The following is a 288358-nucleotide window of genomic DNA, read 5'->3' on the forward strand; positions in this document are numbered from 1 at the left end:
GTTTTTCCCAACATGTGACTAGGTTTCATGGAACAGGCTGTTCTGTGACGATCAAATTTCTTACGAAACTACAACCAAGAATCTGCTGCTATTGCGAATGATGATCTGATAGATGTGGTCTTCTTCTTCAACTATGGGTGACAGAAACTTTACGCACAGGTCGATAGAGGAGAATTATGGATGTCAGCACACAGACGATATTTGTCTTTGGTGCATTGGTAGAATCTCGTAGGGTTCTCCACTAGGTGAAGTTAGGAGGTTCTATTACAAGGCATATTCTCACGATTTGTTTTTTACATTTTGTAAATGCCAGCAGAATACACCACTGTGCTGGTAAAGTGGGATGCCATAGTCTATAAAACAACAACGTCCTCTTGAATTACAGTCTCTTGTTGCCAAACATAAAAATTTGTGCTTTTTTCTGACATGTGAACAGATAGCACGAAAAACAGTATTCTGTAATGTTATTTCACGTGGCTGAAATGTTTGCAGTTCCCATGTGCGTGACAACTTATTTACAGACAGTAATTTGAACGCCAGGGACGCTCTCAAACCACATAATTTTGGACAGCACCTATTTTTCTGGAACCAATACATTTTTATTGCCATTGCGATTGATTTTATTCTTTTAATAGATGCTCGCTTATAAGAGGTTTGTTAACATTAAATACAATTTTTTCACTGAAATATTTCTCACAGAATGGTGGATGCCAGCTCAAGTAATCGGTCACGGCAGGAGAAGTGCAGTGCAGCTGCAATTTTAGACAGATAACATGTGGTTGGGATGGCTGTCATTTATCTCGCTTTGTTCTATGGCCCACTGACTGCGCAAACTGCCTGGTAGGTTGGAGATGCAGAGCCTCTGGCTATGGTAGGCCAAAGACACTGCATACTGTCCTCGAGTCTTTTGTCCATCTGTAAGTGGTTTACATAGACCAGAGATAGTATATCACTGGCACCAGATGGATCTCTTTGTGCACCATCAGTGACAGGATAGAAAAGCCTGTATTCCTTCCTACAGTGAGGCGTGGAAGGGAAGACAGGTGGCAGGGGGAGAGGTAATACTGGCTCTAAGCTGGTTTGTTTGTGACCGCACGAGCCGAACCCACATGCAGCTGCTGCCCCTTGCTCATGGTGCGATCTTTTGGGGTTGTTTTTAGTGTCATTTCTGTTATTACAATGATTTTTTCAGTTCTCAGTTCATGTGTTGCATCATGGCCCTTTGTCTATGAGTGATGATTCTTTTCACGACAATTTAGATGTATAAATAGAGCAGTAAAATATTTCGCAGCAGCTGTTGTGGTTTTTATTGGTCTTCCTGACACTTCAGTGATGGTTTAGTGCTCTATCCCTTTGTACTATGTACATGTTACACAGTAGGTATACTAAGGTGGCCTCTGGGGAGGGGGGGGGGGCAGTAGAAGAGGACAAAGTTGTTAAGAAATAAAGAGAGCACTCTTTGTTTGAATTTCGAGCACCATGGCTGCAGGGTGTTTGTTGAGCAATGCAGCAGGAGGAATCTGTAGCGAACTCCGACATCACTCAGCGATAGACATAGTCCTCAGCTGTATGCTTAGAGGTAATGCACTTATTAAACATCTCCCTGTCCTACACCAACAACTTGTCAGTGGAATACCTTTCCTAATAAAAACAAAGAAAGTGACTTTCAATCGAGCCTTTCTCGTGCCAGCTTGTAGGTGAAGCGATCATCCCATGTAGACTTTATTTTGAATGTGTCTGCCACTTGTTTCGAGTGATATTGTGAATCTTTTTTAGGATAACACAAGTTGGATGACATCATCAGTTTCTGAGCTGATTTGCAGTTTTAGGCGCTCCTTGTGTAGCGCTATGCATATAGATGTGTAATTTGGTGCGATCTTTATAATTAATTACAGAATTAGGACCGATCTTTACTTCAGTTTCCCATCCAAAATAAATAAAGTACACCAACCTATGTTTCCTCTCCTGTGTAGAGGGGTGAACTTGGGATTTCTGCCAAGAAGGACCCGAAAGGACACTGCCATTTTGAATATCCCGCCAATTCCCAAATGGGGCGGGGCCTCAGCAAAGACTTGGGACAAAGAAATCCCACCATTCTTGAAATTCCAACCATTTTTTCGTGCCAAAATTGAAAATTCCCGCCAAAATCTGAAATTCATGCCAATAAGGCAGGTGGGCCAGGGAGATGGGGTGTGGTGGGGAGGGGAGGGGAGGGGAGGGGAGGGGTGGGTTGGGAAAAATCCATGATATCATTTGCGGATGGCTGGCAGGGATGGGGGTAATTAATTGATCAATTTAATTAGTTTGATATTGATATCCAAGATCCACCAGTATCGCCATCATCCAACTACTCACGCTAAAAACTGAAAATCGATGACAAGCTTTAGGCTCTTGTAGTTCTCAGTGCTTCAGTTGTATCAAGGTGATAGTTTCACTTTGGAACCACAGGGATATATAGTTATGAGTCGGCTACAATTTTTGTGTGTTATGTCTGTATACAATTTCGCATTTTTCCTAGACACAAACCTATCTCCTGAAACTTCATTGAACTCATAACGCCTACAACAAATTATAGTGTTAAATAACAAGTAAAAAGCGGATCTAAATTTTGTAAATGTATACCCAATTAAAATATTTATAAAAGTACATAGCGCACCAGTGGTTTTGTGTAGAAACCACTCACAAATACAGTTCATTGTCAATGATTTCCTCAATACGATTGCTGTCACTATGTCACCCGTCTTAAGGCCGGTTCCCACTAGGGCTGCCGCGCGTCAAAACCGCGCGTCAGCGGCGTGGTTGCCATGGAAACTGCGTCAGCGGCACGGCGCGGCGGGCTCTGCGTCGCGGTTTGAACATGTCGAACCGCTTCCGCTGCCGCGTGCCGCGCTCCAGGTCCGCGCCGCCAATCACAGAACACGCTGAGCGTGACGTCAGGAACGGAACCCCTGGCCACACGAACTTTCGCCGAACCGCTGGCGCGGACGCGGCGGTAGCTATGAAATACTTATCATCCGATTCCAAGGAAACTATTCGGCAGAAAAATCTGATTCTTGGGTATGTTACAGCCTGATATCTTCTCTCGATAAAGGACCGAATTTATTTTCGTTATTCGTCGTGATTACTTGCTGTATCGCATTTACGTAAACCTTTACACGAAATTTTAATGAGTGTGCAGAGGTAAAAACGCATTGCGTGGACTTCGCGTACAGTTCATTTTAGGTAATACATTATTGCGTATGAACATTAGGCAACATATCGAAATTGTTTTGAAAGCTGAGAGCAGATCGATAGCTATCACCGTTCTCGAGATATTGTATGATATGTCGGCGGACGGGCTGTGCCGTGACCGCGCGCGGGTTGCTCGCGACGCGACCGGTACTTCGTCCTGCTCGTCGTAAACCATGTGGTTGTATCAACCGCAAATTTCGTAAACGGTTCAAGAAATCGAAACATGTTTTTTTGCAAACGATAACTTGTGAAAAGTCATGTATTTCGTCGCATGATAAATATCCTAAATCTGTTTATCTACCGAGGTATGAAAGTAACTACAGTTTTTGAGAAGGGATAGATGAATTTTTTTAAACAGCATTTAATAGCATGTGGATTGAGAAGTTAAACCGAAACTAATTTGCTGGTATGTCATAAGATGTAATTTACTAAATATCAACAGCTATTGGTTATTCCCTTTGGTAAGTAACAAACTTTTTTTTCTTTATCCAGTGTACTTCACTGATTGAAGACGCGTTTCGCCTTTTACTTTAAGGCATCTTCGGTGGAATCTAGAATGATTCAGTTTTGTTTTGATATGTGACACTTGCAGATTATAAAACAGTTCACATCTTTTTTTACGTGAATGACTTATTACTTACAGTGAATCGAGTTCTTGGCGGACATATACGTTTCCCCTCACCTGGTCACATGCTGGAGGTCGAACTAAAACTTAGATTATGGAACAGAAGCACATTTTCATGTTCGCTCTTTTTTCTTCTGTCACTAGCAGTAGACGTTTTACCGAAAACTCTGATTTGAAGTCGTAACTACAGTGTGTTCACCTCATGTCCCTTCCTGTCTGGTTTGTTTATGTACATGTTGCCAACCTGCAGAATTATATGCTGAAAACTAATGTTTGTTCGTTTTTGTTCTCCTTATATCTGTATGTGTGTGTGGCTAGCCAGTGATAGTTATAGAAAGTTGAAAGTGAATCCAGTAGTTGTCAGACAGTGGTTGAAAAATTTGGTGTTCAGCTGATTTCAGTTTTGGTTTAAATGTTTTGTAGAGGAGTGCATGGAAGAGTAAATTCACTGCTTACATTAATAGATAGTATTTCAACAGATGATTATTATCAGAATACTATCACCCAACCGCTTTGTCCTCACTCTTTGATGCCCCATAATACGTCCTGTCAACTAACCCCTATTGTTGTCAAAGTTGTACCGTAATTTCCTCTTCCTCCTCTATTTAATTCCGTAACTCTTCTTTAGTCACACGATCCTCGTATCTAATAAAACCACGTTTTGAAAGCGTCCATTGTCTTCTTGACAGAACTGTTCATCGTCCACGTTTCACTTACATACAAGGCTGCACTCCACACAAATACCTTTGTAAAATAGTATCCAACCATTAGAATTTATATTCGATGTGAACAAATTTTCTTTTCAGAACGCTTATATTGCTATTGACAGTCTTCAGTCAGGTTTGCATCTGCACCAGGAAATGCCTTACAATTTAAAATCTGGTTTCGAAACTCTGTTCCAAATATATATTCTTTCATGATTCTTAAGCAAGTCGCTGGCGATGATTACATTATGCTCTGTGGCTTCCAATTTCATCCCTTCCACCTAGCCTTTGTGTTCTTACTGTTTTTGTGTACCTGCTACCGTATCACATTTTAAATTTTTGTCTCGCTTAACTATCTGAATAATCTCTTTTATCGTTCATTGTTTCAATGTGTTAGGAGATAGTGAACAATCATGAACGGTAGTCATGAAATCTGTTTATGTTGAAATGAGAAAACATGAATAATGAAATATGTGAAAGAGTACATTGTACAGAAAATGAAAAATTGGTACGTCTTCACCCAACTTCGTCTTTCCTTCATGTAGGTGTAAGATATAGTTATTCAAACACACCGGTCGTTTCGGTGGGTCCCACCCCGTACCTCAGTGGCTCTCAGTCATTGGCTACCGCTAGCGTCTGCCGCTTCCAGATGGGAACGCCAATTCCGCGAGCCGCCGCGTCAAAGCGGAAAACGCTTGCCGCTGCCGTTGCCGCACGCCGCGCTGCCGCGCTCTAGTGGGAACCGGCCTTTAATCTTCTACAATCACGCAGCAAAAACTCTGCGTCGACTGCTGCTTTCAACGCTGTGTGACCGCTAATAAGCAATACATTCGTCGATGTACCTCGGTGTACTGATAGATCAGTCTATCATGCAATAGCATGCACGCTTTCACGCAAAAAGAGACTGGTATTTTTAAAAAATTGAAAATGGTGGTTTGATGCAGAAACAACTGGTTCTAAGATGGTTAGTGGCCTTTTCAATTTTAAAAATATGGGTATCTAAATATTTCTGTTATCGTTCTGCCACATTGACTAGCGTGTTCCACCTAACGAGCAATCAAGTGTCAATTTTAAGTGAAACAGAAAAGTCGTGTGTATTAAGCTTTCATGAGATGGACGTGACAGTTGCATATGCAACGACTAACAAACTGACATCATACACACATCAAATAGCCAGGTACAGTCGTGCTCAGAAACATCCGAACGACCTGAATTGCATTTCACCTGATTCGCATGCAACCCACATAACGCAGCTGCCTAGCGGGCCCTCTAATCACTCCTCGGTACAGTCGTTTGACTATTGAAAATGGTTCAAACAAATCACCACTAGAAAACACTGCTCTGTATCGCGATAACTCAAGATGTAAAGTAATACCACGATACTAAAAATATCAGAGAACGCCTTATCACAGATAAGACTGTCCTTAAGGCTTGTAAGCTCACATTTATTACAATAAATGACGTACCTGAAATGTTACCACTCTCATTTTTACCTACGATAGGTAATGCACGTAGTAAGTTCGTCGTACTCATGATTTCCTCTTCAAAGTAACATAACGTACTTATTATTTAACACAAAATGACATTAAAAACTTAACTATTTCACGAGCTGCTAGTTGAGAATATCTATGAACTTCAAATGCCACGACGAACCGTCTCGTTCTGCATATGGATTCAAACCCAGCTCATGCAGACTAAGCAAGGATTTCGTGACTGATGGAAACTAACAGTCATTCCTGACTAGGCATACATAGAGTGATATACCTCGATTTTAGACAGTATCAGTAAGGAAATATCAATCTTAAATTACATTACGTAAACATTTTTAACGGACGCGAATTCCTACCCAGCATCTATTGTCCCTGTTAACGAACTACGAGAGATGTTAAATATTGCTTCTTCACAAGTAACTTACTTGAAATGCCGTGAAGTAAAGCTTTGTGTTGGACAGGGATTCGAACCCAGAACCTAATCGAGATGTTATCGAAGCACAATCAACTGTGACATATCGGATTTTCTCGGCAGTAGCAGGGTGTATTAACTGAAATGACGAGACGAAACATTAATTTTTTCCTTCCCAGGACTCACACCCGGCACCTATCGCTGTTATATTCTTGAGAAAACTAACGTTAATTGTGGGTTTGTTACACCAGGAGCGACATGTGAGCATGTTTGAAATAGAAATAATGTGACGAAAAGTTCAGTGCTGACTTGTAATCGAACCCCACACATATCGTTGTTGACTACACACAAAGAGACATCACCTACCGAATTGTTCTCCACCAGCAACTCGGAATAACATCCTTGAAGTTACAGTGATCTCCCAAATAGTTCTGTGTCCCACTGGGAGTCAAAAACGTCGGATATCGTTAGTGTTGACAACAAATGAAAATACATTTAAAATCAAAATTATTATCCACCAGCAGATAGGTGTTCTCACGCTAGAGCTTGATAATACATAATGAAAACTTTAGTGCCGGGCCAGGATTCGAACCCATTCACGCGCAATATGTGGAGATGTTAGGAATCTGCAGTTTTGAAGAAGCAACAAATCGTTGTCGAGCTGTATTGTCACGAAGGGATCAAATTACGCGTTAAGGGCGGTCTGAGTTGCATTCCCAGTTCAGAACCAATTTTATCGACATACAGAAGCTCAAATAAAAGATGGAATAAGTGTCCTGTGACCCTACATAGCGTTTGATTCGTCACTAGAAATAAATAACTAGTATAAGAAAGGTTACTGGTGATAGAGTTTCTACATGTCGCCACTCCTGACTTTATTGTGGTTCAACCTAATGTCTACTTATTGGAGAAGGAATACCATGTTTAATGTGAATTTCAGACCACAATGCCATTATACCTTCTTCACTTGGCGTAGCCAGAAGAGAATAGAATCTGTCTCTCCCTATCAAAAATCATCGGCAGAAGTTGGAATCGGAACCAGACCATGAGTATATGAATCTATCAGCAATCCAACAGACTACCAAACCCTCTTCTCTTTGGCTTGTTTTTCTGTTATAACGCCGTTGCGCCACACTGGATGAGAATTCTGACACACAGGCTCCCTGTAGTGGTTTGTAGCATGTTCAGTACATTCATTTACTTAGTTGACCGAATCACCATGAACTAGCTGCCTCGGCTACCCAGTGCATACATTCGACTCTATTTTGAAATCACCGAAATAAAATCACGTAATTGCCACCTACACAGAACTACCAACAGTGTAGGATGCAGAAATTTAAATAGGAAGTGTTCCTTTCCACTTGAACTACTCTGTTGTGCTATCTGTTTGTTGAAAACGTCGTGCAGTGCAAAAGAACTGTCTATCTCTCAGAAGTCTACATCCGGCCATATGCGTTATCTCACTATACTGTGGAAATTCTGGAGGAATTGTTGTTGACTTCAGGAGGGGCTGTAGCTGTGGTTCAGTTAGTAGTGTAACGGTAAGTGCAGTGCACCGTAGACAAAATGTCGCGACTTCAAATACATCCACTGCTACATTTTTTAAAACGCAATTCTGCTGTCTGCTGAAGTTATCAATCAAATGTAACTTTGAACATAATTCCCTTCACTTCTCAACCCAAAATTGTCGCATGCGGAAAAACGGTCAACTACTGTGACATTTTGTTCTTTTCAGGTTTAACAGACGGCCAGGCACCAGATGCATCTCGAAACTTTCGTCTTATGTATGGAGAGAGCGCATCGTGCCAAAATACATCAGAAAAGTAATTTCTACATTAGCTGTCGTGTGGTAGTGGCATTTTATTCTTCTTGAAACCTTGTTTGACAGCTTTAACTCAGAACAAGTCTTCTACATGCATGTAATCAACAAACTGCATGTGCATTGTTAGACTGTTATAGATAACACCAGAGAATTCGCATATATCGTTCATGATTAATTTCTCTCTCATGTTTACTATTGTTTAAACAACACTAAAAGAAACCCTACTACTCACTTAGATTTCGATTGGGTCTGTTTGTAATTGATATGCTGTGTCATACTCAAGAGGTATGCAAATGTAGCATTTCATAAATAAAGTTATGTATTCCTAGAAACCCAAAATTTGCTTGTGAGCAACGGAAAGAGGCATTACCTGTTGTGCAGCATTGCAAGTTTTTCACCATTGCACTATGAGCCGAAAGCATTTTCTTGCGTTTTCCTTATCGATGTTTGATGTGACTATTTGTAGCTCTTTCACAGAAGGGATAAAAACGTCACAGTCAGCGAGGCTGGAACCGTAAACCAGAACAGACGCTTTTTTACAGGTCATCACGTTACCAAAGAGCTAGCAAAGAAGTATATGTTGGGGATTCCTATTACAAGGCCAATAGTGACTAGAACTCGTAAATCGCTATTTAAAGGACAAGATTAGTTGCGATTTCCACGTGCAACGACTTTCCTGGGCTGAAAACAGAAATTGAAGTGTCCCATCCTGTTTTTTTTTCCTTTCACAGGGAAATCATCAAATAATTTATTTTTGTCATGGATTCCTATGTATTAGTCAAGGCACAGAGAGTAAATGCAATGCAATGTGTTTGGTTTCTTTCTTTGATTCCTTATGGTAAATGGATGTGAAACATTGTGTCAATACCTTTCAGAACGTGCTGTATAGCTATTCAGGGAAACTGCTTGTTTTGAGGTCCATACATTAATTAATGGAGAAGTGAACGCTGTTCAAAAGTGATATTTAAAATATTCAATTGGATTTAAGGCGACAAAATTGCCCATATTTGAAGCTACCCAGGAAAAAGTAAGTTGCTGGAGCTGCTGTTACCAAATGTCTGCAGAGAGTTCCTAATTGCTACTGTGGAAATTTATTATAGAGGCCCTATAGTAATCAAGAGGTTCATATCCTTCATACTTATCACCCTGGTATGTGAGTCTTAAGTGAAGAACAATATTGAAATTCGTAGTGCTGACGGTCCATTCGAGTTTCTTCAGAGACGCTTGTTATGTGAAGCAGCTTGGCAGTCAGAAAGCCGATATCTATGACCATTAACACAACTTGCTGTGTCGAGCTACCAAGAGGACTTTATGCGTAAAGGTTTTCTTCCGATTTTGTTACAGAATTTTTTTCTGGAAATTCGTAAGTCCATAAAATAAAACAGAAAAAAAAAGCTCGCACACCCTGATCCCTGCCATGGTTAGAACTGACGACGCATTGAGCCACTGCGACATGAGATATGGGCGGGGGTACGGGGCTGTGGACACACCGCTGCCAGCACGCCACTCTCATCATGGTATTGGTCGCTCAGTCTCATAACGCATTGTGAACGACAACAGAATTTGTCACTTACGTGAAGAATAGTATTTCTTCAGCCAAAAAATTGATATTTCTGTCTCAGTGTCTAGGGCTTATATAGCACGAGTCATTCAAATGGAAAGGGACTATCAAGTGAATTTAGCGAGTCAGTTCAGTGCCATACGTGGAAGTGATTGCACTGTCACAGTGTTGCCAAATTTTTGTAACGATGTTGCCAATTCTCAGTTGTGCTAGGAACAGCTTTGTAGCGGTATGCGAGGAGAATCCCGTGCTTGTGTCATAAGAGGATACAGAGAGGAGGCGCGGGGTTTGGTAAATATGCATCATTTTCTCCTACCAGTTGTGTCAAACATTCAGGTGTATACACTTCCATCACGATTACAGTTTCCCACAAAATATACACGAATAAAACACTTACCCTGTTACTTTGTGACAAAGTCTTTGGAAATCAACTTTGCCCACCTGTCACGAAAAGTAAGATAACAAACACTTTGCACCTCGAAATCTGTTGCATCTATGTGCAATCTTGTGATCATACAAGAAGGATTTCATGAATTGCACGAGAATGTAGAAAAATGTTGGTGGGAATGGAAGCTATAAGAAACACAGTTAACTAATTATTCTGTGCCACGTAATAATCAATACATTTGAAAATTCAGAAGAGAAGAAACTAAAAATTATGCCCATTAAGGCAGAAACTAAAGTGCAGATGCGGGTACTGTGCAGATCTGCGCTTTTTCATCTTCAGATCTATACAAATAATGTATACTAAACAGCGTATTCATTGCTTTCGTAATGTTTCTCTCTTGTTTAGTCTTCCAATGATGAACTGGATCCACACCCATTAGTCTGATTGTTTCTTTGTATCCTTCCATCTATTATCTTTGTGTGTTATTGCTCGGTGTTCCAAAAGCAAAATGTTATGCTTGCTCCCACGAGGTATTAGAACGAGGTCACAAGAAGGCTAACCAAATATAATCAAAATACATTGAGACGCCAATTTGTCTGTCGTCATGGTGTTAAGTCGACAGAAATAGTTGAATATTATTGCCTGCATCATCGGCATTCCATTGTTGTCTTCTCTTACTGAGATTTTCATGTTACCCAGAACAAAAGACGCCGAGATAAATGTGTAAATTCTCCGTGAGGAAACATCCCACATTCCATTCATCCTGATCCATTCGTTACGTGCATCGGCAGCAATGAGTGATAGGAAAGTTGTTGTGAGGTGACGAATAACAATATCAAAGGCAGTAGTAACAAATCAGTAATCAAGGATGTTTACTGCATTACAGACAACTGTTAACGATTAACAAAATAACCAAGAAATGCTGAGTGTTTAATTGGCGCACTGCATGGGTGTTCTTACCGCTTTGTTACTAAATTCTGTTCTGGTTGTTTGCAGAGGGAAAAGAGAAAACCCTGCAGCCATAAATATCGCTATTACAACGAGATATTACCTATCAACTATACTTGCTTTACATCACGAGACGAACATGGCGTCACCGAACTGATATTTGAAATATCTCTCTGTCTCTCTTTTTATTTTTATTTTAATTTTTTCAGGAAAGCACCAAGAAGCGCGAGTAATGAGCAAGTAGGCATATAATCTATTTACAGTTGTTTTCATTGGGTTATATAATGCAAAAATACACCTTTTAAGTGTATTATTGCGTAATTACAATTATTGATAGTCTATTCGTGAGCTTGCGCGCATTCAGTGGGGTGAGACCTATCACAGAAGCAAGCAAAACACAAATATTTATTGCACCATGCGCAACACAAAAACGAAATCTCGCTGCACTAACGTATTGTCTGATATATTGCTCAGAAAACATATCTGATTCGTGTTGCTAAATACAGCTCCATCAGATGTCAATGTGGATGGATACCAAGTGTATAAAAGTATATCCTGAAATACACAGAAAGGCACAAAGGGGTATTCGACTGGAACATAGCCATGAACAAGATTGCAACTAGGGTCGACAGCATCGTCGTCCACCACCTTGACAACTCGGAAGGTGACAGTGCTCGGCCGGTTACTTACGTTTACTGGTATCAAAGCTACAGCATGAAAACAGAAAAATGTTAATGATCTGAAGATCATTAACTTTGGAACCCACGGTAAAGTAATGCAGTCATCAGTTAGAAGATTGATTTGAACACCACATTGCTTTAAATGGCACGCTCCTTTTGGAGGTGGTATGCCGTTGCTTTCCTCCGACTTTTGAGTTGACTTGCCTAGACAGTTAATAGGGGAACCTACAGTTTAACGTGGATTTCGGTTCACAGTGCATCTCGGCATTTTTCACATCAACAAACACTGCCCGAGGGGAAATAAGTGTAAAATGGGAGATAAAATTCGTGGGACTGACCAGGGATCGAAGCCGAGACTTTCGTACTCGTATTCTTGCTATTTATCACTTTGCCGCCATGTAGACCACTGTGGCTTGTGCTTGGCATTAAAATTAAGGATCGCTTGTTTGTGCCTGCGTTGGCACTTGCGCGTCCCTGCACTAAAGTAAAGAGAACTGAATTGAATGTAGCGCCTTCAAATTGGCATAAACAGAAAAGCAGAAAAATTAAACAACATAAATGGTCTCTCTTTGATGCCTCAATCTTTATTGCCATTATGCGTCTTATGACAAAAAACGTACACTGGATGGTCATGTTGTTTTCTTTAAATGATTACAAAATCAGGTAAAACGAACAGTGAGGTTGTCAGTAAAATCACATTACTGTTGTCAGTATGATGTGCACTGCCCAACGGCCTGTAATGATAAAGGGCCCGTTTAGATCAGGCGTATTGTATACAGAAGTGGAAGAGAGAGCACCACTAAATTCTACAATCCGTATGCATTGCATACACACAGAAATTACTGTTACAGTGTACTTATGGAGCCCAATATGTTAATTGCGTATTTTCCGGTGCGAAAGAGCACTGGCAAACAGTCTTCGCTACATTAGGGTACTTAAACTGGTGTCACTCTGAGCTAGAATTTATGGTCAGCGACTAAGTGTAAGGTCAACGGATCGGATGCGGGTTTTGCAATTGTGAAATACTTTCCCACGTTACAGAAGCGGGTATTAAATTTGAACTAATATTGCGACAAGTTTGAACTTGGATAGCTTAGAATGAAAATCTTTCTGTTTATTGCAAAGGAAAACAATTGCTTTTTTTTACATTCTCTGTCATACACAACTTGAAACAGGTCACGTCGACCAAATCATATGGAAGAACTGACAGTGACGTATATCGGAAGGCAGTAAGATCCCTTGGCTTTTGGTTTGGCAGTATTCGACAGCCATTTCTAGGCGCAAGTAAATGAAGAAAGAGAGCGCGTCTTTGTTATCAGGTGACGTCTTCATCAGTTACTTCAGTTTTAATGTAATCTACGAGTAATTGCTGATGTTTGATATTAACATGAAAATAATTCCGTAGACAGGGAAAGAACCTGTTCTTGGGCAGCTACTTCTACAATGACCAAAAGGCATTAAATGAGGTTCAGGCACATGAGTTCCAGCAGCGGTATGAAGAAAATGATATTAATAATGACGGTAATAATCGAATTATCCGGTAACTTCACACTTCATGGTGGATGTTCTCGAACTAAGAAATTTGCTAGATTAGTGAAAATTTTAAAATGGCTTCACATCGAGGCTATGATGCCTAGAAGAGTCTTTACATCCTGCTGACATGAGAATAACTTAATCTCCGCGTCAGAAGCTTGCTTCTACTTAACCATTTAACAGACTCGCATTTTTTACACCGTGACTAATTTTGTAAGCTAAACGTATGATCCGTTACAGTACACTCCTGGGGCTGGTAAATGTGGTCACAGTGGTCTGGTGGAACGAACTATCACAGGTGCAATGCGTGTGTTCAGGCATTTACTTTTAAGAGGCACAAACAGATTTACTTTACCTCTGGTAACCTCAAGAGAAAGACGCTGTAATTCAGAATCCGCATTAAAAATCACGTTCCTTCATTACCAGCTGGGCAGAGCCGGTTTACGTTGGTAAATGAGATAGGCGGAAGTCATGGTAAACAGTAATACTGTCGCCAGTAAACTTACTTACATTAGAAAATTTTATTTTATTTGATGAACCGATAGCTATTTAAAGGAACAGGGCTCTTATTTTACTTGTACTTGATTGAACTACAGACGTTGAAAAATTCGATGCTGGACTGTGAGTTGAATTCGCATCTCCTCTCTTGAGGATCTGAATCTCTCGGAACAGTATAGTTGAGTCATTTCGTTCCTTTTCCCAAGACTGCAATCTTCTTCGGTAATTCATGATTCTTCATTGCTAGTCAGCAATATGATTAGATTAGATTAGGTTAGATTTGATTTGATTAATATTTGTTCCATAGATCATGAATACGACATTTCGTAATGATGTGGAACGTGTCATGTTGTGTGGGTCCGAATACTGATCCGTACAAAAATATTCATAATTTCATTTCAAGCCCTGTCACGTGCACACCGGCCTGCTAGTGAAAATTAACATGCGTTTTTAATGTCTGTTCATGTGTTGCCAACATTGACAATAGGTATCGTTATTTCTGGCCAAAACACACACACACACCTCACTGTTGGTAAGTAACCAATTGATACTTACGCTATATTCGTGGATGATATAGGATGGTAGGAGTTCGGTTCGACTGTCTCTCAGGCACAAAAATTTTTATCCTTATTTTAGATTCAAACACCTAGCGGCTGGTAAGAAAAACCAATACATAACATTTGATTTTACTTACTTAAGAATCCGATTACGTGTTGGGTTCGTATCTCCGTCACAGGGCTTCACATCATGCACTTCATCTTTAAATGCATGCACACTTTGTTACTTCTTAATGGAGGTATATCAGACATCTTTCGTGGTTAGTTAACAGAGACGAAAGGGTCTTGATAGGAGTCCCGGTTTATTACAAAAAATGTGGTCTTTTATTTTCAAGTTTAGATTTGGTTACTGATATTGGCGAAAACTTCGGTAATTCATGATTCTTCATTGCTAGTCAGTAATATGATTAGATTAGATTAGGTTAGATTTGATTTGATTAATATTTGTTCCATAGATCATGAATACGACATTTCGTAATGATGTGGAACGTGTCATTTTCATGAAAGATTTCTTTACATACCATGATGCAATTTATTTACAACAATTATTTACTCTCTCATTCTTTTTATATTTATATATATCTCTCTCACTTCTCTCTCTCTCTCTCTCTCTCTCTCTCTCTCTCTCTCTCTCTCTCTCTCTCACACACACACACACACACACACACACACACACACACACAAACATTGAAGTTTATTTGTTTGTTGTCCTTGACTATCGGCCACGCACGAAAACGTCCATGAATGAGTTTCTTAGTTTTGAGTTCACTTACGAAAAAAATATAAAAACAACTATGAGAGTTACTGATTTATGATGCTTAGTTTACAGTCAGTTCTGAGTATTATTAGTAACTATGCTCCAGTCCCTAAACCTAGGTACAGAAATGCGAATCAGACGCATTACGTATTCCAGGTCGTGCCAACCGCGTCTTTGAGATGCCAGCTACGATCACTTCCCAGCCCTCTGTTGGAACACATCGGCTCGTCTTCTTCCTGCTGGTACTGTAACTGAGATTTGGCAACACAGCAAGGTATGTTTGGTAACTCTGTGATCGACGAGGTACTTCCTGGTGTGCACGGAATCAAGCCTCAAAGTACACTTGATTTTTCCTGTCATTTACATTGAATAATCTGTGTTATTATCGCTTGAGGTGTAACAAAAGATTGTAAATTTACGGTTTTCAGCCCAGAAAAGTCGTTGCACGTGGAAATCGCAACTAATCTTGTCGTTTAAATAGCGATTTACGAGTTCTAGTCCCTATTGACCTCGTAATAGATATCCGCAACACATACTTCATTGTTAGCTCTGTGGTAACATGCTGACCTGTAAAGAAGTGTCTGTTCTGGTTTACGGTTCCAGTCTCGCTGACTGTCACGTTTTTATCCCTTCTGTGAAAGAGCTACAAGCAGTCACATCAAACATCGATGAGGAAAACGCAAGAAAATGCTTTCGGCTCATAGTGCAATGGCGAAAAACTTACAATGCTGCACAACAGGTAATGCCTCTTACCGTTGCTGACAAGCAAATTTTGGGTTTCTAGGAATACATAACTTCATTTGTGAAATGCTACATTTGCATACCTCTTGAGTATGACACAGCATATCAATTAAACACAGACCCAATCGAAATCTAAGTGAGTAGTATTTTACTAATTCACTTCCATAGAGGCACACTTGTGTACAGATACTCAGCCTTATTAAAGCAGACTTTCGTTGTAAGGTTACCTTGGGTATTTTTATTTCATTTCTTATAATACAGTGCACAATTTTCGTAGGGTTTCTTTTAGTGTTGTTTAAACAATAGTAAACATGAGAGAGAAATTAATCATGAACGATATATGCGAATTCTCTGATGTTATTTATAACAGTCTAACAATGCACATGCAGTTTGTTGATTACATGCATGTAGAAGACTTGTTCTGAGTCAAAGCTGTCAAACAAGGTTTCAAGAAGAATAAAATGCCACTACCACACGACAGCTAATGTAGAAATTACTTTTCTGATGTATTTTGGCACGATGCGCTCTTCCCATACATAATACAAAAGTTTCGAGATGCATCTGGTGCCTGGCCGTCTGTTAAACCTGAAAAGAACAAAATGTCACAGTAGTTGACCGTTTTTCCACATGCGACCATTTTGGGTTGAGAAGGAAGGGAATTATGTTCAAAGTTACATTTGATTGATAACTTCAGCAGACAGCAGAATTGCGTTTTAAAAAATGTAGCAGTTGATGTATTTGAAGTCGCGACATGTTGTCTACGGTGCACTGCACTTAACCGTTACACTACTAACTGAACCTCAGCTACAGCTCCTCCTGAAGTCAACAACAATTCCTCCAGAACTTCCACAGTATTGTGAGATAACCCATATGGCCAGATGTAGACTTCTGAGAGATAGACAGTTCTTTTGCACTGCACGACGTTTTCAACAAACAGATAGCACAACAGAGTAGTTCAAGTGGAAAGGAACACTTCCTATTTAAATTTCTGCATCCTACACTGTTGGTAGTTCTGTGTAGGTGGCAATTACGTGATTTTATTTCGGTGATTTCAAAATAGAGTCGAATGTATGCACTGGGTAGCCGAGGCAGCTAGTTCATGGTGATTCGGTCAACTAAGTAAATGAATGTACTGAACATGCTACAAACCACTACAGGGAGCCTGTGTGTCAGAATTCTCATCCAGTGTGGCGCAACGGCGTTATAACAGAAAAACAAGCCAAAGAGAAGAGGGTTTGGTAGTCTGTTGGATTGCTGATAGATTCATATACTCATGGTCTGGTTCGATTCCAACTTCTGCCGATGATTTTTGATAGGGAGAGACAGATTCTATTCTCTTCTGGCTACGCCAAGTGAAGAAGGTATAATGGCATTGTGGTCTGAAATTCACATTAAACATGGTATTCCTTCTCCAATAAGTAGACATTAGGTTGAACCACAATAAAGTCAGGAGTGGCGACATGTAGAAACTCTTTATTTCTAGTGGCGAAACAAACGCTATGTGGGGTCACAGGACACTTATTCCATCTTTTATTTGAGCTTCTGTATGTCGATAAAATTGGTTCTGAACTGGGAATGCAACTCAGACCGCCCTTAACGCGTAATTTGATCCCTTCGTGACAATACAGCTCGACTACAATTTGTTGTTTCTTCAAAACTGTAGATTCCTAACATCTCCACATATTGCGCGTGAATGGGTTCGAATCCTGGCCCGGCACTAAAGTTTTCATTATGTATTATCAAGCTCTAGCGTGAGAACACCTATCTGCTGGTGGATAATAATTTTGATTTTAAATGTATTTTCATTTGTTGTCAACACTAACGATATCCGACGTTTTTGACTCCCAGTGGGACACAGAACTATTTGGGAGATCACTGTAACTTCAAGGATGTTATTCCGAGTTGCTGGTGGAGAACAATTCGGTAGGTGATGTCTCTTTGTGTGTAGTCAACAACGATATGTGTGGGGTTCGATTACAAGTCAGCACTGAACTCTTCGTCACATTATTTCTATTTCAAACATGCTCACATGTCGCTTCTGGTGAAACAAACCCACATTTAACGTTAGTTTTCTCTAGAATGTAACAGCGATAGGTGCCGGGTTGGAGTCCTGGGAAGGAAAAAATTAATGTTTCGTCTCGTCATTTCTGTTAATACATCCTGTTAATGCCGAGAAAATCCGATATGTCACATTTGACTGTACTTCGATAACAATCCGATTAGGTTCTGGGTTCGAATCCCTGTCCAACACAAAGCTTTACTTCACGGCATTTCAAGTAAGTTACTTGTGAAGAAGCAATATTTAACATCTCTCGTAGTTCGTTAACAGGGGCAATAGATGCTGGGTAGGAATTCGCGTCCGTTAAAAATGTTTACGTTATGTAATTTAAGGTTGATATTTCCTTACTAAAATCGAGGTATATCACTCTATGTATGCCTATTCAGGAATGGCTGTTAGTTTCCATCAGTCACGAAATCTTTGCTTAGTCTGCATGACCTGGGTTTGAATCCATATGCAAAACGAGACGGTTCGTCGCGGCATTTGAAGTTCATAGATATTCTCAACTAGCAGCTCGTGAAATAGTTAAATTTTTAATGTCACTTTGTGTTGAATAATAAGTACGTTATGTTACTTTGAAGAGGAAATCATGAATACGACGAACTTATAACTACGTGCATTACCTATCTGACGTAATAATGAGAGTGGTAACATTTCAGGTACGTCATTTATTGTAATAAATGTGAGCTTACAAGCCTTAAGGACGGTCTTATCTGTGATAAGGTGTTCCCTGATATTTTTAGTATCGTGGTATTACTTTACATCTTGAGTTATTGCGATACACAGCAGTGTTTTCTAGTGGTGATTTGCTGGAGCCATTTTCAATAGTCAAACGACTGTACCGAGGAGCGATTAGTGGACCTGCTAGACAGCTGCGTTATGAGAGTTGTATGCGAATCAGGCGAAATGCAATCAGGTCGTTCGGATACTTTTGAGCACCACTGTACATGTTCTTATGCCATGTGGTTTACGTGCAGACTGCTTGCAGCCTGTGTACTGCAACTTTAATGGTACAGTGATTCGGGATTGCTGATCGATATCATCAGGGATACATTGAAAGTAGGATTTAATGTAGTCAGCATTGTGTCTGTTTTGGGAAACTGGGAGAGGAATGTGGAACAGAATGGAAGTAATTCCACACAAGTACACAAACATGTGTTTCATTAACCCACGTGGTGATACGAAACGTCGTTTGGTATCTGCTGTTACACCCCATGTGACGAAACGTTTGAGGAACCATTTTTTGGATGACGGTTTTACATTCAGTGACGAATCAATACTAACAAAACTCGTAACCGAAGAGTTACTGATTAAACTCAGTCTGTACCGTGAACTTCTTGCATTCTCCGGAAGATTTGTAAAAATCACTTGTTAATGTGGACGGCACTCTTGGTGCTTCGACATCTTCTGCGAAGGGTAAAAAGAACGAAGTAAGAGGAGTAGGTAAAACTACTCAATTTGTTCTTATTAATGGACCTACTTTATTTTGTGGTGCGAGGTTAAATTTGTCTTTAATGAAAGTTTCTTCTTCTTCCAGTTTGGGTAACGGATGGCTAACTGTAGCTTTCGTTGCTTGTAACAATGCTGGTAGAGCCGGTTTGGAATCCTTTGAAACTCGGGAAATCTTAGCTTACCGTACTATACCTGTTTCTGAGGTTATTATTGCTAGTGAGGGTTCCTACCTTTTACCACACGGGAGTTTGTCTTTGTCTTGTCGTAGACGTTGTAAGATAAATTCTGATTCCAGCGTTCACTTATGGGTGAAGGCTAATGGTCCTTCTTCTTTGGAAGATTGTCGCATTGTCGCATCGCAAAGTATTATCAAAATATCCACGGGTGTACTGCCGGTCTACAGTGTCCAACGGGCACAATATTTCGGCGATCATACATGTCGCCATCATCAGGTGAACTGACGGACTGAGCTCCTGTGAACGTGCCGGCACGGAGATCCGTACACTATCGCTGCTCAGGGGGAACAGGGTTCGGTCGCGGCGGCGGCCGATTTAAATACCCTCCGCCCGCGGCGCGCTCACTCCGCCGTCCGCGCCCCGCGCCACGGTCGCGCGGTGGAACAGATTGCGACGGCGTCTGAGATGACGTCGGTGTGATGGCTCTGTCCGCCGTGGTCGTCACAACTATACGTTTGCTCGATTTACTCTTGATTAACCCAATCGCTGGTTCCCAAGCCTTGCTAAGATTATAGCCACAGTCACGGTTTATGAGGTCGTCATTGGTGCGAATTTCGATGGCCTCTCTAACAACGCTGTCCCAGTATCTCGACGTCTGTACCAGAATTCTCGTGCGTTCATACTCCATAGCGTGATTTTCCGACAAACAATGTTCAGCGACCGCCGACTTGCTCGGATACATCAGTCGAGTGTGCCTCTGGTGTTCACGGCATCGATCCTCGACGGTACGCATCGTCTGACCAATATACGACTTGCCACATTGACACGGAATCTGGTACACGCCGGCCTTCCTCAAACCGAGGTCATCTTTGGCGCTCCCCACCAGTGCACGAGTTTTATTCGGAGGACAAAACATAGTTCCGACCCAGTGTTTCTTCAAAATGCGGGCGATTTTCCCCGAGAGTGCGCCTGTATATGGGATAAACGCAGTGCCTACCTCCTCCCTCGTGATTTCATCCATCTCCACAGGTTGTGCTGTAGTGGGTGGGCGGAGAGCACGTTGAATCTGCCACTCTGAGTACCCATTTTTTCGAAATACAGTTCTCAGATGTTCCAATTCCTGGGGTAGACTCTCTGCGTCAGAGATAGTGCGCGCCGTATGTACTAGAGTTTTAAGCACCCCATTCCTCTGTGAAGGGTGGTGGCAGCTGTCTGCGTGTAAATACAGATCAGTGTGCGTTGTCTTCCGATACACCCCATGGCCTAGGGTGCCGTCAGGCCTTCTCTTGACCAAGACGTCAAGGAGAGGTAGTTTACCCTCCGTTTCAGTCTCCATAGTGAATTTGATGTTGGGGTGTATGGAGTTTAGATGTGTAAGGAAGTCAAGGAGTTTATCCATACCACGTGGCCAGATGACGAACGTGTCGTCCACGTAACGGAAAAAGCAAGTAGGTTTCCATTCGGATGACGACAGGGCTTCCTCCTCGAAGTTCTCCATGTATAAATTCGCTACCACCGGTGAGAGTGGGCTACCCATGGCGACTCCCTCCGTTTGTTCGTAGTATTCTCCATTAAAAAGAAAATACGTGGAAGTCAAGACATGCCTAAAACGTTCAGTGGTCTTCTCGTCAAACTTCTGACTAATCAATTCTAGTGACTCTCGCAGGGGTACCCTCGTGAACAAGGAAACGACGTCAAAACTCACCATGATATCTGACTCACCATGATATCTGACTCACCCAACGTGAAGCTATCAAGGCGTTTAACAAAATCCACGGAATTACGGATGTGATGAGGGCATTTACCCACATAAGGACTTAATATTCCCGTCAGGTTTTTGGCCAACAAATATGTAGGTGCCGTGATGTTGCTGACAATGGGGCGTAATGGTACCCCCTCTTTGTGAACCTTCGGGAGTCCATATAGTCTAGGCGGTACCGGACCTTGGGGTAACAATTTCTTAGCGTCACCCTCCGGTAAATCTGCGTCCTTGAGAAGCGACCTCGTCTTGTTGTCCACCTTCTTTGTAGGGTCAACGCTGATCTTCCGGTAGGAATCGTCATTTAGCAGGCTGTGCATCTTATCAGTGTAGTCCTTATGGGAGACAACAACTGTAGCATTGCCTTTGTCAGCCGGTAAGACAACAATTTCAGAGTGCTCCCTCAGATCACGAATGGCCGCCCTCTCATTACCAGTGATATTTGACTTCATCGGCTTGGATTTCGTCAACGCACGACAAGTTTCACGACGTATTTCCTCAGCTGATTCAGGCGGAAGTCGAGCTGCAACCTGTTCAACAGCACTAACAATTTCTGCGACCGGAGTGAACTTGGGGGTGGGAGCGAAGCTGAGACCTTTCTGCAAAACCGAGACCGCATCAGCACTTAACACCATGCCACTCAAATTGATGACAGTCTTGCCCGGAACCTGCAGAGATGGTTTGTGAAGGAGACGTTAGAACTTAGCTGTTTGTCGTCCCGTTGCCTTCTTATGGGCGGAATCAGCTGCAACCCAGGTGACACCACCAATCCAATCCCAGGAAAAAGAAGTGAAATTACTAGCCAGTTGCAAATGTAGTTTGAGTAATTCCTGTGAGATAAACTCAAGGCTCCGGCGGGTGAATTGCACTCTCTCACGTACCAATGCGAGGCTGGCTCGTTTCTTGATTCTCTTAGCTGCTGCAGAATCGATGTGATGCATAACCTTAGCAAAATTTGGAACAACATTCACGGAACGACATCTCTTTAGAAAGGCAAGAGTACTTAGCAAACGACATCTACGGTGGGGCAACTTTTCAAATTTCTTCATGCTGCGGTACATCTCCTCCCCGTAAAGGTGTATGATGTGGTTCTTGAGTTTCTCCCGGCGTATTTGATAATCAAAATATCCACGGGTGTACTGCCGGTCTACAGTATCCAACGGGCACAATATTTCGGCGATCATACATGTCGCCATCATCAGGTGAACTGACGGACTGAGCTCCTGTGAACGTGCCGGCACGGAGATCCGTACACTATCGCTGCTCAGGGGGAACAGGGTTCGGTCGCGGCGGCGGCCGATTTAAATACCCTCCGCCCGCGGCGCGCTCACTCCGCCGTCCGCGCCCCGGGCCACGGTCGCGCGGTGGAACAGATTGCGACGGCATCTCAGATGACGTCGGTGTGATGGCTCTGTCCGCCGTGGTCGTCACAACTATACATTTGCTCGATTTACTCTTGATTAACCCAATCGCTGGTTCCCAAGCCTTGCTAAGATTATAGCCACAGTCACGGTTTATGAGGTCGTCATTGGTGCGAATTTCGATGGCCTCTCTAACAAAGCTGTCCCAGTATCTCGACGTCTGTACCAGAATCCTCGTGCGTTCATACTCCATAGCGTGATTTTCCGACAAACAATGTTCAGCGTCCGCCGACTTGCTCGGATACATCAGTCGAGTGTGCCTCTGGTGTTCACGGCATCGATCCTCGAAGGTACGCATCGTCTGACCAATATACGACTTGCCACATTGACACGGAATCTGGTACACGCCGGCCTTCCCCAAACCGAGGTCATCTTTGGCGCTCCCCACCAGTGCACGAGTTTAATTCGGAGGACAAAACACAGTTCCGACCCGGTGTTTCTTCAAAATGCGGGCGATTTTCCCCGAGAGTGCGCCTGTATATGGGATAAACGCAGTGCCTACCTCCTCCCTCGTGATTTCATCCATCTCCACAGGTTGTGCTGTAGTGGGTGGGCGGAGAGCACGTTGAATCTGCCACTCTGAGTACCCATTTTTTCGAAATACAGTTCTCAGATGTTCCAATTCCTGGGGTAGACTCTCTGCGTCAGAGATAGTGCGCGCCGTATGTACTAGAGTTTTAAGCACCCCATTCCTCTGTGAAGGGTGGTGGCAGCTGTCTGCGTGTAAATACAGATCAGTGTGCGTTGTCTTCCGATACACCCCATGGCCTAGGGTGCCGTCAGGCCTTCTCTTGACCAAGACGTCAAGGAGAGGTAGTTTACCCTCCGTTTCAGTCTCCATAGTGAATTTGATGTTGGGGTGTATGGAGTTTAGATGTGTAAGGAAGTCAAGGAGTTTATCCATACCACGTGGCCAGATGACGAACGTGTCGTCCACGTAACGGAAAAAGCAAGTAGGTTTCCATTCGGATGACGACAGGGCTTCCTCCTCGAAGTTCTCCATGTACAAATTCGCTACCACCGGTGAGAGTGGGCTACCCATGGCGACTCCCTCCGTTTGTTCGTAGTATTCTCCATTAAAAAGAAAATACGTGGAAGTCAAGACATGCCTAAAACGTTCAGTGGTCTTCTCGTCAAACTTCTGACTAACCAATTCTAGTGACTCTCGCAGGGGTACCCTCGTGAACAAGGAAATGACGTCAAAACTCACCGTGATATCTGACTCACCCAACGTGAAGCTATCAAGGCGTTTAACAAAATCCACGGAATTACGGATGTGATGAGGGCGCGCACTATCTCTGACGCAGAGTCTACCCCAGGAATTGGAACATCTGAGAACTGTATTTCGAAAAAAATGGGTACTCAGAGTGGCAGATTCAACGTGCTCTCCGCCCACCCACTACAGCACAACCTGTGGAGATGGATGAAATCACGAGGGAGGAGGTAGGCACTGCGTTTATCCCATATACAGGCGCACTCTCGGGGAAAATCGCCCGCATTTTGAAGAAACACCGGGTCGGAACTGTGTTTTGTCCTCCGAATTAAACTCGTGCACTGGTGGGGAGCGCCAAAGATGACCTCGGTTTGGGGAAGGCCGGCGTGTACCAGATTCCGTGTCAATGTGGCAAGTCGTATATTGGTCAGACGATGCGTACCTTCGAGGATCGATGCCGTGAACACCAGAGGCACACTCGACTGATGTATCCGAGCAAGTCGGCGGACGCTGAACATTGTTTGTCGGAAAATCACGCTATGGAGTATGAACGCACGAGGATTCTGGTACAGACGTCGAGATACTGGGACAGCTTTGTTAGAGAGGCCATCGAAATTCGCACCAATGACGACCTCATAAACCGTGACTGTGGCTATAATCTTAGCAAGGCTTGGGAACCAGCGATTGGGTTAATCAAGAGTAAATCGAGCAAATGTATAGTTGTGACGACCACGGCGGACAGAGCCATCACACCGACGTCATCTGAGATGCCGTCGCAATCTGTTCCACCGCGCGACCGTGGCCCGGGGCGCGGACGGCGGAGTGAGCGCGCCGCGGGCGGAGGGTATTTAAATCGGCCGCCGCCGCGACCGAACCCAGTTCCCCCTGAGCAGCCATAGTGTACGGATCTCCGTGCCGGCATGTTCACAGGAGCTCAGTCCGTCAGTTCACCTGATGATGGCGACATGTATGATCGCCGAAATATTGTGCCCGTTGGACACTGTAGGCCGGCAGTACACCCGTGGATATTTTGATTATCAAATACGCCGGGAGAAACTGAAGAATCACAAACAAAGTATTACTTATTACTTTTGCTGCAGGTATACTAAGTTCTTTTCCAACAGTGTGAACTCACCCTTCTGTGTAATTAAGAAAGATTACTCATAAAAAAAAACTCTGGTACTTAGTGCTTGCACCAATGAAGACTTATTCATAGTGCATATAGTCATAGAAAAATTTCTTTTATTGTCTTGAAAGAAATCGAGAGATTTTCCTACATATTCAGGAGGAGATAGAACTGATAGATACCTTTCAGAGAGAGAGAGAGAGAGTGAGACTTACAGAATAAGATGGTGCAGTTCCTTCATCGTTTCACTGTTTCATCTTACAGCAAGACCACGTCCGAGAAAAGCATCGATACTGACGTGAAGTAGCAGTAACTAATAACGACCATACGACACACCACATAGTCGCTGCTGGAAGGTGGATTTACATATAGGCTAACTGCACTGCCGTGACTGACTCGTGAGTCCATCGACGCCGTTGAAAGTGTTATTCTATTTAAAGGTTTTCATTTAATGGTTCGCCGATTGTGGAGTGAAGATGGCACCACCAAACGTACTCTCGCCGGCGCCGCATCAACGTGTCGCTTATTCTCTTATTGTGTCTGGATAAGAAATGAGCAAATCCGAGCGAGTCGTTCTTATGAACAACTGTGCCAGAGCAACTACCAACTCAATAACGCCTTAAGGCACGAAGGCGTGCTGCGAAGTAATGTCCCGAATACTTTATTCAGCTCTCAATATCGGTCAACTTTCCCGCTTCGCTGACGCAAATTGAACCCTCTGCCGACAGAGGGCTCGGAATTATAGAATGTAACATGGTGGCGTGTAACTTTACGAAGTTGGTGTGTAAGAAACAGTGTGTGTGCTGTAATCGATTTTCTAACCGGTAAAGAGCTCGTCCACCCTCTCTTTCAGTACGACAACGCCACGCCACACACGAGCGCTGCGACATCTGCAATAATCCGACGTCTTTGGACGACAGTCATCGATCATCCTTCACACAGTCACGAATTGTCCCTATCCGGTTTTCATTTGTTTCCAAAACTTAAAGAACACTTCCGAGGACTTCACTTTGATAGTGATCAAGTAGTGGTACAAGCAGAGATGAGGTTGTGGTTCCGTCAACAAAGTCAAACATACTACAGTGACGTTGTCAACAAACGGGTCTCTCGTTGGGAGAAATGTGTTCGTCGCCAGGTTGACTACATTGCGAAATAAATATTTGGACATGAAGATTAAAGATGTGGAATATTAATAACGTTTGTTTTATTTAAAAAGCTTTAAGAGTTTTCGCGTAAAAAATTCGGAGGCATTACTTTTCAGCGTGCCCTCGCGTGTGTTTACTCCATGAGCAGCCATCCAAGGCCGCGCGTCAACACTCAAGTGCAGCCTGGAGGGCTGTACGCCTCCAGCCGCCTGGCGGCATACGTTCGTAATTTTCAGCATGCAAGAAAGTACTTCTTTTGATGCAGTCTGTAAGTGAAAAAGAAATCTGGGAAGATATCGGCATAACGGAGTGGACCATTCCCTTGGGAGTGGTACAGGACAGCGATAGGGTATTACAGCTCTTATTTCATTCTGGAATCTCTTACCTTGGGGACTGACGGATGAACCCCTGAAGCTGCCAATAATTTTTATCTCGTTTTCGACGCTCGACCAGCGTTCTCGCCCCAGCACCACACTGCCCGCATGGGACAGGAATCGCTGTCTCTTACATTGAAGAGCCAAAGAAACTGATACAGCTGCCTAATATCGTGTAGAGCCCCCACGAGCACGCAGAAGTGCCGCAACATGACGTGGCAGGGAGTCGACTAATGTCCGAAGTAGTGCTGGAGCGAACCGACACCATGAATCCTGCTGGACTATTCATAAATCCGAAGAGTACGAGGGGGTGGCGACCTCTTCTGAATAGCACGTTGCAAAACATCCCAGCTATGCTCAATAATGTTCATGTCTGGGGATTTTGGTGCCCAGCAGAAGTGTTTGAACTCAGAAAAGTATTCCTGGAGCCACTCTGTAGCAATTCTGGGCGTGTAGGGTGTCGCATTGTCCTGCTGGAATTGCCCAAGTCCGTCGGAATGCACAATGGACATGAATGGATGCAGGTGATCAGACAGGATGCTTACGTACGTGTCACCTGTTAGAGTCGTATCTAGACGTATCAGGTGTCCCATACGACTGCAACTCCACACGCCCCACACCATTACAGAGCCTCCACCAGCTTGAACAGTCCCCTGCTGACATGCAGGGTCCATGGACTCACGAGTTTGTCTCCGTACCCGTACACGTCCATCCGCTCGATACAGTTTGAAACGAGACTCATACGACCAGGCAACATGTTTCCAGTCATCAACAGTCCAATGTCGGTGTTGACAGGACTAGGCGAGGCGTAAGAGCTTTGTGTCATGCAGTTATCAAGGGTACACGAGTGGGCCTTCAGCTTCGAAAGCGCATATCGATGATGTTCCCTTGAATGGTTCGCACGCTGACACTTGTTGATCGCCCATCATTGAAATCTGCAGCAGTTTGCGGAAGGGTTGTACTTCTGAGCACGCTGAACGATTCTCTTCAGTCGTCGTTGGTCCCGTTCTTGCAGGATCTTTTTCGGGCCGCAACGATGTCGAAGATTTGATGTTTTACCGGATTCCTGATACTCACGGTACACTCGTAAAATCGTCGTACGGGAAAATCCCCACTTCATCGCTACATCGGAGATGCTGTGTTCTACCGCTCGTGTGCCGACTATAATACCACGTTCAAACTCACTTAAATCTCGATAACCTGCAATTGCAGCAGCAGTAACTGATCAAACAACTGCGACAGACTCTAGTTGGCTTATATAGGGGTTACCGACCTTAGATCCGTATTCTGCCTGTTCACATATCTGTGTATTTGAATACACATGCCTGTACCTTTTTCTTTGGCGCTTCAGTCTAGGATCGCTTTGTTGCCCGCTTGTCTATCTGTACGACTGTTAAGAACCATTTTTCTCAGGTACGGGTAGACGTATCAAATTCAAATGTATGTCACGGTGAAAAAAATTTTAAACTGCTACCTCAGTTCATTCAAAAGAGGCGGCTATGTATGTCACATATTTTGATACTCGAAAGCTTACTCACAAAAACCCATGGGGGACTTGTCGTTGATCTAGCATGATAAAATTTGGCAAGAAGCAAGGTTTCACAGTACAAGTACCGGGAAAAAAATTCGATAGGGTTACTTTCTAATTATAACACACTAAAACCAATAGCTCTTTTGTTGTTTGTTATCTGACTTCAAACTTGAAATTACTAGTAAAACATTCTCGAAAGTCTTCCCAGTATCAATGTCAATATAACAGGCAAAAATCGTCACTAGAGCCCTGGAACGAATAAACTGTCTATACACGTAATTAAGTTTGTACTGATCCCTTAGTGTGCGAGTCCTTCTCACTCCTGACCAATTAAAGAAAGAAATTGAAGAGGGAGGGGGGGGGGGGAGGGAGGGGAGGAGGGAAATCATGTGAACTGGGTCCTTTTCGGCTAGTATGTCGAGAGAAATCGTGACATGTACTTCCAATCTTCTCATTACGAGGAAGACAACATGCCAGTTTCGTGACCCTCGGAAGTGGTATAACACACAGTCCTCCTGCACTTCCGCTTCTGTCGTACCAATAATTCATTATGCTGCCACGTAGTTTTCGTAAAGGAATGCAATTTTAAACGGAATAGTAGCAAACGTGAGAATACGTTTTGCGCTGCTACCGTTTCTCGACAGTGGCGTTACTCAGAAACGTAGTTCCACTACTGGCCATTAAAATTGCTGCACCAAGAAGAAATGCACGCAGATGATAAACGGGTATTCATTGGACAAATATATTATACTAGAACTGACATGAGATTACATTTTCAAGCAATTTGGGTGCATAGATCCTGAGAAATCCGTACCCAGAACAACCACATCTGGCCGTAATAACGCCCTTGATACGCCTGGGCATTGAGTCAAACAGAGCTTGGATGGCGTGTACAGGTACAGCTGCCATCATCACGAGTAGTGATTGGCGTATTGTGACGATCCAGTTGTTCGGCCACCATTGACCAGACGTTTTCAATTGGTGAAAGATCTGGAGAATGTGCTGGCCAGGGCAGCAGTCGAACATTTTCTGTATCCAGAAAGGCCCGTACAGGACCTGCAACATGCCGTCGTGCATTATCCTGCTGAAATGTAGGGTTTTGAAGGGATCGAATGAAGGGTAGAGCCACGGGTCGTTAAACATCTGAAATGTAACGCCCACTGTTCAAAGTGCCGTCAATGGGAACAAGAGGTGACCGAGACGTGTAACCAATGGCACCCCATACCATCAAGTCGGGTGATACGCCAGTATGGCGATGACGAATACACGCTTCCAATGTGCGTTCACCGCGATGTCGCCAAACACGGATGCGATCATCATGATGCTGAAAACAGAACCTGGGTTCATCCGAAAAAATGACGTTTTGCCATTCGTGCACCCAGGTTCGTCGTTGAGTACACCATCGCAGGCGCTCCTGTCTGTGATCCAGCGTCAAGGGTAACCGCAGCCATGGTCTCCGAGCTGATAGTCCATGCCGCTGCATACGTCGTCGAACTGTTCGTGCAGATGGTTGTTGTCTTGCAAACGTCCCCATCTGTTGACTCCGGGATCGAGACGTGGCTGCACGATCCGTTACAGCGGTGCGGATAAGATGCATGTCGGTACGCATTTCTCCTCCTTACACGAGGCATCACAACAACGTTTCACCAGGCAACGCCGGTCAACTGCTGTTTGTGTATGCGAAATCGGTTGGAAACTTTCCTCATGTCAGCACGTTGTAGGTGTCGCCACCGGCGCCAACCTTCTGTGAATGCTCTGAAAAGCTAATCATTTGTACACTCCTGGAAATGGAAAAAAGAACACATTGACACCGGTGTGTCAGACCCACCATACTTGCTCCGGACACTGCGAGAGGGCTGTACAAGCAATGATCACACGCACGGCACAGCGGACACACCAGGAACCGCGGTGTTGGCCGTCGAATGGCGCTAGCTGCGCAGCATTTGTGCACCGCCGCCGTCAGTGTCAGCCAGTTTGCCGTGGCATACGGAGCTCCATCGCAGTCTTTAACACTGGTAGCATGCCGCGACAGCGTGGACGTGAACCGTATGTGCAGGTGACGGACTTTGAGCGAGGGCGTATAGTGGGCATGCGGGAGGCCGGGTGGACGTACCGCCGAATTGCTCAACACGTGGGGCGTGAGGTCTCCACAGTACATCGATGTTGTCGCCAGTGGTCGGCGGAAGGTGCACGTGCCCGTCGACCTGGGACCGGACCGCAGCGTCGCACGGATGCACGCCAAGACCGTAGGATCCTACGCAGTGCCGTAGGGGACCGCACCGCCACTTCCCAGCAAATTAGGGACACTGTTGCTCCTGGGGTATCGGCGAGGACCATTCGCAACCGTCTCCATGAAGCTGGGCTACGGTCCCGCACACCGTTAGGCCGTCTTCCGCTCACGCCCCAACATCGTGCAGCCCGCCTCCAGTGGTGTCGCGACAGGCGTGAATGGAGGGACGAATGGAGACGTGTCGTCTTCAGCGATGAGAGTCGCTTCTGCCTTGGTGCCAATGATGGTCGTATGCGTGTTTGGCGCCGTGCAGGTGAGCGCCACAATCAGGACTGCATACGACCGAGGCACACAGGGCCAACACCCGGCATCATGGTGTGGGGAGCGATCTTCTACACTGGCCATACACCATTGGTGATCGTCGAGGGGACACTGAATAGTGCACGGTACATCCAAACCGTCATCGAACCCATCGTTCTACCATTCCTAGACCGGCAAGGGAACTTGCTGTTCCAACAGGACAATGCACGTCCGCATGTATCCCGTGCCACCCAACGTGCTCTAGAAGGTGTAAGTCAACTACCCTGGCCAGCAAGATCTCCGGATCTGTCCCCCATTGAGCATGTTTGGGACTGGATGAAGCGTCGTCTCACGCGGTCTGCACGTCCAGCACGAACGCTGGTCCAACTGAGGCGCCAGGTGGAAATGGCATGGCAAGCCGTTCCACAGGACTACATCCAGCATCTCTACGATCGTCTCCATGGGAGAATAGCAGCCTGCATTGCTGCGAAAGGTGGATATACACTGTACTAGTGCCGACATTGTGCATGCTCTGTTGCCTGTGTCTATGTGCCTGTGGTTCTGTCAGTGTGATCATGTGATGTATCTGACCCCAGGAATGTGTCAATAAAGTTTCCCCTTCCTGGGACAATGAATTCACGGTGTTCTTATTTCAATTTCCAGGAGTGTATATCACAGCATCTTCTTCCTGTCGGTTAAATTTCGCGTCTACAGCACGTCATCTTAGTGGTATAGCAATTTTAATGGCCAGTAGTGTATTTTGGTAAAACACATCTAAACGCAAAATATACCATTTGTTAATCACGCTGGAAATCTTAAAAAATCGCAACTTTGTGCGATGTCTTGTCGCCAGTGTCGCGTGCGTTAGGGTTGGTAGTAGGTGGGGTTCAGGCTGCCTGCACGAGGTTTTTGATACGCTTAGGTAAGCGGCGTTACCGCACCGGAAGTGGGCCAGAGCGAGTGATTGCACTGGGGCAGGGCAGGGCGACGCCGCCGCTACGCACGTGTGGTGGTTACGGTCGGAGGCAAAAAACCCGACCTGCGCTCGCCGCAGCGCGGCGCAGCGTTGAGCGGGACGCAATCTGGGTCCGGGCTGCTGGGAAACAGGATCTGGGCCGGCCGTGATTAATGTGGCGGAGCCGCAAAGAACCCGCCGCGCCAGGAATGCCGCAGCACGCTCCCACGCCGCGCCGTGGCGTGGCCGGAGTCACGCGTGCGCTAGGCTGACAGGCGTGCCCGGCGGCGCTCACCCCGATCTCCCACTACTCCACAGTAAGCACGCTACCGACGCCATTACTAAGTTCAGTGCGACTGCACAAACGATACTTTACGGGCGAACGGACCCGAGCTTCCCTGGTACGTCACGGTGCTCTAAAGACCCTCGTATGTTTGCCAAACAGTTGACCGTGTACGGAGAAGTTTGATATGTTTGTCAAGCTTATATCGTGAATGCCGTGTTTGCGAAGAATTTTGATTGAAGGAAGTTTGACAAAATGGCGGACGTTGTATGTGTCAATGTTTCGCCGCATACATTTAGTGCAAAATAGTTTTATTACACTTTATCTCACTGTATCGTGAGTTTCCACAACTCTGGAAACTACCATTAAGGATAAAAACAAAACAGCACTGGGAATTACCGGTACTAAAATGGCTGTAACATCTTTTCTAGCCACATATTACACAGGAAGAGTTACGAACAAAATCAACATTCAACGCATAATGTCAAAGCAGATGTGCAATGAAATAAAAAAAAAAAATACGGTATGTCGCTATATGTTCGCTCGTTGTGGTATTTAATGAACTGTCATTAGAGGACCAAACAGAAGAGAATAAATTTTCGCGTACTTGCGTCTTCTTTTCAATGTGAGCGCGAATTAACTCTAAACATGTTATTAAAATTTACACTGCCCATTCGAACAAAGCTAATGTAATCATAGGGTTCTGAGAATACAATAATATTTCCTTTACCAGATTTTCATGGGTAAATATCTCTCTCATTTTAAACCACTCCCTAGAGCACCGTCTGCTTGCTTCTTCATCTTTAAATACGACACCAAAGTCAGTGACAGAAATGCAAGGTCTGCATTTGTGGCCATTCTCACTATTGTTAGAAGAACAAACAACTTATGCTTGAAAGTGAAATTAAACTGACAAACCTTTTTTGTACGTGTACGGGGACGTTTGATAAATCTGCGGCTAGAAAACAGCGAATCTGACAAACAAATTTGGTCGTTTAGGGTGCCTTTAAAACAACCGCGTGACATTCGACTTGCGCGACGCGAGTGCAGGCGATAAGCGAGAAAATTTCGAAGCACGAACTGCCCACAACAACAAACTGGCGCTATTTTAACATCACTTCGTATAACACAGGAAGAATTACTGTAATGCGGGGCTACTGTGCCCCTAAGGGGATAACGTTGTTTCTCAGAGGTTCACTCCTGCCGAGCACCACACACATCCATGCCCGAGGCAGGATTCAAACCTGAGAGCGTAGCATTCACACGGTTCCAGACTGTAGTGCCTAGAACCGCTCGGCCACCCCGACCGGCCGTCAAGGGAGAAAATATATTTATATATTCTTCATTTAATACTAATTCTTAATACATTGCAATTAAGTTTTTGAGGGACAATTTCGAGCTATCTTCAAGCATTTACCAATCCAGGTTTTCCAGCATTTTCATGACACTCTCCCTTGAGTCAAAAGTCTGTGCTACCCTTCTTCAAATGCATTCAATATCCCCTTGTAGTTCTATTTGTTATTGGTTCTACATGCTTCAGCAACATCTTAAGCTAGAACAAACATATATTTTGTACGACATCTCATTTTTAGATTGACTTTATTTTCCCAGTATGCTGAAAATGTACTGAAGTCTCCCACCACTTTACCTGTGATTGCACCTATTTGATCATTCCATTTCACACACTTCCAAATTGTTACAAAGAGTGTCTTCCGATGCCAGTTGCGATACATGGATTCTTTAATCACAGGATTACTCTTTTCCTGCATTTTGCGGAATCACAATTTTGTATCTCAGAAAATTTAAAACAAGTGCCAATTTTTGCACCACTTTGAAATCTAATCATGATCTGATTGGACATTTGTGGAAATTCTTTCAGATAGTACTTCATTATTGATAACTACATCCTCTGTACAAAGTCAGACATTTAGTATTCTTACTGTCTGTCATGTCATCAACATACAATATGAACCAGGGTCACAACACACTTCCCCGAAGCATGCCTGCAGTTACTTACATGAGGTAACATGTTGCTTTCACCCTACCAGAAAACCTTCAGTCCAGTCAAAATTTTTGTTTGTTACATAACATGATCATAATTTTTTTGATAATGATTAGTCTGGTACTGAATTAATGCGTTTCAGAACATAAAAAATATGGAATCTACCTGACTGCTTTGATCCTTGGCTTTCAGGATCTCGTGTGGTGTCACCGCCAGACACCACACTTGCTAGGTGATAGCTTAAATCGGCCGCGGTCCATTAGTACATGTCGGACCCGCGTGTCGCCACTGGGAGTGATCGCAGACCGAGCGCCACCACACGGCAGGTCTCGAGAGACGGACTAGCACTCGCCCCAGTTGTACGACGACTTTGCTAGCGACTACACTGACGAAGCCTTTCCCTCATTTGCCGAGAGACAGTTAGAATAGCCTTCAGCTAAGTTCATGTCTACGACCTAGCAAGGCGCCATTAGCCTTAGATTGCTTGTATCTAAAGAGTCTCACTTGTATCGCCACAATCTCCAGATGTCTCATCAAGAACGATGTATACAAAGGATGGAATAAAGTTAAGTATTTTAGCAGATGCGTACTTTTCTTTATAGCATTCATAACGTATCCTGTTTCAGACCTCACTCCATCCTTCGTGAGTTAGCGCGTGCATCTTGGCCGCCTCTTTCAATTAGTGTGCGTAGTGTTGGCAAGTCTGCCGACACTACAATTTTGGCGACGCGGATCAATCAGGATCTTGTTCTTTCTACTTGCTTGCATGTTCATTGATTCGGAAACCGATGACGTGGTCGAATCGTTTCCGATTGATTTTCGTCGTGTAGCTACGGCCACAGCTGCTGACCCTGTCCTTGCTACTGTTTTGCGTTTTGTTGCTACGCAATGGCCCTTGTCAAAGTCGCGGATCGAGGATCCGTTGGTACGCCGATTTTTTGCTCATAAGGAGAGACTTTTTGTACGACGTGGTGTTTTGTTGTTGCGTTCTGATAATGATCAGTCCAGAGTCGTGGTCCCACGTGCGTTATAGTCCTCTGTCTTACGGCTTCTTCACCAAGGACATTGGGGTATGGTGCGAACGAAACAACTTGCTCGTCAGCACTGTACTTGGTTCGGAATCGATGCTGCGATTACGTCTATGTGCTCTGCTTGCATGGCGTGTGCCGAACAACGATCTGCCCCACCGCGGAAATTCTTTGCATGGCCGAAAGCCACTTCCCCTTGGCAACGCTTGCAATTCGATTTTGCTGGTCCATTCTGGAATGCTCGATGGTTGGTTGTGGTCGATGCTTTCAGTAATTTTCTTTTTGTTGTCCGGATGTCTTCCACGACGTCATCTGCCACCATCCAAGCGTTATCTGCTATTTTTTGCATTGAAGGTCTTCCGCAGACTATTGTTTCCGACAATGGCCCACAATTCATGTCCGCAGAATTTCAGTCATTCTGCAAGGCCAATGGTATTCAACATCTGACTTCCGCACCGTCTTCGCCACAGTCAAACGGTGCCGCTGAACGATTGGTCCGGACTTTCAAGTCACAGATGTTGAAGTTGAAAGAGTCGCATTCTCGGGAGGACGCATTGTTGCTCTTTTTGTCCTCGTATCGCTCTCAGCCCCGCGATGGTCGCTCGCCGGCTGAGTTGCTCCACGGTCGTCCTCATCGAACCTTGATGTCTTTGCTGTATCCGCCGCATCGGGTTCCTGTGCAGCGGCAGCCTCCTGCTTTTGCTCCAGGCGACGTTGTATTCTATCGCCACTCTTGAGGTTCACGGCGTTGGCTCGCAGGGCGCATTCTTCGCTGCCTCGGCCGCGCGATGTATTTGGTTTTGGGGACCTCTGGTGAGGTGCGTCGGCATCTCAATCAGCTGCGCCTCTGTCGTCGCCTGGGTTCTGCCGCTCCCCGTCTGCTTTCAGCGACGGTGCCGTCCGGTCAGCGCCCTGGGGACCCATCTACTGGCTCGCCTCATCCCCAGGTGTTACCGACGCTGCCTTCCATTTTGCCCCATGGCGACGCGCCGCCGCCGCCGCCTGTTCTCCCGCCGGCGCCGCCCGCAGCGGACGCGTCGCTGCTGCCGCCGGGCGCCTCCCTGGGTCACGCGCCGCCGATCGCTTCCCGTGACCAGCCGTCATCCGCCATGCAACTATTGCCCGCTCCGGACCAGATGTCGTCATCGCGCGTCGGATCCCCCGACGCAATGGAGGTCGACCCTTCGGCCCCTCCTGTCTCATTACGGGCGCATACACCGCATGTTGACGTGCACCCTGGACTAGGTTTCCAGGCGTTTCCTAGCTCCCCTCGGACCGAATGGCCGGGTGCGGGTGGCACAGCCTCGCCTGTTGTTAGGCTTCCCACCTCATCGCATACGTCAACATGGGGTCCTCCCCAAGGCGGGCGGAAGCCTTATTATACGACCGTTCGCCGATTTGCGGGGGAGGAATGTGGTGTCACCGCCAGACACCACACTTGCTAGGTGGTAGCTTAAATCGGCCGCGGTCCTTTAGGACATGTCGGACCCGCGTGTCGCCACTGGGAGTGATCGCAGACCGAGCGCCACCACACGGCAGGTCTTGAGAGATGGACTAGCACTCGCCCCAGTTGTACGACGACTTTGCTAGCGACTACACTGACGAAGCCTTTCCCTCATTTGCCGAGAGACAGTTAGAATAGCCTTCAGCTAAGTTCATGTCTACGACCTAGCAAGGCGCCATTAGCCTTAGATTGCTTGTATCTAAAGAGTCTCACTTGTATCGCCACAATCTCCAGATGTCTCATCAAGAACGATGTATACAAAGGATGGAATAAAGTTAAGTATTTTAGCAGATACGTACTTTTCTTTATAGCATTCATAACGTATCCTGTTTCAGACCTCACTCCATCCTTCGTGAGTTAGCGCGTGCATCTTGGCCGCCTCTTTCAATTAGTGTGCGTAGTGTTGGCAAGTCTGCCGACACTACATCTCGTTTGAGAAAATAGTAAGTTGGGTTTCAGATGATTGAAGTTTTCAGAATCTGTGCTGCTGGTTTCCATGGAGGAGGTCATTATGTTTGAGATACCTTATTATGTCTGAGCTTAAACTATGTTCTAAGATTCTACAAAACATGAATGTCAAGGATATTGGACAGTAGTTTTGTGCATCACTTCTGCTATTGTTACAGACAGTTGTGACCTGTGCTTTCTTCCAACCACTGGACACAATTTTTCGTTCAAAGTGTCTCTGATATATTGGGTTGGTGCGTAAGTTCATAGGATATTTCCATAATTTTAATAATAAACGCAACAGCTGCAGATAACAGTCTGCCAACAGTGGGGTAACTTTTCAATTCCAAAACCATGGAAATCACGTGGTTTTGAGACGAAGAACTCTTCAAACCATATTCAGAGCAAATTTTCATCTGAAAGGAAGTTTCTTTAATGTTGTTCAACAGAGAGTGGGAAAGGTGAAAATCGAAGGGTACAAGATCAGGTGAATAAGGGGGGTGTGGAATGACTTACGAACCCAACTATCATATAGTGTTTTTTGTCATTCTAGCAGAATGCAGGTGGGTATTATTATGGAGTAGCATTACTTCAAGCAGTCTTCTTGATTGTTGTTCTTGGACTGCATCTGCAACATCATAGTTGTCGACAATACATTTCAGCAGTGATGATTACACCATTGCTGTTCCACGAGATGCATAACATTATCTTTTTTGGACATTTGCAGGTCTTTCTATGGAAAGTTGGAGCTCTGTTTGCGCTCAGCCCTTCCTTTCTTTCCCTTATGTTAACATAAAGATAACATTTCTCATCACCAGTAATAATACAGTATAGGAATGATCAGTGTTTTTCATGAAACTGTTGATGACAAGCAAGCAGAGATGAACAAATGGCCACCCGCAGATTTTTGCAATTTTGGCTTAGAGCATGTGGTACACATACATCTGATTTTTGAACCTTCCCCACTGAATGCAAATGTCATGCAATGGTGGAACTGATCACAGTTCATCATATTTGCCAGTTCTCGAGTACATTGACATGGATTATTGTGGATTAATGCATTAACTCAAATAACAACAGTGAACAACATAAAAAATGATGATTGATAAACAAACTCACAGAAACCAGAATACCAACATGTAAAACAAAAATATTGCGAACTTATGCACCAACCTAATATTATGGTTAAAATGGGAGCTATTTCAGCTGCACATTCTATACAGAATCTGGTAGGGACCCTTTTAAACCTGCAAGCCTTGTTTAATGTTAGGATTTTAGCTGTTTATCAATACCACTAATATCTCTATCAATTATCTTTTCCATGATGTAAGAACTAAATTGGGGAAAACATGTGCATCTTCCATGATAGAAAATGTTTGAAAATGGAGTTCAGCATCTCTGTTTTAGCTTTGTCACCCTCAGTTTCAGTTCCTGTCTTGTCAGAGAGAGATTCAACACTAACTTTGTTACTGCCAACAGCCTTCACATATGAGCAGAATTTCTTGAGGTTTTGTGAGAGATATCACAATTAGATTCTGCTATAGTAATCATTGAAGATTTCATTCATTGCTCTTTTGACAGGCAAATGTGTTTCATTCAGGATCTCTCTACCCATAGCCCTGTGCTTCATTTTATATATAATATCCAGTAGTCATTCTTTCTTTAGAAGTTTCTTTACAATGATTGTATGCCATCAAAGTTCCCTACCATCATGAACTGCTCTAGTAAGTACATAACTATCCATGGCTTAGCTGTACAAGCCATAAGTTTATCAGTTCTATTCACCACAACTTGCAATTATGAAAGTAGGTTTTTGAGTATAGTAGCAAATGCAAGGAAGGATATGGAGTTGGAAAATTATTTATGAAGTTACGCCAATCTGAATTAAAAAAGGTAGATAGAATAACCAGCACTAACTGTCTCACTAATTCACCATTCAATACAAAAGAAGGAAAGTTGCTACTCACCATATAGCGGAGATGCTGAGTCACGATGTGCACAATAAAAAGATTCACACAATCATAGCTTTTGGACATTAAGGCCTTTGTCAGCAGCAGACACACATACACAAATACAGTCACGCAAGCGCAACTTGCACACACATCTGCAGTCTCAGAGAGCTGAAACTACAGTTCTATGAGACTGCAGATGTGTGTGCAAGTTGCACTTGCGTGAGTGTGTGTGTGTGTGTGTGTGTGTGTGTGTGTGTGTGTGTCTGTCTGTCTGTCTGTCTGTCTACTGCTGAAAATTGAAATATGCAAGCTTTCAGAGTCAATGGCTCCTCCTCCTCCTGGCTGAAGGAGCAGGAAGAGGAGTGATGGAAAAGGACTGGTGAGGTTTAGGAAACAAGCAGAGTTGGAAAAGTTGCCCAGAGCCCCAGATCATGAGAGACTTAACAGATGGGATGTGAAGGAAAGACTCAGCAAGAGAGGAGGGTTAGGAGTATTAAGAGTTGGTGTGAAAAAAGAGTGGGTGGGAATTTCTCGGCAGGAAAGTGGACTCTATGATACAAAAAAATTATGATCGGGGAGAAAAAAATGTGATTGGGTAGGTCATGAAAACAGAAAAAAATTAAAGACAGGGCTGACAGAAAGAGGAAATCATTGGAGAAAACATAATCTAATGTGTTTGGCAATTAAGATAATGCATGAGACAGCAGTAAATATTGTTCGGAGGTGTTTGACAGGGAAAACAACACCCAAATAAAAACATGAAAGAATCATGTACAAGCATGGTAAGTGGAGGGTGGGTAAGTCTCCCCTAACCCAGAGTTCTGGTTCCCAAATCTCACCAGTCCTTGTCCTTCACCCCTCTTCTTTTCCCTTCACCCCTTCTACCAGAGGAAGGTGCCACTGGCTCAAAAAGCTTGCAGATGCCAAATGCTTTATATGCATGTTCTCCTGCCACCACTTGACAAGTAGATTTTTTTTCCATCCAATTGTATTATAGAGGAAACTGTTAGTATTTCATGATGTGATAATGGGGACTACTTTGAGTTGAAAATTTTGCTAGCACACCAAAACTTTGCTTGTTTTAAGTAATGTACAAATTGAATGTGCTAGTGCAAAGCATCAACTACAATCACAAATTGACACTGAATGTAATTTATTTATGAAATATTATAGCTTTGTCCATTTAGACTTGCATGTGTCATTATTATAAATGGAAAACTATTAATAAACAAGGGAAAAATTAATACAATTTTTTCAGACACAATGGAGGCCTGATCAGGGCCATTATTAGGATGGGGCTTAATTAAAAATAGTGTGGAGGAGGATGTTTCAATCTTTTGAAATCAACAGCTGACAGTTTTTGTCATGACGCAAGCAGTGATTCGTTACTCAGGTGCAACAGGAATGACTGCATACAAGAGAGAGATCTTGTGTAGTCCACTGCCCTCTTCTCACTGCAAGGACCCTCATTTCTCAGCTTCTGAACCACAGTCATTCGTTTCATTGCCACCAAACTTTAATCATGCACTCTACAAGAGAGTGAACCTTCTAACTATAATGTTCATTTCATTTTTTCTCCAATTCATTCAATAGGCTGTTTATCTGCAGAGCCAAATAATCAGATTCCCTCAGACATGGGCACATGATGAAAACCTAAAAATCAATTCCATTTTATGCCTTTCGAGACTTCAAGAAAGTCATACATGTACACAAAAAATTTGGTTTTGTGACCTGGGAGCTGCTCAAGTTACATTATTGTACCTAATAAAATATTTATTATGTCTATATGTGTCTCATTACACTACTTCCCAACACATCCTAGAAGGGTAGTAGCTATGCATACCAGAGTAACACGCCACAAGCACTTTTTACAGCAATTGCAGGGTTGAACCAAATGATTGAGAACTTTTAAGTTGGGACAAATCAGAGGAGGATGAGACAGTAATAGTAGTTGTGGTACAGCACAGTAAAATGTGTAACAATACTTCAGCAAAACACAGTCAATAAAAAATAAAGTACTGCAACCTGAGGTTGAATTTAAACAGCAATAGTATGAACACTTGTAAAGAGAGAAAAATTCTGCCAAGATAATGTGTTGTAAGATCTGTGGATTGTCTTTAGTTGTTTGAGACACTAAAAGGGATTTCTTTTCTAAAGAATACATAGTTACAAATAAGGAACGGCTTCACTTTTTATCCAAACAACAACCAACTTATGTTGCCACTTTATTCAAAAAGCAACAAACTGATACCAACTTTGGTCTTATATTAACAGAACATATTGGTTTTGTTTATTATCATGTTTTTAAATCTCAACACACTCACTTATTACAATGTTATCATCTCACAAAACATTTGAAAAACCATAATCTCTGAAAAATGTAACTATTATACAAACAAATGATTTTAATTTCAGTTAAACTTTAGTTTCAGCCTTCTAAAAACATTACTTTGGAAAGGTTTAGTTAGAATGTCAGTAAGTTGTGCTTGGGTTTTACAGTATTTTACGTTGAAACAGCCATGATTCACTGATAGCTTCTTCTTGACATTTGACCTAATTTCATCATTGCTATTGCACTTTGATTATCCACACAAAGTGTCATTTGATGTTTTTATTCAGCAATTCTTCTATGAAAGTCTTCACAAACTGACACCATTTAGCTGCAGATGTGTATTCTGCTTCCGTACTAGGTAGTGCAACAACATACTGTATCTTGCAACATCAAGTGACTGGAGCAATATGTGCAGAAATATATGTCCTGGAGTACTTTTTTATCTTTCCTGTCACTTTTGAAATCGGCATGACTTCTTTTTCTTTTTGATGACTAGAATCTTCCACTCTCTAGCATTGAATTCAGGTATTTTAAAGTTCTTTTCATATTTTGGGTGTGTAAGTGACACAGCAGCACAGCAATTGCAGATGACACAGTCAATGGGCTGACACACACCCCGTGCAAAAGCTGCCCAACTCCACTGCAGCGATCTAACAACCATTTTCTGGCACCTCAGTGAGGCTGGTATAGTGATCCATCCATTGAAATGTGTACTCAGGGTCAGTGAGACTGAGTTTCCAGTCACCTAATCAACCCTAGTGGATCCACACCTCTGTCAAACCTAGTGCTGGCGATCCTGAACATGCCACACCCAGAAACTCACAAACGCCTACATCATTATCACGAGACGGTCAACTTCTACCGGTGCCTTCTGCGTGATGCTGCTACAGTGCTCAAACCCCTGACTGTGGTGCAATGTGGCCGCATGGCAAAAGGAAGGGCTCTCATTACCTGGCTTCGCCAAATGGAGCAATGTTTTACTGTGTCTAAGCGGTGCCTCACCGATGCAGTGCTGCTCGCTCATCCAATACATGATGTGGAGTTAGCCATCATTGTGGATGCCAGCCAGACTGCTTTGGCACAGCACTTCAACAACATGTTGAAGGCAACCTGCAGCCATCGGCCTCTTCTCATGGAAGTTGTCGGCACCGCAGCGCACAGTAGCCTGCACACACACTACCCACTACATGATGTTAGCAGATAACCCAAGATTGTTCATGGCTCAGTGTTCTCCAAGCCAACATTTGCACACTAGATGTGCAAACACTGCCGGGCACTGCTGTTCTAGTGGGCTGCGTGGGACACAACCCCATGTGCCCCACCATCCGGTCATGACATCACAAACTACTGCCTTTGTGATGCCGTCACACGCCAGCACCACCGTGCTTGCGCTGACATCACCACAAGCTTGCAAAGCACAAACATATGCTGGCCACAGACGAAAAATTTTCACCTCTCGCACCTACCGAGCTCTGCTCCCCAAGAGGGGATCTGTGTGGCAGCCTTGAACAGCAGCACAGTAATTGCAGATGACACAGTCAACAAGACAACATTTGTCCACACACAGCCCCATGCAAAAGTACCATTAGGCCTAGGCACAGCAATGATGTGGTGCTGACGGGTGCGCAGGACACAGCGAGAGAGACCTGTGTGAGCTAGCTGGTGTTATTCAATGGACATCTGCATCATTCTGCGATCTCACCAGCCGCAGTCCATGTGGGTTGAGCACAACGCACATTCCCCACCATTGTGTATGCAAATCGGACAGCCACCACTCATTTACCATGTTTCTCATGGTCACAAATTACACGGCATCCACGAGACGAGAGGATATTTGCACACTCAGCCAGACGCAACTCCACTGTCTTTCGTGGCCATGAGCTTGTACTGCACCTTCCATCACTGAAAAGTACATACCCTCTGGGATCAGTGGTTGAGCTGTACAACACAGTCACCCAATTACCTACTCACACATTTCCAGTGTAATTATTATAACTTTTCGGTTTATTTATAATGCTGCCAATGGAACTGCAAATAAAAGTGCGTAACCATGTGTATTTAATTCCTGCCACCCATGCCTACAGCTTGGACTTAGTGCATGAGAACAGCAGTAAGCCAGCCCATTGTACGAAAGGTTTGACAGTGAGTAAAAAAAATAAAACACATGTTGATTGCTTCAATTTGGATAATTCATTTATCTGCTTTCGTAGTTCACTTTAAATGCCAAGTCCAGTCTTGTTTTACACGTTAAGTGCCATAAACTGCCTATTGCTTCATGATATGGAATATGTGACTTTGCTACACTGATTTTCACTGAAGTTGTTACGAGTTTTGGTTGTTCCATTCGGTATTTTTCACAGATTCTTCAGCATATTTCTCTTGATGAATACAGATAACTGCTTTTGATTTAAAATTCAAAGTACATTGTTGTTTCTTCAGTAATGCTAATATAAAAAATTTTTCTACAGTTTTCGCAAATTTTTTATTTGAGAGATGTCTTCTCCAAATAGAATCCCATCAACAACATATACAGCATCTTTTCAGTATCTGTTTTATAAATACATTGGTCAGATTTCAATTCAGTGAGTTTTTCATTCTTAAAAAATTCTCTCAATTTCTTATTGTTTCAATCCATGCCTTTCTGCAAAGGCAAATTATCCCAGTTGCTTTGTATTCCTCTGGAATTTCCATGAAAACTTGTTGTTTCAGAACACCTATTTCGTTATCAAATGTGTAACTATGAAATCCACATGTGCAGAAAGTGCAAATAGGAATCTCAGGGAATTAATTTGTATAGAACAACTAAAAATATCTTTAGAATCCAATTTTCCTTTATTCTGTTGCATCCTCTTGAAACTAGCCTAGCTTTGTACTTTCCATAACCCTTTATCTTTGAAATCAATTTTATTATAATTATTTCTATTTCATGAGCAGTTTCTTTAGTCATAAGTCCATATATCGTTTCTCTTCAATGATTCTTTTTCTTCGTTTATGGCCTTCCTCCTATTGTCCCTGTCTTCATCTTCAATGCATTCCTTGTACATGAGCGTGACATCATAATCATATCTCTTTGGCGAGTTTACTTGATGTCTTGGTTTCTGGTACTTTTTTTGTCTCCTTCTGGGTTTCCTCTTCTTCTGGATCTTATCTTCTTTTTTCATCTTTTTCAAAACCTTCTCTTCTCTCTTGTTCTTCAAAAATTTCATTTTCCTCAGATTTATTCCTTCTTCTTTAGTTTCCTCTTTTTCTATCTTCATTTATTTATTTATTCATTCACCCAAAAAATATCTTTCTTGATTGTGGTATACAGTACACAGTCACACGCACACTTACGTAAATAAAATAACTGTATTTTTTGCTAAGAAGTACTTACAATACTTCCAGTAGCTGCACTGCCTAGTTTCAAGTCTCTTGTATTTCAAATGTTCTAAGTATCCTGCTTCCAAATAGAAGCAGTGATCTAATAAGAATGCCGTCAGAGTTTTACAAAAGAATGATGATACAATTTTTACCTTACATGGAAGGCTATTGCACATTTGTATAATACTATTTTTAATGGATGTTTTGAAATCTGATGTCTTTATTGACTTAACATGAAGCTTTTCCTTTTACCTTGTATCATGGATAGTAAAGTTTTTATTTGTTTGTTTTAAAGTCTTTCTTTATTCATGATAGTAAGGGTTACACTCTCTGCCTTGCCATTCAGCTGAGGAGACTCATTACTTGAGCAGTCATTGACAGCATCCTTTTTACATCAGTTTGTAAAATGAGTACTTCTGTACTCTCCTCCTCCTGTCACATCTTATTTTTTATGTCTTCAGTTTGAAATGAGCTTCACTGTCACTTACAGTTTCTCTCTTTGTGTGAAAAACATACACTTTTGACAAATGTGAATAATCATAAAGACATGTTAAAATATTCTTCATTGAGGTAAGTTGGTGGGATTATCTTACCACATACATCAGTGCAAATGTGTTCAAGAGGCCTTGTTGCTCGGTGCCACACTGTGTTGAATAGTTTTCTTACTTGTTTTGTCATGATACAAGTCCTCTTCTGACACAATTTTTCCTACACCATCACATAGTTCTGGTATTTTCTTCAGATAACTGTTATTCAGAACTTTTAGTTGTTTGTGCCACTGAAAGATTTTCTTCTTTTGTGTCATTAGTGATTATTTTTGACACTCACTTTTGATATAAATGTAGAGAGTCTGCTTTACTTTCCAAAATAGCATCTCCATTTTTCACAATCTTCACCTTTTTCTTGTCAAATATTGCCACTGCCCCCTTTTGAATAATAGCATTTATTGACAGTAAATTTCTTAACAGTTCAGGATCATATGAGACACTTGTCAACAACATCTGATGTGACAAAACTTCACCAACAAAATTAGCACATATGAAATTTCCATGTAAAATCTTAATTTTTGTACCTTCAGTTGTTCACATTTGACATAATTTTCCTTTGTATGATATGTGCTCATTACTGCTTAGTATCTATTTTATTGATGCCAATGTGTACAGTCCATTTTCTGATTTCTTATTTCTCAAAATAGCATCCCTGTCTTTCACAATTTCCATCTTTTTCTTGTCAAATATTGCCACTCCCTCTTTTTGAATAATGGCATTTACTGACAATAAATTTTGACAGCTCAGGGATGTATGACACACTTGTCAACAACACCTAATGTGATGCAACTTTACCAGCAAGATTAGCACACATGGAATTTCCATTTACAATCTTAATTTTTGTATGTTCAGTTGTTCACATTTGACATAATTTTCTTTTCATATGATGTTGTTGTGGTCTTCAGTCCTGAGACTGGTTTGATGCAGCTCTCCATGCTACTCTACCCTGTGCAAGCTTCTTCATCTCCCAGTACCTACTGCAACCTACATCCTTCTGAATCTGCTTAGTGTATTCTGCTTAGTGTATTTACCCTCCACGCTGCCCTCCAATACTAAATTGGTGATCCCTTGTTGCCTCAGAACATGTCCTACCAACCGATCTCTTCTTCTGGTCAACTTGTGCCACAAACTTCTCTTCTCCCCAATCCTATTCAATACTTCCTCATTAGTTATGTGATCTACCCATCTAATCTTCAGCATTCTTCTGTAGCACCACATTTCGAAAGCTTCTATTCTCTTCTTGTCCAAACTATTTATCGTCCATGTTTCACTTCCATACATGGCTACACTCCATACAAATACTTTCATAAATGACTTCCTGACACTTAAATCTATACTCGATGTTAACAAATTTCTCTTCTTCAGAAATGCTTTCCTTGCCATTGCCAGTCTACATTTTATATCCTCTCTACTTCGACGATCATCAGTTATTTTGCTCCCCAAATAGCAAAACTCCTTTACTACTTTAAGTGTCTCATTTCCTAATCTAATTCCCTCAGCATCACCCGACTTAATTCGAATACATTCCATTATCCTCGTTTTGCTTTTGTTGATGTTCATCTTATATCCTCCTTTCAAGACACCATCCATTCCATTCAACTGCTCTTCCAAGTCCTTTGCTGTCTCTGACAGAATTACAATGTCATCGGCGTACCTCAAAGTTTTTATTTCTTCTCCATGGATTTTAATACCTACTCCGAATTTTTCTTTTGTTTCCTTTACTGCTTGCTCAATATACAGATTGAATAACATCGGGGAGAGGCTACAACCCTGTCTTACTCCCTTCCCAACAACTGCTTCCCTTTCATGTCCCTCAACTTGTATAACTGCCATCTGGTTTCTGTACAAATTGTAAATAGCCTTTCGATCCCTGTATTTTACCCCTGCCACCTTTAGAATTTGAAAGAGAGTATTCCAGTCAACATTGTCAAAAGCTTTCTCTAAGTCTACAAATGCTAGAAACGTAGGTTTGCCTTTCCTTACTCTTTCTTCTAAGATAAGTCGTAAGGTCAGTATTGCCTCACGTGTTCCAGTATTTCTACGGACTCCAAATTGATCTTCCCCGAGATCGGCTTCTACTAGTTTTTCCATTCGTCTGTAAAGAATTCGTGTTAGTATTTTGCAGCTGTGGCTTATTAAACTGATTGTTTGGTAATTTTCACATCTGTCAACACCTGCTTTCTTTGGGATTGGAATTATTATATTCTTCTTGAAGTCTGAGGGTATTTCGCCTGTTTCATACATCTTGCTCACCAGATGGTAGAGTTTTGTCAGGACTGGCTCTCCCAAGGCCGTCAGTAGTTCCAATGGAATGTTGTCTACTCCGGGGGCCTTGTTTCGACCCAAGTCTTTCAGTGCTCTGTCAAACTCTTCACGCAGTATCGTATCTCCTATTTCATCTTCATCTACATCCTCTTCCATTTCCATAATATTGTCCTCAAGTACATCGCCCTTGTATAGACCCTCTATATACTCCTTCCACCTTTCTGATTTCCCTTCTTTGCTTAGAACTGGGTTTCCATCTGAGCTCTTGATGTTCATACAAGTGGTTCTCTTCTCTCCAAAGGTCTCTTTAATTTTCCTGTAGGCAGTATCTATCTTACCCCTAGTGAGATAAGCCTCTACATCCTTACGTTTGTCCTCTAGCCATCCCTGCTTAGCCATTTTGCACTTCCTGTCGATCTCATTTTTGAGACGTTTGTATTCCTTTTTGCCTGCTTCATTTACTGCATTTTTATATTTTCTCCTTTCATCAATTAAATTCAATATTTCTTCTGTTACCCAAGGATTTCTACTAGTCCTCGTCTTTTTACCTACTTGATCCTCTGCTGCCTTCACTACTTCATCCCTCAAAGCTATCCATTCTTCTTCTACTGTATTTCTTTCCCCCATTCCTGTCAATTGTTCCCTTATGCTCTCCCTGAAACTCTGTACAACCTCTGGTTCAGTCAGTTTATCCAGGTCCCATCTCCTTAAGTTCCCACCTTTTTGCAGTTTCTTCAGTTTTAATCTACAGTTCATAACCAATAGATTGTGGTCAGAGTCCACATCTGCCCCTGGAAATGACTTACAATTTAAAACCTGGTTCCTAAATCTCTGTCTTACCATTATATAATCTATCTGATACCTTTTAGTATCTCCAGGGTTCTTCCATGTATACAACCTTCTTTCATGATTCTTAAACCAAGTGTTAGCTATGATTAAGTTGTGCTCTGTGCAAAATTCTACCAGGCAGCTTCCTCTTTCATTTCTTAGCCCCAATCTATATTCACCTACTACGTTTCCTTCTCTCCCTTTTCCTACTACCGAATTCCAGTCACCCATGACTATTAAATTTTCGTCACCCTTCACTATCTGAATAATTTCTTTTATTTCATCATACATTTCTTCAATTTCTTTGTCATCTGCAGAGCTAGTTAGCATATAAACTTGTACTACTGTAGTAGGTGTGGGCTTCGTATCCATCTTGGCAACAATAATGCGTTCACTATGCTGTTTGTAGTAGCTTACCCACATTCCTATTTTCCTATTCATTATTAAACCTACTCCTGCATTACCCCTATTTGATTTTGTGTTTATAACCGTGTAGTCACCTGACCAGAAGTCTTGTACCTCCTGCCACCGAACTTCACTAATTCCCACTATATCTAACTTTAACCTATCCATTTCCCTTTTTAAATTTTCTAACCTACCTGCCCGATTAAGTGATCTGACATTCCACGCTCCGATCCGTAGAACGCCAGTTTTCTTTTTTCTGATAATGACATCCTCTTGAGTAGTCCCCGCCCGGAGATCCGAATGGGGGACTATTTTACCTCCGGAATATTTTACCCAAGAGGACACCATCATAATTTAACCATACAGTAAAGCTGCATGCCCTCGGGAAAAAATTATGGCCGTAGTTTCCCCTTGCTTTCAGCCGTTCGCAGTACCAGAACAGCAAGGCCGTTTTGGTTATTGTTACAAGGCCAGATCAGTCAATCATCCAGACTGTTGCCCTTGCAACTACTGAAAAGGCTGCTGCCCCTCTTCAGGAACCACACGTTTGTCTGGCCTCTCAACAGATACCCCTCCGTTGTGGTTGCACCTACGGTATGGCTATCTGTATCGCTGAGGCACGCAAGCCTCCCCACCAACGGCAAGGTCCATGGTTCATGGGGGGAGGTTTCATATGATATGCACTCATTATTACCACTGTCTTCAGCAAACTTGGTATGTATTTTATCGATCTTCTTTTTGTGCTTTACTGTCACAAGCACTCCTGGAAAAAAAAGATCTATCTTTGGTGTCTCATCCTCTTGTGTTCCTCTTAATAGTAACCATTTTCAGACAAGTGATTTGTGTGTTTGCAGTACTTACAGGGAGGCAAACCATTTGTTGCCAATCAGTCTCCATATAATATTTACCATGGGTAGAACATTGTATAATTCGTATTTTAACTGCTGCTAGTCTCCGACCAATGGTAGTGTACAAAATAAAAAGTAAAAAATAGCTTAAGAATAACAAGAATTCGGGCTTGATAGAAAATGTTGGGGTTTGCAAAAATGTTTAAAAATCAGTTATTCCACAATATTTCCTTTAGATTATAATATATCTTACTGAAAAATTGTAAGCCCAGTATCAGACCTCCTTTCATCCTTCTTTATTTATCATATCATTTTGGCTACTGCCATCATCAAATCAAAACTCATAACTTGTAAAACAACATTCAATACCAGTATCTATAAAACCTAGGGTTCTTTAAATCTTCCATTCATATAGGAACACCTGCCTTCAAAAAAAAACTGTATACAAGGACGGGATTCTGTTCTTGTACCCTTTAATATAATTTTACAACAAAATCAAATGAGTGTTTCATAGAGTCTATTATCGGACTTTCACATAGCAATAGTTGGCCAGTACCCTCGCATCAGATCCATTCACACTTGTGTATTTAGTTGCCATGAACTTTACTAGCAAGTATTCAATTGTTTGTGGGCACTCTCTCTGAACAATGATTTCATTCAAAACTCTTTCATCCAATGCTAGGCTTCATTTTTCTGTATTTCTTTCTGACTACTACTCTGTAAGTCATTGAAATATGATAAAGCTTTGCAAAGAAGCAATTCATAGTCCCTGATCATTTTCTTTTTGTGTTACATTAATACGCCTTGTGCTAGTTTGTTTAATATCTCTGACCATATTTCGATTAAATTAACTTTGTGATTGACGTTTCAGTGAGTCAAAGACAGCCACCAGGCATTGTAACCACCCAATCGCAGTTCTTTCTCAAGCGTCTTGTGCCACTCTTGCTTTGACCACTTCACCAACTTATCTCTATGGATGCCTCAGGTGCAAAACATGTCATATTGCCCTCTCAGTCCACCTTATCGAGTCCTGCCTTTATATCGTTTCCTCCATCAGTGGCATGGCTACTTGCCAAAGCAACCACGTTGTGTATCAACTAGAATGAAATGGCTGCAACGCCTTTTATACTGTCATAGCCATCAACAAGCTGTTCAACATTTGCATCTCTCAGTAGTCTCCTTCATCCTATACTTTATACTGCCCTATTCACCCTCATTTCACACTATGCTCAACATGTTACTACCCCCACCTGCATGAGGATAAGCTCTCTCTGGTGTCATATTTGTTATCCCTCTCTCTCTCCAAGTCCTTGCCCCTTCCTTCCCATGCCTCTTTCTTTGGTCACCTCATCTAATCCACCTGACACAATACACTGCCCCAGTCGAGCTGCAGAATAGGACAATGTTGTTGTGTTTGTACAGGCATGTTCAGTTCACAGGATGAGCTACATGTTCCTGCCATTGCCTATCAACTGATCTTATACTGATTATATATAATCAACCTGCATTATATGCTGAGCAGTTGTCTTTACTCATTACATTATTAGACAACATCTAATTGTATTTTTTTCCTTCCATTACACAACTTACAAAACTGTAAAAAATTCTGTCAATACATAAATGACTACTACCACTACCACTGCTACTACCACAACTACCATTACTACTACTACTAGCATAGACAATGGAAAGGGAGCCATTATGTCAGCTGAGCAAGGACAGTGAAGGAAAGTGGCCACAGCCTTTTAAAAGCAACCATTCCAGAATTTGCAAGAACTAGTTTAAAGAAATCATGGAAAATCCACACAAAATATGGAACAACAGAAATTTGAGAACCGTTCCTTCCAGATAAATTATGTCAAAATTGTTGAAAATGATCTTATGTAATCTAGTATTCGTGCGCGCACGTGTGTGCGCCTCTCCCTAGTAATATGTGCCAGCCAGCAGGCCCTAGTGTGATTGTACTGTCTACTTTTCTTACACATAAAAGCTTTCCTTCATGATGAATGTTTCTTGGGTCTCTAGCCGAGTGGTAGCATTGATACCTCGTGACATTTTGTGAAGTGTCATACTAGAGTGCGCGTCATTTATGTTGGCGGCCGAGTTTAGGTGCGTTCTGCACATCTGACGTCACAAAACACAGTCAGCCAATGAACAGAGAACGACGTTGCCAGATCTCGACTGCAGTGCAGAGCACGGACGAGTGTCTTCAGTCTTAGAAACGTTCAGTCATAAATAAAGTAATAGAACAAAAGCAATGTCTTGATAGCAGACTTTCTTTTATAGAAAGTTTGGAAAAAGCATTCTTTATACCAACTGCTTCATATTCTATTAATTAATTAAACCAAACAAGCAATAAGCCTCCTAATTCAGGCGATAGCAAGGAAAGGTGTTTGTATCAATCTCACGAACCAGTTTTCGCAATAAAGAACAGTGGTAATTGTTTATTTCCTATTGTACTTCGACGAAGCACGAGTAATTCATAGTCATGCCAACAGTGTTTGTCAGTATTTTGCGTGACGTGTTAGAGTCCTCATGGAGTGAGATAGGCAAACTAGCTGCATTAGCGTAACTGTTAAGGTGTTGGGCTATTAAGTGAAAGGTTATGAGTTCAAACCTTGTACAATGCTTAATATTTTCTTTATTTAAAAATAATATCGAAGTGTCTTAATTCACGAATTTTATTCGTTTGAATGCAATTTTTTGAAATTTCTAGTGCTTTGTCTCTTCATTAACCCTTTCGCTGCTGCAGACATGTGCTCCCCGCATTCCGCGCTGTGCGCGATTTTGTCATCATCACTGCACTGCTCGCCTGTGCAGACACATGGTGTTCCCACTGCTTTGACACTCTTATCATTCGATTTCACAAAAACTATTTGGCCAGAAAATTTGATTTTTACACACCTTCTTGACTGATACCTTCCCCCCATAAATGACTTAATTTTGTTTCGATGTTCAACACAGTTATTGTGTAGCATTAAATGTAGTAAACCATTGCATGAAATTTTGAAGAGTTTGCAGAGGTAAAAGTCCATAGCGTATACTTTCCCTATGGTCGATTTTAATTGCCACAATGTTGAGAATGAAATGTGGACAAGATACCTAAATTTCATATAAAATTTACCTTATAACAATATCTCATTTAATTTAAGTACCACATAGGTGTCGTATGTAATATTGAGAAATATTCCGTCTTTCACGACTGTAATAAAAGTTTTATTTACACCGGGCGCGAATGATAAGAGTGTCAAAGCAGTTGGAACACCATGTGTCTGCACAGGCGAGCAGTGCAGTGACAAAATCGCGCACAGTGCGGAATGCAGGGAGCACGTCTTTGTAGCAGCGAAAGGGTTAATGCGGCCGTGGTGGCTTTACTTCATGAACTGTGCGCTCCCCCCTAAACGTAAGCTTGCGAACTATGCTATACTATGGCGCTGCTTCCCTTGGCATGTGCAACTGGCAACGGAGCAATCTCCCGCGTCTAACGGGCATGCGCAAGCCACCAAGATAAAAGAATTGAACTATAGCCATATCCTCTGGCAAAGTGAAGAGATTTGCAGAGATTGGGGTACTTAATGGGTGGTCTCCACCCTCCACTAGTCCTTGGGACTAGCCGGCCACCCCCGGCTCTCGGTGTGGGCATTGTCTGCGGCAGAGGATGGTGGCGGGCGTGCTCCCCACAGGTTGACGCCATCACAGGGTTCCACGCTGTGATTAGTTGATATCCTTCATCTCTCTCGACCAGGTTGTCATGAATCTTTATTTCTGGGATTCTTTGATAATACATTCCCAGAAGCCAGATGCTTGCAACAGCACGTGTTTTCAAAGTTGAAGGTGTGTTCTTCCTTTATGCTGTGTTCTGCTATGGCTGATATTTCTGTGTGTCCTAGTCACGCACATGTGATACGTTCTTCACACTGTTTAGATATACAGCACTGTGTCTGTCCAACGTACTGTTTTCTGCGTTAACATGGGATGCTGTATATTCCTGGTGTGTTAAGCTTCAGCGGGTTTTTGGCAAAACCTAAGAGTTCCCTCATCTTCAGTGGTGGGCTGAGAACCGTTTTGATATTGTTTGCCCTGAAGTCGTGCAACTTTGGCCGAGAGTGTACCCACGTACAGCAGGAACACGAGTTGTTTGTCTTCTTCTTTTTCTTCTTCTGGTATTGTCACTGCTTCTTTCTTCCTTTTTAGCACTTTGTTGATCTGCATTTCACTGCAACCATTTTGGCAGAACACTCCTCAGGTGTTGCAGGTTGGATGGTAGGCTGTCTTTGTCACAGATGGTGCGTGCCCTTTGTACCAGGGTGGTCAGCACTGTCTGTCTTTGTGCTGGATGGTGGCAGCTTGTTGCGAGAAGGTACAGGTCTGTGTGTGTCTTCTTCCTATGCACTGTATGGCCTAATGAACCATCTGCCTTCCTCTTAATTAATATGTCAAGGAAGGGGAAGCATTCATTTTCCTCCATTTCCATTGTAAGTTTGATATTCGGATGGATGTTGCTGAGGTGCTCCAGAAACTCATCTAGTGCCTGTCTGCCATGCCCCCACACAACAAAAATGTTATCGACATAGCGGAAGAAGTACTTTGGTTTCTGTCTAGCGGTTTGAAGGGCCACCTCCTTGAAATGTTGCATATAGAGGTTTGCAATCGCCAGAGCCAGTGGGGAACCCAAGGCCCCACTGTTGATCTGCTCGAAGAATTCCCCGTTGCACTGAAAATAGGCGGGTGTCAGGGCGAGGAAAATGGATGCTTCCCCTTCCTTGACATACTAATTAAGAGGAAGGCAGGTGGTTCATTAGGCCATATAGTGCATAGGAAGAAGACACACACAGACTACACCTTCTCGCAACAAGCTGCCACCATCCAGCACAAAGACAGACAGTGCTGACCACCCTGGTACATAGGACCATCCGAGCTGCAACACCTGAGGGATGTCTTCCGCCAAAATAGCAGCAAAATGCAGACCAACAGAGTGCTAAAAAGGAAGAACGAAGCAGTGACAACCCCAGAAGAAGAAGAAGAGGAAAACGGAAAAAGAACAACGCATATCCCTTCCATACGTTGGTCCACTCTCGGCAAAAATTGCATGACTTCTGGGCAAACACAATATCAAAACTGTTCTCCACCCACCACCAAAGACGAGGGAGCTCCTAGGTTCTGCCAAAGACCCGCTGGAGCTTAACACAGAAGGAATATACAGCACTCCATGTGAATGTGGAAAACAGTACATTGGACAAACACAGTGCTGTCTGTCTAAACGCTGTGAAGAACATATCAGATGTGTGTGACTAGGACACACAGAAAAATCAGCCATAGCAGAACACAGCATAAAGGAAGAACACTTTCAACTTCAAATACACAAAGGTGCTGTGCCGAGCATCTGGTTTCTGGGGAAGTATTATCAAAAAATCCCCAGAAATAAGGACTTACGACAACCTGCTCAACAGGGATGAAGGATACCAACTAAGCACAGTGTGGAACTCTGCGATAGCGGCAACCCGTCGGGAGCACGCCTGCCACCATCCTCCGCCGCAGACAGAATGCCCACACCGAGAGCTGGGGGCGGCCGCTACCCTCACCACTGCACACCCACGGCCGAACCACCACAGCCTCCTGAGGACTAGTGGACGGGGCAGACCTCACGTGCAGATACCCCGCTCTTGGCAAATCTTGACACTTTGCAAGAAGATGGGTAGTATGGCACTCCCCAAAACGTCAAGGTATTTCAATGCTACCACTTGGCTGGAGACCCGAGAAACCTTCATCATCAGTATACACTGGGAAACTTAAAATCAGCTTTCTTTCATGTTTTTATTTTTGAATTTAAATTGATACTGGATGGGAATGAAGAAAAATCTTGCAGCCGTTAAGGAATTTTTTTTTTTTTTTTCACAATATTAAAAGTTGTTTTCAGTGTGAAACATTTTGACGCAAGGTGACACACGCAAGGAAACTTCACATTCCGCACACCAGTATGAAGTTTCTTTGTGAAGATCTTTTCTCATCAAGTGAACCACACACCTCCTTTCTGGTCTTTCCTTCGTTGTGGGCAGCAGAAGGAATGGAAAATGGCTTCTAAAGGGCACGTTGCTTTCGGTGTTCAAGGTGGGTGTCCTATTGACACCCCCTGTTGTGGTGAATATATGGCCAACTGATCACCAAAATTAACAATGAAGCTCATTTAGTTTATATGCCACCGTGCTGCTTGTACAGAACATAAGCACTGAAACATGCAATGTCCAACAAGTGGCAGAAAAGCTTTTGACAATATTTTTTCAGCCTGCTCATGGCCATCTGGTAGCTTTGCAACTGAGAATGCCTCCCATAGTCTTGTTGTAATCAAAGACAATATGTGGCTGTTGATTGATTCCCTTCTTCAAGTTTACATTTAAAAATGCATTGTCAAGGAAGGTGCTCACCATAACAATGTCTCTTTTGTCTGTCTATTTCATTACAATCTGCTTGCCTCTGTACCCTGTTATGCACTCTCTTTTCCTCAGCTTTTCTTTTTTACAAAGTCATTGAACCCCTTCCATTCTTCCAGCATTGCAACAACATCAATGTTCAAATGGTTCAAATGGCTCTGAGCACTATGGGACTTAACGTCTATGGTCATCAGTCCCCTAGAACTTAGAACTACTTAAACCTAACTAACCTAAGGACACCACACAACACCCAGCCATCACGAGGCAGAGAAAATCCCTCACCCCGCCGGGAATCGAACCCGGGCGTGGGAAGCGAGAACGCTACCGCACGACCACGACATGCGGGCAACGTCAATGTTAAAGATAAATGTACACTTCTGCGGCCATTGTCACATTCAATAAAATTTTTCTGGGTTTGTGACCGCATTGTCAATATATATATAACTACCAATGTTCTCCAGGTCGCTTGCAACAGGAACCAGAATGTCGGTAGTTTTATGTATATTGACAATGGTCACAAACCCAGAAAAACTTTTATTGAATGAAACATCAATGTTATTGCTGGTTATTGTGTGCACTAAATCTGGACTGGTGTACCAGTTGTCAAGGTAAATGGAGTGGCCTTTTGCGAGTAGTTCATGTGTAAACTCCAAAACCATTCAAGAGGTGCTCGTTTCTTCTGGATAGTGGCTAGCATAATTAGTGTACTTTCCAATGTAAACAGTAAATTCCCATTCATATCTGAAGCTGCTTTCATAGAGTTCATAAAATGTGATGCCAAATCTGCAGCATTTTGATGGAGTAAATTGTCTCCATCCAAGCCATACTCTCTAGAGCAACAATGAGTCGCCAATGGTGATGTTGGTATGTATATTGATCTGAATTCATGCCATAGATGCTCCATAATTAGGTGATTTTTGAATAATTTTCTGTTGATAGTGCCTACGGGATCATACGATGTATTGTCAGCAAAGTAGAATAATTTCAATAAAAGACAAAACTGGTATCCCCTTTTCAGTTTCCTGAAGAAAGGTGTGTTAACTGATTCTCTCTTTGAAAAGTGCATCCTGTGTTTCGGTCTGTGAAGAATTCCTCGAAATATGAGTATTTCAGTAAGTGTCTTTACCTCATCACTTGTAGTATCCTGCCAACTTCGAACCCTGGAGTGTGCTGCTAAATTGGGGTGAGAAGCTATGAATTGTTGTGCATATAAGTTCATCTGTTCATACATTATTTTGCACAAAGGATCATCCATAGAACACACAAAACAACTCATCACTTCATACTGTTATAGAGACACAACTGTGCCGCTACTACTATTGGGCAAAGGCTGATCATGAACTGAACTAGCTTAACAAATGCAGTAGGTACTGTCTGCTGCAGTAGTCTCATCATCAGATGTTTCTGAATCAAAGTCACTTTCACTAGCCTCAACAGCCACAAGTGGAAAACTTTCAGACCTACCACTGACATTATCATCACTTTCTAAAAGCAGCTGATATATCTCCAAATCAGATAAATGACTTCTTTTTGCCATAGCAAAATATCACTCACTAACATAGCATTAAACGCAGATGAAAAAGGCACACTTTTGCACCTGCTTCACTCGACGTGTACTGTTGATGTGCACTCAATTGGAAAATGTTATAACTAGTCCAAAATATGCTGTGCTGCCTGAAGGGAGCTGCCATCTAGTGGACAAAGCTCAACTAACACCCGAGTTTCAACAGCATGCTGATAATTCATCATTCCCACTAACTATTAGCCACAGAATGCATAGTACGGGTATATCCACCCAACACACTGTGAATTTCTAGAGCATAGATAGATATAACTGCCATGCCTACTTAAAGGGTTAACAGTCTGAGATCACATCAATTGCCTTGAACAGTTAACAACTGCTAATTAACACTCAAATTATTCCATTACTTAGTATATTAACTATGTTTGCAGGTAACTACAAGACAGACCCAATCAATAAAATAACTCAACTACTACACCACAAGTACACAATGAATAATTATGGTGATGTAAAAGTTGAAATATCAGTTGTTCAAACAAACAAACATGTTCTTTAAAGCACAGCATTTTTAATCCTGTTAAATGGTTATCTTTTCATTAAATACAGAATACACTTCATGATATGAATTTGTTCTATTACACAACCATTAAAAATGTGAATGACCAGTAAGTATGACACAAGCCCACAAGTTGTCCTACCACAAATCATCACAAGCTTTTATTTTACTGGTGAATAATAGGAACAGTGTCTCAAACAGAAAGAAGAGACAGCTGCTAAAATGTAACATATTATGATCAGAGAGTGGCACACAGCCCTCAGGTTAATTACAGTGATACAAAATAACTGATGCTCAAAGAATTGGGTGTATAGCAAGGAAACGATGCACATACGGTATTATTTATTTCCACCATGAATCGGTCAACCCTAGTCAGAGTATTTCAACCACTCACTAGTAGAGGAAGGCTTGAGCAGCGCGCGCGCACATGCACACATGCACGCACGCACGCGCACACACACACACACACACACACACACACACACACACACACACACACACACACCAGAGAGAGAGAGAGAGTGCTTATTCGCATTCATGATGAATGTGAGTTCAATGATGAGGAACTTGAGTTCATCACCTTTCTTCAGTGATCAATCCTTCATCTACATGGTGAGTCATCATATTTTCCTGATATGACTAGTTAAAATTACATTTGTTTAAAGAGGTTACACTGGCATATATTCCCTATAACTTTACACTTCACACAGGGGGGCACTGGGAGTAAATGTAAGGGATTACGCCTGTTCCTTCACTCCCAGTATGTATCACAAGTGACAAGTTATTGTAGGCATATGGTACTCAGGCAACATGCAGCACTGTTGTTCTTATTGGATGAAGCCATGTGATCAGCTTTTGTGCTGGTTAAAATGAGATGGTCACATTTTGCCTCTACTTAGCTGGTGATTCCTGTATTACTCTTACAGTTTCTGATCAATTTCAAAATTTGGCAATATTACTGTTTTACTAGTTTTCAAAACCTGTTTTCAACACTGTGCTGCATGAAAGCAAACAGCACCAATTACCTCACATAAATGAGATTTTCACTTTATAAGTTCTCTGGGAACAGGCTTTTATCTACCATAACATGCATCTATTCTGACAAACTTCATTCTCCAAACCATCGACAATTAATTTTAGTAGTTCATGAAATAAATCCCAGTTTAAACTTAGTTACTTTCTAGCTTATGCACAGTTGTAACAGCCATTATATTGCATTAAAAGCACAAATTATGATAACTAAAACTAAAAGATATCAGTTCTGTAGACATATAACAGAAACTTGTGTACGTTCACAATTTTGAAACACAACACTCTACAGTGTTTTATGGTAAATATACTGTTAAGCTTACACACAGCAGTATGTTGACAACACAGAAATACACCAGCTAGACATTACAACATTTAGTTACATTAGAATAAACATAAATGTTGTTCTAAAATTAAATTTTGCCAATGCAGCACTGTCTACTCCAGTGGGAATTTTAACTTGGTAACATGGCAATTCATTTCACATTAAGAATATAACATAAAAACGATAAAATCAAGACATCATTTCGTGAATGTTTTACCCAGGAGCTAATTAAGAGTTGTTCCTTCCTTAGCAGAGACACAAAAGATTTTATTTCTTGTTGTGAAATGGCAAGAGACTACATATCTGCTCATCATTATCCTCTTGATCTAAGTTTGCAGCCAGTACATCATCATTACTCTTGTTTACTTTGTTTTCTCCACAGATTTTAAAAGTTCGAAATTTATCACAATTTACTTGACACATTTCTGCCAGGTCTACTCCAAATAGTCAATTTGCCACCAATGGAAAAAGTCATGCACTAATTAAAACCTGTTATTCTACAATATTTTGTTTGCATAATGTTTCTCCCTGCAGTGACATGTAATGTTCTGGATACTTGGTCTTACATAAACTGTTATATAGTTCTCAAGTTTTACTTTTTAATGACAAATTTCATTCTAGAAGTAAATTTTCTTATCAGTACTAAACTGTTTTCCTTCTTGTTGATTCACATCTGACCAACTCCAGATTGTGAAATATTCAAGACATATTCTTTCTATTGGCATTATTTTCCCTCATTTCTGATATTTCCTCCATTCATCAGCTCTGCTACTTTGAAAATGTAGCATTTGTTCTGTGTCTTTTCCCATATTGAATGTCTTCATCTGATATAACCTTCTCTTTTAGGTGTTTATGAGTGTCACTGATCCTTTGATTTTGGTTCTTTTTGTGCCTACGTACTGGCACTGAAAATTTGTTACATACCATTTTGCTGTGTGTGTGTGTGGGGGGGGGGTCAAAATATTCCTGTAAAATTCTAAGTTGTTTCTTAATTTGTAACTTCCTTTCCACCTGTTTTTTGTCCCATTATTTTTTGAAGTAATTGTCACTCTTTTTTCATTCCATTTATTCTGCTTCCTGAAACGATGCATTCAGCTACACAGGGTTCAAGTCCTGCCTTTAAATACATTGATTTTCTTTAAAAATTATGTACATCCATCCAGGGTTGGCATGCCATCTCAAGTTGCCTGGGTCTCGCATTATTTTCATTGTCAGTTAATTATTTTACTACAGTCGCATACAAGTTTTCATGCTCAGTAATCACTTCTATAATGCTACATTGCAGTGTAAGGAACAACATATTACTACCACAGCAAGTAGCTGAATGATTGTTACACTTCACTTTGCCATTTTGTCAGCAAGTGGTCTCTAAGAAAGGAGCATTCAGTTAAGAAACTCCAAGGAAATCTGATTTATTCAATAGCTCATGTGCTATTTAATAATGTTTTGTGTCACACAGCTGATATTTCTTTTTCTGGGCCGCTTTTTCATTCACAAACCTATGCATAAAATCACCAGTGCTTGCATCTCATTATTAACATTATGATTGTCATCGACCTTAATCTACATACAAAGAAAAATGAACTAACAGATCTCAAAATTCAATTGAAACAGCACATGTATGTGTCCCTTAATCTCTGCTAACTGCAAAGAGATGTTACAGACTTTAGAATAAAATATAGCTCAATAATTTTCTTGTTACTGTGTCAACTGTACACAGAGATTAAAAAATTCAAAATCAATTGGTCCACAGAGATGTTCCAGTAATATAATATTAAAAAACTGTTAAACCCATCAAAAAATAGTTTGTCACTACAAAAATGAGATCTGATAATATCTTTTCAACTAACTAGGCACATGTGTAACATTTTTAATGCATGGTACAATAACAACATCTAGAACACAGAATAAATGTGTATACTATATCAAAGTCTAGAGTTTAAATGGTGACTTTTATATGTATTCATAAACACTGTACCAGTCAAATACTGTTATACTACAACACATTTAGCTATACCACACAAAAGAAGATGGTGAGTATTAAGATTCCAGAGCTGGAAACTAGAGAGAGAAAAGAAAACGTGTAGAAATATGGTACAGCTGACAAAGGAAATAACAAGAACACACATATTACACTACAGGCATAACGTCTAAATAATGGACTGCAGTCCATCTAAATGCCATTGCAAAAGCCTCCAAGTTCAAAGCTTCAGATTAAAACAACTACATGCAGCACTGAGCATAAAAGCTGACAATGCACGTCAATTACTAATTCACACATATAAATGCAAGATGTCAAAACTGAATGTGGATATTTTATGTTATATAACTGAATGTGGTGGATATTTTAAGTGCATTCTTCTACCTACAAATATCAGTCAATATCATTTGAACATTTAATGGAAAAGGTGTAAATAAATTGTTACAGGGATTGGCAGTAGGTGACAGCAGGGCTACAATGCCATAGCGGCATGAACCTCACACAACAGCCATTTTTGACAGCTGAAACTGGAAAGTATCACAACAGCAACATGAATGGTAATCAGTCAAGTTTTCTTGCCATTAGTGTTCTACACAATCATGTATCTAGAGGGCTGCTGGAAAATGTCATGATGCAAACAGATCATGTATCATGGAGCACAATCTTTTATGCGGGATGTTTGAATTTCCAACAGTCCAGCTATCCTGAAATATGCTTATCTTTAATATTACTGTCCACTCAGTTTAAAACAGTAATGAAGCATTTCTGTAAACTGCTCCCCATAAAGGCTACGTAAATTACAAACACAGATTTTTACTTCAGTGATCTGTAAGTTGCAAATTTTTCATTATGAGATTACCCAAGAGAAGCATGAGACATCTTAGCATACCTAGTGGAAGAGGCAGCCTGGTATTGGGATTAGTACAGTAGCAACGTAGGAATAGATGCCACATCACAACTATAATGAAAATCAGCTCATCTAGAGAAGGTAAAATCACACAAACCAGTGAATGACATGAGGTTCTAGGGTTGCAGCCTCACCCAACATATACTCTGGCACAGGATACTAATAAGTGCAAGGGACTTGACCATCTCTCACAAGCTGTTCAGACAAAAAAATATTAAAAAATTCAAAATATCTGGACTTACCTCGAAGAAGACGACACGGCAATGAAAGGTTAGGAGACTGAGTGTCTCAGGTAATATATGTGGGTATATGGAATGTTTGGAAGGAAAGGATGGTTAGGCTTAATGGACTAATAGAGTCAAGGTCATCAGAGACATTGAATAATTTCGTACAGAACAATTTTGGGAAGGGATCAACCGTGGTAAGTTCAAAGAAGTTAACATAGTATTCATCTTAAACAATCCAACAAAACCATGGAAAACCTAAGTCTACATGGTAGATGGCTGGGTATTTGAAACGTATTCCTTCAAAATGCGAGACTATGTTCTAAACTACTGCATCATCTCGCTTGTTATGGAATGTTAGAAGATTGCGTGAGGAAAAGAGAGGAGTTCATAGGGGGGAATGAGAAAGATGTATTAAAAGGGATCAAAGGATTTGAAAATTTTGTAATGGTGAAAACTAGAAGAGCTGCATATAGAGTATCAAATAGATAATAAGCTGAAATTAATAATAATAATAATAATAATAATAATAATAAAAGGACAAGGGTTACTCATATAGTTATAGTTTGCTCCTGCTTCTCTCTTCCTTTACCCACCCACCTAGCACAACCCCACCTCAACCTAGTGCACCTACCAAACTACAATACTGGCATTGTGTGTCCAGTTGGCATCATGTAGGGGCATAGGTGTGTGTGTGTGTGTGTGTGTGTGTGTGTGTGTGTGTGTGTGTGTGTGTGTGTGTGTGTGTGTGTGGTCTTCTTTATGCTGAAGTATTCAAATAAGCTAGTGATGATAACAATAACAGCTAAAAATAGAGATTATACAACAGCTGATAAGTTTATGCTTCAGATCTGGGAAGAATTTGAGGACACAGAAAAATGTATAAGGCACAAAAAAAAAAAAAAAAAAACAGTGGTTTATGAATGCTTGTTAAGCTGAAGATTTAAAGGTTAATAACAAAGAGTAATGGGCATCTTTGGGGCAACAGCACTAGACGTGGCCAAGAGCATATATTTGAGCCTTTCAATCCACAAAACATTAAAGATACCTTCACAACTAAATGATATGAGACTTCTTCATTACATCATTGTGTGAAGGGCTCATTGAAAGACACCAAAATCTTTATAGGGGGCTAAAATAGCTTCCCTAATACATCGACCCATAATTTGTCAGACTGAGACCATGAAAAGAAAAGAAAAAAAACTGAAGAGCAAGGAAAGAAATTATAAAATTTATCACTTGCAAGGTGAACAAATATCACAGCTACACAAGAATAGATTAAAAATTATTTAGCTAAACAAAATCAAAGACTGACAATAATGAAGAATAGGGGCAACACAACTGTGCAGAAAAAAGCTTATAAAGTTATATGAAAACAGAAAATAAATTTTGAAGATACAGAAACAACTGCCATGAATTTCCTCCAACATACTGACCGAGTTTGTAAAAAGCATACAAGAAACTGCATATAATGTTCTTGCTACTGGAAGACTAAAAAAATTGGATTAAAAACACCCAAGCACTACATAATATTGTAAAAAAGAAAAAAAAGTGAAGAAAAGTAAATCTTACAATAGAAGTAGTAAATATCCTTTTATACACAGAGCCGGCCGCGGTGGCCGTGCGGTTCTGGCGCTGCAGTCCAGAACCGCGGGACTGCTACGGTCGCAGGTTCGAATCCTGCCTCGGGCATGGGTGTGTGTGATGTCCTTAGGTTAGTTAGGTTTAAGTAGTTCTAAGTTCTAGGGGACTTATGACCTAAGATGTTGAGTCCCATAGTGCTCAGAGCCATTTGAACCATTTATACACAGATGATGTCACTGTTATACAAAACACATAAGATGGCTTCCAATGATCAGTTAAAAATTACAACAAGTTTAAAAGAATGCAAGTTACAATAAATTCCACAATATGAAATAAAGGTTTACCTAGAAAAATATGCTCTTCGGTCCCAAACTGAAACCCCTATTCAACAGATATTTCAATGACTGTTCCGTGCATGGAGACAGATGTTAAACAATTTAGCTATTTATAGGATGTTGAATAATAAGACCAGGAAAGATAGTTGAACAATAATTTCACAAATGATGACAGCACCAATGTAAGGAACTAAGATAAAGGTTCCATCAAAGAAAGACTTAAACAAAATGACTGTAGTGGCGGGGGATGCTAATAACAGCTCAGTGTGCACTTCTCTTATATGACGAGAAAAGATCCCTGACAGCTGGCAGCACTGTAGCCAGCTTTCAAATGCAAAGTCACAACACTGACTGAAAGCCTTAGACTTATGAACATCTCATGGCACAGCTCCCCCTGTTGGAGGTTCGAGCCCTACCTCGGGCATGGGTGTGTGTGTTGTCCTTAGCATAAGTTAAGTTTAAGTTAGATTAAGTAGTGCATAAGCTTAGGGACTGATGACCTCAGTAGTTTGGTCCCATAACACCTTACCACAAATTTCCAATTTCCACATCTCATGATTTGTCAGATCAGGCACATGAAGCAGCCATGCCTAGCCCACTTTAACTGGTAGTGAGCTCTTCTTGCCATATGGACAAGTAGTATAGGGCATTCAAGGTTAAGTGACACCTTTTCCCCCTTTATTTGGCTGTAATTATGAGACACAATACTATGTCTAATGTGGCCATTTTCAATTGATAATACATAGAGATAAGTAAAAAAAAAAAAAAATCACTTGAAAATGGCCGTAGAATCTAATATCAGCTGACTGTGTTAAGTGTAAAGACTTTTGTCTGAAATTACAGTGTAATAAGGGAAAAAATGATGTAACTTAATAATTTCAAGCAGAATGTAGACATTAGTTCTAAGAAATATTACAAAGACTTTTCACAGTCCCTGTACAGGCACTCTTAAAATTACACAAACAGTATCTTCCATGTGTATGTTTAGTATTTGTAGTTTTCATTAAATGGATTTAATGGTGGTGATGATGACAATATAGCAATGAAACTAAAGCAAAAGTTATTCGCATCAGGCTAATATAATCAAACACAAATACTGGGAAAAAAACCAAAGGTATATGAAAAACTGAGTAATTTCCATTAACAAACAACTGTGGAAGCAACAGATACTCAATGATCAAGATGTTATTCTGACAACATGATATAATCATTTACTGCTCTATGGAGCATTCAAAAAGAAATGAACCGGAGGCTGTAAAACGAAAACTGCTGAAGAGATCGTACTGTCATTGCCTACGGACAAGGTTTTGTACCTATAAGAGCTCTGAGGTGCCAAACTCACTGCTAAAGGGACACAGGCACATGCTCTTGTGACGACAGGGTGGGTATGTGCACATGTCAACCACCCATTGCATTCTGTAGTGGTGTAAACAAAGAAATGGAGGTTTCAAAAGAAGAGGAAAGGGGGTAGCATATTTCCTGAGAGCGGAAGGAATGTAGGGAACAGAAATTCATCGAAGAATGGCACAAGTGTACAGAGGGCACTGCATATCTATTGCAATTCGAATGTTCAACCTGAGCTCTGGGGCAATGGCTGCCATATAACTCGCTGGTCTTCAATAACAAGGGCATCTATCTGCTGGACAATGGTACTGGTAAACTGGTGTGGCATTCCAGATGATGTGTCACCAGCCAATGATTTCTGTCTTTCCTTGAATCCCTTGACCCTTGCAATGGACATGCAGTGTTCTCTGTGTCCTTGTTCCATTTTGCAATAAATTTCCATTCTAGACACCCTTTAGACTGTAAGGAAATGCACTACACACATTTACTCTTCTTTTTCAGTCTCCATTTCTTTATTTTCACCACTATTGAGGTAGTGAACAATAAAGCATGCAAATCCTCACTCTGTCATCACTGGGTGCAAGCCCGTGTCCTTTAACAGTGAGTTTCGTGCCTCGCACTCTTATACGAAGGACAGCTTCCCCCATAAGCAATGGCATTATGATCCATTCAGAGGTTTTCACTTTACAGTATAGGGCTCATTTCTTTTTGAATGCCCCATATATACCAAGACAATCATTACTACTGTTATTAAGCTTATTGTGATACAAATTACACATGCTAATTCTGTGTCTAACATTCTGCAACAAAAACTTCTTTCATTTTCGGCCATAACAGACATATACCAAGTACGGATAATTAACATGTGAGGATGTGCTATCAAGAAGTTCAACAGTTTGGAGAAGGTGCATCGAAGCAGCAAGTATATCACATGAAACACAACAAAAATTATAAATTGATAATTAAACATAAAATGAAGCAGAAGTTAGGGATAAATACAAAAATCTAGTTACAATAATACTACAATGATGATACACTTTTTATTGTCCTACATAAAACATTAGCGACATAGAAACTTCACACTTATATAAGAAAAAGACAAAAAAAGTCAAGATAAAAACTGTTAAAACTATGGAAAGGAAAACTAGAAACAAAGTTAAAAAAGCAAGCAAGTAAAAAGTAGGTAAATAAGTGTTTAAAAGACAGCAGAGAAGAACAAGGCATAAAATAAAATAAAAGCTAGCAATGGATAAACAATAGCAGAGAACTATAGTAACATTTAGAAAAATTAGGGAGGACAAAGTGAAAGGAGTAAATGAGGTTGCTGTTTGAGGCAAAACAATGAAAACTTTGAAAAGAGATTCCCATCTTCACTGCGAGTGAACAGTACACACAGAGCAAGTGACAAGTGGAGAGCTCTCAAAACATAAACTGTTATAGATAAGTAAGAATTATCAATAAAGGTTGTTTATCTTTATCCAAAAATCTTTTAACAAGTGTGCAATTAAATGCCAATGAAACAGTAATTATTGGGGTGATGAAATCTAGAAAAAATCAGATAGAATTAACAGCTTTCCCTCTTTGGGCCTTTTTTTTGGGGGGGGGGGGGGATGTAGTTTAGGGTGGTTCAGTGAGTAGGTGTGTCTGACTATCAGTCCAAAGTTCCAAGGTTCAATCCCCAGTCAGTCCACTGAGTTTTACAACTTGTAATGTTTGTTAGCACAAAAAATTAGGAGCTGCACTATAGTTCAGAGAGCAGTTAAACTGTAGGCCGCCCTACAACTACCTGGTTAAGTCAGTTCAAAGAGTGAAGGAAGGCAAGGGCATATGCCTGACAGGGCCATGCCTAGTACAGCATCACTGAGGACAGCTTTATCATTTTTGAGGAGAGGAGAGTGGAATTTGGGAGAGAGGGAGGGGGGGGGGGGGGGGGAGCAGGAGTCAGAGTAACACAAGAAGAGTTTGTAAGGTCTTGTTGACAAATAAAATATAATAAATCTCAGAGCTGGTCCTCACAATCAATAGTAAAACTCAGATGTCTTTAGTAAATGAAATTAGTTAAAAAGAATTAAAAGCATTAGTATAGCAAAATATGTGAAGTGATATATATGTATTCATCATTTTTACTACTTAGACAAAGCCATTCTATGAAATCTTCCAAAATACATATCAGTGAAATTTTACTGTCCCATGGTCACAGAAATTACTATACTCTAACAATAAACAAGTGCATGATGCCGGTGGCATTATTCAAAGAAATCAGTGAAGAACTGCAGCCCAAATGTTTTCATTTTGGGTGTTGAAAAGAGCAGAAGAAAAAAGAAAATACATAGAAAACATTACAACACAAGATGGGTAGTTCAAAACCAAAAAGTTGAAAGAAATATGAAGTAGAGTGAATGCTGCACAAGCAATTAACAGATTTTGGTATGTCCTCCTTACAACTTTCTTTTACATCTAGCATTCTAGTCTGATCCTTTTCTGACTGGCATGTTGTTCTCGTAACAACCATTTTACTTTCCACACATTTCCTTGTTTTCTCTTTAGATTCCAAAGAGAGATAGTTCTGAAATATCACACATTTTTGCTTAGCTATCTATGACAACCCTTGTACTAATATCTTTCAAGTAAAATAAATACATATGTAATCATACTCATTCCTGAGATTTGCATTTTCCATTTTGTTTTAAGGAATGTTTGAAAGCTCATAGCTTTATAATCACAAAATATATTACAGAAAGCAGGTACTTATTGCATAAACACACACTAACTACACACCATTAAACATAACATCACACTGGCAGTACTGAGAAAGAAGAGGATACTGGAAAGTATGGAATGTTAAAATTTTGGGGAATGGCATGAATACTTTCTGTCTTCTGTGAGAACCACACACCAATGCCCTCAAGTACATATTTTTTTCTTAATATCTTGTCACCCTCAACATATGATGGCTATCAAATCCACAGTGAAATATCTGATGACATTTATTATGCAACTGAAAATGATGGTGAAACCTCAATTGAATAATTAATATTACAACATATTTGAATCAAAGATATGAAGTGTATGTGTATAGTCAAAAATAATACTTTTATACTCTACCAAAAGAACTGACATTTGTTGGCAATATTTATTCAACATATAATATAAAACAAATAAAACAGATGAGGAAATCACAGTACTGACAATGGTCATGCCATTTACCAATTTTCTTTGTTGGATACAAAAAGCATTGCTATTTAACAGAATTAGTATATACAACTGTACAAAAATAGGAAATACATATTATACACTGTTTAGAGAATCATGCTGTCAGTAGGTAATACTATTGATGTGTACTAAACTATTTACTGCCACCTTCACAATGACAGCAATAAAGACTATGTCTTCTTTGTATACAATTATAACAAATGATAAAAAATATATGGCCAAGGAATTCAATAAACTGTGATGGTTTTATGAAAGAGTACATTTTGTTTTGTGAGGAGTGCTTACATACAATAAACCAGTTTTGAGAAATATATGGCCACTAGAGGAACATGTCACAGTAGTCCAAACCATTTTTGAGTAAACATGGCAAATCCAACAAATTGATGATATGAAATAAGTATTTACCATAAAATTGATTTGTACCACAATGGGACAGGAATGTCACGATAGAGAACACAATATAATAAATAATGTAGGAACTAGACAAACAGAAGTTGGTTTTTGACTCTTTTTGTATTCTATCTTATTTCACTGTTTGCAGTCTGATTGTAATTTAGCCCGCACGCTGCATGTAAATACATGATAGTATGGCATGCTGAAATCACTCAAATTCTGCAGAAGTCAATTTCATGATATGGATCACTGTACACTGGGTTATCCAAAAATGATTATAAGTAACATTCACTTAGTTACTTTCGGCTTGTGGATCAAAAACGTTTATAGGGCAAACTCTGCACATAACTGATATTTTGTCAGCTTAAACATAGCTATCTAACATAGTTAGACCTCTCTTCTATCAACTATATTTCATAGTTTAATTTGGGATAGTTATTTTCCACTTTTTTAATTACAATCGTAGGTGCTCCCAGTGCACAAGACATATAGAAATTATTATACTCTACACAGTCAAAATGACAGATGCTATGATACACATTCAATAGGCAGAAGAGGACTGAGATGAGCAGGCTAGTATGACCAAAGTTACATACTGACATTAGGTATTCAATACCAGCGGCAATGAGAACAGTGTACAAATGTGACCTTAGCACCAAAACAGTAATGTTATCAAAAAGTCACTGTGAAATGAAAGTACATTATTTTTCAGTGAGAACAACAACCACAGTTTTATGTCACTCCTTACAATAATCTTGCTCAATAGGCAAGATGGAAAAAAACACTGAGTCTTCACAGCAGGTAAACTACAGGTGTCTGGAAAAGCTCATAAAAAATTTTGCAATGAATTCTTAATATAAACTTTCAGCCATGTGTGTATACAGATGAAAATGTAAAAGTCATTAGTTGCTTAAAAAAAAGTAACCTCACTGACTTTGGGCTTCAGACTGAATATAGGTAGCTCTCAACTTTTGATTTAGAAGGTGGCCTTGTAAATGGAGAGAACCAGGCGAGTGAAAATCGTCCAAAGACTGCCTGTATGCTCTTCCACCGGGACTTCTTCACCCATCGTGCCTCTTCCTTTTTCAGCTGCTCAATTCCCTGAAAGAACAAACATGTCTTTTCAGAATCCATTAATTTGCTCACTTTTTTCACTGCCCGATTTCATCACAATTTATGCACAAATGTTGATATATCTCAGGCTTGCTTGGAATATTATGTGACAACATAGCAGATTTCAAGAAGGAGCAGCAAAATGAATTTCTCCAGAACCTGTTCATGTCTCTGAATGTATAATGAAGAGATAGACCCAGCCCCCTCCACACATTTGCAAACACATGCGCATTGTTCTCTGAATTAAAAACATATTTTGCAATTGCACTGATTTGCACCAAAATACAGAACGATTCACACTCAGATATTTCCTGAACCTTTTGTAGTCCTGTCTTCCTCAGTTGTGTATAATATTACGGTATATTGATAATTTTTATTTATGGACCGTCTGACAGCAACTGAATAAAACATAATTTTAGTGCCATACGCGTTTTGCCTTTATTTTCTGCAAGGCATCATCAGTGGCAGGTTGCCAAAGATTGAATGTTATTGACAGTCTGCAACAGAAACTAAAACATTGAATTGAAACAAGCGTTCAGTTCTTAGTGCTGTGGAATGTGCGCGGAGGGGGGGGGGGGGGGGGGGGGGGGGGGAATGCAAACTGGCATTCATAAGAAGAAGAACAACACCAAAAATGCAACAGGAGTGTAATATGTAAGAAATTGTCCACGCAACCTGCCACTGATGATGCCTTGCAGAAAATAAAGGCAAAATGTGTATGGCACTAAAATTGTGTTTTATTCAGTGGCTGTCAGACGGTCCATAAGTAAAAATTATCAATATACCGTAATTTCCTGAACCATTTAATACACCATTTCTTCTGTTTTCACCCACATGAGCTACGAAAATGTTTTCACTAAATGAAGTACAGTCTTTGCTCATAGTTATGTTTTTACAGAAATAATGGTATAAATTTCATTTTTCAATGGCATTACATCTGCTACTAGTATCATACTTCTAAAAGATATGTATTAAGCAACATTTCAATCTTCAAAATTTGATAACTAATTTATTTGTTTTGAACACAAAATCAAATGCAGTCTTACGCGAAAATTCGTGTAGTTATACAAATTGTCGCGTTAGGCCAATGTGGAGCTGCAGCTTGATGCAGCTAATAAAGTCTACTTACAAAGCGGAATAGTGAAGAAAACTTTTAGACTAAACTGATACTAATCACAGTTGGCTGCATGTGGATGGATCAACACTCCAACTGGAAGACAAAGGATGCGACACCTAAGGATGATGTACCAGCTAACTACGGTAACAGCTTGTTTCCTTCAGAGCCTTGGAAGAAAGGTGAACATCAAAAATTGATAGAATTTGTAAAACAGGGAATTCATGTTTAAAGACTGTTAAATAATTACTTAGCATCATGAGTTTAATGTCAAGATACACACTTAGATCACAAAATTATATTAGTAACAGTAACAAAAAGGAACAACAAAACATTGTGGTCATAAACACTTGCTTACAAATCCTTTCATATCACCAAGAGTTCAAAGAACCCACCATTTATTGCTATACATGTTTGCAGTCACTGGTGCAAGGACTTCTGGACATACTGAAGCCAGATTCCTTCAATATCATTGCACATGCTGCAACAACGTGAAGTTTTAAATGCACTTGGGCTGTCGGAACTTATATACAGGCTTTATCTTTGATATTAGCCTGGGGAAAAAAGAACAGTGGCTCCAATCGTTTGGTCATACAGGCAAGACCTTTGCACCCATTGTTCTGGTACCCCATGCAACCATATATTTCAAGTGGTACTTGTTGTGGACTGACAAGAGCAGCCAGTCCACAATGAAGTAGCCGATAGGGCACGCGTCAAGTTACGCCGTCTTGCGTTAAATCTGAAACAGGATATGTGGTAAAAGTTATAAGGAAAAGAACGGAGCTTCTCATATACTTATCTTTAATTTCTTCTTGTACATCTCTATGGTGAACACAAGTGAGACTCTCTCCAGATATGGATAACTGCGCCTTGCTAGGTCGTCCGTACTACTGGGGCCGAGTTCTAGTCAGTCTCTCGAGACCTGCCATGTGGTGGCGCTCGGTCTGCGATAACACAGTGGCGACACGCGGGTCCGACATGTACTAGAGGACCGCGGCCGATTTAAGCTACCACCTAGCAAGTGTGGTGTCTGACGGTGACACCACAGTACTACCTCTGTCAGAAATTGTGTGTAATTTTTACCTGATTGGTCTTACTTTACTGAAGAAACCCAATCATATAACCTCTGATAATCCCACACCAATTGTTCACACTTCATTGCCTATGATGTTCAACCTACTTCAGCTAGTGTGGATTCTCAATGGCCTAACAATTTACATTTATTGTAGTCAGCTTTTCATGACTGGTGAAGCTAGCCTCATTTGTACGGAAAATACTTTGAAGAAAGACCCTTTTGTCCCGTTGTTGCATCAGAACAGAGCATCAGATTTCCATGTGCCTTCTGCATTCCCACTGCTTAACCATCTGGTGAAGTGACACATGATGGGGTGGAAAAAGTTTGTGAGCAAAATGTGAACAACAATGGGCTGACTTATTCCAGAGGTACTTGAAACTGGCAGAAGTAAAGCTGTGAGTAATGGGCTTGAGTCGTGCTTCGGTAGCTCAGATGGTAGAGCACTTGCCCGCGAAAGGCAAAGGTCCCGAGTTTGAGTCTCGGTCGGGCACACAGTTTTAATCTGCCAGGAAGTTTCATATCAGCGCACACTCCCCTGCAGAGTGAAAATCTCATTCTGGATACTTGAAACTTCTCTGGAACTAACATGTGGATTATGAACAACAGCTGTCCAAATGTTAGTTTCATTCACTCTGCTTGTTACAGGCTTGCTCCTTACCAATGTATAGTATTCCAGTAGCCCTCCAACAATAATTATTTGCACATTCCCTGAATTGTCGTTCTTGTTGGATGCTGTCTGTTGGGATACTTTTGTGCCTACAACTGAACTGCATTCTCAGTAAAGAATAATTATGAACCAGTTTCCCTGATTTGTGAAAGACATTTATTTTATTTTATTTTCTAATTAACCAGCACTTAATGCGTGTAAACACCAAATAATGAATGCTAGGTTTCCTTTAGGGACCATTTTATACTGTGTCATGGTGCTGCAACAGACTGTTTTGTCATTATCTGACATTACGTATTTCCTTATTTGTAAAATGTTAACTTTCACAACTGAAAATGTCACAGTCAATAAAATATTCCAGGCTATTATGCCATGATTGGATGGATTCCATGTTAAAACTCAATGTTTCATCCCCTTCTGCAGGGGACAGACATTTTCAAGGGGGTAGTAGCTACTGGGTGCCCGATTACACCCTGGCTAGCTACTGACTGCAGCAAAATTCTGTTTACTCATACTCTCGCAGTGCGGTGTGATGTCACATGCTTTGAATACCCAGTCACAGTGGACTATTGTCAGTTGCCGACATCAAGTGTTGCTAACATCCCATGGTGGAAGACTCAGAGTGACCAACTCTCTCGTATTTTCTGGGGTCTCCTCTATTATAGCAATTTTTTTTTAATCTTCCTAGTCCTCTTATTGACCACCCATTTCTCCTGTGGATTTTATTAGTGATCACTGTTATAAATCTTGTGAAGCACCACTGATAGTTCAAATTCCTTGAATGACAGATCTCACAAAGCTTTTGTATAATAATTGGTACTATTGTCGACATAGTATCAATTATGTCTGTGATACCACTAGCAGAACACTGGGTTATAAAGTACAAAAAGATACCATCATGATATACTATAGAGTAATGGCAGTTCTACTGTTATCCTATGGAAGTGGAACAAACAGCAGAGATGAAGTTCCTAAGATAGAAGAAGGGCTGCACAAAAAGAGATATGATTAGAAACAATGATATTAGAATACAAGTAAATATTTTCAGTATGAATGAAAAAATTCAAAAATATTGTGAAGATTAGAAACAACACCTCATAAGAATGCCAGGTCACAGAATTCCTCAGAAGATCTTAAACTACAAGCCAAACAGGAAAAGAGGCATCTAGAGACGTCATAATGGAGGGCAGTGTTTACTTTTCTCTCGGTCAGTATCGACAACCCATGGATCCACTAACTTCATACCTATCAGTAACTATGGTATAAATAAGACACATATCTCTCATGATCGCACTGCTGATGGGCTGTTAAACTCCAGTCTTCCTTCTTTGGACAAGACATGAATGTAATAAGGACTTGCAGAAGTAGTGAGATGTTTAAACACACTCGTTACATTTTTATTTCTCAATAACCTCACACAACACGACAACCATTCACAATACTTCAAAAGACTCTGTACTGATAAATCACTTAAGTTGGCAGCAACTGAAAACAGAGGACAATCAACACTAAATGTTCTGATTTATGCAGTCTTTCTTTTGTAATCATGTCTACTATACTATTCAGCATTTACATGTCTCTTAATTTGCTTCTAAAGTGAATCAATTTTCACCATGTGTTCTCGCAGTGAAAACAAAGATGTAAAAAGTTCACAAAGTAAGAAACCCACTGTCCTTGAATTTACACCACAAATGAGTCTTATTACATGCTTTTGCATTCCAAAAACTTTATCTTGATTTGTGGAATTAAGCAAAATATGATACTGTATAACATAATAGAATAGAAGTAAACAAAGTAAGCCAGGTTTTTTATTTTTACATTTCCACTGTCACTCATTCCCAGAAAATGCGATGTAGTTGTGCAGTTCAAATTTATTGTGACCAAATCTCATTTAAACCTCCTCTCAAATAATGGTCAGATGATCTCCTTTAAAACATTATCAAATGTTGGTCATCCTAAAGACTCATCAAATGTTCTTCAACACCAGGAACCAAATGTCATTGAATTTCACTGCCTCCTTCTCCTACTGGAATTCCTGGAGTGTTTAACAATCTTTATTGTCTCTCGATACAGTTTTTCATGTCATCTGTTGTGGCTGCCAATATCTTGGACCTTTCTAATTGGGTATTAAATCCCAAACTTCTCCATAAGACAACAATCGGTTTCAAATTCAAATCAAATAAATTCCTAAGTCATAAAAAATCTAATTATTCTGTTACTCTAAAACTAGTAATTAGGTTTTGAAAAATGAAACACTGTTGAACTTGTCTCTTTTAGAAAAATGACTCTAGCAGCAGAAATCACTGCAGTTCCATTTGAAAATGTGAAGTTGATGCCAGAACCCTGTAATTGATACAGCTATGAAAAGACAGGACTTTTTCCCAATTCATTTGGATAAAAACAGAATTATGATATCTTAAACAGTTCCAGAAATCCAAGGTGAACAAATGAATCACCATGAATAATACCAGCAGATGTGAGACAGTGAAAATGAGCAATGTAAAGAAGCTTTAATTTTAGTGAAAGTGACTGCAGAGATCATTTAGATGGCGAACGTAGTTTCACTCAGCTCTGCACAAGTTTGTGATACCTGGAAAAAAGTTTTTCATCTATCTTGGATCCAGGTGTTGAAGAACATGTGATGAGTCTTTAGGATGACCAACATTTGATAATGTTTTAAAGGAAATCATCTGACCATGATTTGAAGGGAGGTTTAAAGGAGATTTGGTCGCAATAAATTTGAACTGCACAACTACATCGCATTTTCTGGGAATGGGTGACAGTGGAAATGTAAAAATAAAAAAACCTGGCTTACTTTGCTTACATCTATTCTATTATGTTATACAGTATCATTTTTCCATTGATTATTTAATCATCTTGTGATTGTAAAATGTTCCTCTCACATAATCCCTGTTTCAATAACTCTATAGACTTTGAATAGATTCAGTTAAGAGGTAGTCACTTTTATTTAAGTTATGTCGATGTTGCCCAATATGCTATTTGCAATATCATTTACATTACACTTGTTATCTTTCAGAACAACACTATACCTAGATCAGAATAACAAAATGACTGACAGCAAGTACTTTAAGGACAGCTACCATAGCAACAACCAATCAAAGCACGAGACTGGCCACACCTTTTACCCTGTCAAACCACTCTGTTACCTCAGCTGTCAGTTACCAGTCAGCTGTAGATGACAGCTGTGGTCTGTAGCAAAGTAGTTGTAAATTGTTCTTACATATTTTGTTTCTCTGTATAGTAAGTTTCTATTATGTAATGTGTGAAGCTTCCTGTGAAACAGCTAATGAAGATGATAAGACACCTAAGGTCCTGCAAGGTGAGTTCATCACTGCGCGTTAACAGATAACGAATAAACTTACTCATTGTGGCACCTCAAAGCTGCTGTCACTGGTTTCAATCGCACTTGTGTGTAAAGGAGGATTGACAACATCCCTCACTTCTATACTGAACTAGTACCCTCCTTGTTATTCTGATTCAGGTATAGGCATCACATGACAGAGAACTCTTTTTAAAATTGTCTACCACACTTAGCGAGAAATTACTGACAATCATGAAAAAAGCAGTGGAACAAGAAGCTTGGGACACATTTTCATTTTATAGCACCCCAGTCACATTAATATCTACTCCTGTATTCTGGACTTTGCAGAGCAATCTTCTGCTTCCAGTTTTGTAAACATGGAAAGAATCATTGACAGGTTTATCCTCTATTTGAAATGTTTCATGTTATGGTTCACACAACCAAACGCTTTTGTCAAAACAAAGAATACATTCATGATCCTCAAAATGGAGAAATATTCTGCAATTCCTGTTCACTACTTTTGAGGGACAAACAGTGAATCTGATAAATTACTTCAGGCTACTAACTTCAGTAAAACATGGACGAGGCTAATCTGGAAGGTAATGTTACAAGAATTTTTTGAAGTAGAAAAAATTAATTTATTTTAATAAAATTTACAAGCACTATAGTACAAGTCTTGCATTATTTTTCCACATAATCACCATTTACCTCAAAATATTTTGTCATCTGTGGGACACGTTTCTCGATTCCCATGTCATAGCCATGTCCCGCCACCTTTTTCAGCCAATTCTTCACTTTGGTTTTCACCTCATCATCGTCATCGTTGTCAGAAAAGTGTTTTAGACAAAAGTGTTCCTCCAATTTAGTGAACAGATGATAGTCACTAGGTGTGAGATCGAGGCTGTGAGAGGAGTGGTTTAAAACTCCCAACCAACAAAGTCAACAACTCTTGTGCTGCATGAGCGGTGTGCGGATGCGCTTTGTCATGAAGGAGACAGACTCCCATTGTCGGCATCACACGACATTTGTTTTATTACGGCTCTGCGAAGTTTCCTCATGGTCTCACAATATCTTGCAGCATTTATTGTTGCACCTCTTTCCAAAAAATCAGCAAGCAGAAGCCTTTTCCTGTCGCAAAACACTGACAGCATGATTTTCCTCGTTGTTTTTTGAGTTTTGAACGTTTTGGCTGAAGGAGAATGAGTATGGCACTATTGCATTGATTGTCGTTTGCTCTCCGGAGTATGGTGATAATCCTAAGTTTCATACCCTGTCACTATAGAGCTGAGAAAAGCCTCACCTACAGTCAAGAAATTTGTGAGCGGAACTTTCGTGTGCTTTAGTAAGCATATTGGGCACCCATCTCACACACAATTTGCGATAATTTAGTTGATCAGTTACGATTTCATGAAATGTTTGGACAAAATGCATGCAGGTCAACAATTGTCGAATGGCAATCAGAGAGATGATGTTCTTTAATTTTCAGTACCACATCATCAGTGACAACAGATAGCCTTCCGCTTCTGTCTTCATTTTAAATTTCCGTCCTTCCACAATTGAAATTCTAGACCCATTTCATCACATGCTGCCTTGATATTAGGTCCTCTCCATAAAATGAAACAATTTTGTAATGAACTGCAGCAGCATTTGTGCCCTTAGCACTTAGATAGCGAATTACACTGTGCAATTTGCACTTGGCAGGAGCCGAATGAGATCACTCATTTCTAACAGTCACCACAACACTAATCAATGAGCTAATGATTTCTGGGAATACTCGTTCCTTCCGCTGGCTTCCTGCTGCATGGCAGTGGTACAAATTTGCCCCACAGACAATCCATGCTAAAGCTCATGTCTTGTAACCTTAGTTTCCAGATAACCCTCGTAAAATAAAGTACAGTAATGGTATCACCCATGACACTCCTTGCTGGTACAGCATCCCTCTCATCATCTGTGACTCAGGCCAACATGACTGACATATACAGGGTGATTATAATTATAGTTCCAGACTTTAAAACACTGCAAAGTGAACTACTGCTCAGAATGACAACAAACTTGAACAGAATTTTATCAAAGAAAGGGGAAACATTACGGAAACAAAAGCATTTAAGAAAAATTTTCCCTCTAGGTGTGTCTGTAACCAGCAGAATAGCAAAATAAAAGACACAGGGAAAACAGCTTCCCCTCAGTTCACGTCTGAGATGCTCGACATGATTCTCTCAATGGAAGATCATACACTGCTGGTAAAGCTCTTTTACAAGAATAGTGACTGAGTTGTCAATAGCTCTGCAGAAGTTCCAGACACAAGAGGTTATGAAAAAAGATATTGGTCCAATGTCCATCAAGAATCCGGAGAAAATGATTATGAAATTCAAAAAGACAGGTTCTTTTGAAGTGCACTGTGGCTGATGGATGAAAAAATTGATACAACATCAGCAGAAGATGTGGCCACAGCATTACAAGAGGGGTCAAACTGTGGTGTGCAAATGTGGAGTGCATGAGGAATTGTCCAAATTTTCGACATACCGGTAAGCATGGTGCATAAAGTTCCACGAAACAGCCTGCATTACTATCCATACACAATTACCCATGTACATGAGTTGCTTCATGCGGACCTTCCAGTAAGACAAACATTTACTCTGGAATTTCTTGTTCACATGGAAGTGGACAAAGAATGGCTGTGGAATATTCTATGGACAGACAAAACCCATTTCCATCTCCAGAGACAAGTCAATACAAAGAATATCAGAATATGGGCAACAGAAAATCCACTCACACATCAACCAGTACCACTTCATACCGCAAAGGTAACTGTTTGATGGCATCATTTATCACAGGATCATATTTTTTTGAGGAGATGGGTCCTGCGGGTCCTGTTACCTGTACTGTCACTGATAAACGCTATGAGAGCCTTTAACGCACCACGTCTTTCAACCCTTCAACAGTGTGGATTTGTGGGTAGGATTGTATTTATGCAAGATAGCACTCCTCCACATATCACACAGCCAATGAAGCAGCTGCTGCAGAGGTACTTTGGAAACCCTACAATTTACAGCCATCATTTCCCTACAGCCTGATCATCCAGATCAGCTGATTGTAATCTGTGTGACTTCTGACAGTAGGGCTGTGTGAAAGATGCTGTGCTGAATGCTCCAATTGCAAACATAGCTGCATTGAAGGCGTGAATTGCACAACGCATTCTCGAAGTGACTTCTGAGACACTCTGATCTGTTATGGAAAATGATGTTTCTCAATTTCAACTTGTGACAGAGAATGGGGACAGCATACTGAACATGTTTTGTGCCAGTCTCACAACAATTAAAAACCGATGTTTCCCATCCAATGAGGTACAACCTCGCTGTGGGGGATGGGATTACCTAACTACTAACAGTGTCATTAATGTTGAATGCCAAACCTGTTAAGTCATGTACATTGCACGTATGGTAGGTTTAATGTGCAACTCATACCACAGCTGTCGTATTGCAATTCATCTGTCATTTGTAACTGAACCCGTTTATGTTATGATGCTTATGGTGACATCTATTGGGACAATTTTTGCCACCCTGCCACACAAATGTTTCCAGCTTCTTTGATGACATTCCATTCCAATTTGACGTTATTCTGAGCAGTGATACTTTATACAGCATTTTGGAACTGGAACATTAATTATAATTACCCTGTACCTCTCAACCTCCCAGGCGCATGGCTATAGTTGGGAGTCGATATATTTTTGTTCCAATATTCTGCTGCAGAATCCTTACAACAAGGACTGATGACTGCTGCTGGACTTGAGTAAATGATCATCACTAGATATGAGAATTTCCAGAACATATTCAATCAGAATCATTTTCTGATGGTGTAGTTTGTATCCAAGATTTTCAATGTGTTGCAATCCGATGGAAAGTTTCCAAAGGTCATACAACAAGGCAGGTTCACCAGAGAGAAAATACAAATTGTGACTCTCTTTCTCCATATACACCCTTTGCACCTACCTTGCACCAAGAATTATACTGACTACTCTTAGACACTTTATATTCCCTTCTTCTCTATACCCATCACTATCACTACCACTACCACTACAACTATCGCTACTACTACCACTTTATAACTACTTCTGTCCGTCATCTATGGGAACCAAGCATCACACATTTCCTTAGTTCACTGGATGGTGGTAAAATGCGATTCCTTTTAGTTTTCTCTTGCTAAGGACCCACCCTTTTTCTTTTCTCCCTCAAGTTATTCTTGTCACTTTCTCATGTCTTGGAAAGTACTGAGTAATTGTTTTCCATGCAGGCTATAACACACACACACACACACACACACACACACACACACACACACTTTCAGAGTCCGCTTCAAACATCAAGGGTACTACCTTATCCCGGAGTTAGCAATTATTCTACTGCAGCTAGATGTCATTTCTGTTCATATATCAGAATATTAACATAATATGAATGAGAAAGTCATGCATGCCATTTGCCATGTAGATTCATTGGACACATTTTAATGGTTTGTGTGTCACGATTTGGTGTTGTAGCTGGGATGTTTGCCTGATATTTGTCCAAAAAGGTGCAGAAACTACCTGAAAGCCACATTGATGCCACTCCATATACCAGATCAATACCAGATCTGATATGAGCGTGGTTCACATAACGGCCTCTCAAACCCAAGATATGATAGCAATTTTTTAATATAGAGGCATGTAGAAACTGGTGTGGGTAATTTGTGGACAAAGTCTGGTGGTCTAGCTACTGGTTTTATCAGTTTCTTAGGATTGCAGATTGCAAAATAAAGGTTGCATATGATGGATAGGGTAGCAGCTGTCAAAATGCATGTATTAGTGCCTGCAAGAGCGTCTTCTGGTTTCGTTTCCCTTGATACATAATGACGTATAGCTTGCCAAAGAAGTCACATGCACCACATTTCAGACATATACTTCCTACTTAATATAGGTTAGCTCTTAATGGGCTACAGCAGTCGACTGCAAGAAGCAGTTCTAAGCACACCATCTGTTGGAATATCATATTTACAGCTTATCAATGCCACCGCACTACATCACCAATACCAAAAGCCCTAATGAGGCTTTTGCCTATGGTACTTGCTTTGCAGTATCAGGTAACTTACACTGAGCCAACAGTCGGTCCAATAGCAAGCAATATCACATTCTGTTATAGTACAGCTTGTCTCATTCCACATTCTCGAATATTTTCCTTCATGATGGGATCTATATGTAAAGTAAAGTTGTATGGCATGAATGGCTGGGAGACCCCAAGGGGCAGGTTCAGCCTATTAATTGCAATGGTTTCTCCCAATCATTAGCATCCACAGCTACATTTCTGTTGTGAAGTATGAGAGCTGTGTACATAAGTGTACCTGTTAAATATTGATGAATGTAATGGAGTTTGTATAGTGTAGTGTCATGTTCATGTTGGATGATGATGATGATGATGATGATGATGAAAGAAGGGCCAATAAAATAAGTCTTTGGTTTGCGCTCCCCACAAAATTTTCTGTGTTCTTTAAGTTGTTCGTAATTGTATTTAGTTGAATTGGTATTTAGTTGAATTAAAAGGTTTTAGATTTGACTGATTTATTGTGTCACCAAAGTTTAACGGATTCCTTTTAGCATTCATAAGAATCATCTCACACTTTTCGTTATTTAGGGTCAAATGCCAAATTTTGCACCATACAGATATCTTTTCTAGATTGTTTTGCAATTTGTTTTGATTTTCTGATGACTTTCCTAGTGGATAAACGACAGCATCATCTGCAAACAATCTTATATGGCTGCTCACTTCTGTTTTACTTGATGACTTTCCATCAAGTTGCTATGAACTGTGACCTCTCTGACAGGAATTCGTGAATCCACTTGCATAGTTGAGACGATATGCCAAAGCACACAATTTTACTGATGGCTGCTTGTGTGGTAGTGTCAAAAGCCTTCTGGAAATCTAGAAATACAGAATCAATTTGAAACCCCTTGTCAATAGCACTCAAAACTTCGTGTGTGTAAAGGGCAACTACTTGTGTTTCACAAGAACAATGTTTTCTAAATCCGTATTGACTGTGTATCAATATAGCATTCTCTTCAATGTAATTCATACTGTTCAAGCACTACATATGTTTCAAAATCCCGCTACATATTATTATTATTAAAGTAAGAAGTTCATCTGTGTCACTATTATTTGCTCGAAATGACAAGTGCCAAAATACTGTTGCTTGCATCAGTCATGATTTACAGATAACTAAAACAGTACCAAACAGAAAAAAATATGTTCAACAGAAGAGAGGTAGTTCTCTTCTTAAAAAACATACAGCTACTTTTGAATGAAGAACACTTTTAAAACACTTTGACTGTTCCTTTACCAAGACATAAGGAAGTGAAGTATCAAGAACACACACACACACACACACACACACACACCTCTCTGCACAATAGCAGCAAAATAATTTCAGTCTTTGAAAAAGAAAATATCCATAAAGTGAATGTACCGTTTCATCATTCCAGATGGCCTGCAACTGTGTTCCCAACATCACAGCAGTAAATATGGCAAACAGAAGAGCTTCAAAGACCAGGAAGAGCAGCAGAACTACAGTGGCAGGAGGCGAGTAAGTAGAACAGTCCTTCCACTCATGGCGAACACATATGATGAACTGGTTGATTGACAGGAACAGTGCATGCACCGATATTGCTGCAATGTAAAACTGTTCAACAAAAGAAAAATAGATGAAAAACAAATTAAAATAAAAGGCAATACAATGCAACCTTGTTGTAATGTACCCACAAAACATCAGTTATTTATCTAGTTGTGTCATTTGCTTATCCTGCTTCAATAATTTGAGCTATCGAAGGCTGAATCTTTCTCAGTAATTTTTACTTACCTTTTGCAGTGAGGATTTTGCCTATGGATTACCAGTCAATACATAAGTATTCAGATTTTGGGACTACATACTTAAGTTAAAGCCTTCTGACTCATTCATTTTCAATCAGGGTCTCTCCCTTGTGTTGCTGCCTTCTCTGTACCTACCTGAGTACAAGAGCTGGGTACCAACACAGAAAACAAAGACTAGTGCACAAAGGTATGCAGATCTGAAATGCACTTTCTGAGGAGACCTAAAGGCTGTATGAAGGAAGACAATTTTAGAAATGAAAAATAAAACAAAAATTAAATGTAAGAGCAGTAGACCCTGGATTCAGATGATTATAGCGTGTCATGAGGATAGAGATTAACAGCCTTCCAAAGAAAGCTCTGTGCTATACATCTTGAGGGGAAGAAAAGAAACAACACATATGGGTAGACCAAGGAGGAGAAGGAAAGACTAAACCTTGAAGTAAAAAGAGGAATAACAATAATTTTATCTACTTCAGTTATTTCTTTCTACATCAATATGACATTCAAATTACTCCCAGTAGAATTCAGAATAAATTATTCCCAGTAAAAAAATACTCTCATGCACCTTACTTTGAAAGTTTACAATGACTTGTCAACATTCATTCTGGATACATAAATCCATCAAGAGGCAGCCACCATTTCTGGTGTTTGTTCCAACCAGTCACACATCTACACTGCCCCATACTCCTCTCTTTTTTCTTCAGTCTTCTGTTATCATACTTTATTACTTTTACTCATTTCCCATCGGTAATACACCTTTCAACAAAGGCTGCACATGAGTAATACGGAATAGAAGGTAAGTAGAATGGCAGAAACTCAGTCATTTCAGCTTCACCAATAGCTACATGCACACACAATAATAAATTTAATTATAAACTTGTACTTGCTGGTCCCTGTGAGGACAACACACACTGTGGAAACAACACACCAAGGTTTTAATATCTTCCTATAACAATTTAACACTATTGTTGTGACTCGCCGATCATTTAAAGTGCCGCCGCGCAATTACGCACGTCCTCTACGTGCGGCGCTGTCTGCCTGCCAGCCATGCAGCAGCGGCGCCACCTAAGCGGCCAGCCGAGCAGCGGCCGCTAGACTGAGACTCAGTGCTTATCTGAACGCTAACGTGTTCACATGTCAACTTACTCTGTGACCTATATGTGTTGTTGTGTCGTTTCTAAATATACTTGTTAAACTAGAAGTTCTAACAATTGGCGACGAGGATGGGATTTTTCCTGTTCACCGTTGACTCACAGGGTTCCATGGCTACTGTCGAGCAACTCTTGCAAAATCTCCTTGAACAGCAAACGCTTCTAACGGCGGCGATTCGCGATTTCGTCGCGGCGTCAAATGCGGGCCGTTTCTCGTCGTTGGCTGTACCGCCTTTTCCTCCTTACGACGAGACGGCAGAAGACTGGTCGGATTATGAAAAACGTCTTCGACAGCACTTCTTGGCATTTTATGTCTCGGACGAACAAGCATGTAAGTCTGTGTTCCTTTCCTGGATTTCGCCTCAAATGTATCGGTTGTTGTCGCAATTGGCCTCTTTGAAGGATCCTGCGTCTTTGTCCTTTGCTGAAATGTGTTCCCTTCTGTTGGTCTATTTTCAAAAGCAAACGCATGTGGTAGCCTCTCGTGTTGCCTTTTATCGTTGTCACAAACAACCCAATCAATCCTATCGCGCTTGGGCTGCTGAACTTCACGGCCTCAGTCGAAAGTGTCACTTTGTTACTGATGTTCACAAAGAATCCTATGCCGATTCCATGGTACGGGATGCTATTATCCGGTCGGCGCCCGACAAAGAAGTTCGGTAATGTGCCCTTCAGTTGGCGAATCCGACTTTAGATGAAGTTCTCTCCATTGCGCAGTCTTTTGAAATTTCTCGCGCCGCTGGGGCACAAATAGAAGCTTGGGGTGACGTCGGGGAAATACAACCTCTGTGCGCTGTTGAAGACGCGCGCGGCGCGTCCCCGCCGGCCGACGTGGCCGCAGTGCGCTCCCACGCGCAGCCTCGGCCAAGCCGTAAACAAACCCCTAAGAAACTGCAGCAAAATCCCCGGCAACTTCCTTCATGTCCAAGGTGTTTTACGAAACATTCACGCGAGGATTGTCCACAACGTTGGGCTGTGTGTCACAACTGCAAAAAGAAAGGTCATGTGTCTTCCGTTTGCAAGTCCGACCGCATACATGATGTTCAGGAACATGACGCTGATTCTGATTCTGTGTTGTCTGTCAATTGCACTTCTTCCCTTTCAGGGAAGTTATTCCTCACTGTCCAAATCCTTGGTCGAGATGTTCGCATGCAAGTGGATACCGGTTCTGCCGCCACTATAATTAATTCTCAGACGTATCTTCAGCTGGGTTCTCCACTCCTGTCCCCTGTCACTCGGCAATTACGGACGTACAATAAACAGAAGATTTCTCTCTTGGGACAGTTTAATGCGGAGGTATCTTACAAATCCGTCGTTCGCACTGTTCCCATATTTGTGGTCGACCAGGGCAACGCAGAAAATCTTTTTGGTTTCGATGCCTTCCGCGTTTTTGGGTTCTCCATAGATGACTCTGTCAATATTGTCTCTGACGCTATTCCCTATGCTCAACTGGATTCTTTGTCGACGACCTTTTCGTCCATTTTTTCTCCTGGGTTAGGCCGTGCACACGATTTTGAAGCTCATATCACGCTCAAACCCACTGCTCGGCCTAAGTTTTTTCGGGCTCGGTCCATTCCTGTGGCCCTTCGTGATCGGGTCAAACAGGAGTTGGATCGTCTCACTACTTCCGGGGTCTTGCTTCCTGTCACTTCCAGTGAGTGGTCCTCTCCTGTCGTTGTAGTTGCCAAGCCCAATGGTTCTATTCGTCTCTGTGGCGATTTCAAAGCCACGGTAAATGCTTAATGCCTCATCGACACTTACCCTATGCCCCGTCCTGAAGAACTGTTCACTAAACTCGCTGGAGGGCAGTATTTTTCTAAAATTGACCTGTCCAAAGCTTATCATCAACTTCCCCTCGACGCTGCTTCCCGGCAGTTTCTGGTTCTTAACACGCCTTTCGGCCTCTATCAATACCAACGCTTGCCATTCGGGGTTGCTAGCGCCCCTGCTCTCTTTCAGCGATTCTTGGAACAATTATTGCTCCCTGTTCCTGGGTGTATCAATTACATGGACGACATTGTTGTCACGGGCTCCACCACTGACGAACATCTTCAAAATCTCCACACACTTTTTAATGTCTTACAGACTGCAGGTCTTAAGTGTAATCTTCAGAAATCACAATTTTTTCAGGCATCTATCACGTACTTGGGGTTTCAACTCTCTCGGGATGGTATTCGTCCGCTTCAACAAACGGTCGCTGCGATCGATGCCCTTCCTCGCCCTACGTCTGTTAAGGAACTGCAGGCCTTCTTGGGGAAAATCGCCTACTATCACAAGTTTTTACCGTCTGCAGCATCGGTGGCTCAGCCGTTGCATCGCCTGTTGCATAAAAACGTGCCTTTTCACTGGTCCGCGTCATGTGATGCAGCTTTCCAGAAATTGAAGACTATGCTGATACAGGCCCCGTGCCTAGCTACTTATCGACCTGGCCAACATCTTGTCCTTGCTACAGACGCCTCTCAATACGGGGCTGGGGCAGTCCTTGCGCACCGTTTTTCTGACGGTTCAGAACAACCCATTGCTTATGCCTCCAAAACGCTCACGGATGCCCAACAAAAGTATTCTCAGATTGAGAAAGAAGCTTTGGCCATCATTTATGCTCTTCATAAGTTTGGTGTTTTTCTCTATGGCACAAAATTTCATCTTGTTACGGATCACAAACCACTTGTTTCCTTGTTTCACCCATCAACGTCACTTCCAGACAAGGCTGCACACCGCCTCCAGCGTTGGGCTCTTTACTTGTCCCGTTTCAACTATGAGATTCATTTACGGCCAACGGCTCAACATGCGAATGCTGATGCTTTGTCTCGCCTCCCCATGGGCCCTGATCAGGCATTCGATAGGGACGCACTTTTGTGTTTCCACGTGGATGTTGCCGAGCAGCGGGTTGTGGACGGGTTCCCCATCACTGGGGACAGGCTGGCGGCTGCTACGGGTTCTGACCCTACCCTCTCCCGGGTTCTACGCTGTATTCAGACGGGTTGGCCTGATCGCCCGCCCGCTAAGACTTCTGATCCGTTGCAGAACTACTACCCTTTGCGCTACCGCCTCACGGCTAGGGATGGTGTTATCCTCCTCTCCACTGACAATGTTTCGCCGCGTGTTGTGGTCCCCGCGTCTTTGCGTGCTTCGGTCTTGCGCCTCCTTCACCAGGGGCACTGGGGTGTGTCGCGCACCAAATCTCTGGCGCGCCGTCATGTGTACTGGCCTGGCATCGACTCTGAAATCGTACACATGGTCGCTGCCTGCGGCCCTTGTGCGTCACAGGCCGCTGCCCCGAAGTCATCTTTGTCACCGTGGCCTTCGCCTGAGAAGCCCTGGGAGCGCATTCATGCTGATTTTGCGGGACCCTTTTTAGGTACTTATTGGCTCCTCGTAATTGACGCCTATTCTAACTTTCCTTTCATTGTCCGTTGCACGTCACCTACCACCGCGGCAACCACCAGTGCTCTCGCCCGCATTTTTTCTTTGGAAGGCCTCCCCTCTACTCTTGTTACTGATAATGGTCCGCAATTTGCCTCTTCTGACTTTGCGGATTTTTGTGCTCGTCATGGTGTTACGCATGTCACGGCCCCGCCGTTCCATCCACAATCCAACGGTGAGGCTGAACGACTGGTCCGCACGTTTAAGGCTCAAATGCGGAAACTTCTGACTTCTTCTGCTGCTGATGAGGCGCTTCTCCAGTTCCTGGCGTCTTACCGTTTCACCCCCATGGGCGATCACAGCCCGGCTGAGCTCTTACATGGCCGACAGCCCCGCACTCTACTTCATCTTCTGCGGCCTCCCACCTCCCGGCCGCGGGTGCCGTCCCTTGGCCGGTTCGCCGACGACGACCTCGTCTGGGTACGGGGATATGGCAGGCGGCCAAAATGGAGCCCGGGCCGCATCTTAAGACACAGTGGCAGACGCCTGTATGAAATCCAGAGGGACACAGGTGTTGCAGTGCGTCATTCGGACCAGCTTCGGCCTCGGGTGCCAGCACCACCTGTTCCGAATGCCGCCACACCACCCTTGACTCTCCCTGATGCTCGGGATCTTAGCACATCTCCATACTCACAACGCCGCCCTCTACCCGTCATCGCGATGCCAGCACCAGAACGGATGCCACCAGACGACGTGCCCATGCGGGAACCGGAGGACCAACCAGTGTCAGAGTACATCTACTCGCCTCCTCCTCCAACAGACGCTGACGCATCGCCCATGTCTCCTGTCATATCAACTGGACTTGCCGCAACGGGCAGATTGGTGCGTGGGGCCCCAGCAGATTCGACCCCTACGTCTCCTGTCATCTCGACCCGTTATCATCGGGGACACTTCCGTCCGTACGGGAAGCCTCCTCCTCGAGACTTTACGTCAAGTCACACAACGCCTATGGACGTCAGCCATCTCCAGGACACATCCATCAAGACCAGTGCAACAATTTCAAAGGGGGGAAAAGTGTTGTGACTCGCCGATCATTTAAAGTGCCGCCGCGCAATTACGCACGTCCTCTACGTGCGGCGCTGTCTGCCTGCCAGCCATGCAGCAGCGGCGCCACCTAAGCGGCCAGCCAAGCAGCGGCCGCTAGACTGAGACTCAGTGCTTATCTGAACGCTAACGTGTTCACATGTCAACTTACTCTGTGACCTATATGTGTTGTTGTGTCGTTTCTAAATATACTTGTTAAACTAGAAGTTCTAACAACTATCTTTCATCATACAGCTCATTCACTTAGAATTTATAATAAAAATAATGGTAATACATGTTAATAATAGTTTGTCCATAGCTTAACAAAACTTAAGCAGTGAAATTGATTCGCTTTAATTCAAATAAGGTGGGGAAGGACTCATCATTATTAATAAACAGAAGTTACTGAAATAGAGAGAAGAAAAAGGAAATTTCTGAGGGAAATCCAGGGCCCAAAAAAGGTAACAGTAAATGAGTTTACATTTCACATGAGAGCAAACAAGGAATTATATGGAAGACTTGAAAAAATCCCAGTCAATGGAGAAATGAAGGTTGGCTCCCTACAGCTGCATTAAAAGAATGAAATCAGAAAGGACTGTAAATAAGGTACTGACTTACCAGTAGAACAAAAAGATTCAACCCGCACAGTTGAAAGAAATAAATTAGGCTCTATGGTGGTGTGCAACCACTAAAGAAGATACAGGAAAGAGAGAGAGAGAGAGAGAGAGAGAGAGAGAGAGAGAGAGAGAGAGAGAGAGATAGATAGAGAGAGAGAGAGAGAGAGAGAGAGAGATTCAGAGCAAAACTACTAGGCATGGTGGATCAGCATAACAAGAAAGTGAGAACAAAGAATATTCCTGTGACAAGAGCAAGGAGTCAGAGGATGGAAATACTAGTGAAAAGAATTGTGTTAGTACAGTGGATAGGTAGATAAAACAATCAAATAAACCAATAAAATTAAAAACAACAATCTTCCTGTCATACAAAACTGAGATAACTGGAATGAATAGCATTGCTAACTTACCGTAAACAACACAAAATACTTTTGATTGTTTTCACCAACACAGTTATTGACCCATGGACAATGGTGATCCATCTTCCTAATACATCTGTAACAGCATGGATGATACTAAACTAGTCAAATCAATACATTTACTCCATTGCAGAAATTGAAGGTAAGTAGATAAAAGTCTAGAGAATGATATTTTTTTCATTCAGTGCTGTTACAATTCACTGATTAAAAAACTGGAAGTTCCAAATGCATTTTCAATACTGGACCAACCGATCTAATTTAACAGTGCCATGTGTCAACAAAGACACTTTCCTAATGTACTGTAGATACAATTTTTATTTTAATTAACATGACTGACTCACAAGAAAGTAATAACACAAAGAATATTCTTGGAGGAAGAGCAACGAGTCAGAGAATGAAGAAATACTAGTGAAAAGAATTGTTTAATTATAGTGGACATACAGGTGGAACAATCAAATAAATGAATAACATTAAAATCAACAGTGTTTGTGTTGAGCAAAACTATATGAGAAGCAGTCTGAGAATATTAATGTTAACTCACCTTTGGCAAACAGAGCAATGGTGTGCTCTTTCTGGTTTGATGCTACAGCACTTGGGGCACTTGAATATAACCTGACCTTCTCGAAAACCCATTTGCTGGATCATCTCTTTTGTGGCATTTCCTTTTGGAACTGCACCCTGAAGTTAGTTTCAAGTTACATTACAATAGGCATTTCTCACATTTTAATCATATTTAAAAATAAAATAATTTTTTTCTCGAGAGCATATTTTTAATGAAAGAGAAGCACCGATGAAATATTTTTACAACATTATGAATGCAGTTTTCCTTTACAGTCAACCAGAGACATTTACAGTGAACACAAGGGTGGCTAACATGTGGGATCAAATTATCTCATGCCAGGAGAGGAGCGCATTATTTAATGCAAAGAACCAGCTCTAACGAATACTTGAGAGTGCACTATGAGCAGTATTGCACAATTCTTCAGCATGTCATCAAAATCCTTGTCCTGTTTAAAAAAATAAAATAAATAAATAAATAAATAAAAATTTCAAGAACCAAGAAAGGACATTCTAGAGCATTACTAGGCAAGAAATGAATAAACTCAGCAAGGTAAATGATACTGAACTCCCAGAGGTTGTAGCAGTGAGGCAGATGACATGAAATTGAAAAAATGAAATCATCCCTCAAAATAGGAGCCAATAAACTTACTTCAATGGGTAATGCATACTCCTCTGTCAGACATCAGTTTTGCTAATTCATCTGCTTGAGAGGCCACAAAAAGCATTATGTCAATAAAAACTAGCAACTCTTCTGGTTATGATGGTATATCACCCAAAGTATTAAAACCTTTTGCTGACTTGGTTGTATCAGCCCTGAGTTAGCTTTGTAATAAGTCAATGAGTGCAGGAGCATTTCCTCAAAGAGAGAAGTGTGCACAAGTAACGCCAATATACAAGAACCAAGACAAGCAACTGACCTGTGATTATAGAGACATCTCCCTCCTTCCTTTGTTCTCAACATTTTTTGAGAAAGTCTTGCTGAGAATAATATGTCAACAACAGCTCATTTTGGCTTCTGAAAAGACTTCTCTGCTGAGAAGAAAAGATACTGTCATGACTAAGCACAATCAAGTCCAAACCCGAAGGAAGGGTTGATAGCATGTTTATTACTGACACCAGTGAACAGCCAGAGCAGAACTGAGCTGGACACGGAATGCTACTATTTATATAAACATAGACTATTCCAGAATACGCAAATACAAGGCATTTTGAGGCTCTTCCTAAAATGATAAATTATAAATAACAAATAACTGCTTGTGTCCCGCATTGACAAACCCCCGCATTCTGGTTTTGTTGTTACATCCTCTTCACTAAGATAAGCATGAGGGCAGAACCTCTTGTCAAAAATTTGTGATCATTGAGTCAGTCTTCAGTTTCCTAGAATCTCCCATTGTCAATCTGCAATTGTAGATTGTAGATTGTAGCAGGGCTACACACAGAGGCAGGGGTGCTGACTTATAAAAAATATTGGAGGGGCCCATACTGGGGGTCTTGCCCTGGGAAATTTTCTAAATTTTAGATGAAAAATAGTGAGTTTTAAAGTTTTTTAAGCATTTTAGAGTCATATGAGCAACATTAGAAACCTGAAAGCTGGACTTTCAATAACTCGACACTCCGGGAAACTCAAGAAGCCTGACACATTTTTTGGCTTTGAAAAAAGAAACAAAACATAAACGCGCACGGTATTTTCGTAAAAAGCTAATTTAATTTACAGCAATAATCATGCTTATAGACTATTACAGACCAGTGAATATATAGCTCTGAAAAGACTGAAATTACATTTAAATAAATCCTAAACTATCATTAAAAGAATAAAACATAAAATATTGCTGTTGCACAGTTATAGCACTTAGATTAATAAGTGAAATAGTTAATTTAAGCTTACTCTGAACAAGGCTCAGTGTTTATTAAATAAAACCAATATCTCAAAGTTAATGCTTTAATACAGTTAATAATGTTAATACAATATACCTAATACTTCCAGTCAAAAAGTATGTAAATAGCAGGTTTTAATTGGGTCTTACACCCTAAAAATATTTAAGTATTTGAAAATAACTAATACAGTAATATAGTAATACAGTACTAAACTAGTACTAATATTTTGAAACTGAAAATTTAACATTACTTATGTATTTAATTCTCTATTTTATAAAGATTTTTAATATTGCTCTAAATGCCACTATTAGGGCTACAGTGTCTTTTGAAAGATGCAAATGTTGACCGTCTGACTGGATTATTGAATATGAAGTCGTTGATGACTGGTCGGATATCCAACTCAGCCAAAACATCTCAGTGGGCATGAAGAACAGCCAAGTTGTTCAATCGCTTCTGTCCCACTGTTGATCGGAGATGTGACTTCAGACATCTAAGGACGCTAAATGACTGTTCTGCTGTTGCTGTCACGATTGGAACTACTCAGAGAAACTTAACACACTTCACATAACATTTCTCCAACTGCAGGCTCTTGTATGATGTACTTTCTTACATCACACATTTTTTGAGACCAGTAGTTTTTTATTAGTGATATCCGCTACCATATTCAAGTGTAAGCACAGTCTCTCAATGTCTAGGTCATTTTTGAAAAACTCAGTTGATTTTTTCCAAATTTGTTTCACCTTTGTTTAATAAAAGCAAGCACTCTTGCTCAACTGCAATGACCTGTGTGAGTCCAGTTGAAGCAAACCGCTCAGTAATGCAAGATTGCACCATTTCACAAACTTCAATGTAAATACTTTGTAGTGTTCCTTCAGGGTCTTGAAAGTGTGCGGTGACTGGTTTCACTGTTTTCATACTTCTTTGGTATACTTCAATTCCAAGGAAGCGAAGGATCATCAACTCTTGACGGTTTTTCTTTTAAACACATCCCAAAAGTGTTCAAAACTATCACGCCTTCCATTCAATATACAGATCAAGCCCTCATATATTTTTCCAGATCAGCAACACTTAGATGAGGACATTGAATTTTTTCATTGACATCCTCTACTGGGTTTACTGCATGGCAATAAAGACGTAAAAGGAAATAAGTCTTGAATTGTAACATTGACTCAAGGTAGCCTGCACATTTGTAACCTGCCTCTGTTTTGTCCTCTGCAGAAAATGTTTAAAAAAAACTCTAGAAGTTCTTCAAAGTTTTTCAATATTCTCAAGATACTAGAAGCTCGCATAGTCGATCAAGTCTGGCAAAGGGGTCGTAGAACAGCTTGGTCGTTGGCGCTCTCACAGAGTATGCTTCGGAAAGCTCCCATCCTTTTGTTGGATTCCCTTATGGTGTTTATTAAGTCCTTGGCTAAAGCCATAATATCCCTCAAAGATGTAAGATGGCAGAGACTGTCAGCAACTGCCAAGTCTGAATTGTGAGCAGTGCAGTGCACATAACGTGCTTTTGGTTGTATATCCAAAACTAACTTTTTTAGTCCTTTGAACTTACCTCTCATATTCAAGGCACCATCATAGCACTGTCCTCTTAAGTTATCCATTGACAAATCAAGATGAGCAAAAACATCTTCTAAAATACTAAACAGAGTTTGTGATTCAGTGTTGGGGGGGGGGGGGGGGGGGGGTCTTGTTTAAGCCAATAAATTCTTCGTTAATGACTAAGGAACCATTGACAATACAAATACAAAATGATACTTGTTCGTGAATCAAAGAATCACTTGTTTCATCAACCTTAATAGAAAAATATTCAGTGTTCTTGACTGAAGTCAATACCTTTCTTAACACAGACTTACTAGTAGATCAATAATCTCATTTTGAATATCGTGGGATGTGCACTTATACCCCGAACACCCTAACCAATCTTTAAATTCAGGTATGTCATTGTTTTGGAGTTCCAACAATTGAAAAAAATTTGAGTTTACATCTTCGTGCCCTCTAATTGCTAGTCCTTGCCGGCACAGAAATTGCACGATAGTAAAAATTGTTTCAAGAGCTTAGTAGCCTTTCTGCATATCACTATCTAACTGTTCATTCAAAGGAGAGGCCACACTTCGGTTAGTGATAGAATTTAGTTTCAGAACACCTTCTTTATGCGTGAACATATTTTCATGAAGATGGAATTTTTCCAAAGCCTTTTCCCAGTTAGTAAACCCTACTGAAGTAAATGCGTCTTCTTTTCTTTTTTGAAGAAAACTGTAATAGATTTTTAGCATCTGCCTCTTTGCTAGTTTTGCAAAAAAAATTTTTGGTAGGTGCTTCACATTCTAGCCATGTATATCAATCAAGACTTCTGAAATGATCTTCCCTTACCGGATTGTCCAGATTTTGGCTGTGAACGGTTCTCGCCTGAAGACGATGAAGCAATTGAAGACACAATAATTGTTGGAGGTTGACTTGCAGTATCATCAACTTCCAAGCATGTCTACACTAAGAGACTAAAGTAAATGAATCAAATATAGTCATATAAAATAGTCCACTAGACACTAAAGTCGAAACACTAAACACATCTGAAGCATGAACTGAACAAAACTATCCACACGTATGACTGCGACAGCAGGGTGTGCTTTATACAGCCATGGTGTCGTAATGTCTCGAAGCATCCAGGTGATGCAAGGCAGAAGGTTCCTGGCGCTTGTGCTCCAGTCCTTTTGATGTAGCTGTGGCCACAGTGCTGGATTCCAGCACCAGACTTTACCCAAAGGTTCACGCACCAGGACAATTCTAAGTGTGCCCGCAACACCATAACATTAACATGAGTCACATCACTTGTTTTCAGTTAACCTGCTTACTACCATAATCATTGTTTGTTTTAACTCATTACTGAATGTATTTTAAAAGGTAACTATTGTCAAACAAGGAAAATAAAAAATTCCAACATAATTTTGCGATTTTACAAAGCATAATACAACTAATAATTTTCTTAAATTATTGGAGGCACTCGGGCCCTCTCAGGCCCCATGGAGTCGGCACCTGTGTACAGAGGACATGAACAATGTCTCAGTAGTTTCATCTTCTTGATGGGTGGTTATGATACTTGAATTCCCATGTGACATCTGACAAGGGATGAAGGATTCGATACAGCCCAAACTAGTGCTTTAGTAACTATTACGATGGTCCCACATTTTGCATGGGTGTAAAATTCCATACCAAGTCTACCAGGCCATATCTAACTGACTAGTGCCTGGCATTATAGCGCTCTCGGTCTTTCTTCTGAATGTCCAGGGTCTATATGCAAGCCAGCTGCCGTGCTTCCTCAGTCCTGATGATGGGATGCTCACATAGTCATCCTGAGTATCATCTGGCTGAAATGGAAAGAGTGTATCCACTGTCATTTTGGCCTCACAACCATGTACCAGAAAGAACAGTGCAAAATCAGTAATGTCTTGCTTCGCTATGTTGTATGCCAATGTCATGACAAGAAAGTACTGCATTCCACTCCCCCTGTTTGATATCAACATGCAGTAAAGAGCATATCTGCCAACTTCTTATTAAGCTGTTCTGCAGACAAATGGTCTGTGGATTGTAGGCAACTGTCATCCCATGGGTGATGTCGTGACATGAAATTACTTCCGACACTGGTCTCATCTATGCTTAAAAATGATGTCTTCCACAAGAAGTAACTTTGCAATTGCCAGACCTTTGGCAGTTGGCACAGCTTTGGTGACACCATTGTGAGCAACATAGTCAGCGCAGGCTATTAACCATCAATTTGCATTTGTTGACTTTGGGAATCTCCTCAAGAGATCACTTTCACTTCCATAGAATGGCACTGCTGCATTGAGGATTGGTACCAAATGTCCTGCAGGTAATCCTTACAGTGGCTCACGTAATGACTAATGGATTGCCCGCGAAAGGCAAAGGTCCCGAGTTCGAGTCTCGGTCCGGCACACAGTTTTAATCTTCCAGGAAGTTTCACCTGATATCCTGTTGCAGAGTGTGCTCTACAACATGACAGTCATGACTTCAGTTCTTTCCCCAGACAGCAATTTCCCAGAAGTCCACAGGTGCAAACTAGCACTACAACATGTCTTTGGTTCTCGCCACCCACCTGGCCTTAATTTACGCTAATTCCTTTCTTCACAGTAACTACTCCTTTCTTCACCCCATTTTAGTTTTCTACATCTTTCATGTTATTCTGTCTTGCATCTTTAAGCTGTCAGGTCTTTCCTTCTCATTCTGTTTGGTAAGTCTCTCCTGACCCAGGATTCTGGGTGACTTTTCTGAACTGTACCCCTTTCCCTAAAGCTCTCCAGTCTTTTCCTTCGCCCCTCTTCCTTTGCCTTCAACTCTTCTACTGGAAGAAGAAAATTTGTAAAAGTTAAATCTTTTTGTGTGTGTATTCTCCTGCCACTGCTTGGTGAGTACATTTTTTATCTATCCATTTACATTATATTGTCACCAATTGATTATTGTGTTGTAACAATATTAAAAGCACAGACTGCTACTCACCACCCCCTCCACAGTGGTATTCCGCAGCCTTATGAACCTCGTCCATCCCCACTCCATCCCTGTTCTCAACCTCTTACCTCACAGTTCATATTCCTAGATGCCAAATCTGTCCCATAACCCCTCAACACCACCTACTACAGTCTTGTCACGTGCACTCCTATCCCATCAAAAGTAGGGCTATCTGTGAAAGCAGCTGCCTGACATACAAACTGAGCTGCAACCACTGTGCTGCTTTCTACGTGGGCCTGACAACTAACATGCTGTCTGACTGCATGAATGGCCATAGCCAAACTGTGGACAAGAGGCAGTTGGATCACAGGGTTGCTGAACATATTGCCTAACACAATGTGCTTCACTTCAACAACTGCTTCACAGCCAGTGCCGTATGAATTCTTTCTACCAACACCAGCTTTTCTGAACTGAACATGTGGGAACCGTCCCTACAAGATATCCTTTATCCTGTAACCCCTTGCCTCAACCTTCACTAGTCCCTGCCCTCCACCTACCTATCCTTATCCTCATCCCTATTCTTACTCCTATCCATCCCTATGCCTAACCCTATTCCTACCCCTAACCCTACCCCTATCCCTATCCCACTCCCACCCCAGCACTACACGTGACTTATATCACACCAATGCACCCTTCTCTATTTCTCTTCCCGTCCTTCCCCCTCTAGCACAGCCTCCTGCCTCTGCAACTAGCAGCCTATGCTGTCCCCACCATGTCCCTGCACACCCACAAAGACAGCATAGTATCTTTTCAAACCCTTACCCCATCATTCCTGCCCCTCCAAGTCCTATGTCTCCTCCTTACCTCCACCGCCCACCGCAGCAGACTGCTGTTCGCATTAGACACAGTTGCAGTCTGCACTTTGGCCTCAGCACCCAGCAACAGTGGCCACATATGTGCAAGTTATGCTCTTGTGAATGTCTGTGAGTGTTTTCCACTTCAGAAGAAGAACTTTTCTATCTGAAAAATTACATGTTTGGCAGTCTTTTTCATTGTGCTTGTGTCCAAATCATCACCTCTTCTATGTGGTGAGTAGCGATCTATTGTTTTCATATTGTTGTTATTCCAGTTGGCCATCAAGATGTGGTACCTCCCTAGTAAGATGAAATGTGCACAGACTATATGACACATGGTAGCACATCAATGTGAAGACTGTGCTTCATCTTTCTATTTGTGAAGAACAGACAATGACTGTAGAGTACACTTTAGAAAAACAAAGCCCTTTTATATGATTACAGGGTGCACCTAAACTGCCTTTACAGAAATTAAGGACCTGTAGTGGGGGCCAAGATGGTTAAGTTCAGCATAGGAGCTGATGTCCAGAACTTACAGTTTTCCCGTTACACGCAAAATACCACAACACACATTCAGATCTACTGCAATTTCGGTGCTAGTGACTAGGGTATTACACAGGTCATTACCACTCACCTGATGTCCCAAGCCAACTTCAAGTCTGTTTACATGCCATTCAGCTGAATTTGTGATCTACTCAGAGAGGTTTGTGCCTTCCGTTCTCCTTGTGGTCTTTGTTTGTACTGCACCACCGTAAAGTACTAATCATTCAGTACAGCATAGACTGCAAGCTGTATGTGTGATACTGTCACCTGTCAATACCAAAGGGTAGCACTAGAGGTTCCACTGTTGTCTGACAGTGACAGTGAGCGGTGCTACCTACCTGCTGCCCATACTAGTGCCACGCCCTCTGATCGAGGTGCCACCTGCACCAAGGGTCACAAGGACAAGAGACTGCCCAACTACAGCTCTAGTCAGTTCTTACTGAGTTGCTGACCAGATGATGAGTAGCTCCAGTTAGTAGTAGACGAGGATCAACATAGTGCAGTCACAACTTTCTCTATGATAGTAGTACATTCATTCCGTTCTCGAGACTTATGTTTATTTCTGTATTACTGGCTATGCCAAGGACTTTGCCCAGGAATCTTTTGCAAAAAAGTTGGGTATATTACACTATTTCTCTCAGTTACTGAGTTCTCTGATTATTTTGATGCTCATCAGTTGTATGTTGAGTGTTTTCCACACTGCCAGTAACCTTCCCACTTCCTCTTTGCTATGGTATGCAATTGAGGATTGAAAATGCATGCATTGTCCACTGGTAGTGTTCCCCAGAGGCACTGCACACTGGAGTTTGAAGAGACTGTGCTCTGTGCAGTGGAAGAGGACACAATGGTGAGCACCAGACATACTGAATGTGGATCACCAAGCTATCTGGCATGTTTTGCATGAGCAGCAGCTACACCTGTACCACCACCCACAGGTATAGTCAATGCAGCCACAGGATTTTGGATCATGAGCCCACTTCTGCAGATGGTTCTTGCACTGTTGTGTGAGCGAGCCCAACTTTCCACAGTGGATCCTTTTCACTAGTGAAGCCAGGTTCACCAGGGATGGTGTTCTCAATTTCGACATCAGTCGTGCGTGGGCTGATGAAAGCCTGCATGCTGCATGCCCCCGTGGGTTTTAGGAGTGATATGTTCTGGCATTTGGGCAGGGTTTCTAATTAACATGTGATACGGCCATCCCTTCTTCCAACACATCTCACGGGTGGTGCAGTTCCTCGATGGCATTCGGTGTGGTTCTGGCACAGTGATGTAGCACTTCATTTTTTACATGCAGCCTGAGATCATGTGGACTGACCATTTGGGCAACAGTGGATAAGTCACAGTCTCCTAAGTTGAACCTGCTAGACCAGTGGGGTCACATGAAATCCTTGATTTAAAAAATCCCTGTGACATTACTGATGCAGGTTATGGCTGCTGCAAATGTTGCAGGACCAGGGATTGATGATCCTGTGTACCAGAACAAGGGACTGAGGCACCGTATCTGTATCGATATCTGTGGTCGTCACATTGTGCCCTAGTTATAAGTGGTCCCAAACAACATGCATCAGGAGTCAGAGAGCAACATGTGTTGTAACTCTCATAAACATCACAGTGGCTCCATCGAGAGTGAGAAAGTGACAGCTCTACTGACCTGTTGCAGGAAGGGATGGACGGCGTACGGCACACTGAGGCCCTGAAGGGCACTGAGAAAGTCAGAGCAGATGACATAACTGAAAAGCCTGTGTCGCCGGAAGTGCTGCATGGCCTGATACACGTCGAAGAGCTCTGCTGTTGACACCGATCAGTGATCCGAAAGCCAATACCGAAAACCGTCAGTGCCGATGACAGAGGCACACCCAACACCACGATCAGTCTGGGAGCCATCAGTGTACACAAAATTACTATCACGAAGTTCCGGGCGAAAGTCGTGAAACTTACAGTGATAAAGTGAGGCTGGAGTAGTGTCTTTAGGAAGTGAATGAAGGCCAAGATGAATGCTGGCCGCCACACAAAGCCAAGGTGGTGAAGATTTCACACCCATTCAGAAAATGGCAGGCAGCACGAAGTTAAGCTGCCGGAGCAAAAGCCGAAAGCGAGCTCCAGGAGGTAACAGCGAAGAGGGACGCGCCCCATACTGGCAGTCAAAGGAGTCATCGAAGAAGGAGGTGTAGTATGGGTGGTCAGGCAAGGCAGACAAATGGCATGCGTATCTAACAAGCAGAAAGTCATGCCGGTATGACAGTGGTCGTTCAGCAGCTTCGGTATACAGACTCTCAATTGGGCTAGCGTAAAAGTTGCCAAATGGATGCACGAATGAATCAGCCATAATCTAGTTTCAAACATACAAGGGACTGACAAAATCGAAGGAGGGTAGTCTGATCCACTCCCCAGGAAGTACTGCTGATTGTTTGTTTTGTTTTGTTTTAGGGGGCAAAAACAACTAGGGTCATACATGCCCACGTCAGAACTGTAGAACACGGAGACAAAGAGAGGAGTTAAAACTACATGTTTATCCCAATTGATGGAAGTTAAGATAGCTACAAACAGGGATATGGGAAAAGGTTTATAAAAGAAGCCATAGAGAAATGGATGTCCTGAACTAAAGATTAAGTGTTCTTCACCATATTGCAACGATGGAAAAATGGAAAATGTGATTGACAGTCCAAGCACCGTTCACTAACACGGCCGATAACTCAGATGCCAACGAATGGTGATGACTAAATAGGCAGTGCCTGAAAGGAAACCTAGCTAAAATGATCTCCTCACAGTGAGAGGGCTGAGAGGAGGTCGTCCAAGCCGCTGGGAGAGGCTTAATAACCCAGAGCTTGATCCCATGAAGGGAGGACCAGTGGTGATCCCAAAGTGACACCATCTGCTGACAGGCAGCAACACAAAGATCATTGGAGGGAATGGAAGAACTAGCAGGCTGAGGTACAAGAACTGCAGCCTTGGCAGGCAGCAACACAGAGATCATTGGAGAGAATGGAAGAACTAGCAGGCTGAGGGATAAGGACTGCAGCCTTGGCAACAGCGTCAGCGGCCTCATTTCCTATCAAACCGATGTGACCAAAAACCCACATAAACATCACAGATGCTCCATCGAGAGTGAGCAAGCTCTCCTGGACCACTGCACTGAGGGGTGGAAGGTGTACAGCACACAGAGGCTTTGCAGGACACAGAGAGTCTGAGCAAATGACACAATTGAGAAGCCTGTGTCATCGTATGTATACTGCATTGCCTGATACGGGGCAAACAGCCCTGCTGTAACTACTGAGCAGTTTTCCGGAAGCTGATACTGAAAAACGCCAATGCCAATGACAAAGGCATATCCGACACTGTGGTCAGTCCGAGAGCCATCAGTGTACACAAAGGTACTGTCATGAAGTTCCATGCGAACGTCGTGAAACTGAAGGCAATAGAGGAAGGATGGAATAGTGTCCTTAGGAAGTGAATGAAGGCCCAGGTGAACATGGGCTGCCACATGAAGCCAAGGTGGTGAAGGGTCCACATCCATCGGGAAAGTTGGCAGGTAGCACAAAGATAAGCTTTCACAGCAAGAGCTGAAAGCGAAATCCAAGAGGTAACACAGAAGATGGATGCGCCTCATACTGACGATCAAAGGAGTCACCAAAGGAGGAGGCATAGGAGGGGTGGCCATGCATGGCAGACAAACGGCATACATATCTGCTGAGGAGAAAGTCACGGCAGTAAGATAGGGGTAGTTTGCCAGCTTCTGCATACGGACTCTCAACCAGCAGGCTAGTGTAAAAGGTGCCAGTGGCCAAATGGGTGTCATGATGGTGGATAGTATTGAGAAGGCGTAAGAGCGATGGACGTGCAGATGCATAAACAAAACACCCATAGTCTAGTGGGGTGGTTCAATCTGCTCTCCAGGAAGTACCACTGAGGATGCTTAGGACATTGAGGGGCTGCATACAGAGTTTCCTATTGAGCATGAGCCGCAGGAATTTCATAGTTTCAACGAACAAAACAGCGACTGGCCCAAAATGTAAAGATGGTGGAAGAAACCAATTTCACAGCCGGAAATTCATACAAATGGTTTTTCAGTGGAAAAACAAAAGCCACTGTCAATGCTCCATGAGTAAAGATGATCGAGACATCGCTGAAGATGTCGCTCAATGAGACAAGTCTGTGAAGCACTGCAGTACATGGCAAAACCGTCAATGAAATCGGAGACAGACAGGCCATTATATTGTTCATGATGATAGCAAGGACGATGATGCTCAGGACGGAACCCTGAGGCTTACCATATCCCTGGATAAAGGTGTCTGACACGGCAGAACGCACACATACCTTGAAAAGTTGGTCTTAAAAATTCCTGAAGGAAACGGGCAGGTGGCCATGGAAGCCCCATGTGTGGAGAGTACTGAGGATACCTGTCCTCCAGCAGGTGTCGTAGACTTTCACCAAATTCTAAAACACGGCCACAGCCTGGGATTTCCACAGAAAACCATTCATGACATGGGTGGACAAAGTGACGAGATGGTCAACTGCAGAACAGCCCTCTCGAAATTAACGCAGTGCACTGGTTAGTAAATTGTGAGACTCGAGCCACAATACCAGCCGGGCATGACTCATACGTTCCATCACCATGCAAATATAGCTGGTGAGTGAAATAGGGCGGTAGCTAGAAGGAAGGTGTTTGTCCTTACCAGGCTTAAGTATGGGTATGACAGTGGTTTCACACCACCACCTGTGAAACATGCCCTCTGCCCAGATATGGTTGTACGTATAAAGGAGAAAATGCTTGCCTGCAAGAGAAAGGTGCTGCAACATCTGAAAGTGAACATTGTCTGGCCCCGGGGCGCAGGATCACAATGAAGTGAGATCATGATCTAGCTCCCTCATACTAAAGGCGTCATTGTAGACTCTTCCACTCATTTCCGATGGAGGAAGAAAAGATGATAGTGGGAGGAGCTTCAAATCTCTGCAAAATTGCAGCTCAAGGTGTTGGAGATAGCAAAGGGTTCACTGTGACATTATCTGTCACTGTCAGGACAGAAATTGGGGAATTGACCTTGGTCCCAGAGAGTTGTCGGAGGTTGGCCCACATGATGGAAAAGGGAGGCGAACTGTTAAAAGAACTAGTAAATGAAATCCAGCTACCTTTTTTGCTATCCTGAAGAATGCAACAACACTGTGCATGCAGCTGTTTATAATGAATGTAGTTTGCCATTGTAGGATGACAGATCAAAATGCGGAGAGAATGTCACTGCATGTGAATTGCATTGCAGCACGCCTCAGTCCACCAAAGGACTGGGACACGGCGTGATAAAGAGGAAGTGCAAGGAATGGAACATTCAGCAGTGGTAAGGGTAACATTTGTAAGATATTCTACCTGCAGAAATGTTGTTCATCAAAGGTTGACAGGGAGAAGTAAAGCCTCCAATCGGCCTTAGAAAGCTGCCATTTGGGTGTGGACATAGGTGGAGTAGAAATCAGCAAATGGATAGCACATGGGAAATGGTCACTTGAGTATGTGTCAGAGAGAATGGACCACTCAAGATGATGGACAAGCTGGGCATTGCAGGTCCAAATGCGAATAGATGTGCGTAGAGTCTGAACGGAATGTGGGTGGCTCTTGTTTAAGGCAGAGGATGTTAAGTTGATTGAGCAGGTCAGCCAAGAGGGCAGGTTCTGGGAGAACCACAAGGGGATGGTGCGCATTAAAGAAACCGAGCAGCAGAAAGGGGTGAGGTTGCTGCCCAGTAAGCTTGACAAAGTCTGCCCTGGTGACACTGAATGACGGGGGGATGTAACTGGTACAAAGGGAAAAGGTCAGGTGAGGAAGGAAAAGGCAGACTGCAACACAAGCCAGATAGTCAGGGAGATGGGTTGAGTATGAACATCCTGGATGAACAGCATGACTCCCCTATGAAATGGAATGCCCTCCTTGGCGGGGAAGGTCAAAGCAGACCAGCAAGAAATGCGAGAGCTCAATGTGTTCATGAGGACAGAATTTTGTTTCCTGGAGTCAGAGAACAGTGGACACTGCAGTTCTAAGAGAACCATAAGTCCTCTTTGTTGGATCTAAGGCTGTGAACATTCCATTGGAGGAGACCCATGACGGGGAAAGGGGAGCAAGGAAAAAATGAAGGGGTGTCATCTCGGTGGCTGCCAAGTGCCAGCCTTAGAAAATTCACTGCTATAGGATGCAGAAGCTGGAGGATCCTGCTCCATGAGATCTACAGATGCATCAGCATTCTTCTTCTGCTGGTCTATGGAGGCCATGGTAGAAAAATTGTTGGTGGTGCACATCGGTGACATGGAGGTCAGCCAGATGAGTGTATCATGTGGCGACACCATTGAAGAGGATCTCCGAGTTGATGAAAGAGAACACCATTTGCCTTTGTTTGACTTCTTGAAACCTCTGCGGTTGGCAGCAGAAGACTCAGATGTGTGTGGGCTGGAGGGACATAGGAAGTCTTCATGGGAGTATTCCATCTGTCCTTTCCACTCTGCCGGTTGTGTACCAGGTAACTTTGCCTCCTGAGGTGAAAGTTTGGTGGCTTGTTGCATGACTGGAGGAGGAAACAGGGATGCTACCATAACACTGGGTGATTTAACAACTGCAGAGCTGAATTTGAGGTCATATGTCTGTGTGGGCCATGTCTTTCATGGAGCAAGATGTAGCAAGAATAGTACTGTACATGCTAGTTGGTAGAACACAGGGTTTGCAACTAGCCAATAATTTGCAAGCAACCAGGTGAAGCACTTTTTCCTTAACCAGACAGCCCGCTCATTGAGACACACATGACAATCTCTAAAGGAGGCATTGCAATTGATATAGCAGGGAAAGGAGGTGGGCAATTGCCCTTGTGAGCATCCCTACACATTTGACTGGGTGTCGACGGGACATTCAAGTGTGTTTGAAATGGTGACACTGGTGACAGTGCATCAGGTTCAGAATGTACGGTTGGACTGTGATAACTTCATAACCTGCTTTGATCTTGGACAGAAGCACCACTCTATCAAAAGTGAGAAAAAGAGTGCATGTGGGCACTAAGGATGCATCTACCAGTCACTTGATGGATTACAATGACACACTGATCAGAGAGGTACATTTGGATTTCTGCCTCAGTCAGACCATCGAGCAGCCTAGTGTAAATAACACCACAGGAAGAATTCAGCGTTCAATGGACCCCGACACGAACAGGATAGCCACGAAGGAGCGAAGCAGCAAGCAGCTGTTGTGCTTGAGAATCCGAAGTAGTCTCCAGAAGCAAAGTGCCATTTCATAAATGAGAGCAGGATTTCACAGGGCTAGCAATTACATCAAAACCATTCTGAATAATAAACAGATTTACTGTAGCAAAGGACTGGCCATCTTCAGTACTTGAAATCACAAGGAACCATGGTGCAGCTGGGAGGGTCTTTGAATCATTAGCCGCATTCTGTTTATGTTTGGTAGACAATGACTGTGAAAAAGAGATTGGCTCATTGCAAAAAACCCCCCATGATTTTCAGTGTCTCTGATGGCACACTCCTTCCAACTGTGACCTCCCACTCCCCCCCTCAGAAGGGGTTCACCCACCTTAGTTGATTGTTCACACCTCAGGTCACACCTCCTGAACAGCCCAGAGGGCTCAATCAACAGTTCTGGAAGATAGCAGCTCAGGTAGTCACCGCTCCCTGGGCCTGGCCCTTACCAGGGCGTACATGCAAACCTTACCTGTTAACCTGGGGTAGGGAATTATGTGTTACCTAGTTACGCATCAGACATGTGGCTGGCCTTCAGGAATGCACAGGAAGGAAGAAGAAAAAGAGGAACCTCAAACGCTGAAGCGGAAGAAGGGTAGGAGAAAGGGAACAAAAAAAAGAAACAAAAACACGAAAAACAGTGGAGAGACTGTTCTGATATCGGCGACTGAATATGCAGAACACTTTTGCAATGATGTGCCAGACATGCTCACCAACAGAGGGAAACACCAATAGCAAGAGGATAGACATGCAGCACAGAAGGGAAAGACGCTGCAGAGGCTGCAGCCTCCTGGTAGCCAAGCACAAACTCGCCAAAGAGCGGTGAGTCCCCTACAGGCTCGGACATGGATGCATTCACGTGTCTCTGAGTGGAGAGCAAAAGTGGGAACTGGCCACCAGCTGTCTCCTTATTCCTTAGTGACGGGTATGAGTTGCTGGCCAATGTTCATAAAATATATGAATGAGCAAAGGGAGCTTCATCTGTTGCGCCAAGTCTGGACAAGTGCAGAAGGTGGGCAAGTTGTTCACTGGCAGCTCCAAAACTGGAAAGGTAATGGAGCCTCTCAGTAGATAGGAGGCAGGTCAGAAAAGAAGACCAGTACACATTCAGTACATCTGCCAGAAGGTCTCGTCCAAATTGTGGAGGAGGTTCTGTGCACTAAACACAGGAAGTAGTTACTCAGGTAACAGAGTACATGTGGCACAAACATCGGGGTCTTTTACGATTTGAGGAACCCATCCCTGAGGTCACTGCCTGCGGAAACTGTACATCAGCCACATTTCTCTCACAGAAATTTTATCCTTGCAGATTTGAAAGAGAAAATGTCAACATGATACTAGTAAACTGCAGGAGTTGTAAGATACAGAGTTACTAGTATTAGGAAAAGAAAGTTGGCTGAAACTGAAAGTGAATAGCAGTGGAATCAAAAATTCAAACTGGAATGTATATCACAAGGGTAGGTTACACAACAATGGTGACGTGTATGTATTGCTGAAAAGAATGTAATATCTTGCGAGGTTACTATGGATTCCAAATGTGGGTGAAATTAATTAGGACCTACCGAAAGTAAGGGTCTGTGTCAGATTCCACAAGAGACTATGATAGACAATAATGACTAACTTTCAAGAGAATGAATGAAATCCGGAAAACATGATGCTATTAAATGCAATGAAATTATATAAAACTGCAGAAACATTAATTGAAAGACAGACCCATATCTGCACTAGACTTTGCATGTCTTACATATGACAACATGTTGAGGGTTATAAATCATATTTAATAACAGTTAACACAGTACAGTGTTCAATATTTCTAAACAACAACAACAACAGATTGGGTCACAATGAATATAATAAATATTATTTTATTATTATTATTTATTATTATTATTATCATCACATTACTTTAAAGATACATTGCAATATAAACCGGAAAAATACATCAGAATTATTGTACTTACTGGGTCTGTAAACATTGCTCTCAGATGAGAAGCAAAGGCCAAGAATGCAAAAGTCTGAAATATAATCATATTGACTGTGCTGTACAGAGGGTATGGACTTGGAACCATAATGACCATCACAACAACAAACTCGGCATAAAGTATCAGTAGCCATGTCAGAATTGCACAAATGATACCACAAATATCCTGAAAAACAAGTAAGAAAAATGGTCATGTATTACACAGTAATCATCACTTAGCACAAGTGGGTCAAACATATGAGATAATGCTCTTTAGCAGGGCAAAAACCATGCAGAAGAAAAATTTATTCTATGCCAGAATGTTACAAGTGTTCATAACAAAATTTTTGGACACATAAGTGCAGCCTAGAGAGATGAGGAAGAGGTCACATTCTCTTGAAAATGAAACAACTGATGAGAGATTCTACATGTGCGTATCAGAACTGATACATTCACAGTTTTTTTATGAACACAGAGGTTATTACAGCATTTTTGCCTACATAAAATTATATATCACACACACACACAGTTGGGGGTTGCATTCTTTAGAAATCACGGCACTACCATTACGTTGGTTTTACTTCAGTTTCCTTTCTTTCAGGTGCAGTTCCATGAGTATGACTCCGATAATTGTGGCACAATGGTTGCTTCCTACTTCTCGACTCAACTTCTCTTACTGAAGTATGCAGGAGTGTAAGGTTAGTTGTGATTTAATAAAGTTGATTGTACAACCTTGTGTTGTAAAGTAGCACTGACAAAATCACCTACTCTTGGGATCAGATGGCCTCAAATAAAGCTGTGTTTTGTGAGACTGCAGAGGGTGTAAGAAAAAAAAGTTAGGTGTTGGTGTATACCCTGCAACTGTGCTCAATTAGAAGAAGAGTGATGTCTGGAATAAGTTCAATGCAATAGTCCATGCGTTGGACAAAAAGACTTACAAATTTCGAGCAACACAAACAAAAGGGTTGTATTCTTATTTATTTCACCTTTGCTATGAGAAAAGATATGTGCTCCATCAAAAGAAAACTAGGCACAGAGGGATGTCACTGTTGTGTCCCTGTGACTAAAAAGTATGCTATACTGTATTCTTTCAGTCATGGCTACTTGCGCTTATGGGCTAATAGCGAGCTGTGTAGCTTATCATTCATTTCTGGAACCTTTTTGATGACAGCTGTAAATTTATTTTAATAATTAATCAAAATTTAGAAAATACACTTCACCCTCCTATCCTGTTTTCTATTACTGTCATCGCAGACTCTGTAACATGTTGGACCTGTGTGTATGTCTACATAATTGTTAGATATTCTCTGACAAATACACACACACACACACACACACACACACACACACACACACCACACACAAAGTTGGGGGTGAGATTGTTTCAGGTGAGGTGGGTAGAAGGAGAGAGAAGCGGGACTCAAGATGAGGAGTTGGGAGTTAATTTGGTGTTGGAATGGCTGCTTATATCGGGTACAGGGTCATGCATTGGTGAGGTTCCTGTTGATTCTCTCAATAGGTGTGACTATACTAGGCATGGCCTTCACCTCAACAGGAAAGGGAAGGGTAAACTGGCTGGGAAAATAGCAGGGAAGTTAAGGGGGGGGGGGGGGGGGGGAGGCGGCACTGTCATGACAGAAAGAAATCAAGTTTTAAGAGAGGTTAGGATTGAGACAAACCTTCAGTTTGAGAAAGAAACCAAAAAACATAATTCTAGCTTGTTACATCAGCATAAACAACTGTTGGCTAAGAATGTTCAACAATCAAGAGAAATTTCAACTCTACCCAGTTTTAACTCAGTCATTGTGAAATGTCAGCTATCTCTATTGCATCAAAGTATTTGAGGACAGAAATAAAATTAATGAATTAATTATCTGCATAGATAAATTAGAGTCCTCAAACCCAGCTGACATAATCTGCCTCTTTGAACATCATATGACCACTGGTATAGAACTTTTTAAGTGTAACAGGATTTAGGTTAGCATATCACTTTTGAAGAGCAGAAATGGAGAAAGGAGGAGTTGCCACATTCATCAGGAACTGTCATAAATTTAAGAACAAAGACATTCATAAATGTTGCCTAGAACAGCATGTGGAAGCGTGTGCAAAAGAAGTAGAATTTCATAAAAAAATCCTTCATAACATTAACTGTATATTGGGCACCTGCAGGTAACTTTAATCTGTTCATAAACCACCTTGAAGCTGTACTGGCCCATTTAACAACCAAAAACAAAGAAATAGTGGTTGCTGGTGACTTCAATGTAGATTTCCTTAAAGACTCTCCCAATAAGAATCGATTTGAGTTAGAAACACTATCATTCAACTTAATTCCCACTGTAAAGTTCCCAACTAAGGTAGCCAATTGTTCACTGATAATATCTTTATAGAAAAGTCCAATGAACAAAATTATATTACAAAACCAATAGTCAATGGCCTCTCAGACCATGACATGCAGTTCCTTCTGTTAAATGTTAATACTGAACAGGATATAAAATCTGTTAAATATGAACTCAAGAGGGTAATCAATAAGTCAAAAATTGATTATTTTAGGACACTCCTCACAGACATTCATTCACTGGAGTGATGTTTACTGTGCTCATGGCATGAATAAAAAATATAACACTTTTGCTAATAAAGTGCTTACCTTATTTGAACAGTTTTCTTCCAAAACTAACCAAGGTTAGAGCAAAGTCTACAAAGAAGCCATTGATTGCTCAAGGAAGAGAGGTATCTTGTAAAACAAAGAGAAAACTGTATCTGTCAATCCGAAACAGTTCTGCTGTTGATGCTATAGCACATTACAAGAAATACTGCAAAATATTAGACTGTAATACGGACATCAAAGTAAATATATTATAAGGCAAATATAGTCACATCAGATAACAAAATAAAGACAATATGAAATATAGTGAAGGAGGATATTGGTAGAACCAGACATGAAGGGAGGCAAATAGCATTACGAGTAATGATACATTGGTGACAGATGTGTACAGTGTTGCAAAACTTTTTAACAAACATTTTATAACTGTCACTGAAAAGATGAAGTTGTCAGGTTCTGTAGATGCTGCCATGGAATACCTCAGACCAGACATTTCAAGTAACTTCCATAACATGAATTTGATCCTCACTACCCTAACAAAAGTAATGTCCATCATAAAATCTTTAAAATCAAAAACATCTGGTGGGTATGTTGAAATATCAACAAAATTAATTAAAGAATGTGCTTCTGAATTAAATAACACATTAAACTAGTTGTGTTCATCAGTGGAGTATTTCCTGTATGGTTGAAATATGCTGAAGTTAAGCAACTGCTTAAGAAGAGAGATAAAGAAATAGTGTCAAATTTCCATCCAATTTCTCTTTTGCCAGCATTCTCAAAAATTTTAGAAAAGGTAATGTACAACTGGCATTATAACCATCTTATCACAAATAACATAATGTCAAAGTTACAGTTCAGATTTCTACAGTGTTCTGATACCGAGAAGACTATCTACACTTCAGTGAAAATGTACTTAATTCATCAGACAAAAAATTGCAGGCAACTGGTATATTTTGTGATCTGTTAAAGGCATTTGACTGTGTAAATCACAATATCCTTTTAAGTAAATTAGAACATTATGGTGTAACAGAAAATGCTGCAAATGGTTCAAATCTTATATCTTTGGCAGGAAACAAAGGGTGTTATTAGGAAAGAGACATGTATTAAGCTATCAGGCATCATCCAACTGGGAACTAATTACATGTGGGGTCCCACAAGGTTACATCGTAGGGCCCTTGCTTTTTCTTGTGTATATCAATGACCTTTATCAGTAACATTACCAGACGCCAAGTTTGTTTTGTTTGCCGATGATACAAACATTGCAATAAATAGCAAATCAAGAGTAGTCTTAGAAAGATCGGCCAGTAAAATATTGTAGACATTAATCACTGGTTTCTAGCCAATTCTTTGTCGCTAAACTTCTAAGAAACACACTACATGCAATTCAGGACTTGTAAGGGGTGTCCCACGAGTATATGCCTAACATATGATGACAAGCAGATAGAAGAAGTGGACAGTGTTAAATTCTTGGGATTACAGCTTGATAATAAATTCAACTGGGAGGAGCACACCACAGAACTGATGAGGCATCTAAACAAACCTCTATTTGCAATGCGAATTCTGTCACACATAGGGGATATAAAAATGAAATACTATTCTTACTTTCACTCCATAATGTCATATGGGATTATTTTTTGGGGTAATTCTTCAAGCCAAGCTAAAGTTTTCCGGGCACAGAAATGTGCAATAAGAGTTATACATGGTGTGAACTCAAGAACATCCTGCAGAGGCCTGTTAGGGAACTAGGGTTACTAACCACTGCTTCCCATTATATGTATTCCTTTATGAAATTTGTCATTACACTTTTTCAAACCAACAGCTCAGTTCATAGAATCAATACTAGAAATAAGAATAATCTTCACAAGGATTTAAACTCACTTACTCTTGTAAAAGAAGATATGCATTACTCAGGAATACACATTTTCAATAACTTGCCAGTGGCCACGAAAATCTTACCAACCAATGACATTCAGTTTAAGAGAAGCCTAGAGGATTTATTGTTGGCCAACTCCTACTCCATTGATGAATTTCTCATTAGAACCAACTGATTTCTGTGTGTGTGTGTGTGTGTGTGTAGCTTCTGCACCATTTCAGTGCACTAATGTGTTCTTTGTAATTAAGTATTGTAGTAATTCTATTATATGTTTATTAGCTTATAAATAAAAAAACTTTTTTTTTAATTTTAAATTCAGTGCATTAATGTGATCTTAGTAAATGAGTGTTGTAAAATGATCCTTTCATACAGTGTTAAAAAAAAAAAAAAAAAAAAAAAAAAAAAATTACGATCATTCCACTTGGGACCTGTGGAAGGTACATTAGCTTATTTGTTTTAGTTGTAAATATTTGTCATGTATTATTGTTTTTCTGACATATTCTACATCCTGGAGGACCTCCTCACTACCCATCAATTGGAATGAAAGTAAATCTAATCTAAACTAGCTAGTGGCTCAGAAGGAGGTAGCAGACTTGCTGGCTAGAAATGCGGGAAGAGGGGTGGCAGGTACACATGCTAGGCACATGGTACAAGGGTATCAGAACCCGAAAGGTGCAGCACATGATGATGATGAAGACACATTGATTAGGAGGAGCTGTCAGGATAGAGGAAGGAGAAACTGTTGGGTAGAGGGTGTGGGGAAAATGAGTTAACAGAGATTAAGGTCCAGAAGGGAATGGGAGCAAGGGATGTGATGCAAGGATAACTTCCTTCTACATAGTTCAGAAAAGCTGATGCTGAAGGGAAGGATCCAGATGGCACAAACTATGAAGCAGCCATTGAACTTGAACATGCTGCACCACTGGGTTTAATTTAGGAGTAAAGGATACCACTCACTAAACAGCAGAAGTGTTGACTTATCATCAGGCCTATACAAATGAGAATGAAAACTTGCTAGCTTTGGCATGAATCCTTTGTCATGCTAAACATCACCCTTCAGCCGGATGCACAGCCTCACTTTTTCTGGGCCCTGCCCCTTCCGGTGGCCTTACGGCCAGCGGTCAAGCAAGAACTTGATCGGCTCTACACCGCTGGCGTGCTGGAACCTGTCACCTATACTGCATGGGCGACACCACTGGTAGTCATACGGAAACCCAATGGGTCCCTTCGGCTGTGTGGGGACTTTGGCGCTACAGTCAACGCTCAGTCCCTTGTTGACACTTACCCCATTCCCCGGCATGAAGACCTTCTTGCTAAGCTTGCCGGGGGAGAGTATTTTTACAAGATCGACCTGGCTGAGGCATACCACCAGTTGCCCTTGGATGCCGAATCTCAGAACATCATGGTTATCAACACGCCTTTCGGATTGTATAAGTACAAGCGCCTTCCCTTTGGAGTCTCTTCGGCGCCAGCCATTTTCCAGCGATTCCTGGAGCAGCTTACCCAGCCTATCCCTGCATGTGTGAATTATCTGGATGACATGTTGGTCACCGGGCATTCCCGCCAGGAACATTTGCAAAACCTCAGCACCTTATTTCACGCTCTGCAGTCTGCTGGTCTACCCTGTCGGCTGGACAAGTGTTGTTTTTTTTTAAACTGGAAGTGGAATACTTGGGCCACTGGCTTAGCAAAGATGGCATTCGCCCTTCGGGTCGTAATGTCACGGACATTGTGGCCCTTCCTCGTCCCAAGGACTTATCAGAACTGCAGGTGTTTCTGGGCAAGGTTACTTATTACTTAAAGTTCTTGCCCCAGGCTGCCTCCGTTGCTCAACCCCTCAATTACTTACATCGCAAAGGGGTACCTTTTATTTGGACTCCTGCCTGTAACCAGGCTTTTCTCCATTTAAAGGCAATGCCGAAGTCCACCCCTTACCTTACTCCCTTCTCTCCGGACCGCCCCTTGGTTGTGGCAGCTGATGCGTCGGCATGCAGCATTGGGGCCGTCCTCGTGCACTGGGATGCCGATGGCTCTGAACAGCCCATCGCTTATGCCTCTAAGACGTTGACCCCAGCACAACGGAACTACTCCCAGATTGAGAAGGAGGCCCTGGCGATCGTGTTCCCCATCCAAAACTTTCAATCCTATCTCTTTGGGGCAAAGTTCACCCTCCTGACGGACCATAAACCCTTGGTTACACTTTTTAGACCTCACTCTCACCTTCCCGAGCGGACGGCTCAACGTCTCCAGTGCTGGGCATTGTTTTTACGTAATTACGCTTACACCATCCGGTATAAGCCCACCACCCACCACGCTAATGCGGACGCTTTGTCACGTCTCCCAGCAGGCCCCGATCCTGCCTTTGAGCAACAGGAGGTCGTTTGCTTTCATATTGATTCCGCCCGCCGAGATGCGCTGGACGGTCTTCCTCTTATGACTGCTGACGTTGCTGCGGCTACCCGCCGCGACCCTGTCTTGCGGCAAGTTCTCAACTATGTGGTACACGGGTGGCCGTCCTATGTTACTCGTCAGACGCAGTCCGATTTCAGCCCCTGGCGTCACCTGTCCCACAGGCTCTCTGTGGTCGATGATGTCCTTCTGTTGGCCATGGAGTCAGATGCCCACTGGGTGGTCATCCCTCCGCAATTGCGGCTTTGGATGCTCAGTTTGTTACACCGCGGGCAGTGGGGTATGTCCCATATTAAAGTTTTGGCTCGCCAGCATGTTTATTGGCCTGGCATCGATGACGATACTGAGCACCTGGTCCTTGGCTGTACTGTCTGTGTGCGTCACCAGGCAAGCCCCTCTCAGTCGTTTGCACCCTGGCCTGTGCCTCGCCGGCCCAGGGATCGCATCCATGTCGATTTTGCGGGCCCATTTTTGGGGTCCATGTGGTTACTCATCGTTGATGCCTCCAACACGGAGGCTACCCTCACGGCCCTGGCCCAGGTTCTCGCCATTGAGGGCCTGCCCCACACATTGGTTTCCGATAATGGTCCCCAATTCACATCACCCTCTTTCCACGACTTCTGTCAGGCCAACAGTATCAAGCATATCCGTAGCCCCCCTTTCCACCCTTCGTCCAATGGCGCGGCGGACAGGCTTGTCCGCACTTTTAAACACCAGTTCACTACGGCGGTCAACACATCTCCAATTACGTCCGCCCTCACCCTGTTTTTGAACACCTATCGCACTACGCCAATTGACGGTCGCAGTCCAGCAGAGCTCCTTCATGGGCGACAGCCGCAGCCCCTGCTCCATTTGCTGCTGCCGTCCTCCTCCCAAGCCCGTTCCCGGCACTCGCAGCGGTATGCCCCTGGCACGGCCATGTGGGCCTGCGAGGTCGGGTGCAAGGTGGGTTGGACACCCGCCACGGTCGTCGCGGCCCATAGACGGCGTGTTACGTCGGTGCAGACGTCGAAAGGGTTGGAGCGCCACCATCATAATCAGCTCCGCCCTCGTGCTGCCACAGGACTTGCGCCACCGTCTCTTTCTCTACCTCCTTCGGGTACGGAAGTGGTCCTCGAGTCACCGTCCCAGCCCCAGTTGCCATCTCCCCACGGGCCTACCGCCAACTCTCTCAACCTCCGGGTGGATTGGCGGCTCCCTCCCCCGCCCTGGACTCTGGATCGGCTGTCATGGATACCTCGGGCGTCCCTTCCTCCCCGCCGCTAGCGGTTGATACGCCCAGTTCCTCTTCCCACTGCCACCCACCTCGCCACCATCCGGGGCGTTTCTGCCCCTACGCGTAAGTTTCAGGGGGGAGGGATCTGGTACCGTGCGCCGTGAAATTTGAATTCGCGCCAGACATCATGGACGTCGAAGACCCATAGAGGTCTCTGCACCATCGCGCCTTAAGCTGTGGCACCGCGCGCCTCCTGGCCCGCTTTTAGTGTGGGGGCGCCACAGTGGAACACGAGGTCCCAGCGGCCAATAGCGGCGCCCCCGATAGCGTACTTAAATGCCGGCCACTCGCTCAGCCAGTCAGTCTAATCTCGCTTATGTTGGGTTACACCTAGCTTTTGCTAGACTGCTTACTTCCTGGTTCGTGTACGAGTTTGTTTTCTTGTGACTCTGTTGTCCAGTCTTGTTGTATTCATTCCATCATACACTGGTCGTGTCTGTCCTCTTCCGTTATGTTGTTGTTCGTGGGCCTCTCCGCGGGTCCCGCCGCACCTTCCGTCTTTGCTACCCCACGACCGTCCTGGTCGCAGTTACAACAGTCTCACCATGCCAGCTACGCCACTTAGATTTCATTGGACAATTCACAACCAAGATTGAACACATCAACGGTGAGAAGAATGTGCCAGCTGCTGCTCTACCATGCATTCAAGAGATCACACAGGCTGTGGACTATGAAGCCCTCACAGCAGCACAACAGCTTGATACAGAGCTTGGCAGAACCAGCTGGTCTACAGCTCCGGCACCATCTGCTGCCAGCATCAAATGTCTGTATATACTGTGATGTATCAATGTCAAGAGCGTGTCCTTTTGTGAAAAAGGGTTTCCACCAGCAAGCCATTGCTTCACTGCATCGGTTGTCACACCCAGGAGTCCTCGGAACCACCAAGCTGGTGAAACAATGAAACAAACTTTTGGGTGGCAAAGTTTGAATGCAGGCTGCAAGGCTTATGCATATCAGTGCACCGCATGCCAGCACAATAAAATTATATGACATGCTCACGCATCGCTTGGCACATTTTTGCCACCCAATCAACATTTTGAGCATATACATTTGGATGTCGTAGGACTTCTCCCACCATCTGAAGGGCTTACCTACTGTCTGACCGCAATCGATCAGTTCACACATTGGCCAGAGGTTTTTCCCATGGCAGACATCACAGCAGAGACTTTAGCTACCACCTTTTTCTGTGGGTGGGTTGCCCATATCGGTGTTCCCCTATACATCAGGACAGATCACAGTAGATTATTCGACTCACATCTGTTCAAGGCTCTCGCTTCGCTGCTCGGAGTAAAGATGATTAGAACCACAGTGTACCACCCAGTGGCAAATGGACTTGTGAAACAACTGCATCAAGAGTTAAAGGTGTCCTCATGGTGTCACAACTCACAACGTTACTGCGCATCTGTGCAGCTGTAAAGGAGGATGTGGGAGCCAAGGTAGCTGAAATGGTGTATGGACAAACAATTTGTCTGCCAGGTGAATTTTTCAGCAGTACTCAAAGTGATGTGATCACGGCCTCAGACTTTGTTATGAAATTGTGGTCGCACATATGGCAACTGTGCCTCATGGCATCGAGAGCTCATCCATTTCTATTCCGTGACTTGTCGAGATGCAAACAAGTTTTCATTCAGCACGACGCCATGCGCAAACCATTACAGCTACCTTATGGAGGACCCTACAACGTGCTCAGTGAGGGCAAGAAACAATTTGAAGTGAATGTTGGCAGTAACCTCATGACAATTTCAGTTGACAGACTAAAGCCCATTTATGACACCACTTCCACCAGCTGGGACAAGGCAACTGGACAAGCCAATACAGACACGTCAGCACAGGTTCCCATCCCACTCCCGAGTGCAGGCGCCATGCAGCCAAGGTTAACCAATGGCAATGGTGACACTGCAAGAAGCGGCACAACTGCAATGCTACTCAAGTGGTTACGCAGTCAGGATGTCGTGTGTAATTCAGCCAACAATATTGTTGACACTGGGGGAGGGGGTGTGGGATCCTGTAGAGATAGTGGAAAATTATCTTGCTGCAGAGTGCCACTTGTCAAAGAAGTTTATGAGACATTATGTAGTCATAATATTGTTTATTCTTTGTTTTTAGGCACAAAGGTTCACAGACATGTATGGACAGATCAGTAACTTATGGGATGTGTAACAAAAGTGGTGATTTTATTGGCATTTTTAATTTTTGAAAGTCAAAGTTTGTCATTTAGCCTAGGTGTGTATCATTTTTTGGTGAGAACCCTGTGTTAGAATACATGACTAAAGGCAAGCTCAAGAAGACTTTGGCCATGGGAACAGACTTATTTATGATAATAGTGGATATAAACTGTAATGTTCCTGTGAAAACTTAAGTGTGCCGCTTTGACTCTTCAACTATACCATCGTATGCAGCCATTTCTGAGGATGTTGCAAGGAACCAGTATGGAAATTAAGTGGGGAGTGTTAGTGGTGTACAATTTACAGTTGGATTAGTAGTTTACCTGCGAGCAATCACATAATTATAATGGCATGGCAGGTGTCATACACATTACCTTTTAATATGTGCGCTAAGCGCTCTAATACAAGATTTACATCAATTTGATGTAGTGGTACTTTTAACCACCATCTCTACCTTATGCATAAACCAACAATATGATGTGATAGCTATCCAACACATAGAAAAGGTGTTGAGTAATAGACAGGCACTCATACACACATAGCCAGTGTCGTCTCCAGACACAAAGGCCCGACTGTGGTGAGCAGCAAACTCAGCTGGGGTGGGCAGTAGATGTACGGAAGAGGTGTAGGATGGGGAAGAGGAGGGATGGAAGGGTAGGGGTGATGGAAGACAGTGCAGTACTGCCTGTGGGGAGCGAGCATAGGTGTAGTGGGGTCATGATGGTGGGCTGCTAGGTGCAGCATCAGACAGCTGTGCTGGGGGCAAAAGTGAAGAAGAGAGAAGCAGAGAAGTGGAAATGATTACGTAGGTGAGCCAGAGGGACTTAAAACGTGTGACACAGAACTGGGGGCAGGGAAGGGAATGGAGGCAGGTGAGGGAAAGGACTAGTGAAGTTTGAGGCCAAGGGGAGAGGTGGGGACAGTGGGGGGGGGGGAGGGGGGGGTACGGGAACAAAGGGTATATTGCAGCGAGTGTTAACACTAGTGCAATTCAGAAAACCTGCTGGTGGTGGGAAGAATCTGGATAGCGTGGATTGTGCGTCAAGTCAGGCACACCATTTCACAAAGCTTGCTTGGAAACTGGGTAGTCTAACTGTCACAGTTTGGCATTGCCCTTCATAAGGACAGACAGTCTGTTAGCGGACATGTCCATACATGATGGCGCACAGTGGTCACAATTAAGTTACTAGACTACCTGGCTGGTTTCATAGATAGCCCTATCTTTGATGGGGGTAGCAAATGCCTGCCATTGGACGAGAAGGTGGTTGTGGAAGAAAAGATATAGGGTAATTCTCCCATCCCTAGCCAGAATGCAATCCCAATTCTGCATTGTTGCTTGACCATCAAATTGCCAATCTCTGGTTCCAACCCATCCTTCCCCAATGACCTCTATCTGTTCAAGTTCCATCAGAATCATGTAAATCAGACCCAAGCCTCCTTGCACTACCTCTGCTCCATCCACAAAATCATCCTACACTGCAATCCCAAATTCCTACATCCCAACTCCCCTATTCGTATTTAACAAATAAGCTGCTGAAATTCCATTCCATCAGACAGCGAGCCACGAGCATGCAACTATAACACTTATATTTAATAATATTCATTACTTATACACAGTTTAAGAAAATGTAAACAACAGTAACTAAATAATAGGCAGCTGAAATGGAAGAACAGCAGTCTACTAACCTTAATACACCACACTAATCCACCACAACAAGTATTGTGTGTATCAGCTTCCCTCCTGAAAGCAGAATACTCATATTCCATCCTTCATCTGTGTTGTTCTTCTAGATCACCACTTTCTCATCTGTAAGAAATAATTATTATAATAAGAAAAGTTTTTGAAGAGTATGTCAGAAAATTTAGTGTGTTTTAATTGCAATAAAGCAATACAGCTTTACACAAAATACCAGTTTCCCAAAATCTTGCATATCGCTTAAAAGTTGAAGCTTGTATGCATGAGTCAGGTCTTAGTCCCACACTCATCACATCGTGATTGGGAGGCAGATGTGGGAATCCCACACTGCAGTCATAGGGAAAGTCCTAGAGGGGGTGGTTTGCCATTGCCTTCCTGCAACCTGTTATGAAATGTCAAGTGTATACCCTCGTCATGTGGATGACAGTAATAAGTGTTTGAACAAGTGATGTTTTTGTCATGTTACGGATGAAGGGGAGAAGAGTGAGACACAGAGAGAGAGGAACTCAGTGGTGGCACACAGACTATTACTCTTGAATAACACCAAGAGCACCACCAAGCTTAATGTCCTCATCTGATGGATGGATCACCTACAACAATGTCACATGCCCTCTCTCAATGAGACATCACGGAGGGGAATGGAATATTACTCAGGACATCAGTACAGAGACTGGTAATCATGAACTGCATTCCATCACTTCTCATACACTTAAAGGCCAAACACAGGTGATGAAAATTTCTTCCATCAGCAGGATTCAACCAGTTTCCTCCAAGTCAACCAGCACTGCACAGGCATGTCTCAGTGATCTCAACAATAGAGGCAGGTTCCAAAGTCACAATATTTTTTGCCAGTGTAGCTCCATCTTGCTAGGTTAAATCTTGATCTGCCCCTTTAAACTCAGCCTATTCAGGGTTTTCAAGTCAGACAGTCCTCATCATGGGCAGGAGATAACACATTGCTGACCATTAAAACTGCAATAACATGAAGGTGGCATGCAACAAATGCCGAATCTGCTGCTGAGAGCATTACAATGCAGCCAAATGGAAGACCTACAAGGTGCAGAAAGCCCATAATGCACAAGCATTTTTGGTATCTTGCCTCAAAACAGCATCAGCTATCACACGGCAACAAAGTGAGAGTGTAAATTTGTCTCTATTCTAGAGGTTTTCATATTTCAAACTAAGATATCGAAAGTATGAGAAAAAAATCTTTTTAACCTGAAGTTGCAGTGGCAGTTGATGATGCCAATATTGACTGTATGTGTATCATGGGGCTCTCATGAAGTGATTTCAAATTAGGAATTGTTAACATCAATTATTATAATCTGGGTATTCAGTTTTGTAGGGAGGCTGTCACAGCTGCTGGCGTTTGTATTTTTCTTAAATCTAATGTGGAATATAAAAGGATGGGTGAGGCAGAAGCATTGACTACTGAAAAGCACTTTGAAGCTGCTGCTGTTCAGTTGCATGGGGAGCTGGGTAGCATAATAATTATAGCAGTATATAGAGCGCCAAGTGGGAACATAGACATCTTCATTAAGAAATTGGAGTCTCCACTGGACATCACATTTACTAAAAATCCGTTACAACTGTCAGTGGGACCTTTTAATATAAACTTTGTGAATGAATCTGCAGCAAGGAAACTCTTTATTAATGTATTCCACAGGTTCCTCTTATAAACGGCCTCACAGGAATAACAAATAAAACAAAGTCTTATAGACAACATATTTTCAAATGTAGACGCCACAAAGATAGAAATCATAATGCCCTCATCCTAGACAAAAGAAACTTTTCTGCGGAAAACTGTACTAGTTTTGTTGGAAATCAAAGTAATCAATCTTGGTGAGAAGGGTTTTCGCAGTCAGGTAGTAACAATGCATCTGATGTTTTCTCTCCAATATTCATGTCCAATTTTGAAATGAGTTTTCCAAAGAAATTGACCAGAGTCCATTCATGTCAGATCACTAAATCTAATTCCTGGATTACATCAGGCATTAAGCTTTCCTGTAGGACTTTGAAAAGCCCAGTTCTCAAATAAAAAGATCAACAGATCTGCAGTTTATAAGATATGCAAAGACTTAAAAGAAAGTTTATCGGCAGGTAATTGCAAAGGCAAAACTATTAGAAATGACAACATAATAAGAATGTCAGGCAATAAATCAAAATCTCTATGGGACACTAAAAAAAGGGAAAGAGGAAAGATCAGAAAACAACACTTACAAATTCAAATCAATATTGGCAAAAAAGACCTGCAAAATTACATAACTGATTACTTTACAAAGGCTTCCCAAACATTTAATTTAAATTTTGCATATCAGGCTGAACTTTGGTATCATATATCTGCATATGACATAAGGTTAGTTCCAATTAGTGAATATGAAATAGCAAAAGTGATTAAAAGCCTCAAATGCAAAATGTCACCAGGTGTAGATGATGCACTGCATCACTTATAATCCGTACTGCTTCACAAACTACACGGCACGTGGCTCACAGTGTTAATTTGTTATTCACTGAGGAAGCGCTCCCCCACAGATCAAAAATGTGGAAACTAATACCTTTATTCAAGAGTGGTAATACACATAAAGTTGAAAATTATCAACTCACTTCACTCCCCTCAGCATTCTCTAAAATAATTGAAAGATTTATGAAACAACAAATCACCCAGTACTTAAATGACCACAGTCTACTAAATAATAATCATCTTGACTTTTGAACAGGCCAAAGAAAAGAAACAGCGATAATGGATTAGACACATGAAATAGTTATAAACTTAGATAATAGCAGCAGCTCTGTAGCAGTTAATTTAGATCTTTCTAAAGCTGTTGATACCGTTAATCATTAAGTTATTTTAGATAAGCTGAAAGCAATGGCGATGACAGGGATAGAAAACTGATGGTTTCAATGGCATTTGCAAAATAGGTTACAGGTTGTGGAACTCACATCAGCACATTCTAATCATAAAATCAGATGAGTATCTGCTGCAAAGAAAGTAAAAAACAATGTACAGAAGAGCAGTGTGTTTGGCCCCTTCTCTTCCTTATTGACATCAATGACATACACACCTCAGAAATGGCAGCCAAGATCACATTGTTTGCAGATGACACTAGCACACTAGTGAGTGATGTTAAGGAATCTCTGTCTACGAATGATCAAGTCCTCATGTCCTTAATTCATGGTTCAATGCCAACAGATTAACCCTTAATATGAAGAAACAAATGGTATACAATTTGAAATATGAATCAAAACCAAGATCTCCAACTGTTACTGGACGGAAATAAGATAGAAAGCGTACAATGCATAATACTTTCAGGAGTGTATGTTGATCAAGACAAGCTGGAAAGACCATGTAATTGAACTCTCCAAGAGATTCAGTTCTGCATGTTTTGCTTGGAGTATTACAATGAAGTGTCAAAGAAACTGGTATAGGCACATGTATTCAAATAAAGATATATGTAAACAGGCAGAATATGCCACTGCAGTTGGCAACACCAACACAAGACAACAAGTGTCTGTCTCAGTTGTTAGATTGGTTACTGCTGCTACAATGGCAGGTTATCAAGATTTAAGTGAGTTTGAATGTGCTGCTACAGTTGGTGCATGAGCGATAGACACAGCAATGAAGTCAGGATTTTCCTATACGTGTGTACTGTGAATGTCAGGAATTCAGTAAAACATCAAATCTCCAACATTCCTGTGAACGGAAAAAGATCCTGCAAGAACGGGACCAACGATGACTGAAGACATTGTTCAACTAACACAAGTGTGACTCTTCCGCAAATTGCTATAGATTTCAATTCTGGACCATCAACAAGTTTCAGCGTGGAAACCATTCAACAAAACATCATTGATATGGGCTTTCGGAGCTGAAGGCCCACTTGTGTACCCTTGATGAACAAAGCTTTATGCCTCACCTGGGCCATCAACACCGACACTGGACTGTTGATGACTGGAAACATGTTGCCTAGTCGGATGAGTTTCACTTCAAATTGTATCAAACGGATGGATGTGTGTGGGTATGGAGACAACCTCATGAATCTATGGACCTGCATGTCAGCAAGGGACTGTTCAAGCTGGAGGATGCTTTGCAATGGTGTGGGGCGTGTGCAGGTGGAGTGATAGAGCCCCTGATACATTCAGATATGACTGACAGGTGACATGTACGTAAGCATCCTGTCTAATCACCTGTATCCATTCATGTCCACTGTGCATACCGACGGACTTGGGCAATTCCAGCAGGACAATGCAACACTTCACATGTTCAAAATTACTACAGAGTACTCCAGGAACACTCTTCTGAGTTTAATCGCTTCCGCTGGCCACCAAACTCCCCAGACATGAACATTATTGAGCATGTCTGGGATGCCTTTCAACGTGCTGTTCAGAAGAGATCTCCACCCCATCGTACTCTTACAGGTTTATGGACAGCCCTGCAGGATTCATAGTGTCAATTTCCTCCAGCACTACTTCAGACATTAGTCAAGTCCATGCCATGTTGTGTTGTGGCACCTCTGAGGGCTCGCCGGGGCCCTACATGATATTAGGCAGGTGTACTAGTTTCTTTGGCTCTTCAGTGTATTTCTAAAATTTGGTCCTCAGATGGTGACAGAATGGCTTATTTTGATTACTTCCAGTCCCTTGTGGCTCATGACATAGATTTTTGGCGTAAAATGAATAGTCAACTAATTGAAATTTTTGCGTTACAGAAAAGGACTACTTGAGTCTTGTCACACAGCTCTACTAGGGCTCACTGGAAAACCCGATTTAAAAAGTTCTATTTGCTTATTATACCCTCCATGTACACATATAAAAGTGTGTCGATAACTAGAGCCAGAATTGATGTCCTGCAAATCAACTGCAATTACCACCACAGTTATAATAAGCACAACTGTGAGTCTCGCCATACAGAACACATAAAACAACTCATACTCTTAAGACATGTGAGCCACTTTGGTGTCACTCTCTATAATGCACTGCCAACTTACATAAAGACGTCAGAGAATGAAATGTCAAGAAGTGTTTCTACAAAATAAGTGAATGTGTTAGCTTACACAATTGCTAGACCCTCATTTACTGTTCAGTTTTTTTGATTCTGTTAACTGAAGTACCATCTGTGCTATGATTGTCTTTGCAAAAGAATGTTTCTGCTATCAGTTACTGTTTCCTCTGTTTCAGATGTAGTGCAATATACCTCTTCAGGGAAGGGATCTGATGCTGGATTAGTTGTCATAGATATGGTGTCAGCATGTGTGTGTGTGTGTGTGTGTGTGTGTGTGTGTGTGTGTGTGTGTGTTATACCTTTCAGCACTGTTATATAATGTTTTCATGTGTTTCTGTTTTTTTCGGAAGTGTTTTACATGAAAGTTTCAATGACCTTGTCATATCATTGATTTTCTTCTTGTGCATGCTGTACTTTTCAGCAGTATTCTGTAATGTGTTTTATTTCTTTCACCAGTGTTTAATATCAAAATATATTTTCTAGTTATATCACTGATTTACTTCTTGTGCACATTTCAGTCTCAATGTAGACTATGTATTTACAATTCCTCTTCCAATCGTATGCCGGGCAACGTGGCTATGCCAGTCTTTAGGCAATGGACTGGCATTCTGGAGGAGTGGGGTTTATTATCCATCTGGCCATCCTGACTTAGGATTTCAATGGTTTTCTCAAGTTGCTAAGGTGAATGCTGGGATGGGTCCTTTAATTAGGCCACCTTCTTGCGCTATCCTTGCCTAATCCTATCCTACTTTGTTTATGCTTTATTTATGTACATATTATTTCTGTAATGTACATGACACATCTGATACTGTTGTACTGAATGGTCTAAGAACGAATAAATAAATAAATAAAATACTGGTTGCTTGTGAGATGATCACGGTAGCTTCAAGTGAGGAAGAGAAATGTCTGTCAACACGTCTCAGAATCCAACAGCAGCATGATCGCAGTTCTACGAAACTGTGGTTCATCACTCCCCAATATCACTACTTGCACTGGTCAGCATACCGTGACTGTCATGAAATTGGTGGTTTCAGGAGGGCTATACTCGATGGCATGCACAATCTCAATGACCCCCCAAGCAACTAGTGCCCAAGAGGACAGAAATATGGCCTGCTTGCCTGTGTAGGATGGTACAGTCACCTAACAAACATTGACTCAAACAATGGGCTTGTTTGCAGAAAGACGTGTACCACACAGATGGTGCTAAAACTATCTGGAACATCACAAGACTGTCAACAAGGCAACCATTGCTTCAGCTTCCCTTTACGCAGCAGCAGAGAGGAAAGGTGCACCCACAGTGGTGCAATCAAAGATAACACTGAACACAAGAGAGGCACTATATCATCTTTTCACACTAGCAACAGTTCTGCGTACATCATCGCAATGGCCATATCTATGCATGGAGGGTTCGAGGAGAACAACTCTTGCCAGCTTGCATTGCCGTCATCATCATGCGGGACTAGCACTTGGTGGATAGTACGAGGTGCCACTGAGCACACAACACAATCTCCTGTGGTTCACTAAGTCGGTAATTTCAATAGCAGTCATTACATTTCAGACATATTAAGGATGGTAGTTGTGCCCTGCCTTCGAGGTCTGGGTGATGTTATCTTTCAGCAAGATAACACAAGACTACATTTGCACATATTGTCCTGACCTACCTCAATACAGAGGTGTTCGACTGTTATCCTGGCCAGCACATTCTTCAGATGTCTCACACACCGAAAATGTATGGTTAGCCCCCGAGACTGGGACTCTACTCCTCGCCAGCCACTACAACCGATGAACTCTGACACAGAGTTAAAGTTCCTTGGGTTTCCCTGCTGGCTGGGAGGACATCACTGAATCAGTCTCTGGGACTGAGGATGAGCGTGAAGCCCTATGACCAGCTGCTTTTGGGCTCTTCAGTCACTAGCAGGTGTCAAAGATGTCATCTTTCCCACTAGCAGAATCCTGAATTCCCGATGGTTGGGGGGGAGAGGGTGGGGGGTGGGGGGTGGGGGGGAAGGTATTGCTCGCGAAGTAGGTGGTGGGGGAGCAACAGGGAGGGAAGTGCCTCCCACCATCAAGGGGGCAGGTGTAGTCTTCCAGTTCTGAGAGGCGGCAGGAATTCGAGGAACTGATGGGTCGACAACTGTTCTCGTAGCGGCGGCATATGAGGTGGTCACAGCCACAGGATGTAGGCTCTCAAATTTCCTCTTAGTCTCAGTGTAGGTCAGTCGGTCCAGGGTCTTATATTCCATGATTTTCCTCTCTTTCTGTAAAATCCTGCAGTCTGGCGAGCAAGATGAATGGTGTTCTCCGCAGTTGACACAGATGGAAAGCAGGGCACATTGAATATTGGGATGTGATGGACATCCACAATCTCGACAGGTGGGGCTGGAAGTACAGCGGGAAGACATATGGCCAAACTTCCAGCACTTAAAGCACAGCAACAGGGGAGGGACATATGGCTTGACATCACAGTGGTAGACCATCATCTTGGCCTTCTCGGGCAATGTGTCACCCTCGAAGGCCAAGATGAAGGCACCGGTGGCAACCTGGTTATCCCTCGGACCTGGTGGACGCGCCGGACGAAATGAACATCTCGCTGCTCTAAATTGATACACAGCTCGTCGTCAGACCGCAAAAGAAGGTCCCTGTGGAATATAATACCCTGGACCATATTTAAGCTCTTACGGAGTGTGATGGTAATATCCCTCAATCTGCCACAAGCGAGTAATGCCAATGACTGGGCAGAGGATGTTGTTTTTATCAAAACTGGCCCAGAGCGCATTTTGGACAAGCCCTCCACTTCCCCATACTTGTCCTCCAAACACTCCACAAAAAACTGAGGCTTCATGGACATGAAAGGTTCCCTATCAACTCTCGTACATACCAGGTACCAGGGCAAATAAGCTTCACTGCCATCCTTAGCCAGGCATTCCTCCCATGGTGTGGCCAGCGAGGGGAACGACTTGGGGTCATATTTCTTAGCACTGAAGTTAGACTTTGCTTGCTTAGAGCCTGCTGATGGTGGATCACCAGCAGGAGATGACATTCTACGGTTCATGGCGTGTCATTCGCCCTGATGCCACCCACTCCGACTAGGGGCCCTCCCCACGGGCGCCACCTTACCGCAGCAAAGGCCACCTGGCAGGATGGCCATTGCCGGGAGTCCCGATGCCCCAATGAACGGGACTGCAATGCGACGACGAGAAAGTGGGCTAAAGATCTCAATGCATGATGGACACGATGCACCATGTAAGGCGCCCTTCCCCAATTGGCTCACTCTTCAGAAAAATTTGGAAGAATGGAGGTCAGACCCTACAGGGGACCATCACATAAAGACCGAAACATATGACACTCCTTTTAGTCACCTCTTACGACAGACAGGAATACCTCGGGCCTATTCTAACCCCCGGACCACAGGGTTCGTTAACAGAGGAGCTGGAAGGGAAGATCTGTGTCCTTCAGGCACAGTTATACATCTACATCTATACTCTGCAAACCACCATGAGGTACATGGCAGAGGGTACATCCCACTGTCCAGTTATTACAGTTTCTTCCTGCTCCATTCATGTACGGAACACGGGAAGAATGACTGTTTGAATGTCTCTGTGCACGCACCATTCTAATCTTATCCTCATGATCCCTATGTGAGTGATATGTAGGGGATTGTAGAATATTCCTAGAGTAATTATTTAAAGCCAGTTCTTGAAACTTGGTTAATAGATTTTCTCAGGATAGTTTACATCTATCTTCAAGAGTGTTCCAGTTCAGTTCCCCCAGTATTTCTGTGACACTCTCCCATGAATTAAACAAACCTGTGACCATTCATGCTGCCCTTCTCTGTGTAAGTTCAGTATCCCCTGTTAGTCCTGTCTCGTAAGGGTCCCACAGGCTTGAGCAATATTCTAGAATCAATCACACAAGTGACTTGTAAGTAATCTCCTTTGTAGACTCATTGCACTTCCCCAGTATTCTAGCTATAAACCGAAGTCTACCACCTGTATTACCCAAGACTGAACCGTGTGATTATTCCATTTCATATCCCTACAAAATGTTACACCAAGGTATTTGTATGAGTTGGCTGATTCCAATAGTGCCTCACTTATATTGTAGTCATAGGATACTACTTTTTTTTTTTTTTTTTTTTTCATTTTGTGATATGCCCAATTTTATATTTCTGATCATTTAGTGCAAGTTGGCAATCTCTTCACCATGTTGAACGCTTATCCAATTCTGACTGAAAATTTATGCAGCTTCTTTCAGATAGTACTTCATCACATATAACAGCATCATCTGCAAAAAGTCTGAGGTTGCTATTAATATTGTATACAAGGTCAAAGGTCATTAATATACAACATGAACAGGAAGTGTCCCAACACTCTTTCCTGTAGTACACCCGAAGTTACTTCTACATCTTGTGATGACTCTCCATCCAAGATAACATGCTACATCCTCCCTACCAAGAAGTCCTCAACTTGGTCACACATTTCACTTGCTACCCTATATGCTTGTACTTTTGACAGTAAGCATATGATTGGCACTGAGTCAAACGCTTTTCGGAAATCGAGAAACACTGCATCTACCTGGTTGCCTACATCCAAAGCTTTTAGTATGTTAAGTGAGGAAAACGCAAGTTGAGTTTCACATCATCAACGTTTTTGGAACCCATGCTGGTAGGTATTGAGGATACCTCAATATGTTTGAGTTCAGAATATGTTCTAAGATCCTACAAAAAATCGATGTCAAGACTAGTGGACGGTACTTTTGTGGATCACTTCTACTGCCCTTCTTGTAGATGGATGTGACTTGTACTTTTTACCAACAACTGGGGACGGTTTTTTGTTCAAGGGATCTATGTTAGATTATACTTAGAAGAGGGGCTAACTCAGCTACAAATTCAGTTGGATCAAGTTAGGATAGAGCTGATGAGAACGAGGGAAGTTATTAGTGAGGGGTCTGGTGGGGAGATAGCAGTTGGGAGGAGAGCTAGCTCGAGGAGGATGTCGTCTGACAGTTTTGTTGTGGCTACCAGCAATAGGTTTCAGTTGCCAGAGTTGAGGGGAGAGGAGCCTCAAAATGGCGTAGAAGTAGGATATGTGCAGCAGACTATGCCCATGATTAGAAAGATTAAGAGTAACACTAATGTTAGGGAGATGATAGTACTGCCACCTAGATAGCTGTCTTAGCAGAGGTGTAGTCTCTCTATTACAGGAGACGTTAGGGGAGGAGTATCAGGTGTTGTGTCGATTCCCTAAGGTCTCGACACAATGAGTGGCTAGGTGCACGCGAAACTAACGCAGACGGGCGTAAATTCTGAAACAGGAGACTGGATGAAAAACTATAAAGAAAAGAAGAGAGATTTTAATATACTTAACTTTAATGTAGTCTTGTTCTTGTTGAAATACATCTCTTGCATAGTAGTAAGCAATTAGCAATGATACACATGGCGCCTTGCTAGGTAGTAGCGATGGACTAGCTGAAGGCTATTTAATCTGTCTCTCGGCAAATGAGAGGAAGACGTGATACGTCTTGTCGCAAGCTATGTCGTCCGTACAACTGGGCGAGGTCAAGTCCGTGTCTTGTGACCTGCCCTGTGGTGGCGCTACGTTTGCGAATACACAGTGGCGACACGCGGGTCCGACATGTACTACAGGACCGCGGCCGATTTAAGTTACCACCTAGCAAGTGTGGTGTCTAGCGGTGACACCACATCAGGTCACCAGCATTTTCGAGCAGAGAGCTGGGCTGGATCAGGTGATTGACATTTTAGGGCCTTTTTATAAAGACTTCATGAAAGATAGTGTGTGCGGCAGGAAACAGCATGGGCAGAAACAGGGCATACAATATAGGTGACGACCTGAATAAGGCTAACTGGTTGCACCAATCTGAGCACAGTGGCACTGTTCCAGCGGCATGACCAGTCTCATCTTAGCAGTGTTGTAAGGCATGTAGATATGGAGCTGGAGATAGTGCTGGTGACTGCTGGCCGCGAGCATATCACACTAGTGCCGGTGGGGATTATTGGTAGATGGTGCTATACTATGCATGGTCTACACCTCAACAGGTCTGGGAAAGAGAGGTTGGTGGAGTTGATGAGTGAGAGTGTGCTGGACGGGTGTAAGGGCCACACATGGTCAAACACCTGTTGTGATGGATAGAAGACGTAGGCCTTTTTTAGGATAAACCAAGACAACAGGCTCCCCTCTGTTAAAAGTTTCTCAACCAGTTAAAGAGATTTCTACACTGTGTATGTGGGAAATAGAAAGTACCACACTGGAGTGTGGAAGCTCCATGGACATTCATTCAGAATTATCTATCATTCATCAAAATGTGCAGTCCGGTTAAGAATAAAGTATATCAGCACAAATTTGAATTACAGCCTTCGAGCTTGGCAGTGTGCATTACAGTGCACTGGTGCAGAGATGATGAATTGCAGCAGATAGTGTTATCATGATATGAATGTGCAAGTTCCTACGGTAGATCTACCTTAAAAGGTGGGGGATCATGTATCTATATCAGCGGTGGCATACACTTTAAGTTAGTGTAGATAAACACTTTGAATTGTCGGCCATCAAAGTAACAAAGCTAGTCTTATAAGAAGGTAATTGTTCTGTGTGTTTACTGCTCACCTAGTAGTAATGTGAGCAATTTCTTCAACAAATTACGTGCAGTCCTGGAAAGGGTTCCTACCCCCAAAACTAGCTTAACAATACTTGGAGGCATGAACAGTTACTCTCAATGCAGGATTGCACTCTGCTTGTAAAGCTGTATTACAAGAATGATGACTGTGTACACATCACTCTGCAGAAGTTCCGGACACTGAAGGGTTTGAAAAAAGGCGTTGGTCCAATGACTGCAGTGAGTCTGGAGAAAACGATTTAGAAAAATCGAAAAGAAGGGTTCTTTTGGTGTGCAACCTAGTAGAGGGAGGATAAGAATTGATTCAAAGTGAGTGGAAGCAGTGGCCACAGCAATGCAGGAGGAGACGAGTGGTGGTGTGCAAACGTGTAGTGCATGGAGAATTGCACGAACACTGAACATACCCATGAGCATGGCAGGTAAAATCTTACGAAACATCCTTCTTTGCTATCCATTCAAAATTAACCATGTGCACGGGTTGCTTCCTGTTGACCTGCCAACAAGAGAGACCTTTTCTTTAGAATTTCTTGCTTGCATGAAGTGGACAATGATCGGCAGTGGAAGATTTTATGGACAGACGAAGCCCACTTCCATCTGACCGGATACATCAATACACCGAACTGTCGAATATGGACAACAGAAAATCCATGCTCAAATCAGACAGTGCCACTTCATCCTGAAAAGGTCATTGTGTGGTGTGGGTTTATGACATCATTTATCATAGGGCCATATTTTTTCAAAGAGACATATGCTTGTGGTCCTGTTCCCAGTACTGTCACTGGTAAGTGCTATGAGTGTCTTTTGTGCAACCTCATCATTCCACCTCCGCACATTGCAAATCCAGTTAAGAAGCTGCTGTGCCATTTCGGACATGCTAGAGTTATCAGCCCCCATTTCCCAATCACCTGATATTAATCTGTGTGACTTATGGCTGTGGGGCTATTTGAAAGATATTGTGTCCAGTGTTAGCTGCATTGAAGGCAAGCATTGCACAACACATTCTGAACGTGAACCTGGAAAAACTTCCATCAGTGTGGAACATGCTGTTTCTTGATTTCAACTTGTTGCAGAAAACAGTGGACAGCATATTGAACATGTTTTGCGCCAGTCACACGCAAATTAATAATCCGATCTGATTTTGATTGATGCTTTTTATGCGGATTTTGGCCTGAGAACAATTATAAACCGATTCTTCCCATCCGATGTGATATAACCTTGCCGTGGTAGATGGGCTTACATAACTAATAGTATCACACCTGTACACCCATGCACACTGAGTAGTACAGTTTGTTTAATGTCAAACGTACACCTTAGGCATTGTTGTATGAGTCATTTGTCATTTGTAGTCGACCATTATTAAATTATGATGCTTACAGTGCCATCTATTGTTACATTTTGTAGCCACTTATTTTTCTTCTTCCATAAATTTTCCCCCTTTTGATGTCATCCTGACCAGTGGTGTTATTTCTACAGCAGTATGAAAGTTTAACTTTAATTATAATCACCGTGTATAATGCAAAAAATAAAAGCAAAATGGTGTGGGACAGTGTAAAACAAGAAACTGGAAAAGGCAGACACAAGTATAATACCATACAAATCAAAGATGGGGATGCGATAATAGAAAATCCTCAGGAATCAGCAAAACTTGTAAATGATTATTTCTCTGGTACTACAGAGAAGGTACATCAAAATCTTCCTAAAACACATGTAGCAATTAATAAATGCTGCACTAGTAATTCTACACATAATTACTGAAGAACAGCCAGTTTGGAGTTACATTTATCCAAGGAAAAAAAAGAGCAAAAACTCAAAACAACATTTTATATCAGGGGACAAAATTGTATAATAAACTGCCAAAGGAAGTCAGAAAGATTACTAAAACAACTGTTTGAAAATGCAGCTAAAACATTCTTCACGACTAATGCATATTACACAATTAATTATTACTTAGAGGACCTAGGATAGAGAAAAATAATGGAGGGGGATAACTAAAGGACCTTGTCACATTTTAGTACCCAATTTACTGCTTTCACAAGGACCAGGTGGCACAATTTATAATGCATGATAGTAGTGTCTGTTGGTTTCGTTTTTCAGATACGCAGTAGCACACGGTTGAATATAGAGCCTGGAATTGAGTAAAGGGGCACAGAGCATCTTTTCAACTAAGGAGTCATCAGTGGGTGTCATCAGTGTGTGGACAGTGAAGAAGAAAACTGTGTTTTATATTGCAAGCCACATGAAAGGCCTTTGCCTTTGAATATGTCTGCTTGTGTCTGTATATGTGTGGATGGATATGTGTGTGTGTGTGCGAGTGTATACCCGTCCTTTTTTCCCCCTAAGGTAAGTCTTTCCACTCCCAGGATTGGAATGACTCCTTACCCTCTCCCTTAAAACCCACATCCTTTCGTCTTTCCCTCTCCTTCCCTCTTTCCTGACGAAGCAAACGTTGGTTGCGAAAGCTTGAATTTTGTGTGTATGTTTGTGTGTCTATCGACCTGCCAGTGCTTTCGTTTGGAAGTCACATCATCTTTGTTTTTAGATATAAGAAACATTATTCGTTAGAGAAATATCAAATAAGGCAGTGCAGCTCTTAGGACACTGACCTCATAATTGGGAGGATGGAGCTGCTCTGTCCTTCCATTCTGATTTGGGTTTTCTTGGATCATGAAGGCAAAGATCACAAAGGCCCTTTTCCACAGGTACCTTTCCAAATCTTCTAAAGATTGCAAAAGTAACCCCCTTGCACAAAAAGGGAGCCACAGACAATGTTAACAATTACAGACTTGTAGGACAGCCTAGTGGCTTCTCAAAGATCTTTGAGAAGCTCTTTTATAATAGGTTGCTATAGTTTGTTAACAAAAACTCATTGCTGTCAAATCATCAGCATGGCTTCAGGCAATCTAGATCCACAACTACAGCAGTCTATGAATATTTGCACTCCATTCTAAAAGCTGTAGATGAAAAGGAAATAGCTACTCGAATATTCTTGGACCTATCCAAAGCATTTGACATTTTAGATCATGGTATCCTACTAAGTAAGTTGGAAAGAAAGGGAATTAGAGGTATTTCAAATGAATGGATTAGATCATATCTTACTTGCCGGCAACAAAAAGTTGTCCACAAACAAGACACAATAACTGAAAACATTTCAAGAACAACAACATACACATCAGAAAAAACTACCAGCAAATATGGTGTGCCACAAGGATCAACATTAGGTCCTATCCTCTTTCTTTTGTATATTGATGACCTGAATGACAGTGTCCATGCCAAACAGAAAACTTTATTTGCAGATGATATCAGTATTTTGATCACAGGGACAGACCAAAAAGAGCTTCAGTTAACTACAGATGCATCATTGGTGGACCTAACACACTGGTTTGAAAAAAATAAACTTATAATTAACACTGGGAAAACAGTGGACATGAACTTTCATACATCCCACTATAAACAACAAAATGAACACACATTGAAAATAAACAACAAAATTGTAAAATTAGTTGATGATAATAAGTTCCTAGGAATATATCTGCAGAGTGATCTCAAGAGGAATACACACATTAAACCTCTTACAGCCAAGCTATCATCAATCTGCTACATGCTACGGATACTAAGCACAAGCTGTAATAGAGAAATAGTAATACAGGCATATCACGCACATTTCCAGTCAGCAATCCAATATGGAATAATATTTTGGGGTAATGCACCCTATAGTCTATCTGTTTTCAAAACCCAGAAATGAGCTATGGGAATCATCTGCAACATAAAGAGGCAAGGTTCATGTCACTCTCTCTTTCCTACTCTAAAGATACTGAACCTTCCATGCCTATATATATTTGAAACAACAGTCTTAGTAAGAGAATATTTAAGAACCTCCAATGCCTATCAGCTGAACAGCTCTGTGCACAATTACACAACAAGAAATGGCAATAACATTCATGTCTCATAAGCCAGAACATCAGTCTACCAGAAGAGTGTCCTTCATAGAGGCACACAATTGTATAACCACCTTCCTAACAACATCAAGTTGGTAAAGCAAGACAGCTTGTTTTTTTTTTTTAAAAAAGCTGAAGTCATTTCTGATGGACCACAGTTTCTACTCTGTAAATGAATACCTCTCAGAATGAAACAGAATTTTATAACGTTAAGTTAATAACCTGACAAGATGTCACAGGACCAAAACTAAATAAATAAATAAATCAAGATCATGGCCAACCACCTGTCCTATCCCTCTAAGCTACCTGCCCCATTCTCTTAAATCATGTTATTTACACTGTGCATTATACTATGACCCACTGATTGGCATTGTGTTATCTTGACAAATCCTGTATCATTGTGAAAGGATTCTGGGAAGGAAAATTAAATAAATACATAAATGAAACAAGCCTCACTATTGATAAGATACATGCTGACAAGCAAAACCTTACGACTACTACACACCATAAGACTGAATGCCTCTTGGGTGCCAGAAAAATGATGAAGTGGGAGAGATCAAATAACTACTGAAGAGGTACTAAAACAAGTTAGTGAGAAAAGAAATGTGTGGCACAACATGCCTAAAAGACAAGATCAGTTAATAGGACACATCCTGAGGCATCAAGAACTAGTAAAGTTGGTACATGGAGAGCTGTAGTATTTGGACTGAAGACCACTACAATGTAACAAACCTGTATTTTCACAGTTTCTCAAAGCATGCTGGCCGAATGTAGTTCTTTCCACACATCACATGAAATTTCACCTGAGCAGCTACTGTGTGGATTTGGAAGTCACAGAATATGCCTGTTCCACATGTAGATGTTCTCATCAGTGCTTTTAAAAAGTTATAAGGCAGCAATGGTAACGTTACTGATGACAGCACCATCAAACCAGAATTACTAAACATGCTTTTCCAAAATTCTTTCATCAACAAAGAGACACTAGATATTCTAGAACTCTGCTGTCTATGACTTGGAGAGGAGAGCTACATAATGGTACACCAACTGTCATCATAGAAAATATGGACAGGAGCAGAAATGATTAGTGAACAGGATATCACAGTAAAAAGATATACATAACTTATATTTCTCCAAGTGAACGAAGACTCATTACAAATAATGCAGCAAGAAATATAGAGGCCAGCTATCTCAGTGCGAAAGGCTATTTACAATTTGTACAGAAAGCAGACGGCAGTTATAAGAGTTGAGGGGCATGAAAGGGAAGCAGCGGTTGGGAAGGGAGTGAGACAGGGTTGTAGCATGTCCCCGATGTTATTCGATCTGTATACTGAGCAAGCAGTAAAGGAAACAAAAGAAAAATTCGGAATAGGTATTAAAGTCCATGGAGAAGAAATAAAAACGTCGAGGTTTGCCGATGACATTGTAATTCTGTCAGAGACTGCAAAGGACTTGGAAGAGCAGTTGAACGGAATGGACAGTGTCTTGAAAGGAGGATATAAGATGAAAATCAACAAAAGCAAAACGAGGAGAATGGAATGTAGTCGAATTAAGTCGGGTGATGCTGAGAGAATTAGATTAGGAAATGAGACAAAGTAGTAAAGCAGTTTTGCTATTTGGGGAGCAAAATAACTGATGATGGTCGAAGTAGAGAGGATATAAAATGTAGACTGGCAATGGCAAGGAAAGCGTTTCTGAAGAAGAGAAATTTGTTAACATCGAGTATAGATTTAAGTGTCATTCTGAAAGTATTTGTATGGAGTGTAGCCATGTATGGAAGTGAAACATGGACGATAAATAGTTTGGACAAGAAGAGAATAGAAGCTTTCAAAATGTGGTGCTACAGAAGAATGTTGAAGATTAGATGGGTAGATCACATAACTAATGAGGAGGTATTGAATAGAATTGGGGAGAAGAGGAGTTTGTGGCACAACTTGACAAGAAGAAGGGACCGGTTGGTAGGACATGTTCTGAGGCATCAAGGGATCACAAATTTAGCATTGGAGGGCAGCATGGGGGATAAAAATCGTAGAGGGAGACCAAGAGATGAATACACTAAGCAGATTCAGAAGGATGTAGGTTGCAGTAAGTACTGGGAGATGAAGAAGCTTGCACAGGATAGAGTAGCATGGAGAGCTGCGTCAAACCAGTCTCAGAACTGAAGACAACAACAACAACAACAACAACAACAACAACATCTCGGTGTCAACAAGGAAGAGGGTCTGTGTACTAAGCATGAATGATGGTCATAGCGAAGTGGTGCTGAGCACAAACGGGTTGAGTGCCTGTCGCGGACCGTCCTATATAACAGTGGCAGAGGGTGCTTATAGTCCAGAGCTGCTAGAAGCATGGCTCACAGTAGGCATGGGTCTGCCAGATCCCATGAGACCGCTATCAGTGCCACAGAGAAACTTGAAATTCCATTGCTATGATGCCCATGGGGTGATATCGATACATGACATCACAAACTCAAACCAAGAACAGCTGCCAACATCAGCAATTTAGAAGTAGATACCCAAGTATAGCAAAGCAAATTAAGCCACTTAATAATGAAAACTGTATCTCAGTTGGGATCCTTTCACAGTATGCTTTTGAAATAGTTCCACTTTCAGGAATCATATACAACTATTCGCTCTACAAAAAGTTTGTACCTAGAGACTGGAAATTTACACAGGTCACAGCAATACACACGCAAGGGAATCCACTGGGTCGTAGACACATATCAGTGATACTAATTTGAAGCAGGATTTTGAAAGAAATACTGTGTTCCAATATACCTTGAAGAAAACAATCTATTGACACAAACCATAACAGAGTCAAAAATATTGTTCTTGTGAAATATAACTGGTCCTTTGTTCACTCGAAGTAATGAGTGCTGTTAACAGGGGAACCAAGCTGATTCCTTATTTCTGCATTTCCAGAAGGCTTTTGACATCATTCCTCGACAAGCAGAATCTCCAATGGAGCAACGGCTCACTGAGCAGCCAGATTCATTATAGTCTGTTAGAAACATCACAAGTCATTAATTAAAGAGAGAAAATCTGAGCAGTCCTCTTAAGACTGTTTCCACATGATATTGTTGTTTACTGTCAAGTAAAGTAAAAATCAAAGCTAATTACAAATTATTTATACAAGATAATAGCATGGTACAAAAAGTGACAACTAACTCTGAATAATAAAATGTGTGAGTTCCTCAATTAAAGTATACCAGAAGTTCCATTAAATTTGGTTACATGATAAAGCACACAAATTTAAAGGTTGTTGATTCAACTAGATACCCAGGGATTACAATTATGAACAACTTAAACTGGAGCCATCACAGAGAGGATAAAGTAGGGAAGGCAAACCAAAGACTGTATTTCATTGGCAGAATATGTGTAGGCCTATGGTGTAACAAATCTACTAAAAAGACTGCCTACACTATGCTTGTCTTGCCTCTTCTGGGGTACTGCTGCACATTACTGCATCCTTGAGTTACTGAATAGTTCAAATGTGGGCAGCTAATTTTGTATAATCACAAAACAGGGGAGAGAGTGTTATGAATATGATAAGCAAGTTTACAGGGCACTCATTAATACAAAGCCATTTGCACTGCAGCATGATCTTTACACGAAATAACAATGACTAACTTTCACCTCCGAATGCCAAAATATTTTATTGCCTCCCACCTACAAAGGAAGAAATGGCTATTATCATGAAATAAAAGATATCAAAGCTCATCTACGTGCATAAGGTTTCCATTTACTCCGTGTGCTGTTCTGGTGTGGAATGGTAGATAAACAGCCTAAAAGTGATTACATGAACCCTCTGCCAGACACTAAAGTGTGAATCACAGAGTAATCATGCAGATATAGACCACAGGTGCTCATAACCATAATGTTGAGCATGCTTATTGCCCAACAACAACAACAACAACAACAACAATAATAATAATAATAATAATAACAATGTAGTACTTCCTATGAGTGGAACAATGCATTGAAGGCCTAGGAATTTGCAAGGAATAAATACCATGCTATTTTTTTCTTACACTTTTATCTTCCTCTTCTTACCACATGTTGGACTGTGTGATCACCATTGACTCAAAACTATTCTCATATGCGAAACACTCAAAAGAGATCTTACCCACTAGTCTAACACCACGACTAAATTCAGGGTGCTGACAAGTGTGACAGGTGTCATCTTTACTCATTTTCTGAGCATAAAATGTATTCGATTTGATATCAATTGTTGCTTCACACAAAAATAAAAATTCAGGCTTCAAGATAAATTCTTTCATATCCAAATTAATAATTAAATTAAATACGATGGGTAATAACGAACTGCTTTTATAGTGTGTCTCATTATATGGGTAACAAGCTAGAATAACTATCTAATGTTGTTATCCTCTAAAACATGGTCCAACAACTGTCATACATATATAAAGATTTAGTGGCCCAGTAAATAAATAAAATAAACAAACATGGAAAAAGAAGAAATAATGAATTCCATATCAGAATCCTCGTGACAGTGACCCGCACATCAACTCAATTTTCAAACAATATATATATAAAACGGAAAGATTCCAATTTAATCTCCATATCACATATCAGTCAACAAATACTACAGCCTAAATGGCATATCAACATAAACTCTCCACCACTCATTACTCACAAGTGCTCAAATTTGTAACAAGAGACAAGATTGGAGATGGCTGTTGTTTATTTTCTCTGGAGTGAGGCAATGGACAAAAATCTTCATTTTCGGATTTCACTAGAGTGGCCTGTTTTGGTAGATTCTTTCTCATTGCACTAGAAAGAAGAATCTGGTATACCAGAATGGACACAAGGAACACCAAGTTCCAGCTCTGCGTAACAACAGGACATTGCTAAACGATATCGACCTAAAATACAAAATTTCACTGTTAGGCCTAAAACTAAACTCAGATATAAACTAAAATTGATATTATTAATATCACTCATGTATTCCACAGTTAATTCTAAACTGATTTGAAAAAAGTGCTTTACTTGCATCAACCTGTGGGTACTTGAAGGTGGGTATAATATGAGCATGTTGCACATTGGTTTTCTCAACAAGCTTTATACAATAGTACTATTGTTTACTTGTACAGGATAAATAATTAGTAAATATTAATGGCTTCTCTCCCCTCCATTCAACAAAACAGTTCCAGGTTTATTCTTGGAGAATAAATGGCGTTTCTTTAGCTGTAATTGTTACTGTCATCAAAGTAGGAGACGCCCATACGCACAAATTTTGACAATTATACGCTTAAAATACACATTTGTGCAATGATATGTTGTATTTGGATAACACTGATAATCAACAATATTGTATTAAATTCATTACGATTTTCGTAATACGCACTCTACAATTTCTTTACCGTATTCGTTTTATTACATGTCTCTAAATGTCAAAGCCCCAAAAATGTAATTCCTGCCATTCACCAAATCCATCTATCTTACTAATAATTCGCGTAATCCCTCAACATCTGTAATGTTAGTGCCATCTTTCTTCACACTTTTCACTTGTTGTGATTAAAGCAGCCTTATCTACATTGGAGCAATTTCTTGTAACATCGAGTATTACAAATACTGCTTAGTTTTGCTAGTGCATGAAGTAATTGGGTGTTGTCATTTATTGCAGCATTATGTTGGGTGCCAGTTTCTACGAGTATGGACTTCAGGAAAGGGGTTATGTTGATATGTCAATATAAACAGATGTATCTATTTACTGTGGAAAATTATTATGATAATGTCAAAATTTTGAAATTTACCTCAAATTTTTGTTTGTGTGTCAACAAAAATAATGGTCGGGACGATTAGTATGTATTCAGACAGAACGTATTTACAAAAACATTAATATGGATGGTCAGCGTCTGGTCTCAAGCTCAAACATCATACCATTTCTTACTTTCAGCACCATCACAAACCAGCTTCACCACGCTTACATTTCATGCGCCACTTTTTCACTTTTCATGCTGTTGTTTCTCAAATCATCTCTACTAGCAGTTTATCAGCTGCGATAGACTAGTACCAACACTGTCAAATAAGTGAATGTGAAATATTTTATGCTCTCAAGACTTGTTCCGTACTAACTTTTAAGAATTAAGATAACTAGACCGTCACAATAAAACAAGACAGCATTATGATATGTGAAACTTCCAATTAATAGCTGTTCGCGAAATATAACGTATTTAATTGATGCCGCACCTTTCCGTTTTATATCAACACATTTTGGCTAACCTGCATTGTTGTGGAAGTGGGGAAAACGTGGAGCTTTCGTCTGCTACTAAACGCATGTTTCTGCTGTATCATTTGATATGTAATAATTATACATTTATAAAATTTAACTGTTCTAAAGGAACATCCCAATTATCTACACGACATTTTCATAGATAACGTTGATAATTTGACGATTTAGTTTGTTTATGTACTGTCGTAAACAATGGCTGTAAGTGGAACAAACTTATAATTTTCATAAAACATATTTGTTAGACAGTAATTATAAGTGTTTAATATGATTTTCCGATTGTTTTTTTCCGTGTACTTTCCAGCCCCAAAAAGGCAAACAGGCAACGAAAGGACAGAAACAGATTGTAGAAGAAAATATGGAAACATTACATTTTTACAGGAAAATGGTTTTTGTAGCAAATGGTGTATATCTGACAGTAACAGTGGTCATATCTGATGTTTTCACGGTTGCAAATATTGTAAGTTGTTTTAGATTATGTTAGACAGTCGGAAAGTAGCATTTGCAGTAGACGTATTTTATGAAAAACAGAACATAACAGTATGCTCACTTCACTACAATTTAGAAGTAAACCTCCAAATAATGTTATTATTTTTGTCCTAGCTCTTCTTCCTATTGGCAGCAGCTTCTTATATTGGAAGCTACCAGTTTATGGCATACATGGCAAAACCAAAGTATACTGAATCTGGCCAGCTTGTGGACAGTGGAGTTGATCTCAACATGGAAGGTGGAATAGCCGAGTGAGTACATTATGGTTCACAAACGTTACAGCTGATAACTTAGTTACTTGTCAGAAGATACACATGTATGGTGCGCTTAGTTATTTGCATTTTTTATGGTTCATACTTGCGACAGACTGCTGCAATATGTATGTTTACAAGTGAGGTATATATTCCCTGTGTAAACATGGCTATATGCTGGTTATTTACATGAACTGAATTTTTTAAAATGTGAATTTAATACAAAATTTAAAAAATTACCTGGCTATATACAAGCAGTATGTACCGGGAATTTATCTTTGTTGTTGGAGGAGTCATCAAACAAAAATATTTTCATTTTATTTTCAAAGCTTTCATTATCAGCCAGTGTTTTAAAGTCATGAATAAGTAATTCAAATATTTTTATGGCTCCACAGTTTGCTCCTTTCAGCACAAGGTTAATTTGTGGATAGTGAATGTTATTTTTCTTCGTAGTGTCATATTTTTGAATGCTGCTGTTATTTTCAAATTGTTCCCGATTCTACACTACAAACTTTGTTGGAGAGTAAATATATTGTGAGACTGTTGTTAGTAGGCCTAATGTTTTGAACAGTTGCCTCCATGAAATTTGGGGATGGATTCCTTATTGTTCCTTCTGTTGTTGCAGCTCATTGGGCTTTATACTAATACTTGCATCGTAAATATCCTCTTTTATCAGAAGATTCATCACAAAAAATACTTTAACTATATAAAATATTCTTTTCTGCTAATGGAAAGTCCTTGGTAGAATGGATGTAATGTAAGAAGTAAATCTAACAACTTGTACAATTGAGTTGGTGAGTGGTTGATATGCAAAAGTTGGGAACATTGCTAATTTTTCAGACTAGTCTTCCTTCAGATCCAACAGCTTACATCCAAGCACCCTTGCAGGATGACATTGCTCCAGCTGGGCCGAGGTTCATGCGAATGTGTCAGTATTCTGTTACCTCTTGGTAGAAAAAACTCAAAAAGCTTGGCAACATTTCCCAACCATTCGATGCCTCCTTGCTTTATTTAACTATTTTCTACTTTGCATCAGCAAAATGTGAAATGAATCCCTTACTTATTGTATCTCGAAAACCGTAAACCTTGAATTTCTCAAAAGTATGTTTGGATTTGTATATACACCCTAGAGATATCATAAGAAATCCCAGTAGCTGAAATTTTGTCCTTCAAATGTTTTGATACATGGTCGGTTGATGACATATTTAGTGGAGAGACACTTTTGGAATCCAAATTATAACTGTCTCAGATGCAGATATGTGCTATCACTCTCGAGAACACTACTTTTTCCAGTTCTTTTAAGAATACATGTCCATATACTCTTTTAAGTAGGGGAATAGGAGTCTAACAGTGGCAAATTTTAGTCTGGAAAAATATCATGTAAAAGTTGTGTTACATATACGGCTGAATGCAATAACTATATCAAAAGGAGCATTAATTATTTTTTGATTTCCATGAAAGAAGTTGGAGTGGCCTTATATGATTGAATGCATGTGGTACTGATGAAATATAATTAATTTTGTATGTAAAGAAAGAGTGAGTGTTTACACTACAGCTGTCAAATTCATTCTTCATTGAAAAACCTTTTCAGAGAGGCATCTACTCAGCTCATATATTTATTTCTCCTTTGCTCAAAATTTTTAGTGATATCTGATAAACAGAAAACACACACAAAATATTCACAAACTAACACCTACTAACAGTGTGACTATTTATGAATTTTAATATTACAGACAGTGTACCGGATTTACAGTTAAGAAGCAAAGTGCCTGTTCCATCCCCAGCCCACCCCACCCCTCAGAAGGATAACTGTTTTTCAGGCAGAGGATCACACAGTCAATGCAGCTGCAGCTTCTACCCTTAGTAATCATATGGATTTTTCTTTCAATTTTCTGGCATCAGTCTTTAGTTTTACTTTTGCACTTGAAATGTGCCAAGATGCATCAATAGTAGAGGGAAAAAAATCTGTATGAAATTCTTGGCTTTCCAACTGAGTGAGTTCATGAAAAATGCATGACGTTTCAATGAGTATTACTTTTGTTGCCGTCTGGAACTGGCAGCATGTTGAAGTGATGACTCGATCATCCTGTGAAGCAAATGCTTGACTAGGTAGACAGTCAGAGTCACCAAATTTGAAGAGCAGACTCAAAATGTGCCGCAGCTCTTCCCTAATCTGTTAGAAAACACACACACACACACACACACACACTGGAATGGGTCTAAATTAAAAGTATTATAATATCTTATAAGTTGAATATACAATGGAGGAAATCCTCAGAACTTGCCAAAATAGTAATTTAGAAGACAGTTTGGTTACTGGCTTAATTAGGCAGTGAGTGGATCATAGTCGAGTAACATCACCAAGCTGTTTAACTTATTTGCAGTAATTGCATCATAAATACACTTCATACTGTAAAATATTAAGACTTAATCAATTATATGACAATTGAAACACAGACAAGGGGGCCTCAGAAACACATAAAGATGCTTGCCACTTCAGTTTATGTTAAAATATCATGGACATGCATTGGTAGACACTACATCTACATCCGTACTTCACAGGCCACCATGTTGTGCATGGCAGGGGTACTTTATACCACTGCTGGTCATTCCCCTTGCTGTTTCACTCACAAATGGAGCAAGGGAAAAATGACTGTCTATATCCTTCCATACCATCTCTGACTTCTCTTATCTTGTTTTTATGGTCATTAAGTGAGATGTATGTTGGTAGCAGTAGGATCATTACGCAGTCCATCACAAACGTCGGTTCTCTAAACCTTTTTAACAGCATTTCATGAAAAGAACATCATCTTCCCTCGAGACATTCCCACTTGACTTCACAGAGTGTTTCATAATACTCGCATGTTCATTGAATCTTCTGATAACAACTCTAGGAGCACGCATCTGAATTGCTTGGATGTCTTCCTTTAATCTGACCCTGGTAGGGATCTCAAAAACTGAAGCCGTGGATAAACACATACCAAGTGAACTCACACCTCGCCCCACCACATAGTGCACTCCACTGCAGCACCGGACTTTTATTAGCATAAACACGGAATGACTGGGCACCAGTCCTCTCTGGAGCTGTTTCTGGCACATTTGAAATAACGGATGTTTAATCTGTAGAATAGAAAATTGAAATAGTTTTAATTTATGGCAAGGCTGCAACAAATCTGGATGCTGCTGTTGGTCTTTAAGCTGAACAGTTTGCTGATAGACTGAGATCTCATATGACTATTTATCACGTTGTAAAGCAGTTTGCTACCAAAAGAAACGTGATGCCTAAAAAAAAACTCGTACAGCAACTGTTATGGGGAACAGCAGTAATAAATTTACACTACCAGCTGCAAACCCTCATAATCCACATGCAAGCACCTGAGAGAAATCTCACCAGTCAGTAATTGCTCACACTATCTTCTTCTTCTTTTTTAGGATGACTTAAAAAGTCTTTGAGCCACTGTCATATTTTAGAAGCAGTGCCATGTGGTCAGATCTTCGTTAACAGTCTGTGGTGTGCACTGTGTTAAACGTTTTCTGGAAATTGGTCTTTTGCACAAGTGATGCTTTCTAAGTCCGTCTTGATTGTTGGATAGAAACTTATTTCTCTCAAGGAAATTTATTATATTTGAATGTAGAGTAGGGTCAAGAATTAGACAGCAAACCAACGTGAAGGATTTTGGTCTGTAATTTTGCAGGTCTGTTCTTTTACCTTCTTCATACAACAGTATTCACCTGCACTTTTTTTCAAGTCATTTGGAGCCTTGTGCTGGATGAAAAGATACACAATAAATGCAAGCTAAGTAAGGGCCTAATATTAAAGAGTATTCTCTGTGGAATCATATTGGGATTCCATCGGGGCCTGGTGACTACTTGTTTTCAACTCTTTCAGCTGCTTTTCAATCCCATGGGTGCCTATTTATGTGTCCATTCAAGAGTTTGTATGGCTGTTAGATAATGGCCCACCAGTATCATCCTGCTGAGTGAATAATTTTTAAACTGAAAATTTAAAACGTCAAGTTTTCTTTTGCCGTCTTCTATTGCTGCACGAGACTGATGGACTGACTGAATAGAATAATTCAACCTGCTCAGCAATTCTGTGTAGGACCTCAATTTTCTATAATTATTGGCAAGAGCTTTCATTAATGTATTGTCATGTCATAACCACAGTTAGGTTTTAATCCGAAATCAGAGTCATCAGTGAAGTAAAACACTTAGCCCTAAAAGCACATTTATTAAGACACTAGAGTACAACCAGAACAGAAATTCCTCTTGGGCACAAAGTGCTGGTGTTTGTACATATTCCAGAATATGCAGACATTATAAACACAAGAAATATTGAGGACCTTCCAGACATGATAAATAGTAAATAAAAATGAACAATGGAAAATCCAGGATGGAATGTAACAATATTATGAAAAGGAAAATTGCCACTCACCATATAGCGGAGATGCTGAGTCACAGATAGGCACAGCAAAAAGATTGTCACAAAAATGCTTTCAGCCAATAAGCCCTTTGTCAAAAATGGACAAAAAATACACACACACACACACACGTATGCGCACGCGCAACTCTCGCACACAACTCGTGTGTGTGTGTGTGTGTGTGTCTATTTTTTATGAAGGGCTTACTGGCTGACAGCTTTATTTGTGACAATGTTTTTGTTGTGCGTATCTGCAACTCAGCATCTCTGCTATATGGTGAGTGGCAACTTTCCTTTTCATAATATTGTTACAAAGTAAATAAAAATATTTTCTGCCACTCAGATTTGAGCTGATGACATGGACCACATCAGCCAGCATGGTAATTGTTTCTCCACACTGTATGTAGCACAGCTCATAGAATTATGATGATTGAAGTTCTTGTATGCTTTACGCATTGATATTTTTATAGATACACAGATTTCTACTAACTCCTCACTGTGATGAGTATCGAGGGTAGCCCCTCCAGTCAAAGCTTTGCTATCATCAAGTGGGACTTCAGTTTTCTTGATCAAGAAGCCCCATCATTGATTTGTGCCTCTTGACTGTAATAAGGTTTCATGTGGAGAGCATGAAAACATCTCTACACTTTCATATTTTTAATCAAAGGTTATAATCCTTGAATTCATGTATGAAGTCTGGTGAGCAACAGACCCCACTTTCCACACAGCTGTAAAAATCCATGCCAAGTCTCCTGGGCTGTATCCCACTGGCCTGTCCTCGGTTTTTTTTTGTCGTTTTCCTGATTGTTCAGGATTCATATGTGAGCCAGCTGTCTGTCATACTCCTTAGATCTTGCCGATAAGATATTCCACATAGTCATCCTGAGTATCAGCGTTTGAAATGGGAATAGTGTATCCGCCTGTGGTGCATTGCTTCAATACCTTATGTGGAAAAGTCATGCTGGGCTGTATTGTATCCCAGCCTCTCTATTTGCCACCAACATTGGGAGCATACCTTTCAACATTTTATTAAAGCTTTCAGTGAGGCCATTCATCTGTGGCAGTTGTCATCCTGTGAGAGTGATGTCACAACATGAAATTACCTCTGATACTAGTCTTGAATGGAAAACTTTTGCACTATCAGAGTTCCTCAAATGGTGAACTCAATTCATCAAAATTATGCCTCCTACAAGGAACCTAGCAATTTCTGAAACATCAGCTATCAGCACAGCTTTGGGGACAGTGTAGCTGTTGGTGTAGTTAGTGCAGTCTTCTATCCATCAATTGCTGTTAGTCATCTTTAGACCCTTCCTCAAGAGGTGAGTTCCATTTCTGTGGAATGGTGCATCTGCAGGCGGCATCTGAATGACCCAGAGATAATTGCGGTACATTTCTATCATTGTCATTCCTTGCAGTGGCTCACGTAGTTTCTAACGGATCAGTAGAGATCTGGCCAATAACTGTGTCCGATTCTGTCCAGAGTTTTCACTAATCCCAAGTTTCTAGCTGCCGGAGTGTCAAGGAAATACTACAGGATAGCTGGCCACACATGAACTAGGTTGATGAGTAACCATTTCTGCACCATTGATTAACTGGAATTCTCTTTTGGTCTGTTCCTCCTCCTTCAAGGCTTCTACGGTTTCCAGCAGTGTTGGATCTAACCTCTGTTCAGCAGCAGTGTCATTTAATGTAGCAATGACTGAGATTTCACCATAGTGTTGTGTTTTGTCAAAGGATTCCATGAAAGGCAGTAAGCATCCTAGTGTTTGCATCCACTTTTGTGTACCACTGTGACATCGTACTTGTGAAGTCTCAGTACCCATCATGTCAGTCAACTCATTGGATGCTTCAGGCTAGTCAGCCATAATAGAGAATGGTTTATCACAGCAGTGAATGGTATCCCAAATAAATTCAGCCATAAGTTCTTGATGGCCCAGACGAATGCAAGGCTCCTTAATCTCATTTGCAGAATAGTTCATCTCAATCTTTGAGAGTACCGTGGAAGCATAAGATATCACCTTCTCAGCACCTTTCTCAGTTTGCACTAGAACTGCACCTATCCCATAACCACTAGTATAGGTGTGAAATCCTATCTCAGCATTGCTGACAAGCTACTACTGCAGAAGGTGTTAGCACTTTCTTAAGGACGTTGTTCCAGGAAAATTGGGCAATGGTTGTGCCTTGCTGCAGAAGTCCTATGTGAATCACGAGAAGTACAAGCACATTCCAAGAAAACTTCTCACGTCATGAATGTGCCCAGGAGTTGAAAAATCTGTGATTGCTCTTATTTTCTATGGTTCAGGACAGACTCCATTGCCATTAACTAGGTGACCTAAGATTTTTATTTCTTGGGTGATGAAGAAGTAGCTTTTTTAGGATTCATGCACAGACCTGAGATTTTAACACACTTCAATACTGTTTTCTGGCGGCTTAGAAAAAATGACAGTATTATCCAGATAGCAATGGCATGGCACCCATTTAATATGTCAAAGCAGGTTGTCCATTATACGTTCAAAGGTGGCTGGAGCTTTACATATTCCAAACAGCATTATTTGAACTCATAGAGGCCAACAGGTGTTATGAAGATAACAGTTTCCCTGCCATCCTCATCAACCTCAATTTTCCAACAGTGTCCTCGAAGTCCACAGCGTGTTCTTAGTTGAGAAATACTTTGCTCCTTTCAAGCAGGCTAGGTTGTCATCATTGCACGGCATTGGGTATTCATCTTTCCTCGTGATTATTTTCAGTTGTCAGTGGTAGGCACAGAAAGCAATATGCTGTTCTTGCAGGATAGGACCAAGGTCTCTCTGAAGATTCAATAATATCATCGTGCAGCATCTTTTGCACTGCCTCCTGAATTATGTGTCATTCTGCCAGTGCGCTGGGTAATTGTTGCTGGATGATCACTAGTGTTAATACATTGTTTTACTATGGGCTGCTCGGCTTCTCTCTTCTCCACACCAGATTTGAAAACATCCAAAAATAGGCCTAGAATGACTTAATACTCACTGACATTGTTGCTCAATCATGTCATTTTGTTGGCAGTTCCATAGTAGCTTCCCCCATTGCTTTGTCTGTAGTGGTAGCCAAGAACAATTCTTCACAATCTTGGATTCATCGGGCTGTTCGTACAAACATAACTTTACCAATGAATTATGGTTGCTCGTGACAGTTAGTGTACAAGAACACCGCGACCATCTACGGTGCTTGTGATCATAGCTTGTGTAGATTTCTTTTGTGAGCCTCAGTAGCTTCGTGCAGTTGACAAAAACTTCACAGCTTAACTGAAGATCTAGATTGATGACAGGAACTCATCTCAATGATGATGATGATGATGATGATGATGGGACAACAACGTCTTCAACAGCAACCTACCATTCAGAGAAATCTTTGATGTGTCTGTTTGCTGGAATAGCTTCATCATTCTGCAACCTTGATCTTTCACAGTCTATGACTGCTTGTGGTGGGTGCAAGAATTCCCGTCTGAGAATGACAAAATTCGAAGGCCTGTGTTCTGTCATTGATAGTTATTCTTAAAGCTTATGTTTCTTTCAGATGAAGTATTTCCCATGTGTGACCTTTAGCAGAATCACTTTTGTATCGTGAGACATAGTCTTCTCTAGTTTGCAATGGATAAGCATTCAATACGACAGATAAAGAAGTCCCCGAATCGATTAATGCCCAGACAAGTTCGCCAACAATGATGGTATCAGTAAGATTACCTGACACCAAGATAACTGTTGTCCATGGATGATTTTCATCTGTAGCAGCCTCACCTCCATAGACTGTAGGCTCACCTAGTTTTCCTGAATTCAACATCTTAGTGAGTAGCTGGTACCTCTGTACAGTGACAGGGAATGGCCACAGTGTGTTGGAAAGGGACCTCGTACAGGCTATGGTGATGGGATTAATTATATTTTCGGCAGATGACTGGCTGGATAACACAGTTGTGATAGTTAACGTCTTGCAGCTCAATAGTTGTCCAACATTCATCGTCTGTCCCTGCAGTAGCAAACAGCATGTCCCAGGAATCCACAATGGAAACATACCAGTGTGGTAGCTTTCGTCCTGCAAATATATGTTTTTCTGTAGATCATTAAGCTTAGCGAAGAAGTTGGTTGTACCTGCTTCGGTCAGGTGGTAGCTTGTTGTCTGATGGTTGTGGCATGTCCATTCTGCATGGTGCATTTGACTGGAGGCTGAGGTTGGTATTAGAGATGGATACACCAGTTGTTCAGTATTCTCTATTATGTGCTAATGTACAGGGCACCATCCATGGCTGCTGCTGTGTCTTGTGTACTCAGTCTGCCATATCTGATGACCATAAACTGCCATATTTCTTCTCTTATTACTTGGTGTATGAGAGGCAAGATCATGGGAGTTTTCCATAACTCCCATAGGGACTACACTCGGGAGTCAGTCATACCTGTTTCATCTCACTCTCTTCTGTTGCATTTCCTCTATGCACTGTCACCACTTGATGAATTCTTCTGTCATCGTGACATGCTTTATCAGAAGATCTTGGTAGCATGTCATCTATGACTCCTTTCATCAAGTGTGATATTTCGTGGGCTTTTGTGAGACTTGGACTGAAAGTGTTCTTTCTTCTTGAAGTCATCTTCTTGCTAATTTCAGAGGTACCCTGCCTTCACCAGACTTTTTTCTGTGAAATGCCTTCTATTATGTAGTAACATATGCTGGTAGGTTCACAAACAGGATTCGTTATCCCAATTACAAAATGTGTACTCTGCAGTCTCAATTCAACAGTAAGGGTGTGTACAACCAACCCCCACTGACCACCATACGCATTTGCACCATTATAGAATTTGCAATGTGGCATAGGGGCAAAACATTCTCTGTGCAAGACTGTGCCATTCCCCATGAAATTGAACCCTGTTATTCAGTTGTTCTTTCATTAAGCAGACTTGTTGCTGATTGTCATCAAATGTTTTCTTCAGCTCGGTTTGGAATTTGTCCTAGCTGTCAAGGTTCCCTTCATTGTTCTAGAACCACTGCTTGGTTGTGCCATTCAAGTAAATGTACACATGTTTGGTGAATCAGTTGAATCCTTGCAGCCATTTTATTGGGTCTTGACCAGCATCTCCAGGAAATGCTGATGGATGCCTGGTGACTTACTGCTGTATTGAAATCCACTGGTCTCCTGACTATATGGACCTTTGGAATGATGTACTGTTTGTGTACAGGTTCCTGTCTGTGTAGGCAATGGCTTTAACTTTGCCTAATTGGAGCTATAGTGATGTAAATGTTTTGAAAACCACAGTCGATTACCAATCCAAAAGCAGGGTCGTCAATGTACAGCCAGAACAGAACTGAACTCTGCCTCTGCTACAAGTGATAATGCTGTTACAACACAGACTCATATCTGTGCTGCAGCTGTTGCTGCCTTTGGGAGGTGGGGATGCACAAGTCATGCCCTGCACCCGAGTTGCATCTTGCAGAAAGTATAAGTGGTGCCACAACCACACAAGACAAAATCCCCAGAGGGGCACATTTTTTAGGTTAGTGTCAGGTTATAAACAGACAGCCTTGAAAGAAATTAGAACAGTACAGGCCCATACTATATGTAACAGTTTCCAGAAAAGTAAAATTAATTTGTTTCACCAGAATATTTGGGGACTGAAAAACAAGATGGTAGAGCTTCTTGTATATCTAGAAAATGTGAAAATTCTTAAGTGATAGATGCTCTGTGCCTCTCTGAACACCATATAACCACAGGTAAATAAGAATTAAATACAGACAACGATAAACTAGCATCAATTTTATATAGAGTTAACATGGAAAAAGGAGGAGTTGCAAAATATCTAAAAGTTGGGCTCAAAGTCAAAAAGTCACAAGCAGTTTTTGTGTACAAGATCTGTTTATAAAATTCCAGAACATTTGTAATTTCATGCCAGTGGTATTTTGGAGTGAAATGCGGTTGACATCCCAACAAATGCCTGTGTTTAATATGTAACTTCCGGAAGTTTCATTGTTGTATGTCTGTTAGTTATTTTTCGGTGCTTTATTGAGTAGAATGTTGTGTCACACAGTTTGCGAATCTCGAGATAGCGGAGTTAGAGGAACAGCATATCTGCATTAAAATTTTGTATGAAACGCAAAAGGCTTTTACAGAGAGACACCAAATGATGCAAGAAGCCTACAGTGATGAGTCCCTAGTAGTTTTCAGTGGTGTTTCAGGCTGTTTGTGGCGAAATAACAATTTAATAAAGTTTTGGAAACATTCGCTCGCTGTGTTTTACATAGTTTTCTGTGCGTTGAACTCATTTAGTAAACTTCGTGCTTTAGTTTTATGCTGATGTATCGTATTGTTTCTAGTGAGATATTTCAGTAAAATTTTCATTAGCGTTTAACTTTGTTGAGTGTTACAGTGACCACTTGAATTTTTGGTTTTAGCTAATAATTTTGTGAAGTTTTGTTGGTATTGGTATTAGCTGTGGTGCAGTAGTGTTAATACAAGTTGTTGCTTTCTTAGTAGACAGAGAATTTTGAGACCACTATTGTTAGTTCTATAAGCAGTTCTACTGGTGTAACTGAACTTGGGTAACGTAGATGTATAGTGTGTTCCCCCCCCCCCCCCCCTCCAGTAACTGTAAAATTTTACCATCAGTGAGAAGTGTGGGTTCTCTCGTAGGTTTGTGAGTAGTGGGTTATGGTGTGGGATCTGTTCAAGTAGTTTCATTGGGGGGAATGCAGTGGAGAAAACAGTGGGCATTTTAGTGAGATCCTCCCCTGGGAATGCAGAACCTGTAGTAAAAAGAAATTGATAGACGAGCAGGAGTGTAAGACCTGTGCCCTTCAGGTGCAGTTACAACACACAAATGAGGAACTAGATTGGTGGGGGAGGGTGAATGGTGGTGGGGAATGGGAACTGGCAGTTGGCAAGAAGGCAGCTAGTAGGAGGAGGTATTCAGACAGTTATACTTTGCGTATATGCTGAAAGCAAGGGGAAACTACGGCCGTAATTTTTCCCGAGGGCATGCAGCTTTACTGTATGATTAAATGATGACAGTGTCCTCTTGGGTAAAATATTCCGGAGGTAAAATAGTCCCCCATTCGGATCTCCAGGCAGGGACTACTCAAGAGGATGTCGTTATCAGGAGAAAGAAAACTGGCGTTCTACGGATCAGAGCGTAGAATGTCAGATCACTTAATCGGGGAGGCAGGTTAGAAAATTTAAAAAGGGAAATGGATAGGTTAAAGTTAGATATAGTGGGAATTAGTGAAGTTCGGTGGCAGAAGGTACAAGACTTTTGGTCAGGTGATACAGGGTTATAAACACAAAATCAAATAGGGGTAATGCAGGAGTAGGTTTAATAATGAATAGGAAAATAGGAATGCGGGTAAGCTACTACAAACAGCATAGTGAATGCATTATTGTGGCCAAGATAGATACGAAGCCCACACCTACCACAGTAGTACAAGTTTATATGCCAACTAGCTCTGCAGATGACGAAGAAATTGAAGAAATGTATGATGAAATAAAAAAAATTATTCAGATAGTGAAGGGTGACGAAAATTTAATAGTCATGGGTGACTGGAATTCGGTAGTAGGAAAAGGGAGAGAAGGAAACGTAGTAGGTGAATTTGAATTGGGGCTAAGAAATGAAAGAAGAAGCCGCCAGGTAGAATTTTGCACAGAGCACAACTTAATCATAGCTAACATTTGGTTTAAGAATCATGAAAGAAGGTTGTATACATGGAAGAATCCTGGAGATACTAGAAGGTATCAGATAGATTATATAATGGTAAGACAGAGATTTAGGAACCAGATTTTAAATTGTAAGTCATTTCCAGGGGCAGATGTGGACTCTGACCACAATCTATTGGTTATGACCTGTAGATTAATACTGAAGAAACAGTAAAAAGGTGGGAACTTAAGGAGATGGGACCTGGATAAACTGACTGAACCAGAGGTTGTACAGAGTTTCAGGGAGAGCATAAGGGAACAATTGACAGGAATGGGAGAAAGAAATACAGTAGAAGAAGAATGGATAGCTTTGAGGGATGAAGTAGTGAAGGCAGCAGAGGATCAAGTAGGTAAAAAGACGAGGGCTAGTAGAAATCCTTGGGTAACAGAAGAAATATTGAATTTAATTGATGAAAGGAGAAAATATAAAAATGCAGTAAATGAAGCAGGCAGAAAGGAATACAAACGTCTCAAAAATGAGATCAACAGGAAGTGCAAAATGGCTAAGCAGGGATGGCTAGAGGACAAATGTAAGAATGTAGAGGCTTATCTCACTAGGGGTAAGATAGTTACTGCCTACAGGAAAACTAAAGAGACCTTTGGAGATAAGAGAACCACTTGTATGAACATCAAGAGCTCAGATGGAAACCCAGTTCTATGCAAAGAAGGGAAAGTAGAAAGGTGGAAGGAGTATATAGAGGGTCTATACAAGGGCGATGTACTTGAGGACAATATTATGGAAATGGAAGAGGATGTAGATGAAGATGAAATGGGAGATACGATACTGCGTGAAGAGTTTGAAGGAGCACTGAAAGACCTAAGTCGAAACAAGGTGTAGACAACATTCCATTAGAACTACTGATGGCCTTGGGAGAGCCAGTCATGACAAAACTCTACCATCTGGTGACCAAGATGTATCAGACAGGCGAAATACCCTCAGACTTCAAGAAGAATATAATAATTCCAATCCCAAAGAAAGCAGGTGTTGACAGATGTGAAAATTACCGAACAATCAGTTTAATAAGCCACAGCTGCAAAATACTAACACGAATTCTTTACAGACGAATGGAAAAACTAGTAGAAGCCGACCTCTGGGAAGATCAGTTTGGATTCCGAAGAAATATTGGAACACGTGAGGCAATACTGACCTTACGACTTATCTTAGAAGAAAGATTGAGGAAAGGCAAACCCACGTTTCTAGCATTTGTAGACTTAGAGAAAGCTTTTGACAATGTTGACTGGAATACTCTCCTTCAAATTCTAAATGTGGCAGGGGTAAAATACAGGGAGCAAAAGGCTATTTACAATTTGTGCAGAAACCAGATGGCAGTTATAAGAGTCGAGGGGCATGAAAGGGAAGCAGTTGTTGGGAAGGGAGTAAGACAGGGTTGTAGCCTCTCCCCAATGTTATTCAATCTGTATATTGAGCAAGCAGTAAAGGAAACAAAAGAAAAATTCGGAGTAGGTATTAAAATCCATGGAGAAGAAATAAAAACTTTGAGGTTTGCCGATGACATTGTAATTCTGTCAGAGACAGCAAAGGACTTGGAAGAGCAGTTGAATGGAATGGATAGCGTCTTGAAAGGAGGATATAAGATGAACATCAACAAAAGCAAAACTAGGAGAATGGAATGTAGTCGAATTAAGTCGGGTGATGCTGAGAGAATTAGATTAGGAAATGAGACACTTAAAGCAGTAAAGGAGTTTTGCTATTTGGGGAGCAAAATAACTGATGATGGTCGAAGTAGAGAGGATATATAAGGTAGACTGGCAATGGCAGGGAAAGCTTTTCTGAAGAAGAGAAATTTGTTAACATCGAGTATAGATTTAAGTGTCAGGAAGTCATTTCTGAAAGTATTTGTATGGAGTGTAGCCATGTATTGAAGTGAAATGTGGACGATAAATAGTTTGGACAAGAAGAGAATAGAAGCTTTCAAAATGTGGTGCTACAGAAGAATGCTGAAGATTAAATGGGTAGATCACATAACTAATGAGGAAGTATTGAATAGGATTGGGGAGAAGAGAAGTTTGTGGCACAACTTGACCAGAAGAAGGGATCGGTTGGTAGGACATGTTCTGAGGCATCAAGGGATCACCAATTTAGTATTGGAGGGCAGCGAGGAGGGTAAAAATCGTAGAGCGAGACCAAGAGATGAATACACTAAGCAGATTCAGAAGGATGTAGGTTTCAGTAGGTACCGGGAGATGAAGAAGCTTGCACAGGATAGAGTAGCATGGAGAGCTGCATCAAACCAGTCTCAGGACTGAAGACCACAACAACAACAATATGCAGTAGATTTGACCAACTGTCAGAGTTGAGTGGAGGGAGCTTCTTGTAGCTGTAGATGTAGGGAACATGCAGCAGTCCTCAGTAGTTAGGAGGCGTAGGTCAGTTGCAAAGTCTAACAGAAAGAAGGTAGTTCGCACGGTAGAGGTGTGGGCCAACAGTTGCAGGAAGTGTCGGGGAGTGAGTATCAGGTCACCAGCATTATGATGCCTAGTGCAGGGGAGTTACGTAGGAATTTTACAAAAGAGGATCAGGTAGCGATAGTGGGTGGAGCAGGGAACAGTCTTGATAGGGACGGCAAATATGATGTAGGTAGTGATCTGGTAAAGATAGCTACTCAAACTGGGAGCACTAATGTGCATTTCATGCAACTGTTTCAGTGTCATGATTGGCCTCATCGTATTGCAGCTGTTAGGTGCATTAACATGGGACTGGGGAGGGCACTGTTGGCAAATGGCATGGGTCAAATTTCAGTGATGCCAGTTGGGTCTATCAGTATATTGGGTTTCACTAGGCATGGCCAGCACCTCAGTAGGTATGGGAAGGGGAGGCTGGCAAAGCTTATAGGTGACAGTGTAGTGGGTGGTGGTGGTGGGATCAATCATGGAAAATTTCGTGTAGTGGTTGGTGTTAGAGCTGCCCCTTTTTTAGATTGAAGTCAGCTGATAGGTATACCTGCTTAAAGGAAATCCCTATAACTTAAGGGCTCACCTTCAGAGGACATCATCTTTCCAAGTAGAGAAGGAATTAGCATAATTCATCAAAATATAAGAGGTATTAGAGATAAAGTTAGTGCACTTTTTATAGATGTTTACTCTGAAATTATTGGTATGTTGGAGCACCACTTAAATAATTTGACACTTCAGAGGCTTCCTTTACCAGGATACAGATTAGCTGTTTAGAAGTTTCTTCTGGGGTGGGGGATTGGCTATGTACGTAAAAAATGGTATTCCATTTGAGTCCATAGATGTATCACGACACTGCACTGAACAGATATTTGAATGTTGTGCAGGGGCAGTTGAATTTAGTGAAACTAAACTTCTAATTGTTGTTGTTTATAGGTCCCCTAACTCTGACTTCAGAACATGTCTGCTCAAGCTAGAGGGGTTTTTTGATTCATTTTGTAGGAAGTATCAGAAATTAGTTATATGTGGTGACTTCAACATAAATTTTGTATATGATGGTGCAGGAAAGAGGATGTTGGTAGATCTCCTAAATTCATATGGTCTGATGATGCAACTGTGTTTTTTCCAACTAGGTTGCAGGGGGAACAGTAGCACAGCCATAGACAATATATTTATTCATTCTTCATTTCTAGATAGGCATTCTGTAAGTAAAAGGGTGAATGGCCTTTCAGACCATGATGCACAAATTTTAACACTAAAAGGCTTTAGTACTCAAACAAATGTCACATTTAATTACAAACTATGTTGGAAAGTTAGTCCAACAGCAATGAGAGTTTTTTAAACCTCATTAAGGAACAAGAGTGGCAGGATGTTTGTAGTTCTGGTAACATAGATGACAAATATAATGCTTTCCTTAACACATTTCTCATGCTCTTTGAGAGTTGTTTCCATTAGAACGTTCTAAATGGGGTACTAGCAGTAGTAGGCATCCCAAGTGGCTGACAAGTGGGATAAGGATATCATGTGGAACTAAGTGGGAATTATATCAAAATGTTAGAAGTAGTCACAATCAAGCTACAATAGCCCATTACAAACAGTACTGTAAGATGCTTAAAAATGTTATTAGGAAGGCAAAGAGTATGTGGTATGCAAATAGAATAGCTAATTCACATGATAAAATTAAAACCATATGGTCAGTTGTGAAGGAAGTGTCTGATCAGCAGCACAAGGTCAATGAGATAAAGTCAGTTTGTAGTAAAAATATTTCTCTGATAAATCAGATATATGTACAGTATTTAACAATCATTTTCTGAGCATTGCTGGTGAATTAAATAAAAATTTAGTTTCTACAGGGGATCATATAAATTTCTAGGCAAATGCCTTTCCGAGATTGATGTCAGAAATACTCCTCTCTGATACAGACAAGAGGAAGATTAAGCAATAATTAAATCACTGAAGGCTAAAGACTCTCATGGTTAAGATGGAGTGCCTAACAGAATATTAAAGTACTGTGCTGCACATGTTTACACTGTATTTAGCCATATTTGTAATTTTTCCACTAGGAATGGCCAGTTTCCTGAACGATTAAAGTACTCACTAGTAAAGCCGCTTTATAAGAAGGGAGAAAGGGATAATGTAGATAATTTTAGACCTATTTCTATGCCATCAGTTTTGCTAAAGTTATTGAAAAGGCTGTGAATGTAAGGATTATTGATCATTTTATAGCACACAATTTGCTATCAAATGTACAGTTAGGCTTTAGAAGTCATTTAAGAACCGAAAATGCTATATTCTCTTTTCTCTGTGAGGTACTAGATGGGTTAAACAAAAGGTTTCGAGCGATAGGCATATTTTTTGACTTAACTAAGGCGTTTGATTGTGTTTATCACAAAATATTTCTCCAAAAATTGGACCATTACGGAATACGGGGAGTAGCTCACAATTGGTTCACCTTGTACTTTAGCAACAGACAGCAAAAAGTCATTATTCGCAATGTTGAGAATGGCTGTGATGTGGGGTGTGAGTGAGGTACGGTCAAGTGGGGGTTGCCACAGGGATCAGTGTTGGGGCCACTCCTGTTCCTTACTTATATATATGTCCTCTAGTATCACGAATAACTCTGAAATATTTCTGTTTGCTAATGACACTAGCTTGGTAGTAAGGGATGTTGTGTGCAACATTGGCTCAGTTTCAAATAGTGCAGTGCACGACATAAGTTCATGGCTTGTAGAAAATAAACTAATGCTAAATCACAGTAAGACTCAGTTTTTACAGTTTCTAACACACAATTCAACAAAACCCGACATTTTAATTTCACAGAATGGGCATATGATTAGTGAAACTGAACAGTTCAAATTTCTAGGTGTTCAGATAGATAGTAAACTGTCATGGAAAGTCCACATTCAGGATCTTGTTCAAAGACTTAATGCTGCAGTTTTTACTATTCGAACAGTATCTGAAGTGAGTGATCATTCGAAACGAAAATTAATCTACTTTGCTTATTTTCATTCACTTATGTCGTATGGTATTATATTTTGGGGTAACTCTTTCCTTTATGAAAGAATATTTTTGGCTCAGAAACGGGCAGTTCGGGCAATAAGTGGTGTAAGTTCACGAACCTCTTGTCGACCCCTGTTCACGAGGCTGGGTATTTTGACAATGGCCTCTCATTATATATATTCCTTACTGTCATGTCTTGTTAACAACATTAGCTTATTCCCAAGAATAAGCAGCTTTCACTCAGTTAATACTTGGCAGAAAACAAACCTGCATTTGGATCGGACTTCCTTAACTCTTGTACAGAAAGGAGTGCAGTATACTGCTGCTTCCATTTTGAATAAGCTACCCCTCGAATTCAAACATCTTAGCAGTAATCCACGTGCTTTCAAATTGAAACTGAAGAGTTTACTCATGGGTCACTCCTCTTCTGTCGAGGAGTTCCTTGAAAACTTAAGCCGATTCTTGTTGTATTGTTGATTCCGTTTACTTAAAATTACGAATTGACTTTTTTCAGGTTCATAAACATTTTATTTTTACCTGTTAGTACTTTTACGTTGTGATTTCATGTACTGAAACGTTCCATGACCTTGCAGATTTGCTCCTCCATTTGGTCCTACGGATCTTGACATGTAAATAAATAAAACCATACTCAGTCTTACAAATGGTTCACGTGGTTTAAAATTGGCTGGCTGGACGTTATAGAATCCTTGCTCAGGATGCCCTTCGATGTCTAGCAATGACCCTCATGTCAGGAACATCAGCAAAATTGTGTATCCCAATCAAAAACTGACCATCTGATAGATTGCAGAACAATGTAACATTTTAGTTGGATCTTGTCATGAAATCCTGACACAACCTCTTAGAATGCATTGTGTTGCCGCTAAGTTTGTCACACGGCTCATGAGTCAAGACCAGAAAGACCTTTGCCTTGCAATCTGTGAAGAGCTTTTGGATCGCACAAATGAGAATGATATGTTCCTTAAGAGAATCATAACTGGTGATGAGACATCGCTCTGTGGTTATGATGTTGAGACCAAGGTTCAAACTTCACAATGGGTTGGGAAAGGTTCTCCGAAACCAAATAAACTTGTCAGGTCAGGCAACATGTAAAAGCCATTATGATAGTTTTCTTTAACTTTGAAGGATTAGTTGATCCTGAATTCATCCCAGAGAGACAAACTGTTGATGATGTTACTATAGACCGATGATCTCAGCAGTTTGGTCTCATAGGAACTTACCATGAGGATACTATCGGGATGTGTCGCGACACCTGTAATAAAATGTGAGAAGGAAATGGTGTGAAATGTGATGAGACAATTTATGGCTGTTGCATTATGATAAAGCATCCACACATTCATCCCTGTTGGTGCATGTCTATCGACAAAAAATCAAATTTCTTTGCTGCCTCATCCTTTGTACTCTACAGATCTGGTCTCTGCAGGCTTTTTTTTTTTTTCCTAACTTAAAAACCTCCTTGAAAGGATGAAGATTTGCAATACTAGATGAGATAAAAGAAAATTCCCAAAAATGGCATTGGGAGCAGTGTATCGGTTGTGGAGGCGAGTATTTCGAAGGAGACCATGCACAATAAGTAAAAGATAAGCATAGGAAAATTTTGTGGACAAAGTTCTGGAATTATTTGAACAGGCCTCTTAGATCAGAACTTAGAAGCATGTGCTTGTGAGAAGTTACTGCAGAATGCTTTTCAGGTAATTGTAACAGTTTACAGTTCTCCTCTAGGAAACTTTCAGCTATTTATGAGAAATCTAGCTGCATTAGTGAGCTACCTGTCAGACAAGAAGAAATGGTTAGCAGGTTGGGGAGATTTCACTACAGATTTCTTAACAGATACACACAGGAAAAATGAATTGGAATTGTTATCTGGGTGTTTCAGTCTAATTTCAATACTTAATTTTCCAACTCATGTGCAGCAGGACCCTAATAGATAAAATATTTATGGACAGTGCTCAGGCTGAAAAAAATAAACAATATTGCAACTTGCAGCCCTGAGGCAGGTTCATAAAAAGCAGTGAGACTTATGAATGAGAATAGGATATAATGATCTCCATTAAAAGAAATGGTGTGAGATGATGTATATAGAGGGTGATTCAGGAAGAATGTCACATAATTTATGAGATGATTCTACATGCGAAAAGAAACTGAAAAGGTCCTGTGAAAATGTGCCCGATTTTCAGTCATTACAGAACAGGAGCAGATTGAGGACTACACACATCCATGAATGGTATGAAGACAAGTGTGAATATTACTTACAGAAATGTTGTGTTGACACTGTGGTGATCCAGCCTACAAGAGGTGTTCAAAAGGTCCCCCACCCATCTCAATGCAATTGTCAATGCATTGGAGGATGTGTTGTGTTGAACATCGAACATCATCTCAGCAGGTTTTAATGCTAGCACAGCATCAGTGATGTGAGCGACAAGCTCTTCACGTGTATCCAACTTCGTAAAGTACACATCCCTCTTTAACCACACCCTTAAACAAAATTCTAAAGGAGTTAGGTTGGGTGATCTGATGGCCCAGTTAATGTGTCCACCACAGCCAATCCATGGTTGAGGAAATGTGCTGTTCAGATGCTGGGATACTTGTCTGGTACTGTGACTTGGTGATCCATCCTGTTGCAGGTACATTTGCCTTCATTGCTCTAATGTCACGTCTTTCAAAAGTGCGGGTAGGTCTTCTATCAGGAAATGTGCATATGCTGTGTGACTATCATGCAATCTGGCAGAAACACAAACTCTATCACCATGTATTCAATCATACCACACCAGACATTTGCTGAGAATCTGACTTGGAATCTTGTTTCCCTAGTCTCATCACCCATGTAAGAGAATTGTGGGTGTTCACGATAGCATTGAATGTAAATGTAGCCTCATATGTAAGTAAAGTGTAATGCATGACATCTCTGTGTACAGTCAACTTTTCACAAAATTGTTGTCTGCTTACTGAGTCACCTGGAAGCGGATGTTGCACGGGCTGCACATGGATTGGATACAAGCCCTTGGAATGGAATGTACACCACATTCGTGTCTGTGCAATATTGAACTAACAGTTAATGTGCCATGTACTGGTGGTGGAACTCTTTTGTACCATTGCAATGTCTTTCCTTTCCCCAACTGACTGGGTGACCTCACCTTCTGTGGTATACTGGGTAGTGTTACAGATTCGCATAATGTTTGAAAAACTCTAGGACATACCCTGTCACAGAGGATTCGTCAATCAGGGAAACATCTCTGGTATTCTGTGACAGCTGCACGGGCACTGTCATTGTGGTACCCATACACAAACAACATGTCTGCGTATTCTCATTGATGAACATATGCGGCATGTTGGTATTCACAGACACAGTGGACATGCTCAGTTAAACAACACTCAAGAATGACACACACACGGCCTCACAAATGCTCACTGATCCAACCCTCAATTGCACACTGGGTATGCTTGCAGCTGTTGTCTTGGTGCAACGTGAAAGTGCTGCCATCTGTTGGAGAACCCACACACCTCAATCAGTCATATTTTTCAGCATTATTCTGTCCACCATAGCACCTACACAGCAGTGTGGTAGGTAATATTCACAATCATATTTGTATCAATTCGTGGTTATGTATAGTCTTCAACCTGTACCAGTTCTGTAACAACGGAAAATTGGAAATATGTTTGTAGGACTTTTTCAGTTTATTTTCACATGTAGAATCACCTCAAAAATTATGTGTCTTTCCTCCTGAATCACCCTGTATAAAAAGAGATGCTAATGTCAGATTCAGTTTATTCCAAATTGGATTTGTGACAATATTTGAAAGTACCTTTCCTAAAAATCTATCCAGAAAACCCATTTTAAAAAATGCAAGTAAGCTATGGATAGCAAAGGGAATTAGAATCCATGTAAGACAAGGAGGGAAAAAAGGCCAGAGTAAGTCATTAAAATGTCCAGAACTATGCACACCTTGACAGAAATAAATAATGCAGATGATAAGATTAAAACTGTATGGATAATGTCAAAGGAGAGACAGAACAGCCAGTCAGTTAACAAGATACTTGTACCATAACAGTTACATTAAATTGCAATGTTATGACTCATAGTTCACAAGTAGTGAGAACTTCGTTTCACTTTGTAAATGTAACAACAAAAACAGTAGTAAATGGTTCAATTAAAGAAGCAAGAGAATATGTAAAAAGTGTCATTCCTCAAAACTTTTAAGCTGCTAGACCTAGCATCAACATCCTTGCTAAAATTAATAGAAATATAAAAATTCTGCAAAACAAAAGCTTATATCGTGTTGATGGAATTTCAGACAGAATTGTGAAAAGTTGCTCTAACTTAATAAGTAATGTCCTCAGTGATATATGAATGCATCACTGACAAAGGGAATTTTTCCAGACAGATTAAAATTGGAATTGTTTTACCATTTTATGAGAAAGGTGACAGAAAGATTTAAATAATTATTCTCCAGTTTCCTTACTGGCATCTTTTTCCAAATATTAAAAAAAAGTACTCAAGAGTAGTCTCACATTTAAGTAAAAACAATTTACTTAGCATGTCACAGTTTGGATTCCAGAAGGGCTGTTTGACTGAAACTGCTATTTATACATTCATCCACCAAATATTACAAGCCTTAAATAGTAAATTATCACCAGTTGGTATTTTTTGTTGTGATCTTTCCAAGGCGTTTGATTGTTTAAGTCATGTTACACTCCTAGAAAATCTCAAGTTTCACAGAATAGATGTCTTTACACACAACTGGTTTGGATCGTACGTGACAGAGAGAGAGCTGAAAGTTGCGCTCAGTAATTCAAACCATGTTGGAAAGATAGAATATTTTAGTGACTGGGGAGAAATCACAAAAGGAGTCCCACAGATTCAATTTTTCATCAACTCCTATTCCTTATAATTTTGAATGACCTTCCACCTGTCAACAAGCTGAATTGGCACTTACTTCAAATGAAACTAGTGTCGTTATACAGGGTTATTCTAAATGATGGACCCATTTTCAAAAATTCATATGTATTAAAGTACAAATCCAAAATGAACAACCTTTATACCAATGAAAAGAGGAAATTTCAAAGTTTGGGGGGGGGGGGGGGGGGCAGCGGTGGGTGGGTGGTGATGGTTTCAGAAGTGGCCGGTTATGTGAAAGAAGCTGTTTATGTCCCGCCTCTACCAACCACTCTGCACGATCTGCGGAACCAGTTCACTGCTACTGTGCACTCAGTAACAGCAAATATGCTTTCGCGTATGTGGGACAAGTTTGGGTACCACATTTATGTTTGCCATGCAGCCAGTGGTGGACACATGGAACATTTATAACATTTCTAATTATTAAAAAGTAATTAATATCAAACAACATTTTTAAAAAAGCTTTGAAACTTTCTCTTTCCATTGATATAAACTTCGTTCATTTTGGATGTGTACTTGAATAAATACATAGTTTTGAAAATGGGTCCATCATGGGTACATCCCATTAGAGAAAAAGCAGCAGAAGCAGAGATTGTTAATTCTTTCAAAGAATTATTAAGTGTTTTTCTGAAAGTGAACTGTTTCTTAATTTTGAGAAAACACACTACATTCAGTTCTGTACAACAAATAGCCATACGTACAATTTCTGTAGAAGATGAACAGGAGTCAGTTAATACAGTAGAAAAGCTTCATATATTTTGGTGTACTTATTGATGAAAACTTGAACTGGAAGTAGCATATTACTGAGCTTCTCAAGCAATTAATTTCAGCTTCTTTAGGTCTTTGCATAATTGCTTGTCTTGGAAATAAATGACTCAGCCTCCTGATATACTTCGCATATTTCCAATCAATAATGTCTAATGGAATAATGTTCTGGGGTAACTCATCACTTAGAAAGAAAGTATTGATTATCTAAAAGTGAATAGTAAGAATAATATGTGATGTTCATTCACGGTCATCGTGTAGGTACGTCTTCCAGGAGCGAGGCATTTTAATTGCATCATCACAATACATATATTTCATGATGAAATTCATCATAAATAATGTACGGCAACTTGAGAAGGTTAGGCATTTTAACTGCACCATTACAATACATATATTTGCTGGTGAAATTCATCATAAATAAAGCAGGGCAATTTGAGAAGGTTGGTTATGTCCACACCCGCAACACTAGACGGGAAAAATACCTATATTACCCATTACTAAAGCTTTTGGTGGCTCAGAAACGAGTTAATATGCTGCAACAAAAATTTTTGATAATTTTCTCAATAACATAAAATGTGTGACAGTTAGCAAAGAAAGTTTTAAATCTAACCTAAAATTCCAGAATGAAATTTTCACTCTTCAGTCGGGTATGCTAGACAACTTCTATTCCATAGTGAGTTACTTTTTAAAAACTGGCTGCCCATAAAAAAAAAAAAAAAGTTTTCAAGTGTACATGCGTGAGTAGAACTAAAAAATGTGTTCATCAGTGTTAACACGAAACATGTATGCGTGTCCTGTGAACTGACACGTTCCACATCATTTCGATAAAATAATTGTTCAGGCGATGCACATAGTTCATATTGCCTTTTTAATTTGTATACCGCTGTAGCCATTCCTTCAGAAGACCTCTCTCAGGTGTAGCAGTTTTGTAGGTAAGCCTTTGTGGACATTCATGGCTCGATCCCTGTGAACAAAATTTGTCAAAACAGTACTGCATTGATGTGGCTGGCAACAAGTAGACGTGTGCAAACATAGATTTGAATTTGTCAGTTTTCTGTGTAAAAACTCGACCTGTCATGCCATCTTGTTTCCTCGGTACCATAATGTCAAGGAATATAAGACAGTGGTCTTTCTCCACATCAATGACAAATTTTGCATTCTCATTGATGATGCTGATCAGTCCAAGAAATTTATTCAGAGCCTCTCGGGCAAGTTACAACATTTATTGTGTCGTAATTTTATTTTGTTTCTCTGTACTTGGTTATTTTAGAATGTAGCACCGTGTTTCTTCATTGATCTCTCAAATATTTAGGAGAATAGTGGGAGGAGGGATAGGGGACAAGCTGTTGTGCATTGTGTAGATGTTTAGTGTTAAAATTCATATGGTGTACATTCCAAGCAGTCAGGTTACATATTCTAGAGCGAATTTTCACTCTGCAGTGGAGTGTGTGGTGATTTGAAACTTCCTGGCAGATTAAAACTGTGTGCCAGACTGGGACTCAAACCTCAGACCTTTGCCTTTCGTGGGCAAGTGCTCTACTGTGCAACTCACAATCATGCTTAGATAGCTCAGTCAGTAGAACCTGAACAAAAGATATGGTTGGATGACGGCAGGCACTCACAAGATTATTTTAATCGAAGTACAGTAACTGATTTTCATTTTGTATTTGTTCCATTTTTTAAATAATTGCACAACTTTGAACTTTATAACCTCCATGGGAAGACTCCTCCACTAAAGAAGCAGTATGTACCAGGTGCTCTTAACAGTTTGTGAAGCTGCTTTGCATGTAACACCAATTCTTCATCGACATCTGCTGACATTTATATGATGTTGGAAGATCCTGGGGGGAATACAATTAGTGGAATGAACAAAAGTAATATTTTAGAACAAAAGCAAACTGGTGATTTTCATTTGTTATTTGTTATTGGTATGAATAAAGGTAACTACTCCCTGTTCAGTTGAATGGTTGTGATGTGTGTGGTTCATCTGGTTAGAACAACTTGCACACGTGTTATTAGGTTTAGGTGTTCTGAAGTGAACAGAGGAACTGTGACAGTGCAAACAAATTAGTGACATATATATCCTTCATTGCGCTGCAATTCTTAACAAGAGTTGTACAGCAACTTGTTTGATGTGCTTTCGGACAGATACAACAAAGCAGTGGCCTGTCTAGGCATGCGTTACTGAATACAGTGTCAACAAGACATATCTGTCCTGGACACTACATGTCAATATTTGTAGTAAACACTTGTCCTTTTGTGGAGGTTGTAGACAACTCTACTTGTAGACTAAGTCTCGCAGGCTGATTTCCACTACAAACTGTAGCTACAAACTGCAAACATGCAAACAGAGAACCGACTCGTGGAGATAACATCTTGGACCTACTGATAACAAACAGACCTGAACTTTTCGACTCTGTCAGTGCAGAACAGGGAATCAGTGATCATAAGGCCGTTGCAGCATCCCTGAATATGGAAGGTAATAGGAATATAAAAAATGGGAGGAAGGTTTAGCTGTTTAGCAAGAGTAATAGAAGGCAGATTTCAGATTACCTAACAGATCAAAACGATCATTTCTGTTCTGACACTGACAATGTTGAGTGTTTATGGAAGAAGTTCAAGGCAATCATAAAATGCGTTTTAGACAGGTACGTGCCGAGTAAAACTGTGAGGGACGGGGAAAAACCCACCGTGGTTCAACAACAAAGTTAGGAAACTACTGCGAAAGCAAAGAGAGCTTCACTCCAAGTTCAAACGCAGCCAAAACCTCTCAGACAAACAGAAGCTAAACGATATCAAAGTTAGCATAAGGAAGGCTATGCGTGAAGCGTTCAGTGAATTCGAAAGTAAAATTCTATGTACCGACTTGACAGAAAAATCCTAGGAAGTTCTGGTCTTACGTGAAATCAGTAAGTGGCTCGAAACAGCATATCCAGACACTCCGGGATTATGATGGCATTGAAATGGAGGATGACACGCGTAAAGCTGAAATACTTTTTCCAAAGCTGTTTCACAGAGGAAGACCGCACTGCAGTTCCTTCTCTAAATCCTCGCACAAACGAAAAAATGGCTGACTTCGAAATAAGTGTCCAAGGAATAGAAAAGCAACTGGAATCACTCAACAGAGGAAAGTCCACTGGACCTGACGGGATACCAATTCGATTCTACTCAGAGTACGCGAAAGAACTTGCTCCCCTTCTAACAGCCGTGTACCACAAGTCTCTAGAGGAACGAAAGGTTCCAAATGATTGGAAAAGAGCACAGGTAGCCCCAGTCTTCAAGAAGGGTCGTCGAGCAGATGCGCAAAACTATAGACCTATATCTCTGACGTCGATCTGTTGTAGAGTTTTAGAACATGTTTTTTGCTCGCGTATCATGTCGTTTTTGGAAACCCATAACCTACTCTGTAGAAATCAACATGGATTCCGGAAACAGCGATCGTGTGAGACCCAACTCACTTTATTTGTTCATGAGACCCAGAAAATATTAGATACAGGCTCCCAGGTAGATGCTATTTTCCTTGACTTCCGGATGGTGTTCGATAAAGTTCTGCACTGTCGCCTGATAAACAAAGTAAGAGCCTACGGAATATCAGACCAGCTGTGTGGCTGGATTGAAGAGTTTTTAGCAAACAGAACACAGCATGTTGTTATCAATGGAGAGACGTCTACAGACGTTAAAGTAACCTCTGGTGTGCCACAGGGGAGTGTTATGGGACCATTGCTTTTCACAATATATATATAAATGACCTAGTAGATAGTGTCGGAAGTTCCATTGGGCTTTTCGCAGATGATGCTGTAGTATACAGAGAAGTTGCAGCATTAGAAAATTGTAGCGAAATGCAGGAAGATCTGCAGCGGATAGGCACTTGGTGCAGGGAGTGGCAACTGACCCTTAACATAGATAAATGTAATGTATTGCGAATACATAGAAAGAAGGATCCTTTATTGTATGATTATATGATAGCGGAACAAACACTGGTAGCAGTTACTTCTATAAAATATCTGGGAGTATGCGTGCGGAACGATTTGAAGTGGAATGATCACATAAAATTAATTGTTGGTAAGGTGGGTACCAGGTTGAGATTCATTGGGAGAGTCCTTAGAAAATGTAGTCCATCAACAAAGGAGGTGGCTTACAAAACACTCATTCAACCTATACTTGAGTATTGCTCATCAGTGTGGGATCCGTACCAGATCGGGTTGATGGAGGAGACAGAGAAGATCCAAAGAAGAGCCGCACGTTTCGTCACAGGGTTATTTGGTAACTGTGAGAGCGTTACAGAGATGTTTAGCAAACTCAAGTGGCAGACTCTGCAAGAGAGGTGCTCTGCATCGCGGTGTAGCTTGCTTGCCAGGTTTCGAGAGGGTGCGTTTCTGGTTGTGGTGTTGAATATATTGCTTCCCCCTACTTATACCTCCCGAGGAGATCACGAATGTAGAATTAGAGAGATTCGAGCGTGCACTGAGGCTTTCAGACAGTCGTTCTTCCAGCGAACCATACGCGACTGGAACAGAAAAGGGAGGTAATGACAGTGGCACGTAAAGTACCCTCCACCACACACCATTGGGTGGCTTGCGGAGTATAAATGTAGATGTAGATGTAGAACTCTGTCCTAGAACTGTCATACGCTAACACTGAATGTGAATCATTGCTGCCTGTGGCCACTGCTTACCACAATGCGGAAGTCCATCTCATTGGTGGCATGGATGTTGCTGATTAGGCTTGTGGGTGGTGGCAAACTTCAGAAACTGTCTCAGAGTGCGAGCTCTAGTTGCGTCTATTGGCCACGATGATGATGATGATGATGATGATGATGATGATGATGATGATGATGGTTCGTGGGGTGCTCAACATCGAGGTCATCAGCGCCCGTACAAGTTCCCAGTCAGTCCAGTTCCAATCTCGCCAATTCCCAAATGATGATGAGATGACAAGGACAACACATGTTGTGGATTGGCAAGAGGGCCAACCCGTATGAATAGAGGGAGCCGAAAGGCACGCGTGAGGTCTGGCGTGAGGTCTGGAACAGGACAAGGAAGTTAGACTAGAAAAAAAGGATGTAGTGGTGGAATACTTAACTTTAATCCATTAATGTTGAACGTAGCTCTTGTCTGTACATTCTTTACAATATCAATAGCAACTGATAATGGTGCCTTGCTAGGTCGTAGCAATTGACGTAGCTGAAGGCTATGCTAACTATCGTCTCGGCAAATGAGAGCGTATTTTGTCAGTGAACCATCACTAGCAAAGTCGGTTGTACAACTGGGCGAGTGCTAGGAAGTCTCTCTAGACCTGCCGTGTGGCGGCGCTCGGTCTGCAATCACTGATAGTGGCGACACGCGGGTCCGACGTATACTAATGGACCGCGGCCGATTTAAAGGCTACCACCTAGCAAGTGTGGTGTCTGGCAGTGACACCACAACACAAACACCCAGTCCCCAGCCAGGAATCAAACCCGGGACGCCGTGATCCAGAGGTAGCAGCACCTATTGGCAAGGACACAACACTGCTCCCCTCACTCCATCTCCCATCCTGAACTTCCTCACCATCATCATGTAGTGTCGATTGCTGCTATGACAGGGGGGAGGGGTGGGGGGAGTCTGTTGTAAACAAAGACTCAATGCCAGCGTCACACAAATTACGAGGTCAGAGTTGGTTCCAGTGTCGCTGCTGCAAACCTGTTAGACCCTGTACAAGAAACATGGATCTACCTGATGATTTTACAATACTGCCACGCTTTCAGGTCTTTTGTCTGCCGTACATTCTGAAAAAAATTTGTTGATTAGCTTTATACATTTCCTGGAGTGGGCATTGTAAATGCTGGCTACCACAGGGGGGTGGGGGGTGGTGGGCGGATGCGGCAGCTGAAGCAGCTGAAGCAATGTGTGGTGGTGCAGTACACGGAGCAACTCCGCTGGTAGAGGGCTGTTGCAGGGCTGGGAGTAGTAAGGCAAGAAGAGGAAGAGCAGCAAAAAATTCCCATGTGTGGTGGGTGAGTGGCTTAGCCATCTGCTGTTTGAAAGTGTGCACGAAGTGCTCCACTTCTCCCTTTGATTGAGGGTGAAAATGTTTGCTGGTGATGTGATGAATGCCATTGGTGGCACGAAAATCCTCAAATTCTACCAACAAAAATTGAGGTCCATTTTCAGTCAGTAGCAACACTGGAAAACCTGCAATTCAAAATATGGACTGCAAAGACTAGAGCAAGCAATGTGTAGATACTGAATTCATTGGCATCACAAAAGGAAACTTGCTATATGCGCCGCTGAGAATCAGGCAATGAATGTTCCCGTAGGGTCCAGCAAAGTACAAATGAATGTGCTGTCAAGGCGCTTCTGATTTGGCCAATCAAAGAAATGTTGAGGAGGGTCTGCCTGGTGTTCCACACAAGCATGACACTGTGCCATCATTTGTTCTATTTGAGCATCCATGTCGAACCAAGTGCAGTGTCTGTGAGCTGATTGTTTTGTGCAGACATGCTCCAGTGACTCTGGGGCAGCAAGCTGAGTACGTTTCTCTGGAGAGTGTTTTGGATCTCCACATGCAATTGTTATGATTCTGTGTCTAGCAAAATAACACCTTAAAGCACTGATAAGTCATGCTGACATGCAAAGTATCGGTGGATCACCAGGCTAATGATTTGTTTCACTGAGCGGGGCCAACTCGTGCAGATGTAGTGCAACAAAATCTGCAAGTCCAGGTCCACTGCTGTAACGTGGACGACCTTCCAGTGATCTAAGGGGAATTGGTCCAGAGCATTTAACTCCTCTGTATTGGGTAACAGCATGATGCTTTTGAAGTGTCAAAGTCCACATCCAGTCCCACTGGAAGACGCGATAGTGTGTCTGCTTTGGCATGCTTGGCTGTGGGCCTGTAAATTATCTTGTACTAGTAATGTGAGAGAATGAGAACCCATTATTGCAATTTTTTTGTAGTGCGGTTTGGAACAGGGTTGGCCAGGTTTAAAAGTGAATGCAATTGTTTTTGGTCAGTGACTAAGCAGAATTTTCTTCTATACAATTATTGGTGGAATTTAGTCCTTCATAAATGATTGTAAGAGCCTCTTTCTCTATCTGTGAATAATTGGTCTGAGCCTTGTTGAGAAGTTTGGAGGTGAAAGTTAATGGTCTGTCTGCAGAACCAATTCTGTGCAAAGTACTGCGCCAGTGTGGTAAGAGGGTGTGGCCGTAGCCAAGGGAACTAGTTTGCCTGGATTGAAACGGACAATTTTCCAGGATTGAAATGAACCAGACAATGATTCTTGAGCACAAGTGTCTTTCAGTTTCTGAAATGCGATGTCACATTTGTGGGATCACATGAAAGATACATTCTTGCATCGAAGGCGATGTAAGTGCACTGCGATTAGAGCTGCTTGAGGAACTGAGTGGATATAGTAGGTCAGCTCCCTAGTACTGATAGCAATTCAGAGAGATTTCTTTGATGTTTGAGGTCACAAATAGCCTACAAGTGTGACTGTGTCGGATGAGCACTTTGGGAAGTGGTCACATGATCTAACTACTCAATTTCAGTCTGGAAGAACACACACTTGTCTTTGCTACTTTTGAGGCCTGCCTCTGACAGCACTTTGAATAGGCGATGAGAATTACTGAGGTGCTCTTTTTGCCACACAGCCTGATTGCATAATATCATCCAAGTACTTTGTACATGAAGGCGCAGATGCAGTTAATTGTTCCAGATAGCGTTTAAAGATCACTGATAGAGATGTGCTACCAAAAGTTCCATATGTGTATTAATCACAAACATTTCCTGTGACTGTTCATCTAATGGACTCTGTAGGTAGGCATCGTACAGATCAATCTTGCAGAAGTAGCGACATGCTCCTAAGCGGTCCATAAGCTCATCAGGTTGCGCCAGTGGGAACATATCAACTACTCTCTGAGGATTCACTGTCACCTTAAAGTCTGTGCAGATTCTCACTGCCTGAAGGCTTCTTCACAAAAACTAGTGGGGATGTCCAGACTGGCTGTGATGGGTGAAGTGATGTCTTTTTCCTATTACTGCATAAGTTCCTTTGCGACAATTCTGTGGAGCACATATAGTACTACACAAGTTCTCCAAAAGCAGGGGTGTGCATTGTCTTTCATTGCCATACGAGTAACAAAATTGGTAGCTTTACAGCTAACAATATTTAAATTAATCACACAACTGAGCAACACTGTCTCTAGTGCCAAATGAAGTAACTGCTAGCACAATGTATACAATATGCCATCCAGACATATGCCATCCAAACAAGTCAAACAAATCAAGGCCAAAAATATTAGCAGTGTCCTGTGAACACAAAACCTGGAATAAGTCTTTTGCAAATTTTGATAGATGCCAGGAAGGCTACAAGATCGTAATACTGGGATATCCTCTCCATTATACATTGTCAGAGTAATTGTTGGCTTCTTTAACTTCAGTTTGCCAAGCAGATCATAAGTATTTTGATTTAGCAATGAGACTGAAGCACCCATGTGTAACTGAAACTGAATACTTTGGTCGGCAATAACAAGGTCCACAAAATTTTGTTCGAGTGGCATTGCACTGAAGAACCTACTGATTCTTTGTACTGCACAGTTTCACTGCTATGTGCTACACTAGATTCACAGCTCGGCTCAGACTGAACAACATGCACATGAAAGTTCGAGTTATGTGGGTGTTTTTTTCTCAGTGGAAGTCTTTGTCACTTGCAGAATGTGCACGTTCTTACCACATGTAAAACAAATTACATAACACAAAATGCACCGGTCACATTTCTGAGATTTGAAACAGTACAGGCAAGACTTCATGCTGATAGATTTCTGGTCATGGTGTTACATGGCAAGCTGTGGTGTACCTGACAGGGCTGCTGTGTGTTTGCCTTCAAAGTGAGCTGCTTATGTTGCCTCGCAGTGTTATCTTTTGAGGCTATGGCACAAATGTCCCCCACTTGAAAACTGTCAGCTGCGCTGTTGCACTAAACATGAAAGCCAATAATCTGCAAAACCTGTTGCAACATGAGATAAGGGTATTTTAAGATTTGTTCATGGATTCAACTATCTGCCACATTTTGGGTAATAGCATCATGAATCAACAAGTCTCTATAGTATTTTCCACTTTCACACAAATTTGTACTGTCTTGTGAGCCCCTGCAAATCTGTCACCCATTGCATGTATGTCTGACCTGGTTATTTCATGAACCTAAAGAATTTAAATCTGGCAGCCACCACATTGATCTTATTGCCGTAATATTTGTTCAATGCTAGAATAAGCTCATCATAGCTAACTAGTTCTGGACTTGTAGTAGGGAATAACTTTGCACAAATGTGGTAAACGGTGACACCAATGGTGGACAGAAAAAAAGACTGCTTGACAGTATTTTGAATTTGCTGAGGGACCAGCTGTGCTTCGAATTGTGGCAAATATTCCAACTGGTCTTCCTTTTCTTCTTCAAATTGTCAAAATGGAGGCAACAGCGAAGGCTGTGCTGCTTGTGGCAGTGCAGTGGGTGACGGAGTCAGAGTCCATATCTCATTTGCTACCATCTGCGTTTGGATGAACCTCTTCATCAGTACCATAAACTGGTTCATTGACTGCACCTGTAACTGAAGAAACTGATTTAAATCAAGCCATAGTGCTGCATGTGTTTGCGTTTATGGCGCTGCTAATTGTGGAGCAGGCAAGTGAGAGGTTTGGAATGGTAGGTCTCATGTGGTAAACAAATACTAAAACAAACACATAAGAAATTCTATAGCTAACTTATGAACTATGGCAGCACAGCAATTAAATAACAAAAACAAAGAACACCGATCTGTAACAGAAATTTCCACAAGTACAAAAAGTTAACAAACAAGTAAGCAAGGAATATCCAAGGGATGCAGTAAATGATGTTGTGCAGTGAGTTCGGAATTCTTGTTGCCAGATGTTGTGTATGGGTCATCTGGTTAGAATGGCTTGTTCACGTCATATTAGGCTTAAGTGTTCCAAGGTGGACAGAGGAACTGACAGTGCAGACAAATTAGTGACACGCACACATACACTTTATTGCGCTGTGATACTTAACTAAAGTTGTACAGCAACTTGTTGGATGTGCTTGTGGACAAATATGACTAAGCAGTGGCCTGTCTACTTGTACGTTACTGAATACAGTGTCCGCAAGACTATGCCGTCCTGGGTGCCACACTGTCAATTGCTGTAGTAAATACCTTTCGCTATGTGAAGGCTATAGACAACTCCACTTGTAGACTAAGTATCGCAGGCTGATCTCCACTACGAACTGCAACCGTGCAACTCTGTCCTAGAAGTTTCTAATGTCAATGCCGAACATGAACCATTGTTGCCTGTGGCCTCCACATATGACAGTGTGGAAGTCCATCTCATTTGCAGTGGCACAGAGGTTGCTGATTGGGTTGCGCTTGGGGCTGGCTGTGAACTTCAAAGTGCCACCCCTGGCACCAGTTGGAAAGTGTCTGAGTGCCAGCTCCAGTTGCCTCCATTGATGAGACCACAACAGGTTGCTGCAGACATGGAGAAGAATGAGAGCTTTGCTAAGCTTCTGGACAGTTTCCATTCCTATTCAACATTTCCAACTGAGCTACAGTTCCTGGCATAATGCTCGCCAACAATGAGTTGATCTTCAGGGATGTTAAACTTAAAAATTGTTAATGTGTTTAGATAAGTCTACAACCGAACAGATTGTCAGGAATCAGTTTAATTTATACTCTAGACTCAAATATTTTTAAGATAACTTGGTTAATTAACAGAATACGAGGTGGAATCCAAAATTTTCGGGACTGGTGCTTCCATCTGGAAAGTAGGAGTAGTAGATTTTTGCACTGCTAGGTGGCAAGAGCTGCATATCTGATGAGTCAGTGTGCGGAGTGGCATTCAGCTGGGAGGATGTGTTGCGTGTCCACAGTGATTTCCGTTATACTCTGTGTTTGGTGTGTGGCAATTTTATGATGGATCTGCGAACAGAACAGTGCGTGTGAATCAAATTCTGTGCCGTTCTCAGAAAAAGTGCTACAGAGACCCTTGCAATGATTCAAAAAGTGTTTGGGGGACAAAGCCTGAGCTGTATGCATATGTTTGAGTGGCTCTCCAAGACCCAAAAAAGCGAGACAGGTGAAGAGCAAAGTGAAGAGCATGATCATCATTTTCTTTGATACCAAGGGAATTGTGCACAAAGAATTCAGCCCACCCAACCAAACAGTGAATTCCGCTTACTACTGTGACGTTTTGCGGCAGCCCCCGTGAAAACATGTGGCAACGACAGCCCGAATTTTGGTGTAACGCGCCCTGTCACAAGTCCTTGCTCACCAGGACCTTTTTGGCAAAAAACACCATGGCTGTTGTACCCCACCCACCATACTCGCCAGATTTGGCATCTTGCAACTTTGCGCTCTTCCCAAAACTGAAACTCATGTTGGAAGGCCATCGGTTCGACACTCTAGAGAGGACTCAAGAAGCATCGCTGGCAGTGATAAGCACCCTCAAAGAACAAGAGTTCCAGAAAATGTTTGACCAGTGGCAGAAGCGCTGGGACTGGTGTGTACATGCAACGGGAGGTGACGGTGGCCATTAGGCCAAAGGTAAGGTTTTCAACAGATGGCAGCACCAGTCCCAAAAATTTTGGATAGCATCACGTAGTTGCTGTTAAAAATAAAGAAGGGGTTGCTATTTCCTAATAAAAAGATTCAGATTTTGCTTATCTACTGCTGTATTATACAAGCATTCAGAAAGTGTACAATGTATAGATTTAATTAAAAATTTTGGTAGTGTCTTGTCTGTTGTTCACTTTTTATCCTGTTATTTTTCATGAAAATATAAATCTTCTGCTCTAAGCATTCCTGGAAGACTGCTCTCTCTCTCTCTCTCTCTCTCTCTCTCTCTCTCTCTCTCTCTCTCTCTCTGCCTGCCTGTTGCTGGCGTTGATCGTTGATCCGTAACAGTCATTCTCCGTCTGCCATGTCTTTGATCACAATTATCTTAAATCATGACATCTTCAATATATATGCATTCAGTAATTTGACCTTGGAGAGACTGAAGTTCATTTATAGTGCCTCCTCCTATACTGGGTCCTTGTATCCCCATAACAGTATAGAATTTTTGAGCTAAACATGCATTCATATTCACCTTAAACCATCCTCCAACCATGACACCAACTGCCTCACTTGGCAATTCTGTACATACAAATGGGTTTTAAACTTTCATTTGTTCATCAATAATGAGTCCCTGCAGATTTATGTTTGAATAGGATGTGAAATATGAATTGTCAGATCTCACGAATGGTTGCCTGTGTAAAATTTTATTTAACTTTGCATTATGAGACAGCTTTTCAAAGTTGTTTGGTTATAATGTTATAAATTTAGGATACGTACCATTCAGCTTTTAAAAAGTTTGGACCTGTGATCTTTTAAAGTGGTGAAAACACTTGCTAGATTTTCTGCAGAACATTTTGTTATCTTTTCAGAAGTCCTCATATTTTTACCTTAAATGCTACACTTTTACTTGTGGAATTCATAGGTGCTGGTATCATGGTTTGCTTGTGCTTTCATTGGATAACTTTCTGTGTGTACAGATTGGAAAGGGTCGGCTTCATCTTTGGAATAAAATAACATCCATTATTATGTACTTGTATTTAATACCTGAAGTATTTCTGTCATAATTATCTAATCATAAAAAGCTAACCATAATCGTGTTTTATGTTACCAATTTTGCACTTCTTGTTACACTCATTCCAGATGTCTGTTGACAAAAATAATCAGCACAGTTTTAACAGCTACATGTTTGAAGCAGACTACATTTAAATTTTTTGGTAGTTTGTTTGTGAGATCTCATCACTGAGAGCACATATCTAATCCAGAAAGTTTCCACTTATGTGTTTCTGACCATACGTTAGTGTATTATATGACTGAATGTGCATATAATAATTTTCTTTTACAGGCATGTGAAGGATCTCTTAATTCTAACATCTGCATGCCAGATGCTGTCTATCTTTTCAAATTACTTTTGGCTACTGTGGCTGCTGGTGAGTTTTTGCAAAAATTATATAACAATAATCTGAAACTTGTGCTTCTGTTTTGCTCTGTAAAACCCGTAACTATTTCTATTGTTTTTAAAATGATGGCTGTCACATTAGAGAACAGCTTTTCCTGCAATTAACTAATGGCAAGAAGTTAATTTAGGAATTGTGAGTGGCAAAAGATAGGAATCCTGGAAAGATTTGTCTAGACCTAACGTTTCTTTTGCAGTGACTGAGTGATGTGTCACAAGCTTAAGGCATGTGATTTGTATTCAGTAGTTGGCTTCAAATCCCTGCCCAGCCAACCATATTAATGTTTTCTGTAATTTCCGCAAATCTTGGTTCCATTGAATAGGTCACAGCAATTCCCATTGTTTTGCAACTTAAGTGAGTATTCCATCTTTAATAATCACATACATGTTGGGATGCCCGTTCTTCTTAATGCTGGGAATAAAATAAAGTCTGCCCAAGAAACATGATGCACCTCTAGGCTAGTATGAATGGGGTCTCACAGAAAATTTGTAGGTTTTTTTTTTTTTTTTTCCTTCAGTCAAGATGCCATAGACATAAATGTGAGAAATGACAAAAAATGTTGTAGATACCAAAGGACAAAAACAACAAAATTTCACACTTGTTAGTGAAAAAAAGTATATGATAACAGAAGTAGTACAAACTTTTGCCAACCATATGGAATTGATCAGAAATATTTATATGGCATCAGAAAGTATACTGAGAGTAATGTGGTTCATTTTTCCAAAAACCTGAACATTCAAATTTGATTAGCCATGTAGATGATACATGTAATATAAAAGGAAGTGCCATTCTGTTCTTAAAAATGTCTGCAAGGTTCAGGGAAAATTGTGTTGGGTGAGAGCATCCAAATTTATCCATGTAGTCAAACAACACTCAGGTCTTGAGAGTAACAGTGTAGCTATGCACAGCAACTGCATATCTCTGTGAGGACATTTCTTCTGTTGCTTTTCATACATTGTGCCAACAGCATATACAATATTAAAGCATGAAACATAATTATGTGAGGTTACTCAAGACACACAGCAACTGATGTTTTCACTACAATTGCCCATCTGTGAAGTTGAGAGAAAAATAATATTGGGTGAGAGAATTCAGATGGCTCATATGTTTTAACTAATTAATCAAGTTGTAGTTCATGTACAGGAACTTAATTTCATGGTAGATGATTTGTATATATCTGTTGATACAGCACCCATGGTATTAAAGACAGATCCGCATCTGAACACTATTCATGTTTTATACCAACTGACTTGTGTCCGCTGCACTGCCTTCTATGTAGGACTGACCACCAAAAAGCTGGCAGAGTGTGTAAACAGAACTTTTTAAGCTCTTACCTATGAAAAGAAAACACAACTAGAATGAGTGAATTCATGGGACACTACCAATAATAATATAAAACACCATTTCATGCATTCTCTCTGGCTGACCAACTGTCCTATCATCATAGACTACCTGTCCTATCCTCATAAGCCATGGTACATATGCTGTGTGTTGTATATTTTGACCTATTGATTTACATTGTATGACACCGAAAAACCCTATATCATTATCAGATGATGCTTGGCTGAATAAAGATAAATCAATTTAAAAAATTATAAATAGGCCATTTTTAGTTGATGCCAACAGTGAAACTTGCAAAGTTATTGAAAATATGTCTGCATAAAAAGACGAGATCTCTCTCTCTCTCTCTCTCTCTCTCTCTCTCTCTCTCTCTCTCTCTCTCTCTCACACACACACACACACACACACACACACGCACACACGCGCGCGCAGAACAAAAACCTCATACTACATATTGGTAATACCTGTCATGCACTTTTGTGGTAAGTTATGAGGCAGAACAGGTGATTTGTATAGTCAGTGACATAATGACATTTTCCATTCAATCACAGGAGAATATGAAGTTTTTAATGTAAAAACCCCCCTTAACATACTAGGTGCTAGAGTGCAGTCCAACTCAATTTTCATAGATAACCATTTCCTTTGCAGAGACAAACATACACTAATATAGTATAGTAAATATTTCATAATAAAATTCAGTCATTAGTGAAACAGTTGTTTTTTGTTTTGCTTTACCGCTTTCAACAGATTGGTCTATGAGCTTCAGAAGCCTTCAAAATTTGGGATATTGTAAGTCAGTAAAGTATAAGAAGTGCATTACAAAAACTTACTTAATGTTCAATCTAAATTGGATTGAAAATCCTTAAAGAGGAATGCAACCATTGTGGCAGTAATTATGAAGAAGACTTCAAAAATAGTGTACGGTTGCTCAAAAATATTCACTGGTTTCTTTGTGAATTTCTTTATTTTTTCTTGTCATGACATGTTTCGGGATTATCCTATCATATAATGACATGATAAATAAGCAAAATTTCGTTTTACGTATGGTAGATGTTACAAGAGTCTTATAATGGTCATTACAATAAAATAACAGCAAGAATAATAAAATGTGAACCTCCAATACATAACGTAGAGTATATATGTACACCACGACTTCAACATACTAAAAAAATACCCAATGAAATCCAGACCATACACACTATCTGACTGAGCCATTGAGGACACACAGGATAGTGCGACTGCAGGGACTTATCTGTGGCATGCTCCCCGTGAGACCCATATTTCCAACTTACTGTCCACACGCTACATTGGTAGTGTCCCTGCCCACTATATTCATTACTCACGGCAGTCAGTCTACCAATTCCCGTAACAGTTTGAGCAATATGAGTGCATCCGCGCTGAAAAAGATCATTGGCCGGTAAGCCGTATCTATATGAAGATGGTATCTGTTCTTTCGGGCATGTCTGAAAGAACAGATACCATTGGTGATCTTGCAGCTTTCGAAGAATGAAATTACAATTAAATCCAGACCATTAGCTGCTTACAGGTTTCGATAAATATCAACAGGGACAGTTGAAAATGTGTTCCCCAACTGGAACTCAAACCCAGGATCTCTTGCTTACATGGCAGACACTCTATCCGACTGAGCCATCGAGGGCACAGTGGTATCTGTTCTTTCGGACATGTCCGAAAGTACAGATACCATCTTCATATTCAACGTACCAGTTGTGTATCATCGATTGAAGCTTAAGCTTTATCAATCAAAAACTTAATGCCAAATATAGCAGGCATTAGGCTAGAACTGTAGCATCAAGGTGAACTGTCTGTACTGCAGAAGACAACATTGCACCAGCTGGGGTTACTGGAGCACAGATATACGTGCTGAGTGCCACAACTTTGCATGGCTTATGTGGAAGCTGTTGGTCAAGTAAACAATTTCGCATACACATATGCGAAAAATTGGAAATTACACACAACGGTCCACAGTATAGATTATTGGCAACTTTTGCAAGGAATTTACTGATAACACTGCATAGTAAAATTGTCTGTGTACATTACAAATAATCATAAAAGTAAAAGTTGTGGAAATCTTCTATAAAATGCCCACACACCAGATGACAACCTGCTTGTCCAATTTAGAAATGTGTATTAAAAATATTAAGTTCGTAGATAAAATGTCATTGATTGATTACTTTTCAAAGTACAACCAAGTCACTGTATTTGGTTTATTATTTCATGAAGATGTGTCAGGTGTAACCCCAAAGGGCTTTAAAAAGACACCATCTTGATTCTTCCCACCAACAACAGCTTTTCTGAATTTCACAGGTGGGAACTCTCCCTGCAATACATCCCACATTCCTGTAATCCTCCGTGCCTCAACATTTGTTAGTCATAGTCCTTACCTGTATAGCCCCTTCCCTGTTCCCATTCCAGCACTACACAGCCCTCTATTCCAACAATGCACCCACAGTCTTTTTACTTCTCTCCTTTTCTGCTAACCTGTCTCCAAAACACACTCCTCCCCCCCTTCCCGCCATCCGTCTAACCTCCCGACTGCTGCTATCCCTCCCATTCCTCACCCAGCCTGCTCCTTACTCCCACCACCAGTTTGCTTCTCCCATCATGCACTGCTGCTCGCTGAAATGCCCGGCTTAACCCGCAGGACAGGACAGGACAGGTAGTTTAAATTGTGGAAAGGGGCCAAAATAAGGCGCTGTCAGTTACACTTGAACATACAACTTTATTATTTGATCAAACATTACAAGAGCCCAAAAAGAATTTTTTTTTTAAACACACAGCTTTAATCTTTACGACTTAATTACCGGCTGAAAGCTATTTTAATTTAAAACGGCTGAAGGCCAATAACTTAAAACACATGCATAATCAAAAATTTAAAAGGCAAGCCTTATCCTACAACAGTTCTTTATTTAGGCTGAAGGCCCAAAGCACCTGAGATTTTCAGAGCAAACAATCTGAATTCAAAATCAGCTGAAAGCCCAACACTTAAGGCTAAACAACATTAAATATATAAATAAAAATACCTCACATAAATCAGTTCTTAATTAGGCAAAACTCAACCAAAACAGAAATTTAAAAGGCAAACCCTCATCTTAAAACACTTCTTTAGTTAGGCTGAAGGCCCAAAGAATCAGACATTTCAAGAGCAAACAAGTTAAATTCAAATTGGCTGAAGGCCTAACACTTAAAACTGCATAACATTAATTTTTTAAAAAGACTAAAGGCCTTACATGAAAAGTTCTTTAATTCAGGATGAAGACCTTAAGAGCAAAACAACTCCACCTTAAAATCAGCTGAAGGCCCAACACACAAAATTCAACAACATTAAAATTTTTAAAATGCCAAAGGCCTTGCTTGAAAAAAGTTCATTGAACTAGGCCTTAAGAGCAAAATGACTGAAACTCAAAATCGGCTGAAGACCCAACACTTAAAATTCAACAACATTAAAACCTTTAAAATGACAAAGATCTTACGTGAAACAGTCTTTAAATTAGGCTGAAGGCCTAAAGAATCTTACGCCTTAGGGCAAAACAACCTTAATTTAAAAAAGAAAAAGAAGGCTAGAAGCCATACAAGTACAAATAACAAGAATGAATTTAAAAAAAAGGCAGTACACCCAAGGGCGCTCAGATGTTCGAACGTCGGCATGGAATTCAAACACTAACGCTAACTTAGGTGAGACAGGCAGTTGGGCCAACCATTCACAATCCGACGACAAAGCAACTGACTGACAGTCAACGGACCCACCGATAAGATAACTTCCACTTCACCTGACCAGGGCACAACAAGGAGTTCAACGGAACAACGGAGAAGATATTGGCGCCCACAACCAATCATACATGGAGCTGTCAAACTACACACCGTGCTGGACAGCAACAACACGATGAGGAAACTACACTGCCTGAAATTGGCCAGAGCAGGTAACCGGAACATTAACGGCCACAAGGCAGAAGATTCTGCTGGTGCACTTCAATTCAAGTATCCTAATACAGTGAAACTCCACAAGAGGGTGGCTAGAATTTTCCAACTTGAAAACCACGTTGTTGCTCGCAGGAACATCCCAACAGCCGACAACAAATTCCAAACGACACAGTGTGAACAGTCTTTACTTACTGGTATGTTAAATCAAAACTCAACTTTTGTGTCCAGGGTTGGTGAGCCATGGACCTTGTAGCAATGGGAACAGCCCCACACTCTCAGACACCGCGTAAAGACCGCCAGTGGCCCCGTCCAAACTACGCCCTGTGGACAATTCCTTGCTGCTCCATGCCAACTGACCGACTGGTCACACAATGCACAGCCAGAAACTATAAGTGCCATGTCAAAGATAGTCCAAGGTGTGAATATCGATACACACTGCTGCTGCCAACCACAGAAGGAGAGGATAACAGCATAATCACGATAACTGCGGGAGACTAAACACAGAATCGCAACTAAGGTTTAATCCAGTGCATAGCATGAGCCAGCCATGGTTCACGCGCAGTCTGACCTCGGTAGCCGGAGACTGGTCAAGTTTGCGAGAGTTGTATATGCATGAGTGTGTGTATGTGTATGTTGACAAATTCCAATGAAGCCCTGTTTGGCCAAAAGCTGACGGTCTTTTTGTTGTGCCTGTCTGTGACTGCTATGTGGTGAGTAGCAATTATCCTTTTCATAGAATTATTTACTAATACAGAAAACAAATAAAAGTCTAGAATAAAATGCATTTTTGTATCCAAACTAAGAAATAATTTCTGACTGGCATATATCCAATAAAATAAAAATACTCTTCGGCTTGTATTTAGGATAACCAATGTTTCCTCCGAGTTGACTTTTGACAGTACCACATAAACACATTTTTGCTTCCTAATTTGATATTGTGACTCTGTCTCTTCATATTCAGATAAACTCTCCAAACACAGTACAGGATCCAGAATGAGATTTTCACTCTGCAGCGGAGTGTGCGCTCATATGAAACTTCCTGGCAGATTAAAACTGTATGCCCGACCGAGACTCGAACTTGGGACCTTTGCCTTTCACGGGCAAGTGCTCTACCAACTGAGCTACCGAAGCACGACTCACGCCCGGTACTCACAGCTACTGGCAGAAGTAAAGCTGTGAGTACCGGGCGTGAGTCGTGCTTCGGTAGAGCACTTGCCCGCGAAAGGCAAAGGTCCCGAGTTCGAGTCTGTCGGGCACACAGTTTTAATCTGCCAGGAAGTTTCACAGTACAGGATGATTAATAGAAATTCTAAAATCAGAATCCCCTATTTCAGCTTCAGGAGGAGCTCATCTTTAGTTTGCCACCACAAAATTTTTACTGACTTTATAGTTCTGAGCTGTTGAATCATGATGTGTGTGCATAACAAGTATTATATATTTTTCTTTTGTAACTCATTTTTTCACTCATTTTACTTTTATGATATGTCACTATAACATAGTTCCATTTTTCTGCAAGTGTATCATTCATTATGTGCCAGCCAATGACAGTAGAGGACTGACAGACAGATACATGAACTGCTTTGCTTTGAGTCCAGTCACTTTATTCGTCAGTCGTTTCTTATCCTTAATGGCTATTCATGACTTCTTCATAGCTATTGCTGTGACAGGAGATTTATTGGCAGTGTGGTAGTGTGTTGTTGAGCACTGGGGGTAGCAATGGCAACAATGACACTGTGAATCTAGAGAATCATGTAGACATGTCGAAACCAGACTTACGACATTTCAACACTAGTCCGTTGTACTGAAATGGTGAACGCATTTTGGCACAATCTAGTTATCCGCAGAGTGCAGTTAAAAAACACCACTATGTTTTAAGGGTTGGACACTGCTCATCACCAGCTTTGATAGACTGGACTGCAAAGCAAATATGTGACCATCAACGAGAGGCTCTCTGGTGAACATCCACTCATTTGGCTATTGTTTGCCAAAGTCAGTGTTGTTTGTAACTGGTGAAATGTTATGTTTTCTGACGTATCTTTTCCACCCACTCCCTGAGGAAATGACAGTCCAATATGAGTATACAGACTATTATGTGTCCATTTCAACCTCAAATATGTCTATAAGTCACCTCATAGGGCCTGTCTGTGTGACACCTGAAACGCTTCTCAGGGTAGACAGTCATCTTGATGGTGGCCAGTATAGTTGTACTCAAACAATGTCATAAGGCCATGAATGCGACAACTGTATCCTGAGGAAGTAATGTTTGCAATAAACAAGTCTTCAGAACACAGGTCAGTGATGGTACAGAAATAGTTACCAGAACACAACAAGTTTTCTTGTCTCACCGCATTGTGCATCAAATTTCAACCCCCACTGAAAATGTATGGTCTGAAACAAAGCAGACAAAGCGGAAAACCTGACCAGATCCCACACCTAGAATCGAAGATGAAATGTAGAATGTGCCACTATAGTCTGGGAGTACGTGGCAGAAAATGAGAGATTTATTGCTCATATTAAATGATGAAGAAACAACATCCTCGTCATTTTTCAGGGTCCAAAATGTCATAATGTGTCTGGTATTGAGCACTGTGGAGGTTCAATGCCCACCAGAGGAGATGGCTTTAGATGACCATTAGGGAGCACCATGGCCACTCAGTGCTGTGCTCGACGGTGAGAGCACAACCATCTCACCATGTGAATATGGCAGCCAGTAGCATTCCACATGGCAAGTACGAGGTTCATTCAAGTTCTAAGGCCTCCGATTTTTTTGCTCCAGACTGGAAAGAGATAGAAACATGCGCATTGTTTTAAAATGAGGCCGTGTTCATTGTAAATACGTCCCAGAGATGACAGCACCGTACGGCAGATGGAATTTTACCGCCAGCGGCGAGAATGAGAACTGTTTTAAATACTTAAAATGGCGACGTTTTCCTTACATGAACAGCGTGCAATCATTCGTTTTATGAATTTGCGCGGTGTGAAACCAATTGAAATTCATCAACAGTTGAAGGAGACATGTGGTGATGGAGTTATGGATGTGTCGAAAGTGTGTTCGTGGGTGCGACAGTTTAATGAAGGCAGAACATCATGTGACAACAAACCGAAACAACCTCGGGCTCGCACAAGCCGGTCTGACGACAGTATCGAGAAAATGGAGAGAATTGTTTTGGGGGATCGCCGAATGACTGTTGAACAGACCGCCTCCAGGCATTTCTGTGGGTTCTGTGCACACAATCCTGCATGACGACCTGAAAATGCGAAAAGTGTCATCCAGGTGGGTGCCACGAATGCTGACGGACGACCACGTGGCTGCCCATGTGGCATGTTGCCAGGCAATGTTGACGCGCAACGACAGCACAAATGGGACTTTCTTTTCGTTGGTTTTGACAATGGATGAGACATGGATGCCATTTTTCAATCCAGAAACAAAGCGCCAGTCAGCTCAATGGAAGCACACAGATTCACCGCCACCAAAAAAATTTCGGGTAACCGCCAGTGCTGAAAAAATGGTGTCCATGTTCTGGGACAGTGAGGGCGTAATCCTTACCCATTGCATTCCAAAGGGCACTACGGTAACAGGAGCATCCTACGAAAATGTTTTGAAGAACAAATTCCTTCCTGCACTGCAACAAAAACGTCCGGGAAGGGCTGCGCGTGTGCTGTTTCACCAAGACAACGCACCCGCACATCGAGCTAACGTTACGCAACAGTTTCTTCGTGATAACTTTGAAGTGATTCCTCATGCTCCCTACTCACCTGACCTGGCTCCTAGTGACTTTTGGCTTTTTCCAACAATGAAAGACACTCTCCGTGGCCGCACATTCACCAGCCGTGCTGCTGTTGCCTCAGCGATTTTCCAGTGGTCAAAACAGACTCCTAAAGAAGCCTTCGCCACTGCCATGGAATCATGGCGTCAGCGTTGTGAAAAATGTGTACGTCTGCAGGACGATTATGTCGAGAAGTAACGCCAGTTTCATCGATTTCGGGTGAGTAGTTAATTAGAAACAAAATCGGAGGCCTCAGAACTTGAATGCACCTCGTATAATGGTGACAGCCCAGCACACAGCTGGTCAGTTCAGTGGTCACATTTGATATTGTTGAATATATCCTTCCTGTACTAGGATAGCTTGATAACTATCTTGCTTGTCACCTGGTTACTCTCTTTGGTCGCATCTTGGATTTGTTTCTTCACTTCTTAGGCCCTTGTTGTCATTATGGTGAAGACTTCATTTAGCACCACATTGTCATCTAGGTTGTTTGTTCTTGTTCAGGTCTGTTGTTTTATTCAGTCTGTCTGTCATGTTTCACTACCTACCATTAGTTTGAATTACTCCGTTAGTCCCTTTTCTTCCAGTTCTCTGACATGCACTCCAATATCCAGTGGTGATGAGTAAAAAGGAAGTTGTTTAGTAGCATGGACACTTAAATAGTTCACCTGCTAGAGCAGCAGCAGCAGTTAATGCAGCAGCAGCAGCATTATCTCCAGTTAGACTTACAAACATCACTTTTGCTTCAGCTAGACAGGATCATAGCACACAACACTTGGTTGCACCAGGGCTCAACGGCCCTGGCAGCTGACACCCCCATACATCTTCTGTCGTTTCCATCTTTCAGTGATGTGAAGGAGGACTGGGACACATAGTTGCATCATCTGAAACAGCTTTGCAAGGAATTTCAAGTCATAACAATTCAACGCAGCAATTGTTATTTTTGCCTTGGGCTTCACCAGACATATTTGTTTTGCCTGGTTGTTGACCCCCTTGCACTCCTTTCAGAAGATATGCATTCTGTTGACTAATTACTATTACCAACTAGACCATGTGGTTGTCCTCAGGCCTGAGTTCCATCAATACGCTAAACAGTGGTGGTAATGATACTGTTTTTGTGTCTCTGACTTGCAAGATCTCGGCTACAAATGCTATGTCACTTGCACCAATCCTACACAGACTCCTTGGTTTGTGACATTATGGTTCAGCTTACACAGATCCGGATGTCCAAACTGCAGTGTTGAAACAAGGTGACTCATTGTTGGAGGACATTTTGCACATCGCACACTCTTTCAAAATCACACAAGTGGCTAATGAATGACTCATGGTGAGGCCACAAGCTGCAACAGTCAGTGAACCTCCACACATTCTGCACTTGGGCTACAGGCGTAAGACAGCCCCCAGGCTGCAGTACCTTTTCTGACATATATATGGCTTCTAAACATCCAGATGCATCATGCTGCAGATCACAGGGCCGTTCCCTTCATGCCCATGTATTTTTCCACTCATTCCTGGGCAGACTGTCCAGATCACTGTGGGTCCTGCACACTTTATTGAAAAGAGTGGCATCTTTCAGTGGTTTGTCACAGACGCACAACCCACTCCCGTCCCACCCCATGAGGGCATCAGAACACCATATGTGCGCTGCAGTCAGTAGTCCTACTTGACAACCCTTTCACGTGGAAGCTATTTCTCACCTTCAGCATTTATAATGAGTATGTCCGTTTTCAGGTGGACATGGATCTCTCTTGATCAGTCTGGCAATGAGTGCCCCACTCTGGTTGACCACATATCGGCTGCTTACATATTTGGCCTTGACATTTTTACATGTTTGGGCTTCCTGTTCTCCAACAAAGTCAAGGTCATATCCACTGCAGTCCCTTTCCTTTGCATAGATTTTCTGACACACACCACCCTTCGGCTGGATACCATGTTAGACCCATTCTGGTGGCTTTACAAACTGCGTTCGAAGCAGGAGCTTGATTGTCTCCAGGCAGGCTGATGGAGTTATTGCGCCAGTGAAATCTAGTGTGTGGGCCACCCCACTGGTCATAATCAGAAAGCCCAGTGGTTCTCATCAATTATGTAGGGATTTCAAGGCTATGACCAATCCTCAATCAGAATTTTATCCTGTTCTCTGAATGGAGACCTCCTTACCAAACTTATTGGGGGAAATACTACTCAAAGACTGATCTTGTCAGTACTTGCCTCCATTTGCTCGTAGATGGGGAACCTCAGAACATTGTTGTTGTCAACACATGTTTTGGATTGTACGAGGGGGGACCCAAAAGAAACCGGACTCCGAGGGCGCTGCCACTCGTACACAAAGTGCAGGGTTCTCACGCTAGATGGTGTTAGTAGAGACCTTCATGAAACAGCTGTGCAGACGGCGTCAGTGTTGAGCTGAACGTGCAAGTGTGGTATTGTGTTCCTCTGACTGTTGGCGGGGTACCTCTGCGAAGTCGTTATGGCAACTTTAAAAGAACAAACAGTGTGTGTGAAATTTTGTTTCCTGCTTAAAAAAACTGCAATGGAGACACATCAAATGCTTCAGGAAGCTTTTGAGGAGGACGCTATGAGCCGCACACAGATTTTCGAGTGGTTTGGGCGCTTTAAATGTGGTGAGATGTGTGTTGAAGACCAGGCTCATTCTGGACGCCCTTCAACATCGCGAAATGAGGAGAACATTGAAAAGGTCTGCCAAAAGATCAACGAGGATCGTCGCCAAATGCTCGACCAGATTTCAGCAGAGACAGGAATCAGTTGGAGCTCGTGCCAGTGGATTTTGAGTGAGGATTTGCACATGACACGTGTTGCTGCTAAATTTGTTCCGCACCATCTCACACAGGAGCAAAAAACCATCTGCATGCATGTGTGTCAGAACTTGAAAACAGAGGTTGCACGTGATCCAAACTTCTTGAACAAAGTCATTACAGGGGATGAGAGTTGGTGTTACGGGTATGACCCAGAAACCAAGCAAGCGTCAAACCAGTGGAGGTCTCCCAACTCTCCCAGACCAAAAAAAGCGAGGTAAGTGAGGTCAAATGTGAAGATCATTGTCTTTTTTGATGTTCGTGGAATTGTGCATCGGGAATTTGTACCCCCTGGCCAGACTGTCAACCATCACTTTTACTTGGATGTGTTAAGGCGTCTGCGAGAGGATGTGAGGAGGAAACGCCCGGAACTTTGGTGATCAGGTGACTGGTTTCTGAATCACAACAATGCTCCAGCACACGCGGCCTTACGAGTGACCCACTATTTGGCATCTCAGAGGTAATCTGTCGTTCCCCACGCTCCGTATTCGCTGGAACTAGCCCCGTGCGACTTTTTCCTATTTCCACGAATGAAAAAAATGCTAAAAGGGGAGCGTTATGACGATGTGGAGGCGGCAAAAACAGCTTTGCAAAGGGCATTGGACGATATCAAACTTGAAGAGTTCCAAACATGCTTCCAACAGTAGGAAAAGAGACTTGGCAAGTGCATCACATGTAACGGAGAGAATTTTGAAGGTGACTGAAGTAATTTTGTAAAAAGTTTCATCAATAAATTTTTTATGACAACAATCCGGTTTCTTTTGGGTCCCCCCTTGTACACATATAAGCAGCTGACATTTGGCATTGTCACATCCCCGCGCAATTTTCCAAAGGTATCTGGAACAACTGAAACAGCACATGCCAGCTTACATGAATTATCAGGTTGATATCATTGTTATGCGACCCCCACCAGGAGCATTTGTAAAACCTCTGCATATGTTTTACAATCCTGCAGAACTCAGGTCTGTGTTGTTTGCAGGGCTCTCAGGTGTCCAGCCAGATGCGATCGTTGAAGTACTATGACATTTTGGTGAATAACCTGATGATGGCGGAAAGGTTATTCGCCGAAATATCGTGGGACTTCAGTGATCGCATCCGGCTGGACACACGGGAGCCCTGGAAACAACACATACGCCAGGGAAGCCTCCGATCACGTAACAGGTGTGTGTTGTGATTTGGAGAAGTGTAGGTTTTCTAACCGAAAGTGGCATATTTGGGCATTGGCTCATGAAAGAAGGAATCAGGTGTACTGATCATAATGTTCCTGCCATCAATCCCCCTGCCCCCCCCCCCCCCCTCAAGGAATTCACACTAACTGCAGATGTTTTGGGCAAAATCAACTATTACTCCAAGTTCCTACCCCAAACAGCTCATATCACAACTGCTCAATCACTTGCATAAGAAAGGGATGCCCTAAAACTGGACCCCTGTCAGTGACGAGGCTTTCTCCCATTTAAAAACCATGCTAAAATCCTCCTCTTGTCTCACACCTTTCTCGCCTGAAAGCCCGTTGTTCATGGTGACCAATGCATCTGCCTATGGGATTGGGGGGTTCTGGTGCACAGGAATGAGGATGGCTCCAAACATCCAACTGCACACGCATTCAAGACATCGACCCCTGCACAGCGCAACTATTCACAGACTGAAAAGAATGCACTGTTGATAGCATTTGCCATCAAAAAAATCATGTTTATCTATTTTGGACCAAGTTATCTCTGATTACACATAAAAAAAACCTTTGGTTACATTATTTGCACCTCAATGTAACCTTTTGTCGTGAACAGTGTAATGCTGCCAGCGCTGGGCATTGCTCCTAAGTGCATACAATTATATCGTCCAGTTTAAGCCCATGGCGCAACATTCCCATACTGACACTTTGTCGCATCTACCAGCAGGCCTAGGCCCCGAAATCCACCAACAGGAGGTCCTCTGCTTCCACATCAGTACTGTCCGATAACATACGTTAGACAGTTTCCCTGTTACACCTGCATGTGTTTTCACAACTTCACTGTGCAGAAGGTCCGCCAGACATGACTCATGACTGGCCAGCCTACCTCACCCAGCGACCAAGCTCAATCCCTGGAAGTGTATTTCTCACATGCATCAGTTAATTGTCCCAGCTGAATGCATCAGTTAATTGTCCCAGCTGAATGCATCAGTTAATTGTTACAGCTGAATTGCACAAGAAGTACTGAGGTTACTGCACAGGGATACTGGGGGATGTCCAGCATGAAGGCACTGGCTCGCTGACACACGTACTGGCTGCGTATCGATGCTAATGTCGCGAGATCTGTCTGAGCTGCATAGTATGTGCCTATCACCGGGCAGCAGCAGCACCACCACAATTATTTGCACCCTGGCCTGTACCCTGCCATCCCTGGGACAGCATCCACTTTGATTTTGCAAGTCTGTTTTTGGGATCGGTGTGATTGCTCATCATGGATGCATACTTCAAGTATCCATATGTGGTACACATGGTGTCACTGGCTTTGTCCAGGTTTTAGCCATCGAAGGTTTATCTCAACTCGTGGGCCTCCCATAATGTGCCCCAATTGACAGTGTTTGTCATCACAGAATTCCATGTGGTCAATGGCATAAAACATATTCCAGCCCTTTGTTCCATCCTTCCTCCAATGGTGAAGCAAAGCATCTCATTCAGACATATAAGCAGCAAATGAAGAAAGTTGTCAAATCCCTTGCCACTTCATCGGCCCTAACCCACTTTTTGAGTACCTGTCACACTGTGTCAATTGCCGATCTTAGTCCCACTGACCTGCTCCCTGGGTGGCCAGCTGTGGACCCTGCTACATCTTCTGACACCATCTACTTCAAGACTCCACTCCCAGCTGTCCCAGAATTACACACCTGGTGTGCCTGTGTGGGCCTGCTTCTGCAAGTGACTGCGGCTTGGATCTGGTGACAGTAGCAGAGACCCATGGGTGACAACTTACATTTGCCCAAATACAGAAGGGGCTTGAGCGCAATAACCACAACCAGCTCTAGCCTCGAGCACAGCGTCACACCCACTGCCACCTGCTTCCCACTATCTTCTGGTGACCATGAGGCCCCTGGCAACTGCCATTGACTGCCACAGTTGTGCTGACACTACTTTCTGTATCTACGAGGGTCAGGGGAACCCTCCGTTGGCCTCACCTCCAGTGCCATCCCTATTAACACTGCATGAGCACCCTTCCTCCACACAACCAGCAGTGGAAGGGCATGTGTCTTCATCCATATCTTCTTTCTGACTCCCGCAGCAACATAGTCTCCGGCATGATGGACACATAATTTATGCAAATATTTTATCGTGTAACGCCTATTACAATTTAATGTTGACAAGAGCCTCTACGTGGGCTTTTACTAGTGAGCATTCATTCTGAAATACGATAAATGTAATCTGGCTGCTATCTAAAGCCATGGCTTGGGATGATTCTTGTTTTGTCAATTTTATTTGACAAGAGCCACTCGGCTTCTTCTAATCTAATGTACCATCATGTGATGTAACAAGGCCTACTACTTCTGAAGAAAATGTATTTTTCAACCTCTTCATAGTCAGTTAAACTGTGATGTTTTTGTCAGTTGCAGAAAGATAACCATACTCACAAAAGAATCTACAAGCCAGTGATGTTTGTTGTAGGTGTTCAAGGAAAACTTTGGATGAATAGTCGTCATGAGCATCTGTAGGAGTATGCGCATAGGGACAGCTGAACCAGTCCAGAAAGGATAGCTCATTGTCATCAATGATTAATCATGCTCCGCTACCACAACAGACAAGGTAGGGAAGGAAGCTACTACCAAACGGCAAGTACGATTTGGCCTGGTGGAAAAACAATGTCAGTGAGTGGTAGCTGTTCCACATGAATTTTCTTGATGCTTTCAAGTCAGGAGTGGAGAAAAGATAGACCAAGTGGGGAATGTTGAAACTTCATATTAGCTCTGGGAATTGTCCACCAGTTACTCAGCATTAGTACAGTGTAGGGTGTCGCCAGCTGAACAATAGGTAACCCAGAAGAAATGGAGAAGATGCTCAAAGATGATATCATTGAACCTTCAGAGAGTCATTGGTTCTCTCCGGTGGTTCCTGTGTAGGAGGAGGTTGGCACTTGGGATTTCTGCATAAACTATGTACTGATGCCTGAACAAGATCATGAAGAAAAATGCCGGTCCATTGCCACACATTAATGACTCTCTAAACTGCTTGAAAGGAACAAGTGTTTCTCAAATACGGACATACAGCCAGGCTACTGGAAAGTCGAGGTTGATAAGTTGACTGTGAAATTACTGCCTTCATAACTTCATCCAGCTTCTGTGATTTTAAAGTTACAGCTTTTGGATTATGTAACATTCCAGCCACTTTCAACTGTATGATGGACAACCTGCTTCGGCATCTTAAATGGACTACATGTCTTTGCTATTCTGGATGACATTGTTGTTTTTTCTAAGTCACTTAACTGCCTGACAGTGGTCCTCAAACATATTCAGATTGGAGGTCTCTGCCTTAATCTGAAAAAGTGCCTCTTCATCACCAAAGAAATAAAAATCTTGAAGCACTTAGTGAATGGCAATGGATTGTGTCCTGATGTAGAGAAAATAAGAGCAGTCACAGAGTTTCCAACACTTTGGCACATTCTTGATGTGAGAAGTTTCCTCGGATTGTGCTTGTATCACCAGCGATTCATAAAGGACTTCTGTGTCAAGGCATGCACCTTACAAGAAATATTGCAGAGAGACACCAAATTTTCGTGGAACAAGGTGCAAGAAAGATATTTCCTTGTGCATAAGAAGGTTCTAACATCTTCTCCAGTTGTAGCATTGTATGAAATAATTCCAAGACAGATCTTTACACCAACACTAGCAGTTTTGGTATAGGGACAGTTCTAGTACAAATTCAGGAATGTGCTGAAAAGGTGATAGCTTATGCTTCTAAAGTATTCTTAAAGTCCAAGATGAACTACTCTACAACAAAGGGAGATTGCCCTGAAGTTGTTTAGGCCTTTAACAAATTCAGGCCTTATTTATTTGGCAAACCATCCACCATTATGATGGGCCATTGTTCTCTCTGCTGACTTACTAGCTTGAAAGGTCTATTGGATTGACTGGCAAGATGGGCAATGAATATTCAGGAGTACAATGTCACAATTGTGTACAAAAGCAAACACAAACACAAGGACGCCAATTACCTTTCAAGGAATCATGTGGTGAAACACAATAATGTGGATGAAATCTTAGTCATCACTGCATTAAATGACATTGCAGTTAAACAAAGGTTAGATCCAACATTACTGAAAGCCATAAAAGACTAGGAGGAGGAGGAGGAACCAAACATTGGAGAATTCCAGTAAATTAACATAGGATTGTGTAAGAGCAATTAAAAGCCAATGGGGTAGAAATGGCTGCTCATCATCATAGCTCATCTGTGACCTGTCTCCTGAAGTTTTTTCAGAATGCTCCAAAATCTGGTCACTTAGGTTTTGTGAAAACTTTACACAGAATCAGACACAGCTATTACTGTCTGGTGTCCTACCTGTCTATTAGAAACTATGTGAGCCACTGTAAGGAATACCACTGGCAGAGGCACATGCTGCAGTTACCTCTGGAGCATCTGGTATGAATCCCATGTGCAGCTGTGCCATTCCACCAAACTGGAATGGACCTCTTGAAGACGGGCTCGAAGGTGACAAACAGGGATCAGTACTTTAATTACCTCACCCGCTACACTGTCACAAAAGCTGTGTTGATTGCCAAAGCTCCAGAAATTTACTGAGTTACTGTTAGAATATTTCACTTTGAATCACTGAGCACTCTGTGTGACGATCTCTAATTGTGGAAAAGTTGTCTAGTCAAGACTTGTTTCAGAGTTAATTTCACATTGTAACATCACCGACAGGCTGGCAAGTGCCTACTACCCACAGACAAATGGCCTCACAGAACACTTTAATAGGATGTTGGCAGATGTACATTGATGTCCAACAGAAAGACTATTTTGTAATACTTCCTGTCATGACCGGGCGAGGTGGCGCAGTGGTTAGCACACTGGACTCGCATTCGGGAGGACGACGGTTCAATCCCGTCTCCGGCCATCCTGATTTAGGTTTTCCGTGATTTCCCTAAATCGTTTCAGGCAAATGCCGGGATGGTTCCTTTGAAAGGGCACGGCCGATTTCCTTCCCACTCCTTCCCTAACCCGAGCTTGCGCTCCGTCTCTAATGACCTCGTTGTCGACGGGACGTTAAACACTAACCACCACCACCTTCCTGTCATGACATTCGCATACAACACAGTGAAGTAAGACACTACAGGCTTCATACAGTTCTTTCTCCTTGAGAGTCATGAGATTGAAACTACAATGGATACACTGTTCCATTTCAACCGGATGATACTCAGGATAACTACATGAAATATCTCATCACCAGGACTGAAAAAGCAAAACAACTGGCTTGCATAAGGACCCTGGACACCCAGGAGAAGGACAGAGAGCTGTACAATACAAACTACCAACCAGTGAGATACAGTCCAGGTGGCTTGGTTTGATTTTGTATGCATGTGCAGAAACAAAGACTGACAGAAAAGTTACTAAAGCGCTATATCCTTCGTCACTTGTCAGATGTCACGTATGAAGTTGAGGATTATCACCCTTCATCAAGAAAACAAAAATGCAGACATGTTGTCCACATCATCCGTAAAAAGCCCTAATATAGTCCAGATGCGCAGATCAGTGATGGGAGGTTCAAGGAAACTGAAGCTTCACTCGACTATTGCAAAACTATGACAAGAGGAGCTACCTTCAGTGCTCATCATAGTGGAGATGACGGAACATTATGATCAGAACGCGAGTATCTGCCAGTCCCTTACACAGAATACTATTGACAAGATCTAGAACCAGGATGCTGTAGTTGGCTCCAGTGAGAATTTCTGAAAGAGGGAGTCACTGTTTCTCCACGAGAGGGAGTAATGCCGCAAGCCACGGTGCATGCAGTGTGATGTAGTGTTTAGCATCACTGGCTGGCATGCTGCTGGTTGCTAGTTCAAACTTGACAACCAGCATTTTTTGTTATTTAGTATTTATCATTTCTGAAATGTTTTTTAAATGTCTTATGTTTATAATGTTTGTATACAAGGTGTACAATTTGCTTCCGCCGTTTTTTCCCCAACATTTGAGGCTGTAATGAAACAAATTGGTTACACATGTATCATTCAAAGTATTTTCCATCGCTTTAATGAAACAAATTGGTTACACATGTATCATTCAAAGTATTTTCCATCGCTGGCCACTACTTTCTCCATCTTTCGGGCAGTGTACGAATCCCACATCGAAAAAATTGTTCTTTTGAAGCGATCCACGAATCGATTCAATTTGTGACTTCTTCATGAGATCGGAAGTGTTGGATAGCTAGGCCATGTGCCATTGATCTAAACAGGTGATAGTCAGAGGGAGCAATGTCTGGAGAATACGGCGGGTGGGGTAGGACTTCCCAATTTAACATTTCCAAATACATTTTGATCTCTTTTGCAACATTGGGTCAAGCGTTGTCGTGCTGCAAAATCACTTTATCGTGCCTCTCGCTGTATTGAAGCCATTTGCCTTTTAATACTCTAATCAAACGCATTAATTGTATTTTATAATGAGCACCTGTGATTGTTTCACTTGGTTTTAACACCTCATAGTACACGATGCTGAGCTGGTTTCACCAAATGCAGAGCATGATCTTGGAGCCATGAATATTCGGTTTGGCCGTCGGCTTGGAAGCATGGCCGGGATATCCCCATGATTTTTTGCGTTTAGGGTTGTTGTAATGAACCCATTTTTCGTCCCCGGTCACAATGCACTGCAAAAATCCCTTCCGTTTTTGCTTCTGAAGCAAGTGTTCACAAACACAAAAACGCCATTCAATGTCTCTTAGGTTCAGCTCACAATGGACCAAGTTCCTTCTTTTTGATTCATGCCCATAGCCTTCAGACATTTGGAAATGTCTTGCTGTATCACTCCCACTAATCGTGCCAATTCTTCTTGGGTTTGACATGAGTCTTCACTCAGCAATGCCTCTTATTCTGCTTCTTTGAAAACATTCTCTCTTCCACCACTATGCCGGTCTACGACGTTAAAAATCACTGTTCTTGAAGCTTTGAAACCACTCGTGACACATTCTTTCACTAATAGTGTTCTCACCATATGTACTTGAGAGCATTTGATGAGACTCATCCACTATTTCCTTCATATTGAAACAAAACGGTAACACCTCCTGCAAATGACTGAGAATTAGGCTCGTAAACTGAAATTTTCAATCAAGAACAACTTTATGAGGCAGACACAAATCGGTTAATGTTTGAATGAGGTTATGTTGACCGAGGTCCAAGCTGACTGCCTGACGTCTGCAATCTGTTTCTTTCGACCGCTACTTACCGTTGTTGCCACCTATCGGCAAACGGCAGAAGCAAAGTTGTACATCTTTTATTTTACAATATTCTATGTTTATATTAATAGAATGGTGTGGAGGGTGTGGTGAGTCAACAGGCACAATGAGAAAGGCTGCTAAAATATTAAGCTTTCGGGCAAAGTCCGTCTTCTGAAATAGAAAACACACACACACACACACACACACACTCACTCACTCACACTCACACTCATTTCAGTGTCTAGGCACAGAGACTGTGTATTTGTGAGTTGTGGTTTATGTGAATGTGTGTGTGTGTGTGTGTGTGTGTGTGTGTGTGTGTGTGTGTGTGTGTTTTCCCATTTCAAAAGATCCACTTAGTCTGCACATTGTTGTTATTCTATCCAGGACTGTCTATTGTTTGTATAAATACAAGTATCCTGGAATGTTTGATGTTTGTTTAAGTAGCTGCACTGGCCATACAGGAATTCAATTTTGTTCTGGCTGTATGTTGATGTCAGTAATAAAAGTGCTTTGAATTCTAAGTGTTGTACTTCACTGATGACCTTGCCTTTGGATTTGGATGTGATGGTGGTTTCAGCATGACAATATTGTTAGTGATCATGATTTATATTGTATATTGAGGATTTGCTGTTGATTAAGGAAAAGGAGCCAACTATCAGTGTAAATAAATTTAATTTATCATATGTAAATGTGTGAAAACAACCATTAGCCATTAGTATACAATCACTGAGATAGCTATAACAATAAAAGGTCTGTGATTACACAGAGGGAGCCATTTAGGATGGAATGATGCATAAAAGTAGTTGTAAGAGAGGCAGATGGCACAGTGAGATCCATTCAAAGAATCATAGTGAAATATAATTTAGTTATGAAAGTAGCAATTTATGAAAAATTTGACTGTTTCTCAGTGTTATGTTTCAGTATAGAACCTTTTGCTTTTACAATTAATAGGAGACATTGAACAGTTGAAACTCCAGGTAGGAATATCAACAATGTAGAAAAAGACAGACTGCTACTTACCATAAAGAAGACACGTTAGGTTGCAGACAGGCACAATTGAAAGACACTAACGTAAAGCTTTTGGCCACAGACAGATACACACACACACAACGCAACACACAACACACATGACCACCAACTCCAGTATCTCGGGCCAGAATACAACCATCACATGATATGCAAGCAGCAATCTGGAGAGGGGGAGGAAGGATAGCAGTGCACGGGTAGGGATAGACGAACACTTTCTGGTGGAGTGCGCAGGGACTAGTCTCCCAGCAAGCACAGCATCAGGAGGTAGTGGGGCAGGCAGGTGATGAAAAAGGAGCAAAAAGAAGACGAGCAGGGCAAGATCGGTGAATGCATTGCCAGAGGGCTGCAAATAAACACATGGGAGATGAGAATGGGGAGGAGATAATGGACAGAGACGTTGGAAACTGTTGGGTGGAAGGTGTGGGGACAGTATGTTACAGTAGTTTGATGCCGGGATAATTACAAGAGAAGAGAAAGTGTTGTAAGGAGAACTCCCATCTGCACAATTCAGAAAAGCTGGTGGTGGAGGGAAGGATCCATTTGGCTCAGGTAGTGAAGTAACCATTGAAATTAAGTTATCCTTACAATACATTATCCGTTCCCATAATTATCCCAGGCTCAACCTACGGTAAAATACTGTCCCCACACCCTCCACCCAACAGTTTCCACCTCCTCTGTTTGTTGTCTCCTCCCCATTCTCATCGCCCACCCTTTTTATTTGCAGTCCTCTGCCAACACAGCCACCCATCTTTCCCTGCTCTTCTCCTTTTTTGCTCCTTTTTTCCCCACCTCTCTGCCCCTCAACCTCCTGACGCCTCACCTGTTGGCAGTCGAGTCCTTGCAAATTAAACAGTTGTGAATTTTGCATGGATTTGTTCATTCAGTCTTACAAGGGAACCTCCCCATCGCACCTCCCTCAGATTTAGTTATAAGTTGGCACAGTGGATAGGCCGTGAAAAACTGAACACAGATCAATCGAGAAAACAGGAAGAAGTTGTGTGGAACTATAAAAAAATAAGAAAAATATACAAACTGAGTAGTCCATGCACAACATATCCAACATCAAGGAGACAGGGAGTTCTGGAGAGCGGTGGTCCCGTGGTTAGCGTGAGCAGCTGTGGAACGAGAGGTCCTTGGTTCAAGTCTTCCTTGGAGTGAAAATTTTATTTTCTTTATTTTCGCATAGTTATGATCTGTCCGTTCATTCATTGACGTCTCTGTACACTGTAATAAGTTTAGTGTCTGTGTTTTGTGAGCGCACCGCAAAACTTTGCTATTATTAGACGAAAGGACGTGCCTCTTCAATGGGAACTGAAAACATTTGATCGCAAGGTCATAGGTCAACCGATTCCTCCACAGGAAAACACGTCTGATATATTCTATAAGACACAGGTGACGGCATGTGCGTCACATGACAGGAATATGTTGTCGACCCACCTAACTTGTACATTTGGTGAATGGGTAAAAAGATTCTTCTACCTTGCCCGATTTAGGTTTTCTTGTGGATGTGATAATCACTCCCAAAAAAGTGATGAAAACATAGAGTTTGTGACATAAACTGTAAATAAAAAATTAAAGTTTTCACTCGAGGGAAGACTTGAACCGAACACCTCTTGTTCCGCAGCTGCTCACGCTAACCACAGGACCACCGCTCTCCAGAGCTCACACTTTCCTTGATGTTTATATATTGCGCATGGACTACTCAGTCTGTATATTTTGCTTATTTTTTCATAGTTCCACACAACTTCTTCCTGTTTTCTCGATTGATCTGTGTTCAGTTTTCAAGGCCTATCCACTGTGCCAACTTATAATTAAATCTGAGGGGAGTGCGATGGGGAGGTTCCCTTGTTAGTAGCTCGTGTACCTTAGACAGAACTCAGTGAGCCACCAGGCACCTCACTTGCGCCATTGCCTATATTCATAAATGGCACATCTGAAGTGCGGATTTGTAGCTTGTGAAGTTGACACTGGCTTGTCACTTGAAATAATTTTCAGAGTGCCTTTTAATTATAATTGAATTCATCCCATTGACGTAAGCAGATGATACAGTAAAATCACCTCTAACAGAAAAGTACTCGGAGCAGATGCTGAACAATGCCTGCTTGCCCTGGCAACAAGCCTTCAAAGGACTGAGTGGATTTGAGGAGTAATGCAAATAATTTTTTATGTGGTGCCACTTTCAGTGCAAAACACACAAATGGATTATCAAATGGTATTTTGTTATAATTAGTGCAGTTTTACTTCCAGATCTTCCCGGGTGACAATCAGAACATCACATAATATGCGTGACTATGGCTCAACCATTTTTTCCCCTGGGTCTTAATGGCCAGGAACACTGTTAAATGATTTCATGCTTGTACTCAATAATATTGTGTTTGACAGGATTTTAAAAACTCCAGTTTTAGTGTGCACAAAACTCTGCTATCTAAAACACCTACATACATACTGTGCAAGCTGCACCACGTAGTGTATGGCACAGGGTACACCGTACCGCTGCTAGTCATCCCCTCTCCCTGCTCCACTCGCAAATGGGGCTGTGGAAAAAGGACTGCCTGTGTGCTTTGTGTGAGTCCTGATTTCTCTTATCTTGTCCTTGCTGTCCTTACCCAAAATGTATGTTGGCAGCAGTAAGATTGCAAATGCTATTTCTCAATATTGCTTTGTAAAAACCTCATCATCTCCCCTCCAGTGATTCCCATTTGAGTTCACAAAGCATTTCTGTAATATTCGCCTGTTGACTGAACCTATGAGTAACAACTCTAGCACTACACCTCTGATTTGCTTCTATGTCTTCCTTTAATATGAGCTGATGGGGATCCTGAACATTCAAGCAGTTATAAAGAATGGGGTTGCAGAACTGTTCTATATGTGGTCTCTCTTATAAATGTACTATACTTTTCTAAAATTCTCCCAATAAACCAAAGTCAGCCATTTGGCTTCCCTACTATCTACCTTAAGCGCCATTCCATTTCATAGTTACAGTATTTGTAAACCTAGTGACAGTCTTCTGGCTATTTTCTGTCTTCATGTTGCGGTAGGCAACTTGGTCTAAAAACATCTGTAGTTAATGAGATTTCTTTCTGCTATCTTTGCAGGCTCCTATAAGAGGTTTTTGGTTGCTGTGGGTTACAGTCCTGTCTCCGTGGTTCTTCCAACAGGCTCCAAGAGAGGAAATTGATGAAAAAAAGCAGAGGAAGCTGGAAAGAAGAATGAAACGCCACTGAGACGCTTGCCTTTACTCTTTGAATTGTGATTCAAATTTTTTTACTTCCTTATTGTTGATGGTGATGGACAGCATTATTTTGCCTTACCAATTACTTAATACCTCATAATTGTATATAAAAGTATTTTTAAAATGAATAAATGAATTCATGTTATCATACAGTGACAGAAACATTATGAGACAGAAATGTCAGTGAGATTAAATGTGCTTGTGGTATTTATATCTGTGACTGAAACATTTGAGATGACCATAAGCCTGCTGATAAATGAATGTATGAGTGTAAGCTATATAAATCCAATAAGAGAAATTTTATGTCAGTTCGACATCTAGATTTTTGTGTATACATTGAATGACAGCAACATCAGGTGCACAAATAACAGTAAAGTCCTGGTTGTGAGCAGCAACGTAATATCATGTGTAATGTAAGATTTATAATGTGCAGTGCCTTAGTATTGCTTAATGTACAATTCTGTAATGTGCCTATGTGAGACACATACTGATAGAACATGTAAGCTCTACATTTGTGCTACTTCAAACTGGCATTTATGCTCCTTTCTTTGTATGACAATTTCTGTATACTAGATCATATCTATAACATGTAAGATACCGATGCAAGAGAAATTATACAAATCTTGATTCCTAACACTGAAGTTCGTGTTTCCAGGTTTGTTATTAGTACAAGTTTTTCGTACATCATTAAATTCATTGACAAAGAGAGCAGTAGCTATTCAACAATCAGTAGAAAGTACGACAGAATGCCCTTGTGTTTTTTATCATTAAAAATCTGTCATTTCACATGTTATAATTTTTTACTCGCAGTAACCATACTTCCAAGCCTTTTGGTTCCCTTTGATCATGTGTCGTAAAAGTGGTCTGTTATGATCTTAAATTGTATCATGTGGAAGAACAAGACTTGCTCTTATTTTAAGAGTCAGTGAACTCTGTTTTGTTCACTGTTTCATTTCAGTGTTGTTTTTATTATAAAAAAAACGAAAATTGATTCAAATGAAAACTGTAGTCAGATTTTGATCCTATAATTTGTTCCTTTTTGTGTTTTTGACTAAAATATGAAAAGGTTGTCATTTAGTCATGTGTATTTTTATTTATTTGTATGAAAAACAGATTCTTTTACTGCATTCAGGGAGAAAAGTTCTATCTTCTTATGTTATAATTTTGGGGTTATACATGCATTGTAATATCTGAAATCTTAGATCATAGGATTGGATATCTGCAATGTAGATTGTAAAATTCTCCCCTCCAGTGGGAATTTAGGAAGTACCCCAAGTTTCACAGATGCAGCAAAGCTGATAAAGAGTATCTCTGATCCTAGGGATGTAGTAGTTGACTAAACTCAGGAATTCTGGTAACCACTGTGGACAAGTAGAGAGAAAGTTGTTGAGTGCAAATTTTGCTTAGTTTCAGATTGTGTCTGCCTTATTAAGAGCCAGTTTAGGAAGAATGAAGAAGTTGCAGAAGCTAACACGAATATGAGACCACGTTGTTCCACTCTTCTTCTTTGGTTTCTCCTTTTGGTCAACTTGCCACTTGTGAATTTTGGATCTGGGGATTTCCCTGTTTCAGATATTCTCTGGTTTAATTCTTGCTAGTTTCAGATCTGTTTTGATTTCACCAATCCGTTTCATTGGGTCTGTTTTAGGTGTACTCCTGTTTTCATAGAATTCAACTATTTGCTTTGTAAGTCTGTCCAGATTCATTCTTTTGATGTGTCCATAGAATCTTAATCTGTGTTTTCTAATGTCACTGTGAATATTAGAGTATTGTTTGATTTCCTGTTTGCCTCTGAGCCGATACTGTTCATCTACAAGTTTTGGGCCTAAAATTTTTCTTATGATCTTCTGTTCCTTTTTCTGAATGTTTTCTATGTCTCTTTTCCTGTTTTAAATTAGTGTCTCTGCTCCATATAGGCATTCTGGTTTTATTACGGTATTGTAATGTCATAGTATTGTGTGCTTGGAGACACATTTTTTATTGTAGGTATTTTGAGTGAGTCAATAAGCAATGTCCATCTTGTGGCATCTGACGTCATTGGCTTTCGTTTCTATTCCAATTTCCTGAATCGTTTCACCAAGATATTTAAATTGTGGGAATCGTTTAATTTTGCCATATTTTATCTCCATGAATTTTGGTGCTTGTTTGTTGCAAGTCATATATTCTGTCTTTTCAAAAGATAAAGATACTTGCAGGCCGACTTTTTCCGCAGTTTCTTTCAGGAGTTCAATCTGTTTTTTGGCTGTTGAAACATTGCGAGTTAAGATGGGTGGATCGTCTGCAAATGTTAAGCAATCTATTGTTAATTTTCCTCTGCCGAGAGTAATTGATTGGTCAGTCTTGAGGACTGGTTTCAGTTTGTGCCATTCTTGTATCCTCTTTTCAAGGACGCAGTTGAACAGTGGTGGGGAGAGTCCATCTCCTTGTCTTACCCCTGTTACATCAGAAAAGGTTCAGAGATTTCCCCCATAAATTTGACTTTTAGATGTTGTGTCTATCAATGTCTGTTGTATGATTGCAAGTGTTTTCAGATCTAAACCCTATTCTTTTAATATTTGGAATAGTAATTGACGATCAACTGAATCGTAGGCTTTTTTTTAAAGTCAACAAATGTGCAAACTACATCTTTGCCACTTATTCTCTGATGTCTTAAGATTAGTTTTTTACATTCAGAATTTGCTCTGGACATGAACAGCCTGGTCTGAATATTGCCTGATATTGTCCAATTTTTGGTTCTAGTTGTTGTTGTGCTCTATCAAGAAGGCATTGGGATAGAATTTTGTAAGCTACTGGTATCAGTGAGATTCCCCTATAGTTGTTTACATCCGATCTATCTCCTTTCTTGTGTAGAGTATGAATTAATGCATTTTTCCAGTTGTCTGGAATTCATTCTGTTTGCCAAATTTCTTGTATTATTTCAGTGATTTCCTTTATAGTATTTGGGCCTGCTGATCTGAGGATTTCCGCTACGATTCCATATTCACCTGCAGCTATAGTGTTTTTAAGACATTTGATCTGTTGGATTATTTCCTCTACATCCGGTGATAATGAGTTTGGGTATGTGGATTCAGGTTCCTGAGGCGGAAATCTTTGTGTTGGTTCTGGTCAGTTTAGCAGTTTTTCAAAATATCTTGTAAGTTCGTCGCAATTTTCTTGATTTTCTGTCCAAATTGCCCATTTTCTTTCTTGAAGCAAAGATTTTGCAGCTGATATCCTGTGAGTTGTGTTTTGAAATTCTTGTAAAAATTTCGCGTGTTGTTTCTTCTTCTTCTTCTTCTTCTTCGTATTATTATTATTATTATTATTATTATTATTATTTAACAACAAAACCACTGACTGTACTCACAAGCTGCCACACAATAATGGTGAACCTGGAAGTGTTAAAAGACTGGAAAACCCAACCAGTGTACATGGAAAGAAAAAAGAACCTCTCCTCTGTGAGGAACAAAAGAAACTTAGATTATTCTGATAAAATAAAATGATTTCAGTCTGGCGTACCATTTGCTTGATCTCCCAACGTGAAATTCTTGGATCCTTTAAAAGGAAGTTCTACTGAAGAAGAAACCTTCTGTGAAACTCCTGGTGCCAAAAGAAAACGATGCAAGTATCCTGCATATTGTGGGTATAAATTCGTTCCTTGCACAAAATGTGACGTTTACCTTTGTTTCGACAAAGACAACAATGCTACTCCAGTTTCCATGAGTAGATGGAAAATTTCTCTTAATGCTCTTACTATTACCAAAATATTGATCAAAATTCAGACACAATGTTACTATAGCAGATTGTGTTAATTATATATTCACAGAAATGTCAGGATGGTGATACAATAAGCACGCAAGCTAGTTTTTGTAAATATTTTAGAAACATAAATAAAAGAACTGATGTTTTTTCATGTTGTATTGTGTGCTTTATTGACTGGCAACTGTATGTTTGCAATGGAGAGTGAAGCTTTGACAATGCCAGCCACTCGTGCCGGTGAAACATCAGTAATATCATCAGACGAATGTCGGCCGAAGAACCTGAGACAGAAGCCAATAGGCAGTTTGTCAACAAATGGCCACGAAAGCATTAACAATTTTGAATTTTTTCTTAATTTGTCCGTTGCAATGAATCAATCAAAGACTTCAAAATTAACTTCTTTATAAAAAATAAAAAATTGTGTATTTCAGAGTTAAGACCAAAATACTGGTTTATCCTCTTATCTTCAATTTAAGTCAGTTGAAAGTTTGTATTGCTGTAAATAAAACACTGATATCATAGAAACCCACAGGTGAAAAGCGCAAAGGAAATCTTCAGATGTAAAATCCATTAGTAGTTTCTCATTTTTGTTGCTATCAATTTGACTGATATGGATGACATAGTGATTAAGTTTGTAGGATTTAACTTACCATCAATGATGGTATACTACTCTTCTGGACAGGGCTCTTAATTGCAATTTGGATATTGTTGTGTGAGTGCTCTGTTCTTTTCACATATCAGTTTGGTTGAGTGGTTGTATGGTGCTATGAACAGGGCAGTGATCATTTTGTTCCTCCTGAGCTGATTAACTGCTCTACTTCATTGCTGATAAGGAGCTCAACTAAAGTGCTTATCCGTCTCCTTCAGATGATATGTTACATGATGATTATAAATCTGTAAGGCTGTTAGAAAACAACATTTATCACATTTGTTACACCTCACTGGAGAATCTCCATCGCACACCCCTCAGATTTAGTGGTAACCTGGCCCACTGGGTAGCCCGCCAAAAACTGAACATAGATTGAGCATGAAGAGAGGAGGAAGGTGTACTGAACTGTGAAAAAAGGAGCAAAATAGAAACAGCAAATGGTCCAAACTTAAGATGTACAACATCGACAGACTTTTTTTTGAACAGCAATGGTGTTGTGGTTGTGTGGTCATGGTGTTGGATAGCAAAGAGGGAATACATGTTCAAACCTTCCTCATGTCCCTTTCTTTCACAAAATTATGAGCTGGCCATCTGGTCACTGAAGTGTCTGTTTGCTCTATTCAAATTTATGTATGTGTCATGGTGTAATGTCTGTTTGGAACAACGAGGTGTGAAGAACAGATCTCCAGACGTAAGTACCTCCTATTTGTTCTACACAAGTACCACATATTATGACTCTTGCATTCTGTTTTGGAACTTCTGTATACTGGCAACACACAATATGCTGTTGCCTTACAATGTGATAGTCGTGACCAAGGTGTCCCCAACAGAAGAGAGATGCTGTCTGGATTCTCCCTCCTGACACCAGTTTCTCAGAACTCTAAGGTGGGACCTGGATTACAACATGTGCTTAGTTCTCACTGCCCATCTGGCCTGAATTTACATTAATTTCTATGGTATACCATGTACAATGCATTTAGCTTTCTGCTCTCAGTAATCTCTATTGCTTTTGCTCCATCTTCCACCTTTAAATTCTCACATTTGTTTATCCATCCTTCTGACTGGAGGTTTGAGAGACATTGGCCAGTCATTTATCTAATGAAATGGAACACCTACAGACATTCTTACGGTGCTATTTATTATATGGCTACCAGTTTTGGTGCTTTGGTACACCATTTTCAGGCCTTAACTGACACTGCATGGTTAACTCCAATCGTATACAAGATTCATCAGTGGCCATCACCTATGAACTGGTTTTCACAGACTACTTGTAACAGCGATACTGTGTCTCCAAACATCAACCACCAACTCATGGTTGGAGACACAACATCATTGTTACAGGTAGTCTGTGAAAACCAGTTCATAGATGTTGGCCACTGATGAATTGTGTATACAAACGGATTTAACCCCTGCAGCATCAGCTAAGGCATGATGATGGTGTACTGAAGCATTGAAACTGGTAGCCATATAGTAAATAACATCATAAGGATGGCTGTAGGTGTTCCATTGTAATACATATTTGGGTTCTCGTGTTTACAAATCTCATGTGGAGCAAGCACAAACAATGTGTCTTGTCTCCTCATTCCATCCAGTATGTCTCCCCTGACTTGGAGTTCTGGGTGACTTTTTCGTAGCTCTCCCCATTTCCTAATCTCGCCAGTCCTTTTCTTTCATCACACTTCCTTTCCTTTGAACTCTTGTGCCATGCCAGAGGAAGGAAGCATTGGCTCCAAAAGCTTGCTCATTTCCTTATCTCTTATAGGTGTTTTCTCCTGCTGCTGCTTGGTGAGTACGTATTTTTATCCATCCAATTATATCATAGTTTCAAACATTGATCATGTTCATTGATATAATACAGATATTGGAGTTACGTGGGATTTACCCATACATTCTTGAGTCCCAGTAACCTATAAATGGTAGAAGGTGTTAACGAGGTGTTACACAGACTACCAATAACTATTTATTACTGTCAGATTCAATATTTGTCTAATATAAGTATTAGAGTTATGCGGAATTTACATCCTTGAGTCCAAATATTGAAATAAATTGAACAAGAGTCATTTTAAAGTAAGAAATGTTTGTTTCACAATACATATTTATTAAATATAAAATATAGGAAAACATATTTTACAACTCATTTTGATAGCTTAGCTATTTTTGTAGATAGCCACCATTCAAATTTAAACATTCTTCATAACACTTCACAAGCTGCCTTCTGTGTCTTCAATTGCTGCCAAATTGTTGAACCAGTCACTAACATTCTCTTTCAGTATGTTGTGATTTCCATAGTGCTTTCCATCCTTCAGTTTCAGAAAAAAAAGGTGATAGGCTATAAAGCAGATGTTCAACAACTTCCCCCATAAACTGTCAAAGTGAATCTATCATCAATGTAGTAGACTGTAGGTAAGCATTATCGTGAGGAAGCACAATGCCGCTAGACAAAGTTCATCTGTCAAAAGTGAAGGAACCCACTTGGCACAGACTTTTTGGTAGGCCACTTCACCACTGGCAGTTTGATAAAGAAGGGAATGTGAGATTTCGGTAAAGCACAAGCTCAACCACTTAGTAGTGAAATCTCTGCCCTGTTCCTCAGTCTTGATTTGAGTTAATCAGTCACAACTGAAGAATGGCCTGATCAGTCTTCATCGTGAATATTCATGTGTCTGCAATTAAACATGATGCACCATTTTTGAACTGAAGCTTCACTGGTTACAGTCCATAAGTTTGGTTATCTATCTGTAGATTTCAACAGGGCAAACTTTTTTTGCATTCAGAACCCATGTTAACCATGAACCTCACACTTGGTGGGATTTTTAATTTTGTGACACATTTTAAAGTTGCACAGCTAAACAGTAAATGACCATTTCTACTTGCTTTTAGTGTCAAACTGGCACCTACAGTTATGAAAGTCCAAGCAACAGGGGAGAGGGGATTGGGCAGCTCATCAGATCGAATCCTTTATGTTTAGAATGATCCTCATTAAAGAAGGTGCTAATGAGAAATTCCTGTAGTTTGTTTCTAAATATCCGAGGATTTTCAATTTCCTGCCTATTGTCTACCGACAACCTGTCATAGACTTTGCTCCCTAGTAGAAAACTTCATTCTGAACTGTAGGAAGGAATGTATGATCTGTATGAAAATTATTTTCATTGGAAGTATTGTGGTTGTGAATTGCTGACTTCATACTAAATTCACTTGCGTTATTAACAACAAATACTGTAAGGCAGTACATGTATTTGATAATGAAATAAGAATCCTAAGGAGGCTCCTGCAAGACGTTTAATTATCAACTTCACACAATATTCTTATTGCCCTCTTTTGCAGTATAAATAGTTTTTTCACCCTTGCTGCAATGCCCCATAAGATTATGTGATAGGACAGAACTGGGTGAAAGTATATCAACAATCTTTTCTGCAGGTCATCATAGTGAGAGGGATTTCTATGCACAGGACAGACAGAAATGTGCTCTTTGGTTAACTTATGCATATGTCTGTCTTGCTTCAGTTTCTTAGCCATCTTCAACACCAAGGAAGTTCACACATGGAGCCCCTTGTTTGTGCCCATCAGTCTCTACTTCTGGCACCTGTAAGTCATTCTGATTTGTTTGGGAAACACACACACACACACACACATATTAAAAACAAAGATTCCACGACTTACCAAACGGGAAAGCGCTGGTAGACAGACACAATAAAAAACACACAAACGCACACACAGAATTGTGTGTTTTTTATTGTGTGTTTTTTATTGTGTCTGTCTACCAGCGCTTTCCCGTTTGGTAAGTCGTGGAATCTTTGTTTTTAATATATTTTTCCCATGTGGAATGTTTCTTTCTATTTTATATATGACCACAGTCTCTGGCAGTTAGAGCCAGACTCTTGGTCACCTGTGCTTCTTTCCAGTTGCTTGGGACTTTGTGCTGGGCGAGAGATTAATGGTAAATGCAAGCTAGGTAAAGGGACAATGCTGTAGAGCACTATTTGTAAAACTGAATTGGGTTTCCATCTGGACGTGATTTATTTGCTTTCAAATCTTTCAGTTGTTTCTCAGTGTCAGTGACGCTTATTACTATGTCGTCCATAAGGGAGTCTGTCCGATGGCCAAATGATCCACATACACCCTCTGCCTTGGGTAACGCGAATGCGTTATCATTCGTCTCTCACCCTGTGGTGAGAGCAGATCCACTGTATCAGTTACACTAGGAGGTGCCTCAGAAGCAGAGCCCATGGGCAAAACAAGCAACATCTGAGGTGTCCCATGTGAAGCACCAGAATCTCTGCCACTGCTATATCCCAAGGCCTGTAGGTGACTGACCATAGCCAAAAGTGCATTCAGCAGTTCACAAACTGTTGCCAACTCCTCCTGCATCCACACACAGCATTTACACATCCCAACTATTATAGAAAGACTATCTGAAGAAGTAAACAATAAAAGCAGACAGCATCCTAGATGTGTCGCCAGTGGATGTTGATGTGTTACTGAGCTCTGTAGCTGGGTTTTAGTGAACAACTATTGCGTTACGGACTGAATGAATTCACCATTACAAAAATGCAAGACTGAACTTCATAAACATAAAAACAAGCTCGAAATGCAACAAATGTGCTACAAGGAAAATGCAGAAAAAGATGAACACTTAACTTGTCGCTCTGTAGATGTATATCAACTGAGAGCTAGAATCTGCCAGTTGACATGACTGCATAATAAGGTGTTAAGCTGGGGAAATGAAACATGATTTGCTCTTGCTGTAGGCTGTTCAGAGATGGTTCTACAGACCAATTTTAGGAAGTTTACGTATTAATCTAGTAGAATGTTTGATATGGAAGGCACTTTATACAAACAACTACAAAAATTTATCTTTCAAAGCATACTAGCTTAAGCTTTAATTACGTCATCATATTGCAACAGACCAATACACACAAACTGAAGCATATAATAAGTCTCTTTAATCAACATTATGATACACTGTAAAGTACAGGATGGCCACCGAGCGAGGTGGCGCAGTGGTTAGACACTGGACTCGCATTCGGGAGGACGACGGTTCAATCCCGCGTCCGGCCATCCTGATTTAGGTTTTCCGTGATTTCCCTAAATCGCTCCAGGCAAATGTCGGGATGGTTCCTTTCAAAGGGCACGGCCGACTTCCTTCCCCGTCCTTCCCTAATCCGATGAGACCGATGACCTCGCTGTCTGGTCTCCTTCCCCGAAACAACCAACCAACAGGATGGCCAGCGAGTCGTAGAACATTTAGGATTTTCCTGCAAAATTTTATTTCAAATTTCTTCCCTCTAGTCTTCCAAGCACTTGCTCAGCATAAGCTCCTTCAGAGCCCCCATGCCTGGCAACCACGTGGTCAGCATCATGCCACCTTCTTCCTGCTGTGTGCTGACTACCCACACCACCACATGTAGCCAATGGGGAATGTGAGAAACGAGTCAAGTGTCTGGTTGTTGGAGTATCTTGGAGGGCTGGTCTCAATGCAAAGACACTCTTGAACCATAGCCTTCAGCAAGAGCAGATGGATTCCCCTTCTGCCTTTGACCCTTTTCACCAGGACTGGCTCTGAGCCACACACACACACACACACACACACACACAAACTGTCTGCTCTCAAGCTTCCTATTTTATTTAGTTTCATTCAAACCCCTGAGACTGACCATCAGCCTCTACTCTCAACCCAGTTTCGCTCATCTGTATCCTACGTACTTAAAATATAGTTCCAGTATTCTGTACTTCACTTTTTTATTCCTCCACCTACCTTCTGACACCCATCTATTCTTCTCTCTGCCAGCATATTTGGTGTCAGAAGTTTGGATCCCTCACCGTTCAGTCTGAAAGGAGGCTGCAAAAATTTTTGTTCATGTTTGAGGCTACGTAGTCAGTGAAGAGCTTGTGACTATGACGTCACTATCACTTTGCATGCGCCAGGAAGCTGTGGCTATGCCTTGTCGTGATGTCCAGAGTGCATTGGTGCATTCCACTCAGCATACAGCAAAGTTGGGCCTGCAGCTTGCTGCCTGCCTGCCATTTATTTCATTTCATTTATGGCATATTTAAAGATCTCATGCCTGATATAAAAAAAAAAAAAAAAAAAAAAAAAAAAAAAAAAAAAAACAGGGCACACATTATTCGATTTTACAGGCAATAGTACATTGTTCCACAATACTAGCAAAATTTGTTTTGAGCAATTAAAAAAGGATAATAACAATGATTAAAAGGGAATTAAATTAGTCATAGGTAATGGAGGTGTTAAAATAATAAATGTTAGTAATTTAGAAGAAAATAATAGGAGAATAGGAAATGGTTGAAACAATATATAACATATAAATTATGGTTCACATTGTTGCTGTTATAGGTGAGATGATCTTGAACAGGAACATCGAGCCTGTCCCACCTGAAGTAATATACGAAATTCTGTTTCCTTATATTACTAAATGTAATACATCATAAGTGACTCTGTGTGTATTTGTTTCTACTGTCTAAGAATTGGTACTAATTATTACGTCTGGCAAGTGCTTATGTAGGGCACACCCATTGTTCTGTTTGTATTGTTATGTCTAGATGAAGTTCTACATGTTGTATGTGTGCTGTTATGTTGTATGTTTGTGTGCATGATGTTATTTCCCTTAACCAGTGCCATAGGCAGGAGGGACTCCTCAGAACTTAAACTTCGATCATCGCCTCTGTCTCATTGCTTAGATTAGTCATTTTCATTTACATTATTTAGTTGTCACATTTAAAGTGCAGTTTAGATATGTGAGCCAATCACGATACACTACGTGATCAAAAGTATCTGGACACCTGGCTGAAAATGAGTTACAAGTTCGTGGCACCCTCTATCGGTTATGCTACAATTCAATATGGTGTTGGCCCACCCTTAGCCTTGATGACAGCTTCCACGCTCACAGACATATGTTCAATTAGGTGCTGGAGGGTTTCTTGGGTAATGGCAGCCCATTCTTCACGGAGTGCTGCACTGAGGAGAGGTATCAATGTCAGTCAGTGAGGCCTGGCACGAAGTCAGCATTCCAAAACATCCCAAAGGTGTTCTGTAGGATTCAGGTCAGGACTCTGTGCAGGCCAGTCCATTACAGGTATGTTATCACTGTGTTAGCACTCCACCACAGGCCATGCATTATGAACAGGTCCTCGATCATGTTGAAAGATGCAATCACCACACCTGAATCAACAGTGGGAAGCAAGAAGGTGCTCAAAACATCGATGTAGGCCTGTGCTGTGACAGTGCCATGCAAAACAACAAGGGATGCAAGCCCCCTCTGTGAGAAACACAACCACACCATAACACCACTGCCTCCAAATTTTACTGTTGGCACTACATACGCTGGCAGATGACGTTCACCAGGCATTCGCCATACCCAAACCCTGCCATCAGATTGCCACATTGCGTACCGTGATTTGTCACTCCACACAACGTTTTTCCACTGTTCAATTGTCCAATTTTTATGCTCCTTACACTAAGCGAGATGTCGTTTTGCATTTGCTGGCATGATATGTGGCTTATGAGCAGCCACTCAACCATAAAATCCAAGTCTTCTCACCTCCCGACTAACTGTCATAGTACTTGCAGTGGATCCTGATGCAGTTTGGAATTCCTGTGTGATGTTCTGGATAGATGTTTGCCTACTACACATTATGACCCTCTTCAACTGTCGGCGGTCTCTGTCAGTCAACAGAAAAGGTAGGACTGTATGATTTTGTGATGTACGTGTCCCTTTGCGTTTTCACTTCACTATCGCATCAGAAAAAGTGAACCTAGAGATGTTTAGGAGTGTGGAAATCTCATGTACAGACGTATGACACAAGTGACATGCAATCACCTGACCACGTTCGAACTCTGTGAGTTCCATGGAGTGCCCCATTCTGCTCTCTCATGATGTCTAATGACTACTGAGGTTGCTGATGTCGAGTACCTGGCAGTAGGTGGCAGCACAATGCACCTAATATGAAAAACATATGTTTTTGGGGGTGTCCAGATACTTTTGATCACAAAGTGTATGTCTGGTTTTCTTATAATTATCATATTGATCTATTTTAGGTGTTATACTCTTCATGTTATCAGTCTGTGCCTGATGTTGCTGCGTTAGTGTAATTTTTTGTGTCTGCGTCTGCATTGGTGCCTGTGGCTGTGTCTGAGTTTGTGTCCTCCCAAGGATCCTGTGTGGTATCACACATCGATAGCACCCCATCACATTCCACAGCTAATAATGGAATTGCAAGTTTTTGTCCAATGTCAATGTTGATTGTGCAGGAGCTGGCAGACCCAGTGGAGCATGCCTGTTGGGCCATGCCTCCAGTGGCTCTGGACTAGGAGCTCACTCTGCTGCCATGGTATAGGCTGTCCAATGGCAGTGACAGCCCACTCATGCTTTGAGCCACTTCTCTATGGAGTGTTATGCAGGAGCTGTCTAGTAGCTGCTTCAGCTCCAACGTTGTTACTGCTGTTATATCTGGACTCTGTTGCTTGCTGCATTATTCGTAATGAGTCTTCATATGCTTGGGAAAATACAAGTTAAGCTAATCTTCTGTTTACTATGTTAACTTGCTCGCTAATCATTTCTGTTCCTGTCCAGCTTTCCTCTGACAATAACTGCCGCTCTACTCTGTAGCCCTCCTGTCCTTACCAATGTGTATGAAGTTGTACACAACATCCTGTTGTCATGTTTGCTGTGTGTCTGTTCAAGATTTCCTGTATGGATTTTCTTGTCTACAGACATCATGCAGTTTTCTCAAAACTTATCAGTGGTGTTGCATAGAGGGCACCATTTGTCTGGGTCTCATAACATTTCTTTGATGTATTGTATTCTGTTATAGGTCTTACACGTGTGATGGTGTTGCAATGTAATGTCACATGTTCAGGAGACCCACATGCCCCACGGGTGCATGTGAACCATGCAACAACTCAGATCTCCACACTTCAACTTCTGTTGTTCCCATATATTGAGGAAGAAAGAGAAAATGTGATGGCATTTATCAGTCATTTCCCGCTCTTGTTGCCATGTGTCAAGGTACCAGCTGTTTAATTGATGCATGTCTACAACATTTTCCCCTGTTATTTAATAAAACTTGTTGTATCCGCCCCTCTTTAACCAGCATGCCACTGCTCCACTGCCTGACAGCTTGACCAAAGTGAGTCATATCATGAATAGACTGTATGTGCTGCGTACGGGCCACTGCAGCTCAAGGCACATTCGACTGTCCCTGCCAAGCAGGTGCTGCTGGTGGAGTTTTCCCATTGCTTAATGTTGATGTCGAGTGGTGTGCTGTAATCTAGCTATCGACATGCCTGTGGCCTGCAGATCACATGCTGAGTCTGTACCACTTCCACATCTTTGCTGACTGCATCTGTGTGCTGTCTACAATCATCTCAACATGTCGCTACCCATAGGCATTGCCTATTAGCTGTTTGCTGCCCACCAGCACCCCCCACCAGCTGCCTGCCTGCCGGCCCTGGTGAGAGCACCACTGTGTCCACATCACATCCCATCTTGGCCTGCCAGCTGAGCTGTCAGAGTTGTTTGCTGTTTGCTGCTGCCCAGTTGGCATAGCCCACAACACCTAGTGTCATGTCATCCTTGCCCAGGCATCACCACCTCTTTGCTACCTGCTGGTATGCTGCTGACCTGCTACCTGTACTGGAGCTGTACAGCCTTGACGCCAGCCTGCAGCTGTGGTCTATCTGCTGCTCACTCATCAGTGTAGCCCAGCTGTGGCTGGCCAGCCCAAGTGTACAAGTTCAGCGCCAGGGAGCCACACCGCACATCGTCGCCATTGCAACTGGTAGCCGCTGCTGCATCCACACCACCCACATACGTCATTACTGCTATTGGGCCATGCTGCAGTGGGTCTCTTTGTACCACAACTCGATAAGTACCACTCAAGCTTTTGATTAGTGAGAGGAAAAAGAAACTAGGAAGTTGTCAACAACACAGGGTGTCGTGGTTTTGTATTAGAAATAGCATTCTGAACTGATAGGCACTTATTGTCCTTCCAATCAGATAGTTTGCTATCAGGTTTTCTTCTTCTGCATTGCTATTTAGTGTCTTCATTTGGGACATACTGTTATGTTAATATCATAGTTGTAAGTGGGCAATATTGAGTGGAATCTTTGACCACTGCTTTAATGGTAATTTCAAGTGACACTTACAGTCTGTTCTGTAATATGCAGGGTGTCCCACATGAAACAAGTATGCCTCAGGCCCAAGATTCAAGTATCAATGAACTAACTAAAAACTAATAGATAATAGTTACATAAGAAACAAGTAGTTATCTATTTATAAGAGATGCTGGAAGTGGTGGCCACGTGCATCCAGGCATCACTGACTTCATGTGATGATGTTACTAGCAACACACTGTAATTCTGCAGCTGTGCTGTCATTAATTTCTCTAGTAATGTTTTGCTTAAGATCGTCTATTGTGTGAGGACTGTCATCATACACTTTGCTTTTCAGTGTGCCACATAAATAAAAATCACACGATGTTAACTCCATGGGCGTTGGGGGGGGGGGGGGGGGGCAGAGGGCTCTACTGACAAGTGTGCCTTCAGGGAATACATTGGTGATGTGGATAAAACTTGCATTGGATGTGTGAGCAGTTGCTACATCTTGTTGGAATACTGCATTCAGCTTCTCTGCATCTGTTACTGTGCCTAGAAGGAGTCAAAGATCTATAGATATCTGGCACTGTTTATGATGTAGTTGAAAAATATGGGGCCAATATTGTACGTGCCGGACAATGCACACCAAATACCTATCTTCTCTGAGTGGAGAGGTTCTTCATGCAGAATATATGGGTCATCCTGTGACCAGTATTTGCCATTTTGGGAGTTTACATAACCTGAAAAATGAAACCGGCCCTTATCTGACATGAAGTAAAGGAAGGAGTCCAAGTAACCATCAGAAATCAATGTTAACAGCCAGTTACAATAATGAACTCTTGTTACTGATCCTCAAATTTCAACTCTTGCATGACACTCACATGATAGGCTTTTAATTTAATATCTTTTAGTACATGATGACATGATGTACAAGACACACCAACATGCTACAATAACCTCCTTACTGACTCGGGGGCTTACTGTAATGTCCATGTGAATCCTGTATACAGTTTCACGGGTACTCACTGTTTGTCACCTATTCCTCTGCTCATTCTGAATGGATCCTACAGCCCTCCATTTCTTGTGTAGATCTTGAACAGTGCTGGTCATGGGAAGTTTCCTAGCAGGATACCTCACTTTAAGCATTTCTTTACATTCCTTGATGGAGCCTGTCTTTATGCAACACCCCACAATATCAGTTTTGAAGCTAACTGCCCTATTTCTGTAACAACTCAAACGAGCTTCTCACAACAACTGAGGCATGAACAGACAGCTGCACTCAACTTTCTGATAAAATGCAGTATAGCCAACTTTTGTGACAGTTCACAAGCACTTTGACTAGAGATGATTCACTGGGACATGATGCATACTGGTTTTATGCGGGGCACCCTATGTATGCAGTAAGATTAAGAACTTGAAAATCGTTTTGTCTCATATTTTGAGTGAAGGTATTTGAGCATACCAAAATGACTGTTACATGCTCATAATTACAAAGTGGCGGTGAACATAGCACTGAGGACCCTTTCAATGCTCTGTAAGAGCAGATGCGTAAACCCACCCTTTAAAAAAATTTGATCTTACCTGAGAAGTAACAACAGGCACTGAGACAACTGTCTGTGTCAAACAAAGACTTGGAAGTTCAGGGTACCCATGAGGGTCCTAGAAAAGCTGAGGTCGTACTGCCATCTCACAGCCTAATGTAGTGAGCAGTTTTCCTGCAGTTACATGTATCCCTGTTTTCTTGAGGAAACCCTCTGAAAATGTGAACACCTTTTTACTTATGTTCATGATATTGGTGAAATGTGTCCATGGTCAGACGACTTTCAGTTAAATGTGACATGCCTAAAATTGTCAGGTGATGCACAAACATACACAGAAGCTGTCGATATGATTAAAATTGTGGAGAGGTTTGACGTTATGGCAATGAACTTGTCAGAGAGATATTTATAAAAAAAAGAGGGGTAAATTACTACATAGATAAATTGCCTAATCTTAGACAGATGGAAGGGAAAGACTTTGAAATGTTCATCGGTAAGGTCTGTACAGTTTTGTGCTGCACATACATCTTTGGGTCAGGCCAAGCGAGAAGTGACACATTAAGAGAGGAGGCAGAGGCAAGCACAGTAGATGTATTCATTAGGGGCATCAATCCACAAATCAGAGATAATACGAAGGTGGTTTGAAAAGTTCTTTGAATCACCACGAGAGGTCGCAGCTAGTGCAACAAGTTGTTCACGTGATATTCATTGGACTGTTAGCTGTAAACATGTGCCACGTCAGTGCTCTTGGAAGAGAGCTGTGGCGGTGACATGGTTCTGTTGTTTTTCCCACATAGTGATTTGCAAAGAAGGAAAAAACATGAGATTCGAGCAGTGATTAAGTACTTCGTAAAGAAAGATATGAAAGCAAAGGACATTCATGCCAATTTCCAGAATACACTGGGGGACTCTGCTCCTTTGTATTCAACTGTTACCAAGTGGACAAATGAATTTAAATTTGAACAGGAGAGCTTAGATGAACCATGCAGTGGTTGGCCAATATGTGTCAGTACTCCAGAAATCATTGCAAAAATGCACAAAATGGTCATGGAGGATCGCCGATTGAAAGTGCATGAAATTTCTTATGCTTGCCAGATGTCATCTGAAAGGGTATATCACATTTTAACTGAAGAATTAGAAATGAGAAAATTATCTGCAAGATGGGTGCTGTGACACTTGATGCTGGATCAAAAATGCATGAGAATGGACATATCGGAATAATGTTTGGCCCATTTTAGGACAAATGAATAAGATTTTTTGTGCCCGTTTGTCACGACAGATGAAACTTGGGTGCACTATTATACTGCAGAGACAAAACAACAGTCAAAGTAATGGAAACACTGATTCTCTGCCACCAAAGAAAGCAAAGACAATTCCTTCAGCAGGAAAGGCATCAGTGTTCTGGGAAGTGAAGGGGATTCTGTTTGTAGACTATCTCCCCACTGGCAAATAATTACTGGAGAATGCTATGCTAACCTTCCAGACAAATTGCAACAAAAGATACACAAAAAAAGGCCAGGTTTAGCAAGGAAGAAAGTCATCTTCCATCAAGACAATGCGTGCACGCACACATGTGCCATCGCCATGGCAAAATTACACAAACTAAGGTATGAATTGTTGCCACACCCACCTTATTCACCTGATATGGCTTCCGTCAGACTTCCATCTCTTCCCAAAACTGAAAATTTTTCTTGGTGGATGAAGATTCACTTCAAATGAAGAATTGATAACTGGAGTTGACAACTATTTTGCAAGTCTGGAGGAAACTCATTTTCGAGATGGGATCAAGGCACTGGAACATTGTTGGACCAAGTGCATTAATCTACAAGGAGACTACATTGAAAAATAAAAAAAAAGTTTCAGTAATGTAAGTACATTTCTTCTATTCCGTTCTGAGAACTTTTCAAACCACCCTATATCAATGTGGTGTTGCTTTGACTTTGCTTGAGACAGTTTGGCTTATGCTACTGCACAAGGCAGCCAGTCAATTTGTTTCAACCCCATCACTCAGTAATGATATGTGCTGGTGTTTAAAAATGTGTCAAATTGCAGTAGGTGCATGTGACTGGGACATACGGCCAACACTTTCTGTGCCCCTTGTTGCACCTATAGTAAGGAAATTGGGCACAGTGGTGTTGATTGTCGCCAGTCACCAAGGCCTTCTTAAAGCCCATGTGACACGAGCAGCCATTTCAGGTGCCGAACTGAGAGCACAAAAGACACTACCATTTGTGGAAATTGCAGCACCAAGAAGGAAACGCATGAATTCAATTAATTTAATACCACAGGTTAGGTACATGACAAGTAACAAATGATTACCTATTCAAATCTGTACGTGTCCTTTGATCCCTACTATTCAGTATGTCGTGTGGCCACCATGTGCTGCAATTAGAGTTGCTATACGCTGTGGCATTGAATCTATAAGGTCCTGAATATGTTCCTGAGGAATTTCCCTCCATGCAGTTTGTATCCAAGCCCACAAATCCATGACACCAGTTACTGGAGGACCATGACGCACCAGATGCTGACCAACCATACATGAGCCCTACTATTCAGTATGTCGTGTGACCACCATGCGCTGCAATTAGAGTTGCTCATGTCACATGGGCTTTAAGAAGGCCTTGGTGACTGGCAACAATCAACACCACTGTGCCCTATTTCCTTACTACAGGTGCAACAAGGGGCACAGCAAGTGTTGGCCGTATGTCCCAGTCACATGCACCTACTGCAATTTGACACATGTTCGATGGGTGAAATGTCTTGTACATTCCTCGCAATATGTGGCTGGGCATTGTCCTGTTGAAATGTGTAGATGCCTGAAGCATGGTGAGTACCTCAGGCTCCACAACCTCTGTTAGGTACCAGTTGCTGTTCAAAGTGCCCACAATACGTACAAGGCAAGATTGGTTGTTGTAACCAATGGTGCCCCAAACCATCACACCTGGTGTTTTTCCACTATGCCACTCCACAATGCAGCCCTCCAGGTTGCGATCACCATGGTACCACTGGACACATATGCGACCATCACTGTAGGACACATTGAAGTGGTACTCAACAGAAATGTTGCCACTGAGCATCCCAGTGACAGTGTTCATGTGCCCATTGCAGCCGGAGGAGGTTGTGGTTTATGGACAATGGAAGCCAATGTAATGGCATACATGCAACCAGTCCAACCTGCAGCAGAGGGTGACAAACTGTTGATGCAGACAAGTTAACACCTATTGCAGTGCTCCAGAGACAAGTCAACACTGTGGATGACGCTGTATAGTCATTAATGGCCATGCAGACAAGATGACGGTCATTCCGTGCTGTGGTCACGTTCTGTGGTCCAGTTCCCACTGGCTGTTTCCACACACACATCACTGTCATGGTAGCATGCTTTGTGTGAGCCGAAATGTCATGGTATGACAACCCCGTTTCATGGAGACCAATCATTCGGCTCCTTTCGAACTCACTCTCATGCCGGTATGACTCCCTTTGATGTCAACGTGGCATACTGGCACACACTGTATTGTTTCCATCTTGTGTGACAGCCCTGCACTGACTACACTAGGTACAACACTACCCTGTCGGACCGACATGAGAGCACCTTGCTCAGCCTATGTGTGCCGCATCTTGCTCCAAAGCGCATTACTTGCACACCCGTCATCACTTCCACCAAGTGTGGCAGTATTTGGGTAATTCCTTTTCGGTGTTGCACTTTTCGCAAATGGCATTGTATGTACACAGGGCATATAATAATTTACAGCAAAGAGAAACAATTTACACAGTAATTAGATTTAGGTTTGTTTCAAATGAATGGCCGTTAATATGTGAGTGATGAATGGAAGGGGAAGTGGTGAATGATGCATCTCTTATGCGAAATAAACAACGGGGAGGGGGGGAAAATTATGAAAAACTTTTCTTGAAGTTGACTTGCCAGTTGTGTAGCAGATCAAGTCAAGGCAGGGGAGAATTTCAAAACATACAATTCTACATGTGTATCAGTGGCCATATAGTGTCCAAACCAGTTGTGACATTTTCTTCCATTTTGCTTTCATGTCATAGCCCAAACTATCTCTTCCAGCTTAAGCTCCTTCAGACCCAACACACTTGCGAACTGCTGGATCAGCATCACACCACCTTCTTTGTGTGGTTTGTTGACTACCCACGCCACTGCATTTAGCCTATGAGGAATTATAGAAATGTGTCAAGTTTACGGTTGCTGAAGTGTCTTCAAGGGCAGTGTAGACACTCTCTTGTACCCCAGCCTTCAGCCGGAGCTGATGGCTTCCACTGCCTGCCTCTGGCTCTGTTCACCAGAACCACCCACAAGCCACATGAATGTGAATGGCCTCCTCTCATATTTCCTATTCCTTTTAGATTTGGTCAAACATCTATTCCAGCACCTCCCTTCCAACGCCCATCCATTCCACTATGCTCCTGTACAATAACTTTGTTACATGAACATCTATTTAGGATTACATATTGATTTTCAAATTACACTAATCATTGTATAATGGAACTGGGAATAATAATTGGTATGCAGAATTAGATATATTAATAGAATTTCATAAGATGGCAGAACAATGTGATAATTATGTGAACAAATTTGAGATGTATAAAGTAACATAACATATTAACTACTCAGTGGAAATGAAGGAAAGTATGGGAGTTGTTGCCAGAGTAGTGCGCAGAACACTGGACTTCACACGGTGTGAGATCAGCTTGACTACAGTGCCGAATGAAGCTGGCCCCACAACACGAGGCAGTTGAAACAATGGGAAGAGACAATGTGTGCCAATCAGCAAACAGTTAGGAGCACTGTGGTGCCATTCTTCATTACAACATGGACCGATAATATGTGGATAACTTCAAACAGTGAAGAATCGTTGGGAAACTGCGAGAAGGACGAAGTGTAAGGACTGTAGCCCTGTAGTTTGGTATTGCTCACAGCATTGTTTCATGTGCATGGAGAGCATTCCAAACCATGGGCACTGCTGCCCAAAGGAGAGGAGCTGCTTCACCACAGTCAGCTACAGCAGTAGATGACTTCCACATTGTGCAACAGCCAAAAAGGAATGCACTACAAATAGTGGGTGCAGTCCCAACCACATTTAACTGTACTGCCAGACACACAGTTTCACACTCCCCACAGTCACACAGTGATGGCATGGGGGTGGTTTCTTTGCTCGATGACCAGTATGTTGTGTTCCGTTGACACCCGCACATTGGGGGGCATTGTTTACAATCATGGCAGGAGCAAAGGGACTGGACCAACAAGGAGTGGTACATATGCTCTGCTTGGATGGGAGCAGATTCAGTCTGAGTGGTGATTCTGCATGTGCCCTCATGCATCAATAGGTGGGAACACATAATGCACCCAGGAACATTATCAAACATGACAGTGTTGGTAGTCCAGGTGCTATGGTGTGGAGAAGCATAATGTTGCACGTGTGTACTGACCTCCTAAGCTTTGAACCCAGTACAATCTGTGTTCAGCATTTTTGTGACATTGTACTCCTACCCCATGTGCATCCTTCCAGGAGTGCATTCAGCCTTGACTCCATTTTTAGGTGTGGCATTACGTGACCACATTGAACAGCGCAGATGGGGGAGCTCTTGAAATGAGAGGATATTCAGTGAATGGACTAGTCTGATCATTCTCCCCACTTAAATCATATTGAGCGCATGTGGTACACTTCGCTGGAGAAATGGAATATCCTATCACAAGAACTCCTTACTAACCTTGTGGCCAGTATGGGAGCATATTGCAGGGCATGCACTGCTGTTCATGCTGATCACACACCCTATTAAGAACCATCTCCCACCTTTTGTTATGTCCAGGAGACCATTGTGAACCACAGTGACTTCAGTGTAATTATTATCTTCGAGTAAAGTGTTGTTTCTGTTTATCTCATAACATATATCTCTCAGTTATCTTCTGTATTTTGTAGTGTTTTCTACCTGTATGTATGGTCCAAGTTTCATCAAGCTATGTGGCAATGACACATCATATGCAAATTACTTTCACCCTTCAGTTTTGCACACTATTGTAGTATTCAGTACACATTGGAAGACCTTTGATTGTATAAAATGATAATTATTTTGGACAGTAGTTAGTATTATGGTAGGTAATTAGAATGGTATTTTGTTTTTGATGTTGATTGTTAAAGGGATTTATTTCCAAAAAATTATCATAGAAAAGTTTTGGCTTTACAAAACAATTTATTTAAAATCTGTTATTCATTCCTGCTAAACATGAAGCATCTTCCTTGGATATCTCAGTTGGTTGAGCACTTCCCCATGAAAGGCAAAGGTCCCAAATTCGAGTCTGGGTCCAGCACACAGTTTTAACCTGCCAGGAAGTTTCAAATCAATGCACACTCAGCTGCAGAGTGAAAATTCACCTTGCTAAATACATCATCATATTTACATTAATTTAGACAAACTTGTCGTAAATTATGAAAAATCATAATTGTAACAATACGAAAATTATTAAGCATTGTCATTAATCTATATAAGGGACAGTGTTAGGCTAAAGCAGGGCAGCTGTTAGAGTCCATGCAGGATATGGTGGCCAATGCGCAGTGACCAATTTGCATCCAGAGCACTGGGTGAGTTCACCCGCTTGTTCAGAAGGGGAGGCCAACAGTGCCTGCCAACTTTCGGCCAGTCGGTGATGACAGAATCGAGGCGCATGCCCTGCAATCTTTCTCAGACAATTTTACAGAAACTACTCAGTAAAAAAAAAATTCATTTTTGCTTTACTTGTAGCTTTTTATGTCAGGTTCATTACGATGTGCCCATCATTTTGTTAATGGTCGTAGTTATTGTGATATGGATGTAAGACACTGCTTGAAATTTGAAAAAGTTTACAGTGAAGAATATGGGTTGCTATGAGTTTGCATTTGGTGCTTACTGTATAATATGTTGCTGCATATGAAATTCAGCTAGAGGACAGTTGAAGATGAAGTCTAGTGAGATGGTGAACTCGCAGATGGTTCACAATGAACTCCAGCATTGTGGTGAGCTTGAGGATGGTTGAAGATGAAGGCCAATGAGGCAATGAGCTTGAGGATGGTTGAAGATAAAGTCCAGCAAGGCAGTGGAAAGGCATGGGATTTCACATAAGAAAAGTGGTGCCCACAATTTCAGTGCTGAGTGATGCAACACACGCACTGTTAGCAGCAAGGCTAGTGCCACATGGTGTTGCAACGGCTGCTACAGGTTCCGTAGAAAACAACCAAGTGATTTTGTGATGTTTTGGGCTGTTTTTATACGGTCTGGTGAGATAGTTTTGCTAGGAGACAGGGAGCTGCAGCAACTGGTGGTGCACACCTGTAGTTGGTGGCTGTGTTACAGGAGGTAACCTGGGGATACGGTAATGATTGTTGTTAGCTAGCTTCGAGTGACGTCTCCTGCGATAAAACAGTTTTACTATATTCTTATTATGATCATAAGAGAAACAGAATATGAAGAAGATTTTGGTTTTATCCATATACTAAAAAAATTTTAACCGAGAATTATTTGCTGCTACAAAAGAATTCAGATGTAACATTTTTATCATTTTATCATATGTTTAGAAGCAGTTAGTTACAATTAGTGGAACTGGTTTCCCCTGCACTATACAGGCAAAAATATGCTTGTGAAAGAATTGCCTGGCTCCAGAGGAATGGATATTATTCCTCACAGACAAGAAAAAATTGTTTATTAAAAATACAAATTCTTTAAAATATATTTTTTAAAAGATGTAATTTTTACACAGATTAGTTTAATTTGTTAAATATCTCTTATTTCATAGTACCCTATGGGCTCTGTACTGTTTGTAGTTGGTCAGTGGGTGCATCAACAAAGTGGAGTGTAGCAAATGATCTCAACTCACCAGCTGCTGCTTCATGTCCGATTTCGACCCTGATGCTGATGTTAATTCATTCCACACACACAGATACTCAAAAGAAACTGGCTGCTGATGCAAACCACTAACGAATCACAACCCAGATAACTGAAGGAGACGCCGCACACTACGCTACTGGTTACTAACTAGTCAGTAGCCGTTAGTAATCAAAATGTTGGGGATTTTGGATGCAAATACCACCATTTATAACAGTTAATGTTTTGTATGCCATGCCTGAATCACATTCAATTTATTTATTTATTTATTTATTTATTTTTCGTCTTTGGCTTAACCTTTAACTTACTTGAATATTCTTTTCACATTATTTAAAATTTACCAAGAGTATAATGTCACTAAATAAAGTGAGAGTGGAAATATTTTGTAAAAGTAATATGGAAAGGGGATACCACTGTCAGAAGTTTTTAATGTTGATGGGGGAGGAATATTAAGTCCATGATTTTGCATCCTATATTCTACAGTAGATTTACTGCATTTGCGTCCATCGCTGTTCTTTCCAGCAAAACCAGTTTTTACAGTGAAGAGCGAAAGAATCTGGTACATGTGCCTAATATAGAGTAGGGCCCCCATGAGCACGCAGAAGTTCCACAACCCAAAGTGGCATGGACTCGACTAATGTCTGAAGCAGTGCTGGAGGGAACTGACACCATGACTGCTGCAGGGCTCGTAAGAGTACAAGGGAGTGGAGATCTCTTCTGAACAGCTTGTTTCCAGGTATCCCAGATGTGCTCAATAATGTTCATGTCTGGGAAGTTTGGTGGCCGGCGGAAGTGTTTAAACTCATAAGAGTGTTCCTGGAGCCACTTTGTAGCAATTCTGGACGTGTGGGGTGTCGCAATGTCCTGCTCGATTTGCCCAAGTCCATCGTAACACACAATGTACATGAATGGATGTAGGTGATCAGACGGGATACTTACATACATGTCAATTGTTAAGAGTCATATCTAGACATATCAGGGGTCCCATATCACTCTAACTGCACACGCCCCACACCATTACAGAGCCTCCACCAGCTAGAACAGTAATGACTAAATCATCGGCATTGGAATGTGCCATAAACACTACGGAATTATATGACTTGTAATTGGAGTTAGCAAAAACACTGTTTGCAAATTTCTCAGTTTTGACATGTTTGCCATCTGCTGCACCTGTGAGATTTGGAAGGTTCCAGAACGATCCATAACGCTTTACAATTGATTTCCACTTCTAGCTATTTGGTATCTTTTAATAATTGCCAAGTTACTCTTAATGTCTCTGCCACAATTTCCTAACTTTTGACTCCCCTCTATCGTTACAAAGACCAATCGATGAAAATGTTGAGCCAGGTGCCAAATACACTCCTGGAAATGGAAAAAAGAACACATTGACACCGGTCTGTCAGACCCACCATACTTGCTCCGGACACTGCGAGAGGGCTGTACAAGCAATGATCACACGCACGGCACAGCGGACACACCAGGACCCGCGGTGTTGGCCGTTGAATGGTGCTAGCTGCGCAGCATTTGTGCACCGCCGCCGTCAGTGTCAGCCAGTTTGCCGTGGCATACGGAGCTCCATCGCAGTCTTTAACACTGGTAGCATGCCGCGTCAGCGTGGACGTGAACCGTATGTGCAGTTGACGGACTTTGAGCGAGGGCGTATAGTGGGCATGCGGGAGGCCGGGTGGACGTACCGCCGAATTGCTCAACACGTGGGGCGTGAGGTCTCCACAGTGCATCGATGTTGTCGCCAGTGGTCGGCGGAAGGTGCACGTGCCCGTCGACCTGGGACCGGACCGCAGCGACGCACGGATGCACGCCAAGACCGTAGGATCCTACGCAGTGCCGTAGGGGACCGCACCGCCACTTCCCAGCAAATTAGGGACACTGTTGCTCCTGGGGTATCGGCGAGGACCATTCGCAACCGTCTCCATGAAGCTGGGCTACGGTCCCGCACACCGTTAGGCCGTCTTCCGCTCGCGCCCCAACATCGTGCAGCCCGCCTCCAGTGGTGTCGCGACAGGCGTGAATGGAGGGACGAATGGAGACGTGTCGTCTTCAGCGATGAGAGTCGCTTCTGCCTTGGTGCCAATGATGGTCGTATGCGTGTTTGGCGCCGTGCAGGTGAGCGCCACAATCAGGACTGCATACGACCGAGGCACACAGGGCCAACACCTGGCATCATGGTGTGGGGAGCGATCTCCTACACTGGCCATACACCACTGGTGATCGTCGAGGGGACACTGAATAGTGCACGGTACATCCAAACCGTCATCGAACCCATCGTTCTACCATTCTTAGACCGGCAAGGGAACTTGCTGTTCCAACAGCACAATGCACGTCCGCATGTATCCTGTGCCACCCAACGTGCTCTAGAAGGTGTAAGTCAACTACCCTGGCCAGCAAGATCTCCGGATCTGTCCCCCATTGAGCATGTTTGGGACTGGATGAAGCGTCGTCTCACGCGGTCTGCACGTCCAGCACGAACGCTGGTCCAACTGAGGTGCTAGGTGGAAGTGGCATGGCAAGCCATTCCACAGGACTACATCCAGCATCTCTACGATCGTCTCCATGGGAGAATAGCAGCCTGCATTGCTGCGAAAGGTGGATATACACTGTACTAGTGCCGACATTGTGCATGCTCTGTTGCCTGTGTCTATGTGCCTGTGGTTCTGTCAGTGTGATCATGTGATGTATCTGACCCCAGGAATGTGTCAATAAAGTTTCCCCTTCCTGGGACAATGAATTCACGGTGTTCTTATTTCAATTTCCAGGAGTGTACTTGTAACATAAATAAATTATATTACTTTTAAGAAAGTGAAATTAATTTATTAAGTTGGTTACGCAATCCTACAATAAAGTTTCTAAATCAGGACTTTCTATTTGTTCCAGTGGCCCACCTGCAAAGGTAGGTAGAAGAATTTGCGGCCGTTTCTGTGTGGAATGTGAAGCCACCTAAAGGTGGCTGAGAACTGAGTGTGTCTTTTCAACCTTTACGAAATACATCGCTCTTAGAAGCAAGACTACGACGAAATTCTGGAAACAAATTGCAAAGAGCGTTTCTTGAATGCTACTGATTACCAAAGACTGAACAAAGTGTTGTTGAGTTAGTTCCTTACGAAAACTGTAAGAAATTATCGCAACGAAAACTATCACGTAAAATTTTCGTTTTTTCACAACACTATTTCTTCAAACGAACACTGTAAACAAAACATTCTGGCAATGTCATAGCTACCTTTATTAAACGCACAAACATGGTTGACAAGCGGCGCGGCGGCTGCTGGGAACGACAATAGAGGCATTTCCCATGTACAGTCGCTACCATCAGCTACCGTGCCGTGTGTCAGTAGATTTCAATAGTGACACCGAGTAGTCGTTTGTAAGAACTCAACACGTTGTTCTTAAGTGGATGAATTCGACAGATATGAAAATATGTTCAGCTGTATCTCACGGATGTCTTGAGTTCGGTCTGTTAATGTTTGTGATACACAGGCCGTCTCTCCTATGAGTCGTCAGGAGCATATTCTCTGGTGCTCTTGCAGGTATTTGCAATTCCGCTTTTGCAATGTGTTGGTGTTACCGGCCCATACAAGTACTGCTCCTCACATGTTTCGTGCGATGTCTGGCGGCAAAGGAAAGTGACATTTCTTTCCCATTTCAAACAAAATTATTTTTGAAGTTGAATTTTACGTGTCTACTCGACAGAGTGGTCATTTGCGATATTCGGTTTATCACTACGTATTAACGGTGACAGTTACACTTTTAGCATGACGGGTACCTCAGCATGGAAGGAGCAGCACTGTTGCATGACGGCAGCAGTCAGTTGGGCCAGGTTGGCACGAGAGTCACTGACTGCTGGAGTACTTCATGTTTTACTATCTGTGTATGAATGGCTGTGCCGAGATGGATACATTGATTCCCATCAGATCACCAAAGTTAAGCACCGTCGGCCATCTCAAATACTTGGATGGTTGACTGTCTGGGTATGCCACATGCTGTTGACAATTTTACCTTTGCCTTTACAGCTGACGGGGCAGGACTGGTGGCGTTAAGTCCCTGATCGCCAGTCTTTGCGCCCATATCCTGGAATCAGTTCCAAACCACTATGCATTGTCTCCATAAATAAGGGCGTGTGGCATGGTTGATGGCGATCTGTCCAACAGATGCGGACGTTTAAGTTCCATTGCTCTGTTGATGCTATTCGACGGGAGTAGCCTATGTGCCAGAACTGGTCTCACTATCTCCCTTCTGTCTTCATCTCCAACTGGAACGTGAGACTATACTGCGCTCACACTCATTACAGTCACATACACTTAACAGATACACTTATTTACACAGTTCTCATACACACATCGAAAAAGTTTTGTATTGCCCCAATTCCCAGAATTGAAGATAGACGTTGACTGTGGATGTTGTATCACAGACACAGTCCTTTTGACTGTTCAGAGATGTCACTAAACTCGCCCAAAGATGTAAAGAACCATGCATGAGAAGCGCCTATTAGACGGAGTGGGTCCAACAGCCGATCAGTTCCAGTCATTCCACCAGGAAGGAGGTACACAGCTCATGTTGTCTGCAGTTCAATATTGCCTAGACGGTCAATACTGCAGTTCAAAGGCGTCTGCATTGTTACGTTTTGCCAGGAAGAGCTCTCAACAAGGGACGTGTCCAGGCATATCGGAGTGAACCAAAACGATGTTGTTCAGACATGGAGGAGATACAGAGAGACAGGAACTGTCAATGACATGCCTCGCTCAGGCCACCCAAGGGCTACTACTGCAGTGGATGACCGATACCTACGGATTATGGCTCGGAGGAACCCTAACAGAAGCGCCACCATGTTGAATAATGCTTTTCATACAGCTACAGGACGTTACGGCTCAAACTGTGTGCAATAGGCTGCATAATGCACAACTTCACTTCCCACATCCATGGCGAGGTCTATCTTTGCAACCACGACACCACGCAGCGTGGTATAGATGGGCCTAATAACATGCCGAATGGACCGCTCACGATTGGCATCACGTTCTCTTCACTGATGAGTATCGCATATGCTTTCAACCAGACAATCGTCGGAGACGTGTTTGGAGGCAACCCAGTCAGGCTGAATGCCTTAAACACATTGTCCAGTTAGTGCAGCAAGGTGGGTGTTCCTGCTGTTTTGGGGTGGCATTATGTGGAGCCGACATACGCCGCTGGTGGTAATGGAAGGCGCCTTAACGGCTGTACGATACGTGAATGCGACCGTCGGACCGATAGCGCAACCACATCGGCAGTATATTGGCGAGGCATTCGTCTTCATGGACGACAATTCGCGCCTCCATCGTGCACGTCTTGTGAATGCCTTCCTTCAGGATGACGACATCGCTCGACTAGAGTGGCCAGCATGTTCTCCAGACATATACCCTATCGAACATGCCTGGGTTAGACTGAAAAGGGCTGTTTATGGACGATGTGACCCACCAACCACTCTGAGGGATCTAAGCCGAATCGCCGTTGAGGAGTGGGACAATCTGGACCAACAGTGCCTTGATCAACCTGTGGATAGTATGCCACGACGAATACAGGCATGCATCAATGCAAGAGGACATGCTACTGGATATTAGAGGTACTGGGGCGTACAGCAATCTGTATCACCACCTTTGAAGGTGGTACAACATGCAATATGTGGTTTTCATGAGCAATAAAAAGGGCGGAAGTGATGTTTACGTTTTCTGTACAGGTTCCGGAACTCTCGGAAACGAGGTGACGCAAAACTTTTTTTGATGCCTGCAGGTGTGTTAGGGTAGGGAAACCCTGTCCAGTTATGAGGCTTAACCTGCCCTTCGACGTCTCCCAGCCATTCATGCCATAAGACTTTACTTTTATTGTCGCTGTTAATACATATCGATAAAACGAACATCGCACCAGACTAATTTGAGACCGCTCTATCGAATGGGTATTTAACAGTCTTCTTTAAAAATTATTTTGTTTGTAATGGGAAACAATCTGATGCTTTCCATTGCCACTGGGCGCCGCGCGAAAGACGTGAAGAGAAGTCATTCAAATTCAAATGTTCAAATGTGTGTGAAATCTTATGGGACTTAACTGCTAAGGTCATCAGTACCTAAGCTAACACACTACTTAACCTAAATTATCCCAGGGACAAACACACACACCAATGTCCGAGGGAGGACTCGAATCTCCACCGGGATCAGCTGCACATGGTGAAGTCACTGATGACAGTACCACTAAAGCAGAGTTATTAAACACGGTTTTCCGTAACTCCTTCACCAAAGAAGACGAAGTAAATATTCCTGAATTCCAATTAAGAACAACTGCCAAGGTGAGAACATACAAGTAGATACCCTCGGTGTAGCAAAGCAGCTTAAATCACTTAATAAAGGCAAGGCCTTCGGTCCAGATTGTATTCCAGTCAGGTTCCTCTCAGAGTATGCTGATACAATAGTTCCATATTTACCAGATATATACAGCCGCTCGCTCACAGAAAGATCCGTACCTAAAGACTGGAAAATTGCTCAAGTCAACCAACACCCAAAAAGAGAAGTAGGAGTAATCCGATGAATTACAGGCCCACATCACTAACGTCGATTTGCAGTAGGGTTTTGGAACAAACTGTGTTCGAACATTATGAAGCACCTCGAAGAAAACGATTTACTGACACACAGTCGGCATGGCTTCAGAAAATATCGTTCTTGCGAAACACAATTAGCTCTTTATACTCATGAAGTAAAGAGTGCTATCGTCAGGGGATGTCAGACGGATTCCATATTTTTAGATTTCCAGAAGGCTTTCGACACCATTTCTCACAAGCGTCTTCTAACCAAACTGTGTGCTTATGGAATATCGCTTCAGTTGTGCGACTGGATTCCTGATTTCCTGTCGGAGAGGTCACACTTCGTAATAGACAGAAAGACATCGAGTAAAACAGAAGTAATATCCGGCGTACCCCAAGGAAGTGTTACAGACCCTCTATTGTTCCTGATCTATATTAAAGACATAGGAGACAATCTGAGTAGCCGTCTTAGATTGTTTGCAGATGATGCTGTCATTTACCGTCTTGTAAAGTCATCAGATGACCAAAACGAATTGCAAAATGATTTAGATAAAATATCTGTACGGTCGAAAAGTGGTAATTGACCCTGACTAAAGAAAAGTGTGAAGTTATTCACATGAGCACTAAAAGAAATCCGCTAAATTTCGATTACGCGATAAGTCACACAAATCTGAAGGCTGTAAATTCAACTAAATACTTAATCATTACAATTACAAATAACATAAATTGGAACGATCTCATAGACAATGTTGTGGGTAGAGCAAACCAAGGACTGCGATTCTTTGGCAGAACACTGAGAAGGTGCAACAGGTCTACTAAAGAGACTGCTTACACCACGCTTGTCCGCCCTATTCTGGAGTATCGCTGTGCGGTGTGGAATCCTCATCAGGTGGGACTGACGGATGACATTGAAAAAGTACGAAGAAGGGGAGCTAGTTTTGTATCATCGCGAAATGGTGGAGATAGTGCCACAGACATGGTACGTGAACTGGAGTGGCAATCATTAAAACAAAGGCGTTTTTCGTTGCGAAGGGATCTTCTCATGAAATTTCAATCACCAGTTTTCTCCTCCGATTGCGAAAACATTCTGTTGGCACCCACCTACATAGTAGTCCAGTGAAACTGTCAGAAAAAAAGCCTGTACCCTGCAAAAGGTGGGGTAAAAGATTTAATTTTTTTAACTCGTTCATATTGTTGGAAAGGTTAGAAAACCAAGTTTTGCCAACAAAATTTCTCTTGGGAAAACTTTCTGCAGTCAAAAAACTTCGAAAATTTCGGACTTTTTTCAGTTTTTTCAAAATATCTCAGTTTCATTTGCTCCTATCGCTTTTGACGTCTATTTTCTTTTTTAAAGAGCACAAAATCCTCTACAAATTTGATTTTTACCATTTTTTTCTACTCCCAGTATCTAAGGCGCTACAGCGCGTCAAAAAATACCAATTTTTCAAATTTCGAGCAAAGAATAGTTGGTGACAATTTCCACGATGTAAAGTTCCGTAGAAAAGATAAAGTTGTGACCCTCCTTTCTGCGTTCAATTCTGTAAAAGCTGGGAGCACTAAAATTACTCCTGTTGATCCTTTAACTCTTTTTCCAAAGGATTTGTTTAATGAAACAAAGTGAAGAAGAGTTAAAAGCCTTTCTGAAATATGAACTTGCTCCTTACCCAATGACCCTATTCTCAGAAAAAGGCATGCGAAAAGGAACAAAATCTTCATTCTACAATGCCTTCGTTCCAGTGGAAGATGTGAAGTCAGGTGGACTGTGTAAATTTTTTGTCATTGATGGAGGGATTTTTTGTCATTATCCACAAAGTGACTTGGACTCGAAATGTTTGCTTCAAGTCAATAGCCCAAAGCTATGTTTCTTACCTGCAACGTCGTTTTGGATCTCAGTTTGCTATTGTATTTGATGGGTATCCATGTGAGGGAGACAAATGTAGCACAAAGAGTGCTGAGAGGATTCGTAGGTCCAAACAACATTCTTCGGTTGACGTTGTGGTTGAATCAGAGATGGTGAACCAAGTCCCTCAGGACAAGTTCTTGTACAACGAACGAAACAAGATGCGTTTGATGACACTTCTTAAAATGGAATTTCTGGAGTGTAGCATTGAAGTGCACCAGGCACAAGAAGATGCTGACGTTATAATTGTAACATCTGCCATTTCAAGAACCAAAGATTTTGGAAGTGTTGTCATTGTAGGAGATGATGTTGACCTGCTTGTGCTCACGACCGGTTTGGGGTAAGCCATTGAAAACTTAGGAAGAGGAAATGCAGAAGACAAGTGGTTTACCAATGCATCTTACAAATTTGACAGTGAATATATTCTGTTCACTTACGACTTTAGCGGATGTGATACAACATCTGCTTTTTTTGGTCAAGGAAAAATTAAGTGCTGCAATATTGTTGCGAAAAATGAACACCTAACCTCACCGCTTTGCACGTTCAATAAACCACATGCTACCCGTGAAGAAATAATAACTGCAGGAGAACAGGTTACTATCGCATTGTATAGTGGAGGTGTCAGCAGTTCCCACACACTAGGCCATTTGCGGTACCAGCTATTCGCCAAGTCTGCCACAAAAAGCAAACTGTATCTTGCACGGTTGCCACCTACACAAGATGCTGCACAACATCATTCGTTGCGGACTTACCAACAAGTCCAAAGTTGGATGGGAAACTGGGAACCTCCTGAGAAATGGGGCTGGAATCACAGTGACCACGGTCCAATACCCGTTATAATGAGCCAAGATCCAGCACCTGAAGCACTTCTTCACATTGTTTCATGCTCATGCAAGCTGAACTGTGGCGGAGCGTGCTCCTGCAGAAAAGTGGGTTTGAAATGTTCTTCAATTTGCAAGAAATGTATTGGGGTCAATTGTGAAAACGTGCCAAAATTTTTATATGAAGACAGTGAAGAAGATGTTATGGAGGATGTTGAGGAAACCGCTGACCAAACCAACGGACTTGCTGAGGTTGACTCGCTGTTTCAAGAAGAGTTCAATCTGGGATCAACTCTATGTACAGACCCTGAATCCGTAACTCAAGGTATTTCTGGTGACACTGAGGAACCTGGCCCATCAAAACGTTGGAAGTGATGCTCATATCTGTCTCAAGTGCGCTTAAGTGCAATATTACAACTATTACACACCCAGAACTGTCAACATTTTTAGTAACTGACAATGCATTTTGATTGTAATAAAGCTACTTATTTTTAACGCCAACTGTGTGGCTTTTATACACAAGAATAATTACCTTCCTAATTAGGTTGCATATTGCAGCTAATAATAGTTCAGTTTCCTGAGACAATTTATTTTGTGTGCGTGTGTATGGTATGTGTGTGTGTGTGTGTGTTTATGTCTCTTAATGATGTATTTTTATATTTATAGTTTTACAAATACCAGGGCTGAGGTGGCCCATAGTGAACTTCAGGTAGTGATGTAAGAATCATAATAGTTGGGTGCCCAGCAATCCTCATGTTGCATACAGAGAAATTAATACCTGAAAGTGAGGTGGTAAATTCCAACTTATAAAATGATGTATAATGTACTTATACTACACAAACAGAAACTGAAAAAATAGTGTTCAAAAATAAGGTATCTTGCCACTATGCTCAAAATTTTAAAAATTGGTATTTTTTGAGGCGCAGTAGCGCCTTGGATATTGGGAGTAGAAAAAAATGGCAAGAATGAAATTTGTAGAGAATTTTGTTCTCTTTAAAAAAGAAAATAGACGTTAAAGCGATAGGAGCAAATGAAACTGAGATATTTTGAAAAAACTGAAAAAAGTCAGAAATTTTTGACTGCAGAAAGTTTTCCCAAGCGAAATTTTGTTGGCAAAACTCGGTTTTCTAATCTTTCACACCATATGAACGAGTTGAAAAAATAAACTCTTCTACCCCACCTTTTGCAAGGTATATCTACTATTTGACTGGACTATAGCGAGAAATGATCGTCACGATAAAATAAGAGAAATCAGGGCTGGCACAGAAAAATTTTAATGCTCGTTTTTCCCGCGCGCCGTGCGAGAGAGGAACGGTAGAGAGACAGCTTGAAGGTGGTTCATTGAACCCTCTGCCAGGAACTTCATTGTGAATAGCAGAGTAATCACGTAGATGAAGAGATAAAAATTTAACGTGGTTTGAGGGGAATTTTCGAGATCATGCCTTCTAACTTTCCCAAGCTTCATTAAATTCTTCAGGTATTTTACGGTTATCCTCGTTGACTGGCGTATGGGCATTAATTAAAATGTATGCTTTATTTGCGCATTTAACATAAATTGTCATTAGTCTATTAATGTGTTTCACCTCCGTTATTGAAGCGAAAATATTTTTGGGGAACGCAAAAGCAGCTCCCAGATGTGGTGTATTATTATGTATTCTTTTATCAGTTTTATTTAAAAAAAAAAAAAAAAAGATGTCCGACATTCTTGTTTCTTGAAGTGCCAAAGTTTGAATCTTCCGTTCTTTTAATCTCCCAATTTATGAAGTTTACTTGCAAAAGTGTTTGTATGTTAAGTGTTGCAAAAATGTATTTGTTTTGGTTTATAGTTGGTCAGAGGGTTCCGACTTCCTGTGTTGAATCACATTTCATTTTAACCTGGCCGCCCCAGAATCAGAAAGACAAGTTGCGACAGTAATACTGGCGGTGGGCTGACCACCTATGGTAATATTGTCGTTATCAAAATGGTCCTTGATGATTGCACCTGGAATCAGATAGGGTTGAGCAGACTCATTGAGTGAACTCAGAGTGTTAAGACTGGATCGGTTAGTCCCAGAATATAAATTTCAGCAGCACCACTGGTGAACAGACGCTGACCACTTTGGCGCTTGCTGCAAGACAGGCGCAAAGTGGATTTGGTTTTGTTTTGCCTTGGTCCGGGACTGCTTATTCTGTATTCACAGCTGTCCACCATATTTGATGGAACATGCACTATCCGGCACCTGTGACCCGTTCAATACTGTAGGCCAGGTCGGCTTCTTAGACTTTTAGTTACAAAGTCTTGAAGCCTGGATATATTAATATAATTATAAAATATATCTCACTACTCAGATTATCTCATCAAAAGTATCCCGACACCTGTTACTGGACATTAACATTGGGGCCGTCCATCATTCACCTTTATGACGGTTTGAAATCTGCTAAGGACACTTTCAGGGAGGTGTCTGTCTGTGGAGGAATGGCAGCCTATTCTTCCTTGGGAACTTAAAACTAGAGAAGACAGTCGATGTCGGGCGCTGAGATCTGGAGCCAAGTCGACGTTCTTGCACCCCAAATGCGTTCCACTGGGTTCAGGTCGGGTCTCAGAGAACACCATTGCATCCCATTCTTATTAACTCGCTACGCTCAGTCACTGTGCTGGGTGGACTGCTGGTAGCACTTTGTAGCTTACGAGTGATTACTTTTGCTCATTTCGCGCGATTTTTTACAACCACCCTTCGCGTTGCTCGACGGTTCGATTCCACCAGTAAATGAGGTCTGTCTGGTCTCGATTTAGGTGCGGTTATTCCTTCAAGTCTACCCTTCAGAACCAGATTACCAACGGTCGACTCGGGCAGCATTAGATAGGTGGAAAAGTCGCTGATGGATCTGTTACTCAGGTGGCATCCGGTGGCCAGCCCACTTCCGAAGTCACTGGACTCTCCTGAGCGACCCATTCTGCTGTCGCTGCGTCTCTGCTGAAGAAACAGTACTCTTGGCCTCTTTTCATGCAGACTGGTCTTCACCTCGTGACATCCAGTTGTCAATTTCGCACCACGTACAGGTGTATGGATTCTTTTGAACACAAAGTATCGGTGTCCGTCAGGGGAGTGTATTTAGGATACCCCACAATCAAAAAACGAGGAAAAATTCTACACGCTGATGACACGAGGGTGAGACAAATGAAAACGTTAAATTTGTAATAACAAATAGAAATTTCGCGCCGTTATCCTGTAAGTTGGTAAGCGTGCTACAAACAGCGTGCAGGAAGGCTTGTAGGTGGCAGCTTAGTGCAGATGCACACATACCGTCGCAGTATCAGTATAAAGATGGCCGCCCCACTTGCGACTTGCACCAGGGAAGAACAGCGTTCTGTTATTGTGTTTTTGCGTAGTGAAGGTGTGAAACCTATTGAAATTCATCGACGATTGAAGGTTCAGTACGGTGGTGTATGTTTGTCACAGCAGCAAGTCTACGAATGGAGTAGGAAGTTCGCAAATGGTGTGACTTCAGTGGAAGATGCTCCTCGTCCAGGTCAGGCACAAGGAGTTGTGACTCCACAGAACATTACAACAGTTGAAACCATAGTGAAGGAAAACCGCCGAGTGACACTGAATGACATTGCAGCATGTTTACAGATTAGTCATGGGTCAGCACACCACATTGTGCATGATGTGCTCCAGTTTCATAAAGTCTCTGCAAGATGGGTACCACGGCAGCTGACTCCTGAAATGAGAGAACTACGTGTTGATGCTTGTGAAGAACTTCTTCGGCGCTTTGAACGAGAAGGTGATGGCTGCCTTGCAAGAGTCGTTACTGGGGACGAAACCTGGGTTCACTTCCACCAACCGGAAATGAAGAGAGCGAGCAAGGAATGGCGCCTTCCTCATCACCAAAACCAAAGAAGTTTCGGACAGAACCATCAGCAGGGAAGGTTATGCTGACTCTCTTTTGGGACGAAAAAGGCGACATTTTGGAGCATTACATGCCTAAAGGGACCACTGTCACCAGTGCATCATACACAGATCTCCTAAAAAATAATCTGCGGCCTGCAATCAAATCAAAGCGACGTGGATTGCTTTCAGCAGGTGTCCTTTTGCATCATGACAATGCAAGGCCCCACACTGCCCGTACAACAGTTGCAACAATCACAGACCTGCATTTTGAGTGTCTTCCTCGTCCACCATACTCACCAGACCTTGCCCCATGATTTCCATATGTTTGGACCACTCAAAGACGCAATGGGAGGAAAGAAGTTCCGTTCTGATGAAGAGGTATGCCACGCGGTGCATGAGTGGTTGTGCGAACTACCAAAATAATTTTTTTCTAAAGGAATTTATGCACTTTGTAAGCGCTGGAGCATTTGCATTGAGCGTGGGGGAGATTATGTTGAAAAATGATACAGCTTTGTACCACTTCTGCACAATAAATAATATTTAAAAAATATATTAAAGGTTTTCATTTGACTGACCCTCGTAGCACGGCGCTGATCACAGATAAAGCAAAATGGCTCTGAGCACTATGGGACTTAACATCTGTGGTCATCAGTCCCCTAGAACTTAGAACTACTTAAACCTAACTAACCTAAGGACATCACACACATCCATGCCCGAGGCAGGATTCGAACCTGCGACCGTAGCAGTCGCGCGGTTACAGATAAAACACCAACGCAACCAACACTACTGACAAAAAAAAGCCAGGGATGCTGTGAACGATGTCCGCAAATGGTCACTGAACCAATAGAGGTAACACTAAATGTAAAGATGACAGACCGTATGAACTTCCGACTGAAAGAAAAAGACAACGGTGCTACACTAAAAGGCAACGACGCTGTATTAGAATGTGTAAATGAGACGAAGTGCAGACTAGAAGATGAAATAGACATAAGATGTGAAGATTTTGGCGAAGAGAATATCTACAGCTATTCATCCCCTTGGAGTATTTGCTCCAGTTTACAAAATTTCGTGGCTCAAGCTGACCTGTTTTGGCTGCATACATTCAACCCCCAGTTACGCTATCATGCTTTGGGGACTAAGTGCTGGTAACATACGGACTGTTTTGAATGTACAGAAAAGGGATGTGTAAATAATAATAAATAGCAGCAGAATGGCTCATTGTGTTATTTAAAAGGTTAGAAATTCTGACTGGCCCATGCAAATATGTCTTTCATAATTTAATCCATGTCAGCAAAAATATTCACCTAGGTGCCACGAACAGCTCAATACATGAGTACAGAACCAGAGTGCATCACTGCTTACATCTGAACAGGAAAAACAAGTCTAAAACACAATACAGTGTATTATATCATGGACTAAAATTCTACAACAGTCTGCCACAGGAAATTAAAGATTTAAATTATCCCATCCCCTTTCGCCAAAACCTTAAAAATTTATTAATTAATAGTTATTATATGAGTGAATATTTAAAATAGTCCACGGCAGTCAAATAATAGCCTTGGACGTGTAATATGTCACTTTATATCCATGAACATGTAATATTTAACAACACAGCACATAACAAATAACGCTATATGACTAATTATTACAACTACAAAAACTACAAGGAATTATGTATGTTATTTAATGAGGACTATTGTATCAACCAGTGACAACATCCATACAATGCACAATATGTCTCAGATGAGTAAATCACACAATCTTTGGCCAAAAAGAAGAAAGTGGACATTGTTATATTTGCAGCCATTGACGAAAGCGATACATGTGATCATATGAAATTCAGTTTGCACATGCAATTTAAATAGTAGGTGCTGGGCGCTTTGAGTAAAAACAGTAGCCGTAGCTTTTTTTCATTTGTACACCAATGAACATTCAATTGCAACACAAAGGATAGCAAATAACGAAATTTTACTTATTATTCATCTAAATCAGGATCTTCCAAGCTGTACTTCGAGGAACGCTCCTTTTCCGCAGTAACATATGTAAATATCAAATGATATTTCACCAACCGCAAAGAAATTTTGGTCGTTTGTAAAGGCTGTTAGTGGCACCGAAGTTAGTGTCCAGTCCCTAGTGAATGAGACAGGAACTGCGATTGAGTGTAGCAAAGTAAAAGCTGAAATCATGAGGTATCTCAAAGAGAATGGCACTTTCCATGCCAACCGCCATGGATTCCGATGACATCAACCATGTGAAACCCAACTGGAAACTTTGGTCAAGGCAGTCAGGTAGATGCAGCACTTCTTGATTTCCGAAAAGCATTTGATTCAGTACCGCACCTAAGCCTATTGTCAAAAGTACAGATTGAGCACTTTTTTGTAGGGAGGATGCAGCATTTTATCTTCGATGGAGAGTCTTCGTTAGATTTACAACTAATTTCAGGTGGGCCCCAGGGAAGTTTCTTCGGACCATTGCTGTTCATGTCGTATATTAATGACCTTGCAGACAATATTAATAGCAACCTCAGACATTTTGCAGATGATGCAGTTATCTATAATGAAGTACTATATGAAAGAATCTGCATAAATATTCAGTCAGATCTTCACAAGATTTCAAAGTGGTGCACAGATTGGCAACTGGCTTTAAATGTTCAGCAATGTAAAACTGAGCACTTCACAAAACGAAAAAATATAGTATCCTTTAAAATCAGTGAGTGACAGTTGGAATCGAGCAACTCATGAAAATACGTGGGTATTTTGTAGGGATATGGAATGGAATGATTGCACAGTACCAGTCGTGGGTAAAGCATGTGGTGGATTTCGGGTTGTTGGTAGAATACTGGGGAAGTGCAGTCCACAAAGGAGATTACTTACAAATCACTCATGCGACCGGTTCTAGAATATTGCTGAAGTAAGTGGGACCCGTACCAAATAGGTCTAACATGGGCTATTGAACATATAGAGTTTTGTTTGAGCCGTGGAAGAGTACCACAGAGATACTGAAGGAACTGGACTGAGAGACTCTTGAAGATAGACGTAAACTACCGCGAGAAAGTACAGGGTGATTCAAAAAGAATACCACAACTTTAAAAATGTGTATTTAATGAAAGAAACATAATATAACCTTCTGTTATACATCATTACAAAGAGTATTTAAAAAGGTTTTTTTTCACTCAAAAACAAGTTCACAGATGTTCAATATGGCCCCCTCCAGACACACGAGCAATATCAACCCGATACTCCAACTCGTTCCACACTCTCTGTAGCATATCAGGCGTAACAGTTTGGATAGCTGCTGTTATTTCTCGTTTCAAATCATCAATGGTGGCTGGGAGAGGTGGCCGAAACACCATATCCTTAACATACCCCCATAAGAAAAAATCGCAGGGGGTAAGATCAGGACTTCTTGGAGGCCAGTGATGAAGTGCTCTGTCACAGGCTGCCTGGCGGCCGATCCATCGCCTCGGGTAGTTGACGTTCAGGTTTCATAACTAACCTTTTTCGTAGGATTCTCCATACAGTTGATTGTGGAATTTGCAGCTCTCTGCTAGCTCTGCGAGTCGATTTTCCTGGGCTGCGAACAAATGCTTGCTGGATGCGTGCTACATTTTCATCACTCGTTCTCGGCCGTCCAGAACTTTTCCCTTTGCACAAACACCCATTCTCTGTAAACTGTTTATACCAACGTTTAATACACCACCTATCAGGAGATTTAACACCATACTTCGTTCGAAATGCACGCTGAACAACTGTCGTCGATTCACTTCTGCCGTACTCAATAACACAAAAAGCTTTCTGTTGAGTGGTCGCCATCTTAGCATAAACTGACGCTGACGCCTAGTCAACTGCGCCTCAAGCGAACAAATGTACAACTAAATGAAACTTTATAGCTCCCTTAATTCGCCGACAGATAGGGCTTAGCTCTGCCTTTTGTCGTTGCAGAGTTTTAAATTCCTAAAGTTGTGGTATTCTTTTTGAATCATCCTGTATATTAACGAAGTTAAAAGAACCGTCTGTAGACGATTTCTCTAAGAACACGCTACTAGTCTCTGCGTACCTCTCACATAGGGACCGTGAGGGTAAGATTAGAATAATTACTCATGCACTGACAGAGGCATTCTCAATCATTCTTCCCACACTCCGTACGTGAATAGAACGGGAACAAACCCTAATAACTGTTACAGTGGGACTTTCTCTATTACAAACCAATAATCTGTAAGTGAAATCAAATTATTCAGTAACATTATCACAAATCAGTTACAAGTTAATTACATTTTTAAATGGAAGCTGTTGAAAACTAACACAAATTTGCACCTTCCAGACAGACAAAACTGTTTGGTCATTCAAGAAACTTAGTTCTTTCGCAAGTATCACATGTTCCATCATAAAATATTCTTCTGTTTAAAGGTACACAACAGACGAAGTATTGATTACCTGTCTATATGGTACCATAAAACTCTGTACCTGAAGAATTGTTAATATATTCCGAATAGGTTTAACGTACAATACCAACAAAAGGATAACAATCCACGAGTCGGGGCGTGGAATGTCAGAAGTTTGAACGTGGTACGAAGCTATAAAATCTGGGAAGAGAAATGCTAACTCACAATCTAGATAGTATGTGGGTCAATGAAGTAAAATGGAAAGAAGGCAAGGATTTCTGGTCATGATCTGCAGGGTAAGATCAACAGCAGCAAAAAATGGAATAGCCGGCGTAAGATTCGTTATGAATGGGAAGGTAGGACAGAGCGTGAGTTACTGTGTACGGTTCAGAGATAGGATTATTCTCATCAGAATCGACAACAATAGTTCAGGCAAACGTGCCGACGTCGTAAGCGGAAGGTGAAGAGATAGGGAAAGTGCATGACAATATTCAACGGGTAATTCAGTACGTAAAGGGAGATGAAAGTCTAATAGTCATGGGGGATTTGGATGCGTTTTCAAGGGAAGGAGTAGAAGAAAGAATGGTGGGAGAATATGGGCTTGGTAGTAGGAATGAAAGAAGAAAAAGACCTACTGAGCTCTACAAAATTTTCAGATGGTAATAGCGAATACCCTCTTCAAGAACCACAAGAGGAGGTGGTATACCTGGAAAAGACCGGGAGATACGCGAAGACTTCAATTAGATTATATCATGCTCAGGCAGAGCTTTCGAAATCAGATATTGGATTGTAAGGTAAACCCAGATGCAGATATAGACTCTAATCACAACATAGTAATGATGAAGCGTAGGCTGAAGTTTAATAGACAAGTCAGGAAGAATCAGTGTGCCAAGAAGTGGGATGCAGGAGTACTAAGAAATGAAGAGATACGCTTGAAGTTCTCTGAGGCTATAGATACTGCGATAGTGAATAGTTCACTAGGCAGTTCAAAAGGAGAAGAATGGACATATTTAACAATGGAATCCGCAGAAGTTGGAGAGAAAAACGTAGGCGCAAGAAAGGTAACTGCAAAGAAGCCATTGGTAATAGAAGAATGCTTCAGTTGATCGACGAAAGGAAGAACTAGGGAACTTCAGGAAAGAGAAATACATGTTACTTACGAATGAAATAAACAGGAAGTGCAGGGAAACTAAGGCCAAATGGCTACATGAAAGATATGAAGAAATCGGAAAAGAAATTATTGTTGGAAGGACTGACTCAGCATATAGAACAGTCAAAATAACCTCCGGTGAAATTAAAATTAAGGGCGGTAAAATTAAGAATGCAATTGGAATTCCACTGTCAAATGCAGAGGAGAGAGCGGATAGGTAGAAAGAGCACATTGAGGGCTTCTATGAGGAGAAGGACTTTTCTGATGCCGTGATAGAAGACGAAACAGGAGTCGACTGGGAAGAGATAAGAGATCCAGTATTAGGCTTAAAATCAAATGAGGCAGAAAGGATAGACCACATTCCATCGGAATTTCTAAAATCAATGGGGGCAGTCGCAAGAAAACGCACGTTGGCGTATATAATGTATGAGACTGACGATGTACAAAGGGCGTTCAAAACGTTTTGCACAGTCGTCTCTAATTTTTTTTTATTTTTTGCAGGAGGAGAGAAAATTTTTTTGTGAACATACTTGGAACAATTCAGTGTAGCCTCCATAAGTTGTGACGCATCTGGCCCAACGTTCCTTCCATGATGTAAATGCACTTTGGTAAAATTCTGGGGATTGACTTTTACACCATCGCTTGACACAGGAAATAAGGCCTTTCTCACTATCAAATGTTTTACCGCGCGGGTGGGCCTTCAGATGACCAAAGAGGTAAAAATCAGACGGAGCCAAGCCCGAACTGTAGGGAGGACGAGGAACAATTTTCCAACCCATTTTCCTGATTTTCTCCTGCGTCATGAGGGCTGTATGGGGTTTGGCATTGTCATGGTGTTGTCTGATGAGCTGACCCTGAAGCTGTGGTCTGTGCGTCTTGACGGCACGTCGTAGCTTGTCCAGTGACAAACAGTAGCGATTCCGGTTAATTGTGGAGCCAGGATCTAAAAAGTCAATGAAAGTGACACCAAACTGATCCCAGAAGAAGGAGGCCATCACCTTATGGCCCGCTGTTCGCGAAAGTCTTGATTTCTTCTTCCGAGGGGAACGCGGATGACGCCACTCCATGGATTGGGTTGTGCACTCAGGTTCGGACAAAAACAACCATGCTTCATCCTGGGTAATGACGCCGTCAAAACACTGTTTCCACTCTTCAGTAAAGGTTTTCATGAGAACCTCGCACACATTCTTCCTCATCGTTTTCATTTCTCTGGTCAATAATCTAGGCACCCAATGTGCACAGATTTTTCTGTACACTAGTTACCGTACCAGCGATACCACACCACCCAATGACAAACGAGTCATTTCAGCAAGCTCCCGTGTCGTTACACATCTGTCATATTGGATGATTTGATCATTGGTCTCCTTATTCACATCACTAACTGCCGTCAATGGTCTACCGCATCGTGGATTGTCCAGTAGAGAGAAATCACCTTTTTTAAACCTCTGCAACCACCGCTAGATACTGCTGCAATCCACTGTTCCTACCCATAAACAGGGAACAGCTTCCTGTGTTACGATGTGGCAGAGTCATCGCCGGTCTTCGAGAGGAACTCCATCACCGACCGTTGTCGCAACCTGACATCTACTTCACGGTCCATTATGGCTCACCTGTAAAGAAAAGAAAATACTTTTATATACCAACTTATAGCTAAATGTTCCAAGTATATTCACAAAAAATTTCATTCTCCTCCCGCAAAAAATAAAAAAAAATTAGAGACGACTGTGCAAAACCTTTTGAACGCCCTTTGTACTATCAGAACTTTCGAGAAAATATCAACCACACAATTCCCAAGATTGAAAGAGACGCAAGTGCGAGATTTGTCGCACAATCAGCTTCACATCTGATGTATCTTAGTTGCTGACAAAAATAATTACAGAAGAATAGAAAAGAAAATTGAGAATCTGTTACATGACATCCAGTTTTGCTTTAGGAAAGAAAAGGCACCAGACAGGCAGTTCTGATAACGAAAGCAAGACTGAAGAAAACTCAAGACATGTTCATAGGATTTGCGACCTGGAAGAAGTGTTCGAAAATGTAATATGGTTCAAGATGTTCGAAATACTGAGATAAATAGGGATAAGCTATAGGGAAAGACGGGTAATATGCAATAGTACAAGAACCAAGAGGGAACAATAAGAGTGGAAGATCACAAACGAAGTGCATGGATTAAAAAGGGTGTAAGATAGGGTTGTAGTCTTTCGCCCCTACTGTTAAATCTATACGTCGAAGAAGCAATGACGGAAATAAAAGAAAGGTTCAAGAATGTACTAAAATTGAAGGTGAAAGGCTATCAGAGTTATGGTTCGGTGATGCCATTGCTATCCTCAGAGAAAGTGAAGAATTGAATTGAACGGAATGACCATCTAATGAGTTGAGAATATGGATTGAAAGTAAAACGAAGAAAGACGAAAGTAATGAGAAGTAGCAGATATTAGACAGCGAGAAACTTAACATCATGCATGGTGATCACAAAGTACATAAGGAATTCTGCTAGTCAGGAAGCAAAATAACACATGACCGACGGAGCAAGGAGGACATAAAAAACAGACTAGCACTGGCAAAAAGCGCGTTCTGACCAAGAGAAGTCTGTTAGTGTCAAACATAGGTCTTAATTTGAGAAAGAAATTTTTAGAATGTACGTTTGCAACACAACATTATATGGCAGTAAGACATGGACTATGGGAAAACCGTAACGGAAGAAAATATAAGCATCTGAGATGTGATGCTATAGAAGAGTGTTGAAAATTAGGTGGACTGCTAAGATAAGGAATGAAGAAGTTTCCTGCAGAATTGGCGAGGAAAGGAATATTCAGGGCGGTCCATTGATCATGACCAGGCCAAATATCTCACGAAATAAGCGTCAAACGAAAAAACTACAAAGAACGAAACTTGTCTAGTTTGAAGGGGGAAACCAGATGGCGCTAGGGTTGGCCCGCTAGATGGTGCTGCCATAGGTGAAACGGATATCAACTGCGTTTTTTTTAAATAGGAACCCCCATTTTTATTACATATTTGTGTAGTACGTAAAGAAATATGAATGTTTTATTTGGACCACTTTTTTCGCTTTGTGATAGATGGCGCTGTAATAGTCACAAACATATGGCTCACAATTTTAGACGAACAGTTGGTAACAGGTAGGTTTTATAAATTAAAATACAGAACGTAGGTACGTTTGAACATTTTATTTCGGTTGTTCCAATGTGATACATGTACCTTTGTGAACTTATCATTACTGAGAACGCATACTGTTACAGCGTGATTACCTGTCAATATCACATTAATACAATAAATGCTCGAAATGATGTCCGTCAACCTAAATGCATTTGGCAATACATGTAACGACATTCCTCTCAACAGCGAGTAGTTCGCCTACATTAATGTTCGCACATGCATTGACAATGCGCTGACGCATGTTGCCAGGCGTTGTCGTTGGATCACGATAGCAAATATCCTGAACTTTCCCCACAGAAAGAAATCCGGGGACGTCAGATCCGGTGAACGTGCGGGCCATGGTACGGTGCTTCGACGACCAATCCACCTGTCATGAAATATGCTATTCAATACCGCTTCAACCGCACGCGAGCTATGTGCCGGACATCCATTCTGTCATGCAGTGAAACATCTTGTAGTAACATCGGTAGAACATTACGTAGGAAATCAGCATACGTTGCACCATTTAGATTGCCATCTATAAAATGGGGGGGGGGGGGCAATTATCCTTCCTCCCATAATGCCGCACCACACATTAACCCGACAAGGTCGCTGATGTTCCACTTGTCGCAGCCATCGTAGAATTTCCGTTGCCCAATAGTGCATATTACGCCGGTTTACGTTACTGCTGTTGGTGAATGACGCTTCGTCGCTAAATAGAATGCGTGCAAAAAATCTGTCATCGTCCCGTAATTTCTCTTGTGCCCAGTGTCAGAACTGTACACGACGTTCAAAGTCGTCGCCATGCATTTCCTGGTGCATAGAAATATGGAACGGGTGCAATCGATGTTGATGTAGCATTCTAAACACCGATGTTTTTGAGATTCCCGATTCTCGCACAATTTGTCTGCTACTGGTGTGCGGATTAGCCGCGACAGCAGCTAAAACACCTACTTGGGCATCATCATTTGTTGCAGGTCGTGATTGACGTTTCACATGTGGCCGAATACTTCATGTTTCCTTAAATAACGTAACTATCCGGCGAACAGTCCGGATTCTTGGATGATGTCGTCCAGGATACCGAGCAGCTTACATAGCACACGCCCGTTGTGCATTTTAATCATAATAGCCATACATCAACACGATATCGACCTTTTCCGCAATTAGTAAACGGCCCATTTTAACACGGCTAATGTATCACGAAGCAAATACTGTCCGCACTGGCGGAATTTTAGGTGATACACGTACTTATATGTTTGTGACTATTACAGCGCCATCCATCACAAAGCGAAAAAAGTGGTCCAACTAAAACATTCATATTTCTTTACGTACTACACGAATATGTAATAAAAAAAAATGGGGGTTCCTATTTTTAAAAACGCAGTTGATATCCGTATGACCTATGGCAGCGCCATCTAGCGGGCCAACCATAGTGCCATCTGGTTTCCCCTCTCAAGCTAGACAAGTTTCGTTCTTTGTAGTTTTTTCGTTTGACGCTTATTTCGTGAGATATTTGGCCCGGTCACGATCGATGGACCACCCTGTATATGGGAAACACTGACAAGAAGAAGGGACAGGATGATAGGACATCTGTTAAGACATCAGGGAATAATTTCCACTGTACTACGAGCTGTAGACAGTAAAAACTTTTGAGTCAGTCAGACTGGAATACGCTCAGCAAATAACTGAGGACGTAGGTTGCAAATGCCGCTCTGAGGTGAAAACGGTGGCACAGGAGAGAAATTCGTGACGACACACGTCAAATTAGAAGATTGATGACCCAAAAAAGTTACAGCCCTTAAATCTATAGAACGCTAAATATTTAAAATGCTGCACACAACTGAGCCTCATGTCTAACAACATCAAAAGGTGTAGAATATTGCGGAAACGGCTTATGGTGATCTGAAGTGCGCATTTCTTCATGTGGCTATAAAATCGGTAGCTAGAATGAAGTATCAACCAAAAAACATGACACTGTGCTTTAGGTACAACTCTCTCCCCTAGAGAACGCAGACGCTCCTCTTCGTATTTTGTGCGGCTGCGCTGAAATGCTAATCCACGCGTGTAGTATACTTCGTGCCTGTTCGACGACTGCTGCATCCTGCCTTCGTAGTGTTGCGTATTTAATGGCCATCACTGCACATGCTAAATCAAAGTCGGGGTGTGATAATGTCTACATTAAGGGCCTAAGTCTTCTAGCTCCATTCTGTTTTGAAATTTATTGCTTTCTTAGTTTAAATGGTCAAAATATTTATTTAACATCGGCTTTTTCCAGTCTATAAGCACTGCCTACCATCCAGATATCAGATCAAAGAGTTAAGTTTTGAACTCAGGGTTCTTTATTTAAGAATACGCGAGCAAAGTTGCCAATGAAAATGCCGTATCGTAAGGGAAAAAGAGGGGAACCCACGGCACGTCATTTGACTACTTGCAGAGAAAGTTATGCCAATGGAAATAATCCTGCCTTAAACATATTTGAATGGCAAAAGTTACACGTTGTATTTCTACACAGTTCACTTAGATTGTGCGACTTTGGTCTGTGATCAGTGACTACAAGTACGGATGTGTCAAAAACAGTGTTTCCTTCTGCACTGAGATTACAATTTTCATCCATTTTGTCCTGCAATAGTGATGAAGCGGAAGCCACACATATACATGAGATCGTTTATTTCACTTTAGTCCCTATACGAAAGGGTGTCATATAGAGCGGAGGACAGCCGATGTGGTGAGTAACCACTGGCACACAGCGCGAGCGAGTTCTTATCATCTCCGCACTTTGAGGCTAAATATGTGTTCAAGATAAACCATGTACGAAGACTGTTTGTCAGTCCTACGTCCAGTTTCCGTTGCGCAAAGAGAAGATGATGTTCACAAGACTTCTAAAAGAGATGTTTCCAATAGTAAAATATTAACGACAGAAATTATGTTTGTGTACAGGATCCACTTTTATTAATTTATCCACATTAATGGTGGCTGAGCACACAACCACTTATTTTGAAGTTGTTGATGTAGCACCACTACCCTTAAAACTAGATACATTATGTCAAGTAATCAAATTCTATTTAGACTGAGATGATAATTTGAAAAATTAGTGATTGAAGCATTATAGGGTATTCTACCGCAATTTTTTTATAATCCACAAATAATGGTTTATTGTCGTTGTTGTTGTGGTCTTCATTCAGGAGACTGATTTCATGCGGCTCTCCTAATGGTAAGGCGACCGCTGGATATAAGCGGGAAATCAAGGTTCGAACCCCAGTCCGGAACGAATTTTTAGTGTCTTCATTTCAATATAGACCTAATAGTCTTCAATATTCGCAGCAGCGAATACGTTTCACGTATTTCTTTGGTGCCATAAGATGTGCCCTACTAACCGATTACTTTTTTTAGTGAACTTGTGCCATAAATTTTCTTCTGTCAATTCGATTCTGTACCTCCCCATTAGCTGCTCAATTTACCCATCCTGTCATCACTATTCTTGTGTAGCACAGCATTACAAAAGCTTTAGTTCTTTTCTTGTCGGAAAAGTTTATCTGCCAGTTTCACTTCCGTTCAAGGCTGCACTACAGACAAATACCTTCCTCGATTTCAGAAGAGCTCTTCTTACTATTGCCACTCTGTATTTCGTAATCTCTCTGCTTCGGCCGTCATCAGTTATTTTGCTGCCCAAATGATAGAAATCGTGTTCTATTTTAGTGTCTCATTTACTGTGTGGTAGCAAAGATTAAATCGGCAGGGAATAATTACCGACAAATAGCCACACTCCTTTCGAAAAGGCTTTACTTTTGCAGTATTGTGGGAAGAACAATTTATAATATTGTAAACCACCAGTCTGCAATAATTCGCTCTTAATAAGTGGTCATAACATATAGCCTTACACAGCGGGTTTAACCTTCAACGTCTTTTCCTGTAAACCAATAACTCTGTCAGATCATAGACTTTCAAAGACTCCTAAGTGGTATCGAAAACTGTCACAGGTTTCCATACCTCCAGCCGGAGTGGCCGTGCGGTTCTAGACGCTACAGTCTGGAACCGCGTGACCGCTACGGTCGCAGGTTCGAATCCTGCCTCGGGCTTGGATGTTTGTGATGTCCTTAGGTTAGTTAGGTTTAAGTAGTTCTAAGTTCTAGGGGACTGATGACCACAGCAGTTAAGTCCCATAGTGCTCAGAGCCATTTGAACCATTTTTTTGTTTTCATAACGGGTTCGTAATACTGTCTCTGTTAATGCGGCGTTCGTTGCGTATACTAATAGTATTGGATTGGACATCCTCTCCGAAAAAGAAATTCAAAGAACTTACGTCGAGAGATGGTTTGCAAAACCTATAGTTTTTCTAGTGCGTGGTGCTATGCTTTAGTCAATAACAATGTATCAGATAATCTATTTTTGGACATATGCTGAAATACAAACTTTTTTCTGTTCTACTTGACAACCGCTGAACGGTAAAGCAGTAAATGTAAATTTTTTAAATAAATAGTTTAAAAAATGAAAGGTAAAGTCTTTTAAAATGTCTTATATGACTGTGAACACCAGCCGATTAATGAGCAAGATGCAGATCGATCTGTACTGTCTGTGTTGCCACAGTCACGGGAAAGCTGCTCGTTTGTGATTAAAACGCATTACCCCGCATCCTTAGAATACATGTCCAGTTCCTCAACGACCAGAGCGCCTCGATCAGCGACAGTACCTATTAAGTAGCTCTACATTATAGTTGGATACCTCCGTTTTAGACCTAGAGGATAGCAACTAATCGTTATTTATTAACTTGAAACACGCATTTCCCATAATCTTTTCAGAGAACCACAGACCGATAGATGGTGATATTTGCTATACAATTATTCCTGAATATCGTGTAAAATGGTACCAACTAGTGCCAAATTTTGTAATGATCTCTGCTGAAAACGCACTAGGACGAAACTTACTGTATATCAACACGTATAAACAGCGTTCAGAATCGTGTATTTTATTACCGGCGTCGTTAATTCCTTAGCATCGTCAGTATACTCACGTTCCACATAAATGCGATTTGAAGTACATGCCTTTAAGATTTTCGCCACTACTGATACGGAGCACGAACAGAATTTAGCTGTGTTTTATCAGAACAGTTTGCGCAGCTTCTGGCTGTCTTATCAAAAAGTGGTAGCTGCTGTTTTAATAGTTACACTCAGTCTACCACAAAGTTTTGTAACATTTTGATTATAACTTCGTTTCGTTTGTATATGTAATAACTCTCAATGTTTATCTGAATGAACTCATTATACGTTTCAAACTGAATTGAAGCGACAGGAGAAAAATTGGATGAAAGTACACAGTCCGTTGATACTGAACAGCTTTTTTCAGTGGCGTTTGATCCCTTTTAATATCTACGCCATAAGACGCATCGGAGGAACTAATTTTTTCACAGACGTCGTACATGCTCAAAATTCTATGTATCAGAATGATAATAACAAAATTACGTTCCGCTGCGTATTACTTTGATTGTGGCTCAGAGACTACATTTCTTTCAGTTTTTGACTTACGTGTTATCCTTGCAATATTTTGGCTCTTTAATACTGCAAGAAACTGAACGCACAAAAAATTTGCTATAATCATTTTCAGTATTAAAGTAAAGTTCAATGAATAGAAATTCCTAGCTGAAGCAGTAAAATGAGCTTCGAAATAGTTGATATTGCTCTCAAGGAAAAATTATAGACCAACAACGTCGATCTTTTCGAGGACGTCAGCTCGAGCTGATGTAGTAGTATTTAATTGAACGAACGGTTTGAGCAACTGGTGAAAGTCCCTCAGACCCCAGAAATCTTGTGGTATACCGTCAATTGTCCAATTCTGTAGAGTCCCGATGCTTTGAGGTGAACGGAACCGAAGTCGAACTATTCAAAACTCAGACTATCGAAATTCATGCGAGATAGAGAAATAAAACGATGTTGAAAAGCACACATGAACATTATTAAAACAAAGTGCTTACACAGGCATTTAGATTGGCAGATAAAGATTTTAACCTAAGTCTGGCTACAATTTACTTTGTAAAATAATGGTGGAGTTTCTTTTGCTTGGCGAAGCTGCAACGTTTCCGCGTGGCAGTATCCGCCACCGTCTGAAGAGCAGGATGTCTGTTGGCGTAGGCCAGTGATCTCGATTCTGCGTAAATGCCGAACTTTAGCTATCTGAACACGCCGGCTAAAGACGCTCACGTAACTAACATGGCAGACTACGCGGAAAGAATTTGCAGGCACGCCGAAGTTCCATACGCAGAGATCTACATCCAGGTTTTATAGAGGTCACTTGTGTCTCCTCATGCTGTTCCACTTAGTGCATGGCGGCCTCAAGCGCAACGTAGCCATCGGTATGACTCATTATAAAGTCTCTGCGTCATCATCCTCATCACTCTCACATTGCGTAGGCGTGTTAGCCACATCAGTTATTGAAGAGTCTGCAACTTCGAACTGTTCGCCTCAGCCACTTTAGTTATATCCAAATTTTCTGCCTCTTCACGGTCTGACAATTTCTCGTTAAATTACTCAATGGCTGATCGTCCTCGTGACAAAATATTCAGTGTCTCTGTTAGGCCAACTTTCTTCTAGAATTTTTCTCCGTGACTTAGAAACTGACTTTCCCTCGCTCCAAGACTCACTAATCCAGTACACAGCTTCCTACACTTTTTTAAAGCTCCTACAATGCTTTCGTTGCGTTCCGAATACAAGATTGATTGCAGGAAACGCACACGATGCTTTTTCCTCAGGCATTCCGGAATGCTCTGATCCACTGGCTGAATCAAACTGGTAATATCTGGTGAGAGAAATAAGGCGCGGATCCATTCGCACTGCAGTTCATTTACACTTGGATATAAGGATGCACTATCCATTGTTAAAATAGATTTGAATGGCAATCGCTTTCCTTTTGAGAGCTTTTTGCATTCCGGTACAAACGAGGTCTAAAGCCAATTCTTGAACATTTCCTAGTCCATCTACATATCGATGCGTGTAAGTAACAGTAAGAGCTGAGAAAGGACACGAAACACAACACTGCACTGTACCAACAATGAAAAATCTAACACAGCACCTTCAACACAAGCTTTGCTTTTCTGAACAATTAAAAACCGGGAGTAGCGAATGCCTGGGGTCACTGACACACATACACACATGCCTGGGGTCACTGACACACACACACACACACACACACACACACACACACATACAAGACTCGAATTTATGGGAAACTAGTAATTATGAGACTGGAAATATCGAAACCTACTTTAAAAGTATATAGTCTTAATAACAGCATCAGCGAATGGCGTTACTTATGAATATAAAGATAGCTAATACCATGACTTACTACAGATAAGTCTATTTCTGAATTATGCCTCTGAGGACCTAATCGGTTCAACACCAACACACTGATGATGCAGGAGAAGAAAGAATGTATGAGAACATAGAGGAATTGATAAAGTAAATGAAGAAGGATGAAAATTTAATACGCTTAGCTGACTGGAAAGCTGCAATATGGCAGATTGGAAGACAGAATCACTGAAAAATGTAAAATGCGGGAAAGTAAAGAGAAGGATCTGAGGTGTCTAGAAGGAAGGGAGGAAGACTGGGTTTAACGTTTAACGTCCCGTCGAGTCGAGGTCATTAGAGACAGAGCACAAGCTCGGATTATGTCAAGAATGAGGAAGGAAATCGGCCGTGCCCTTTAAAGGCATTTGCCTGGGGCGATTTAGGGGAATCACATAAACCCAAATCAGAATGGCCTGACGCATGTCTGAACCGTCGCTCTTCCGAATGCGTGAGATTTCTCGAGTGCTGCAACAGGTTTCATTTGGTTCAAAATCATACTAGAAGGAAATAGGTTTTAAAACTACCAGAAAACACGGGAATAGACAGTGTGTCCCAGTTCGTTAGGACTGATTGTGTGAAATTCCAAACTGCATTGCTATACCGTGGTGAGTTGTGGCGTTATGATACCTGAAGGTTCAGAAACAGCTGTGTAGAAAATCAAAGCGCAGCAGGCATCCCGGCTGCGAGTGTAAGAGTACGTGTCTGACTTTCGTATGAAAATGGCAGTGGAGCAGTGAGGCAATATCAAGGTTTTTGAGTCCTCCAGCGTTTGTGGGCCAGAAATCGTTGAATTCGACCCGAAAACCGAGAGGTAGGATCCTGGTTTGCTCCTCCATGACGACACCCCAGCCCACAAAGCGAAGACTGTGTGTGGGCGTTTGGCCAGCAAATAGATGACAGTCCCGGATCACTCACCGTAATCGGTGGATTCGGCTCCAGCCGACATCTGGTTGTTGCCCAAATTGAAGTTGGCAATGAAAGGACCAGAAGCCGGCTGGGGCCGAATCCGCCGATTACGGTGAGAGATCCGGGACTGCCATCTATTTGCTGGCCAAAACCCTACACACAGTCTTCTCTTTGTGGGCGGGGGTGTCATGGAGGACCAATGGCGCAAGTAAATGCATCGACAGTAATTCAGTAGAAGATGAGTGTACTATTTATAATAAAGAAGATGTACCTCGTTAATGAGATATTTGCTGTGATATTAGAAGGAACGAAAACATTATAGGAATATGCAAAACCACTTATAGAGGACGATGTGTGAAATAGTTACATAGAGATGACAAAACTTAATAAGAAATGGGCAGACTTGGAGGGCACCAAATCAGTCGAAAGGCGGATATGTTTGGAAAAAGAAGGAAAACATCATTCTATCGTCAGGATGCATTCCAGGAGTTAAAAAAAAAAAAAACGTCGAGAGGAACATTGATACAAAATGACGTACCTATTCCCTTAACACTTTGGTTTTCGGACAAGAAGATTAGCACACGTCTTATTGTCAGTCTAACTAGAATGAGGTTTAATTTATTTCAGTTACTCAGCTCATCTGCTCAGAATCGATCATTTGAAGAAATCCGAAAACCACCCTCCTCGTAGTACACCAAATTTTTTATCCGAAAAATATGTTCACATATGTAGGCTATATGTATCGTATCAACTTACTCTCTAGCTGCTTCTGTGTTTTGGCCGATTTTATAGCAGCATAAACAGAAATACCTATCTGAAGATATAAACGTGTCGAAATTAAAATGTGAAGTGTGGAAAATTTATTGTACTTAACTTCACATGCGCTGTTGATAATCATGACGCACAACTGCGATTACAACTAATTTATGCCGACACGATCTTGGACTTCAACGTAGAACTTAATATGAACGCCAAAGTAAACGTTTACATATGCCCATATACTATCTAGGACATAAAACAATGTTAGATTTGTGTAAGTAATAATATTATTACATATTTTGTTTAGTTATTATTTCCGTAACGAGGCTGATTGCTTGTGCCAATACAAACATACTTTTAAAAAATGCACTTTACAGGTAATTACTTTTCTACTAAGAAGTGACAGGAGACTCCATTAAAATAAATACTTTCCAGAAACAAAATTATGTATAATATCTCGAATCAAAATGGTATGCATAGATTTGATGTAAGGCTGAGACTGACCAACCGTGCATTAGTGCGGCGAGAGTTTGTGAGTAAAAATGCCGTGGACAGCACTTTGGACTCATGAGCCGAATCCAGAGGGAAGGGGGTGTGAGTTACCCTGGACGAGGGGCACGCCTTATCTGTCGTAATCTCCCGGCGCTATTTGCTTCCCGGCTATTTCCAAACCACCTCGGAGTTGCTTTGAGTTTACTATTTGTCCCCAAATGATGAACTTTGCTCCTTCTGAGCGACTTTTGGAAGTATAAATACATGACAGTCCTCTGGAGATAATCGTATGCTGCAGTACTAACGTGTCAACAGAGACGAGATTCGCATAAAATCGAGGCGCTTGACATTTTTCTTTATACCAGAGTAACAAGGTATACTGTCAGATAGATTTCTTTTCGAAGATTATCTGATGAAACCGCGAGATGTGTGTCGAAGTTCTGTAGACGGCAAACGTGCTGACGCGTCGGGTCTAGTGCAGCAGGGGATACAACCCGTCGGCTTTGAACAATGACGTCATTCCTTAGTCATAGATCGTAATGTCTTCACTTCGAGGCATAGATAATAAAGCAGTTCTGTGTTCTAATAAGCACTATCATTAAAATAATTGAATGTTAATCTAAAGGCGATCGCTTGATATTCGGTGCATCATTAAATGTGTGATTTAATTAACTTAATTGTTTGTTTTTTATTCGTCCGGTACTTAATATTTTTCGTAATGATATTGAGGTAATGTGGATTGTGTTTTTTGGCTTTTTTTAAAAAAAATCTCACGAGATAGAATAAACTGATCCTACTTTATTCAGCAATCAATAAAAAAAATAAACTAAAACATAACAGCTTTTGCTGTTATCTTTCCATTTCGTTTTTTTACTGATTGCTTAATAAAGTAGGATCAGTTTATTCTATCTCGTGAGATTTTTTTTTTAAAGCCAAAAAACACTTATCAGCTACTGAAGGCAGCTACAACACTACGCTTCTCGGCTTCTGACAAGATATTGCTTAATAAAGTAGGATCAGTTTATTCTATCTCGTGAGATTTTTTTTTTAAAAAAGCCAGAAAACACTAATGCTTAATAAAGTAGGATCAGTTTATTCTATCTCGTGAGATTTTTTTTTCTTAAAAAAGCCAAAAAACTCTTATTACGTACTGAAGGGAGCTAGAACACTAAGAAGAATCGCTTCTCGGCTTTTGACAAGATATTGCTTAATAAAGTAGGATCAGTTTATTCTATCTCGTGAGATTTTTTTTTTAAAAAGGCAAAAAACAGTTATTAGGTACTGAAGGGAGCTGCTTAATAGAGTAGGATCAGTTTATTCTATCTCGTGAGATTTTTTTTAAGTCAAAAAACACTTATTACGTACTGAAGGGAGCTAGAACATTAAGAACGATCGCTTCTCGGCTTTTGACAAGATATTGCTTAATAAAGTAGGATCAGTTTATTCTATCTCGTGAGATTTTTTTTTCTTAAAAAAGCCAAAAAACTCTTATTACGTACTGAAGGGAGCTAGAACACTAAGAAGAATCGCTTCTCGGCTTTTGACAAGATATTGCTTAATAAAGTAGGATCAGTTTATTCTATCTCGTGAGATTTTTTTTTAAAAAAGGCAAAAAACAGTTATTAGGTACTGAAGGGAGCTGCTTAATAGAGTAGGATCAGTTTATTCTATCTCGTGAGATTTTTTTTAAGTCAAAAAACACTTATTACGTACTGAAGGGAGCTAGAACATTAAGAACGATCGCTTCTCGGCTTTTGACAAGATATTGCTTAATAAAGTAGGATCAGTTTATTCTATCTCGTGAGATTTTTTTTAAAAAAAGTCAAAAAACACTTATGCTTTTGACTTATGCTTTTTCTCTCTCTCGCATTCCTTTGTTTCTCAACATTCTCCTCAGCTCTTTCATCTCTGTAATACATGCTCTCTGGCGACTTGTGACGTCATTGTTCAAAGCCGACGGGTTGTATCCCCTGCTGCACTAGTCCCGACGCGTCGTACTTCCGCAATGATTTAGTATCGAAACAGATAATGCAAAGATAACGCACCTGTTAAGTTCCTTCGAACGCTTGTTGACACTCTAGGAAAATTTTTCTATTGCGTAAGGTCGTTTTCGTAATTTTTACTTATTATAATTTATCTTCTCCAAGTTTGTTGAGCACTTCTCAACAATTTAAGCAGCAAAGAATTTCAGTCATTGTTCTATGTTCTTTGCTGTGTACCAAAATTCTTCATTGATCATAATATTAATCTTCATTTTTAGATTTGCAGGTCTGGGTTTCTACAGCGTGAGAAGGAAATAGTAATTGTATACGTAGAGCAGGTGTGATGACTGCGATAAACTGTCGTCAATATCATTAATTAATTCGCCGCAGAGCGGCACAGAACTATTAAGTACGGCAAAAAAAAAACAATAAATCAAATTCTCCTCTCTTGAAATTGTCATCAAATTCCTAAATACTTCACTAATGTTTTTATCGTACGTCCTAAAAACACCACTTCAGGCTCCAACATGCATTGAAAATTATAATTTGTTCTTTCGGTAAAATTAATTTCCTTCTTCGTCACAAAATCCAAAGTAGACAAATTCAGAACAACTTTTTCACTATCTTTAAAACTTTAATAAATATTTGTTGGTGTTAAAAGTTTTGTGCATTAGACTGAACAAGCCAATGTGGGAGAACTAGACTCTGCTCAAAACCAAATCCGTCTCTCGAAACATGCTCGGAAGAGAGTGGAACAATGATGTGGTTGTTTGTCTGGTGGACAATGGCCTTCGACGCTTTACGACTTGTGAGCAGAAATCTCACATTCTCCCCGAGATCGGCCGGTACATGAAAAGAGAAAAAAACAGTTCTTGTGGTCACATAACAAACATATATTTTAGCACATAAGACAACTTGTAATACGCCTTGTACATATACTGAGGTGGCAGTTACAGATAGCGAGTGTTACCGACAATTTCGTAACAAAGAAATAGTTACAGGAAAGAAGGGAAGTAAAAGTTTACCATTCCATGGACAGTGAAGTCATGGCAGACGAGGCACTAACTGGGGACTGGACAAAGCTGGCGAAGAAATAAGTCTGTAGCTTTGTTAAAGAAACCAGCGGGGTGTTCGCTTCAACGGATATAGTCGGACAATGGAAAATCTAAATCAGGCTGTTCGGGTGGAGACCATTGCGCTCAAGGATACGAGACCATTGTCTTATCCATAGCCGTACCGCACTCAGTTTGAATCAAACAATCATCAATTACCGTGATAAAGTGCACTTTCAGAACCGTGACATAATTTTAAGAATGAGTATTATAAGTTGATGCTCAAAAACGAAATTTGTAATTGCAACGAACAATGGATTCCAAATTCACAACAGACAATCAAATCATTATAATTCCAGAGTCATACAGTTATGTACAGTATGACTCGGGCAACAGTGTCAGGTCGCTCTAGTTACTTCCCGTTAGCTACAGTTCAGTCCTTTAATCATGCATAGAAACAATGACATAGGTGGTGAAGGTCGTCCAGGCACGTGATAGAGCAGTTGGTCAAGAGAAACTACCCATAACGTAAACCAGAACGAACTTCATTTCATTCCAATCCACACGTGGCCGGTCGGTGGCAGATATGGTAATTGTGTAGGTCAGAGAAATTCACGTACGTCTTGGAGAGAGAAGGGCGTGCATGGACTTTGTCTTTCATCTACAGCTACATCTACACAGATACTCTGCAACCCACCGGACGGTGCGTGGCGGAGGGTACCCTATACCACTACTTGTCATTTCCTTTCCTGTTCCACTCGCAAGCAGAGCGAGGGTAAAACGACTGTCTGTATGCCTCTGTATGAGCCCCAATTTCTCGTATCTTACCTTCGTGGTCCTTAAGCGCAATGTATGTTGGCGGCAGTAGAATCGTTCGGCACTCAGCTTCAGATGCCGGTTCTCCAAATTTTCTCAATAGTGTTTCTCGAAAAGAACATCGTCTTGCCTCCAGGGATTCCCATTTCAATTACCGAAACAAATCCCTAACACGTACATATTGTTCAAACCTACCGGTAAGAAGTCTAGCAGACCTCCTCTGAATGGTTTTGATGTCTTCCTTCAATCCGACCTAGTAAGGATCCCAAACACTCGAGCAGTACTCTCCAGTGTCCTATACGAGGTGTGGCTAGAAAAAAACCGGACTAGTACTGGTGAAACAATAAAACGAATGCAATAAGGCTGAAAGTCGCGTGGCCTGTCACGTGACTCTCGCTCCGCCTACTGCTCGAGTTTCATCTGCCTCCTGCACTCAGTCTGCCCGTGGCGTCTGTTTTAAGTAGTTGACGTTTTGTCTGTGCGTCGGAAAATGTTGAGTGTACAGAAAGAACAGCGTGTTAACATCAAATTTTGTTTCAAACTAGGAAAATCTGCAAGTGAAACGTTTGTAATGTTACAAGTGTACGGCGATGATTGTTTATCGCGAACACAAGTGTTTGAGTGGTTTAAACGATTTAAAGATGGCCGCGAAGACACCAGTGATGACACTCGCACTGTCAGACCATTGTCAGCAAAAACTGATGCAAACATTGAAAAAATCGGTAAACTTGTTCGACACTTTCCTTGTCAACTCCTGTTAACTCAGACACTGCTCTGATTGTTAAACGGCGATCTTGTCGAACAAGTTTACCGATTTTTTCAATGTTTGCATCAGTTTTTGCTTACAATGGTCTGCCAGTGCGAGTGTCATCACTGGTGTCTTCGCGGCCATCTTTAAATCGTTTAAACCACTCAAACACTTGTGTTCGCGATAAACAATCATCGCCGTACACTTGTTGTAACATTACAAACGTTTCACTTGCAGATTTTCCTAGTTTGAAACAAAATTTGATGTTAACACGCTGTTCTTTCTGTACACTCAATATTTTCCGACGCACAGACAAAACGTCAACTACTTAAAACAGACGCCACGGGCAGACTGAGTGCAGGAGGCAGATGAAACTCGAGCATTAGGCGGAGCGAGAGTCACGTGACAGGCCACGCGACTTTCAGCCTTATTGCATTCGTTTTATTGTTTCACCAGTACTAGTCCGGTTTTTTTATAGCCACACCCCGTATGCGGTGTCCTTTTCTGACGAACCGCTCTGTCCTACAATTCTGCCAATAAACCGAAATCGACCATTCGTCTTCCCTACCACAGTTCTCACACGCTCGTTCCATCTCATATCGCTATGCAACTTTACGCCCAGATATGTAAAAGACTTGACTGCGTCAAGCAGACTACTAGTAATACTGTATCCGAACATTACAGGTTTAATCTTCCTGCTCACCCGCATTGACTTACATTTTTCTATATTTACGAGTAGAGCTAGCTGCTGGAAATTTTGTCTAAGTCGTTTTATATCTTCCTACAGTCACTCAACTTCGATAGCTTACCGTACATCCCGGCATCATCAGCAAAGAAACACAGATCGCTGTCCACCCTGTCAGACAAATCATGTATGTATGCAGAGAACAACAGCGGTCCTATCACACTTCCCTGGTGCACTCTTGACGATACCCTTGTTTCTGACGAACACTTGCCATTGAGGACAACATACTGGGTTCTATTATTTAAGAAGTCTTCGAGCCACTCACATATCTGTCAACTTATTCCATATGCTCGTACCTTCGTTAACAGCCTGCAACGGGGCATCGTGTCAAATGCTTCCGGAAATATAAAAATATGGAATCTGCCTTTTGCCCTTCATCCATAGTTCTCAGTACATCATGTGAGAAAAGGGCAAGCTGAGTTTCGCACGAGCGATGCTTTCTAAAACCATACTAATTCGTGCACATACGCTCTCTAGTCTCAAAAAAGTTTGTTATATTCGAAGTGAGAATATGTTCAAGGATTCTGCGGCAAACAGAAGTGAAGGATATTGGTCTGCAATTTTCTTATACACTGGCGTCACCTGTGTTTCTTTCCAGTCGCTTGGGACTTGGCGCTGGACGAGACCTTTACGATAAATGCAAGCTCAGCAAGGGCCAATGCCGTAGAGTATTCTTTGTAAAATGGAACTGGGGACCCATCCGGACCTGGTGACTTATTTGCTTTCAGATCCTTCAGTTTTTTTGTCGAAGGAAAAAAATCTCCAGAGACTGTTGTTTGGTCATCAACCCCAGGCCTGGTTCAATGCATATCTCCCACTTTTGGTATCTCGCCAGCTACTCTCCACATTCTGCAGTCCACGATCAACGTTTTGCCTTATGTCCTACATCTACATCTGTACTCAGCAAGCCACATCACAGTGTGTGGCGGAGGGTACTTTGCGCACCATTCTTACACAGGGTGTAAAAAAATAGCTTGAAATGAATATAAAGCTTTTTCTTAACCGAATCCGATACACGGCTGTGTGAAAATCACGGACTTCTTTCATGCTGAAAGTACAAACGGCGTAATGTTGTCAAAGGAATATACTCCACGTTTTCTGGTAACACATTTTGGAGGAAATCTAGATACCGTACTAGATTAATACGCTTATCTAAAGTGACAGGACTGACGAGTTGGTCATCAGTAATACCGCATCACTCGCTCATTGATAAACGTCGGTGCAAAGTTGTTTCCGCAGTATTGTGCAGATTTTCATCTGCCCACACGTAAGAATTGCCCGTGTTATTAACGCCGTTGCGCGTCAACGTTGACTTATCAGTGAACAGAATATGTCGAATACAGCGTTCCATATGAATGACCTCAGATCAACAACAGAGCAGCTGCCTACAAGAGCTACGAAATGCACTGGACTATTTGAACATCTTTCGTGAAGAAATATACGCAATTAAACAAAAAAAAAAAAAAAGAATGACAATGTTTCATTACTATAACCTGCATTTGTCCCGTTCCTCTTTGTTTTGATTAGTTTCTTTGGAAACTGTTAAGAACAGATAATATGTTCATATGCCGTTTTTTGTTCAGAACCACTAATACTATCACCCCTGGGTCTGCCTCTGCCATCCCTTCAACTTTTGTTTTCAGTAACGACTAACGTGTCCAACCGTCCTCCTTCTTCATTACATTATGTTCTGTATAACACTTTTTTTCTCGTTGACTTGCTATGTCTTCAGTCTATACTCGATCAATCCAACTGATTGTCTTTATCGGTTCTGCTTCCTTACTAACGACATTCATTCACGTCTTCGAGAGTCTCTAGTCCTGGTTTAACACTTGGCCACCCACCATGTCCACATGCTGCGCACAACGTTATCTGAATTTTGTTTTTGCTTGTCTGCATTTTGTAGCTGTCAGCTAGCTGATATTCCATTTCATCAAGCATCTGATTCAATTTCTCTTCACTTCTGGCTGCGTCATCAGCAGATCGCGCCATGCTAATTTTCCGCTCGTGACAAACGACTCTCACTTCAAGATAGTCCTATACTCCTATCACTGTTTCTTCTAAATACAAATTAAACAAAAGTGCTCGTAATGAACTATGTACACTACCTTAAATCTTTTCTGATTTTGCCCTCCTGTACCATTTCATCAGTGCTGACTTCTCCACTCTGCTTCGCATAACGAGAATAGATTTTGTTTCTATCCCTGCCGTTGACAGCATACTGTCTAAGAATCTATAACATTCTATTACGTTCCAAGTTATCAAAAACTTTCTTCAAATCTACGTATACAAACAATGTTGACTTACTTTCCTTACTACATGACAATAAAGAGATTACAGAACAAAGTGAAACAGCAAATATGTTCAACGACTAATTCATTGGAATAGCTGAAAATAAAATAAAAACTATTTTTCTTGGAAATCAGCAGCCAGCAGAAAATAAAATCAATAGCTGTAAATTATCAATGTTTGTGGATCATGTAAGCAGGAAGGAAATAGTCAAGGCTGTTACAGATCTAGAAACAACATACTTAACAGGAATTGATGGCATACCCAGCTGAATCTTACAGCTCTCACTCCAAAATACAGGGTGATTCAAAAAGAATACCACAACTTTAGGAATTTAAAACTCTGCAACGACAAAAGGCAGAGCTAAGCACTATCTGTCGGCGAATTAAGGGAGCTATAAAGTTTCATTTAGTTGTACATTTGTTCGCTTGAGGCGCTGTTGACTAGGCGTCAGCGTCAGTTGATGCTAAGATGGCGACCGCTCAACAGAAAGCTTTTTGTGTTATTGAGTACGGCAGAAGTGAATCGACGACAGTTGTTCAGCGTGCATTTCGAACGAAGTATGGTGTTAAACCTCCTAATAGGTGGTGTATTAAACGTTGGTATAAACAGTTTACAGAGAATGGGTGTTTGTGCAAAGGGAAAAGTTCTGGACGGCCGAGAACGAGTGATGAAAATGTAGCACGCATCCAGCAAGCATTTGTTCGCAGCCCAGGAAAATCGACTCGCAGAGCTAGCAGAGAGCTGCAAATTCCACAATCAACTGTATGGAGAGTCCTACGAAAAAGGTTAGTTATGAAACCTTATCGTCTGAAATTGGTTCAAGCACTGTCTGCAGCTGATAAGATTAAAAGAATCGATTTCTGTGATTTTATCCTTGCTCAAATGGAAACAGATGAATCTTTCGTTTCAAAGATTGTGTTTAGTAATGAAGCAACTTTCCACAATAACGGGAAAGTCAACCGTCACAATGTCTGTATATGGGGCACTGAGAATCCGCGGAAAACAACTCAGTATGAACGTGACTCGCCTAAGGTGAACGTTTTCTGTGCCATTTCAGCCAATAAAGTTTTTGGTCCCTTTTTCTTCGAAGGTGCTACTGTAACTGGACTACAGTATCTGGAGATGTTAGGGAATTGGCTGTTCCCTCAGCTCGAACAAGAAGCACAACAATTCATATTTCAGAAGGATGGAGCGCCACCACATTGGCACTTATCTGTCCGTAACTACCTGAACGTCAACTACCCGAGGCGATGGATCGGCCGCCAGGCAGCCCGTGACAGAGCACTTCATCACTGGCCTCCAAGAAGCCCTGATCTTACCCCCTGCGATTTTTTCTTATGGGGGTATGTTAAGGATATGGTGTTTCGGCCACCTCTCCCAGCCACCATTGATGATTTGAAACGAGAAATAACAGCAGCTATCCAAACTGTTACGCCTGATATGCTACAGAGAGTGTGGAACGAGTTGGAGTATCGGGTTGATATTGCTCGTGTGTCTGGAGGGGGCCATATTGAACATCTCTGAACTTGTTTTTGAGTGAAAAAAAACCTTTTTAAATACTCTTTGTAATGATGTATAACAGAAGGTTATATTATGTTTCTTTCATTAAATACATATTTTTAAAGTTGTGGTATTCTTTTTGAATCACCCTGTATATTGATCCTCTCACTCAAATATGTGACTGCTCATTACAGACTGGCATCTTTCCCGATCAGCTAAAAACATCCAAAATTATTCCAGTATTCAAAGCTAATGATAAACTATCGCCCCATTACAATAACATCATCTTTTTCAGAAGTACTGGAAATAATAATGTACAGCAGGTTAATAAAGTTTATAAATAGAAATGGAGTACTAGCCAGTCCTCAACATGGTTTCCGAAGCAAGGAATCAACTGAGACGGTAATCTATGAACGCGTAACCACTGTTTTAAAAACCATTGATGAACAACAGAGAACAGCATGTATATGGTATATTTTTAGACTTAACTAAAGCTTTCAAGATGGTTAACCGTAGAACTCTTCTACGCGAGCTTGACTACTATGGCGTTAGGGTATTAGCAAATGAATGGATTCGTTCATTCCTCAGTTACCGCAAGTAAAAAGTGTGCGTCAGACATGTAGATGAAAAAGCACAAATAGTCTCAGAATGTCGGTCAGAAGTACGCCAGAGCACCTGTATGATACCCGAAAGGTCAGTAATGGGGCGCCTCCTTTTCCTGATATATATCAACAATCTGGATGTGCATGTAACATCAAACAAAGTAATTCTATTTGCTGATGACACAACAATTTTAGTATAGGCCGCAAAAAATGATGATATCCAACATGAAGTAAACTCTGCTACAAATCAGTCGAGTAAATGGTCAGCAATGGATCAGTTATAATAAAAAAACAGGAAAACAGTTGTATTAAATTTCCATAACTGTCAAAACAACACCTTACATTATCCAGATATACCATCAACTAAAAACCCAATGCGACCAAAGAAGTAACAAAATTTCTTGGCATTTGGATTCACAGCGACCTAAAATGGGACAAACATATTGAACACAGTGATGCCAAGCTGAATTCAGGTTGCCATCTTTCAAGCGCTCTAAAAGGATGAAAGGATGCATAAATGCACTGGCTCTAATGTCTACCTATTATGCGTATTTTTATGCACATTTAAAATACGGACTCATATTCTGGAGAAATTCTCTAGCAGCTATGCAAACCTTCAGAATAAAAAAAAAGAGCTTTATTATTACAGGGAGCAGATCTAGACAGTTATGTTAACCGATATTTAAAACACTGAAATTGCTACAACTACCATGCATGTTAGTCTTCTCATACTAATATACAGGGTGTCCCAGCTATCTTGTCCACCCAAAATATCTCTGGAACAATAACAGCTATTGGAAAACGACTTTCACCGGTATCAATGTAGGGCTGGGGCCCATGAATGTACATATTTGGAAACATTCTAAAACGAAAGCATATGTGTTTTTTAACAGAAACATATGTTTTTTTAAATGGACCTCTTATATTTTTTCTTTAGCAATCCATAGCATGACAAAGCACATACACAATGGCGTTGATTGCATCGCAATATTCCCATTACATCCCGAGATATTAAGACGCGAAGTTGACGCTTGAAACACCCGACATGCGCTGCTAGCGCACGTCCTGAGGCTCAGGCGTGAACCCCATGCTGCCCATAATCGCGATGTGATTGACATGCGTAACCACAAAAATGGCTCTGAGCACTATGGGACTTAACTTCTGAGGTCATCATTCCCCTAGAACTTAGAACTACTTAAACCTAACTAACCTAAGGACATCACACACATCCATGCCCGAGGCAGGATTCGAACCTGCGACCGTATCGGTCACGCGGTTCCAGACTGTAGCGCCTAGAACCGCACGGCCACCCCGGCCGGCCATGCGTAATCACACTTCCATACTTATCAAGAGGTCCGAAACGAATAATACGGTCTGCTGCCATCCTGCATTAACGTCGTACATTCCAGCAGGTATTTATCCCATAGGCTAGGGGTGATGCGGTTCTGTAACATATCTGTGTACCGCAACGTTAGTCACAAAGTTAACTTCGCTTATCGTTAATCTTTACTAAAAAGGTAATGCCGTTCAACGTTAAAACTTTACTTTACTGTAGATCTAGCGCAAGTGACAGTTAATCATTCACTCGTAATAGTAAAATTCATGTTGATGGTTTTAGTAAAACGAGCAAGTGGACTAAAAGTTTTACCGTTGTTTAGGTAAAAATGTTTTTATTTTGGGAAGTTCCGGTAGGTCATAGAAGATGAATGTAAACATGTTTAACCAATTAGTTTTATTATCACATAATTATCAATGTTATGTATATCTAATGCGTTAAATGACAAATTGTTGGCCGGCCGGAGTGGCCGGGCGGTTCTAGGCGCTACAGTCTGGAGCCGAGCGACCGCTACGGTCGCAGGTTCGAATCCTGCCTCGGGCATGGATGTGTGCGATGTCCTTAGGTTAGTTAGCTTTAATTAGTTCTAAGTTCTAGGCGACTGATGACCTCAGAAGTTAAGTCGCATAGTGCTCAGAGCCATTTGAGCCATTTGAACAAATTGTTGCAAACAAATGTTTCTTAACATCACTGGGTAAAATGGCCCTTTGCAGAAACTTCCACTGTGATACCAGCACTACATACGAAACATAGCGTTCACATCTCATGCTCAAAGTGATGGCCATTGGCTTGCACACATAGGGTCACTCTGCGGATGAAGGATGCCCTACTTCGTGCTACTGTTTCCTCTTTGATGGCTGTACAAGCATCAATAATGCGTTGCTTCATGTCATCTGGTGTTGTTGGTTCATGTTGGTAAACAGCATCCTCCACTGCTCCCCAGAGAAAATAATCCAGCGGTGTAAGGTCCGGAGATCGGGCAGGCCACTTAACTGGGCCACCTCGTCCAATGCACCTACCAGTTAACTTACGGTTCAGAAGTCGTCGAGGTCGTAAGGCGTTATGTGCAGGGCATCCGTCATGCTGATACAACATGACCATTCTCCGGTTCAGAGGTACGGTGTCCAAGAGAACAGGAAGATTGTGTCGTATAAATCTGTAGTATTGTCTGCCATTTTGGATGCCATTTATAAAGAAAGGTCCGATAATGGTAATGATGAAAGTGAGACATATACATAACTAATGCTAAATATCTCAAGGTAATGTCTTCTCCAAGTTGTAGATAGTACCACTGCAGTAGTCCAGAAATTACTTCATTACTCGCTTCGAAACAGATAAAGGAATTAACTGACAGCACAACACAGCAGTAACTAGATAAGGGCTACTATAGTGCTCTCCACAGTTTTATTATATTATTATTACTATCAGAGTGGCTAGACACAAAGCATTAATAGCTTGACGTTGTCCAATTTCTGCCAGTTCAGAAGTAAGGAGTACAGCAGTGAAGTGATTTACGAACATTAATTATAGTGCACACACCTGAACTTGTTTAATTTTTAATAGGGTTGCAGAGTGCAGGTCAAGCAAGTGCGTACTGAAGAGTAGTAATGCAAGGGAGGCATGTTTTGTAACAAATGTCTACCCTCACCGTAGACAGTTAACTTTCTTTCCTGATAATGATGATGACGTTTGGTTTATGGAGCGCTAAACTGCGCAGTCATCAGCGCCAATACAAAGTCCCAAATTGTTTCCACAGTCCAATTTTTTTTCACAGTCCAATCTAGCCACTGTCACGAATAATGAGGATGATGATGAAATGATGAGGACAACACAAACACCCAGTCCCCGGGCAGAGAAAATCCCCATTCCGGCTGGGAATCGAACCCGTGACCCGCTGATACAATGTAGCAACGCTAGGTACTAGACCACGAGCTGTGGACTTCTGATGCACGGATTACTTTGTCAACATTCTAAAACACATAGAAACTAAATATCATTCATCTTTCATCATTTTAAAAACAAAAGTGTTACAAGAAATGTCTTTCATTCTACAGTTTAGGTAGGTGCTAAAGTTGTTGATAATGTGGGGGAGGGATGGACAACAGATGGCAGGCGTGGCGGGGGGAGGGGGGGAGGGGGGTGAAGGGCGGGGTACTAAATAGCTAATGACTGATTGTACTCAGGGGCAATGGTCTAAGAAGGGCATCGAGAAGAAGCGCAACGTTCCTTGAACTGCCAGCGCCCGCTTCATTGCAGTTAGGACAAGGGGGTCGCCACTTTCCCTCAGTTCCAACACTCAGTATGTTGTTATAGAAGAAATTCCAACTTTCACCGTACTCTGTACGTGCACAGTAGTAAGCTGTTGCTATCACTGTTACAGTCTTCAATCCTACTAATGGTGTGGTGCAGCCCTATCCTGTGCAAGCCTCTTCATCTCTGCATAACTACTGCAAGCTACACCCATTTTAACCTGCCAATTGTACTCAAGCTCTCGTCGTCCTCTCCCCCGACCGTTGCCCCACTTCCTCCCATTAACAAATTCACGATTCCTTAACGCCTTAGGATGTGTCCTAATAACATACAAGGTCTGTTCAAAAAATTACTGGATCTTTGCCCACAAAATTTTCCTTCACTTATTGTGCATTATATCCTTCTAAACACCCCCTCCACGATTGATACACTGCTGCCAACGCCGTTTCCGCTTCCGGAAGCAGTGTTGTTACGCTTCTCGCTAGATCGCGCGAAGCGCCGTCTACGAATTTTTCTTTATCTCGTCTGTCGTTGCAAATCTTCGTGCTTGCTCGGGGTTTTCAACTTTGAAAATATAGTCTGCAGCGTCCAGATCTGGAGAGCACGCAGAATGAGACAGCACAGTGATTTCGTTTTTTGTGCAACAGTCACGCACTAACAAGCAAGAACATGGGGGTGCGTTATCGCGATGCAAGAGACATGTATTGTCTCGCCACATTTCAGCCCATTTCATTCTCACATTTTCTCGCAGGCGTCTCAACACGTCCTGACAGTACCATCGATTAACAGTTTCTCCCTGTGACATGAATTCATAATGAACTAAACTCCGCCTACTTGGCTGAGTGGTAATGTGCTTACCTCCCATGCGGCAGGCCGGAGTTCGATTCCCAGCCGGGTTGGCGATTTTCTCCGTTGACTAGGCGTCATGTTGTCCTCATCATCATCTCATCTTCACCGACGCGCAAGTCGCACAATACGGCGTCACATGAAATAAGACTTGCAACAAGGCGACCGAACTTCCCCGGATGGAGCCTCTCGGCCAACAATGCCATACGATTATTTCATTTTTATGATGAACTAATCCTTCAAAGTAAAAGAAGACTAACAGCATTGCTTTGACATTTGACCTGACCTGACGAGTTTGTTTTGGAGAACCTTTCCTGACCCATTGTTAAGACTGTATCGTGGTCTCAACATCATAACCGTAGACCGACGTCTCATCACCCAGTTACAGTTCTCTTAAGGACCATCTCGTTCTCATTTGCGCGATCCAAAAACTCGTCACAAATTGCGAGGTGAAGGTCTTTTTGGTCATGACTCACGAGCCGTTAGGCGAACTTGGCGGCAAGATTGTGTTTTCAAAGATATTGTGTCAGGATTTCATGACATGATTCAACTGAAATGTTACATTCTTCTGCAATCTCCCAGACAGTCAGTCTTCGACTGGCATCGCAATTTCGTTAAAGTTCCTGACATGAGCGTCGTCTGTAGACGTCGTAGGTCGTCCTGAACGAGAGTCATCTTTCCGTATGGCCATTTTTAAATCGTGTGAACCATTCGTAGCATCTAGTACGGCTTAAGCACTCATCACTGTAGGCTTCCTGCATCATTCAGTGCCTCTGTAAAGGTTTCCTTGTGTCTGACGCAAAATTAAATGCAGATGCACAGCTCCTCTAACTCTGCCATCTCTAAATTCCCAAACTTTGCGACACAACGTTCTACTTAATACAGCACTGAACAATAACTAACAACCATACAACAATCAAACAATGGAAAATCCAGGATGGAATGTAACAATATTATGAAAAGGGAAGTTGCTACTCACCATATAGCGGAGATCCTGACTCGCAGATCAACAAAAAGACTCTCACAATTAAAGCTTTCTGCCATTAAGGTCTTCGTCAACAATACACACACACACACACACACACACACACACACACACACAGCTGCAGTCTCAGACAACAGACACCACACTGTGAGCAGCGGCACCAGTGCATGATGGGAGTGGCGACTGGGTGGGGGTAAGAAGGAGACTGGGGTGGGAAAGGTGAGGGATAGTGTGGTGGAGGTGGCGGACAGTGAAGTGCAGCTGGTTAGGGGGTCAGGGGAGAGGTGTGGAGGGGGGAGGGGGGAAGTAGCAGAAAAGGAGAGAATTAAAAACACTGGGTGTGATGGTGGAATGAGGGCTGTGTAGTGCTGGAATGGGAACAGGGAAGGGGCTGGATGGGTGAGGACAGTGACTAACGGAGATTGAGGCCAGGAGGGCTATGGGAACGTAGGATGTATTGCAGGGAAAGTTCCCACTAGCACAATTTAGAAAAGATGATGTTGGTGGGAAGTATCCATATGGCACAGGCTGTGAAACAGTCATTGAAATCAAGGATATCATATTTGGCAGCGTGTTCAGCAACAGGGTGGTCCACTTGTTTCTTGGCAACAATTTGTCAGTGGCCATTTATGCGGACAGACAGCTTGTTGGTTGTCATGCCAGTATAGAATGCAGCACAGTGGTTGCAGCACAGCTTGTAGATTACATGACTGATTTCACAGCTAGCCCTGCCTTTCATGGGATAGGTGAAGTTAGTGACCGTACTGGAGTAGGTGGTGGCGGGAGGATGTATGGTAGAGGTCTTTAGGTCTATTACAAAGGTATGAGCCATGAGGTAAGGGATTGGAGCAGGGGTCGTGTAAGGATGGACGAGTATATTGTGTAGGAGGACAGCAGAATACCACTATGGGAGGGGTGGGAAGTATAGTGAGCAGGACATTTGTCATTTCAGGGCACGATGAGAAGTAATTGTAACCCTTGTGGAAAATGTAATTCAGTTGCTCCAGTCCTGGGTGGTACTTAGATACGAGGGGAATTCTCCTCTGTGACAGGACAGTGGGACTTTTAGAGGTTTTAATATTTTCAACATTTCGCGGCCCTGTCAGCAACTGTATAAATATTAATTTTAAATTAACAACAGTCTCAGTTACAATGTTTACCTAGATTTAGATATGTTGCTTGAGGCTTTCCCGACGGACATGTTGTATATATATGGTTCTCGGGTGAGACGTCGGATGTCATAGTGAAAACTCCACAATATTTCATCAGCGCAACTGGCCGACATCTTCAGGTGCGACGAACACACTGCTAGGGCAGGACCAGAGCCCCCTATTTATGCCATTCTTAGGCAGGAAGTGCGCATGCGTGGAGGCGCCAAATTCGATGGCCAATAGCGACGATATCAACCGATAACTGGAAGGACAGCAAACCCACCTATAGGAACGCTCCTATGAAAAGACGCACATTGGGAAGGAGTACTGGATCGCAATAACATTGACCGTTGAATGCACCGTGTTCAAAGATTTGTAAGTCAGTGCGCCAATGCAACATTATGCCCTTCCACAGCATAGCACCTGGGCCACCAAAATGATCAATTTAGCAATTTTGACACTGCTGGACTTATATGGCGAGAGGTGGGAACACTTAGTGTACCCAGGAAAATTTTTGAGCGTGACCGTTTTGATGGTCCAGGTGTCATGGTATGGGGAGGCACTGTACTGCGTGGGGGTACTGACCCCCAAATCGTTGAACACGGTGCGGTCACTGCTCAACATTATTGTGACTCTGCGCTCCTTTTGAATGAAATGATCTGCTGTAGAACACTTTTTATTGAATGTCCCGATAGGTTTCGCGTCAATTTAAGAAGCTTCCTCAGAGGATAAGCATGCTTTTTCACAAGTCATGGCAGAAAGATAACTGCCTTAGAGCCACTCCCCATCATTCACGTCAAAATGTAAACAAATACCGCGCTACAAGCGGCAGTCAGTATTTGAAACGAAGGGGACAGAAGAACCGTGCCACGAGGAGGAAGGTCGTTGAGCAGCTGCAAGCAAAGGCAATGCTGACCGCTCTGCAATGGGGAACATACACTACTGGCCATTAAAACTGCTACACCAAGAAGAAATGCAGATGATAAACGGGTATTCATTGGACAAATATATTATACTAGAACTGACATGTGATTACATTTTCACGCAATTTGGGTGCATAGATCCTGAGAAATCAGTACCCAGAACAACCACCTCTGGCCGTAATAACGGCCTTGATACGCCTGGACATTGAGTCAAACAGAGCTTGGATGGCGTGTACAGGTACAGCTGACCATGCAGCTTCAACACGATACCACAGTTCATCAAGGGTAGTGACTGGCGTATTGTGACTAGCTAGTTGCTCGGCCACCATTGACCAGACGTTTTCAATTGGTGAGAGATGTGGAGAATGTGCTGGCCAGGGCAGCAGTCGAACATTTTCTGTATCTAGAAAGGCCCATACAGGACCTGCAACGTGCGGTCGTGTATTATCCTGCTGAAATGTAGGGTTTCGCAGGGATCGAAGGAAGGGTAGAGCCACGGGTCGTAACACATATGAAATGTAACGTCCACTGTTCAAAGTGCCGTCAATGCGAACAAGAAGTGACCGAGACGTGTAACCAATGGCACCCCATACCATCACGCCGGGTGATACGCCAGTATGGCGATGACGAATACACGCTTCCAATGTGCGTTCACCGCGATTTCGCCAAACACGGATGCGACCATCATTATTCTGTAAAAAGAACCTGGATTCATCCGAAAAAATGACGTTTTGCTATTCGTGCGCCCAGGTTCGTCGTTGAGTACACCATCGCAGGCGCTCCTGTCTGTGATGCAGTGTCAAGGGTAACCGCAGCCATGGTCTCCGAGCTGATAGTCCATGCTGCTGCAAACGTCGTCGAACTGTTCGTGTAGATGGTTGTTATCTTGCAAACGTCCCCATGTGTTGACTCAGGGATCGAGACGTGGCTGCACGATCCGTTACAGCCATGCGGATAAGATGCCTGTTATCTCGACTGCTAATGATACGAGGCCGTTGGGATCCAGCACGGCGTTCCGTATTACCCTCCTGAACCCACCGATTCCATATTCTGCTAACAGTCATTGGATCTCGACCAACGCGAGCAGCAATGTCGCGATACGATAAACCACAATCGCGATACGCTACAATCCGACCTTTATCAAAGTCGGAAACGTGATGGTACGCATTTCTCCTCCTTCCACGAGGCATCACAACAACGTTTCGCGAGGCAACGCCGGTCAACTGCTGTTTGTGTATGAGAAATCGGTTGGAAACTTTCCTCATGTCAGCACGCTGTTGGTGTCGCCACCGGCGCCAACCTTGTGTGAATGCTCTGAAAGCTAATCATTTGCATATCACAGCATCTTCTTCGTGTCGGTTAAATTTCGCGTCTGTAGCACGTCATCTTCGTGGTGTAGCAATTTTAATGGCCAGTAGTGTTTTTTTACACTCGTTTCAATTTCGCGACCGATCAGACATTACTTTCCGAATAGCCCTCGTACACTATGTGATCAAAAGTATCTGGACACCTGGCTGGAAATGGCTTACAAGTTCGTGGCGCCCTCCATCGGCATTGCTGGAATTCAATATGGGTTTGGGTCACCCTTAGGCTTGATGTCAGCTTCCACTCTCGCAGGCATACGTTCAGTCGGGCGCTAGAAGGTTTCTTGGGAAATGGCAGCCCATTCTTCAAGCAGTGCTGCACTGAGGAGAGGCCTGGCACGAAGTCGGCTTTCCAAAACATCCGAAAGGTGTTCTACAGGATTCAGGCCAGGACTCTATGCAGGTCGGTCCATTACAGGGATGTTATTGTCGTGCAACCACTCCGCCACAGGCAGCACATTATAACAAGTGCTCGATCGTGTTGAAAGGTTAGTGTTGTTTAACGTCCCGTCGACAACGAGGTCATTAGAGACGGAGCGCTAGCTCGGGTTAGGGAAGGATGTGGAAGGAAATCGGCCGTGCCCTTTGAAAGGAACCATCCCGGCATTTGCCTGAAACGATTTAGGGAAATCACGGAAAACCTAAATCAGGATGGCTGGAGACGGGATTGAACCGTCGTCCTCCCGAATGTGTGTTGAAAGATGCAATCGCCATCCCCGAATTGCTCTTCAAGAGTGGGAAGCAAGAAGATGCTTAAAACATCAATGTAGCCCTGTGCTGTGATAGCGCCAGGTAAAACAACAGGGTGTACAAGCCCCCTCCATGAAAACCACGACCACACCATAATACCACCGCTCGGTCATGAAATCCAAGTTTTCTCACCTCCCGCCTAACTGTCGTAGTACTTGCGGTGGATCCTGATGCGGATTGGAATTCCTGTGTGATGGTCTGGATAGATGTCTGCCTACTACACATTACGAACCTCTTCGACTGTCAGCACTCTCTGTCAGTCAACAGATGAGGTCGGCCTGTACGCTTTTGTGATGTACGTGTCCATTCGCGTTTCCACTTCACTATCACATCGGAAACAGTGGACCTAGGGATGTTTAGGAGTCTGGAAATCTCGCCTACAGACGTATGACACAAGTGACATCCAATCACTTGACCACGTTTGAAGTCCGTGAGTTCCGCGGAGCACCCATTCTGCTCTCTCACGATGTCTAATTACTGAGGGCGCTGATATGGAGCATCTGGCAGTAGGTGACAGCACACTGCACCTAATATGAAAAACGTATGTTTTTGGGGTGTCCGGATACTTCTTATCACATAGCGCATATCGGGAACAGTTTAAGGTATCGTAATTCTGTTTTCATCCGGATTAATATTATGAGGATGTAAGGAATGATTGGGATTAACATCACGCCGACATGGAGGTCAAGCATGGGGAAGGAATCAGCTGTCTAATTTCAAAGGAACCGTCCCGCCATTTACCAGGAACGATTTGCGGAAATGGAAATTGTGAGAAAGTCCTCACGAAACTACACACATCACAAAAAGTTTTGCATCACCCCAGAAGACAGACGTTGACAGTGGATATTGTATCACAGACACAGTCCCTTCGACTGTTCAGAGATATCACTAAACCCGCCCAAAGATGTAAACAACCATGCACGAGCAGTGCCTATTAGACGGAGGGGTCCGACAGCCGATCAGTTCCAGTCATTCCACCTGGAAGGAGGTACACGGCTCGTTTTGTCTGTAGTTCAGCCATGCCTAGACGGTCAATACCGCGGTTCGATCGCGTCCGTATTGTTACTTTGTGCCAGGAAGGGCTCTCAACAAAAGTGAACCAAAGTGATGTTCTTCGGACGTGGAGAAGATGCAGAGAGATAGGAACTGTTGATGACAATGCCTCGCTCAGGCCACCCTAGGGCTACTACTGCAGTGGATGACCGATACCTACGGATTATGGCCCGGAGGAACCCTGACAGAACCGACACCATATTGAGTAATGCTTTTCGTGCAGCCACAGAACGTCGTGTTACGACTCAAGCTATGTGCAATAGGCTGCATGATGCGCAACTACACTTCCGATGTTCATGGCGAAGTTCATCTTTGCAACCACGACAGCATGCGGCGCGGTACAGATGGGCCCAATAATATGCCGAATGGACCGCTCAGGACTGGCATCACGTTGTTTTCACCGATGAGTGTCGCATATGCCTTCAACCAGAGAATCATCAGAGACGTGTTTGAAGGCAACCCGGTCAGGCTGAACGCCTTAGACACACTGTCCAGCGAGTGCAGGAAGGTGGAGGTTCCCTGCTCTTTTGGGTTGGCATTATGTGGGGCCGACGTACGCCGCTGGTGGTCATGGAAGGCGTCTTAACGGCTGTACGATACGTGAATAGCATCCTCCGACCGACAGTGCAACGATATTGGCAGCATATTGGCGAGGCATTCATCTTCATGGACGACAATTCGCACCCCCATCGTGCACATGTTGTGAATGGCTTCCTTCAGGATTACGACATTACTCGACTAGAGTGGGCAGCATGTTCTCCAGACATAAACCCTATCGATCATGCCTGAGATAGATTGCAAAGGCCTGTTTATAGACGACGTGGGATCTACGCCGAATCGTCGTTGAGGAGTGGGACAATCTGGACCAACAGTACCTTGATGAACTTGTGGATAGTATGTCACGACGAAAGTTACGTCTTAACAGTGGCCACTGACAAGGCGCGCACGTCGAAGCGCCTTTACCAGGCAGTTCGAGGCCAGCCCACACCACATAAATTAGAGGACAGACGACCGTCGGTCATCTGGCACCAAGCTTGGGCTAATGTCAACAACCCAGCCCTTCCCACGGAAGTTTCGGCGCTATGGTATCGTGTCGTCAGCAATTTAATACCCACTAATCATCGACTGGCGGCCATCCGCCTACGGCCATCGGCTGCTTGCGGCCGATGTGGTGACGTAGACACCAGAGAGCATCGTCTCTTATGCCCTCACGTCCAAGAAGTGTGGAACCTTGCACGTGTGCTATTAGCGCTGATCGGTGGGACGACACCAGACAATGTGTCGATCGACTGGTTCCTTACCCCTGATATTCAGTCCAACCCCCGAACACGACGTAACGCAATGGTGTGGCTCTTGGGCCACACCATTTTCACGATCTATGACCTTTCCCTCACCGATGCTGTCTCTTTCATGGACTACCTGTGGAGCCAGCATCGCCTGGCGGAATCTGACCGGAAATATACCACTACCTTTGCCAGATTTCTGAAAGTTGCAATGGTTCATGGGTATCAAAAGGTGTTCCCGGTTGACTAAGGCACCTCGTCCTGGAATTGCCTGAGTTTACCCCTGGAGCTATGTCACTCGGCTATACCCCAGATTTGACATTGGCCTTCTGGGCATCACTAGAGTAGACTATTCTATGTTACTAATGATATGACAATTGATAACATGGGAACTGTGTGAACTTTGTATGGGAAATTATTGGGAAATCAGAAACCACGTAAATAATCTTAGAGGATTATTAATTAGTTAATTCTATGGGCGATGAGATTATCTCGCCAGTTTAGTTTTCTTTTGTGTGTGATCTGTTCATTTTTTTTCATTTTCAGTCCTTTTTACGCTTTGGTTAGTTCTAAAGATTGGGAAATCAGAAACCACGTAAATAATCTTAGAGGATTATTACTTAGTTAATTCATGGGCGATGAGATTATCTCGCCAGTTTAGTTTTCATTTATGTGTGCTGCCGTCCATGCTTTTCATTTGCCTTCATTATTTCTTTCTTCTTAGTTTCTAAACCATCACTTGCTTCACACCTGCAGCGAGAGGTGTATTACTGAGTAGTGTGTCGTCGCCCCCGAGGCATAGCAGAGTGTGCCTCGGTTTTTTATTTTCGGTTTATGGCAATACATCTTGCTACAAACAGCACCCTGCTTTACGTGCTGCGTCGACACTAGCGGATGGCGGCATTCTTGGAGAGGAAAAGGAAGGGCTATAGGGGAGGAAGGAGGCCCATTAAAAAAAAAAAAAAAAAAAAAAAAGGAAAAAAAAATACAGACATGCATCAATGCAAGAGGACGTGTACTGGGTATCAGAGGTACCGGTGTGTACCGTAATCTGGACCACCACCTCTGAAGGTCTCGCTGTATCGTTATACAACATGCAATGTGTGGTTTCCATGAGCGATAAAAAGGGCGGAAATGATTTTTATGTTGATTTCTATTCCAATTTTCTGTACATGTTCCTGAACTGTCGTAACCGAGGTGGTGCAAAACGTTTTTTGATGTGTGTATATATAGTCTATCTGCATAGCTACGTATATTACTTACAGAGATATTGATATCAATTTCGCCCTTAAAAAGGAGCTACAGTAATTTCTGTTATTGCACTGTCCAGTCACATTAATATGACCACCTGTCAAATGTCTAAATAACCGCCTTTTGCAGTGCGAGACGTGCAGGAAGAGAGGCAATGAGATTCTGGAAGTTACCGACAGAGATATGAAGCCATGCCGACTTCAGTGCAGCGGCCAGCTGCGTTAGGTGTCTCGGTTGAGCATTCGTGGCGCGAACAGCCCGATCGGGTCCCACGTATTCTCGATTTGGTTTAAATTTTGATGGAACAGTCGGTACCGTAAACTCAGCCTGATGCTCTTCGAATCACGCACGTACACTGCGAGCTGTGCGACGCGTTGCGTTGTCCTGGTGGTAGATGTCATCGTACCAAGGGACAGGAAACTGCATGTAGGAGTGGACATGGCCCCCTGTGTTGATGCACTATACCTTCCAGAATGACGATATCGCCCAAGGATGGACACACATTTGTTCTGATTCACTGTGCCTTCCAGAATGACGAGATCGGCCAGGGAATGCCACGAAAACATTCCCCAGACAACAGTGCTGCCTCCTCTGGCCTGGCCGAAACAGAGCCCGCCGGGGTGGCCGAGCGGTTCTAGGCGCTACAGTCTGGAACCGCGCGACCGCTACGGTCGCAGGCTCGAATCCTGCCTCGGGCATGGGTGTGTGTGATGTCCTTAGGATAGTTAGGTTTAAGTAGTTCTAAGTTCTAGTGGACTGATGACCTCAGAAGTTAAGACCCATAGTGCTCAGAGCCATTTGAACCATTTGGCCGAAACAGAAACGAAGGATGAAGATGCAGAAATGACTGAAATTCCTGAAATACGAGCAACAGTGGCAAAAATGACCTTACAACAAGATGAAAAGAGCAAAACAGGCACCATTTCCTAAAAAGGGGTGTTCGGAAGAGGCGTTACTTTGGACAGCTTGTATCATGTCAACAATTAAATTTCTTTGAAGATGAAGACACGACAACATTTAATGTCAATAAAATAGTAAGACTCAATATAAACAAAACGCGTTTGTCGCTCCAACTAAGCAAGCTGCAATTATTGCCTTACTGCAAGAAGAGACAGACATACGGCTATATGAAGGTACAGAATGGTCAAATTGTCATTGGCACCTTGAAACGTCAGAATAACGTCTCGGGATTGTAAGATGGGTAGTAGGTGTGAAGAACCAGTTCCTCAGTCAGCGTGGAATCAGAAATGCATCGATATCAACACAATACTTTATTTAACAAGAAGTCATACACTCGCTGAGGATGGCGTCTTGGTAACATGTGGTGGCCAAGGGTGGCAGTTCCCGCCTCAGCTAATCACGCGGTATCATACGGCCGTGACCTGCGTGAAACTGCATCAGGACAGTAGAACGCGGTGGAGAGGAATTATTTTACAACAGAGACACAAATGCTTAGCTTGACGCACGGAGTAACGTACTTCTGGTGATTACCCGTACGGAAGAAAGTTCAAGATAGTGACGGACCATGTTGCTTACAAGTGGTAACTATGTTTGAGGGACCCATCCAGTAGACTGACGAGGTGGGCGTTAAAACTCAGTGAATTTGAGTACGAAGTAACCTAAAACCCAGGAAAGAAACACAGGAATGCAGTTGGGCTAAGTAGAAAAACAGCAGTTACACAGTTACTAGGTCACGACCTTGAGGAACAGCAAGCAGCGCAAAGCACTGACGAAGGATGTAGGCAATGCGGCAAGCCACAGTGGTTCAGCATGCACGTAGGAAAACTTGTGACCACGAGTTGTCGTGCCGACGAAGCTGAAGCTAGAAGTGTTATGTGAGAAGCACAGTCACATTTTATAGAGCCATGGGGGATGTCGGGCGACGAATCAGAGAGTGGCGCAAAAGTATTGGTGGAAGTATAGGGAAAATGACGTTGATCAGTACGTCAGGAATTGTGTGGAGTGTGCACAGTGAAAGGCCTTGATGCAGAAGCATGTATTGTTTAGAAGCTACCAGAAGTAACAGAACTGTTGGGGTGGACGTGTTAGGCCGATTCAACTGAACACCAGCAGGTAATCATTTTGTTCTGACCATAGTAGACCACTTTTCTCGCTACACTGAGATGATGCCGGTGCCGGAACAACAGAAAGTCATCGTAGCACAAGTGTTGGTGGATGGGTGGATACTCAAGTTTCGGTTGCCAGAGACGATGATTACGGAACAGGGGACGAACTTCACGTCAGACTTGATGAAAGAATTGTGCCGGGTACCAAAGGTGAAGAAACTGAGAAACAGTCCATTTCACCCACAAGCGAACGGAAGAACGGTACGAGTTCATCGAACAATTGGGAAGATACTTAGTTATTACGCGAACTCACACCATTCATATTGGGATAAGTATTTATCCTTCGTAGTGAGTGTGCACAAATCCAAAGTACACACTGTTACGGTGTCGTCTCCATTCGACGTGGTTTATATTTAAAAGATGCCGTCTCCATTCGATATGATGAACTAGAAAGGTGGCAGGAAAGGACAGGCAGTGCTAGAACGATAAGGGAAGTATGGAGAAAGGGTCGAAAGAGCAAATCTAGGGCGTTGGAGAAGCAGGAAGAGGCGGCGAAACGAGCAGGAACATTACCACAATATAGAGTGGATCAACGGATGATGTTGTCAAGCCCATACACCCCAAATGGAAAGACGAAGTAAGTTGCAACAGTGTAGCAAGGTCCGTTCCAAGTAACTGAAACTACATCGCCGGTAAATGTGGAGCTGCAGCTGTGATAAGGACAATGATTGTGCATGTTGGGCGTCTACGACCACTCAAGAGTGCGCCAGAGGCAATTCCACGAGAAGTTTTGGTAGAAATGAGGAGAAAGGCAAAAGAGAAGCAGTGAAAGGATGGGCGACTACACAGAGAGGTCCAGAAACCTCAAGCTCGTTATACATTAAGGCCAAGGTGTTAATTGAGACGTGGTGTGATTTTTGCGATTACTGAATGATCTTTCTTTTATGCATAGTGTACGATATTAGTGTTATTTTGGATAGAGTAATACACTGGTGTCAAAAATTGAAGCAACAAACCACTATTTCCCCGTCCTGTCTCTAATTCATGGTATAATCATACAAACTCTCAACAGATGTCCGTACGATCGTGTCCTGCACGGAAGATGTCATTCTGGTCAACTGACAACCACGTCAACGATGACGTCAGGGCACCTATCAAACGGGATAGCGTTTGCCGGGTAGTCCCACATCCACAGTCACTGAGTACACAGTCACAGACAGTGCAGTATGGCACAGAGAAGACGCCCACCAGACTCTCTGTGGTGGAGGACCGTAAGAAGAATGGAAGCAAGACAGTCCCAAACCGATGTGGCCCGATGACTTAATGTGAATTGTTCTACTGTATTTCGCATGTGTGCGACAGTTTTCATAGATCGAAACTGTATCCTGAAGACCAGGATGGGGCCGACCACGTGTGACAGAAAGAGAGAAGCGTTTTTTGGCTGGAAGGGCACGACGGTACCGCGTTAGTACTGCACGGCCACTGGCATCTGACCTCGCAGCATCCTTTAGACGTGTTGTAGCGAGGCAAACTGTGTACAGAAGGCTTCGTCAAAGTGGCCTTTATTGTTGGAGACCTATTTGTACCTCTACGCGTCTTCTCAGAAGAGAACGTCTAGAGTGGAGCAGTCAACATACCACCTGGACGTCGAACAGCAGGGCAATGTTCTTTTCGTAGATGAGTCCCGATTTGGCCAGGAGAGTGATTCTCGACGGATTCGCATCTGGAGGGAACTTGAAACACGACTTCGGGACCCAACGATTGTGGAAAGAGACTGACGTCGAGGATGATCCTAATGGTGTGGGTAGGGATTATGTTGACCACTCGAACACCTCTTCATGAAATTGTACGGTTAAATCGGCAAGGTATAATGATGTCAGGTATCGTGACGAGATCTTGGGACCTCATTTGCAGCTGTTGTGAGGTACTGTGGGCCCAGACTTCGTATTGCTAGACGATAATGCCCGATCTCATAGAGCATAGTGGTTTACGTTTTCCTGGAAGCGGAAGATATTGCACGCATGGCGTGGCTTGATCGCTCTCGATTTGAATCCCATAGAGCACGTCCGGGAGGCACTAAGGATACGGGTTGCGTCACGTCAGCATCCAACAACGACCCTCCAAGACTTGCGAGCAGCTGTCCAGGAGGAATGGGCGTTATTGGCTCAACATGAGATTTATGGCATCATTCACAGCATGCCCCGTCGTTTGTCAGGGCTGTGTTGCTGCCAGAGGTGGTCACACCACATAGTAAGCTCATGAACCAGTCGTCGGAATGTGTGTGCTGGAAAAAACGAAGAACATTTTTGTCTCCCGTTAAGCATGTTGCAGTTGTTTACGTTCTGTATCCTTTATATTGTTTCTACCTTTACTGTACGTGATTATACAGTTTTGTATGAAATAAATGCAACCTTGGAAAATTTCGGTTTGTTGCTTTAATTTTGGACCAGGTATCATTTGGGTAGAGTTTTGTCGTAAATGTATTGAGACCTGCTGTCTGGAGACAGCACGCTTCTGGTGGGAACGGAGGTAATGTTGATCCCTGTCCTCAAGTTGCCGTATGGGGGAAGGGCCGAAGAAGGAGGATGCTAGTTTTGGGGGTGCTTTACTGCTTTGCCAGAGACGGATTGAGGGTGCTGCAGGATCATCACCTGTACAGAGGAGTTTTGTTTTTGAGGTGGTGTTATCCAGTCACAGGTGTTTAGTGTTTAATGTGAGGGAGTCTCGGAATGATATTACGAGGCTGGAGGAAGTGTTTACCGGGATACGGCGGTTATTGGTTAGTAATGAGAGGCTGAGAGAGGTCTCGAAGGAGCACAGGAATTTGCTTGAGGCATACAGACACTTACAGGAGCAGACGCAGGATGTGATCGGGACGCTTCCACACGAATTCAGAAGAGTAAACAGGGGATCGATAGACGCTGAGGACAGAATATTAAAGATCGTCTTCGGAGCAGCAGACTCGAGCGGCGTAAGCAACCTGAACGAAACGGCAGATTGCTAAGCGGTTAGTGAAGGCAAATAAAGAAATTACAGAGTAGCATTCTATGCAGATCGTGAAACTATGGAAGTTGGAAATTATGCCAGGGCCTTGGCTAGCACTCTGAACCCGGATTTGGAAGCAGTACAATCTCGAATGTAGTTATTGGATACAAGACAATTGCTGACGAGGCTGTTACAGTCACTGGGGGATAGGACCTAGGACGACAGGGTGGAGTTAAGGAGTTTACCGAAAGCTGTCGGTCAAGCGCAACATGGCAGTTAATTCCTGACCTGTTGATTGGTATTTGAGAAGATTGAGGAATGTGCAAGAAGAATTGCAGTCACAATCACTGCTAGTAGTGGAGCCATTCTACTACCATGCAATAACGGATAGCGCACAGCTGTACTTATTAGTGAGTGTACAGGTGTTAAGCAAGCATGTGCTGTTCAGATGTTATCGGTACACACTTATTCAGCGAAGTTACCAGAATTTGGAATATTTATGCAAGTAAGAGAAGAAGGGGTGCTGCTATTAGCGGAAGACGGGATCAGCACATGGTGATGACTGAAGATGAGCTCCAGCAATGCCAGAGTGGGGTAGTCGCCATATGCCCGATTCGTGGAATTGTGACAAGTAGGAGGAAGTGTATTTGTAACTGTACAGGGGTAAAACAGAGGCAGGGCCTTGCCAAAACGATGTGATCGAACTGGAACAGTATTTTCGGAAGGCAGGTCCACATTGGATATGCGCTGTACCACAGTTACAGTATTTGTTAAAAATGGTTTGCATGTGCCTCAACGCATGCGTTTACGCACCGTAGTATGTTCTGTCTCACACGTTCTCATCGGCCACGCTGCATCCGGACAGTGTCAAAGGCAGCATGAATACGCTGCTTCAGTGTCTCCACATCCGGTATGGGCTCTGCACTCACGAAACTTTTGAGATGGCCCCATAACCAGAAGTCGCATGGTTTGAGATCCGGTGAACGAACAGGCCATGCAACTGGACCTCCTCGTCCGATCCATCGACCAGGCACGCTGAGATGCGTCCGGACGTTAACGGCGAAGTTAGCTCGAGCACCATCACGTAGCAGCCACATAACCCCTCGAATCATCAATGGCCCTTCTTCCAGCAGAGGAGGCAAAGTCACCCGCAAGAAACTCCGATAGTTCTGGCCTGGTAGGCGACTTGGAAGAAATAATGGTGCCGAAATACGGTCACAAATTATCCCGGTCCACGCATTCAGGCTGGACCGTTGCTGATGATTCTCTGTCACCAGACCATCTGGGTTCTGCATACCACACAGATGACTGTTGACACAAATGCCGAAATCGAAGTTGCCTTGTGAAGAAACCAATGACAAAAATGCTCCTGATGTGGAAAGTTTGTCGCTAGTAAGCCCTGCACACGCTCTAAGCGATAAGGGTAGTAACAACAACTGTCATGGAGAATATTCCACACGGTCGTCTGGCTTACCCTGTACTGACGGGCCAACTGCCTGGTACTGACACGGCGGTCGCCTTCCACAGTGTTAATCACATTTTCATCCAAGTCTGGAGTCCGAACATTTCGGATACGTCCTTCATGATTTCCTGCTTCCTGAAACGACCCTGTCTCGGGCAATTGGCGAAACACTGTTGCAGACATTGAATGCTGGGGTTTTTGTCGGCGGCCATAGGTCTCCTGATACAACGCTGCTGCCCGCCGCCCGTTGCCTTTGCCTTTCCCTAAGTGAACACCATGTCGGCAAGCTCCCGATTCGAATACGAAGCCATTGTGTACAACGCTGTATCACATCCACTACAAGGTGAGCCAGTTAGAGAAGTGAATCGAACACAACATTACCAATGACTATGGTAGGAAAGGGCGCTAGGGCATGACGTATGAGGAAAAGTACAATCCTCTACGAGACAACCATGCATACTGTAATTGCGGCTGCATGGTACAGCGCGTATTAGACCGCAGTCTCTGTAAGAAAGTATGATTGAATAAATAGTCTCTAGCATGGAAACGATGCATTTCCGGAATAAGATCATTAGATCTTTTTTGTTCTCTATCCTCTCATCGATCAATCCCTAGAGTCTGTACACAGTGGAAAAAATCACGCTGTATTTTCGTATGCTCTGCTGAAAAAGGAGAAAGGAATAAAAGCAATCTTACATACGTACCCCGCAATACTGAGTAAATAACACCTGA

At 41.8% G+C, this 288358-nt stretch overlaps 2 protein-coding genes and 1 non-coding gene across 6 annotated transcripts; 2 read left to right on the forward strand and 1 right to left on the reverse strand.

Moving 5' to 3' along the window:
- Window positions 1–66746: 66746 nt before the first annotated feature.
- LOC126259324 (palmitoyltransferase ZDHHC3) lies at window positions 66747–141219 on the reverse strand. 4 transcript variants are annotated; one of them, XM_049956008.1, is made up of 7 exons: window positions 141091–141219; window positions 119623–119743; window positions 107616–107801; window positions 90684–90820; window positions 90134–90218; window positions 83112–83324; window positions 66747–70432 (listed from the first exon to the last, which is right to left on the reverse strand). In XM_049956008.1, exons 2-7 carry the CDS (start codon window positions 119701–119703, stop codon window positions 70274–70276), a joined length of 861 nt encoding a protein of 286 aa, XP_049811965.1. In that variant the 5' UTR covers window positions 119704–119743; window positions 141091–141219; the 3' UTR covers window positions 66747–70273. The 4 variants fall into 4 exon arrangements, with proteins under 4 accessions (XP_049811965.1, XP_049811967.1, XP_049811968.1 ...); XM_049956010.1 differs by having other exon boundaries at window positions 141101–141201; XM_049956011.1 differs by having other exon boundaries at window positions 141138–141193.
- A 209-nt stretch (window positions 141220–141428) lies between these two features.
- LOC126259325 (transmembrane protein 208) lies at window positions 141429–203738 on the forward strand. The gene is made up of 5 exons (XM_049956012.1): window positions 141429–141640; window positions 141744–141899; window positions 142043–142179; window positions 178324–178408; window positions 202816–203738. The coding sequence occupies exons 1-5, from the start codon at window positions 141635–141637 to the stop codon at window positions 202942–202944; spliced, it is 513 nt and encodes a 170-aa protein (XP_049811969.1). The 5' UTR covers window positions 141429–141634; the 3' UTR covers window positions 202945–203738.
- Window positions 196303–196375, forward strand: Trnaa-cgc (transfer RNA alanine (anticodon CGC)). The gene has a single exon. It is a non-coding gene; the product is annotated as a tRNA-Ala (tRNA).
- Window positions 203739–288358: the final 84620 nt, after the last annotated feature.

The sequence above is a fragment of the Schistocerca nitens genome, chromosome 5 (assembly GCF_023898315.1).
Source record: "Schistocerca nitens isolate TAMUIC-IGC-003100 chromosome 5, iqSchNite1.1, whole genome shotgun sequence".
Classification (NCBI taxonomy): domain Eukaryota; kingdom Metazoa; phylum Arthropoda; class Insecta; order Orthoptera; family Acrididae; genus Schistocerca; species Schistocerca nitens.

Coding starts and splice junctions, on each gene's coding strand:
- LOC126259324 (XM_049956008.1), bottom strand. CDS start 119,703: ATGGAATATGAGTATTCTGCTTTCAGGAGGGAAGCTGATACACACAAT. Junction 107,802..119,622: donor GATTAGTGTGGTGTATTAAG/GTTAGTAGACTG, acceptor CTTGTTTTTCAG/GATATTTGTGGTATCATTTG. Junction 83,325..90,133: donor AGTATTTTGTGTTGTTTACG/GTAAGTTAGCAA, acceptor TTTGTTGAACAG/TTTTACATTGCAGCAATATC.
- LOC126259325 (XM_049956012.1), top strand. Junction 141,900..142,042: donor TTTTCACGGTTGCAAATATT/GTAAGTTGTTTT, acceptor TTTTTGTCCTAG/CTCTTCTTCCTATTGGCAGC. Junction 178,409..202,815: donor TTTGGCTACTGTGGCTGCTG/GTGAGTTTTTGC, acceptor CTATCTTTGCAG/GCTCCTATAAGAGGTTTTTG.